Genomic DNA, 279,109 nt, shown 5'->3' on the forward strand with positions numbered 1-279,109 from the left:
TCCTGGCAGCTCGGTGCTGAGCGTTTCCCTTTTTTGCACCTGGAAGAACTGCAGGGTGCAGTTACTTGGCTGCCTGCAATGCAATGCGATGGGGAGGGGGCTGCAGAGCTGTGTGGGTTCAACGGGCATCGGTTCCCTCGGTTTGGGAGCCACAACTTCAGCCCTTGCAAAACCACGTCAGGGCGCCCCTTTGCATTCACAAGCAATCAGATACATCATTTGGACCTGCAGGTCCCAGCAGCCCCCCGGGGATCTGCACCATCAATTATTTCCTAATCTTATCTAAGCTGTCTCTTGCTTTCCCCCCCCAACCCCGTGTGCCTTTCCCTCCCACCTCCCCCTCCCTCTGCTGTACTTTGTACCCTCTGACAGCACTGCTTCCCCCCCTCCAGCCCTTCTCTTTGATCGTAGGAAGAAGCAATTGATCCTCCTTATCTTTATTGTGGTAGAGACATTCCCAGCGCTGCCCTTAATTAAATTCCTCTTCATTTTCATCCCTCAGCCTTCTCTTTCTCCCAACCCCAGACACGTATTTATTTTCAAATGTGCAATTAAATTATTACATGGGCCACGAGCAGAAGAGGAGCCGCGTGCAGTGGGGCTGTGCTCCATTCATGCTGTCCCCATCCTCATGGGGGGGGGGGGAGCAAACCTGTTGCTTTTCTTCTGCTCTCTGCCCCTGGGTTGGGCTGCTGGGTTATGTGAGCTCTGAGATCCATTGGCACTGTGACGTACCCCATGTTGTGGCCAATGGATGCTGATGTGAATTTGGGGCAGGCTGAGCCCCAGTCTCCAGATGCGGGCAGCAGCACTGGGAGAAAGAAACCTGCAGCCCATTGGGGTTGCGTTCATCCCACAGAGGAGCAGAACCAACAGAGGATGCATTGCAGCAGCCTGGAAATCAGTTCCCATCAAGCACACAGTGCATTGGGGTGGCCCCAACTGCTGCTCCCAGCAGAGCTGCAGGAACTCACGGGGAGATTTGGGGTTTACAAGCTGCAGCTTTAACTACAGTGACTCAGAGGAAATGGGACTTTGCTGAGTGCTTTTGGCTGCCTCCCCTCTGCTGCTTCATTTTCCCCCATCTCTGCCTCTCATCCCCTTTAACAGCCCCATAGCACAGGACAGGCACCGCAAGGCTCTGGAGGTGCTTGAAATCAAAATGCTGGGTGGTGGGGAGGGAATGTGGGCTCAGCAATGAACCCCCACAGCCCCCAGCAGAGCCAAGGGAGGCTGCAGGCAGGGGGAGGCAGGAATGGCACCGGCACCAGGCAGGGGAGGGAGGCAGGAATGGCACAGGGGCAGCAGGATGGGCTCATAGGCTCCTGGTGGTGCCCACAGTGATGGCACTGTCACCAGACACGATGCCGTTGTCACCGACCCACACTGCTGCCAGCAGGTGAGATCCCAGCACCCTGCAGCCGCTGGCTGTGGCTCCTCTCTGTGCTGCCCCAAGCCTTTCCGCTCGGAAATTTTTCCTCCAGACACTTTGACCTCAGGGGTAGCGAGTATTTTTCATGTAGATCAGTCGAAATTCCCCTGGAGACAGCGCAGGAATGCAAAGCATGTTATCCTTGGTACCAGCTCTTTCTTTTTACAGCCTAAGCTTGGCCAAGCCGGCAGGCAGGGGGAGGGGATGTCTGGGGTCCCGTTGGCTTTCCCATTGCTGGGGCCAGCCACCCTCCAGCCCCCCCCCTCCTCCTACTCCTCTGGAGGAAAGCTGCTGAGCCAGAAGAGCTGAGGACAGGGGCTGTGTTGGGCTTCGCAGCAGGACCAGTGGCCATGACCTCCTTATGGGATCAGTGGCAGCATCTGCTCCAGCGTCCCATGAGCAGCAGCAAGGCAATGCACCCCAAAATGCAGGCAGGTGCTCAGCAGCTCCTCCTCTCCTTGGGGCAGAGAGGCAATATGACACAGTGGGGACGTTTGGGAACTCCACCAGCAAACACATTATTTTATTGTCCACGACTCGTGCAGCTGGGAACCTGACAGCATAATGTGAGTGAGATAAATCACCGCCTTATCCATCTCCATTAAGTGCAATTACCCCCTTGGATACCAAGCCAATGTATGACAACTACTTCTCCCCGTGCTGAAGAGTGATCCCACGTGAGGCAGGGGAAGACAGCAAGGCATGGGCTGCAGGATGGCCCTGGTTGCAATGCTATACCCAAAGGAAGAGCTGCTCCCACTGCCCCCACGTCCCCAAGCCCACTTCCTCATCCAGCTCCCAGTACCAGACTGGCAGCCCAGCTGCTGCAATTACATAAAATGCAATTATCAAGGCAGCCGAGGGAGGCCTGAATGGCATTAAGGAATTCCTCCCCAGCTGACGTCAAAGCTTCACCTCTCCTCCCTGTGGCACAAAGGGGGCTCTTATGAGCCTCTCCAGCCCTGCTTGGAGAATGTGAGTCCTCAGGGAGCCCCAAGCTGTGCTTGGTGCATTGGAATTGTCCCCGTAGCTGCTGCTCACTGCAGTGCCCAGCTCCAAGTGCTGGGATTTCTGCCTCCCCCCTCACTGGGAATGGTGGTGGGAGTCCAGACCTGGGGGCATGAGGATGCTGGAGGGGCAGTGGGGTTCTCTGCTCCCGCTGTCCCCAGGTTGGGGATGGGGATAGGGTGGTTCAGGTGGGCTCACAGCTTTGTTATGTGGGATGTCAACGGGACGCGCGGTGGTCTCCAGCTCTGAGAGGTGGAAAGGATGGTGCTGGCGCTTTCCAGGGCTCCCTGCTGCTCCCAGCAAGCCTCTAAAGATGGTTCCTAGCAGCTCTGCAAAACCGGCGTGCCCTAAACAGCAGAACGGCATTTTGGGGGTTTTTCTACCTCCTTCAAAGCTGTGCCCATCCCTGGACCCCACTGAGCACCGTATCCACCGCAGCTGCTCCTTTCCCCTCTAGCTGCAGAGCTTATGGGGCTTCTACCCCAAAACCTCATCCTCCTGGCTCTGCAGCGGGCAGGAACGGGTTAAGACGCTAATTAGGATGAGGGACACCGCCCGGCCCCAGCGCCCGCAGGGGGGGTTGCTTCAGATCCCCTCCCCATCTTCTCTCCGCCTCTTCTCTTCTTTACGGCTGCCGGGAGCCCTCCAGTGGCCGCAGCTCCGGAGCCATCCCTGGTGTGGGGCTCGGATGGGGTACCGGGCATCTCCAGCTCTCTGTATGGGGCTGCTGCTTCCCTGGGCAGGGACAACGTTAACAGGTAACGAACGTGAGGATGCAGGCGGGCAGCGGTGCTGGGCAAGCAGAGGTATCGATGCCTGTGTCTGGCAGTGTGGTGATGGGGCAGCAGCCAGGAAGATGTAAGGGAGGGGGAAGGGGTGAGGCAGGGGAGACCCCCAGTGTGGGGTGGGGAACTTGTAGGGGAAGGTCTGGGGGGGTGCTAAGGTATGTGGGAGGCACAAAGAGGGGGTAAATGGTGACTGAGCCTGAAGGCAGCGCCCTCGTCTGGGGGAAAATAACAGCCAGTAGGCTTGGAGGATGTGTAAGAATGGGGTCCATCCATGCACCCAGCCCTTGGTGCTGCCAGGACCCTCCTCCCCCCAGGCCCCACTGCCTGCCTCCTCCCTCTGTGTTGGCTCAGCTGCCTGCTCTGATCAATCCATTGCCTTTCCAGATCAATGCAAGCAGCTGAAACCCAACCTGCTGCTTGCCCCCCAAGCTGTCCTCTCCTCCACTTCACCCTGATGCATTCAGGCTGGTACCTACCTGGTGGCCAAAATACTCCCAGCTGTGCCCAGGTCAGAAGCGATGCACCCCTCCCTGGGACCCCATGCACCAAAGCAGCCCTGCACATGAGGCTGGCAGAGCAGGACAGCTGCTAAAGGCCAAATTCTCAGCTGAGGCAAACTGGTTCAGTGCCTCCGAAGTTGGTGGAGTGGCACCCATTTGCACCAGAAGAGGATCTGACTGTGGATAGATCTTAATCTATATTTATACATATATATATGTATGTGTGTGTGTGTAGATATATTACATAAATATATAGGTCTGAAATAATTTAAGAAACATCCAAGACTGCATGCTGTGCTCTTGTGTAGGGCTGGGGAGGCGGCTGCCCACCTCCCCCGGCGCTACCAGCTTTGATTCACAAATGGAAACAAGAGTCTTGAATTAACTTAAAAACCGCACACACACACGCACACACGACACGTTGCAGAGGCTGGAAAACTCAGTGGCGTGATGCTGGAAAGTCTGGGTGTCCCTGAAGAGATCAGATCAATCGAAGCCAAAGGAAGGGGCAATAAATAAATGAGGGGAAACCAATAGAGGGGGGTCTCGTTTGGTGCCGGTGCTGATGCTGTTTGTGGCGTTGGGTCTGCGTGGGGACGGCACCGCAGCCCTGCTCTGCCCCTGGTCCTGGTGATGGGGTTGGAGAAGCTGGTGAGATGTGTGTCCTGCTGTGAGCTCGCTGGGAGCAGTGATGCTTGCCTTGGACCTGCTTCCTCCTTTGCCACGTGCTTTGCTTCAGCTCCATCTGTTTGCTGTCTTTCAGATTGAAAGGGAAAAGCCAGCCCCGGTGACTCCTCTCTGCACAGGAACTTCTCCCAGAGCTGGGTTTGCTCCAGCTCAATCCTCTCTACCAACAACCTTGAGGTGGTCTCTGCAGACCTTCCTACTGACTTTCAGAACAGAGCAACGTTTAAAAACAAACAAATAAAAAAAAACCCATCCAAACTGACCCCCTAGAAAAACCCAACACCGCTTACATTACCAATTTCATCCAAAACTCCCCCACCCTGAGCATCCCACAGGACCGACTTCACCGTGCTCTGAGCGACCGCAGCTGACTGAGGGCCAGGAAAGCAACCAAAGAGTGCACAAAGAAATGACCAAAGGCTTCCTGCTCACTCCTCCATTGGGAAATGGAAAAAACCCCGCTGCTGTGGATCAGCTGGGGAGCAGGACGTGCTCCAGAAAGTAGGTGATGGAGTCCCAGTGTTTCCAGAGGAAGAAAAGGAAGAGGACGAGCAGGGCGGTGCTGAGGATGCGCATGCGGGTCTTCATAAGCGGTGTGATGAAGTTGGCGATGGTGGAGACGAAGACGAGCAGCACAGCCATCAGAGCCAGGATGACATTGATGAATTTGCCCAGCAGTGCCCGGGCGTTGGCGTTCTCCACTCCTTCCAGCTGCACCACTTGCTGTTGCTGCTGCTGAAGCTCCAGCTTGGTCACCCGCGTCAGGCAGGATTCCACTGCTTCCTGCAGGGTGCAGTTGTGTTACTTAGCCCAGTTGAGGGCTTTGGGGATTTGCTCTGTGCAAGGCGTTGCTTGCTGTAGCTCTGCTATGTGCACAAACCTATTATGATGGTGATGGGTGGTAGAATGGGTTTCCCTCTGTGAATCTGTGCCCTGTTTGTGCTGGGAATGGCCTCTGTACCATGGGTACCTACCCAAACTGGGATAGCAGGGCTGATGTTAGCCCAAGTGTAGACAATCCCACCCTGAGCCTTGCATGGCTGTGAGCAGCTGGGGATTTTAAGACAGCAGGGACTTCCTGGGGCACAGACAACATTCTGGGGACACAGCTTCTTGCTGAGACAAAATCACAGCAAGGACCCAATCTGGATGGGGCTAACAGCTGGAAAAAGGGCTCCCTTTGTCCCTCCCTCCATTGCCCCCAGGGTCCCTTTCTGGCCCCCTTGGTGGAGGGTGCAATGTGAGGCTGAGCCCTGGTGCTCCCCTACCTGGATGTCCCGTGCCCTCTCATAGGACTGGTAGGCCACCTTTTCCTCCATGCTCGCCAGCTCCTGTTTCAGGTTGGTCATTTCATTCTGGTGCAGCTCAGTGAGGTCGTTCAGCTGCTCCTCCAGGCGCTCATACCTGTGTGTGGGGGCAGAGGGGCACTGGCATTGGAGGGACCCCCTCTCTTCCCTCCCCGCCCAGAACCACAACCCTTGGATCCACCTCCCTCCTGCCTGGGGCTGATGATGGTAACGTACCTCCTGATCCTCTGTGGTGCAGCTCCCACCATCCCCAGTGTGCAGGGCTCGGTCACAAGCCCAGGAAGGTTCCCTCATGGTCCCCTAAAGCCACCCTGGGTGACACACATTGCCCCCCCCCCACTCTCAGCCCTATACCTGTAGCGTTCCTCTTGCAAACACTGCGTCATGTAGGTGTAATCCCGCTGCAGCTGTGCCTTGAGGTCCTCCATGGAGTCCTCCAGGTGCGACTGGCTGTCCTTGATCTCCCGCAGCTCCTCCAGGATGGTGTCAAAGTTGCTGTGATGGCCTTCCAACGTGTTGGATTTGGGGCTTCCCAACCCACCGGGACCGGCCCCAGAATTGCTGCCACCAGCTGACCCCGAGGTGGCACTGGAGCACTCATCATCACTGCCATACTTGGGGCTGGAAACCAACGTGGCACTACCGCTGAGCGCCCGCGAGGCCTCCTCGGGGTGTCCATCATCCAACGTGTCCTTCAGGTGGGCGATGTTGTCTGCGCTGCCGAATTTATTGCGGATTAAGCTGGCAAATTCCCGAGGCTTGGACACCACTGCGGTGTGGGTGGCCTGAGACAGCCCCGAGAGCCCTCCTTTGACGCCCTCCACCACACCACCACCAAATCCACTGATGCTGGAACGGACGTTTGCCCCGACGTCCTTGAGACCTTGGTGCATGTCCCGGAAGACATCTTTGGGCTGTCGGGACGGGCCGTTTTGCTCGATCTCCTTCAGCTTTTTGTGGTAGTGCTCGAGCTTCTTGTGCAGCTGCGCGATGGTCTGCGCCGATTTCTGGTTCTTCTTCTCAAAGACCTGCTTGATGCGCGACGCCTGCTGCTTGTCCGCGTTGTTGGCCAGCTTCAGGTACTCGGCCACGTTGTCGTCACGAGCTTCCTGCTCGATCTTGATCTGCTCTGTGATCTTGAGGATCTTTTGGTGCAGGTGCTCAATGGCTGCCTTGGTCCTGTGGGGGTCCGGTGTGCCATCAGGGACGTCCAGGCAGATGGGGCCGTCGGTGTCACCGTGGCCGGTGGTGGAGGGCAGCCCAAGCGTGGCCACGTCCCCCTTATCCAGCTGTGGGCAGAGGATATTAGGAAAGGTAGGTTGGATATCAGGAAACATTTCTTCTCGGTAAGAGAGGTGATGCATTGGCATCGGGTCAGGAAGGTGGGGGAGTCACCGTCCCTGGAGGTGCTCAAGAAAAGAGTGGATGTTGCATTGAGTGATGTGGTGGGGATGGGTTGAGGTTGGACTTGGGGATTCTAGAGGTCTCCCCAACCTCAATGAGACATGAGGGCAGAGCTCAGCAGGGTGAGGCCCTGAGTGGGGGGAGCCTCAGCACCACGGAGTGATGGGCAGGGAGGAAAGAGCAGGAGAATCTAACCAGAATAGGAAAGAGCAGGAGAGTAGCTAACCAAAAGTTGGATTATTTTTCTTTCTGTCCGCTCAAGCATTTTTCCAGCCGTGGAATCATTCAGGTATGAAAAGACCACTAAGGTCATCAAGTCTAGCCATCAACCCAGCTGGTTGGGTACAGGTGGAATCCCAGTCAGAGGGCACAGACATAACTGATGGTTGTCCAGGGTTGGTTTGGGCTCTTAGCAAAGAATATGCAGTGCTGTGAACCAGCTCTGTGCTGGGGAAAGCAGTGAGGAGCTGAAATGGAAACCCCTCATCTGAACTCCCATCAGAGCAGGGACTGTGCAACCCAGTGGTCGCCTGCTGGGACCTGCAGGCACACAATGGTCTCCATTTAAAGATGGAAAAATTGAGGAGATGGGAGAGAGAGAACCACCTTCCTGAGGCCACAGAGCCTGGATCCCAGGCCAGCAACCCCCAGCCCCCAGTATGCTGCTTCACCACTCAAAAATCATCATTCTTCCCAGCTTCTACTTGCAGATTCCTATGCAAATCTCAACGGTTGTATAAATGGCCCCTGGCTTCTAATTAAGAGCTGCTTGAAAGTTAAATACTGTTGGCAGACCTGAATAATTTCTCATTTCCATCACATTTTCCCCGAGTGACCCTTTAATAGGGATAACGCCGCGAGATCATTACTTAGGAGTGTTTTATCACTGGGAAATGCCTTGTGCAGGAGGGAGGAATGTTCTCAAGGTGCTGCTTATCCAGGTTCCTGTCTGTGTCAAGTGCTGAGCCGGGCTCGAGGAGCAGGGAAATGCTCTCCCCTTGTTTTCATGTCCCTCCCTTGCTGTGGACACAGAGCCAGGGGCTATGCCTGTCCTAGCGCCCAGCATGGGATTTGTAGGGCTTTATATAAGGCATGGCTCGTGCTTGCTGGAGACCACCCAGGGGTACCAGTTCTCTTTATAAGGGTCTTCTTGCAGTGCTTTCTGTAGTTAACACAGGTAACTACAAGCTCTGTGCAGCCCCCAGCCCCTAGGCTGGGCTTTTCTTATCTCTCTGTTACAGGGGAAAGGTAATCAAGGATGGAAGCAAAGGGAAAAACAAACAGCCCCTGCCTGCTTCCAGGGCAGAGCTGCACGTAGCTCCATCCCTTTTGGATCAGCATTTTCCAAAAAGAACCCTGGGCTTGATGCTCCCCTTCAGTCCAGGGGAAGGTTTTGCTTTTGGTTCTTATGGCCAGGAAGAAGTGGGAGGCAGCAGGAAGCAGGCTGTTACCCCAGATGTCCCATTTATAGACAGCAAAGGACAAAAAAAACAGCAGTGGAAAAAGAAAAGCAGCCCCAGAGCAGCCGGAACAGGAAATGTGAAAGGGAGAAGTGGCTCAAACTTCTACGAAATGCGGTGTTATCACAGCAGAGCCTCCAGTTCCCTTTATCCTGGAGCTGAATTTGTGTTGTTTCCATGCATGCACCCCTGTGAAACGCTTGCAGGCTTTGAGTGGAGGGAGGTAGGGAGCCCCAGCTGCACCCCAGGAGCTTTGGAGAAACAGGAGGAGGTTTGGGAATCGCTGATCCCAGTCCTGAAAACGGCCTCAGTGGGGTCTGACCTCGTGCAATGCTGAGCTCCTGCAAATCCCATCTCTGGGATTTATTGGGGGGAGCCTCTTTGGGAGCACAGGGATGGTGGCACAGCGCTGATGCTGCCCAACGTGCTGCTGTGGTCGGGGCAAAATCCCCCAAGACCACAAGAAAGCTCTGCCCTATCTCAGACACAGGGCAGAACCATGTGAGAACCACATCAGGTTATTGCTCTGAAAGCGGCAACAACAGCAACAAAAAGACAATACAGATCTCTGCAGCATTAACAGGCAGTGCCTGCTAAATCCCAGCCAGCCTAAATGACTGTGCAGCAGATTTAGCAGGGGGATTAGCAGCAGCCACACTTTCCCTACATGCAGTAAAACCTTCTGGTAAGCACGCTGAAATGAAACTGTCCATCTCCCATGCTTGTTTTCCAGGCAGGCTGGAGGGGGGAGCTGATGTGGGATGCGGGAGGAATGCAGGATGAGAGGAGGAAAATTATTCTTATCACCAGAGTTCAGCCCGGGAGAGCTGAGATATGCAAAAGGCTCAAGTTAATAAGCTGAGCAAACAGTGCTTGGAGGGCCACGGCCGGGCACAATTATGCAATGCTGGTTTGTTTGCTGCTGCAGATTTGATGGAGGAAAGCCCAGGTAGAAGGTGAGGAGCCCAGGGCCACAGTTGTGTCCCCAGCAAAGGGCTTTAGGTCACCCAGGGGGGCTGTGAGGGATTCAAACCCATTTTAAGAAATTGCACAACGATCACAAAGTTCAGAAGATGGCTCTCGGGACACTTACTCATGCTCCAAACTATTTTGGTTTCCATATGCTGCAACCTATTAGGAAGCATGGGAGATGAGCTAATGCCACGTGGCTGTGGAGAGGTCGATTTTTGGTAGTCATTAATGAAGTGTAGCTGTCCCCATGGCCCCTCTCCCCCCGGGGGCTCAGAGCAAAGCAGAACTCAGTGCAGATCTTTCCTGTGAGCTGCTCGCTGCCATCAGCCTGGCATTACAGGGGATGTCCCCAGCCCCTTCCCATCCCCATGTAGGTTCCCAGCCCCATGCCGTGCAGATCAGAGCCACTATTCCCACCCCAGGCATTGAAAACAGAAGCAGAAGCCCTGACTCACACCTCCCACTTTCCTTCCAAGCCTGCAGCAGGGACTGAAGCAGGAGCCCCGTGCCCTCTTTGCTTTGCCCCATGCCCTCTGCACCCTGCCTGCTGGCTGCCACCAACCCCATACAGACAGAGGGGACAGCAGCAGCTGCCTTTGTTCATTTCCCAGCCTGACAGTAATTTTTTCTTACAGATAATCAGAAGCACGTTAAGGGTTTCAGCTCCCAGTGGAGCTTCCCACCCCATCCCTGCCGCTCCGGCACAGATCCCCCCATGGTCTCCACGCACTGAGTATTCACGTCTGGATCCCGCTGTCAGCACCAGAAATGAGATCTCTTTGCCCACCCTCCCCAAACCCAATCCCAAACCAAACCCAAACCCGATCACCGAGCACCTACCTCCATCTCCAGCAGATTGGGATCCCCCAGGGCTACTCGGCGCGGGCTGCTCTGCTGCATCCCCACTGCGATGCCATGGCAGGGGTCAGCCCAGGGGGTACTCAGGGACTGCCTGGGGGGGGGGGGGGGCTCAGGGGCAGTGCGTCCCCCAGCAGAGCCCCCAGCCCGGGTGCAGGGCTGCAGCCCCCCGTGCAGAGCCGTCCCCACAGCCCTGTGAGCTTCCCAAGCGCTCAGGCAGCATCAGGGCTGAGCTGAGCTGTGTGCTGCCGGATTGCCGACTCAGTAAATCCTTCCGAGCTGTTTACAGCTCTACTCTGACTGTAGCTTTCAGGGCTGTAATGCAGAAACAGCCCTCATCCCTCCAGCGGGATACGCACGCCGCCTCCAGCCCTGCACGTTGCCTGTGCCCCACTGCGGGGTGTTGTGACGGGCACTGAGCGCCCACGCTGTCACACACCAGGATGCTGAGCCTGGGAAAAGCCAAGCGGAGGCACAAAGTAGAACTCCGGGTGGGAAACTATGCATGGGAAAATCCCAGCCAAGCCACTGAGCGCTCGGTAGCCCGGCAGCAGCTCTGCTCACAGTTGGGATGCTTTGATCCTCGCTGCACCATGAAGATCTCTGTGGGGGTGTTACTCATGGGAATGGTGGTAATGACACCTCCGCGTTCCCACCTGCATGCTCAGCACCCGCAGCTCTGTGTTCCCACTGTGGGAACTGCTGGGGTCTCTCCCTGCCTTCGCACCGTGTGCTCAGGGCTCGCTGTGCACGGCAATGCAGGAGTGCAGCTTGCTCCTTAGAGTGGCACATTTCGGGATAAATATATGCTTGTGAGCCTCAGAGCTGTACTTTTAGCACGCCAGGAAGAAAGCTTGCAGCAAGCACACGGGGGACATCACGCCCCCAGTGTCACAATGATGCTGGGGAGCTCTGCTCGTTACCTATTGCTGAGGTTCTGGAAGTGGGGAAGCAACATCTGTGCTGGGGGCATGCAAAGAAGCAGCCACAGTACAGTGATGTGGACACAGACCTCAGTGCAACACCTGAAGGCTGCATGGAGAGCCAACCACCGGCCCCGGAGGTGCCAAAATCCACCTCCAAAAGGCAACACCGGGGAGCAGCCATCTGTGTTAGCCCCATTCGGTGCAATAGAGAGCGATGGGGAGCTTGCACTGAGTGCTGCAGCCTCTGCCATGGCACGGAGCAGCCGAGCCGCCTACGTGCCAGCTCCAGGTATTTGATACTTCGCTTTGTCTCTTAACTGTGATTCCCTCATGTGCAATTAAAAAGCTATTAAATGTCACGGCTGCAAAGCGAGCGGAGCGGCAGCAAAGCTTGGGTACTGCAGTAGCTGGTGGCAGCCTGGAGTCACCAGTCCCTGCATTTTGCTGGAGTCAAAGCCAAGGTTCTGGGCAAGGAAAATGACCTGCAGCTTGGATAAGCTGCTCCCAGTGTTGGGCTCTGCTCTGTGCTGGCTGAGCATAAACATGGATGGTTGGCTGAATGGGAGAGGCTGGGCTGCAGCGCTCTGGTTTGCTTCTTTTTCAGTAAAAGGCATAAAGACAACAGCTTAGGAAGTCTCTTCTGCCACACATTTAATTGTACAGGCCGGAGCAGTGAGCTGATCGTGACCTAGATACATGCTTAATGGGGAGGGCTGTGCTGTTCCCACAGCTGAGACACGCAGACTGCCCTGAGCACTGCTTGCCATCGCCTCCCATCACCTCTCAGTCTGTCCCCACATCTGTCCATGCCCGTGCATGGATACCACCACCAGCTCGGAGCTGCTCTGGGTGCAGACGTGGGTTCTGACAGGGCAATGATAAGGACAGCTGCAGATGGAGCAAGCAGGGGACATGGAGGCAGCAGCTGCTCTGAGACACGGATGCATTTCCAGTGCTGCTGGACCCAGCGCATCCCCCTGCACCAGCACCGTACATCACAGTGCACCAGAAACTGGAGCAGCCTGACATGAGCAGATCTGTGATGTGCAGCTGCCAAAGCACAGTTCAACACCTCTAATTAAACACCAAGGGCAGAAGTAGGATGAGGGTCCTGCTCACGGTGCACGGCACAATGCTCAGGGCATCTCCAGCCAGGCTGGCAGGCAGTTGGATGAGGTGGTGCTGGAGGTCAAGGAGCAGATGGGCTGAACTCATCCCAACAGCTCTGGGGCTGGGAGCAGTGCTGGAGGGAACTGCTCAATCCCCAAACCACAGCTTGCACGGCTCTGCAGGGACCCTGTGTGCCATAAACCCCAATGGGTGCTTCCTACACCAACAGTCCCCACATTTCTCAGGTCTGCCCTCTCCATATTCTGCTGGCAAATCTCTCTTGCCCTCATCATGCTGTGAGCCTGCATGAGCAAGCCCCTGCCCACACACCCTGCACAGCAGCAGCAGATTCCAACCCAATTCACACAGAAGGGCACAGAGTCCTCCAAAAAGCACCAATTCCCCCGTAAGTTAAAACCCCCAGGAGCAGAAAGCTCAGGTCAGATAATCCCATGAGCATCCCAAGCCTTGCACTGGGTACCACCCTGCAGCCCTGCACACCCCGAGATCCTTGCTTAGAGGAGCAGATGGGGGGTACTTACAAAGACACCCAGGAGAGAATTTAAGAGCAATATCCTCTTCCCAGGACAGGAGTCAGGAGGGTGTGGATCTTGCATGAGGATGCCCTGCTCACTCCTGCCAAGCGTCAGATCCTCTCCCTCTGCCATGGCTGCAGTTAAGGAGTCCAAGGGGCAGAGAAAGGCGCAGTGGGATTTGCAGCAGAGGCTCTGCGAGGCTGAGAAGCAGCCAAGAACAGGCGGCACAGGCTGGTGAGAGGGGAGGGAGCCTGGGGGAGAGGCAACAGCCTGGGAACGGGGTGCAGGGAACAGCAAAGGAGCCACGTGGAAACGTGGTGACACTGGGGCACTGGGGATGTGCTCCTGCCCTGCACAGAGATGGGTCCCTGGGGTCATGGGGATGCGTCCTCACCCTGCTCTGAGCATCTCTGTGCTCCCTATGCAGTGCCACCGCAGTAGGTCCCAATAGGGCAGTCCTGCAGTCCCTGGGCACATGTCACAGCGGCCCTGGACATCAATCACACGTGAGGAACAAATGGCCAGGACAATTCAGTGACCATCCCCCGCAGCTACAGTTATTTGGGGCCATGTCTAAGCTTGGAGAATTTAGGGGAAAATTAGTTTATGGGAGAGAGGAACGCCGGGAGCTCCGGGAATGGTGCTGCCACTTCCTCTGCTGGGTCAGGAAGTGCTAAAGCTGCCTGTACTGCAAGGTTTCGGTACTGCTGGCAGATGGAGGAGGTGGAGGCAGCAGGGTCAGGAGTCCCAGGGCAGGACCATGCTTTGCTCACCCTGACTCAGCCCCCAGGAGCCCCATTCTGCTCCCAACCCTCGCCCACCCCCTGCTGCCCTGGGGGGTCCCCGTGACAGCCGGACCCCACACAGCATGTGCTCAGCATTGCTGCTTGTCAGTGAGCAGGAGCTGGGGGTGGGCTGGAAACAACAGCCATATGTCAGAGAAGGCTGAGTGAGGAACACGATGTTTTCTGCTAGGGGGTGAATCAGTACGAGAGCCTGATCATCTTCTCCTGAATTAATTAAACAGCAATCCGGCGTATCTGTGCTTTCAGAACTGCTCTTCCCTGCTCCTCAAAGCACCGATGGGGATCCCAAACCCTCAGCAGCCCCCCCCGTTGCCCAGAACACCCAGTGCTACCGCGTCCCCTCCTGCAGCAGGAAGAAGGATACTCAATCAGCACTGTGGAGCCAAACCTTCCTACCAGCAAGCTCCTGGCACCAGGGCATCTTCTGCTGAAGCCAGGCTCGGGCTGTGCTCTCCCTGCGTCCCTCTGTCCGTCCCAATTATCGACTGACACAAGTTCTGAGTAACCAGAGCCGTAAGAGGCACAAAACCCATCCCCTCCCCTCCCTGAAACCCAATGCGGGTGGATGCCAGCGGTGCTGGGCCAGCCAGGAATGGGCGCTGAACTTTGCCTGAGTGCCCCACGGGGCGAAGGCTGAGCCATCCCTGCTGCTGTGCCCTGAGCCCCCCAACACCTCCCCTTGTCCCCAGCCCAGTGATGGCCCCCCATCAGCGTCTCCTGATACAGCCACCGTGACAGCTATATTGAGCAGGGATGAGCCCTGCTCTGCATTCGGTGCCTCTGGGGACACCAGGGATTGAGCTGCAACGGTTGACCACCCCCACAAGGCTGGGGAACACCTCCATGGTGCGGGGAGGGGAGCAGCGGGCACGGCATCAGGGCTGGCAGCCTATAAATAAGCGAGGCTCGTCTCCCTTCGGTAACCATCCCAAGGCTGACATGTACGAGCCCCAGCTGCCTCCGTCCCACCGCTGTCTCATGGAAGAAGCATCCGGACCGGGGCCGCAGCGATGGCAGCTGGTGCTGTCACTTTGCCGGGGGAAGACGAGGGCAGCGGGCACGGAGCCCGCCTGTGGGGTGCGGTGTGGGTCCGCAACGGGGCGAATGGGGCTGAGCGCTGCCACTCGCCTCCCCCTGCGTCACGGCGCTGGCACAGTCAGACAGACAGACGGCCGGGCGGACGCACCGCCCCGGCATCGCGCTGCGGTAACGCTGCCCTCTAACGGTCGCATTCCGCTCCACGTCCCCTCCGGTCCCCTCAGCTTTTTGATTTTGGGGGCTCACCTGGACGTGAACCATCCCGCACGCCCCGCAGGCTTCCACGCAGCTCCCCGGCAGCAACGTGCAAAGGGTCCCGCGGCTGCTCCGTCCCGACTCCGTCCTTCGCTGCGGGGATGGGGAGGGGGACGGGGACGAGGGTCCCCCTGGGATGCTCTGCTCCGCCAGCGCTGGCTCTCAGCCCGCCCCACTGCTGGGGGAATAGCAGCCCGGGGACCTGCAGCCACCAGCTCCGTGGCCGTAATCCTCCTGTCTGCCTCCCCCTGTGCGCTGGCGGGTCACCAGGGGAGGGGATTAGGGAGATAAGGGGAAAGCTTTGCAGCACGTTCCCATTGCCTGCCCGTGCCCCAAGCGTCCCCCTGCCACTGCCCCATGTGCCACCATGTCCCCAGCTGGCACGTCCTCCCGTGAAACACCGAGCAGCAGATCCAGCACCAGCATTAATGAACACCCCAACATGCTGTCCTGCTTTGGCTGAGGCAGCAAGCTGTGAAATCCAGCAGTGCTCCCAGGTATTTGCATCTGTATCCCCAGGAAGGGGCTCCCGCAGCCCAAGGGCTCTTTGGTGGTAAAGATCCCTTTTAGGGCACAATTTTGAGGTCAGACAGTTGGGCTAGATGATCTCCGATGGTCCCTCCCAACTGAATTTCTCCTCTCCTCCCCTCTCCTTCCCTTTTATTCTCCTCATTCCCTTCTCTTCCCTTCCATTCAAAATCAGTTTCATCCTATCCTATCCTATCCTATCCTATCCTATCCTATCCTATCCTATCCTATCCTATCCTATCCTATCCTATCCTATCCTATCCTATCCTATCCTATCCTATCCTATCCTATCCCATCTTATTCCATTCCATTCTACCCTATTCTATTCTGTTCCATCCCATCCCACCCCATTCCGTTCAATTCTATCCTGTTCTAAATTCCCCTCCGTTCTAATTCCATTCACTTTCATCCTATCCTATCCTACCCCATCCTACCCTGCTCCATCCTAAATCTCACACCATGGGCACGCACAGCACAGCTGCAATTCTTTTTTAACCCTGCAGAACATCTCCCCATCCACAGCCCCAGCAGAAGACGAGCTGTTTGCAGGCAGGCAGCTCCCTTTGGGCTATGGAAAAATAATACGGTATGAGAATATCACGTAGCTCTTGTTTCTCTAAATAGTTTATTTTTTCCACTGCCCCACAATGGCCCTGGTATTGCCTCTCTTCCTATTACTCTTTGTGTCATAAGCAGTTAATTATTCATCCCCTTGTTGCACTGCTGCTCTGCTCCCACCTCCTGGTGTAAATGGCTTCGGCTCCAAACTTGGGCTGCAACCAAAGAGGACTCAGCAGGAATGAGCTCCTTGCACAGCACAAGCCACGTGCCAAATGCAAGAAATTTAGGCTGTGGCTGCTCAGATTAATGACCTGCATGGCTCCTGGCCCTGGCCCTGGTCTGGGTGTTGATGCTGCCAGGGGAGGGGGGGGTCAGCTGCAGCTGTGGTTCTGCTATGGGGACAGATAACCACAACCCAGAGGTGCCCCATCTCTGTGCCACCGTCACACGGGAGCAGTGCTGGATCTGCCACCAGCACAGCTGCACTTACAGCTATGGAGCAGGAAAAGACAAGGGAAAACGAAAAGTATCTCTGTGATCCTTTCTTCATTCCCTCACAGAGCAACACGGGTCTGCAGGTCAGACTTCCCTCTCGGATGCTTGGAGCCAAGGAGGAGCAGCTGGGGGGGGGCACAATGCTTCCACACCCTGCTGGGTCTCCTCCACTCTCCCACCCCCAGGCTCTGCCCAGCCACTTCCATCCTATTACAGAGCTATTCCTGGCCATGCCAAGCACCTCAGCCCTGTGCTGCTGCCTCCTTCCCAGAGCCACCACACCTCCTGTCCCTCTTTTAGAGCATCAAAACCTCAATACCCCACTTGGCTGTGTCACCAAGCCCTACAGCTTGGCTAATGCACTGCTGTACCTTCAGGCAAATCACAGTGATTTCTGACCCCTCTGGGCTGCAGAGAGCAGACACTGCTGACCTCTATAGACCAAAAATCCCTGCATACCACTGCCTTTATTTCTGAACTCTTTCCTCATTATTTGATGGCCATAGCCCACCCAGCACAGCTCTGCCATTCACCTCAACCTCGGTGTGCCGTGCTGCCACGGTAATCTCAGCTCTTTCATAATTAACAGGGCTAAACACTGGATGGAAATAGCATCCTCCCTATTAGCTATGCACAGAGTGGTTTAGAAATCATGTTGGGGGAGTGGGGGGGTGATCTGCAGCCTTGCTGTGTTGTTCCCTTCTCATTGTGCCCCAAGCATGGGCACCAAGTTTGCTTCTTCCTGCATCCATCACTACACCTTTCTGTTCACTGGGAATACACCAGCTGCTCTCCTTGCTGTCTTTCCAAAGCTGGGTTCATTTTGGCTCTGTCCTGCTGCTGGCAGACACAGCTTTGCTTTCACACCTGGTGGAGGGGAGTGAAGATCCTACAGAGGAATTGGAACTTTGTCCCCAAACCCAGGTGAGATGTGACCCATGAAAGAAAGGGGATTTTGTCCCTAAGTTCAGGTGGGATGTGGCACCTGCTAGCTAAAGGAAGAGACCAGGAGCTGGATGTGCTGCAGCATGCTGGAATGGTTAACAGAGGGGATCTGGGGTTGTTCCCCAGCTCTGGAAGCTCATTCTCTACATGCATCTGTATAATCAATAAATGTGAGGGTCTAGGAGAGGTGCAACCAGGCTCCACTCCTTCCAACAGCGCAGGTGAATTACCTTCACCTGTGCTCCCATGGCTGACTTATTGCTTGCCTCCAAGGTTCAGGCTGTGATTCAGCAGTTCCCATACAGCATCCATGGGCTGGGATGTGTGGCTGAGCATCAGCATCCCTCATCTGACCTCAGTGTGCACTGTGCTCACCCCTCTCTGGGTTATCAGCAGGTTCAGCATCTGGTGAGCAATTAATAAGGTGGGCAAATACCTGCTGACTTACCCCTTAGAGCAACAGATGGCCAGCTCAAATGAGAAACTTCTCTTTAGATAAATCAGTGTCACTGGTCCCTGAATCCTTCCTGCCACAGCTCTTCCAGGGGAAAACTTGAGCACAGGAGAGGAAGAGGTGGCATCATTGGGTGGCATCAAAGCGATCTGAACTTTGCCAGGTTCACTTCTGGGCTTCTCAACTCAACTCCAGGCTTGGAATTCAGCACATCCCTGCCTTCTTCAACCCCACGAGGAGCACAAACCCCAGCAGCAGCCGGGAGGGATCTGCGCTCTGCAAACCCAACACACCAGGAGCAGATCCACCCTCATCTCTATGGCTCTGTACCCCCCACCCCAACCATCCCATAATAATAATCCCTACCTTATCAGCCAGGCTCTCACTGTCCTCAGTGAGCAGATAGACGGCCCCGCTCTCAGCCAGCAGGATGGCAGTGTCAGTGGTGGAGGACGACCTGGGCCGACCCTGATGCTGATGCAGGATGGCGGTGAGGCTGCTGTCCTGGGGAGCTTTTCGGATGAGGTGTGGGCTGCCCTTCTGGGGGTCCAAGGAGCCACTCTTGGCCCTCCGGCTTCCACTGTGAAGGCTGGTGCCACGCTTGATGGAGGGACGGGAACGGATCTGCTGCAGCACCCGGTTGAAGGCGGTGGGACGCGCTGGGAGGTCGTGCAGGGAAACGGCGTAGGAGACGCGGTGCATCTCTGGGGAGCGCTCCTTCTCGTCGGGGGATTCGTGGTCAGACAGCCCATAATGAGGTGGCAGTGAATCCTGTGAGTTCTGGTGCTCGCGTTCCCTCGACCGCCGGCGGCTGTGGAAGAGGTGCTTCAAGCCGTGGCCGAACATGGAGCCCTCAGACAGCTGCTGGATTTTCTGCAAGGAATGAGAGGAGAGAACGTCCTGTTATTGTCCAGAAGGATGGCATCAGCTCGCTCCCATGGCCGTGTTTCAGCAGTTGGAGGTTACAGAGACAAGTGATAAATGTCCCTTGGGGGTGTCCCCAGACAGTGCTCACACCAGCGCTGTGCCAAAACGTGATGTGTGAGGGCTAAGAGCTTCTTTGGGGGGGTGGCACCCCCATTTTCCAAAAGGATCTGCGTGGGGGAGCCAGCACAGCTGCAGGCACCCTGAGCGAGTGCTAAACATTGTGTGTGCAGAGCTGGGGACACGCAGGGTGGCTCAGGATGGCTCAGGGCTGCAGCTCCAGCAGCACCCATACAGGTCTCTGAAGGAGCAGCAAAAGCATGCAGAAAGCCACACAAACCTCCAAGCAACCCTAAGGGCAGCATGTTTTTAGTAGGAGAACCCACGGTCCCCCCCCCAGCCCCACAGCATCAGCCCCAGCATGCAGTAGGGATGGCACCTCTCCTGTGGTCTGGGTGATGGAACAAATCTACTGCTGATTGTGGCCACATAACTCCAGAGCAGTTCCTCACAGTCACTACAGTGCCTGGACAGCATCCCCAGGAGATGGGCACTGTGGGTCTCCAGACGATGATCCTGGCCCTGCTGAGGTTCAGGGGAATTTTGCTGCTGATGCAGTGCAGCAGAGATTTCTCCCCAGGGAAACTGGTTCCCGTAATTGGAGCACTGTCATTTACTCATGCTTGAAAACAAGCGTGCAGGGAGCTACTTATAGCTTTTGTGGCCACTTGGCAAAAGCACCGGTTTCTGAGATGTGACCTTTGGGAGCCACAGACGACCACGGGGCTTCACATCCCTACAGGAGGGACCCCATCTCCTAAGCCTGCAGATATGAAAGCCCAGCGTCCACGAGGGGCTCATTCTCATCACACCTGCAGGATGCACAGGGGATCACAGAACCACAGAAGGCAGGAAAAGGTCTCTCGGATCACCCAGTCCAACCCCAATCCATCCCACTGTCCCCATTGACTGCAGCACCTCCAGGGTGACCCCCTGTGACCCCCTGTGACAGTGACCCCCCCCCACCTCCCACCAGGGCAGCCTGGTCCAGTGCTGACCACTCTTATTTCTTATCATCCAACCTGAAATGGGGGTGTTACACAAGCACTAAACACTACAGGGAAAACCTTGAATCCTTCCATTACCCGTTCATAATGAAAACGCATGCCCTCCTGGTTCTTCCCAAAAAGTCTGTAACGAATCCACAACGCTGGATTGCTACTTGGGGAAATTGTGATTTAAATTTCATTCTATTTATAGTGTCTCTATGGAAACAGAGGCAGCATTAGGTGGGTAATAATCACAAAGCTGTGGATTTCTGTCACCAAGGGTACGACGTAGCCTCAGATGCACAGTTTGCCCTTTAGGAAGTCCAGGTGGAAAGGAACAAGCATTGCCTTTCCTTGAGGGAAAAAGAAACAAAACAAAGGTAAAGGTGCAATAAAGACATTCTATAGCAGCTGCATTGGGTGGAAGCCAAAAAAAAAAGGGGGAAAAAAAAGGAAAAAGAGGCCAAAAGAAGGGAGCAGCATACTGGCATTGCTGGGCTGTGGATGGAGGGCTCGCTGAACTGTGGACCTGTTGGCAATGAAGAGTGGTCCCTGTGAACACGCTGCTGCTCTGCAATACTTATTGCTGATGTAAAATCTCTGTTTTTCTTGTGTTGCTCCGGGATGTGACTGCACTTCTACAGCAGAGGCATTTTTCTGGCACAGAGCTGCTCGTGGCTCGGAACAGATTGTCTACATGGGCTATTTTGGAACTGCCATTGCTTAATAACTGATGCAATGGATATGGAGGTTAATCTTGCTGTGCAGGCAGCTGTAAACCACCAAGATTATTACCAGAATACACATACACACGTATTTATTAACACAGGTAAGGTCTCCTAGTGATGCCAGGATCTGGTTTCCATGGACTGCAGAGGAGCAGCTCCTGGCTCACATCCCCGTGCCAGTGGATCAGACCTGGGGTATCAGCTGGGTTTGGCACAGAGGAACCTCGTGGTCCATCACCAAAGGTTTTCCAGCTCTTTGATGGGCCCTGCCCTGACATTTAACCCCCATTCCTCAGGTTTCAGATGCACAAGGCAGGGATCTTATCACCACGACCGTATAGCAGAGCCACGCACCAGGTTCAATTATTATTATTATCACTATTAATTATGCATATCCCTGGCACGCCCAGAGGCTCCAGCCAATATTCTGCAGCCCATTGGAGGCATTGCATAAAGAGAGTGGAAAACTACCCCACTGCATCCCATTGCATCTCATCCCATCCCACAACAGCCAGCACCTCAGGGCACCAGGGGAGGACAGGACCCCTCGGCCACAAACATATAGATGTTCTAAAATGGAAAATAAAGCACTTCCCCCCCACGCTTCTCCTCTTGGGGACAGGAGGAGAGAAAAAACATGTGACAAGTGTTAGTCATGTTGCTCCGTGCACTACCGAAGTGCTGTAGTGATGTGCACTGCCTGCAAGCAAATCTGCACCTTTGGCTGCAACTGCCAGGTGCTGCTGCAGCTGGGGAGCTCCGGACCCCAAATCTATAGGGCATGGAGAGGAGCTGGGAGTCACTGGATGATAGCACGGAGGGCATCAGCCTGTGGCTGTCACCTCTGCATTGCTGTTATCAACCGCAGGGATGCTGAAAGCATGCTGGGGTCCTTGCTGCAGCATCTGAACATCTCCTGCATGGGAAGATGCTCTCCTTTGGGGGGGCTAGGGGCTTAGCAATCAGCCCCCATGGGGCATGAGGAGCTGTTGGGGTCCTTGGCATCACCCTGGGAGGTGTGGGTAAGCGATGCCCTGGGGAGGTGATGGATGGAGCTGCTTTGGTGACCACGCTGCTGCTGGAGCTGCCTGACAGCAGCTCTGCTCTGGCAGCCACAGGGGATCCATCTCACCTTGGCGGTGTCCTTTTAAGACCAAAATACGCTTGGAAAATTGTTCGTGCGATGGATTAAATAGAAATGTACCAGCGGGTTGAGAATAGGTGGCTGGCGACCTTTATGGAGAGGAGTTGTCCTCTGCGGCCTGCCTGCGAGGTTCACAGCTCAGCCCACCACAATCCCACCCCACTGCTCATGCCAAGGCCCCCAGGGCTGCATGGTGGGACCCCCTGGATGGCTGCTCCCCATCATACGGGGTTGGGTCAGGCCCAAAGAAGGGGAAAGGCTGAGGACAGCATCGTGGGGTCATCGCTGCTCTCAGCTTTCGGGTTCAGAGGAAGGAAAAGCTGGGGCAGCGCAGATGGAGATGGTGAAACTGGAGATGGAAACGATGCCAGGTTTCAGCTTTCAGCCCTCTGACAGATTGGACCATTTGGGAAAATAGAGAGAAATACACCCAGATCTGAGATGCCTGGGGACACAGGAGTGGGAGCTGAGCTGTAAGTGCCCCTGTGCAGGGACTGGTGAGCCCAGAGCTGCAGCCAGGAGGCTGCAGTGTTTGTATGGCTCCAGCCACTCTGCTGCAGAGCAGAAATCTCCACCACCCAACATATTTTTAAGCAAAACTATGTGTCATGCATCTGCTCTGCTCCTTGCCAGAACTTTTCTTTTCTTTTTTTTTTAAACCTCTTTTTCCCTAATGGAGCCTTTGCTCTTAGCACAGGAGTTAGGGTTGGGGAAAGGTAAGCTGTTGGAGCTATGCTGGGGCTTGGGGATGGGCACAACACAATGCAGCTCTTTGTTTCCATGTTTCCAGCTCAAAACTGTCCCAGCATACAGAAGTTCACACCTGAGGCTCCTTCACTGCCCACTGGGAGCTGAGTGTGGGGCCGTGAATCTGGGATTGGGCACCAGCCTGGAACAGCTCCAGAGGGACCTGGGGCAGGAGAACTTCCAGATGACTCCGCTTCCTAAAGATGCCACTAATGGCAGCAGTAGGAATTGGTGGTGTTGGTGGAAGGGCCAGCACTGAGCTCCCTTTGGGAGCTGCGGGCAGCACCAGGACACAATTTTTCCTTCACGAAGCACATTTGAGGATTGACTCCATACAGGCAATTAATTATTGGGCTACAAATGCGTTACGGGGAACATCAAGAGGTAAACCTGCATTTGGGCACCGTGCTTGCATCAATAAAATCAATGGCAGCCTGGTCACTGCCATGAGCTGGATGTGGCTGAAGATGGGCTGAGCTCCAGCTCAGCACTGGATGCGCATCTGAGGGATGCAGGTGGATTCCTGGGGTTGTTTGGGCAGCGTGGGCAGCTGCTGGGACTGCTTCACCCCAGCAGCATCATCACTGCAGGGACATGCTCATCCCAGGGGCATCTCCATCCCAAGAGCATCCCCAAACTGAGAGCATCGCCATCGTGGGACCATCCTTAGCCCTGGGAGCATCGTTATCCCAAGAGTATTTTCATCCCAAAAACAAACCCATCATTGGACTGTCCCCATTGTGTGGCCATCTGTACTGTTGGGGGTCTCCATGGTGGAACCATCCCCATCATGGGACCAATCCCATTATGTGGCCATCCCTACTGTTGGGCCATCCCTGCTGTTGGGCCATCCCCATTGTGGAAACATCCCTATTGTGGGACCACCCCCACTGTGGGACCATGGGACCACCTCCATCGTGGGATCATCCCCATCATGAGACCAATCCCCATTGTGTGGCCATCCCTACTGCTGGGCCATCCCCACCGTGGGACCATCCCTATTGTGGGTCCATCACCACTGTGGGACCAACCCCATCGTAGGGCCATCCCTCATCCTTCAAGGTGACACCTGTGGCAGCACGGAGACCACATGCTGGTGTCATTGGCACCCACCATGCCACACATCCCTCCAGCACCCCCACACCCCAATGCCAGGCTCACAGGTCACTGCCTGCCCCAATAACCCCACGGTTACCCTACAGACAGTCCCAGCAATAACCTGCAGGGACTCTCAGCCCCCCCACCTCCCTCCCGTTGCTCACCTTCAGGTCGGGGGGTTTGGAGCGCGGTGGGGGACCACCACCACCAGCCTCCGGGACCACCGCCGCCTCCCCGGTTTTAGCTTCCATGGCTGCAGCTCCGTGCTGCTCCCCCGCGGCCCCGTGCTCCTCTTCGGGTTGCTGCAGCTCGTCCGAACGGCACCGCTTCATACCGCCGCTCCTCGCCCCCGGGATGCGGGGGCTTCTACGGCCGCGGTGGCGGCGGCGGCGGGCGGCGCCCGGGCGGCCGCTGCGGAGCCCTCGGGCTGCGCGCCGCCGCCCCGCCCGCTCCTGCCCCGCCGTGACCGGGCCGGGCGGCGGCACCGCGCCGCGGCGGCTCCGCACCCGCCGGCATCGCCGCCGTCACCGCCGCCGATCAGCGCTTGAGTGGCGGCCGAACGGACCAATGGCAGAAGGCGAAGGGAGGAACCGGAGGCGATGATTGGCGGACGCGCCGCGGAGCTGTCGCGGAGCGCGGTGCTGAGTTAACGCGGCTCGGGGTGGCGTTGCCGCCGCCTCCTCCTCGCGGGACTTCATTTCCCAGAGCACCCCGCGCGCGGGGGCGAACTACAGCTCCCGGCATGCCCCGCGCGCAGCGTCCGTTGCTCTCCTCCCCGTTTGCCCCGCGGCGCTCCGATAAAGGTTCCGCGGCGAGCGCGGCGCCGGTTCGCTGAGGCGCTGCCCCGGAGGAGGAAAGCGGCGGCGGTGGCGGTGGGGGGTAGGGGAGGCGGGAGGGTGGGGGGGGTGGGAGAAGAGAAGAAGGAGGCACGGCCGCTGTGGGGAGCGCAGTTCCCTCCGGGAGGGGAGGACAGGCCGCAGCCTGGCGGGGCCGGAGCGTCCCCCGCGGTGGGGAGGGGAAAGCGGGACGGACCCGGAGGAGATGGAGGGCGAAGGAGCCCCTTCGTGGCGGGGTGGGTCCGGGGGGCTGATCCGAGAGCTGTGCCGTTCCTTCGGTCATTACAACCGGCACCTGGCGAGGCTGCAGCATAACCTGAGAGAGACCAAGAAGTTCTTCCGCGACGTTAAATATTCCCAAGGGAATCTTTTCGTTTCGGGGGTGGAGATCGGAGAGGGATCCACGAGCGGGGCCGGCGGAACGAGGGATGGAGGTGAGGGGGGCAGGCCTCAGAGTGGGGTCTGTTGGAGGGAGGGAGGGGCAGAGTGGGGGCTGTGGGGCTGGGGGAGGGGGCAGAATGGGGAATGAGGGGGGAATAGGGGGTCTGGAGGGGAGGGGGGTTCAAGGAGGGTTGGTTGGAGTGGACTGGGGAGGTCTGGGGGGGAGTGTTGGGTCCTTGGGGGTGGGATGTGGATGGTGAGGAGCTGGCTGGGGAGGTAGATTGTGGTTTGCTGTTATGGTGTTGTGTTATTGCAGGGTTAAAGGGGCTGTGTGTGTGTGTGTGTGTGTGTGTGTGTGTATGGAGATCTGGGCTCATGAGGAGGGTGGTTTGGGTGACTGTATTGGTTTCTATAATTCCCTGAGATGAGGTTGGAGCGAGGTGGGGATTGGCCTCTTCTTGCAGCGATCGCACAAGAGGTGGTGGCCTTATGTTTTGCCAGGGGAGGCTCTCTTGGATATTGACAGAAATTTTTGCTCTAAAAGAGTCGTCAGGCATTGGCATAGGCTGCCTGGGGAAGTGGAAGCCTGGAACGGTGCAGAACTGTGGAGTTGTAGCATTGAGGGATATGGATCTGCAGGGATGGGTTGGAGGAGGGTTTGATGATCTTAGAGGCTTTTTCCAACCTTTATAATCCCATGGCTTGAGAAGGCTTGTGGGCGGGTCAGGTGTGAGTGAGGGCTGGAAGGTGAGCTGGAGCCTGCGAGGGGTTGGAAGCTGTGGGGTGGGGGCCTGCAAAGTGAAGCACACTGAGCTGGTGGCTTTCAGAGTGCCCTACATGCATTGCCATTCATCTGCTTGCACTTCATCTGTTAGCGTTGGCAAACATTTGTGAAGTTTGGAGACCTCCTGTCTTGTGCAGAACTTTGTATTCCATAAGACTGTCTTGTGAGAAGAGGTCAGCGTGACATTATATATCTATAAAGATCTTCTTTATGCATTTCCAAATAGTTCATGAGTCATCTCTGTTGGCTACTTGTCCGTGCTTGTCTTATGCTTACCGTTCTTATTTGAAAGTGTTGTTGAGCTCTTCTGTTGATCTGTGTCCAAAAAGAAAGTGTTACATATGAACTTGTAGGCTAGAAGTGCCTGGCTTGCTCAAAATTCATCCGACGTGTGTTTGTTTATATATCTTTCAGTGACTTTAAGGAAGGAGGATCTAGCTTGTTTTGCTCTTTCTGTTGGTCTCAGTGCTCTTAGAGTGGAGCATTCGACAGGAGTCGTTCTTGTTTGGTTGCTTCTTGTAAAATGATGCCAGCCCGATATCAATTGCATATTAAAAGTCTGCTCGTAGAGCTTGGAAGATGTGTGTGCACTATTAATTGAATATTCCTGACATGGGATACAGGTTTCAGCAGGTGTCCTGCCTGTTTCTGCTACAGAGTGCTTAAAATCTGGTTTTCCAGCACTAACCTTGACCTGGTTTGACTTTGCTACGCCATGTGTTGCCAGTTGGCCTTCAAGTATCAGGACTGCAAGAAACACAGACTGCTTTGGAACTTGCTCATGCAAACAGTAATGGCAGTATAGGCTGTGGGTTCAGCATTTCGGATTACAGAGGCTGTGTAACATTTACAACCCTTTGAAACCTGGGGCACTGATAGTGCTTATTGCCTTTGTGCATGAGTAGTGAGCTCTGAAAGGAGTTTTTTTCTTGGAAGTTCTAGTTAAGTTGTGTGCTTCTAGTACTCTGAAATGTGATGCTTACTTTCTCTGAGTGTTTTTCCCTTTCTAACACGGGGAGATTATTTTAAGTGTCAGAGGGTTTGCAGGACTCAGTTTGCACAGACTTTAGAATCATTTTTCCTAGAATTTGCCCTGCAAGTGGTTTCAAAGTGAAAGTAGTGTTGACTAAACAGTTCTAAAGTCTTTTTGCAGAGCTGTGCAAAATGTTGGAGCGTGAAATAGGTAGGAAATAGGAAGTGAAATGGACAGGACGCTTGTTGCCTACAGCTGAAGGAGGAAAATAAACAGAGAAAGTAAACTGAGATGTCTTGGAAACAAAACAAATGTGTGAGGGTTTGCTTTTGAGACACACGTGAAACTGGTGTAAGAGTGGAGGAAGGTAAGTGCCCTTTGAATCAACAGAAATCAGCAAGCTAAAGCACAGGCTGGGCAGTGCTGTGTGAAGGCAGCCCCAGGGAACTTCCAGGCTGGGCTCTACCTGCAGCTGAGCTGGGCAGCCAGGGCTGAGCAATGAGAGGGGCAACATGTCCCACCTGCTTCTGCTCCAGAAGGATGACAGCAGTGTTTGTCAGAAGTGGATCATAGTGGTGCAGGTTAAGAAACAGCAACCCTGCCTCTGTACTGCCTGCCTTTTTCTTCATTCTGTGCTCAAAGTAACACCACCTCTTTAACCCAAGATCTGAGTTTGTTCTGTGTGTATTCATTTCAGAAAGCAACCTGAACTGCACCTTTTGTACAGATAACCACAGCACCCCAGCATTCTGGTTGGCAGCACTGGTATCATCTTGATGTGTGCTTGTCAGGGAAAAACCCTGGGCTTGGTGGCCTAAAGACTCCATGCATAAATGTGTTTTGGAGGGGGTGAACGTGTTAACCAAAGGTTTTTAGGAGAGTTTTTATCTGATGCTGTATTGACTTGAGAGTATATAGGCTGGTTAAAATGTGACTTCTCCCCATGCTGCTGTGATCCTCAGGTTAGGGCTTGTATTGTGCTGGTGGACATGTAAACATAAGGTGAGCTTTAAGACCAGATAACGTGTGGAGAGGTGGTAGGGAGGCTGTTTGAGAAGAAACTCCTTGAATAGGTCAGGGAAGCTCTGGCCAACGTGCTTTGAGTTGAGCAGAAGGTGAAGCTCGCTGCTGCAGACCAAGATGTTAACGCTGTGAGGAGTGTTTGCTGGCGTGGTCATTAGCTGTGTTTGGCCTGGAATTAACAGCACTGCTGATGGATGTGTGGTGGCTCGTGTAAAGGAGCGTGTTAATTGTAAATCTTGTCATGGTCCAAGCATTCTGCAACGCATGGGCTGCCATGGAACTGAAGGAATTGGGAAGGTGTCAGTGTCTGCAAGGAGCACGAATGTGGCATCAGGAACACCACAAACGAGTCTGGAGATACAGGAGGAGATGGAGAAGCGCTGAGGGGTTCTGCAGGTTTGGTAAATACAACTTAAGCTTGTTTTGCCAAGAGTTGGTCTGGATTCTGTGCTGATTCCTGGTGAGAGATCTCCTTGTTTGTGGACAGGCCGCCTTTCATCGCGGGTTCTGAATGGGATGCACGCGCTTAGGGACTCCCCTGCAGCCTTATTTTTGAAGTGCTTATCACATGTCTCCAAATGACACAGTTTCTGTCACGGCCAGGAGATGCTCACACAGAGATGGGAGCATGGCTGCATCTCCTCAGGGCATCCTAAATCTGTTTTTTTGTTAGGTCAGCAGCTCGGGAGGTTGTTTTTTCCCTATGTCAGTGCCACGGCCTCCTAGGTGCACTATGAATCTCTTTATGTCTTGATTTCATAAGCAGAAATAGCAGTAAGTTCTGTGCAATACAGAATCACAGACAATTGCTCCATGACTGCAGCTTGCTCCAAATTTGAGATCTTAAAATCTCTGAGGGTGACATGATGTTAAATATCACACATTTGTTGCTGGTTCTGACTATAGCAAATTTACTTGATGAAGAACACAGGGAGGTTGTGTATGTGAAGAATGATGTGGTATTTATCCATTCTGTGCTGCAGTAATTTCAGCTGGAATGATGGATTTCAATCATCTAATTGGCATTAAGTGCATGTAAATGCAGAGGCTGCCCAGTGCAAGGAGTGGGTGAAATCTGCCTGTTTTTCTACAAACCAATGTAAGGAAGATTTCGTGGCCAATCCAACTCCTGATTGTGTTTTCGTGGTATCTGAAGAGCGAACTTGAATCCTGGCTGAAATTTCAGTAGATGTAACCGGATCAAAGGAATCCTTATCCTGTAGATGAAGGCATAAATGTGCTACATGTGGGTTTTCTCTGTCTTTTCTTTGATGCACTGCTTGATTGTGCCCTCTGGTCACTTGATGTGGTCGCTCTGCTCTGGTTGTGTCTATCAAAAGGCTTGTTTATCAGAGCTGCTTCGAGTCAGACTTCAACCAGAGATGCCTCCATAACCTTTTGTAGGCTTTATTTGGTTAGCCGTATTGAGGAAGTATCTTGGTATATCAAAGCCTCTTGTTTCAGCATCTCCAGCCCCAAGAAAACAATGTTGGGTGCCGGAACATGACTCACTGCAGTTCTTTTAATAGCCCTGGTGAAACAGGACCTTCCCCTACAAAATCCCCACTGGTGCTTCTGTGTTTTGCCATCTGAGCCCAACTTCATGCTCTTCTTGTTGCTTTGTCCAACCTCAGGGCCGTCATCCTTGTTGGTAGCTCTGAAATTCGGCCGTTGTGTTTAGGACTAAATTAGTTGTTTCATTTTTGGGTGCTGTCTGCCTTCAGGTCTGGAAAAATGAGGCCTGCTCTTTGGCTGGGTGGAGCATCAGCTGATGGGGACTCGTGAGACTGAAGGGCAGCAAATGGGGAATTTGTTTGTATCCATTATTTGGTACGACCGGAATTGTTCTGTTGCTATGTGTAAGGTAACACAAAGCTGCTTACACTTCAGCTTAGATGATTGAGCATGAGAAAAGCTGTGTTTAGTACTTCTGAAAGAATTCAGAAGCTGAATTCAATAGGGAGACTGTTTTCCCCAGCATTAATGTAGTAAAAGGCAAACAGGAGGAGTTGCACCATCACAGCTAAGAAATCAAACAGCTTGGTTAGTGGGCTGTTGTAGGGATGCTTCCAATGGCAGATGGGGAAGGAGAGCAATTCCAGGGAGTTCTGGCTGCTCTGCAGAAGATGTTCAGCAGTTTCCTTTTACAGCAAAAAACATTGTTTGTGAAATTGGTAAGAATATCTGGCAAGCTGATTTAGTTCAGCTATATAGATGACTCCTTTTGGATGGAAAGGAAAGATATGTATTGTTAGGTGCAGTCAGAGGAACAAATCTGTTGCTTAATGTGTTTGAGGCTGCAGTGTTCCGTGCTGCAGATGATGTTAAGGCCTTTGGTTGTTTCAGCCTTGACAGCTGTTTCCTCTTAGCTTTTAGGATCTACCATCCATCTGCCACCACCCTGTTCCAGAGAGCTGTGTAAACTCCTCCTAGGGCAATAGCTGGGGAGAGCAGAGCAAACCTGTTTCATGACTTGCTGTGGACCTCTGTACCGACACAGTGAAAGTGCCACGTTGCTGATGGACGTGAAATTGCTCCAGGACATGAAAGCAAATGCTTGGTGCTCTGTGGGTTTCTTAGCTGGCTGTGGAGCAATGATGTCTGAATGTTGGTGTTCAGCTGCCTTAGAGTTATGAGACTTACTGTTCAGTCGACCTGTTCTGACTCAGTTTGTACTCAATTTCAGGGCAGAACTTCATTTCCTTCCCTCGCCATGAGGAAGAACACCTCCAGCAGACCGTGAGCTGGCACCCTTGCCTCCTCATTCTTGGCCAGAACTGTAATGCCAAATGCCAGTTACTCAACATACTGCTGGGTGAGAAGCTGCTGCCTACCACCAAAATCAGCAGTGAGGAGAACTGTAAGCGGCGGCGGATCCGTTTCACACATGGGACACAAACACGGGTTAGTCTAGCACTTCCTGAGCAATATGAACTGGTCCACATGATGGCAGCCCACCGAGGACACTGGGACACCATCCCTGAGGAGGACTTAGAGATCCGTGGGGACAGTGAAGATCCTGCTCACCGCATAGCAGAGCTGGAGGTCGTGCTGCCGTACTCGCTGCTAAAGGTAACCGTGTGTCTGCACACAGCTGGCCTTCCTGAACATAAGATGCAGTAAAACTCTGTGATAGTGGAAGTCAGTGATGTCAGTGGGAGCTGGAGGTGTTAGAAACGAGGAGGTGGGGCTCTGTTTGCAGTGCTGTGTCTGTCATTGCTTGTACCTCCCCTTGTCCCTTTCCCCAGTGTTTCACTTAGCCGTAAGACATGTTCCTGTCCTGGGTGTGTGTGGTTTGGTGCTCAGCAAAAAACTTCAAAGGTGAGAGTTGAAGCCTTTTTATGGCTTCCATAAGCTTTCTTTGAATAGCAAATCTTACACTGAGCTGTTTTTATTGCAGTGCAATATACATGGAGCATTGCTTTGGCTATCAAACATCCACAGTAGGTTATTTATTCTTAAATGTAAAGTGCTGAAGTGCAAAGAATCTGATCTGTGTTCGTGCAAGTAAGAGTATAACTTTGTTGTTGAACAGTGATCAATCAAGGTAACTTTTTTCTGGGGCATCTGAATTAAGGCATCATTTCAGCTGGGCACGAAGTGGAGATTCAGTCTGTTTTCCTCAGGCTGAGATGTTTCATAAACCCAGACTACTGTGAAGCCTACCCTTAGTGATGCCAACAAGGCAGTGCTGTGTTGTGGGATGTTTGTGGCCTCCCATACCCACTGAAAGAACAGAAGTGGTGTTTGTAGATGGAACATGAGGCATCAGCACCTTCCTGAAGAGCACCGGATCAGCTGCTGCAAAGTAAATGCCTGTTCTGGGTCTGCATGTGGAATCCTGCTTTGCTGTTGCATACAGAGTACTTAGCTTTACATTTGTTTTGCTTGTGTATGTTTTTATGTGTCAGTTTAGCCGTGCTGCAGTTTACAAACCTCTGTGCATTTACGTTTCTCATGTGAGTGACAAAGATCCCTCTGTCTGGCTTTGGTTATATTTAGGACACTTAGATGAAAACAGCTACTCAGATTAATTTGAAAAGGGTTGGTGAAATAAAACCCTTTTCCAACAGCAGGAGAGGGAGGGTGAATCACAGCTAGCCTCAAGACTGACTCAAAGGATTCCTTACATAAGTTTGAGGGGCTGAAAACAAGAACAAAAATATTTTTTAAGGCTGGTGGGAGGAGGTAGGTGTTTGAGCAGTGAGTTGGGCTGTGATAGTTCCCTATTAACTTAATGGGGTCTGGTGTTCCAGAGAGAGGAACTTGCCTTTTTCACCCCTCTAGCTAATGTGTATTTTCCAGGTCTGTCTAGCCTGCACTAAGACAACTGAGATAAAAAACAAAGCCAACAACCAGCACAAGAGCAGCTGGTCGGGGCCACTGCTTCTGTAATGAGTGGATTTGATGTCTGCAGTAGTAATGGATGAGGCTTTTTGGATATTATCCAAAACTGTGTCTGCAGAAGTACTCTGAAAGCACTTCTGCTTTTTATTAGCTGTGAAATAAGACCAGTGGCCTAATAACATTGGCATGCTTGACAATACCATGATATTCAGTACGGATCTTAAGGGTTTTAGCTTTGCACAGAAACTGGAATTTGGAGGATCTTGCCACCTTTTGGGCAAGAAGGAGGGAATTCAGTCTGAATTTTACCCCACCTGCTGTCTAGGATTCCTGGTTTATCATCTGTTGGCATTTTTTCCTTTCAGCAGCAGAATGCTTGTGTGCTTAATGACAGCCTTACATTCTCAGCATTTGGATGTGAAGAGAACTTGGTGGTGTTTAAAGAAGCTTGCAGACCTTTTGCTGTGGGCTCGTGCTGTTTCAGGAGATGAGGACGTTGTTTGTGTGCTGCGTTTGATTTTGGCATTTGAAATCTCATTCATTCTACATAATGGGGGCACTTATCTACCAGGAAAATATCACCAGGATCTGGGGGAATGTTGTAAAATACCACAGGATCTGTGCAGCCTCAACATCTCTTCTGAAAAGACTTAATTGCACAGGCTGGCTTGGGCACCTAGATTACATGCTGCTGTGTTGTGCATCCACTTAGTGCTGAATCACGGTGCAGATGCTTGTTAAATGAAATCTCATTAACCACTGCTATGGTGAGGAAAGGATACGTTATATGCAAGTTGAGTGTCCATAGATATATGTACACACACACATTTTGTATTTTATGACAAATTGAATATGAATGTATGCTGCTGTGTTGTGAATGTAGCACCTTTGGTTTATTCTGCTTTATAACATCTTGATGCCCAGATGCCCTTCTGTTATTACTGAAGGATGTCTTCATCAACAAAAAAGGGCTGAGGAGGAGAGAACTGAGAACTTCATTTCCTTGGGTTGTCTTTGGTGCAAATAGGTTTGTGAACGTGGTTTTTTCTGTGAGCCAGCAGGGAAGGAAAGCATGGGGAAGGTGCTCCGTTCCTTGGGGATCACTGTGTTCAGGAATGCATTTAGGTCATGGGGAATAATCCATCAGGCCAGACAGATTATTAGATTTACTGTGGAAGTAAACAGTTGGCTGTGTCCCTAAATCTTATCAGTTGTGCCTAGAAGCCCAAACAGACTTCTCTGAAGTATTGGTTTTCATCTGGGTGCTGTGGCTGAATGAGAGGAAGGCAGCCAAGCTGAAAGCTTCCTTTTTCTGCCTTCGTTTTGCTTTGTGCTCCGTTCTACTTTCAGTCTCAGGCTGGGAGGCTTTAGCCAGGGCTCGAAGGGGGAGAAGACATTTCAGCTGCTCTGACAAAGCTGGAAAATAAATAAAACTAAAAAAAAATATACAGGATGCAGCAGAAGAACTGAATTTGAGTTTTTGTTGCATTTCTTAAGGTACTGTAGCGATGATTCAGGTCACACTAATTGGTAGCTGTTAAAGTAGGAAAGAATGTGGTTTCATAGCTATGGGGCTGTAATTTTAGAGCACAACCTGCTTAAAATTTGGAAGAATGTGCCCTGATCTCCTCCTTGAGAGCATTTTGGGCTGTGGCACTAATACAGGAACACGAAAGGCTTCTGTGTTGGCTGAGTTCCTTCCTCACAGTCTTGGATTACTTTGGGGTGTGCTGAAGTGCTCATCTTCCTCTGTCCATTTCCACTGGAATAACTGAGGGCAGCAGATCCTGAATACATCAGCAGGAAGAAATTATTCTTTCCTCTTGTGGGATCTGTTCTTTGTTTCTAGTTTTGCTGGCTTAGCCATGCATCTTTTACAGGGGAAGAACACTGCTGCTCAGACTTGTTGCATGCGTTTTTCTTGCAGGTTTTCTTGAGCTGGCTCTTCCAGCAAAGGTTTAAAAGAAAACCACCAGCAAAAAAACCCCAAAAATGAATTCAAAATAGAGTCTAAGGGTATATGAGCACCTCAGGTTAATAAAGAGGCTGAATCACCTCTCATGTATTGTGGTATCTGTCAGACTGCAGTGATTCCCTGACTCTCCTTGGAAGGCACAGCATTCAGGTGGGCACAGCATGGTGGCCTTCCCTCATCATCTGCTCGGTGTAGGAGCTGGGCTGAGAATCTGACTGGTTTTTGTTTTTATTTTAGGGATATAGGAGGTGGTGGCCATCCTGGCATTGCAGGTCTGAGCTGTAGATGAACACACAGGCTGTCTATGTGATGTTTCTCTGAAGGTGCCTTTTTGCATTGCTGTTGACATCTGTACCTGTTGAATTATACATTACGTGGAGAGGAATAGCTGCAACTATGCTGTACACTGAGTGCTGAGTAGGAAGCTGATGTTGAAAAAGGGCCTTTTGGTTAAGAGAAACGTGGATGGAGTTACTTGACAGCAATCTCATGCCTACAGCTCTGTCAGAAGTGCTCACGAATGTGACCTTATGAGAACCTGCTGGGGAATTGCAGGAATCCAGTGTGAGTCACAGGTTGTCCCATGTGGAAGACTTGATCCCCAGTAGTACGAGGCTGCATGGGCACTAAGTAAGGCATTCATTTAATAATAATAACAGAAAAATGTTGCTAACGATGCTTGGAAAAGCCTGCGATGCCTCTATGGAAACAGAAGGCCCAGTTGCTCTGCACTGTGTTGGTTTTCTGCCTGTCTCCTAGAGACAGCACTGGCTTCCTCCTTTGTTTGTGGCTGGCTGAGTCACGTCCTGGGGAGCATCATCCCGCTCTGCTCCAGCCCTGTGCTGGGCAGGTGTGAGCAGCCCAGAGCCCCATCACCATAATGACTTCCTGTTATCACTGGGACTAAGGGGTAGATGTGGTCAGGTCGTTCATTTTGGTAACTCTGATGGAGAAAAAACGATGGAGGAATTCTTAATTAGAGCCCGTTGTTGTGAGCTGGGAAGATGGCACTGCAGTTTGTCTTCAGTTCAAAGCCCTCCACATTTCTTTCCTTGTGAAGTCAGGTCACACACACACAATTCTAATGCTGTTCTCATATGCTTGCAGGTGTATGTGTTCCTCCTTTGAACCTTTTCTAGTGAAATTAGTAAGAAAAACACCAGAACTCTAGGCAGCAAGGAAATAAATAAAATCTCTTAGGTATTGGATAGATTTGGAGGATGTTATAAGCAAACTTATCACAGCCATCTGTTCCTCCTCCCCATCCTTTGGCTGCAAACTCTTTGCCATAGGTTGTTGTGCTGCCCTACTCCTGGCAGCTGTGGGCAGTGTAATGCTTCTTGCTGCTGGAAGCTATGTTGAAAACTGACAGCACAAATATCTCCTGGAAGAGCTGCAGATCCTGTAGACATCAGTGGGAGGCTGAGAATGTATTCATGGGGGGGAGGTTGTTGCAAAATGGGAAAGGCATACTCTAGGGAGTAACTGCTGTTCTGTGATAGTGGTTCTGTGGGAAACTTGTTGTAAGTTTTGTTCTGGATCAGGCTAAAATGCAGGAAAACAGTGCAGGTACACAGTGAGAGTTCTGGAGTCAGTGGGCACTGATTGATTCCAGACTGCATCCAAGCTGCTGTGCACTCATTGGTTTTACAGGTGGGTTTGAAGTAAGCGTTCTAAAGGGTGCAGATCTTTCTGTTTTGCACTTTGTGAATGAATTACAGTGCATTCTTGCCTCATTGCTGCTAAAAAGGACCTGCACTCAACTATCTTTTTTAACCTTCTTACTTGTCAGGAGGTGGATGTTGTGGTAGCGCCGTGTCGTGGATTCCAGTCTGCTGAAGCCACCCTGGGAGAGTACATGAACCAGGTCTTGCTTGTTGTCATCTTTGCCATCAGCGAGGCTGAACTTTCTTCATCAGATGAGAATGAACTGCGTGAAATCAAAGAGAAATTCTCTTTGCCCATTTTCTTCTTCAAGGTGCCAGAGTCAGGAGTTGAGCTGATCTCTCCTAAAAAAACTGATAACGAAAAGTCCTCACTTTACTGCCAGCTGATGGACTTGGAGTACCTGAGCACCAACCACTGCAGCTGCGGGGCGCCCGGCCCTGATGCTGATGCCCAAAGCATGCTGGTGGAGCAGCTGGAGAAGCTCCGTCTCCTAAGCACTTTTTCCAGGCAGGTGCTGCAGAGGCATCTCGTGGAAGCAGCCACCAGTTTAAACGAGGTTCACTGCCGTTGCCTCAACATCTTCATCAACCAGGCTTTCGACATGCAGCGGGACCTGCAGATCACCCCCAAGAGGCTGGAGTACACCCGCAGGAAGGAGAACGAGCTCTACGAGTCCCTGATGAACATTGCCAACCGAAAACAGGAGGAGATGAAGGACATGATCGTGGAGACTCTTAGCAGCATGAAAGAAGAGCTCTTGGAAGATGCTGCTAATATGGAATTCAAAGGTAAACTGCTGGCGGGAGAGCGATTGGAGCAAAGTGCTTGGGGATGTTAATCAGAGCGACGGAGTAACAGTTGATGTTTCCTATGGGATAACTGATAGGAGTCTAGACTGCAAGCCAATTCAGACCTAGTACACAAAGGATTTGTTTCTGTAGTAGAAAGCGCTGCTCTTAAATCTGAGGCTTGAAAATATGAAGTTTCATATTTCTTATGAACCAGGCACTTTTTTCCATTCTAGCTTGCTGGGCAGGATATTTTAATCTGTTTTAATTCCCTCTTGTGCAGAAGAAGAAAATGTCTCAGCTTCACTTCAGAAGGTGTGTTGGGACTTGGGAATAGGTCTGTCCTAAGATAAAAAGCTGAATTTTAACAGTGTAGACTTGATGGGGTTTTTTTGTCATTTTTGCTTGATTTCTTTGAGAGATCTGCATTACACTTTGGAGTGTAGACCCTCCTAAAATGAAACCCTTTCAGATAGCTAAGGTTTTCCTTCAAAAACTTTAATGCACTGTTCTCTTGAGGCTGCACTTGGCCTTTGGTGCGTGCTTTTGGGAAATGTGGGAATCCTCACTGCATCTTACAGTACCAGAGTGTCCAAGAAAAGGAAAACAAGCTGGGGGAACACAGATCTGTGTAAGCTGTGTGAGGGCTGAGGTGCTAACCACATCTTGTCTCCAGGTATACAGGGCTTGTCATAGATTTCAAAGGGACAATTTGTGCACTGATGCTCTGCAGCTTTTTTCTCTTCTGCTTACGAAGCAGGGGCTTAATATATCATTTCTCTTCAAAGGAAAAGCAGTTCACTGGGCTGATAAGGAAAGAGATTTGTACTCCAAGTCAAAAACAACTCTGGGCTATTGACGTAGAATTGGAGTGATCTGATGAGATGTGAGAGGCCAAAACTCCAGATAACTTTGATTTATTTTCTCTGAATTTCAAACTGGAATGTTGTGTCCCGGGAGGAAGAGGAGAAATGAAGAATTGTTTATGCTGCGGGTTAGGATGTGGATGTTTGTGCTTCTGGAGGTGGGAAATGGATAAGATCCTCCCTGTTTGTTGTAATGTTTGCTTGGTGTGAAAATGTCCTCCTCAAAGAGCTTGTTCTGACTGCAGCATGAGGTTATTTGCATTCGGGGGGGGAAAAAAAGGCATGTGCTAAATGTACAGTTGTTAATTCTCTCCGTTTAATGATGCTATTACTCCACAGACAGGCAAAAATCATCTCTGGTATTCAGTTTGTCCCATTAGAAGAGATACCCACTTACACAGAGTTGAAGCACAGCACAAGAAAGCACTGGCTTCCTCGTTTGTATCCACAGATAACCAACAATGGTGTTCTATTAGGAGTGAAGCATCTTGCTGGCTCTCAGTATTTGCAGTGCTATCTTAGAAGGAGGATGGTGTTACTTTGAGGAGCTGATGCCATCTGCTGATCACGGATTGGTTTTTAGTCTGGGCTGTTGGCCAAAATCCAGAGACAAATCCTCCACTCCTCATAGTAACGTAACACTCTTTGGCCTGGTTGCAGTGCACTGTGTGTGATTGCTCTGTATTTGTTTGAAAACACTAAGAGTTGATCAACCTTTCCAAGGTTAGAGGAGAAAAAAACATCATGTAACCACCATTACTTCCTAACATCTGATGTCCAGCAGTGCTTGTTGCTTGCAGAGTCTGCTGACTTGCACTTCTCTGTTGTTTCTTTGCCTCACTTAAAATGCTGCTGGCTTCAGGTTACTTTATCTGGGTCTGAAGCAAATGATGGACCTCTGTAGGAGCAGAACAGTGGAAAAAAGTGCCTTTGGAGCAGAAGCTGCCCGGAGCGGTGTTGTGCTGTAGCTGTTTTGCAGAGCATTCACAGCAGCTCTCTGTAGCCCTTGTTGCAGTGGTGCTATGCCAAGTACAGAAGATGCCTCTTTTTCTTCCATGCAGATATCATAATTCCTGAGAACGGGGAACCTGTGAGCTCCAAGGACATCAAGTGTTGCATTAAACAAATCCAGGAACTGATTATTTCTCGGTTAAACCAAGCAGTTGCCAACAAGTTAATTAGTTCAGTGGACTATCTGCGGGAGAGCTTTGTAGGTACTCTGGAGAGATGCCTGAAGAGCCTGGAGGAGTCCTGGGAGGTTTCAGTCCACCCTGCGAGGAGTTTGGAGAAGTCAAAGGATGTTTCTGTACACATCACAAGCAATTATCTCAAGCAGGTACGGGGGCTCAGCTGGCAAATAGGACACTAGGATGTTCTAGTTTCTTTTACTCTGACACTGCAAGGGTGGGAGGAAATGGAGAGCTGGGGGGAGCACAGCTTTGAGGCGCCCGGTGGAGCCTGGGTTATTAAGGGAGGTGCTAAAACTTGGTTCTTAAATTGTCACTTGCAGGCCTAGCACTTACCCTTCCTAAATCTGTATGAAGTGATTAACTTGCAGTCCAGGAACACTTAGGAGCTTAATAAAAAATTAATGATTTGAATCAAGTGAATTCCATCCTTTATTTTCCCATTTTACCGTGAGCACAGCTTGCAAAGTTCATCTTTCCCCTGCTTTCCAGATACTGAATGCAGCCTATCATGTTGAAGTCACATTCCACTCTGGCTCAACGGTAACCAGGATGCTGTGGGAACAGATCAAACAGGTTTGCTTATCTCTATTACTTCTAGTAGGCATTATTGTGTAGTGAGGTGTTTTTCAGAGCAAAATACTTGAATATGTCTGGCTGCCCTCTAAATTTAGACCCTGGGCATTTGCCTTGGAAAGCTATTGCTTTCTCTCTGCATTGTGAGTATAGTTTATTCCTGGGAATGCTAATATTTAATTTAAAGCAAATGCCTCTTTAATATTGTTTCCTTCTGTTCTGAAACAGCAAAGGAATGAAGAGTATTTTGAAACATTTACTGTTTGTATTTTGGATAATTGCCTTGATTTTATTTTTTTTCTTGTGCTTTGCAAAGTCTTGATTCAGTTCAGTTCACTGTTCTCCATCTAAGCAGGCTAGACTGCCTTGGGTCTTTGTTTTAGCTTTGTCTTCATGCATGCTTCACAAGTCTCTGCTCCAATAGCTGTCGCTGATCTGTACTGCCTTCTCTATCTTGAGTTCCTTCTATGGGTGACTGAGAGGAATGTGAGTTTTCCCCAAATAGTTGCAATGTGGACTGAGTGGTAACAAGCCTCCAGATTTGTTTTGCTTATTTCTGTTTTTTTTTTTCTTTTTACTAGATAATCCAACGCATTACGTGGGTCAGCCCACCTGCCATCACCAGTGACTGGAAGAGGAAAGTTGCTCAGGATGCTATTGAGAGCCTCAGTGCATCCAAGTTAGCCAAGAGCATTTGCAGCCAGTTCAGGACCAGGCTGAACAGTTCCCATGAAGCTTTTGCAGCTTCCCTGCGGCAGGTGAGTATGAGGAGATGTGAAGGAGAGCTTTCCAAGGGTGGCAATGCACAAAACAAGAAGATTTTTAATTGTTGAAAGAGTAATCTGTGCAGTTAGTGCTGCTGTTGTGAAGGTGGTAGAGCTGATGTGAGCATCCAAGTACAAGATCCTACTTTTAGAGATGCTTTAAGGAGGATCCTCGACCTTGTTACTCTGAGGGCTTTACACCAGGCAGGATGACAGTGCATGGGTGATATCTCTTGCAGTTAGAAGATGGCCATTCTGGCAGGCTGGAGAAAACAGAAGACCTGTGGCTGAAGGTGAGGAAGGATCACGCCCCTCGGCTGGCACGACTGTCGTTGGAGAGCAGGTCCCTGCAGGATGTGCTGTTACATGGTGAGCAATGCTTCATGTTCTGCGTTCTGTTCTGTGCCTTCCTACTTCTGAAGCAGTCAGTGGGTAGAAAGGGGTGGGAGGCACCGTTCTGCTTTGCACTTCAGTGCTTCAGTGAGCCTCCATCTGACATGTGCTGAGTACCTCGAGTTGCGCAGCTCCTAGCCTGCGAAAAGCTCTGGCCTACCAGCCTGAGAGCATGCTTTGTATGTAGCAGGAAGGAGTAAACATGCTTTGATTTCTGATTAAAAGGATATTATGCCCTACAGGCAAACCAAAGTTGGGCCGTGAGCTGGGCCGAGGACAGTATGGCGTGGTCTATCTGTGTGACAGCTGGGGAGGGCACTTCCCCTGTGCACTGAAATCTGTTGTTCCTCCAGATGAGAAGCACTGGAATGACCTTGCACTTGAGTTTCACTATATGAGGTATATTTCACAAGTGTTTTTCTTCATTCCTTATGGATGTCCTTAAATTCACTGCTACAGACGACCACTATTTGCATAGGCAGAATCTTGTTTGCTATTTTTCTACTTTGCACTCAGCGCATTGACCTCTTGAAATGCTAAGCTGCAGTTTCTAGCAGATGCAAGACAGCTTCTCAGTCTCCATGCAAAAATGTGACAGGCACAGAATGGTGAGCAGGCAAGCTCTTTCCTGTCTTAATCTGATTCCCTGGTGTCTGCACTGTTCAAGTGCTTGCTGATTTTCAGTTAATTAGAATTAATGGAGTATGATACAAGCAGTTCTTCCTTCCCTGATTTCTGGTGTTGAATCAGACCTTCTTTTCCAGTCTCTGTCCTTTCTGAGGTAACTGTCCTACTGTATCTTACTTCTGTAGTACTGAAGTCACAGCTATTGGTCACTTTTCCTCTAGAAGGTGAGGTCTGGCCTGGGGTGCAGGGAAGAATGGAAGAATGGTCACCTTTCTGTGCTCAACTTCCTCCAGGTCTCTGCAGTCACACGAGCGGCTCGTGCACCTCCATGGCTCTGTGATAGATTATGGCTATGGAGGAGGCTCCAGCATTGCTGTCCTACTGATAATGGAACGGTTGCACAGAGACCTCTATACAGGACTGAAGGTAACAGCAGTCTGTGTATTTGCCTTTTTATGTATTCATTAATAAGAGTGTGATGTGGCTACAGAAACATCCTTACTGGCGTTCAGGGGGTGGTAAACAAGACTACTGGTTCTCAGCCTGGTCTAAGTATTGCATTGGGAAAGTAGTAACAGTAGCTCCTGTTTCTGTTGCTGGAATTCTTTTCTTTTTCTTTTTTCAAGAGGATGATCTTGCAAGAGTTAGAATTGAATTTCAGTATTTTCTCGGTGAATAAGAATAAGCATAACTCCTTCTTGTAGGAACCAAGTCTGTGTGTTTATTCTGCAGGCTGGGCTAGAATTAGAAACACGATTACAGATTGCCTTGGATGTGGTTGAAGGCATCCGTTATCTTCACAGTCAGGGACTTGTGCACCGGGATATCAAACTTAAGAATGTCTTGGTAAGGAAAACTTTTGTGTCTGACTGATTTCAAAGTCTTTTTGGACTCCCTTTAAGCAGGAGGGGAAGCGTGCTATAAAATGCCACAGCTTATTTCATGCAGAGTCTTTTAACTTGTGATGTCATCAGCAACATCTGGCCTTGCAGCAGGGCTTCCCCAACTCTGTTTCAGTCAGGATGGGGGAAGGGAGTGGTGGAGGCTCACCTGAAGGTACAGAGCATGAGCTAGCAGTAGGACTTCCATTGCTTAGCCTTATTAAACCCAAACCACACCCTGTAGAGGACAAGTGAAGGTGTGTTTTGTTGCTGAGCTTACCTAGGTCGTGTTCATGAGCAGCCAAGCCATCAGGGAAGCCTCCTTAAGAACAAACCTTCGATCCTTCAAACACCAATCGAAACCATAATAATAAAAAGCAGTAATAAAACTGAGAACTGTGATTCACAGCTGTCTGTGTGTGAATTCCTCTACAGCTTGACAAAAAGAATCGAGCCAAAATCACTGACTTGGGGTTCTGCAAACCAGAAGCCATGATGTCTGGCAGTATTGTAGGCACACCTATTCATATGGCTCCCGAACTTTTCACAGGTATGCATGCTGACTGAATCCACTGCTGTCTCACTCTGGCTTGAATTTTGAAAGCCATTATGCTAAATTAATCCATCAACTTTCTCATGAAGAGAAAAATAATAACTTCAAAAAAAATCAAATAAAATCAGAGGACCGCATGCTTACAATGCATCGTATGTGTTGGGTTTTGTGCATCTCAAATCTTTGCTTGTATGAAAGAACTGTGATTCAGAAACTTTACTGAAATGGTTAACACTCATTGGAAAGTGAAGCTGCATTTAATTTGGGAAGTATTATTCAGGTGGTTCTTGCTGCTAACACTGAAATACTTGTTTGCCCTGCTGATGACATGTATTTTTGTCACAGGAAAATATGATAACTCAGTGGATGTTTATGCATTTGGCATTCTGTTTTGGTACATTTGTTCGGGACACGTGAAGTTGCCAGAGGCTTTTGAGAGATGTGCAAGCAAAGATCACCTTTGGAACAACGTTAGGAGAGGTAGGAATGGCTTATGTTGAACTCTGGGTGATGCTTTGTGTTTGTGTAAGATTTGAGAGAGGAGGAAATAATTGTCCTCTTGTAACTGGAAGGTAAGAATGCAAGTTTCTGTCACTGACTGCTTAAAGACTGACATTTGTAATTAAATTTGGGCATATTCTACTGAAAATCTAACAAATCAGCAGGGATGAAATGAGCAGGCTTTCAGTTCCCACCTGTGACACTGTGGCAAGAAGGTGGTTGTGCTAACTAACAAACCATGTAAACCCTGTGTACAATATTTATGATGGAAGCTGGATGCCAGAATTAGCCAACCACTGCATGATCCCTTCAGGAATGCTTAATCTCTTGCAATTTCTGGAGGCCCTGGTGATCTGTACGTTCACATGTTGAATATGCAGCATGCTGGGAAAGCTGTCACAGGGCTGGATGTTATGTGACAGATTGGCAGCTGTTCCCCAAAATCTAAACTTACTCTCATTTATACCTCTGTATGTGTGCTAAACAGCACAGAACTGTATTTTGTGGTAGCTTCACCCTTAGTGCTGCATCACAGGATCAGGATGTTGTACTACTTTGTGTCCTGAGTTGCTGTCCATATAATCTCTGCCCTTCTCATGTGAAAAAGATTAATGCAGATGAGTGAGATTTGTGTTTGGTCAAAAGGCTGCACTCACTGCTGCTTCTCAAGAACTTGCTCCCCAAAATACCATTGAGAGTGTATTTGGGGGGTGATGGGAAGGACACATTTCTTTTTGAATGGGGAGAGTATTCATTTTGCTCCCAAATAATCACGAAGAGGAGGCTGCAGTGAAATCCTGGCCGTCCTCTGGAAGGCTGTGGGCTCCTGATGTACTCCAGCAACGCTCCCAGGGCTGACTCAGGAGCCTTGCTGCAATGTAAACCTTTATCAGTAGCATTAAACAGTCCGCTGTGGTCGCTTCAACCTGCACCAAAGTAATGGACATCAGACACAGAGATGCTGTCCTGTGTGATGGTGACTGGGGTCCCTTTCTGTTTCCCAGGAGTTCGCCCAGAGCGCCTTCCTGTGTTTGATGAGGAATGCTGGCAGCTGATGGAAGCCTGTTGGGATGGAGATTCCTCCCAGCGCCCTCTCTTGGGGATTGTCCAGCCTATGCTGCAGGGGATCATGGACAGGCTCTGCAAGTCGAGCTCTGAGCACCCAAATAAAGGGTTGGATGACTCTACTTGAAAAGGAAGAGCGGAAGGAATTTTGAATTGTGGGAGAATTCTGAACCCCTAACTCTGCAGATGGCTTCTTCAGATGCAGCTCTTTGTGGCTAACATGAGCGGGACAGGTAACAGCAACCAGAAGATTGCTCGTAGAGGTGAGACCTTGGGGATGTTCCATCTCGAGCAGCAGCCAGAGACATCTCCCCAGCACACCCCATTGATGCTAGTTTCCCTGCTGCAGCTTTTATTACGGAGTTGTGCGAGTATACGATGGGAAAAAAAGAATCCACTCCCCTGAACTGAAAGGGATTTTTTGCCAATCCCACGCCAACACCAATCAAACAAAAGCATCCTGTGTGCTTGGGTAGCATCTGCGTTGCTAGGAATTGATTGCGACAGTCTTTACTGAGTAAAGTAACAGCTCTCTTCCCATGAACTGATGGTCCTCGGTGGCCTTCAGTCCACACATAACTCTATCCCAATCACTGAGATTGGCACCAATTACCGTGCGGTCAGAGGAAAGAGAAAGTAGAGGCTTTAGGCTAGAAGGTGTTCAGAAGCTGAGAGGATCTGTGTCTGTATTAGCTTCGTGCAACACTCCAAATGTTTACATTGACAGGAGCAAAGCTTCCATGTTTTACCTAAGGGGGATTATCTACTGTTCCACTGCAGTTAAAAGACCCCAAGTTATAAGCTATTTATCTCTTATGAACCCTTCACCTCTTAGTTCTGTAAAACAAACTCTTATCTGCTAGTTTTGGTTCATAATGGTTATCTGAATGTCTGAAGAAACCTGACCTTTCTTTTCACAGTCTTCTGGTAAAATGGAAGACTGCTCAGATTGCATAGCACAGAACCTTAAAGTCATTACATCTAATGACTGTCCATGGGGAAAATGCCAATTCATTTTAATTCCATTTGGGGCTCAAATTAGTTGTGATGGCAAAGACAGTTTTAAATTGTACTATGACAGACTTTTTTTTTTTTTTTTTTTAAAAAAAAAGAGGTTTCTTCAGCTTTTATATGATTTCACGTGCGTGGTGAGAACGTAGTCGAGGGAAAACAGGTCATGCACTCTTCCTCAGTAGCTTTTGTGTGTCCATTCATCTGATTGCTTCACTCTGGGGTCTCTAATTTGGCTCTGTTGGTGCCCTCATGAAGTGGCTCACTCTCAAATGTTCTTGCCCCTGTGTCTTTTGCATTTCTGGGCAACAAACCTGTGGGGTGGAGGCTGAGATTAGAAACTGCACCTTGTTTACTGCGTGAGGAAATAGAGTGGGCAAGTTGTCACTGTGTTTCCTCTTCTTCCCAGCTGCAGGGGATGGGCACCCAATGGCTTTGTTTCCCAGGGAAGCTGGCATAGTGCATCCAGAACTGTAGGCACGTGGAATTACTGCACCTTGTTGCTGGAATTTATTGGCTAGTGCATAACAAAATTACAACTGATAATCTGCTTGTTAAACAGCTTGAGCAAAGGAAAGGGATACGTAATCCTGCAGTAGTAGTTTAGTTTAACTCTTTCCTTCTTTGTGCAATAGACAGACTTAATGCTTTTTTATATTAAAAAAACAACTTTTTTTTTTACTTGCCTGCACACATTGTAAGCATTTTCCAGTCTGTGATGGCATTAACAATGTGGCTCTATACAGACACATCTATGGCTGCTCCAGCTGAAGGTGCAGCAGCCAAAACTGCATCTGCAGAAGAACAAATGCTTTTCCAAAGTAGAATTGCTGGGCATCCCCCTGCCCTGGTGCACGTTCATGCCACCCATGACACTAATAGTATTAACTCCTTTACTGTGCGTGGTGGTTGTAACCTTATTTAAAACAAGGAGAGTCAAGGTCAGTCTCTTGCAATTAATAGATATAACTTGTGTAAATAAATGTGTGAATAAAACTTAAATCTCTGTATATGCAATTCTAGAAACTTCTTGTATAGCTTTCCCCACATAGCCATTCCCAGACACTCCTCTGCTGCCTTTTCCTTGCACTTTGCAGCTACTTTGTCTTGTTTCCATTTAGTATGTTTTCTTGCATGTGCAGCATCACAGCTCAGCAGGTTTTCCCAAACTTTGCACTGCTTTCTCTGCACTTTTTCCCATTGACTATGAAGTTCTTCCTGAGAGGAGAGCTTTCACAATTGCTCTTTAAAATGTCTCCAACCCCCCCCCCCCCCCCCCCACACTCTTTTTTTTAAGAGTAAGGTGACCAAAACTAATAGGAACTGTATTAAAAGGTCCTGCTACGTGTAACCACTGCCGCCTGTGTGGGATGGCAGGCTCAGATCAAGAATGGCCATCCCACACCATAACACCTCTCCTGGAGCTCTGTCCTGCTCCAAGGGGATTTTAGATGCAAGCTGTAGGATTGTAGATGCAAGCTTTCTTTGCACAGGTCAGGGAGGAGTTTAAGTGCTCATAGGGACCCATAGGAAGCAGCAGTGGAGCTGCGAGGTGCGAGAACACAGTGCCAGGTGCTGAGCCTTGCTCTGCCAGCACTCAGCCTTCACTTGCAAACACTACGGAGGAAAAGGAGCTGGGAGCAAAGGCTGAGGATGGCACAGGGCTGAACGGCCAAAGCCCTTCATTCAGAGGCTCCTCCTGACACTAAAGGGCTGCGGATCTGCTCCCTCCCAGCCCTCGTTACGGACAGCCCGTGGCCTTCAGCTCTGAAGCAGCAAGCAAATAGGAACTGTTGTAGACCCCGTGTATTTTGTATTGCTTTTCTATGTTACAGTGCTCTGTATTACGGCGTTATAACAATGTAACGAGCTTACCGGGCGCCTAAGAGGAGAGAAAAAAAAAAAGTGCAATAACCGGAATCGTCTGCCCTGAATCGTTGTATTTTTACTTTGGTTTTGTACTAACCGTGTTTCCGTGCTCTAAGAGACGCGGCCGTGAGTTCAGCCCTCAGCGCCGCTCTCAATAAACCGCTGGGTCCGCAATTTCTGTCCGTTCCTTTCGCGTCCCGGAACTCCGCGCTGCGGTCGCGGCGTCCGCCCGGACCTTCCGTGTGCGCACGCGCGGGGCTGCCCGCCGCACTGCCTGAACGCCGCCTCTCCGCCCGCCTGAAAGCACCGGAAGACAGAAAGCTCCGAGCCTCGCCGCTCAGTGCTGGGACGGGCGTGAGCCGCGTTTTAGCGGTCTGATCGCGGAGCCGGCGGTAGGAAAAGCGAAGGGTTTCGTCAGGCGGATGCCGAGGGCAGCCCGACGCGCGGAGAAGGCCCCCGGAGGGGTCCTCGGGTGACGGAGACGGACGGAGCGGGGCGGCGGCCGCGATGAACCTGGAGCTGCTCGGTGGGGCCGGGAGCGGGGCTGGGATGTGGGCGGTGTGGAACCGGGGCTGTGGGAGCCGGGTGGGACGGCCGGGCTTCGGGGGCGCGCCTCGCTCAAACGCTGCTTTTGCGTTCCGTTGCAGAATCCTTCGGCCAGAACTACCCCGAGGTAAGGGATCGCCCGCCCCGCGGGGCTGCCCCGGCCCGCAGCGGCCCTGCGCAGCGCCCTGACCGCCCTCCTTTCATCTCAGGAAGCCGATGGCACGTTGGACTGCATCAGCATGGCCCTGACCTGTACCTTCAACCGCTGGGGCACGCTGCTCGCCGTGGGCTGCAACGACGGTCGCATCGTCATCTGGGATTTCCTCACCAGGGGAATCGCCAAAATCATCAGCGCCCACATCCACCCCGTCTGCTCGCTCTGGTAAGGGAGCGCTTCGTATTTGCTGCCGCTTGGTGTCACACCGCTGGCTCGGGCTGCCAGGGGCTCAGCCTGGCCCTTCGGGGATGGGGCTCCCACACTCCTCAGAGTAGCAGTGCCTTCTGAGTAAAAGACTTCAGCCCAACATCTGACCTAAATCTCTACCCTTAGTTTAATACCATTCCCCTTTGTTTTGTCTGTTTCAGACCACGTAAAAAGATGGTCTGTTTCAAGATAATTTCCTTTAAAAGCGTTTGAAAACGTGAAACGCCCGTGAAATCTTCTGGTTACTAGAGTTCAGAAGTTGGTTTTCAAGCCAACGGATTCGCAGCCAAACCTTAATATGAGATCTGCTAATTTAACACACCAATTAGTGGATGCTTTTTATGTATCGAAGGAGTAGCTTTTACTTGAAGTGCCCCTTGTTTCTATAGCTGGAGTCGGGATGGCCACAAACTAGTGAGTGCCTCGACTGATAACATCGTGTCGCAGTGGGATGTGCTGTCTGGGGACTGCGACCAGAGATTCAGATTTCCTTCACCTATCCTGAAAATTCAGTATCACCCTCGAGACCAGTAAGTCCTGTGGAAAAAAAACCAATGCTCTCATTTGGGTAGAATTAATGATTATGAAAGTGTTTTGGCTGGAGCTTGAAGTGCTTTTCCTAAACCTGGTAGATCTTTTCAGGTTGTCTTCTTTATGCAGTGAGGGCCCTGACTTGGATTTGTTGTGGCTTTCTGGATGTCCTCTGTGAGTGGGGCCCTAATGTGGATTGCTTGTGGCTCTTTTTATTTTGAAAGGAAGGGAGGAAAGTAAACATGGGAGCAATCCTTAGAACTGGGTATAGAAATGCCTTGTTGAATTTACAAGTTACTTCACAGACATAAAGAAGCCTTCAGAAATAGAAAGGAAATGAAAGCAGACGCTGGCTTGATGCCATTTTGTAGCGTAAGAAAGAAAGGCCGGATGAAAGACTGAATAAAAGCTGGTGTTATTCTGCCTTTCTCAATGTAGACCGACTTTTTTTTCCTGCTGCTACGTGTGGAAGCTTCTTTCCCAGAGCAGAAACGGTGAACTCTTCCGCTTTTGCTTTGCAGAAACAGAGTTTTGGTTTGTCCCATGAAGTCTGCACCAGTGATGCTGACGCTGTCAGACTCCAAACACGTTGTGCTTCCTGTGGATGATGATTCTGATCTCAACGTCGTGGCCTCCTTTGACAGGCGAGGGGAATACATTTATACAGGCAATGCCAAAGGGAAGGTGAGACTGTGGCAAGAGCACTGGATGCTGTAGCTTAGCTCACTTTATCAAGATGTGTGATGTTTGTAGGTTGCTTTCTTTTATTATACAAATGAATGTCTCTTGAATAATTGATGTGTCCTTACGATCGTCCTGGTATTTCACCTTCCTTGGTATTTCACCTTCTAAGATCTGTAGCATGTAGATCTGAGCTCTTTGTGTTGCTCTTGTCTTTGACCATATTTGTTGGATCCTTTTCCAATGTTTATGTCGCAGAAGTGTCGCAGAAACTGTAGTAGAAACTTCAGTAGCAGAGTTCCAACTATTCCTGTGTAGATTGCTGAGGCTTCTGTTGTCAGGGTTAGTAGTTATGTGAGAGGTGCTGAAAGGGGAGCGAGTAACAACGAGATGCTGATTGCCTCCTGTTTCTTTAATCTTCAGATCTTGGTCCTAAAAACAGACACTCAGGACCTCGTTGCCTCCTTCAGAGTGACAACTGGAACGAGCAACACCACAGCTATTAAGTCAATCGAATTTGCTCGGAAGGGAAGGTGAGTTACTATGGATTACACCAGGTCTTAGGAAAAAAAACCCCAACAACTTCCCACAATTATTTCCCACAACATATTCTGATTTATTTTTTTTTTGCTCTCTTTTTAATGCAATGCATGTTCTGTGGCATTCTTCCCCCAGCTGCTTTCTAATCAACACAGCTGACCGGATCATCAGGGTGTATGATGGCCGTGAAATTTTAACCTGTGGGCGAGATGGGGAGCCTGAGCCAATGCAGAAGCTGCAGGATTTAGTGAACAGGTGAGAAGCAGCAGAATGGGTGGTCAGCCTGCAGTAGAAAGGTCCACTTGCCTTGAAAACGTTGAGGTTTGTGTGTTCTGTACCTGTGGGCGCCTGCGTGAAGGGCAGCTCAGCATCTTATTCAACAGACAAACGTTTGACATTTGAAGTGTGTGAGTCTCAGTTTGATTTGAAACGTAAATATCAATGTAATATTTGAAATGTAAGCCTCCTGGAGGGAGGTTGTGGTGAAGAGGGATTTGGCCTCTTCTCCCAGGCAGCGAGCAGGACATGGAGCAATGGCCACAAGTTGTATCAGAGGAGGTTCAGGTTGGACATAAGGAAGAACTTTTTGTCTCAGAGGGTGGTCAGGCACTGGAATGGCTGCCCAGGGAGGTGGTGGAGTCGCCGTCCCTGGCAGTGTTCAAGAGGCATCTGGATGAGGAGCTGCATGATATGGTTTAGTGCTTGTGGTGGCAATGGTGATGAGGAGACGGTTGGACTGGATGATCTTAGAGGTCGTTTCCAACCTTGTGATTCTATGATATTATTTGTGGATGGGAAGATGTAAGGTTGTGGTCTGAAGAACAGTCCCACGGTCCTCATCCTCAGCATTGAAGTCTTTTATGGTTTCTTTTCTCTTTGCTTGCAGGACACCTTGGAAGAAATGTTGTTTCTCTGGTGACGGTGAATACATAGTGGCAGGTTCGGCTCGTCAGCATGCTCTCTACATCTGGGAGAAGAGTATTGGAAACCTGGTTAAAATCCTCCATGGGACCCGAGGAGAGCTGCTCTTGGATGTAGCAGTAAGAATGCTGCCAGCTATCGTTAAGTTTCTCGTTTGGAAATCTAAGCTTTCTTCATTCTGTTTACCAGTTAAGCTCCTCCTCTTTTCTCTTTCATATAAACCCAGTGGCATCCTGTCCGACCAATCATAGCTTCAATTTCCAGTGGTGTCGTGTCAATATGGGCTCAGAATCAAGTGGTAAGTGTTCAACATTGCTTCTTTTAGAGCTTTCCCTGCTGGTCTCCATCCATTCCAGTCCCAGTAGCCTGAATTATTGTACGTGGAAATCTTTTATTACCCCCAACTCAGCAAACTCTCTGGCTTCACCTGCCTAACTTGAAAGATGTTTGCCATCGTGTTGAATGTGAGTAGGGTACTTACATTTTACCTGCTGAGCTTTGTGTCAAGTGCTAAATATGATCTTGGGGATGTTGGGTGGGGGAATGGTGTCATTCTGAATGTGTAGCTGAAACACTGGAAATTGGAGTGAGCCAAAACTGCTGTGACTGAACACAAACACATCCTTGGTTTTACATTGGCTTTCATTGAAGGAGTATTGTAATGTCAGATTTTCAGCAGGAGCTCGTTTGTGCAGTTGCTAATTTGCCACGTGGCTCTATAGCTGATTGAGGCTTGATTTCCACACAGAATAAGATTGCAATTGCAGGAATCCCCAATTTGGCAGCTATTCCTTCGCACTGAGGTAAATCTCATCTTGAATTTGTGACTTAGGAAAACTGGAGTGCCTTTGCACCTGATTTCAAAGAGCTGGATGAAAATGTAGAATATGAAGAGAGAGAATCAGAGTTTGACATTGAAGATGAAGATAAGAGTGAACCGGAACAGACAGGTGCTGTAAAGCTCTTTGTTGTGGAGTTGGCCTTTCAGGTGTTACCAAATAATCGTTAGTCCAAATATATGACCCTAATAAAGATGAAAACTGGCAGCTGTGGGGATGCAAGTGGTGAATTGGGATCAGTAGGGGCACAGTTTGGCCACTTGGTGGTGCTGAAAAACTGTGCAGGGGAAAAGGCTGCAGTTACTGCAGAGAGAATTGAGAGTTTTTCCTGCTAAGGCATAGAGCTCTCCTCGTTTTTTCAGGCTTATATTTACATCACTTTTGTGTTAAAATGTAGCACTGGTTTGTAGGAACGAAGCATTAAAACAACTTCTGTCCAAGAGCTCTCAGTGAGAACAGTGCAGCAGCTGGGATTAAAAACAAAAACCTGATAGCTGCAAGGGGAAATGCCTCACGTGTGTGGTGCTGCAGTTCTCATCCCCGCATGCTCAGACATTTAAGAGCAGTCCCATTCTTTCTGAACAATTTGCTTTTTTCCTTTCTTTCCTTAATTCTTCCTTTCTCCCTGCTTCTCAGGTGCTGATGCTGCAGAAGATGAAGAAGTGGATGTAACGAGTGTGGATCCCATCGCTGCCTTTTGTAGCAGGTGAAAGAATAACTTTAAACAAAGTGTGAATACAAAACACATCACTGACATTCCCCCCCAAAGCAGCTCCCTCTGTACTCTTAGGTTTTTTGAATCTCTGCTGTAGCAGGTAGAAAGAGTTACTTGTGTGAGAAACCACTGGCAGAGAAATAGGCTCAGGGTTTGTAAATGAAAAGAAACAAGATATTAAAGACTCCCAGTTTTACAAGAAATCATAACTGTTTATTTTACAGTGATGAAGAACTGGAGGACTCCAAGGCTCTGCTTTACTTACCCATTGCTCCTGAAGTAGAGGATCCAGAAGAAAACCCCTATGGGCCTCCACCTGATGCTGTTCAGAGTTCCTTAACTGATGAGGGGATGGGATCTGAGAAGAAGAGGCAGTCGTCCTCTGATGGACCTCAGGCACCAAAGAAGAAGCCCAAAACCACCAACATAGAGCTACAAGGAGTGCCTAATGACGGTGTGTAGAAGCTGCCATTGATTCAGCGCCAGTTCTGCATTTGAGATGGTTTTTTTTTTAGCTTTGCTCAGTCCAAAGACAAAAAGTCCAGAAGTTCACTCTTTCCTATGAAGTTAATAATTATAACAGTTACTAATGGCAAAGTTTGCTGGTGTTTTGCAGGCTAGAAATGAGGGCAGACATCCCAAAGCTGTAATTTTGCATTGCACACCTCATTTAAGCACCCTGAAGGATAACAGCCTGGTAACACCTTGTTTTTTCCTGCAGAAGTCCATCCGCTGCTGGGTGTGAAGGGAGATGGTAAATCCAAGAAGAAGCAAGCAGGCAGGCCTAAAGGATCAAAAGGTAAAGACAAAGATTCTCCATTTAAACCGAAACTCTACAAAGGGGACAGAGGTGCTTTACCTCTGGAAGGAGCAGCGAAGGGTAAAGTGCAGGCGGAGCTGGGACAGCCTTTGACAGGTAAGGACCCACTGTGAGCGTCGTTGCTTGCTTGGTGGCCTTGCACTTTATCTTCCCAAATGGCCCTTGCTCGCTGGATGCCACTGATGTCACTGCTGTCAAGGATAGGCAGATGTTTCTGTATTTGTTTGTCAAGTGGAAGGGCTTTTAGGATTTGTAACAAAAGCGATGTCTGCATGCGTTGTTGCATACGAGGAGCGCGTTGGGTTTCGGTAGGGATGGCACTGGTTGAAATGAAGCCTTCCTTACAGTCTGTTTGACAATTGGAGCCTGGGATGAAATTCAGGAGCTGAATTCTTTAATCCTGGCTGTGGAGCAGCCTGAGTGGAATTCCAAGAAGTGCAATTGCTGTAAAAGAAGACAGATTTTGTTGGATCATTTTGTGTTCTTTGCTTTATGACCACGCTTTGTTGGTTGCTTACCAGAACAGGACTGTTGCTGTCACCTTTGTTAGGGCCCAGACTTTGAATCTCAGGCAGGGACTGGCTCTCAGCTGGTGGCAGTGTTTCCCATCTGTCTCATTTACTACTCGAGCTTATTTGGGAAATGCTCATTCAAGTGTAGTAAAGGAAGTACATGTTTGGATTAAATGATGTGCATTCTGTGTGGGTTTTTTTTTCACTGTAAGAGAGAGCCTGTGGTCGATACAGAAACGGATTCAAAGATGTGATGTAACTGAGATCTCAAGTTTTGCATTTCTTTGAACAAAGCAGTGCTGTGGATTTTAGACTGCACAGAATTGTTGGTTTTTTTTTGTTTTTCCCTCCTCCTTCCCTCACTGCTGATCCTGTGTTACCCCCTGTGTTTTTGCTTATCACTTCCTATGCAGTTGTTACAGTCTGACTTGCTTTTATGAGACCACTGTAGAATTTAATTTGCTAATTGTGCTCAGCTTGAGATGTTCATAACCCCATCAGTGAGTTCAGCACTGGGTTTTTGGGCAGCGGGAAGACTGAATTGGGGTTGAGTTTAGACCCCAAATTCTCTGCTTTCTTTGCCCATTGGAGGTAGTAGAGCTTTTTCAAATGTATTTTTACATAAGGGTGTTCTGCCACCATGCTGGTATTCAGCTTGATTGAGCTAGAGGCAAATAACATTGCATGGATGGAGTCCTGTCTCAGTTATTGAGCTCCCTTACACAGTGCTGCTGATTTAAAAGGATCTACCAGATCCATGCAGCAGATCCCACCACTTAGTGCTGGAAATGTCTGTGTGAGTCACACAGTGAGTCACAGACTGCCCACAGGAGGAGCTGCCCCTTGGCTCCCAGCACTCAACAACAGTCTTCTAGTCCGTGAAATCCACGTCTCTCTTGTCTTCTCTTTATGACTTGCAATGTCTATTTTGAACAGCCAGTTCTCCCTGGGGGCCAACCCACGTGCAATGCAACGGCCTCCTGCCTGCACTGCTGGAGCTGGGCACACTCCTGTCTCTCTTGCATGAAGCTGTTAGCTCTGCTCCTTCCACATGCTGCTGCTTCCTGCAGGAGCCCATCACTCACTCACACAGCCTCTCCACAGGCATTTATTCTCTGGGAGCTGCAGGCTGATTTGCTGTTACAGTGGATGTTTGGGAGCTGCTTGGCTGGGGCCTGGCAGCCAATATCTTGTTGTCAAAGCAGCTGTGTCAAAATTGGCTTTCAGTAAAAACAAACTGGGAAGCTTGATCCGTTGTACAGCTTTTAGAGCAAAGCCATGCAGCAGTCTTGTTTGACTTCAATGTAGGAGGAACTTGTTCCTTTCTGTTATGCTTTTGCTTTGAGGTTTTGGGGTCGGTGCATCTTCCCAGCAGGTAAGTGTGCTTGTGGGGTAAAAGCTCAGAGACCATGAACTGCCTCATCTGTGCCTGTGGTCTCAGATACAGAGCTCTTAATTTGTGGTAGACGTTGGTTGTATCAGGTAGATGTGGTGCCTCGTTGGTTGTATCTCATTCTGGAAGGAACGTAGAGAATCGTATTCTCAAAGGCTTTCAGTTTATTTTCATTGATTTCAGAACCTGTCGGAGCCAGATGATTTATTTTTCACCTGTCTTTGATCTCTTTAGCAGGTGGTGCCATCTCAGAGCTGTTATGAAGACCCTCTTCTTTATCCTCCTCTGTTCTTTCCCGTGTTGGCACCATAACATGGAGAACAGATGCAGCAGTCAGAACGGACTGACTTTAATACAGCAGCCTGATTGTTCATGGATTCAGGGAGTGACTTTTATAAGAGATGAGTATTGAAGAGGAAACGGCCTTCGTTCTTCCTTAATTGCCTCTTGGTAGAGCAGTGTGAGATGCTGACTCTCAGGTCACACAGTTTGCAAAGAGACTGGCTGGACTGCCTTCATGTTGGCACGTGTGATGTTCTGCACTGAGCTGGTACCCGACCCTCTGCCACTCCAGAGCTCATCACCAATTGTCTTTTAAGTCATTTTTTTGTTCCTGGATTGAAGAATCCCCAAAGTGTGCGTTTTTATTCCTGATACCAATGACTGTGTATCCTCCAAACTTCCTTTTCTTTGCTGTTAATTCCCATTCCAGTGAGTTGTGGGCCTTTCTGTGCCAGCTGCGTTGCCTTGCAGCTTTGGTTAGCTCAGTGTGATGCCTTCTATGCTGACATGCTTAGTGAAACTGCTGCTGATTATGTGCCAGGTTTGATTTCATCTCAAGTGGCTAGAGACCTAACGTGAAGAATCAAGACACCCTCTGAAGTCTGCAAAGAATGAATTTTCATGTTGTTAATATTTTAGACACGAAGGATGACTCTGCTGATGGGAAGAGGAGCGTGTGGAGGTAGCTCTGTATAAAATACAGTCTAGACAGAAGTGTATAAACTGAGTGGTATGAAGAGCACTGTTGGCAGTGTCTTTCTCTCCTTGCAAGTGTGTTTATTCTGTTTTCCATTTAAGATGCCCCACCAGGAATGCTGTTCCCTCCTTAGCTGCTAAATGCTGATACTTAGAGAAGGAACAGCCAATATTTCTCCTAACTGGAACTGTATTTTTTTTCAGCTACTCTTCCAGGGCTTAAAGATGAAATGAATAATGGTGTGATTGTAAAAGACAAACATGTGGACCATGACTTCTTAAAAATGCTCTTTTTCTTTTTTTTTCCCCCCCATTTCTGAATCAAATATAGAAGGTGAACACTCACAGCTTATTCCAGCTGTGCTTTAACCTTTCACCTGCAATATTTTCCATGTGGGATTGGGGTGGAGACGCTTCTCTCTATCTGCTATCTGCATCCAGATCTTTCTGTACCAAACTAAGCTTCCATTCCCAATGCCCTTTGTTTTGTAGAGACTTCCTAGTTCCTACAGATTACCTTCAGGTTTTCCCCAGATGCAATTATTGAGGTTATCACCAAGTATTTAGATTTCCAAAGCATCCTGCAGACATTAAAAGCCGAGGAGTCACGAAAGGAGGTGTTAATTTGCAGTGGGAAGCACGCAGTGATGACATGATACATAAGCATGGCAAGAGAGGAGACGTGTTACATCAGAAGGATTTCACAGACTGGTATTTTCGTTTCCCGCTTTGGTGCTGTGATCAGCTTGATGCCATTTGTTCCCACGTGGGCAGCATCGGTTTCCTTTGTTCTTTCTGCTCGTAGGATGGCTTGCATCTCCTGTGGAAAACTGTTTTGTCAAACCTGCCCATACGTGGCTGAATGCAAAAGCTTCACAAGGTGCACAGGCTCTCCTGGTTGTGTTAAAGCGAATTGTTTGCCACAGACTCCAGCCTTCATTTCTGTTAAACCCTCTCTGTACAGTCTGTATGTCCTTGGTTTGTTGTCTTCTCTCTTTCTGTTTTATTTCCTGACGTCTGTAGTTTTGTACAATACTGGTCAGATCCTGGCTTGGTGGTAGCATATAGCACTGGTTTAGGTTTGTGCCTGTAAATAAAGAGGTATGTTTTATTTCCTAAAGTCGTGGCTAAGTCTTGGCTTTTCCAAACTTCGTGGTGGTTTCTGTTGCGATGCTGCCAAGGAATCCTGCCCTACAGCTCTGGTGCAAACGTGTGCCTTCACCACAGCTGGTGTGTGGCTGGTTTTATTGCTCTTCTTGGTTTTTCTGCAGTGTGGCATTTGGTTGGTGGTGTCTTTACTGAAATCCCCCACGGAAGGAAGACCTGAGTGCAGTGTAGGAACCCTGAGAAGTGCTGAAGGGAACTGAACACGAAGAGTGCTGGGTGCAGAGAGCGTCTCTGCAGGAGCTGACTGCGTTTGTGGATGTTCTCCATCTCAGAAGCCGTTTTGTTTTTGCTTTTAATAGATTAAGGGCTATTGGGAAGAGAAACTTGGATATTCATTAGCCAAGCCAGTGAAGAACGTGGCATTCTAAATCCTTTCTGCAATCCATCGTTCAGACAATCTGGTTATTGACCTGGTTTGACCATAGCTCTGTTACACCATCAGAAAGAAACAACTTGATCATGGAGAGCTTTTCTCATTGCTTTGTTCTTTCGGGATGCAGTGGGGTTGGTGCTGTTGAATCCCATCTGCATCTGTTTTCCAACCCATGCAGAACCACTGGGTGCCATCAACTCTTGGGCAATGATGGGTGCCAGTGACGCAGCCCTGCTCACCCCTGATCTCTGGATGTCAAAATCTTGTTCTCATCATCTTGGTTCTTTGGGGAGGACTTCAGATTTTAGGATAAGTGTCTATAGAGCAGAGCCATACAGCTGCTATGGGCGTCATGATTTCTTTGTGCTAAGCAACATTGTTTTAGAGGTTCCAGTAATTAAGATGTATTGTTTTATGGTTTGCTGGGAAGATTGAACTGGAACAGCAGCGTGGAAATTCATCTGAAATGGCATGGAAATGTCGAGGAGTAGAAAGGAGGACTTAATAAATAGTCAAGCAGATCCCAGTTGCTGGGATACAGTGGGTTTAAACGTTCTGCTGCCTGGGAACTGGAACTCCTCATGGGTTCTGACCCACACAGTGATGTTCTGCCCCTTCCCTGGCAGTGTCATGCTTCAAACCTGCCTCGCTGGGGGATGCTGGTGAGATTTCTGTTTGAAGATTGACCAGAAGTTGTTCTGACTGCTGAATTTACACGGTGCCACGTCCGATGGCCGCCACGAAGACCTTGGGGAGCGGCTGCATCCTTGGCGCGGTGCTGCCTTGGGTTTTCTGCCTCCGGTTGGGGGCAGCTTCCTTTCCTAAAGTGACCATCCCACCAGAGCTGCAGTCAGCAGAGGCTCGCGTTGCAGTGAACGCCACGTCGTGCAGCGTCACCTGCGGCCTGGGCCTCCAAGTGGAGGAAATGTGTGAGATCACAGCAGCAGGGGAGAGGAAGAACTGCACCACGCGCCGCTCGCACTGCACCACCACGTGGGGCTGCGGTTTGCTGCACCTCACCGTCCCCGTGGGCAAACCCCTGGTGCTCAGCTGCCTGACCTCAGACGTCATCGATTTGGGCGTCAGAGGGTACAGCTGCACGTGGAAACTCGCCCCGGGTCTCATCACCATGAATGATGTTTTGTTTGCACCTTTCAGAAACCCGGGTTTCGCCGTTGCCTTTTCCCCAACCAAGGAATCTGATGCTGGGACGTACCGCTGCGACGTGCGCGTGTTGAAGACGTTCAGGGTCATCAAGAGGATCTACTTTGGGCTCAGGGTGATCCGAAATGACTTGGTGGACCTGGACTTTGGCAAATCCTTGACTCGAGAGCAGAAGCTGGCAGTCAGGAACGAGGAAGGAATCGAAGCCAACAGCACCCTTGTAGACGTGGAGGAGAAGCTGTACTTTTGGCAAAGAAAATCCTTTCGTAGATCCTTGATAGGGTTTGGAACCGGGCTGGTAGGGGTCGTCATGGTGAGCCTGGCTCTCCGCTGCTTGCAGGAGAGGTTGAGAAGCAGAGCTGCAGAGAATCAGACTCAGTTCTAGTGCGATTTCTTGCCTCTGTCTCACTTATTGTCACAAGTAGATCAACATCAGTATTGGTGCACTGTTTCACAATGAGGTTTGTAGTTACTCTCTTGGTTGGGTTGGAGAGTTTGGGGTGTTTTTGTTTTGTTTTGCAGCTCGTAACTTGGGATCCTGTTTCTCCCTCATCCTCTTGAATTTCTTCTCCCTTGCCCAGGTTTTGTGACACAGATCCCTGAGGTCGGTAGCTGGAGCAAAAGAGGTGCAGAGAAGTGAAGATGCTGCAGCTGGGTCCCTGCTGGGTCTCTGTGGTCCTTCCCAGCAGACCCCAAGGTCTGTTTTGGGGATCTGGGAGTGCTGGGAGGAGCTGAGCCGCCGCTCCCTGCCTGTTGTGTTTGTTTGTCTCCCACTTCAGAAAGCTGAAGCATCATCAGCAGTAGTTGGAAGCTTCCACTCTTCCCTTTGTAGTTCAGAACAGGGAGCATTAGGCAGCACAAGCACATCTTCAATCTGAGCACTGCAGCTCAAGGAGCGTAACGGGGTGGTTTTAATCACGACTCAGAGCTGAGCTCACTCCTAAAATCTTTAAAGGAGGAGGAGAGGGAAGAGTTCAGCGGGCCTGTGGCTCGTTTTCCTGGTGACTAATAAGTACAAAGCGTGCAGCAGCACTGTAGGGAGCATTGTTTCCCCATTGGTAGCAGAATCCGCAGAGGGACTTATTAAGTGCCTTCTCTCTCTGGTTTCTGTCTTTATTTTACAGTAAACAACTCTATTTACTCGCTCTGTTTCCTTTTTTTTTCCCTGTGAACTGAAGTACAGGAATGCACCACGCATCCAATTCCGGGGAAAGTAATGATGGAGCTCTGCTATTTAGATCAAAGCATACTATTATATTTTTTCTTCAGACCAGAAAAATAATGCTTTAATGTAGAAAGAGCTGAATATACAAGCAGACACTTTATTTGCAGAACATCCTATTGAAAGAAAACAACATCAGACCAAAACGTAGCGAGCTGAATCTTCATGTCCAATTAAGTGGGTAATGGGTATATCTGAATAATGATCTGCAGGCCGTGGGGTTGTCTGTGTTTGAGTGAGGAGCTGAGCCTGTTAGCAGCCTTGGATTCTCTGTGGGTTGTTTGCTGGGTTCTGAGGGAAGAATTCTGTGCTCGCAGCCACGGGCAGAGGTTGGTGGAGGTGAAGGGGGCCGTCCTGCAGTGCTGGAAGTTTCCCCTGGGTGTGCATTTGTTGACTGGCTCTGTGCTTTGCACCTGTTCTTAACAACAGATTTCTCATCGACTGAAACACACGCAGGGCAGGCTGCCTCTGGGCAGGGCGAGGGGGGTCAGCTCGGCTTTCTGCCCACACTTTCTCCACCCCTGAGCAAAATGCAAGCAGGGGAGACTCAGGTCTTGGTTCTCTCTTGTCACCTCATCCTCTCACCCGCAGGGAACCTCCTCTTTCCAAGCAGCAGCACTGACACAGAGCAGTGCACACCCACATTTAGGACACCTCGAGGAGCCCACTGCGTGCCGGCTGCGTTCGTCCCACCCAGACCTCTCCTGTCTGTGGCTTTTTTGATGGTGAGTGCCCCGCATCCTGGGATATGCGTGAAGCAGGCTTTCAGAGCTCATTTTGCTTCTGAATGTGAAGAAATTGAGCTCTGTATGCTACAGATACACACCACAGGAGTGAGGAGGCTCCTTTCTGCATGGGGTGAGACCTCCTCGGGTCCTGTCTGGGGCTGGAGGACCCTCTGAATAGCAGGAGCAGGCAGATGCTTCCTCTGGAGCTGGTGGTTAAAACCCACAAAGAAGCAGTCCCATCTGGAGGAGTCCCCTCACACTTTGTAATGCAAATACAGAGCTTGTTTCCTGTGGGCAGCCGGGTTTTAGAAATGCAGAAAGATGACATGAAAGGTCCAGGAGCATCCATTTCCTCAGTGCTGATGAGGAGGTCAAAGTGGGAGCCAAAGGAGTCCTTCATCTTTTGATGGTCTGCTCCCTCTTCTTGCCAAGGGGAGGCAGTTGCCCAGAGCAGGGAAGCTGAATATGGTTCTTTTAATGTTTTAAGATGGAAGGCAGTGATGGACAGCGTGGCACCAGCACCAGGAAGGGCAGAACGGGGCCTTTGGCTGCTGTTTGAAATGATGCTTTCCCTGCATGCTTTGAGGCTGCCTTCTCTCCCGTGTAACTGTTCTGCACTGCAAAAAAAACGTGTCTTTTTGCTGTTATTTTGTGCCTCAGCTTCTTTCTCCTCCATTTCAGCAGTTGTTCCTCTGTCTCACCCAGAGGAGGGGGCTGCAGAGGGGCTGCCTGCACACCCCTCCTCACACTGAGGCTCTCTATGGCACAAACTTCTGCAGCCTGCTGCTGGGCCCAGGTATTAGGAAGCAATTAGAATTGCACATGCTAAAGCCAAACAGATTGTGTGAAGGAGGAAGTCAATTTGCTAATGGCATTAGCACTTGGATAGAAGGAGGCAATAACAGAATAGTGAGGCACAGGCAGCTGTTTAAATTGCTGTTAGCTACTGAAGCTTATCTAAATTGAATAACTAGATTGCCTTAACTGCTGGAATTTGAATGGTAGCTAAGAGGAAAACAGCCCCCATATGCTGCTTTTACACCCAGCCTGGCTCTGCCATCCTCTGCACGCTGATCTGTGTTAATTCTTTTGCTCAGTCCCACAGTCTGCTGGGGTGCATTGAGCAGTGCAGCTCACAGGCTGTTGCCTTCTTCTTCTCCCTTTCCCAGCACTCTGCCTTCCCTCACTGCTGCTCTCCCCCCCTTTGGCTCATTTGTTACTATCTTGTTTGCTGCAGGCATCCCTTAAACCTCAAGCAGGATGGAGGGAGTGCCTGGAAATGTGGCAATTTTCTTCAATAACCATTGGTTTTGTAGAACAGCTTTCTTAGCCCAGGATTGCAGAGGGTTTTACAACATAACAGTGGATGTGGTTCGGTGGGAGCAACAACTGGGCTTGCAAATGCAGCAGCAATGCAGTGCTCAGCACTGGGGCTCAGCTCAGATACCTGCATACCTCCAGGAGAGGCTTTTAGCAGGTAAGGTGTGACATGCATTGCTTGTGGCTATGAAATGCATGCGAGTGCACAGTTACCACCTGCATAATGCATCCCCCTCCTTCCCCACACAAGGAAGGATGCTTTGAAGAAATCCAGTTTGCTCTCCCCTTTCTTTTTGCTTCCTTCCTCCCAGCACAGCTGCATGAGAGCCGTAGATATTCTGCTTGTTCCCTCCCCTGCCATTTCTCCCAGCTTTTTTTGGCAGTGACACCCTGCAGACATTTGTTCACTTGTTGCCTGTCTCTTGTGATAGCAGCGTGGAGCTTTGGAGCGTGTGAACAAAGCGGTGTCTTTTGCTGAAGCACGCTGAACACTGATGGGTTTTTGGGTTCGTGTATTATCTCAGGTGAAATAGAGAAAAACAAACCCACTGTTGCAACGCTAATCCTAAGCAGGGGCGTGTTGGTTAACTCTGCATTAGAAGACGTTGAGTCAGGCGTGCTTAGTCTGATTCCAAGGTTTGAATGGGCTTCACCATGGCCACCAATTTCCCCTTGGTGTCTGTTTGCCGTTAACGATGGCACTTGAGAAAGCAGAAACGCACTGGGGGCGATCCATCTCTGTTGCTGGCTGCTCCCTGCTGCATGCTTTAATTATGCTTCCCCCCACCTTACAAAGCCCCTCTGCTGCTGCAGTCCCTGAGCTCATTAAGGGGCTGTGGGGAGGAGCGGGCTCACCTGCGGCCCTGCACAGTGTGGGGCAGAGGGGCCACAGCTTGACATGGGCTGAACACAGCTGAGCTGGGCTCTGGGACCTCATCCTGCCCCTAAGCCACACTAAGGGCTCAGTGTGTTGTTTGGCTGCCAGATAAACTCATCCCTCCACCCGTGGGCAGTGGGGGCTCCTTGGAAAAGGAGTCCATCCCTCCCCCTCCATCCTTACCCCTCCATTCCTCCCCACACACTGCACCATCCAAACTCATTGGAGCTGGAAGCTTACAGGCCAGCTTCAAGAGCAGCTGGGGTTTTCCCAGCACTTTCCCAAACGTGACCCTTTTTGCTTCCATCCCAAAGCACGTTCTTTTTGTGAGCTGATGTGGAGTTCAGCTTGGTGGGAACAGAAGTGCTTAAGCACAACTGAACGTGAGCGAGTGCAGCAGGAAGGTCTGGGTGATGTTTCCTGTGGCCACTGCTGCTCAGCCCCCATCTCACTGCCCACTCTGACTCCAGCACAACCTCAGAGCTGTGCCACACACCGCTGCTCCATGCCTTGGAGTCCATCCTGCAGGTAGAGGGAAGCAAACAGGTTTTATTCAAGGCCAGAAGGAAGGAGGGAGATGGATTAATCCAACAGAGCGCAGAGCAGGTGATTTCATGCCGTGCTTCCTGCCACGGTGGAAATTATTTTCTGTAATGGAAGTGAACCTTCACGAGCCTGCTGGCTCGTGGCTGGTCTCAGGGATATCCTTCCTGGAAGAACTCCAGTCAGGGTTTAAATGCTGCGATGGATGATGAAGGTTTTTTGGCAAGCTATCCTAAAAATCAATTACCCTTTTTGCTAATGAGCCACGTGAAATTTCTTACTTGAGTTTTCTAGCATTACTTGCTTGCCATCAGAACACCAGCCAGGAAAAGCACATTAAATTAACAGATCTAAGCAGAACCCCAACAGACACCTGCAATTCCTCGCCCTGAGGGCAGCCCCTCCTCTTCCCATCAGATATCGCTGTCTGTGGGGTAGAACCAGAGCTTACTGTGTCCTAATTAACTTCTGCTGAGTTCTGCTGGGTGTTCTGTCTGTGGGTGCCATTGGCAGTGCAGGGCTGGGGGGATGCTGAGTGCTCCCAGTGCTTGTTGCCCTTCCAGAAGCATTCCAGGCTCCAGCAGTTGTCTGAAGTCTCTAAAGATCTTTATTTAAGAACTGCGTGCTTCTGTAGCCAATAAATAACCATAATTACAGTAAATACAGTATGCTTACACTGCTCCCCATTTGTTTTCCTTAAAAAAATAGTTAACAAGCAAGTTGTTGAGAAGAAAGCTGCCTGGGTGCAGTGAGGCTGGATGAAAATATTCCCAGCTGATGGTTGGTGTGGTGGGGAACAGCTCTGCAGGTTTGGAGCAGGCAGGATTCAGGACTCCAGGCTTTATGGATGGGATGCCATCCCGTTCTTTACCCCGTTATGAATGGGATTCGTTACTCAGCTCCTTCCTTGGGTGAAGGATGGGAACGTCTCCCATCTGGGATCAGTGTTGAATCATTCCTGCTGTAACTGAGCCCTTCCTCATCCAAACCCACCTGGCTGAGTGCTGAGTTTGGTCCAGACCTCCTAAAATCAGAAACATAACTTTCCATCTGTAACTTCAGTACGACCAGGTAGGCTATTGCATGTTAGATGTGAATATATCAGAGCTGTTCACCTGGGAGACCCAAAGCTTTTCACCCTCGTTGCTTATCCCTTCCAGCATCCTCGTGGCATTGGTGGCACTGCTAAGAAGTAAGAAGGACCCTGTGAAATTGGATGACTTCCCTCGCTGAGCCATAACAGCATTGGAACAAAACCCGGGCGCTTAACTCGTCCCTGTAAGTCAATTCCTAAAGTAAATGCTCACAGCAATTACACGTGAGGGATTGTTAATGAGACAGGAAATTGATTTGCAGCTTAATGCAACAGTGCAAATCCAGTGACCTCGTGTTAAGATGCTGAAATCTTCTGTGTTCTCCCCCAGCTCACAACACCCTTTAGGCCCCGTGCTGCACTTCAGAAGCTCTGAGTGCTCTCACAGGAGGTTTCTCCCACATCTTTCCCTCCTGCTGAGGGCTTTGGTTGGGCTTTACGTGTGGGTTTATTTTATAGCTTGGATAGAATTTAATTGGGTACTGCCTCGGGTGCGCCTTGCTAAAGGAATAGGTGTGTGTGCACATCACTGTGCATCCCAAAGCCCCCTGAGAAATTCAAGGGGAAAATGGGCTGCCCCCAACAAGGCAGCCCTTGCTGTAACACAGCCAGTGCCTCTGGGAGCCCTATGCTCTGCCTTCGGCCTCTGTGGGTGCTGCAGGTGGGGAATCCTCACTGCTCGCCCTGCTCTGCACCCAGCCTGCATCCCTGCGTGTGCTGCAACGCCTTTCAGTGTGCCCCTGTCTTTGCCCCAAGTCACCCCCAGTGCCTGGTGGGCACAGGGCTTCATGGTGATGGTGCTTTGGGGAGCACTGGTGCCACATGAGCAGTGCTGGGTGACAGCACAGGGCTGGGGGCAATGGGGTCCCAGCCTTGCTGAAAGCTGCTCTGCTCTGAATCAGCCCCAGCAGTGTGAGTGCACAGATGGTGCAGACTGCCTGGAACATGCAAAGGCACCACTTGCCTCACTTCCCACAAGGGGAAACTGCTGGGGTCTGTGTCACATCTGGGGTTAGAGCAGTGGCTATGGCCATCTCTTGGTCACACTTCTTTGCTTCTGTGTGTAGTCCTTAAAACGTTGCAAAAAAGGAGCAGCGTTTTGGTTAAAATGCATCCTGATGAAGCTGTGTGTGATTTATCTTTTCAAAAATGAGGCATAACTTGAATTCAAATAGCGAACATTTAGCTATCAAGGGGACCTACTTGTCACTTAAGGGCTTTAGGAAATACTGTCCCATGAATTTTACATGGCAGAGTATATTCAGGCCGTTTGCAATGCAGAGCAGTGCCAGCCAGAACATTTGAAATCCAACCATGAAGTTTTTCACTGATATAAACTGTGCCTGTGATCTACTTCAACCCATAAATACATGGAGAATGTACAAACCTTCCCAGGGATTGCTGCAGGTGGCAGCTATTTAGCACCCAGTGGCACTACCGCATTTAAGTGCTTTTTTCACTGTGCTGGAAATCACCATCCTGTGAAGTTAAATCAAGTGTTCACAGCCACTGTTGTTGCTGGACACATCTGGAAGCATCTGCTGAGGCTGTTTGAGTCGGGGACAGGCTGGTGCAGAGCCTCAGCCCCTGAGTGTGGCAGTGGGGCTTTGCTTTGCTTTGCTCTGCTCGCTTGTGACAGTTCATCCAGCATGCAGGCGGTCTAACCAAGCACAGTCGGTTGCTCTGCAGCTGTGCACGCACCTCTTGGAGGCACAGAGCTCTGCCTGTGCTGAGCAGCTGCTCCAGCTCTGCTGGTTGGGTTCTCATGTAACATCTGTGCCCAATGCTGGGATGGACATCGGGTCAGAGCCAAGCCTGCACCCCACTGCTCTGCTTTTCCCCCCATGTTGCTCAGTGGGTGTCTTCAGGAGGAGAGTTTCAGTTCCATCCCACGTTGCAGAGCACAGCAGGACCCAACCTGGGCTCCTCCAGCTGCTGCACCTCAGTCCGATGGTCCCTTTTGGGCACTTCATGTCATCCTTCTCCCATTTGCTCCTCTCCCAAAACTCTGCAGAGCCGCATCAGAGGTTCATCAGTGCTTCCAAGCTCAGTAGGTGCAGCCACTTTTTTGCCTCCTCCACTCTGCATCGATCAGACTGCCTGTGACCAAGCCCTGATCTTCCTTGTTTTGACCTAACACTGAATTCCTCATTCACCTCTCATCCTTCCATGGGAGAAAGGCCCAAGGCCCAGCGAGGTGGATGGAGATATGGAGATGGTGACAAAAACACTGATGTAACAAGAGAAAACATTCTGCCAAAGGAAAAAAAAAAATAAAAAAGAACAACAAAAAAAGGGGTTCCAAACCTGAATAGAAATATTTAAAAGTCTTCAAGAACTTATCTGGTATAAAAATAGGAATTTATGTTTAGACGTTGTTGTCCTCCTGAAGGAACTGCTGGGATCTGCTGCAGGGATGGAGGGTTAATCCACGGAGAGCTGCAGAGCGAGGGGGGGTCCCTCCATCACTGCCTGCCACGCACCAGTGGGATCTGCATTGCTTTTTAGTTTTTAGTTTTTATTCAAGGGAAACCGAAGAGCCCTTTCTTTTTTTTTGCTTTCGCTGCCCTTTAAATGTTATTAGCTTTGTGATGTTTGTTTTCCCCTGCCTGTTCCCTCAAGCATTTCTCCTGCTCCCTAAGCACCGTGGGACCCGTTACCTTCTTGCTTCCAGATGCGACCAACTGGTAATGGGAAGCTGTGGATGTGCAGCAGGCCTCACTCCTCCGGGAGGGCAGGGATTTATGCATGTAATCTCTTTAATGCTCACTAAAGCCAAGGACATGTTAGTTTTAAAATGATTAGTTGGGGTAAGGAATTGGCATCTAGCATAGGAGCTGTGTGCCAGTCCTTTCCCATTGCACCAGCCAGGAAGGTGAATCATTCCATTGCTTTACTGGGAGATGCAGAATTTTTAATAGGTGGCAGCTCTTCCCAACCATTTCAATCAGTGGGGCGGCTGGACATCCCCACGTTGGGGTGTCAGCCCTATGTACATTGGCCAGGCACACCGAGGATCCATCATATGTCCCCAAATCTGGGACTGGGGATGAATGCCCCGTTCCAGATCCTCCTTGTTGCCTCAGCTTTGTGAAGTCTGCAGGTCTTGGTTAATTTGCGCCGCGTTCCTTTCTCTTCCTTCTTTCAGGTCCTCTCCGCCTTGAAATGAAGCATCTCCAAGCCTTCTGCATCAGGAGGATCTCTCTCCAAACGGGTGGATTTTCTCTTACCCCTCCCCAGACAACAAAGAAGCAAACAACAGAACAAGAACACCGCGGACCAGGTGGGATATGGATCACATCAAACATTGCACCTCACAGCATGGCAGCTGTTACAAACACGAGGCTGCGAGTTAACACCAGTGTCATAAAAAAACAAAAGAAGATGTTCACAAGCTAAACTCTTGTGTGCACCCATCTCCTTCAGGATGAAGCAGAGAGTGGTGTCTCTTGTGGCTTTGTCTCCTTGGGCTCGTTGCTGTGGCGTTTGGCTCTTATTTTGGGGAAGTGAATCGTGTCCCATTGCTCCATAGAGATGGCTGTGGTTGGGGTCGGTGTGGAGCGTGCCCATCACTTGGAAGTCCTCAGTCCCCAGATTCCCTTCCCCCTCCCCCAAATACACTGTACATATTTTAAAAAAAGTCAAGTTTAGCAGTCTGGTTATTGTAGTACATGGCTTCGTAAGGCAGAAAACCTTCTCAGTGTGGTGAACAGGGCAGTCGGCTGTCAGAATTTGGGTAGAATTCTTCTTTGCTATACTCACTTAAAAAAAAAAAAGTCGATTGGTTGCAGACCCACGTCTTGTATGAAGTCTCACACTCTTCCAAAGGAACGACAACAAAAAAAAAAGCTGTTTTTCTTTCTTCCTCCCTTCAGATAATGTTAGCAAATCCCTCTCTGTAACACTGCTGCGGTCCAAACATGGAGGTGCAGCACCAGACATCGAGCAGTTCCTGCTGCCCTGGCAGGAGGGATGTCCCACATCTCAGCTTTGCTGGCCCCATCAGAGCTCCAGGTACCGGATCAGGGCCACCATGGCCAGGGAGTTGGTGGTGATGATGGCAGCGTGTGGCACCGGCCTCGTCACGGCGTCTTCCACCATCATACTGGTCCCTGGAAGAAAGGGAGCAAGGAAGGGGCAGCTGTGGTGCTGCATGGGCACAAAGGTTTCTTGTAGAGATATTGATGGTGCAATGTTGGCTGTGGGGTTCTGTGTGCTCCTGCTGTGCATGGCACAGGTGAGCCTCCCAGAAATGGTTGTGTTTGAAGCAAGAATTTGGAGGTGGGATTTGAGCATTCATGCACTGAATCAAGGAACTGGCGGTGGGGCTCCTATTGGGGGCTCTAAATGATGTCACACAATGAATATAATTTGGGTGGGAGTCGGGGGACGAAGAGTTTCAGCTTCAGGTGATAAAACTGGGTTTGGTTTAAGCTGAAGAGTTGCTAAGAGGGGCTGTGGAGAGTTTGGTGACCAAGTCAAAGAACATGACAGCGAGTATTCCTGGAAATGGATCTATTGTTTTGCAGCATTCTGGGAAGCACCCTGAAGATGAGCATTTGTACCCGGGGTGCAGACGTACCACTATTTCGGAGGATGTGGACTTCTGCTGGGATCCCATCCCCCCCAGGCCCCGTCACCCGGATCTGTACGAAGGCATGAGTGAAGTCCTCAGGCACTGGGATGTCGATCCGACTCTTGCTCGCCAGGTACAGCGTGGGAGCAGAGTGGGAATCCTGCCTGTAAAGCATCTGTTGGAAGAAGCAGGTTTGAGTTTACGTTCCCTGCGGTTTCCTTAGTGTAACAGAAGGCTCTCGGCATGCTTGCCTGTACCTTGTACCCTGTAACTGCAGACTCATCTGCCTGTGCCACCACTGGGTCCCACTTGATGGTGACTGTAGACCCAGTCAGAGTCCAGGAGATGTTGCCTGGTGGCCTCCTTGGTGCTAAGAGATAAAAAAGGAGACAGAGATTCAGCGAGCCAGGGGCTGATGGAGGGGCTGTGCTGGTTGCACCCATCTCTTGAGGCTCTCTGGTTCATGAATAGAGCTGTGGGACACTTTGTTGGTTTAATGGAAGGCATCCCAGAGAGCATTACAACATTTTTGAAGGAGAGAAGGAGAAAAAAACTGTTTTCCCTTGGTGCTATTTGTAACAAATGGCATTCCCCCTTCGAGGCTCAGAGTATTTCTTCATGAAGTGTAGATGTGGCACTCGGGGATGTGGTTGGTGGGCATGGTGGGGATGGGTTGATGGTTGGGCTTGGGGATCTTTGAGGTCTTTTCTAACCTTTACAATTCAATGACTGCATGATTCTGTAGTGAGCAGGGCTGATCCTAGGAAACGCAGGGAGCTGTTTTATTGACTATTTGGGATGGCTTTGGGGCACTGAGAGGTGCAAGCTGATTGGCCAGCTGCTCGCTAGGGGTGCACAGGAGGCAGCACCGTGTAATGGAGGCAGTCAGAGCTCACTCACGTGGCTTTATGGTTGTGATGTTGGTGGAGGGGCTGGGGGGCCCAGCTCCAGCACGGTTGTAGGCTCGCACTGAGACGTGGTATTTCGTGTTGGGATTTAGGCCTGTGACGTGAGCCGATGTGACCAACCCTGCTGTTCTCACTCTGTCAGCTGCCTCCTCTTTATCGCCATCCTTCCAGTACCGGATCTGAATAGAAAAGGGTTCAGTAAGGAAAGAAATATCTGCGAATTTCCATTCAAGAACAGTGTTGGGCACCCCTTGGCGCTTGGGACACAGGTTGGTGAGCAAGGTGAGGATGGGTTGGTGGATGGACTTGGTGATCTTGGAGGTTTTTACAGCTTGAGTGATTCTCCCTTGTTCCCACGATGGATTCGTACCTCGTAACCCAGCAGCACGCCAGTCATGTCTCCCTGCTCCACTGGCTCCCAGGACACATCCATTTCTGAGGACAGAACAGCTTTGGCTGTAACTCTGAATGGAGCCACTTTTGGTTCTGAAAAAGACGAGAAAAAGGGATAAAATGCTTTTCCAAGCTCTGGGCAGTGCATTCACTGTACTGAAAGGAGAGGCTCGCCTCAGCACCTGAACCGTGCAGCCCGACAGCTGGTATTATGTATACAGAGCAAAGAAAGGGGAAGGGATTGAGGGACTTAGCAGGTCAAGGAGACCAACAGCTGCATGCTGTGAGGATCTGTCTGCTTTGTGCTTAGGGAAGCCTCTATCTGTGTACTGAAGTAGAAGATAAATCCTATGCTCAAATCACTATCGGCTGCCCTTAGAATGGCAAACCTCTCCTATCAGCAAGCCGCCAGACAGCAAGAGCCCCTGCTGTCCCCTTCACCTTCTTCTGCGGAGTACACGATGGCTGTGAGGCTCTCTGGTCCCTCTCCTTTCCTGTTGTATGCTTTGATCTTCACTTCGAAGGGGGTGTAGGGCCCGATGCTCTCATTGCGGTACACGTAGTGCAGGGATTCCGCATGAGGCACGCGGGCAGTGAGCCATTCCTGAGTGCCCTTCTTACGAAATGACAGGATGTAGCCAAAGCCATCTCCGTTCTGGTAGTCCCGCAGTGTTGGCTGTGAGGAAAAAGCCTTGGGTGGAAAAAGCATTTCTGGATGGGGCTTTCAACAAAAGGGTCGCATTGAGTGGTGTGGTTTAGTGGCACGGTGGCAACGGGTTGATGGTTGGAACTGATGACTTTAGTGACCTTTCCAACCTGAAAGATTCTATGATTTCCTTATGTCTGCCGTGAGCAAAATTGCTGCTGTGGCTGTTCAGATGCCACTGTGGCAGGGAGGTGATATTTAAGGTCCCTTCCAACCTAAGCCCCTCCGTTCAAGAGAGCAAGACTTTGGGACCGCTGCTAAGCAGTGTTTGGCTCCATCGTTGCATTGCAGCACTGATTTGCTGTCCCCTGCCCTCCCACAGCCCTCCTGCCAGTGCTGTGCCACTGACTCACCGTCCAGTTGATGATGAGCTCATTGGGAGCCCCGCCGCCACCGCCGAGCCCAGATGGTGCCACTGTGGGTGCTGCAGACAGTGCAGGTTGGGTTAAAGGAACAGCAGTGGTGAGGATGAGCGCAAAGACAGGCACAGGCAGCTGCCTCTCAGCCAGAAGTATTTCAGATATTTGTGAAAATCAGGTCTCGAACACTGGCTGGTCCCTGACATGCTTATTTACCAGCAGCGTTCCTCTGAAGGGATGAGAATCAATCTCAAAAGCAGGAATTTGTGGGAGAGTTTAAATTAGAAAGGAGTTAATATGCACTTGGTGCGTTGAGAGTGTTTCTCCTGCTGATCCTACATCCCTTCTGCTTGCGTGTTCGAGCTGCACGAGATAGAATCAACATTTACAGCTGGGAAATTTATCTTGTGTTTGCACAGTTGTGCTCTCTAATATAATAGGGCTCTTTCACCTTTCTAAGCATTACTACCCAGAACGTATCGTATTTGAAGCTAGGATTTGTAGTGCTTTAATATATTGTTGCTCATGCTGGTGAGGCTGGCTGCCAGTTCTGGTAATTCTTTGTCTTTGATGTGTAAATGGGCAAAAAGGCAGAAAAATTTGCGATGGGTTCACCTCTAGGAGCACTCAAGGAGAAGACTAATCGCCCAGGCCAGGGCTTGCTGCAAGCCAGCCTTCCCTTTCTGCATGTAGGTGCCTCTGATTCCCTATTGAGCATGTTTGCACGTACCTGCTTCTTTGGTACGGATTTTGCTGGAGGGTAAACTTGGCTCCCCAACTCCAAGGATGTTACTCGCTAAGACCCGAAACTCGTAATCCATCCATGGGATGAGGTTCACCACCTGGGCTGTCTCGGCATTGCCTTCGATGTTTACAGGATCTATATAATCCAATAACACGAGAGGAGAACAAATAGAGCAAATGGTGGACAGCTTGCGAGCAAGACAGAGCAAGAGCTCAGCAGGGAGCTGGTGAGCCCAGGCTGGGACTTCAGGGACCACACCACAGCCCTGAGGGCACTTACTGGTGCGCATCTGCTTCCATTTGTTGGAGAGCAGTGTCCTGGCCTCGATGCTGTACCTGGCGATGGGGCTGTGGTTGTCGAAGCCACGGCTCCAGCTCAGTTGGACAGTGGTGTCACCGATGTCTCTCACCACCACACCCCCAGGGGGCCCGGGGGGTCCTGGGGTGAAGGAGAGAGGTGGACATGTTACTGAAGTGTCAAGGATTTGGGGGGTTTACTGCTCTTTGTGTCCTGCAAGTCATAAATGAAGATCAAACCTTTCTTTTCTGGAGGCAAGGAAGCCTCACCACGCATTTTCCTTCTTCTAACATTCACAACTCCCAGCCAAACGGAATGTGAGATGGCGGGGTGGTTGCACAGCGAGGGCTGAGCCCTCACGAAGAGCCTGCTGGTGCTTCAGGCTCATAAGCAGTGGGGATTACCTCTGACAGTCAGCGTGGCCGACTCCGAAGTGCTGTCCACGACCGTTTGGGCTGTGCACGTGTACCGCCCCGAATGCTTCAGCTGGGCGTTGACGATGGCGAGGTCCCCGACAGCTTCCTTCTGTGCAGGGAGAAAGGACAGCAGGGAAACACGGCTGACCACAACCCACCATGCAAACAAAGGGGCTGGTGTGGCTTTTCTGCCCTTATTGTTGGTGTGTAGTTCCCCTTGGTACTCACCACGCTGGCTCGCCGGTAGTGCCCCTCCGACCTGTCCAAGTCAATGGGGAAATCATCCAGGGACCAGGTGAAGGTTAGGTCCATGGTTGGATCATGGGATGCGTGGCACTGCAGAGTGAGGTTTTCACCCACGTTGATATCAGCACTGGATGGTGCCAGTGTGATTTTGGTGGCATCTGCAGAGGAAGATGAGGGAGGGCTCTTTGGCGCACAGCAAAATGAACTAACACTTCCTAACTTGTCGTCATCCCTCTCTAGCAGGATTTTAGCTGTTGGCTTCTCTTAAGATGAAGATAAGAGATTAAAGTAGATAGGAAACAGAAATGCTTTTCTCATGGAGCAGACGTTGGTGGGTAAGGTTTGGTGGGTCTAACAGAAGGTTTGCTGATGCACAGGATGAAATGGCCTCAGATTCCCTGAGTACCCTATTGTTTTCTGGGGGTACACAGGGAAGAGAAATATTCCAATTCACATCGTGGCCTTCTTAGCCTTGATTGACCCCAAGTAAAGCCAAACATCTCTACCTCGAACAGAGAGGATCCCCGTGCTGTTGGCTTTGCCCATGAAATTCTCAGCAAAGCAGGTATACTTTCCCTCGTCAGATTTGCTGATGTTCTGGAGGATCAAGGTGCCATCGGCGGTAATAGTCACCCTGGGAATGAAGAGCCATAGCGAGAAAGAAGGTTAAAATGTCTACTCACTCTCTGCACCTATCAAACCATTTCCTGCTCTTGCTGATTTTAGAGAAAAAAGTGAAAAAGGCGGGACTGCAAGATACAGTGAAAGATTTTTTTGTCAAAGGAGAAACTAGAGGAATAACAAAGGGTTCGTGTTTAGGGATGTAGCAGCACGCGTGGGTCATCGAGTCTCATCCTCTGGCAAGAAGAAATGTCAGTTTTAGCAGTGTTTTTTTGGGGCCGAAGCTGGCTGTGCTGCTACCTGCTGCTGTTGATGAGCAGTTCGGTCCCTTTGGTCCAGAGCACAGTGGCTTTTGGTGCTGCTCTCGGTTGGCAAGGGATGATGACCTTCCCACTCCGGGCTGCAGGTATCAGTCGTTTCACTGGGTTTAGTCTAAAATCTGGTGCTAAGGCTATATAGGGGGGGAAAAAAGAGGGTTAGCAAGGCCTGCTGTGTCAGCATTTTAAGTGCCGGGGCGTTAGATACTGCTTTCTTGGATGGCTTGGTAACAAAGCATGGCGATATCTGGCGAGCGGGATGCAGGAGTGGCTCCTCTGCTGCTGGGTGTCCAACCCCTGCCAGGCAGGTGCGAGGTGACACGCGTCGCACTTAGCAATGGCAACATGACCCTAACAAGTGCAAGGTCTTTGAGAGACACAAGAACAGCTGCTGTTGAAAATGTAGAGGATATTCCCTACAGCATCAGCCCAGGTCCAGCCGCTGTGCCTGAGCTGGCTGGCTGGGCGCAGAGCTCACTTCTTGGGCTTCTCTCCTCCCAAATAGAGGCAGGGCAATGGAAGGGAGTTGTGCTGCTGCTGTCTGTCCTGTACACTTTCTGTAGCTAAACAGATGTCCTTGTGCTCTTTCAGCATTGCTGAACTTACACCAGATTTAAATTTTAGATGCTTGTAGAGCGTCGTGCTGAACCAGCAGCTATATTTCAATGGTGAGTGAAGCAGTTTTGTCTGCTCTGATCTTACTCTGAGATTGCAAACGTGGTATATCAGGAAGGAGATCTGAAATGCTTCAGTGTCCCATTGAAACCCAGAGCGCTGGGAAATGAGAAATTACCTTGCACTGTTAATTCAGCACTTGCATATACTGTGCCATGCTTGTTCTCAGCCACACACTGATACATGCCAGAGTCCTCCAGGACTAGCTTGGAAAATCTCAGCTCTCCACCGCTCACTTCGATGCGGTTCTGTGCAAACAAGAGGATGAACCCATTAGATGAGAGGAACAGAAATGGAACTCAAGCCTTGTCTGTTCAGGGCTGAGTTTCCTTGCAGGTTAAAGCCAGCCTGGTTTTCAGGGGGAGAAAGCACAGGCCATTTCCGCTGCATCCAGCCACCACCCCACGTGGCTACGCTCTGTTTGCTGAAACTGCTGAGAGCCTGAGCGGCAACTTGCAGCTCATACAAAGGCAGGAACAAGGTGATCCTTATCTGCCCTGACAACTGGCTCCGAGTTCCTGCAGTTGCATGAATCAATGGCTGCGATGGCAGTGACGGGAGAAGGACCTCGCTGGAGGTAGGGACCGCGACGTTGCTTTGCAGCCTCATGGGGGCACATGGAAGAGGAAGGCGGGTGATAAACAGGGGCTGAGATGGATGCAGTGAGGCAGTGAGTGCTACCTGGGAGGCCAGGGGTTGCCCATCCCTCAGCCACCGCACCGCTGGCCGGGGTTTGCCGGATGCCACGCAGCTCCAGCGCAGGTCAGACCCAATGTCAGCTTCCGTGTCTGTGATCACATCCAGCCAGTCCGGCTGAGCTGCAAAGGAGCAAGAGAGGTGGCAGAGCCAAGAGGATCAGATGAGAGGTTTGTCGTGCCAGGCAGGCAGAAGGATGCTCATTGTGTCATCTCTGCTGGCAGATTTATTTATCACAGCGTGTTTCACCATAGTAACAGCCTTTGCCTTTTGTGCAGTGATGCAGGACTGGGTCCTCTCTGACTGCTGCTCTGCACGTGGACTGCACAAAATCGTGGCATAAACCAGATCTGGAGAAGAATATTGTTATTTCTGTTTCTAAGAAGAAATGCAGTCACATCTGACCTTCAGAGAAGATTGAATTCAGGATGGGAGAACTGGGCTAAGTTTGCAGCTTGACTAGATCTGATTAATAGCTCCAAGCATTAACCCCTGTGAAAGGACCCTGGCTCGGAGGAGGATTTGATGGAGAGACAAATCTGATTTTTTTTTCTTTCTTTCTTTCCCTATGCTCCCACTTGTGGTTACCTCATTTTTGCTAGAATTATTGTAGGGTAAGTGAAGAGGTCTCTCTGTCCTTGCCACGGCCTAAATATATCCACGAAGGAAAGATCAGCAATCTGTGCTGCCTTTGTAATAGGTTGGACTGGGGGGGATGTCTGGCTGGGGCACCTCACCATGGAAAGGCACACGTGGAGCTGCCTTACCGTGAATGATGATGCGGCCCTGGTAGGTGTCTCTCCCTTTGATGTTTTCAGCCTCGCACTCGTAAGTGCCTTCATCCTCAAAGTCAACATTTTGGATGTGCAGGAGGGGCTCGCTGGAGATCCACTTGGAGGTCTGCGAGCCATCTAGCTTCCTCCACTTTATTCGAGGAACAGGGCTACGTAAAAGTAAATCTTTTTAGCCATGGGGTTTTACACAGCAGGTCCCCAGCGTGGCACAACCCAGCCCCAATTCAGTCAGATCCCATCGCAGCTGGGCCTTGGCCAGCAGGACAGATCGGCTTTGCTGCTCCACTCCTCCCACTGTTCCCCCTCCTGTGTTCAGCAGATCCATTGCTGGGTCTGTGATTTGCTCCCCACCCCGAGCAACGCGGTGCTGCACTCACTTCCCAAAGGCGAAACACTCCAGAGTCACCATCTGCCCGGTCAGAGCGTAGGTGTCTGCAGGGAACCTGGCTTTTATGCTGGGCGCGTACTGCCTGGCGTCTGTTAAGAGGAAAGCACTGGTGAGGAGTTCCGGATGACTTTAAAATTGCACATGTGAGGTCTTAAAGTGCAAAGATACCTGTGAGGTTCCGCTTCTCTGCAAAACCTTCACGAGTTTGGAGAATTTATAGCTGGGCAGAGGCTACGTTTCATTTTCCTTTTAAAAGAGCTCTGAGCAGGGTCTCTATAAACCTCTCCTTTACAACACCTACGGACTATTTCTCCCTGATTCCCTACTAGCTTCGCTCCCATCTCCCTGCCGAATCAATATCTTCAGCTGCATCTCCCAAGGTCACCAAAGGTAGTTTCGGGGGATATGAGCCTGTCCTGGTGCCATTTTTATTTTACAATCAGACAGAGAAACCCCACTGATGGCAGCACTACCAGCGAAGCATGAAGACAGGGCCGCTTCCCCCCAGGCTCCGGCCAATTAATGCTTTCATCAACTCTTAAGCTCCCTTGAGAGGCCGCTAGGTAATTTGTGCAGGTGCCGGAGCCTTCAGGAGCCCGTGTGCTTTGTTAATTTTGCATTTTCCCCAGTCCCTTTATGATAATTGAAGAGCACCGACCCTCGGCAGCCAGGCTGAGCTGGGAGAACTTGCTGAAAACGCTCTTGGTGATGAAGTCAATGTGGCTGGTGGCAAAGCACGAGTAGTTGCCGAGGTCGGAAGCCTCTGTCTTGGCAATGTAGAGGTTTCCTGTGCTCTGAGAGACGAAACGCCTCCCGTCGGCTGGGATGAAGTTGGGAAACTCGTTCAGAAGCCATCGGTAGGACAAGCCTGTGGGGAGCAGGAGAAGGAATGAGCCGCGCAGATTGCTGGCGGCCTCAGCTGGGATTTAAGCAAGCGGGTCATTTTCTGGACCTGTCAAAGCTTAAATTGTTCCTCAGATGGCACTTATTTTCTCCACGTGCAAAGTTATGCCTCTGCTTTGGTGCTTTTCAGAGTGAGTTCATACCAGGTTTGCTCCCCTGGCATTCCCACAGAAAATCAAGAAGTGATGCGTGTGGCTGAGCATTGCCTCCACCTCCTGCTGCTGGGGGATGGGAACCCTTACCTGGGTAATGGGGAGGGGGGCTGCAGGTGAACATCACTCCCCAGCCTTCAGCGATCTTCACGGGTTCTCGTTCTTCTGCAGAGAATTCCTGCAAAACTAAAGACACGCAGTGAAACTCGCCCATGAGCAGCTGGAGGAGCTGCAATCTGCCCCTCCGTGGGGTGGTTTTCCATGGAATCATAGAATCACCAAGGTTGGAAAAGACCTACGAGATCATCCAGTCCAACCGTCCACCTGTCACCAATCATTTCCAGTGGCTTTGCAGGGAAATACAGAAATATCTGACCCTGTATCTGAGCACTGACAATGCTGTGCATCAAACTGCTGCTGCACCAACACGCCAATGGGATTCCTGCACTGCGTCCACAACTTCTCCCCTAGTTTCTGTTTATTTATGAGGCTAGAGGGCTTGGTTTACCCCCAGCGTTACTGTGGCTGCATTTTGTTTGCTTTATGCAGACCAAGAAAAGACTTACAGCCAAAGCGGAGTGATGCTTCCCTGCTGACCACTGTGCCACGGGCGTTGGTTGCCACGCACTGGTAGGAGCCTGCATCCTTGGCTTTCACTGGGTTGCTTATCACCAGGTCCCCAGCAACCAACCTATACCGGGAATCCGGCCCCATCTTCAGCTCTGTGCCGTTCATCTTCCACCTGCCAAGAAGTGGGAAGGGAGAATATGTATTGAGGCTGTGTGCTCTCGTAGATGGTGCCACATAGACCCACGTTCTGGCGTCCCACTCTCGTGGTGTTTGGCTCACCTGTACGTTGCAGGGGGGTTGGCTCTGGCTCGGCACATCAGTGTCACTTTCTCTTCTGCTGAGCCTTCAGGGAACAGGGTGTGTGCGGGCTGCTCCTCAAACACCGGCCCGTAGCTCCTTGTGCCACTCTGTGCTTGGCACCAGACTGCAAGAGAGGGGAAAACCTGCTTAGCAAAAATGTGGCATTTGCTAAAAATTCTTTTTTTTTTTTGGTTTTGTAGGGTGTCCCTGGCGGTGACAGAACTATATCTGGAATAAAACGAGGAGCAATGTGAGAATAGCAGCCCATCTGTCGCCCAGCCCCAAGCAGGGCTGCGGGCAGATTGTGTGCATTCCCTGCTGAGCATCTCGCACCGACTCTGCTGTGCCACAGGAGCAGACGTGCTTAGAGATGGGCACGCGAAGGAGCCCTGGCACAACCTCTTGTGAAGCACAGATGGGGTGGGAGCTGGGAATGTCGGGGTGCTCTCAGCATCCTGGAAGTGAGGACGTGCTTCTGTCTCTGTACCGACGCTGCTGCTTTGTTCTTCCAATGTCCTATTGAGGACAAAGATGGAGAGCACAGCCTGGGTGTTCACAGCTAGATCTCAGCTCTGCACTGACCTCCTGCACACACCTGGCTGCTCCCTCCATCCCTGCAGCTGCAGCATCCTCAGCTCTCTCTTTGAGTCACGCCTGCTGCTTGCAGCTGGGTGCAAACCAACGCTGCAGACTAGAAATTGCGATGCAAATAGGCAAGAACAAAACAGAAAGCTGCCTGGAAACCTCTAACCCAAAAGCAGACAGCAGGGTAATCACTGCCAGCACACATGCCTGGCACCTGGAGCCATGCCCCTTAGCAGGAATGGGACACGAGGCAGCATCCCCTTCTCTGCAGTGATAAGCGAGGAGATGCCTAGCTGCCCCCAGCATCCTTCCATGCTTTGTAATTGAATTAATAACCGTCTTAAAACCTCCATGCCAACCTGCAATCTGTTTCCTTCCCTGCAGAACGCAGCATGGTCACCGGTTAAATGAAGTGACTCCTGTAAGTGTGATGTTTTATGCAAGAGTAACTTCCAGCAGGGATCGGATCTCCGGGCCGAGGGAAAGCAGCTCTTCACCTGCAGCTCCTGGGGTTCCCCTCGTGTTCACGGCATGTGGAGACCAGGGTGAAACGAGAGAGGGGCTGCACTAATTGTCTCTGCGGGCTCGGAGCAGCTGTTTGCTCCCCATGTCTGCTCCTCACATCCAGGCTCTGCCCAATTAGCGGGGGCTCTGCTCCGTGCCTGTCCCTGATGCTCTGGAGCGAGAGAAGCAGTTTTGCGAAGGTCTTATTGCCTCCAGATCTGTGGAAGTGCTTTATGTCTCCCTTCTGGGATAGTTATATTCACCAAGGAGAAGATTCTCTCTGCTAGAAATCGCCTCCATTGGTTCTGCTTCTGCTGTGCTGCTCTCAGCTGGAAATAGCTCCTTGCTGGCCAGCACTTAACATAATCACGAGTTAATGGAGAATTAAGAAGGACGTGGTGTATTTGTTGTGTTCTGAGCGACGGCAGTCAATGGATTAAGGATGAACAGATTTGCATTCAGAGGTTAATAGGTAGCACATGGTAAATAACTTCTGATTATTTAACAAATGCTGAATTACAGTCTGTCCCATACATGCCCGTTCTCATGGGAGCTCTTCCCCAATGAGGTTTGGCCAATCATCCCTCCCATCCCACCTGGAGCCCAGCATCCTCCTCTGTCCCTTTTTCTCTGCCAAGGTTATGGGCTCCCACTGTCAGGCATCGATTTTCTCATATGCAATCAATGCCAGAAGTTCAGACAGATTTTATGTACAGTTCCAAGGTGTCCGGTTGGTGTTGGAGGTGAAATCCTGCATCTCGCTCATTAAGCGAAACGGCCGTTAGATTAAAGCGATAATTGAACTGTTACGAGCTCTGATGGCGGTTGGAGCTGAGAACTGAGATCAAAGCAGAACAGCAGACCTGAGCACCTCCGAGAGCGATCATCTCAGCTGTTGCTGTCACCACAGAACTCTCCTTCTTAATGTTACCACTACAAGACCTTCCCAGGGCTCTGTCATTCGGGCAGTGGGGAGAAGGCAAACACAAAATAACATCTTTGAGCCTGCAAGCTGCGTGTGCACGGGGCAGAGGGATCCCTTCAGAGCTCAGCGTGCCATATGCAGCCCTACTTCTGCGCTGAAACCCGGCTAGGAGCAGAAATTAGTCTCGATGTGCTGCTGTGTCTGGCTGGAACAACATTCGTTTTGAAGAAAAAATCAGTCTTAACACCAAAATAAATAGGGAAAGGTGGAAATGGAAAATGGGAACAGTAAGATACGGAGAAATAGCTGCAGAAATGTTTGAACATTTCGGCGCTCCGAGAGTGATTTGTGCTGATGTCTGGGAGAGAAAAATACTGTATAATGAAATACAGCAGCAAGGCCGTAATCTTTGAGTGTAAAAACCATCCCAGACCTTATACCAGAAATTGCAGGAATAGAACTCAAAGAGTGGTTCTTATTGCCAGCACCTGCAACGTGCTGCTAGCCAGAGCTGGAAAGCCCCGATGTCCAGGGGCTGTGCTGAGCCACACTCCAGATTTGGAGAGCAGGAAATCATGGATGTCTCGGCTGAACGTTTGCCAAGATGTATTGCAGGTGATGAGTGCATCAGCAGCATCCCATCCCTGAGCACCGGCAGCGCATCGTCAACTCCGGAGCCGCAGCCTGAGCCTGGCACGTGAGCAATTAATTGGTTTCATAGGAAAAGTGGTCATTTCTCACATCCTTGGGAACTCGCTGCTTGGTGATATGGCAGAGGGAGGGGTGATGTTACCAACCCAAACTCCAGACCTGGAGCCGTCGGGTCCATCTTCACTCCTCCCCAGAGCGTTTCCTTCAGCCTTATCTGGAGCTGCCATCATTTGGTCCCTGCTCCTGGCTCATATTTCCAGTCAGGGCTTCTCTCTGTCCCAGATGGCTTCTGAGATCCATTGCATCAGCAGCCAGAGGTCAGGAGAAAATAACCCTCGTAGGGTTTGGTATTGACTCATTTGTTATGGGCTCATCTTGGGTGGGAATGAGTTGGACGAACTCAGCTGGTTAATGGGAGAGCCCAGCATCGTCCTGGGGCCTCTACCAGATTTGGGTCAGAGTGATTTCCAAACAGGCTAATTGCCTCCCAATCTAGGGCAGCCACCCCTCCCCTCTTCCTCTCCTGGGACCCACAGAACACTAAAAGGTAATTAGATATTTATAAGACGGCCAAGCAGCCTCTTCTTGGGATGATGAATTAGCTTGAAGACATCATCTAATTCTCAACTGCCTGATATGAAACATCTCCCTGCTGAAAAAGGGACCCTCATTGTGTAGCCTGACACTCCCTGAGATCCAGCAGCGATCCCCAATGGATGGCAAATGGGGGAATCTTTGCAGCTGGGGCATAGCAGAAAGGCATCCATTCCAAGAACAGCTTCAGGCTCTTACCCACACAGATGATGATGGCCAGGGAGGTGCAGATGAATCCAGCGGTGCCTCCCATCCTGTGCTCCAGATTTTATGGCCGTGGCTCTATGGCTGAGTGGGGACAGCGGCCCTGCAAGAGAAGCACTGCACTTACCTGCTGCTCCACGAGGCACCAGGGCAGCTCATGCCCCTGTGAGCACCAGGAGCTGCCTGTGGGAGCAGCCAGTGAGAAATATGCAGAGGTCTGAAGGAGCTCTTTTCCCCTTTTCCCTTTTCTCTTTCTCCTTTTCTCCTTTCCCTTTTTTCTTCTCTCTTTTCCCTTTCCCTTTCCCTTTCCCTTCCCTTTCCCCTTTCCCCTTTCCCCTTTCCCCTTTCCCCTTTCCCTTTCCTTTTCCCTATCCCCTTTCACCTCTTCCCTTTCTCTTTCCCCTTTCGCCTTTTCCCTTTTCCTTTCTTTTTTCCTTTCCCATCCTCCCATTTCTCCATCCATTCTTCCTTTTTCCCTTACCCTTCTCCTCATTTGCCATCTCCCTCTCCTCCCCATACCACCAACTCTTCTTCCCTCCTCCAAAAACAGCTCCCTCCTAACAGGCAGTGGCTGTGTGTGGGCATCCTACTGCTCAGCTCCAACCCCTTTGCCCTGGAGATATCCAAGGAGGACACCCAATTTTGTTTTCCTTCCCCTTCTTTGTTAACAACGACTTGGGAAACAACGCATCCCACACACTGAAGGCTCTGCCAAGCCCTGCAGCCCACCCAGCCCCAGCTGGTCCCTCACTCCCTGCCCATCTGGCTGCCCCAGTGAACACCGGCTCCATTCCATGCACCGCAGCCCCCGGTGCATTGCAGCTCGGAATGCACAGCGCCTGCTCATTAAGTGCCGCCGTTATCGTGCACCTGAGCAAACAGGGATCGTCCTGCATGTGCTTCAAGTCTTGTCTCAGGGGAATCTGGGACTGGGAAAGCCACCTGCCCTCTGCGTCCTCACCCGAAACAGAACGTTTTCCTACTCCAAAGGGAAGAAACCACATCCCAGGTCCTTGTTTTCACCTTGGTGGGCTCAGGGGCTTGGATGCCAGCCTCCCCACACGGCACTGAGAGCAGAGCCCAGCCTGACACTCAGGTTAAACGTTCCTACGACAGAGGTGTAAATAATATGGCAGAGGTGGGGGAGGAGGACCTGCCCTAAAGCAGTGATGCTCACAGGGTGACAGAGACGGACAGTATGAGGACAGAACAGAGATGGGCATGAGGTCCTGTCCCTCAGGCTGTCTCATGCCGTGTGCTCCATCCAGCAGCTCCGGGGTGAGTCAGGCCGATGAAGTCACTCGATGTCCATCAGCATCGTGCCCCAAACAGTGTCCTGAACCCACGGCCTTCCAGCAAACACTGCCTCATTGTTCACCCGCTGCCTGCTTCTCCCTCATGTGTCTCATGCTTCCAGCGTAAGCACTTTAGGACAAGGAGCAGCTTTTTGCTCGGTCTGTTTTTGAACGCAGTTCTGTGTTGGAGTAGGAGCAGAGCACATCTCGCATCTGTGGGTGCGTCACCCCAAAGCAGCTCAGAGATCACAGGGAGGGAGTGCAGGATGCCCTGCTGCCCAGCCCCTTCCGTTCCTTCCCCACGGCTCAGCAAAGCTGTTACTTGCAAAAATTAAGCTAGTTTGAATTATTCAATTAGTTATCAATTCATTATTTATTATGTAAACCACAGCTTTGATCTCCAGCTCTGCAGCTGGCTCTGCAGCTCGCCTCTTTCATCCCAGACCCCACTCTGCTCTCATTTTGGATGCACGCATCATTTTCTTTCCTTGCTTCCTAGCACCCACTGCTCCTGTGTCTCCTAAGTCCCTCCCCATGGCTGTGCTGGGACACCAGGACAGGGCTCCTAAAGAGGTGACAGGGAGAGCTGCTCCATTTGTTCTCTAGAACCCAACTTCAGCACGGTCTGCACTTGAAATCCTCTGCAGAAACGGGGAAAGTGCTACCAGGGGAACCTCCAGGCATGGAGAGAATGTAAGAGATGTAAGAGAATGTAAGAGAATAACAGAGTAATTCCTACATGCACTGAAGTTGGACTTGTTCACTGTTAAGGACTGGACCACATCACCCTCTCCCATGCTGCTTGGCACGCTCCTCGTTGTTGTATTACTTAAGAGATGGGATCCAGTGATGCTGAGAGCACACTTGGGGGCTGTGCTGCTCCCCCAGTGCTCTGCACCACGGATCATCCCCAGGCAGTGCCCTGAGCTGTGTTTTCTGCACCTGACTCTGAACTTCTCCCAGGCACAGCCACGCACTGTGCATCCGATCTGCTGGTCGTGCCCTTCATTAGGAGAGAGCCCTCGGGGAGCTGTTCTTTCCCCTCTTCATGGGGTATTTTGACAGTCACTCGAGAGCCTTCTGTTGTACTGAAAGGGGATCTGTCATCCCCGCTAATGGATGCTGTCATTAATACCTCCAGCAGCACGGGCACACTTGGAGACATGCACATGGGTTGCATTAGCGCTGTGCAGGAGCCCCTGGGAGCAGAGAGAGGTCCATTGTCACCAAGACAGAGTTCTTGGAAAAGAGCTATGGAAAGGTTTGGGATCCTCCTCAGCCTCGGGGACAGGAGGTGCTGCCTCATCCCAGGACAGCAGCACTGGGAGGTGATGGCACCAGGAGGGCTGAAGAGCAGTGGGAGGACAAGGAATGGATGGTGGGCTCCGAATCCAGGCAGCTGTGGCACAGGGCAGGGGACCAATGGCACCATGCTGGCCCTGCCATCTCCCAGCTCATGGTGGGACTTGGGCAGCAGGGAGAGCTGTCATAGCCAGCACACCCTATCATAGATCAGTGACTGTGATTCAGTCCTCCGGGGTTAGTTATGAGACAAGCAATTGGGTTTCTGCTGCAACATCCTCCACTGAAGGAGAGCTGCTGAGGTTGGATGACACAGTGTGCCCTGTGCCGTGTGTTCCTTTCATTAAGGAGCATTTCTGAGGCTGGAACACGCACACATCTGATCTTTGGCAGATTTTTCTTGCAAATCTGCTCAATGTCAGGTACGTTTTGTCCACTTCCAGAACAGCATGTCTCAGTGAGTTGAAAGAGATTTTATAGTAATGTGTCTGTCCTTTTGCAGAGCTGTCTGTGCTCGGGAGAGACGCAAACTCTCAATTCTGCCCTTCCTGAGCTTCTTTGAGTTGAGAATCCGCCGGTGGCCCCAGGATCTACAGCAGCAGTGGGGCAACCAAAACCCTGACACCACCTAAAAGCAACACTGAGCATTGAAACCACTGTGATCCAATGGCCAACACACCCAGAGGGGTTCAGCTCTCCCTGGGCTCATCAATCACCCCACGCAGAGCCTTGAATCATTCCAGGACTACCTGCTCCCACCTGCTCTGTGCTGCAGAGGGGTGCTGGGATGTGCTTTGCCTCCTGGCTTCATCCTGCCCTGCCCTCCTCATAGAGATGCACAGCAGGCGCATCTCCACACTGGGCTCCATGCCTGGGCTGTGGGGAGCAGATGGTGCCCACAGCACCCTGCAGGGCACCGAGCTGCAACCTGCAGAGCAGGGACTGTTCACTCCCAACATTGTTACTGCTCGATGGGCTGCAGTGTAAGCACAAAAGGCAAAGCTTTGGGGCTGGGGTGAAGGTGGCGTTTGTAGGCAGCAGGTGGAGCAGATTGAGGCATTTGGGTGCTTTGAGTCTGGACTCAGTCAGGGCTCTGCACCAGCACTGCAGGCAGGGAGGTGAGGGAAACAGCTCTGGGCATGGCTGCAGTGATCAGCAGCACAGCACAGCACAGGGGGAGAGGGGTGATGGGGGGCACAGGAACTCAGCACTAGGATGGGAGCAGAGCCACCACACAAAGAGTAGGGCACTCTTCAGGCCATGTTGCTCCTGAGGCCCCCCAAAGCCTCCAGGTCAGCCCCATGCTCCAGGTGTGAGTAATTGCAATCAGCCCTCATTAGTTAAATTGCCTGCAGGGCTGAGCTCTGCCCTCGTGGTTCGGTGCAGAGAATGGAGAATGTGCTGGAAGGAGGTAAGAGGGGAAAGATGATCAAGTAATCATTGGAGGGGGGCATTTGGGCTCCTGAGGGAGGAGATGGGGGGCTGTAGCATGGTAGGGCTCTGGTGGGAATAGGGGGTGTGGGGGATTTTTGTTGTTTGCTGCTGATCTGGGATGTGCTACGAGTTGTTGTGCTGTGCTGCTAACCCCTGCCTTGGCCTCTGTGTCTCTGCCCTTATGCTTTTGGAAATGAACTCAAGCAATAAAATCCTAACCTAGAGTAACACACCAAGCAAACCAGCTTTGCTTGCAGCTGAGGGAAGAGTTGATCGTGTTTGCTGGATCCACAGAGGGTGGCGCTTCCAAAACTTGGGGATGAGTTTTGGTTTTGTTCCTGTTTCTTTTTGCTCCACGGGAGCTGCGCTTCCCACCTGGTGCAGCAATGCTGCACGTCTCTGAGCAGTGCACTCTGAACTCATCTACATCTGGAGTAATTCTGAATCACCATATCCATGGAAACTAATGTGCTTTCCCTGACACGAGCATCCGGATAGATGCTGCTCCCCTTGAAGAGCAGGGCTCTGGAAAGCCCAAACCCGTATTTTTGGGCTGATGCTGTAGGATTTGGGCTGTGAAATGGGAGGAGGAAAGAACCTCAGGTGTGAGTGATGGTGCCTAAAGCAATACGTGTGGTGAATGTGTTCCTCACCTGGGATGGGTGCACTCACCCTGCACCTGCCCTTGGGTTGTGCCTTATTTGTCATGGATTGATTTAACTGTGCCAAAAGTGGGTTGGTGAGGGTTGTGCTGCCTCAGTGTCCCATCCAGCTCCTGCTCACACTGGGCAGCTTTATTAATTCCACCAGGAGAGGCTCATGGAGCCCTGTGCAAGGAGCAGGCAGGGCTTGTTGATACGCACCCAGCAGGATGGCTGCATTAAGGCGCCGTGCTCAAGCTGTCTCTGTTGTCTCTGTGCCTTTTAAGTGCTTTTTTTCCCCTAATAATTGGACAACACATTAATGTACATCACAGGTCGTGGCATTTCACTGTGAGAGGGGCTCAGTGGGAGTTCTCTTTTAGTTCTCTTTTAGTCAGCAAGATCTCCCCAGCCAAGCAAACCCCGGTGCTGGTGCACAGCCTGTCAGGTCTTTGTGCAGAGGACAAAGCATGGATCTGCTTTGGGTCAGGAGGAGTTGATTGAGAGCAGTGTGTGTGAGATGGAGTTGTTGGTGTGTGATATAACCTTGATTATAATAAAGCAGATGATGTTGTGGAGCAGAGCGGTCCCCTGTAAAGCTCCCTGTACCGGCTTCAGACAAAAGCCAGGATTGTGGAGGAGGGAATCAGGTAGGATTTCCCCATAAGCTGGATGCAAGCGTGGTGCTCAGCCCATGTTGTCAGCACGCAGCTCTCCCTGAAGGCTGTTTCAATCAATAGCTGGAGTCAGCAGCAGCTGGAAGAATGCTCAAAGTCTTTGAGAACAAGGCTATGAGTGCCTCCAGCTTAGCATGCAGGTGTTGGAGAGATGTCTGCCTGAAATCCTCGTTAACACCCTGATTACATCTGCTCAAGATCAAAATATCTGGTGCTGCTGACAGACAGCCCCATGTAAATTGCAAACCACTGAGCATCACCTGCAGCGCTGTCTGGGAGAAGCAGGATGGTGCACTGGGGTTGCATTGAAGGAGAAGCTGAAAGATGCTGAAAGTTGGGTGTTGGTGCGGGCGGGAGAGGTGAGATGTGCGTGCTGCGATTGCCTGCCCAAGACAGATTCTTCTCTCCCATCACAGTGTGCCCGTGGGGAACCTCAGCCTCTCAAACTCTCCTACTTTCTGCAGTCGGTGCTGCTCTCAGTGGCGCAGCTCTTTGATGTGTCACAGGTATAAATAGCTCCTACCTGCCACCGTGTCTGTCTGCCTGCTCCTACATCACTGGGGCTCCTACAGAGGCTATAGCAAGGCAAAGCAAGCACAGGGCTTGGGAAACCTGCCCCAGGGAGGGGAGTGGCATGAGGAAGCCTTGACCTCAATCATCCATCAGCCAGTGTGCCTCAATAGGTAGGAGCTTTCGGCTCAGGGGACGCTGCACAGCCTCACACTCCCATCCCCATGGAGCTCCTTGGCCCTGTGATGAGGATGCAGTGCTAAAATCCTCTCCCTTCTCCCAGGAGAAGCTTGGGATATCCCTCGTAATGACTGTGCACTCACTTTGCTCCTTTGAAGACATCATCCTTCTGTTCAAGCTGCTCATCTGTCTGCTAAAAGCGTTTAACGTTCCACCTTCAGCCAGAGCCAGGCTGCTCTCTGCCTTGTGAAAACAAGCTGGAACCTGTGCACAACACAGGTCCCACTTCTCCTGTTCTGTAGCTCTGCTGTGGGGCTGCCAGCTCTTCCAGCTGTATGGTAACTGCTGCACACAGTGATTGAGCTCCGTGCTGCTGGTGGGAGTATCTCTCATGCCCACCAATGCCTCTGGGCATCTCCACTGGGGTTGTGTTGAACATCCCTCTGGGGAATGCTGGACCCTACAGCTGTGGTGAAGGGGCTAAGGATGTGCCATGGGGGACGAGGAAGGGAATGCATTTTGGGTTCAAAGAAGCACTTTCTGTATTGTTTGGGATATGATGGTTTCCTTGACTGTAGTCCTTGTTTACAGCTCTCCAAGTGCTGAAGACATCAAGGGGGGGGGGGGGGGGTGGTGGTAACCAAAAATGAGTTAGATTTGGTTCCCTAATCTAGAAAGAGCCGGATAGTGCTTGTTAGAATAAGTTTCTGCTTTTTTCCCTTCCATCAGCGTTGTTTGACACTCAAAGGACTCTTGAAGGAATCCTCTCTTATCTCTTCCCATGTGTCTGTGCTTTAATGCCATCTCTGACAGCCCCTGAAGAAATGTTGGGTTTCTTGCATGGCGCGCTGGTTGATAGGGCAGGCTGCAAGCTCAGGAGGGACAGATGTGCCTCCAGCTGTGTGGGGAGATGACAGCAGTGCTGTGCTACGACTGAGCCCATGAGATGGAACAAAACCATCCTTGTTCCAAGCAGGGCATGGCTGAGCAGCCAGCACGGTGATTCTCATGCATATCCTAAAGATGGGGATGCGCTTTGGGCACGCTCCTCGCAAACCTATAAAATGGCATGGACTTGGGGGTCTGCTAAAGAAGGGAAGGAGCGTATCCATCCCTCATCCAGGCTCGGTGATCTTTCATGGCCAGTTTGAGGCTGAGCAGCCAGGCTATGGGCTGTGCACGTGGGCTCTGCATGCTACGTTCTGTGCTCGCGTGTTGGAAATGCCTCCCTACAGCCCCGCTGTGCTGCTGCTGCTGTGATTCGCGTGCGATGCGTCTGCAGAGGCACAGCCTGGTAAACGCTCTGCGCATCCATTCCGAGCGACAAAAGTCGTGGTTACTCAGTTGGATCATAATTGATTGGGTGCTGGAGAGGAGTGTTATGGTTCCTTTGTCTCAACGCATCGTCACTGCGCTCCGTGGGCTGAACGTAACCCCGGCACCTTCCCTTAGCTGCAGACCCTTCTCACCTGTTTGTACCAAGTATGCTTATTTCTAGGAAGTTTGGGAGCTGTGTTGGCTCAGCAAAGCAGCTTTTGGTGTTGTGGGTGCGTTCAGATCCCAAGAGCAGAACCAACTACTGCTTTCCTTACGGTCCCACCCAGCACTGTGGTTTCCCCTTGTTCTGCAGACCCCAAGCTGTCCTGAAGGGTGGGAGGTGTATTTCTGGCTATGTTGAGAGGTCAGAGAAGACTGTTTTTGCATGGAGTGCTGCCAAATACTCAGCACTGAGAGGTTTATCTATACATGCATACCTGCCCCTAAACCTTGTGCCTCTGCTTTGCACCCTGAGATGCTTGAGGGCATGCATAGGGGAGGCAGAGCTGCACTGGGCTCTGGCCAAAACCTCCAGGAACACTCGGGTTGTTCCCAGCTCTCAGGCTGCTGCCTCTCACCCTCAAAGCAACTAGTGTGCCTTTGGAGGGATGGCAATCTCATGAATGCCCCCAGCCCGGTTGAAACAATAATGCTGAGGCTGCGGGAGCAGTGAGAGCCTTGGAGGAGCGGGTGGGTGAGATGCAGAAGGGAGGAGAGCTCAGGAAGTTTACAGTGAGGGAGAGGAGCTCCACAGAGCAGCCCAGCGCTGCCAGCTGCTCCCCACCCGAGCACCCAGAAAGAGCAAAGCCAAGCACAGGGTTCTGTCTGTTATATTGCATCAAGAACCCCCACCCCACACATCCACACCTTCCTGTTGCAAAACGCTGACCAATCTCCAACACAGCGATACCCCCCGAGCAGCCCTCCCACCCTGCCCAGAGCAACTGAGAGTTTGGAGGGAGGTGGGGGTCACAGGGCACTGCTCTCCTTCTCTCTTTTCGAGGGGGAACCGGGGTTCTGCCCTCCCGAGCCGGGGGTGCTGAGCAGCGCCGTGCAGCCGGATCTCGGCAACCCCCACCCCTCCACGTTCGGGCTTTGCAAAGTGCCGCCAGCCAGGATGCGAAGCCGAGGCGTAACCGTAGCAATTAACAACAAATAAGTTCCGACTTGATCCCTAAGAGCCCTTTCTGCTTACAGCAGTGTCCATCCCCTGCCACAAGTGACACCGCTGTGCCCCTATTCCTCCCAACTCCATTCCCAGCAGAGCTGAGTTGTGCCCGCAGAACCATCGCCCCAAGCAGTGCACAAACCCACGCCGTGCCCTTGCGTCCCCGACCCCGCAGGATTCGGCTGCTTCTCCCTATAAAGGAGAGTTGCCTGTGCTGGAAACGGTGCTCCGAAATCTGCAGCCTCATCTTTTTTTTTTTCCTTCTTTTTTTTTTTTCCTCCCTCCCCCTCCTTTACGGTGCGGGAAGGAGAGAGAGCAGGCGCTTACCTGGGATGGGGTCGGGGGCTGAGCATGAGGCGGGGGAGTGCGGGGCCGCGGAGCTCCTGCCGCGGTGCTGAGCCCGACTGATGCCTGCCCGAGTGGGGATGTGTGTGCCCAGAGCCACTGCAGCATCTCTGCATTAGGATGTGCTCCTCCCTCTCCTCCCTCCTTGCGTGCGCGCTCCCTCGCTCGCTGCCAACCACCACGCCGGTCCCTGGAGAGGGGATTTTTCTTTTCTTTTTTTTCTTCCCTCTGCCTTTACCTCACTTGCCACAGTGCAAGGACCAGTCAGAGCCGCTTGCAGCATGATGCATAATGCATGTCTCAGCCTCCGGGCTGCTGCGCCCACCCGGTTCCTTCAGGAGCTCCGAAACCCCTTCCCTATGGGGTTGGAGCAGGTGTGGGGCCGGGGGGCAAAATCCCTGCTCTGTGGGGTGGGAGCAGCCCCAGCTGCTGGGCTTCACCAGGGACACCCACTCCTGTGCAGTGTTTCTATATATGTATGCACTCCCCCGTGCCTGAAAATATGTGTGTAACCGTAGGTGTACGTAACTGGGTTTATGAGCAGGCTGCAGAAATTGCTTTACAGCAGCGTTTTGGGAAGTTCTGTTGAGACAAGTGCTGCTGGCATGGGTAGGACCTGAAGCACACGTTGTAGGGGGGGATCTGACCAGGAGGGTGATGCTATGGGATGTGACAGGGACAATCCAGGAGCTCCCAAGTGACACTCTGAGCGAGTCAAGGTGCCAGCAGCTCCCAGTCTGGGCTTGGCTGAGGGGTAAAGCAGGAGCAGAGCAGTGGGAGCAGCGGTCGCCCTGTGCTTCCCCTCCTTTCCAGACCAGTTAATGATGGAGGGAGATCAATGGCACTTGGGCTGTCCGCAGGTTAATGGCCTGCAATTACAGAGGAGTAATTAAGGCATCGGTATCTCTATTGATTGGCAAAGCTCCAGCGGTCTGCGTTCCTCTGGCCAGACAGAATGGGTTCCACCTGTCCTTCTCTTGTCCCTTTCTTTGCTCTTGGCAGCTCTTTTGGGGTGAGACCAGGAGGAATTGAACACGGCCCTTCCTGCTGTCACCTCCGGGCAGAGCAGAGGTCTTTTGCCCATCCTCTGCCCCTCTCCTTCACAACTCTGCTCCCACAGCTCCCAAGGGTTGGATCTGGGGTATCAGTGACCCCTTGAGGCTCCGTCCTGTAGCAGCTGGGGGAGGAGGCAGCTCCATAAGGGCTCCCATGGCCGTTTCCCAGTGCTGCTGGAGCTTTTAGTGACGGTAATGGGAGAATGTGCTGGAGGTGGAATCGCCCCTCTGAGGGAACTCAGGGCTGTCGGCATCGATCTGCACCCCACCGAGGTCGGGGGAGAAGTGGGTGTTGTGAGGTGCCATAAAAAGGGCTGAGCACTAATGCATGCATATCAACCTCGTATTGATCACGGGGATGGGGCTTCTATCACTCATTTCTGGGCAATAACTTGATTTTCCCTACAGGAGTGATGGGAATAACAAGCATCTATCAAATAGAGTGGATAAAGGAGTACTTCTAAGGTTTCCTGGTTGAGCCCACCTGGTTCAGAAGGATGTTGCTCTGCCTTGATGCTTGCTGGTCCTGTGCCAGGACTGCAATGCTCAGTGCCATTCCTGCCCCATCCTTCCAAATCCCATAGGACTTTGGGGTAGGGATTGGGATGGCTGCTGCCCCCATTGCCCCAAACACTCTGGGACTTCTCCTGCCCAAAGTTAAGGTGCTTCTGTTCCCCACTGCTGTCCTATCGATGGGGAGGGGATGGACGAAGCCCCCCCGCAGCACTGCAGTAATACTTTCATCCTCTTAGTGAGGTCTGCAGCAATTACATCTTCATTAGCCAAATAGCTTTATGTTTTTCCCCCCTTCTCCAGCCCATTCTCGTCAAGGCTTTGCACGAGGGAGCAAAGAGCACTTCAGAGCCTTGAGTAGGGATGGGAAATGCAGGGCTCTGCCGGGAGCTGGGGGGTTGGGGGCACCTGGGTTAAACCTTGTCTCTCCAACAAGTCTGTTGGGCCATGGGGGCTTCCTGCTCCAGCTTCTCTGTGCTCTGCGAGGCTGTTTGCGTTGTGTCAGTGCTGGATGCCAAGCAGCATCACCTGTGCCCTGGGCACTGCTGAGCCACCTGTATGGAGCAATGGCTTGTGCCTCAGTTTCCCCACCTGGGAAGGGTGCTGCTGTCTGCACTGAGGCTTCCAAGGTGGTTGGTGAGGGCTCTGTGCTCTCGTGAGCTGGTGCTGCTGCTCTATGGATGCTTCCCCTGGTGCGAGGATGGCAGGATGGTGTTAGACAGGCTGGGCTGAAAGAAGTTAAATTGCACAGCGGTCACATCGCTCCCTTGGCTGATAGGCGCTGCCCCAGGAGTCGGGCACAGTCCAGATGGGTGCTGCATCCTCAGGGCTCTGCTCTGCTCCCCTGTACCAGAAGCTCTCCTGATGTGCTCAGAGCAGATGCAGGTCTGGTGCTGCAGCTTTGAGCCGCAGCTTCACTGAGGTTGCAGGGTCCCCCTGCAGGGCCGTGTGGGGTGGGAAACGCTTCTCCTATGGATGGTTTGGGGTGAAGTGCTGCTGAGCCTCCTCCCTTCCCCAGCTCCTCCACCACCAACCTGCCCTGCTGTGTCCCATCACAGCTTCTGGGCTGTGCTTTTTGCTGGGAAGGGCTGTGGATGTGGATGGGAAGGGGAACAGCCTCAGTGGCTAAAAAGGGGATGGACAGGAAGGGCAAGCATCGCCTGAATTTTGAACAATGTTTTATTATATGTTTAGTGTTCTCTATACAAAAAAATCCCAGTCTTTTTCTTTTTTTTTTTTACAGTGATTCAAAAAAAATGCTATCTGAGTATTTTGGCTTTCTTTCATCTCTCATGCAGTCAGTTTAGAAGTCCTTATATTAAACACTTCTTCTGTAGTCCGTAGCTCTTCTTGCTGTAAAGTGTTAATTTCACAGCTTCAGATTCAATTCTCATTGAAACAAGTGGGTTAACGCAAAGGTGTTGATTTTTTTTTTTTTGCTTTAAAAAAAAAAAAAAGGCAAATAAATACATAGAATATTTAGACCAACCAGGTGGTTTTACAGAGAGGACGGATGGAGAGATATTTACAAATTAAAGGGAAACAAAACAGTCCGATATTTTTTTCCTTCCCGTGAGAGAGGAAGAAACGAACACACAGAACGCTGTACTGCAAAGGAAGAAGTTGGTGTTGAGGGTTTGACACAGGGTTTGGACCATGTTGGACAACCAAAGCCCAATGCCTGCTTGCAAAGGGCACAGAGACAGGTGATGCTGGGCAGGGGGAGCCGCTGGTGCAGCAGGGCGTTGTGCTGGGACCAGAAACTCGACGTTATTCTCTTCAATAAAACAGGTCTTAGTGCAAGAAATAGGAGGTGGGTGGGTTGGTTGTTTTTATTATTATTATTATTATTTTTTTACGCTTACAAGGTTTATTTTTTATTGCTTAGCTGAAATTGTTTGCTGCTAGTACACAACTGAGCCGGGTGTGAGGTTGCAGGTTGAGGTGTGCACCGAGGAGAGGCAGCGGATGGATGGGGGGGGATGGAGGATGGACGGGGTGTGAGATGGATGGGTGGACGGGCAGGAGGGTTGATGGGGGCAGGCATGAGGCGGATGAGATACAGAATGGTGCTTACAGGATGGGAGGATGGATGGGCACCAGGGCGAGTGGACGGGCGATGGGGTGGATGGATAAATGGGGCGCGGGGTGGATGGATGCAGTGCAGAACAGATGGGGCAGGCATGGGATGGATGGATGAGGTACAGGATGGATGGTGTGGGGGACGGATGGATGGGGTACAGGATGAATGGATGAGGTAAGGAATTGAAGGGTTGTAGGATGGATGGATGGGACTTGCAAGGGATGCTGCTGCACGGCTCTGCCCTCACTCCAGCCTCACAGCAGTGCGTTCTGCCTTGCCAGCTCTATCTGTCCTTGGAGGCAGAAGTGGCCATCCTGCAGGGACTTGGGGACTTCGCAAGAAGGCAATGCTGTGCAAGGGTGTTGTGGGGATGGGCTGTTGGTGTTTCCACCAGAAGGGTTTCAGGAAGGCTCGTTTTGTCTCTCGGTGCTTCCTGCAGCACTTCTGTCTCTCACTGCATCATCGCTTCAGGGAAAAGAGGAGCAGTCTCAGTATTGCATCAAAGCAACAGCCACTCCCTCCTGTCCTATGCCTGTGCTCCATGGTTAGCACCAGCTGGCCATGCATATGCTTGTCCTTGCTTTTTATGCTCAGTGAGGACGCATTTTCTGTACAAGAGGTGCTCAGAGCATGACCTGCTCCAAGAAGCCCTGCAGGGATGGGCACCCTTTGATGGGCACTGCAGGGCCCAGCCCTGGGGCTAGCACAGAGCCTCCCCACAGCCCTCTGCTTGTCCCTGGTGAAACTTCAGGGCAACTTGCAAACAAATACAGTAATTTTGTTTTTAACTGTATCTTCCAATTTTTTTTTTTTTTTTTAGTAAATTCACACCCAGCACTACAAGCCCACAAAAATCACACTGAGCCATTCGTTCTTGGGTCCTCATTGCCTTTGTTTCCTATTTGATCACAAGGAAGGTGCTGCTCAGACTCTGTCACTGTTTCTTCGAGGCTTTTTGGGGCTCACTGAAGCCACGTTGCACTGGACAAGCACGGAAAGGCTGCAGGGTGAACACTGCCCAGCTTCCAGCAAGATGCAGAGAGGTTAATGGCAAGACACAAACACCAGTGTTAATACAAATGGCACACAGCAGACAGGTGGCACAGCCTGCCCTGCTGCCAGGACCGATGCCTCCTGGAGGGCTGGGGATGCTGTGTGGTACCCAAGGCTTCCAGTTCCCACAGCAGAAGCTGCTTCTCTATAGCAGTGGCTGCAGGTTGCTTTCCCTCCAAGCTATGTGACCTCGTACAGACAGCTGTGGGCTCAGGAAGCAGCCAGCCTCCATAACTGAGAGCTGTGTTATGTTTGGCTTAATGAGTTTGCTTAAAACCTGAAATGCGATTGTGGGATAGGCTGGGGATGCTCTCCTTAGAGAGGCCAATGGTGAAAACAGCAGCAACGGATCTGTTGCACGAGTGCAATTACAAGGAGGGTCGCAGCAGCAAACATGGCCCTGCCCTGCAAGGTGACATTGGGAAGGGCCCTGGCAGATGGCTCCTGTGCTGACCTGGAGCCCCTCAGCTGTAAGGTTGGGGTTGGGGTTAAGGGCACGTCACCCGTCTGCTGTCTGCTTGCAGCCTGTTTTCTCCCATGTGCTCTGTTAATGCTGACCCGGTCCTGGCTCTCCTCTCCAAAGTGCAGGATCATTGTGCCATTAGCAGCTTCAAGAATGTGGCAAAGTACATCTGAGCAATCCCTATTAGCAGTGTTCTCGTTAGCGATACGTCTTCGTAGCAAACCAGCTGAAAGAATAATTGCGTTAATCCTATTGCGTTTAATCCATTAAGCTGAACAAAACCCTCCTCCTTAGGAAAGAAACGAAAGAAAAAAAAAAAGAAAAATCCATCCTAACATCATTCGACGTCTGCGAAACGGTCTGAAGGAATCCGATCTCTCTCAGCGAAGGTACCTTTGGTTTCAAAAGTGCAGGAAGTGGGAGAATACACACAGCGTTGGCCACTAAAGGCTCTACCCTCTACAGGATCCATGCGTTCCCATCTGGGAGATGTCCAGCATCCTACTCCTACTGCTCCGCTGGCTCCGAGGCCGTCGCATTGGGGAGCGAAGCGGGGTGGGGGTTTAGTGTCAGTCTGTTAAACGTCCCGGGACGTTGGAAGCTGTGTAAGGCATGTGAAGGAGCACTCCTATCCGAGACGCTTCGTTACGGCGTGTTTCCCAGGCTGAAAGTAAATTGCGTGGGGTTTTGATATGTAAAGAACAGCGGAGGTGAGTTCGGCGCTGTGGGAGCGTCTCTCAGGCTGATTGATTTGGGGGGGGGATAAAGGGGTAGGGAGGGGAAAGGCCGCTGTGAGAAATTAGGGGTTAGCTGAGAACGCCCAACCTGGCACGCAGCTGATGCTGGGGGGGGGACCTCGGTGTCCCACTGCTGTTCCTGAGGGATGCGTGTCCCTGATGTGCATTGGAGCAGTGTGCAGGGCAACAGTGGGGGTCCCATAACCGCTCCCAGGGGGGTTTGTTTCAGCCTGACCGGGTGTTTGGTGGCTTTCTTTTTGTTTTTATAAGCAGTTTCTGGTCCCCTCATCCCTTGTTCGTACTGGTCCTGCTTCCACTCCCTCTTTGCTACATAAGATTTATGGAGTTGCCTTTAAAAGAAAGCAGGCATGGTCTGGGGAGGGGGATTTCCCCCAGACTTCTTACAAAGCAAAGACTAAACTAAAATGTTTTGCCTGTGCTTCCCCAGGCAAGTGATGCTGTGAGCCAGGCTCGGTGGGCAAGTGGCTCTTAGCCATACTGCAGTGCATCCCAGCAGCTCCTCATCCTCCTGGGGCTCCCGTGATTTGGGCCTGGTGGCCCTTGGGGCTTCGTCCCACAGTGTTGAAGACCCACACTTCTCAGCTTGAGATGCTGCTGGAACCTTCAGGAAGGTTTGGGAGAGGCTGTGGGCAAGGTGCTGCATGGGGATGGACATTGCTGCAGTGCAATATCGTGCCGGCGTTGCCCATATGGAAACCACTCTCCTTTTCTTCTGTACATTTTTGATGACACGTTTCTCTGCTCAGCCATTTTCCCTCCCCAAATTCCTTTTTTTTCCCCCTGTTGTCTGGAACCTTCCTATAAATATATATTAAAAAAAAATAATGATAAACTCCCTCCCAAAAGAAGAGAAAGGACACGGGGAGCTGGGTACAGCACTCCTGCATCCCTTCATCTCTGCACTTCAGCTCCAATTCTGGCTACATCTACAACTCATCCACGCCTCAGGAGTCCTTGCCATTTACTTGTTTGCTAAGGATAAGATGGCATTGGCAGCAACCTGGTCTGCCTGTTTGCTTGGATTATTTTTTTCTATTTTTTTTCCATTTTTTTTCTTTTTTTTTTCTTTTTTTTTTTTGTGTGTGTGTGTCATTGGTTGGTTTTCATTTGTATGTTGAGTTGGAGGCCGTGGTGGTGGCGGCTCTTTAACCCCCAGCCACTACAAGCCCCACAGGCTGTTCGTGGTCCCATTGCGTTGCGCTATGCTAATGAATAGATAGCATTGACTGGGGATGTGGCTTCCGAGCTCTCGTTGCCTTCTGTCTCCTCCTTGTCCTTTTTCACCGTGTACTGGCCGATGAAGGAGCCGTCCTCGTTGAACTGCCCTTCCCCACCCTCTCCGTAGTCCACCAAGCTGTCGTCGCTCTCCTGCTGCTTTATCGTGCCATCCAGGGATGTCTGGCTGTTGGGCAGTGGTTTGTTGTCTTCATCACTGGTGGACAGACAGACAGAATGAGGGTTGAGCGTGGGGATCGCGAGGGATAAAAACCGAGGGCTGGATATTCAAAGGTAAATCCAGTGTGTGACTGTGCTGAGCTGAGAGAGCAGAAGAAAGGCACTGAGTGCGGGCAGCGGGTCATGGGGCGCCTGGTAGGAACCCAAGGTCGGCACGCGGCCTCCATGAAGGAAGTCCACAGCTGGGTTTTGTGCTGTGGTTGGGATTTCTGATAGCCCAGCCCTGGTGGCTTTTTGTTTTAGAAAGCAATTTTGTAGAATCACTGAATTGCAGGATATCCCAAGCTGGCAGGGAACCATAAGGATCCCAACTCCAGGCTCCACACAAAACCACCCAAAAGCCATAAAGCTTGTGTGAGAGCACTGCCCCGATGTTTGCTGAGCTTTTTACGTGCCACACATTGCTCAGAGCAGTCCAACTGGATGTACGTGATAAATATCCTTCCCTTGTCATTGCTCGTATCCTTTCCTTCTCCCTGCATTTTAGCCAACCTTGTTGTAACCTTGGTTTAGTGAGGTTTGTTCCCAGCTTTCCTTGTGAAAGCACACATTGTTTTAGAGAGCTCCATGCAATGGGGAAAACTCAAAGCACTGCGAGGGGGGCAAGCACAGGATGCCAAGTTCTGTGCAGCTCCTGAAACTCATGGGAATTTACCTTTCCAAGCTTATTTCTGAGCATCTAAGCTTGTTTGCCCAACTCTTTAGTTGCAACTCTTCTCTTTTTCACTGGAAAGATTAGGCCAGGTCACTGGAAAACAAATCGGCTGACCCACAGGAAAAAGAAAAACAATCTTTTAAAGAAACCTTTTAACAAAACATGGGGGAAAAGCTGTTTTCCTCTCAGGAGGGCAAGGACTGGTACCTCATAAATAAAGATAGAACTGCATCGAGGACGAGAGAGTTGCTATATATAAAAATTAATTTTCATATCAGCTAGTCATTAGTTCATATTTGAGCCCACATTCAGCATGCAAATTGTGTAACACAGCTAAGGAGATCTCTTACGTACCTTGAGCATTTTTCCTCCCTCCCACTCCTGTCTCTATTTATTTGGGTTTGGTTTAGTCCTGCGCCCAGCAGGCTCGCTCCCCTCTATGGCAGTCCACTCTGTTCTTGACTTTTATTAAAATTGATAAAAAATATGGGGCTGTTTCAAAGCTGTGCACGCAGAGTCATCAATCAAAGGAAAAAAACCAAAACGATTCAGCCTATTTTTTTTCATTTGTTTGCTTTTTTGGAAAAACAACCTCCCGTAGCCTCTGGAGTTTTGGGGCCATTTTTCATTAAAGCAGCATCTCAGGATTCGCCCTTTGGGCAGGCAGCATCCACAGCACGGTGCGTGGTCCTGGAGAGGGGAACAGGGAACATTTTGCTTGGACCAGGGAGAAAAATGCTCCTTAGTGATGGGAGCGGCCAGGGAAAGTGTTTGTGCCATTTCATTAATGGCATTTCATTAATGGCATCAGCTCTGTGCAGTGGGAGAGGAATTTGGTATCCCACGGCACAACTGGCAGCTTTGTTCCGTGTTTCCTTCCATCAGCGCTTTGTGAATTAAGCAATGATACAAAACCAACGTTCCAGGCCTTGTGTTAACTTGGCATCTCGATAAATAATCGCTTGTTAGCTTCGTAAGTGGCTCCTTTCTAGGGGGGGAGAGGATTCAGTCTGCAAGCAAGACTGTTAGAAAGCCCAATTAACGTCAAGTAGAGAGTGGCAAAAACCAGATCCTTTTATCTGAAATACCCCTTCCCAAGATTTGGGGTGGGTTGGGTTGGACTTGGATCTAGAGCCAGGTTTTCCCTAAGGTGGGCTCTGCAGTGCCAAACTCCCAGGCAGTGCATTTCCTGTGCCTGCCCTGGTTTTACCTCTCTCCAACGCTGCTCATCCTGTTAGTGCATTAGGAGGGCGAAGCAGATATTCATCAGCACGCTGATGGGCTCTAACTCTGTTAACATGGATTTCTATGGGATTTGCTGATGGGTGCATTAAAGAAGCAGAGCACCCAGCTCAAATCCGTCGAGGAAGTGCTATCCTGAGCGGCATAAATCATAGGCAAGAGGGGAGTCTGGAGCCAGGGGGAGGGCGCTGAGGGGTGATGCAGAGGATCCAGCCCTTCCGCTCACGTCTGTCGTCAGCATCCCTCGGTCCCACTACACACTGGAGACCAGTTTGGGATGAGGGTGACGTGGCTGGTGATGCCCATGGAGCATCTCCAAGCAAAATGCATCGATGGGCATGGGGTTACTCTTGACCCCAGTGAGAGATAGAGGAGTCGTGTTTAACGTTAGGTGTTAGGTGAAGGCGGGTGTATGGGGATGGGATGGGGAGGGGAGAAACAAATTGCAAAAAGGAGTAATTAAAAAGAAAAAAAAAAAAGCTAAATGTGCTGGAGTTCTGGCAGCACGTGGTCCTACCTTTCAAGAGACCTTCATGGTCCATGTGGATAGACCAGGTGAAAAGGAGAAGAAAGAATGGGAATAAAACAGAGAGAAGCAGAAAGAGCCTGATCAGAGAGAGATATGATGAGGTATGCATTTACAGGGGCAGTGCTAAAACCAAAACAAAAAGTCACTGCATTCCTCATGGAGCTCGTTGCCTCGTTATACCAAATGGAGCCGGTGGAATTGTTCAGATCTGGAGGAATCCCATCGCTGGGGAAGCTGACCCAGGAGAGCACAGCTGGCAGAAGCCAGGCTGCTTGTGTTGGGCTGATGGCCAGGCACAAGCTGCAGGGGGCAGATGCCATGCTGGGGGGCAAACAACATGCTGGCCAGGGGTAAGGTGAAGGGACCGCTCAGCATCCCCTCCATCCCTCTGCCGGGCTTCCATGCTGATGTAACATCAGTGCATGGTGATGTCAACAGTTGAACCTATTCCTCTGTCCTCCCTTTGCTGGGCTGGGGGCAGCTCTGTGTCTCCTGACCTGGTTGCTGCTGTCCACAGTGCACTGGGATGTGCCACCAGATCCCAACCTGAACCAGAGCTGCGTGGAGCCCAGGAGGGAAAACCACTCAACTCTCCCATCCCAGTAGCCCAGATTTCTGGTCGGTTCCCCCACGTGCAGCTTTTAAACATTTGGTATAATGAGGCACAGTCGCTGGCACAGAACACTGTCCAAGGATAATGGTCTCCTGCTTTGAAAATAAGCTTCTCAGCTTAGCCTCTGCCCAGGAAAACCATTATTCTGTTAGTGGAACAGAAAGATGTGACAGTATCTCTTAATTATAGGCTGCAGAGATTTGAAAGTTGCATGCACAGGGCATTAAGGACGTGAGATATGATGAGAGCATATCAGACATGCTATGTGGAGGTAGGGAGGGAAACCAGTGAAGAACTCACGTCAGCTCAGATCCTGTCCTTGCTTGAAATACTAATTGCTACCCTCCTTGAGCCTAGCATCGCAATCATTTTGAATCTTAATCAGCCAACAGCATTTCATATCAATCCTTCAAGTTCACCTTCCTTTCTGCCTCCTTGAGAGAACCTCCTACCACTTCTGTTCCTGATGGAGGGGCAGAGTTCAGGGTCTGGTTTTATTTCTCTTTGGTTGCTTTTTTTTTTTTCATGTCTAGCTCATGGGATGCTGATGGAAAATGCAAGAGCATCTTGGGGCTTGGCATGAAGACTGCACTCAGGCACACCATCCCCCTTCCCAGCAGCATTTAAGTACAGTATCCAGCTGTTACAGGGAGAAACCTTGTCTTGGTTTAGTAAATCCATGGGTCACATCCATGCCAGCAACGTTGCAAAAACCTCAGCTCTATGGATAACAACCCCAAATACTCAAAGCAGGACCCTTCCAGCTCCTACGCTTCAGTCATTCCTATGTGAACGATACCTGTTCTTGTTGCTCTCGTTGCCCTTCTATTTTCTGCATGCTCATGGCAGTGGGGCTGTCAGTAAGAGGCTGAGATTGAGCTAAGCAGGAGTTGCTGCATTGTGGGATGGTCGAAGTATGGAAATCAGCAGTAGATTTTCTTGATCAAGCTATTATTTTCTGTACCTAAAGGTTTTATCCATAGCTTGAAGGTGTTGCCCCTGCATGGTGCGAAGGGCAATAAATGGTGACTTCTTCCTGCAGTACCTATTTGGGTTCCCATTGAGGTACATTTGTATTCTCTACCATTCCTACCAGAAAAGTGGGGAGCTTTGGTGTTCTGACATCCATTGGAGAAAAACCTAATGTGGTTACTGTGCTACTAACAGTATAAATGTGATGGTACAGAGGAATGCAGTTGTTCTGCTTTCATTTATGCATTGTGTGCAGGCAGACCTATTCATTTTGCTCCCTCTGAAGTCTTTGGTGGAACATGTGTGAGTTGTTACATCCCTCACTGAATTGTAAGTAAATTCTTCCCATCTTGGCTACATCAATTTGTAATGCTGGGAGTGCTGGTAATGACATAGGGTTTAATTAACCCCTGTTTTGAAGTCAGGAGGAAGAACTCCCACCAGACTAATTGGGCTGTGGATCCAGCTCTGATGGAAAGGTGCATTTAAATCCTTCAGCAAAAAGCAGAGCACACAGTAGGTGCTCAGAGGGCAAACTGGGTGTACTGTAAAACATCCTTGTCATCTGTCGAGTGTGGGCGATCCAATGAGACCTGACACATTACCTGCTCCTGCTCCCTGGAGGCACTGACATGGCTGTGAGATGCTGATCCCCCTCTGAAATATCCTAGGAACTTTTCCAGGAGGAAAGATGGGTGCTGCTCCTTCTTGCTCAAAAGGGGCTGCTGGGAGGCGAGGAGAATCGGAGTGGTTTGAGCAGGATCAGTGCTCAGCACTCCAGGGGCTGTTTGAGAAGGGTTTCCCTGGGGACCTTGGGGCAAAGCCTTGCTTTGAAGCCTGGGCAAGCGCACCTGCATGCTTTCGGGGCTGTTCTTAGCATGATTTTGGGCACTTCTTCCTCTATGAGCAGGAGAGAGGCTGAGCTATGGGGTGATGTCCCTGAGATATCCACAGGATGCTTCAGGAATTCATTCTAGCACCTTTTTTCCACGTGTGATCTGTAAGAGCCACGTCTTGGGTCACAGCATGCCAGCTCTTCCTGGACTGACCCAGAAGCAAACCTTTGCAGCCAACTCCCTGCTTTAGGAGCTTTAGGAAACGTTTCCTTTGGCAGAGGACTTGCAGAGAGAATGAGGCAGGAGGAGAAAGGTGGGAGAAATAACCGAGGAGGCTGCGTGGCACCGTGGGGCTGCGGAGGAGGAGAGCAGTGAGGGGCTGTGATGGGGCTGATGGGGATGTGGGTCCATGCCAGGGAGCATACCTGTAGTCGAACGAGCCATCTTCTACGTTCTTGTCCTCAGGGTTCAGGTGCTCATCTTTGTTGTCACGCACTGTAAGCAAACACATCCCCAGCATCCCCGTCAGTAAGCCTGCAAGGTGAAGTGCAGCTGGGTGGACTTGCAGGCTGCTTCTCAGACTTCCTGCTGCAGTGGCACCAGGGGCACCGGCACACGATGGAAAGTGACTTTTCTTAAGTGCTTGTCTTTGCTTTGCAAAAATTTAATGAGCTTTTTTTTTTTGCTTTTTTTTTTTTTTTCCCTGCCTGAAAAGAGCTCTTTCTGGATGTGGCTGAGCAGATTTGCAGAGCAGAGGTGGGGTCAGGCAGAGCAGCAGCATCCAGCTCCCTGCACAGCACACAGCCCTCACCCGCCCTTTAATTAACTAAAATGCTTCCCACTAATAACAGCGTTCCCACTATGGAAGAAGGAAAGTGCTTGAAATCATGAACACGTATCAGAGCAGCGGTTTGATTGCCTCTGAAGCCTGGAGATATTTACAGCACAAAGGATCACCCCGCAGTCCTCTTACCTGGGTATTTCCCTCCTCTGCTCCTCTTAATGAAGCAAACAATCAGCAGAATGAGGACCAGGAGAGCGATGGCACACATCAGCCCAATGAACCAGCCCTGGGTCGCGATGTCCACATGGTTCTTGGTGTAAGCTGGGAGGAAAATGGAGAAAGGAAAGAGCTCTAAGGGGAAGTCAGGACAGTGGGGAGAAACAAATGACCAGAAGGACTCAGTCCACGCTATCTGTAGCACTGCATTTGTGTATATATATATGTGTGTATGTGTGTGTGTGTTTTCTGGGTTATCAGATGCCATAGCACAGGGATCTGTGGCTTTTTTAATGGTGGGTCAACTCAGCATTTTTAGCAGGAGCCACAAACAGCAAAGGGTCACAGCGTAAAGGAAAACCTAGCGGAGACTGGTGAGAAAAGGCACTGAAAGTAATGGCAAAAGAAGCTGGGTAACAGATTTGATCTTGCAAATCCTGCACTGAAAGCAGCCCTGGAGGTCTGGGATCGAGGTGCCCAAAGATAAAGATGCAGTCCTGGCGTGCATAGCTTGGCCAATGTATGAGCAAGCAGCAAGTGCAGAGCTCTGGGAGGTCATAGAATCATAGAATGGCTTGGGCTGGGAGGATCTTGAATAGCATCAAGCTCCAACCCCCTGCCATGGGCAGGGTTACCAATTATATCCTCAAGGAACATCCCAGCTTGCTGAGACGTGGTTTGGGAGCATTGGGATGTCGTTGTCCCACGATCTGGTGTGACACTGAGCGAGGGGAGGCGTCCTGCTCCTGCAGCCATGCCCTGCCGTGCTGCATGCAGCACCCGTGTGCGGTCAGACCGGCACATCTGTCTCCTATAAATAGCACCGAGCTGCCATTCTCAGGCTCTCATTGACACACGGTTGGTATTCAGCAAGACAGAGTGGAGGAGAAAATAACCTTCAGCACAGCGGGGGGCTGAGAGCAACCAGGCTGCGGAGCAGGCAGAGAGGTGTTCCTGGAGCTCTGAGCTGGATGGGATCAAATCAGGGGCTTAATAGGGGGGTGGGGGGTTGCCCGAAATGGGCAGGATGGAGCATCTTTTGTGCCAAAAAGCAATCTGAAGCAATGGGATTGCTGCTGCTGCTCCCTGGTATTGGCACTGTGGAGTTTTAGGGAGGGATGCGCTGCTGCTTCCAGACTTTGCCTGGTTTAATTAGATGAGTCAACTCCAGCCAACAAGACCTGGGAGGCAGCACACGCAACTGTCTTGTGGAGCTGCCTTGAAATAATTGGATTTAAACCCACCATCCTCTGCTCCAGGAGCAGTTACAGTGAGTGAGCCCTTGGACAGCACGCTCAGTACGCTTCCTATTATTCCTTCCAAACTCATTCTTTCCAAACTGACTTGAGATAACAGGTGCTTTCCTTAAGATGAAATCTGAGCCCCGCTGTCGGCAGATAATTGCAGCCAAAGCACGACGCAAAGAAATCGCAGATAAAAGAGGAGAGAATGAGATTGACAAGAAAGTACCGTTTGTTAAAGAAATGATGTTGGATGCAGAACGCTCGGTGCTGCTTTTTGGGTGGGAGGGTGCTGCCTTGACTCTCTTTTGTTGCTTTTTTCCTTTAATACTGCCACGCTCGGTATTTAAAACAACCTGAGCTGCGTAGATGGACTGTTTGTAGTTGAGAGAACGAGATTAGAACAGAGAGGAGCTGAGAATTGGATTCAATTAACTCAAGTGCTTGAGGAGGAAAGAGAAACAGAGCTCTACTGGAGAGATTCGAAATGGGAGGAGGTGGTTTTAGCAGCCCTGGTGGGGTTTGTGCAGAAAGCAGAGCTAAGGGGGAACGAAGGGCTCTTCAAAGCCTCAAGTGTGCCCAAGGGTTGAGCTCCATGCTGACCAGGGCTGAGCTGGTTGCACGGAGGGGATCCTGCATGCCACGGAGGTCAGGGTGTGATTGCCATCCTTCCCAAAAAAGCAACACGTGCCGACAAATCATAGTCACAGCAATCTTGTTTTTGGAGCAAACGAGTGACTGTCATTGCAGCATTCGGAAAGAGAAGGGTAAGCACACGGCTGTCAGAGAGAGTGTTCTGATTTGTGTTAATGTAAGGCCGACGCCAAGGGTAAATAGTGGCAAGCAGCTGTGGCATCGAACTGGTATTGATCTGAAATGCAACTGCAGTGGCTTTTTCTTTCTTTCTTTTTTTTTTTTTTGTTTGGTAAAAGAAAAAGTAATTATAATCTTGTGGCAGAAAACATGTTACCCACCAGTCGTGGTTTATACGCCAGTAGGAAAGCTGACTGCATTCTGACAGCAGGCCAGCAAAATTTATGTCACGTTTGTGAAGCAATTGGGTGCGTGAAGCCCAGCTAGCTGCAGTCCTGCACAGATCCCCCTTCAGCGTTTTACATTGCTTCTTGAATTTAGAAGACAATTTGCATTAAGCTATATTTGTAGTTTGAATGCCATTTACTATTGGAAAGAGCTCTTTTGGGATATTGAGCTGTCAAGTTAAGCAGAAGAGAAGGCGTGGTGCGCGTGGACCTCTTATTTATCTGCATTCGATCTGAAGAACAGCTATTTGGCAAACATTGCAACCAACAAGCAAAATGAACAGGGCTCTCTGATCACCAGCATTCCTGCAGCATGTGATTGTCAGCGGGGGCTGAGCACCCGTCTCAGCAGAATCTAGCAGTGAAAAATGGGCAGGGATGGAGCTGTGGGGACAGGGTTGGGTGCCCCCTGTGCATTGTCTCAGTAACAGCAGTAGAAACCCATAAATTACTGCAGATAGCCATGCCAGCATCAATCAGCCAAGGATGTGACCTCCTGTCCTAATGATTTCCCACCCCTTGGTGCTGGTGGTCCTCCACCCTGACACCCAAAGTGGGAGAAAAGCTGCAAGAGAAGAGAAGAGACGGGTCCGAGCTGGGGTGCAGTGATGCAGAAAGGTGTTGCATGGTATGGGTGAGGGGGCTGCAACCTGGGGGCAATTTCTGAGTCAGTCTGGGAGCAGAAACTGGGGATGCTGCACATCCTCATGGAGAGGTGTACCATGCTGCCGTGCCTGAGGCAGTATCAGCATTGGGTTGTGTTGGACACAGGGTTACCAACAGCTGCCCTCTGTCCCTGCTTAGCACACTAGGGAATTATTTGATGGAGCAATGCCTTGCTAGCACTTGGGCTGCGTGGAATAAGGTGGGGAGAGGTGCTGCTGCTGCAGCCTTCCTTTGCTGGGAACGAACATTTTGCTCCTGAGCAAAGAGATGGTTTTCATGCTTCAGCTCTCCATCACGCTGCTGGATCTCAGCAAAGTAATCTCAGTTCTCTGAAATCTCAGCCTTTACCTACTGCAGCGTGGGCTGCTCCGGTGCTGCTCACACAGCTGCTGTGCAGAGCTGAGCCCTGTGCTTGGACAGCATTGCACACAGATTCCTACGGCACAACCCACGAGCGGACACAAAGGGAAGCACGGGCGTCGTGATTTACTGACACTCATCGTGTGTCAACAGGGATGCTTTAGAAACGCATAAAGCCTGATGGAGTGCCTGTGGAAGTCAGTAAGGCTCCTTCTGGGGCATTCAGTGGGCAGTGTGGGAAGCCCATAATTAGGAAGCTTTAAAAATCACTGAGGTGATAAGCCTGGAAAATTGCTTGTGCAATTAAATGCAAAGTTGCTGGGGGAACATACCTTGCCTTTCACCGAGCTGCAGAGCCGTTGCCCGCACCATGCGTGGCTGCGGTGCCGTCCCCAACTCATGCGCAGCGCCACAAGGTGCATGCACGTGCTCCTCACCCTGATTCAACCCCTTCCTTTTGCCCTTTGTTCAGTGCAGTCAGGATGCTCGGCTGGCTCTTAAGGGCAGGGTTGTGCTCGTCCCCCTCCCACCACCACGCCGGTGCCACCCGTGGGGACGCAGTGACATGCAGTGGACACGCAGCCCCGCTCACCTGAGCTGGTGGTAAAGGTTATGTACGAATGCTCGCTGGGGCTAGACCATATGGGGAACACCCACAGCTTGTACACCATCCCCGGCGTCAGATTGGCCAGCTGCACAGAGGAGGGGGTCTGAGCTTTAACGGGGATAGATTTCTCTGTCTTGTTACCTGAGAAACAGAAACCGCACATCAAAGCCAGCCGCGGGAGGTGGCTGTGCTGGCACCGCAGGCGCTGCATCGTGCTGGCCTGAGCCAGCAAGCAGAAATAACACAGCACGGTGGTCGGGGGGCTATGAGCAGTGCTGTGATTATCCCTCAGATAGAAGGAAAACGGCGAGGTGGTTTGCTGCGTCCCTGCTTGCTGTACTTAAAAATGAAACAACGGAGAGCTGATCAGATTTCTCCCTATTCTGAAGACCTGACAGATGCTTTATCTGCCCAGCCGCAGGTCTGGGTGTTTGAGTGCTTGTAACAGAGGTCTGGGATTTGCCTGGTCCCATTCAGTTGCTGCGCTGCAGGGCTGGGTAAAGGACCAGCTCCTGTGCTTAGTGTTGTGCCTGCAGGCTAAGGATGCTTTCTATGGGCTGGATGCTGCAGCCCAGCTGGGCTGGGAGGAGATGAGTTTGGAGCTGGGCTATTTGGCCTTTAGAGTTTGGACATCCAATGTTTGTATCCCCAGTTGTGGAAAATGGTTCAGAAGGGGGAAAATGGTGCCTTTCTCTGTCGCGATAACAAAGGCTGCAGAGCGAGAGCGGGCACTGATGGTGCCTCCCAAGCTGCTTTAAGTAAGCAGCAACGTCAGCTCTCAGTGTGTGACCAGAAGTGATTCGCTGTTGATGACTGTTTGTTTAAAATGCCAATTTAAGATCGATGTGCCATACAATAAGGCTGAAATGGCTGGGAAATAAAGACAGAGATAAGCAGCGCTCGTCGCTGCCTATCTACAAGAAATCCAAACCAGCATGTAAATGCCTGTTCTAAACGAGCACTAAAAGCAGATATATCAGCTCGAAGTTTCCACGGACAGCCTTACAATTGCAAGAGACAAAGGTATCCGATACGACAGGAGGTCAGAGGTGATTCTGCCAGCTCCAGGTTCAGCAAGTCCTGCTCCAGAGATGTATAACCCTGCCCTCCAATTTGTGTCGGTCTTATTTGTTTTCTGTGAACGATTGTTTTATACGTACAAGTAGATACATTGCAAGTCTCTTTATGCCGAGACTACATAAAGCCCAGCTCCACAGACAGCCCCCAGAAAAACAGCTGTGCTCATCGGTGGTTCATGAGTATGAATGTCTTACAACCACGAGCACACGGAATGCACAGTAATTAAGACTAGCAATTGCAGCCTCGGGAGCTGGCAGAATCTCCAGCAGCATCACCACCCTATAGATTCCCCACGCGATCTGATGCTTACTGGTGATATACTTAACCACAAAGTCAGTTCCTGCAGAGTAATTGTGGCTCCAGGTGATGTTTGCCCAGTTACTATTAGCCCAAGCTCTTATGTCCCATATGGACGATCCATTGGTGGCTGGTGAATAGGTTAGAACAGGAGTTAGTATTTAGGATTATACCGAGACGAGAGTTCACCTAGCAGCCAGGGTTGGTAAAATCCTATAAAATCATTCCTAAAATTGATGCTTCAGTCTTAACCTATGAGTGTACCTGAAGATGTAATCGTTTCCTACGAAAACCTTGACTTCCAAATGTTGGAGGAAGTTCAGTACCTCATGGCATGCTGGGTTTTAAGTCCAACTGCACTCAGTTTATCTCAGAAATTTTGGCTTTTGTGGCAATTCTGTGTGGATTTTGGTCCGTAAGGAAATCTCCTGGCTAAACTCATGCCTAAACCAACACAGGAGATCCATGCGTGAGCGCACACAGCCGCACTGCCACAACTGGGAGTAAACGCCTTCATCTGACTGGGGCTCAGACAGCCAGTGGGGCAATGAAGTCACTCGTTTCTGATTTTGAAGCTGAGGATTGTCGACATTGCTTTGGAGAGTGGATGAACTTCTATTTCTGGTGAAGTGGAGCTAATCCACTATTTAGCATGCGTGCGTGTCCCGTCAGATGCATCACACCTCCGTTTTGCTATTAGTGCTGTTTACTTAGGGGGTGTAGCTCCAGTTTTGGGTTGCTGCACAGAGGAGTGCCTTCCATTCCTGCAACAGGGACAGCTGTGAGACTTTTGGGATGGGGGTTGGAGCCCGTGGTGGAGTCTCTCTGTCTGCCCACATTAGGGTCGGGCTCTGGGCTCATGGCCCTGGGGCCATTAGGGACTCTCACTGCTCCTCTGCCTCCTTTCCTCCCATTTCCATCACCTGGTCTCAGTAAGCAGCATCTCCCACGTGCTCGCTGAATTGTGACCGTGTTCTGGTAACGATTTTGTGAACCTGCTTCAGTGCTATGGATTCATTCATAATGCTGGAGTTGCATCTTGCTATCTAGCACCAGTTTTTAAACTGGTTTTGTTAGGGCAGCACAGATCCGTGTTCCCTTTGCTTGTGGCTTTGGAGCTGCCCCTGGGAGGGTTGCCTGCCATGAACCAGAGCATGAATCTGTGCTCCCTCAGTCAGGATGGCAGCCTTAAGGAGCAAACTAGTGCAGAGGAGGAGATGTGCTGTGGGTTCTCAGATCTCTCTTACTGCAGAGGGCCTCTCGGATGGACCCAGGGCCTCCCAGCATGCGTTGGGTGTTGGGTTTAATGGTCTTGAGCTGAATTTAGGCATAAAGTGGCTTGAATTCCTTTTATCAAATTCCTTGAAGTAAACCAGTGTCAAGTTTAATATTCATTACTACAGTCTCCTTTCCTTCTTTTAAGAGTAAACAAAGAGTTCTGTAGCTTTTGCTCTTACATTTTGGAGTGCATCCTATCCAGCTACATAACTGCATTCCTTTGGCTGTGCTCCCTTGACTCATTTTTGAGCAACCCAAATACAACCATCCATCATTCATTAACCAGAGAGCCTGTCATCGCGGTGTCTTTAGAAGCAAGGCTCAGAGGGACACCTCTCCCCATATAAAGTAGAGAATATGCCCACACCAATGCAGTTTGATCACCCTGCTCTGCTTGACTGCACAATGGCTGCGTGGTGAGCTGGGTAACACCTGGAGCACAGCTGTACCTTTAGCCACCTGCCCAGGTTCCCCGTGGGCTATGAGCAGGGTACGATGCAGGGAGCAGCACCATGAACCAAAAGACTCCTATGAGCTGTGACAGCTCTCTTCTCTAACAGCTGATGTGCTAAATTCGAAGTGACATCGTCTATAATAGCAGCAGAACCCCTTTTTAAGGACAATAAAGGTAAGATAACACTTTACAGGGTCTTCCACCTCCTTCCCAACCCTGATGCTAATTCAACATCACGACATCCCAGGCAGAGCTGTGTTACCCCTTTTTTGGGCAGCAAGACCCCCAAATCGCCGCCACAACCCTGAGCCTGTACCACCTCTGGCTCCTTGTAACACCATTCCCAAAGCACGGAATGCCTTTTTCCATCCCCATTATTAATCCTCGCCCTGAGCAAGAAGTGGGAAAGGTCCCATAGGGTTAGAAGGGGTTAGAGGAAAAGGAAAGCGCAGTACCCAGCTCCTGTTTTGTGGTGGCTGCCACAGCCCTCTCTGCAGTTGTTGTAGTGCTTGCGACGGTGCTGGCAGCTGTGGTGGTTGTAGTAGTGGTGGTGGTAGGGATGGCAGTAGTAGGGATTTCAGTAGGAGGGGTTTCAGTAGTAGGGATGGCGGTGGTGGTGGCAGTGGTGGCTGCTGGAGTTAGCTCAGTTGTAGGTGGAGGCAACCAGGTGGAGGCTGGCAGAGGGAAAGGCAGACGCTGGCTGTCAAGAAGCAGTTATGGCTCCTGGGGCTCTCACACATTGTTCCCAACACCGAGCAGAGGGGAAGCATCGAGCACAGCACCTCGCAGACCCGCCGTCCCTTCCCCATCGCAATCAGTAGGAGCAGCACCCAGACTGAGCTCATAGGAAAAGCCCATCTGCTGCGGGCCAGGCGAACCCCAGTTCAATGAGTTTGGCAGCCCCTGCGTTATTTAGCTGCCAATCTGCCCTGCAGCTCCTTAGCTGCTTCCTTCTTGCTGCTCTGTGTACTGGGTCCTGCAGGATGGTGATGAAGCAGCCTTAGCATTAATGTGGGTGTAGCTCTTCAGGGTCCTGCTTTGCCATCAAACTGCTCCTCAAAATTTACACTTAATGTAGGATATGCCTTAAGCTTTCCAAATGAGAAGTCAGTACAATTTTGCCTTTCTAACTAGCCCCCATTTGCCCCATGCACATCTCACCTCCGCTGTGAGCAACAAGGTCAATGTGCACATTATGTCTGCACCCCTCTGTGCGCTTGCAAAACTTCCTAAATGCCACCAAAGGAAGGTGCATGGGTTGGGCTAGCTGAGGAGGCAATAGGACATCTTTCCAGCTTTATATTGGGTCAGAGCTGTGATCCTCAGTGGCCAGGAATGGGACCAGAGCCCTCAACTGGAGCAGGGGGCTGCAGCTGGCTTTGCTAATGGGAACACAGAGGGAATTTCCAGAGGGGATGGCAGTACACTGGCTAACATCTGATGGAAGGGGACATTGGCAACCATTGCTGAATGCTCTCAGGTATGAGTGAGCGTTGCTCTGTAAAGGCGATTTCTGCTGCCTGAAAACCTGCCAGCAGAAAACGCAGCCGAGGAGCTGCTTAAACTGCCTGGAGTAAAGGAAATCCCGTGGTGCTTGCATTAAGTTGTATTTACTTACTCTTACTACAGATCAAGGGATTACAAATCCCCATCAGGCAAATGAAAATGGCTGTTACAAATATCACCCACTAATAAGAATAGCGTGAGGAATGTGCTTTAAAAACCATCCGAGATCAAAGCCAGGGTTGCTTTTTCACCAGCTCAGTCCCAGGTTGGCTTGTATGGAAGCAGACCTCCCTTCAAGCCCACAAGCACAGCAGGAAAGTTCTGAGAGAATGCAGCTAAGATCCCAAGAGACCCCAACCTCTAAAATCCCAGCAGTCCCAAGGCTCATTGTGGCCACCTCCCTACTGCATGCAGCTGCAGTCAAACCCCGTTAGCAGCACACACCATGACAGCAAACCCAATGCAACCCACGGCACCCCACGCAGGGACCAACGCAGCCTTGCAGAAGCCTCATGCAGCAATGCAGCACCGGGTGGGACAGGAATGGAGCAACCACCCCCCCTAAAAACACTCCAGCATTGTGGAACACATCCCAACCCAGTGATAGTGACGGGAGCCAGGCTGGAACATTGCACAACTTGGTTGTCGTGGGCGCACGGGGCATAGCAAAACCCCAACAATCTCATTGTGACAGCAAAATTGCTGTTCTGCACTGCTTTATCTCAGCTCATTGGCAAGCTTTGCTTTGCTGTGTCCTGAGGCTGTAGGTTACAAATAGGGCGAGAGGTATGACCATTTTTTGGAAGGTGAAGCCATCGGCGTGGTTACCGCTAATGCAATTTTGCTGCAACTCCTCCATAGGATTACAACGTCCAAAGTCAACCCGAGCAGTGGAAGCTAGCTATTAGCTAATGCAACCTCACCACTTCCTCTGTGAATCCCTGATTCACAGCGAAGGAAAAGACAACACAACAGAGCCCCAGGCAATTTGCTGTAAGGCTGCTCCAACGCCCAGCTCCCAGCCCATGTTGATCCATCACGCTGCACCCGAGCGCTCGGTGTGCGTCACCCAGCACCGCTGCAATGGCTCTAGCAGCAGGTTAAGTCCTTGTTAAAGCAGGAGGTCAACGAGGGGAGCACATGTGGGCAGCACCGGGCAGGAGGAGGGAAGCGGGGCTCCTGCTGGGCTGAGGGATTTGGTCCTCTCTGCTTCGGGATTCACAGCTGCAGCCTCATTTGTGTTTGAATACGAAATGTATGCGGAGGAAAAGCTCAGCTGGTAGATTTGGGGGAGAGAAGATAAGGGGCATTTGCTAGCCTTTGAAATCCATCCCCTAATGAGAGCTGAGTTCAGGCTGGGGGGAGGTAAAGACGGCTTTGACAGAAGATCAGAGCTCCCCGCTGCCCCCAAAGAAAGGAGATCCCCTCCACAGCCCCGTGCTGCAACCTGGGCTCTGCTCATCATGGCTGACAGCTCCGGATCTGCTCAAACCAACTGCTTGCTTTTGCCAGATGATGCCCGTCTAGAAATGGTGCGCATCCTTCCAAAAACGCAGGGGTAACATTTATGGCTTATAGCATTTCTGAGCTTGGCAGAGTAGCTGCACTTCTCTTTTTGCACTCCCTGCTTGCAGGAGGTGCTGCCGAGAACGGGCGGCCACGTTCCTAATGCAGGGTAGAGAGCACCCTGAAAGATGGTGTGTGGAGGGGAGCAGGCTTCAAATAGCCCCAGTTCATCCAGAAAACCCCAAGTGAAAGCCAGCATATGGCTGCCTACATGGATGAGCTCCTCTTCCTGGAAATACATGTGAGTTAGCTCATAAATCGGCCCCATCTTTGCCACGCACTGATTGCTTTTTCTGTCTACAAGATGCATTAGCATTCCTGGTAATGGAGACCAAGGGGCACGGTGGGGAGGAGACGCTGCTATAATGGACAAGGGATGCAGCAGTCTGGCTGTAGCAATTAAAAGGGTAAGTGATGGGTGCAGCAGGAGGGCTGCCAGTAGGTTTGCTCTCTTAGCAGCAGTGCAGCTCGTATGGTTGGGAATGGATAGTCATCAAAACTGGGGATGCTCGGATTGGGCAATGCTGCAAGGAAGAAACATAGAAGCAAAAAAGGGGGAATTCAAGGCGTGGGAGAGGGGCTTGAACCCTGCTCCAAGCTGCGTGGGGGCTGGGTGAGCAGTTGGCAAGACTTTGTAAAATACTAAAATAATAATAATAATAATAATAGCCCAGCCATACTGCTCTTTAATTATTTAAAGGTGCTTTTAATGTGTTGTTAGGCTGCGGTAACAGCTTTCCCTTGGGTGTGTCTACAAAATAATTAGGCTTGGAGAAATTTGATGAATTTTTCATGAATTCAGATGATTAGCCAAATACGTTTGCAGACTTCTCTCCCTCTCCCAGTTTGTGGCAACAGAAGGAGATTGTTAAGTCGTTATCAAAAAGAAGGGAAAAAAAAACACAACAAAAAAGCACCAAATCTGACAGCTCTAAGAAATTCGAGAGCAGAAAGAAGCAATTGAATGCCCTCTAAAAGAGAAGGGTCAGCAGTTTTCTGTATTTCTATTGCTGTCCCTTTCCAAAATGAACAATCGGGGCTTTCTCCTCTGCTTCGTCGTTATGGAGCAACGAGAAGGGAACAAACAAATCAATGTGTTGGGTTTTTTTCCCCCCCCCCCAAAAAAAAAAGTCTAAGGCCAATACTCTTACGGTCCCTGATGAAGGGATGGACACTGGGAATTATTATGGGATGCACCTTTTGGTGGTGTCATTCATAGCATAAACGAGAGCCCTTTGTGTGCCACCCTTTCCCCACATTACCTCACCCTTCGTCCAGCTGTGGCTCAGGAAACCCAAAGCCTTTCTAAGGTAAAGTCTCTGCCCTTCACTTTGGCTCCATCAACTCGGCCCACTTTCTCACGGGCCTGCAGAGCAGCAATGACCCCATGAGAGAGGGGGGAAAAAAAAAAAACAAGGCCATTTTTAGAGCCAACAGCCCACGGCAAAGAGCATCATAGCGCACTTTTGGGCAACCTTCCCCAAGAATCCATAAAATCCACAAAATCCACCCTGCAGAGAGGAATCATTTGAGAAAGGTTAAGCAACATTCACTGGAGGGCTGTATTTTTTGGGAAGGGGAGCAGCAACCCCGCTACCAACACCAATACAGGGCACAGCTGGTCCTGCAGCACCGGGATGAGCCCTAACAAGGAATGATGCTTGGCTCAGTATCAAGATGAGGATTTGCTCCTAATAGTGCTACACCTTCCCCTGCCCTCATCCCTCTTGGAGAATTACATTGCAGATTGCTGCCCAGTGAGCACCGCTGCTTCGGTTATGGCTTTTCAGCCTTCTTCCAGTGCTCACCTATCTTTCCTCTGTGCCATTTCTCCTATCAGAAAGTAAAAATAGAGGAACGCCCCCTATTCCAGCAGTATTTAATGATCTTATCCTTTGGATAGCAACGAGTTCACCTGGCTGCCAGTAGTCCAAGAGTTATTTCTGCATTGATGCTGGAAGGATAAAGAGATTGCATTGTGCTTTTGGAGTTGAGAAATAACCACTGAAAGCAGGAAAGTCCTTTGGAAGAAAAGGTGGATTCTTGTGGCTGACCTGACTGCAGCAGGAGCTCTGCTCCTCTGAGCCAAGAGGTTGTGCCACTTTTCAGCTTCCCACCAGCCAAGGCAGACCAATCTGTTAGCCCCTCATGTATATGGATATATGTATATTTAAGGAAAATACAGTTGGAAAAGGATTGGCAACTATTCAGAAGGGAAAAAGTGCAAAATAATACTGAGGAGAGACATCACTCCAACAAAATGAAAGGAAGAGGAGGAGGAAGAGAAACGCCTACGAGGTGGGGAAGCAAAACCTAAGGGTGCACAGAGCAGTTCCTGCACTTGCATCACTTTGGCAGTGTTTGCTACAAAGCTGTTCCTCATTGAAAGCCCCAGGGGCTCAGGGCTGCACCCAGCAAAGGCAAAGCAGGACCTCATACAGCACCCTCGTGCAGGGCAGCCCCAAAGCTTTTCTGCAGCACTGAGGGGTTGGTTGTATCCCCTAGCACTGCTCCTGTTTACAGGGCTGTATAACCCTGTGGAAATACAGCATTCGAGGAGGAGAAGTCTTGGCTGCAGCTTTATAAGAAGTAGGTGTCCTTCTCTGGGCAACAAGAAATTCTGGTAGTGCTTTGCATTGCTGACGCTGGGTAGTTGGACACTGGATTAATTGGGGTTTGGGTTCTGTAGAAGCAGGCGTGTACTCCTTGCTGAGGAAAGGTTTCTCTGTGCTTCAATGCTGGTGTAAAATACGCAGTAGAGGGCAAAGCTAGCGATAGCCTCGCATGCAGACATGCACAGCTGTGGCACAAACATTGTCCTTTACCCTTTCAATGGTCACCAGGAGGCAAAAGAGCAGCACGTTTAGTTAACAGGGTGGGCACCGCCGGTGAAGGTTTCTCTGCATTTCTCAGAGCAGGGATGCTGAGGCTTGAAAAGAGAGAAGGCTGGTGCAGACCTGGGCTTTACAACCTCATCATTCGGGCTAGCTGGCTCCGAGATTTGCTTGGCTACCATTAATCCGCCTGCGGTGCTACCTGCCGTCCTTCCACGTGCCCAATTTAGACCCCGTGCTGCTTCACCTCCCCATTGAAAGGGTTAATGGAGTGCATGCTTAATTGGCAGCGCACGCGAGCGGGTGAGCCTTGCCCCATGCCTGTTACCTCCTCCGCTGGTACAATACCTGGGGTTGGCGTGGCTTCAGAGGGCAGCGCCAAGGATAGAGAGGGGAATACGAGGACAGCGTAGAAGAGAAAGGAAGAGAAAACAAAGGAATAGATAAAACAGCCAGAACACACCAACAGGAGACTCGGACCACTGCACACAGTCAACAGAGACATGAGAGAGAGGACATCAATGCGTTAGCTGCAACACATCGCCCTTCTGTGCAGCACAGACCCTTGGAGCCAGTGGCACACACACCAAGGCAGAGACCCCAGAGGTGTTGGTTCAGCAAAGCTCTTCAGCAGGTGCTTATGTCTCATCCCAGCAAGGACAGGTTTAGACAATGAATTTTGCCTTCATTTTTCTGGTGTCACTCTAAGGGCAGGGCTTATCCTCTGCTGTGAGAGTCGAAGCCTGCCATACAGACCCCCAGAAAGCTGTATTTTGTTTGGATTTCTCAGGTGAATGAGTCTGGCAAGCAGGAAGTAACCCCTGACTGTCAATGGGTTTATCTTTCTTATACTCCTTTTATTCCAGATTCTCCTTTCACACTGCTGCACAACAGCACCGCAACACCCAGCTCACTTAGAGCTGCTAATTGCACACACACATCTGCCATTATCAGGACGTGCCTATGTTGAACTCTACCTCAGGGTTTCACGTTCTGAAATCAACCCGTGCTTCATTTCTGTAACTTTGCTTGAGGATCTGACCCTCCCCAATGCCTGATGACAGTGCTCCATCCTCCCTCCATGCTGCAGGGGCTGCAGCCCTCAGCACTTACCTTGGCATCCTGGCATAGTCTGCACCCACTGCTCTCTGATACAAATCAGTTAAGCAATATCCCATCACCATTCAGGCATTTTTAAGCAATGCTGTCCTTACAGTCACTGTAAGGACACCATATAGAAACAAATCCAGTCCAGCAAATGCTTAAGATACAATCTGGACCACTATCAGCACCAATGACTTCGATCCAATCCCTATGCTCTAAGCTGTTTTTTCAGCAAATCTTCTCTTTTAAGCATCACCTTCCCCCCTTCTCATATTTGCCAATGTGCAACTTTGCTGATTTTTCCTTTAGCATATGCAGCCCCATCTCCGATCCTATCGCATCAATTAGTGATGCTGGAGCCCACTGAAGAGTGTCAGGAAGCATTTCATTTCCTCTGGGTCGTCAGTAGGAATTGCTTTTCCTACTCAGAGCCATTAGTTGGGGAGGAGGAGATGGAGGAAAGGAGACAAAAACTCCATTAAATCTGAGGGCTAACTAAATCATAGGTCTTTTAGCAAATGCTGGAGAAAGGAAAGAGCCGGCTTTTGTCTCCCCGGTTCCCCCAGGGCTCCTGAACTTTCACTTAGTGTGATGAATGCCTCACAAGGGGCGTTTTATCTCGTTAGGAGTCTGGGAGCTGTGGCTCTGCAGTGGGGGTGAGGTCAGCGGCTGGCTGCAGAGTGGCAAGGCAGGGGCACTGAGGTGCACCTCCTTACAGCGGTGCAGAAATCATCAGCCCTGAATTTGGCTCTTACAGAGGTGGCTGAGATTGCGCCTGGCTGCATCACTGAGCTCTGAAGAATCACAGACTCGCTGAGGTTGGGAAAGACCTCTCGGATCACCAAATCCAACCCCAACTCACCGCCACCATGCCCACCTAACCACGTCTCTCAGTGCCACATCTCCACGGTTCTTGAACACCTCCAGGGACGGCGACCCCACCACCTCCCTGAGCAGCTGTGCCAATGTATCACCACTCCTCCTGAGAAGAAACTGTTCCTAATATCCAAACCTAAAGAGACATATTTAAGGTAATCAAGCAAGAGCACACAGGACTGCCTGCCCATTGCTGCAGTAGGTAGCAGACAAACACCAGTTACCTGACACTGGTTACTTTGGGCTGAGGATCATTGGATCCTCTGACCTGCACTTCTTGGCCAACGCTTGTATCATCACCTGCAACCCAGTGCCAGGAGCTGCCCTGCACTCACCTTCATTCAGCAGTGCTGGTGACTCTTCCACTATGACTTCTCCATCTCCCACCTGTGTCCGAGCACGCAGGAAGAATCGATAGCGCGAGATGGGGTCTGTCCTCTGCACGGTGAACCTTGTCTGGTTGGGAGAGAAGTTCTCTACCAGGGTTCTGCCCGTTTTGGATCCGTTAACTGGGGAGGAAAGGCAGGTGGTGGTGGCTTCAGCTTGGGTTCTGCAGCTTGTTACCTGTCCCCAAGGGCAGGACCTGCAGCTGGGGGCAGATATGCCTTGTCTGGGAACATGCTGCTGGGGACATTCAGGGTTGTGGAGGTGGTTAAGGAAAAGCTTAGCACAAGTGTCAAGCATTCAGATAAAACCTGGGGCTCCCCAGACGTCACACTGGGCCATACACTGTGCAGCATCACTTACTGCAGGAGCCTGAGGTCAAGCTGATTTCCCTCGAGGGGCTGAGGATGGAGAACTACTGAGGATCCACAGCCCTCTGTGTTCAACTGTGAGCTGCAGGTGCCCAGCAGCACTCCAGGACTCAGTACCATCAGCTGATGTTAGAAGCATCCCACTCCCTATAGATTGCTTTTGGTGTTAGGCAAGGAGGCAGCTCAGCAGCAAGGAAAATACTGAATGACTTAGCTATTGTCACTAAGAAGATAAGATGTGGAACGTACAGGCTTGGTATCTAAGGTTGTATCCTGTGAGGACTCCATTGGGGTGTTCTGGGTGATCCCACTCCAAATTGATGCTTTCCAGATTTGGCTGTCGGATTCTTAAGTACCTGGGGGAGCTGGGCACTTGGGAGGAGGATGGGAGCAGGAAGAAAAGGGAAAGAAGAAAAAACATACAAGATAACATACCTCACAATACTGTACACATCGCAGGCTGCCTGATAAAACTCAAGACATTCAACCACGTACAAACACGCTCTAAAGGTCAGATGCTGACAGAACAGTAATCTAGGCCAGGAATCATGCTCCAGCCCTGTGTTACCAGCAGCAGAGCAGCTCAGCATGCACCATGCCCTCACACTGGGGACTGCTGTCCCCCATCACCACGCTCAGCCAGGCACCCACAACGGATGCTGCAGCCACGCAGGGAGCACTTTCACAGTTGTGTCCCTTTTTTGTATGTTGTTTGCATATTTTACTGCTGCTGGAGTCTTGTTACTGCCCCTGCTCTCACCCAGCCCCATGTTTATGCCTCATCTATTTATCTGCTGGCATGATAGAAAAAGCAGAACGACTTCTTCCTGCAGAGCATCTTTGTGTTATTAACGTCTGGGGAGCTGTAACGGGAATCCGGTGCAGGTATACAGCAGTCCTTACCCTGAGGAATGTCTGCTTTTATGGCTGCTTATTCAAAGCTAGTAAAGGAAGGAAAGCATTATGACCTATGGAATTTAATTATTCTCCTGGTTTATTCCTAATCGCTGTGCCTTTAAGTGGGGAAAGAGCTTGGTTGACTGATCTGAGAGATTAATGACTTTTTTTTTTCCTCTTAAATGGAAGTTTGGCAGAATATCCATCTCCCAAGCATCAATATATAGCCAATAAAATAGCTTAGTGGAACAGGAAGAAGAAAATCAATAGTTTACATATGCCAAGAGCATTATCCCAATGCGACACGCCTGCAGCCCCTAGGTGAGCGCTAAATCAAGGCACACCCCACCAAGCTGCTGTCCTGGAACAGAACTTCTCCTTTTTAAACAAGCTGAACTAAAGCTGGTGAGTGAAAAACATCAGAAAATGGTGACAGCATCCAAGGAAAGGGCGCAGGAGAAAGAGAGAGTGCTCTCGTGCAGCAGGAAGAAGAAAAAGAAGAGCCCATCGTATTTTGTGTTATTTGAGGCAGGATTTGCTTCCAGCCTCCTCTGTTTCTTCCCCCTGCAATTCTGTAACGCACTGTGCCAAAAACATCTGTGCTAAAGAAAGATTCATGGGCAGCCGCTGAAAGCGCCGCTCCGACAAAAAGTTATCGGCGCCTCTATAAATAGCTCCCGTGACAAGGAGAAAATTAAAATCTCCCATTCCTCCTTGACACGAGCTCTTTGCAGAGCAGAACGAGGCGCTCCCAGCTGAGCAGCCCAATCGGAGGTTGGTGACATTCGTTCAGTCCTGAGGTCTTGCAGGGATTTGACTGAGCGGCGCCGCAGCGCGGGGAGGGCGGGCGATGCGTGGAGGTCAGGCAGCAAACCAAGGGCACGGCACAGCCCGAGCAATGCCTCTTTATGTGCTGTTGGCCAAATCACAGCTCTGCTGCAGAGCTGTGCTCCTCCTGGTTGGCTCTGCAGAGCCTGAGCTGCCCGAAATCGCAGCTCGGCAGGCACGTACCTCCTTCAGGTGTGGGGAACTCCTTGACTTCGCTGCGGGGCCCATCGCCTCTCCCGTTGGTTACAACCATCTCAAGCTTGTAGTTGCTGTAAGGGAACAGCCGGGACACTATGCCCCGGTTTCGGTCTCCAGGAAAACTCACATACTGTCTTTTTTTGGAGACCCACAGGTTCTTCAGCAAACTACTGTCTCTCCAGAAATAGGCCTTCAAGAAACACGCATGGCATGAAGCTTTTCCCATTTGAAATGCAATTGGTTTTCATTAACAAAGCGCAGCTGAACTTTCCTTTTGCAAAGAGCAAAGCGGAGCTCTTCACCTCCCAGCAAGGCAGGTGGGGAAGCACTGGGTTAGGATTAAGGTTAGGCTGCAAAGAGCTGCTTCTGGCTCCAGCTCTCATTGCTGGGCACTGAGCTCTCCCTTCCTGCCCAGATTAATGTTAGGCAAGGCGTGACATGTCCAACCACAATGAGAAATCAGAACTTGGAGAGTCTGTGAATCAGAGCCCCGACAGCAAATCTTATTTCATGCAGAAATAAGATTCATTTGGAAAACAGACCAGAAGAACAGAGCAGAGGGAGAAGAAATGAAAGCAGCAAGCAGGGAGCTCTCCTTACACTTGGTGACTGATTGGAATTGAAGTGTTATAGCTGTCTGCAGCACAGATGCTTTTGGTATCAAGAGTCTTTAACTCTGCTCAGAGGGGCTCTGTTCAGACTTCGTTTGCTTTGAATAGGGTTTATCTTCTACACATAAACACAGGTATTTTACTGTAGCAGTAAATCTTCAACATCAGATGTTAAAAAAAAAACAACAAAAAACAGGATCTATGCTGCCTCTAGTTGCCAGTTAGTACCAAGTACTGGGTTTAGGTTTTGCATGGTTGGTGTCTGTTAAAAGACAATGGTGGTACTTTGGGGATGACACAAAATTGAGCCTGTTTGTACCTATCTGAAGAAGTATGAAGCAGCTCTAGGGCCAGGAGCTGCCTTAGAATCGGTCCCTTGGTGCCTAAGGGCAGTCCCTGTGTCACCCCAGGTCTCAGGGAGCCAAGGGAGATTTACCAACTGCCCAGACGTGGTGAAGGGCAGCCAAAGGCTTCACTCCTGGTGCTGATCCAGAGCAGAGCTCAGCCTGTGGGATGCACCACAGCACAGGGTCAGGGTGGCTGGAGCAGTTTTCTGTCATCCCCATTGCAGGTGGCTCCATCAGCGGGGCCAGCTCAGCTAGTGAGAAGGTTAGCCATATTAATAGACAGTGAGAAGAGATTTGCTTTGGCTCACTCTGTACTCCTTAAGCTGTCCCTGGATGGTGTCCAGGTGCACACGGGTCCATGTCAGAGCAATGGCAGTGCTGTTTAGAACTCTTATCCTAACATCCGTAGGTGCAGCCTTGGGATCTGGGTGTTTGGGGACAAAGCAGAGCATATATCAGGCAACCAGCCCAGCCCAGCCACGCTCCAGCTCTGCCATCTGCTGGTCCCCTGACCATCCTCAGGTTTTTCATGGGGAGAAATTGTGGCCGTTTCTCCCTCTTTCAATTCAGTTTTAGAGGAGCAACAATGGGCCAGTTCTGGACACGTTGGCTGTCCTCCTTTGGGTCAAGTAGACACTATGGCTGCACCAATGTATGTAGTATTCCATTACTTACCTTCATGCTCCACATTTTTTATCTGATCATAAAATATCCTGAGTTGGAAGGGGCCCACAGTGCATGTATTCTTTTTAAGATGAGTACTTTTCTGCAGTGCTTCTACCTCTTGGTGGCCCCAAAGTCAGCCAGCAGGGATCCCTGCTGATTTGAGGCACTGAGAGGAAATGATTTATATTTCTTTTAAAATAAAGTTGTTGGCAGCAAGCTGCATTATCCTCACAGGATCATAGAAGGGAGACCTGGATACTACAGGCAGAAGGTGATACCAGCAGTCCAAAAAGAAGGGGAAAGAGAGCTGAAGAAGCTGGCTGCTCTTCTGCATGAGCAAGTGGAGAGTTTTAAAGGACATAAGTCGAGCCAGCGGTGTGCTGCAAACAGCAGTCCAAGCCTGGGCATAACTGAGGCTGTGTCAGAGGCACAAGAACCCAGCCCAGGGTGACCCAGAGCCTTCTTGGCCACTCGGAAGACCCTTCATCCAAGACGAATCAAAGAATCACAGAATGGCCTGGGTTGACCCTAAAGGCCATCTTGTTTCAACCCCCTTGCTGTGGGTAGGGTTGCCACCCACCAGACCAGGCTGCCCAGAGCCACAGCCAACCTGGCCTTCAATGCCTCCAGGGATGGGGATGAACTTGGTGCTCTGCAGATGGCAGGAGAAAGAAACGAAATGCTGGAATGCAGCCAGAGCTCATCCTGGTGAAATCTTAAGTCTTCCACACTGAATATTTTACAGAGCAAAAGGGAGAGGCTAAGCGGTTCAGGTCACGTAGGCATCTGCAGACAGAGCCCAGAGCACAACTCCGCTTCCTTCTCCCAGTGCCTGAAACTGCATTTTTGTGCCAAATGGAGCAACGCTATAAATACGACCCAGGGAACAGATGCCAACCCACTGACATTAGATGGACTCCAGCTCTGAAACACTTACGAGCTCTGTCAAAGAAAATACTCACAATCTTCCCCTGAATAGCCGATGTAGGTCTCAGGCTCTGGTGCTCTACCAAAGTCATTCTCTGCCTGCACTTTGATCTCGTAGGGGACGTAGATGGGTGTGTTCCAGACGACGTGCCGTGGCGCCTTCACTGTCTCGTTGTACCAACTCCCACGTGGGTCCCTCCGCCTCCATCGCACGATGTAACGCAGGTTGGGCCCATATGCCTGCGTTGCGTTCAGAGGCTGAATGGAGCAAAGCAGAGAAAGAAAGTTGAGAGAGAAAGACGGCTGGATTTCTCTGCTCTGGTGCTCTGAAAAGTTCTGTTCAGCAGCTGATTCGTATTTCCATATTCCATCAGTAAACCTCTAAGATCTACATTTTTTTCCCCAAAAAACACTTATCCTGGCATTCCGAACCCAAGGCAGAACCAAAAGCCATACTTGCATGGAGTTCGGGTAGTACGGTTAGGTTCTGGTTGGAGTTGGTGATCTTGAAGGGCCTTTCCAACCTGAGCAATTCTTATGATTCCATTCTATTCGTTTTCCAGTCCGCGCTCAGTTTCCAGCCTACCAACAGGCTTTGGCTTATTGCAGGATGACACCTACTGGTCGACCAAGAAAACCAAGAGCTGCTCTGTCTGAGAGCCCTGCACGTCTTTGCTGAAGGGACCACACTCTGCAAGCATCCCTACTAACCTTCACCTGTGATCCAGCACCTTTTCTTTGTCTATTTCTAAATCACAAGCCTTCTTGTTGGCACTAACAATTAATAGTCGTATCTTCTGCCTTTCATCCTTTGTGATAATTTTTTGTGTGATACATCACACGCACTAGAGACCCTGAGCTCTATCTTAGTATCAGGGACCATAATGATAAGATTGGATTGCAGAGAACAGTCAAGGAAGAACTCACCGTCCAGGTTATCTCCATGTTGTTTTTTTGGGTCCCTGCTCCTTGAACTCCCGTTGGGTTAATTTCAGGTCCTGAAATTCACATGGGGAGAAAAAATAAATAAAGTGCTGGAAAAAATGACCCTTTCTGTGGTTAAAACCCATTTACAGCGCAGGTCAAAATTAGTTCCAAAACAGAAGTTAATAGCCTGATTTTCCAGAAGTTTCAAGTTCCCATTCAGGTTAATGGAACACGAGACTTTCCAGCACTCTTGAAAACCAGGTCGCTTATTTAGGATCCTTCACTTTTTTTTTTTTCTTTCCTTTCTCTCTCCCAAAATCTTGTCCTAAATCTTTAAAAGACACCCATTGTGAAGCAACCCCAGGAGCCAAGTCTGACCCTTTAGAATCATCCACAGCAAGAAGAGCAATGTCAAAACCCAACACTAGATGCCAGCAGATATTGCATCTACAAAGGTCAAATGGAGACATGCAGCAAAACTGCTGAGCTTCCTGTGAGCTTCTCATATGACTTTTCCCAAGCATTGTCCAATGCACAAAGCTCCAGGCACACTCCAAAGACTGAGCCTTGGTTGTGGACTGCAGCACACTTTATTCTGGCATAAGCCTGGGCTCCTGCCTGGCTTTAGCAGCAGGCAATGAATTAGCAAATTTGGAACAAAATGTCTTTTGCTCGTGGCCACTTTACATTTGGAAGTCTGTTTTTCCAAGAGCTTCCTGTGGTCAGAAAGGATGAAAGATTTCTTTTGGAAAGCTTCTCTGTATGGTGTGACTAGCCTTCCTTCAACAGATTCTGCCAGAAGAGCCACTGGGTAACTCATGCCATTCAAGCCCTGCTGCTCCACAGGACCTCCCTCACAGCCTTGAGGTGCAATTTATGAAATCACCCCCCAGCAAACACCTGCATGGACCAGCTCACCCCCTTCCTGTACCCAGTGAGGGGAAAAACTCAGCCCAAAGCGATGGCAGCAATGGGATCCACCCCAAGGTGCTGCAATGACCGCTACTCACGTGCACCGCTGGTCTGGTATCGTTCCGAAGGCGTGCTGGGCAGGCTGCTGCCCACGTCGTTCACTGCAATCACCCGAAATTGGTAGTTGACGTAAGGAGAGAGGCTCAGGACGGCCGAGTTGACATTCCCAGGATACCTGGAGTGGTTGTGCCACGTGCCGGGCTGGAATCGGTCCTCCTCAAATTGGACGATGTAGTCTGAGGGGAGGATGGAGGAATCAGAGCCCACCATGAGGAGGTTTCCCCACACCCCACAGGAGAAGACCGAAGGATCCGTGGCTGTGGGGCCGGCACTGACCTGTGATGGGACTGTTGTTGTCATCTCCAGGAATCCACGTCAGCTTCACGCTCCTCTCAGCCAGGTCTGACAGCTCCAGGTCCCGTGGCCGGTCGGGTCGCTCTGGTGGCCAAATAATGAGATAAATGAGGCTGAAACATCCCAGCAGCATCCAATCCCACCCCTTCTCCCGGCCTGGACCCACAGGAGGAGACGTGCTTTGCAGCGTGTCTCACATCCCTCTGCTCTCAGTGTGTTTTGTTACTAAATACAAATGTGCTCATGTATTAATTGTGCCTTGCCTCGTAACCTGAGCTGCCCTCTGTATGCACTGACATTATCTAGTGCTGGGAGCACGATGGTGGCTTAGCAGGATATATGATCTTACAGCACACTGCATGCAACCGTTCAGAAAGTAATTGCAAATAGAATGGGAAGGACACCAAACCTAACTGAAAATACATACTCGGTTATTGCGCTGCGGGCACAATTCCGCTGTCTTGTCACAACACACTGAGCCACCTCATGCACCAACAGTAACAGCAGCACCTTATTTTCATATAAAAATCAAGGGATTCAACATGATTTATTTTCTCTACTCTCAGGGCTCATTTCCAGCTATGGATAGGGTGATTCTTGCACTCTAGAATTGTCACCAGTCTAGATGTCAAAAAACGAGATGTCACGTTTCTACTCGTGGCCATCTGGATGGGTTCTTGAGGACAACTTGAGCTGGACATGGAAGCACCATCTCCCAGCGTGCTCAATCACTACACCTTGATTTTCTGTAGGCGTTATTGGCAAGGCAAAAAAAAAACCAAATCAACACCCAAAAGAAAATAAACCGAATGAATTAGTGATGATTACCTTTAGGTAACTCTCTCAAACGGTTAGCAGGGATTGCTGCAAGGTAAGACATTGGATGTTAACAGTGTTAGTTGAGTCATTAAGCTTGGGTGGTGAAAGGAGAACCTGGTAAATACGAAGTCACACAGTCACAGATCCCACCTGGGGACCAGAGAGAGCACATCCTTCCCCCAGAGACCCTCAGCTCCGCACACCTTCTTTCATGTTTCTATTAGAAAGTTAATTAGCTATTAGGGGAAGAGGAAGGGAAATAAATTAAGCCCAGTCATATTATTAGGGGTATGGGATTTGTATTGCACTCCTGCTCTGGTATGGCAGTGTGGGTCTATGCCAGCATCACCGTTGGGTTGGGGCACTGCCAGAAACAAAGTTCCTCCTCAAGAATGGAAGGGGTTGAGGGCAGGGACTGATAGACTTGGGATGTTTTCAGAGTAGATCTGGCAGTGAACGGGTATGGAGGATGGGTTTTGGGTTGAAAAGGGGGGGGCCTGCGAGCAGTTCACTCACCCCCTGGTTGACAGCATCCTGAGATTCAGTAAGTTCAGTTGCAAATGTGAGCTTCAGCAGGCCACATTTGGGTATTTTTAGCTCTATGTAATAACTGCTTTTCTTTTTGTGTCAAAGGCAAGTTTCCTTCAACAGCACTGAGAGAGGCTGAGATCGGGCTGCACATCCTTGCCAAGTCCTGCAGCAACCCAATAATTGCTCTGCCAGCAACTGAGCATCATCTCTGCTTTAGAGGACAGCCCTGTGCCCACAGATCAACCTTTCGGTGTGAAATCAACCTCCTGCAGTGCAGATGAAGCACTGAGTGCACTGGGAGGACAGCCTTACCTAGCACGGTGAGGTAGGCTTTAGCTGAGTCCTTGTCCAGCTCCGTGCTGGCCACGCAGGTGTAATCACCCTGATCCTTCTCAGCCACGCCGTATATCGTCAGACCATCGTCTTCTTTCTTCATCCTTAAAGGGATGAAAGCAATAATCACACCACTGTTCCCAAGAGAATTAAGGAGCAGGATTGAAGACGAGCTGTTCTCTGATAAAATACACAAAAGAGTCCAAAGAGAAGAGGAGTACATCTCTGGCCTGAAGATTTTATCAACTGGGGATGCATTGAGTTACTCTTGGAAACCTCATTTTCTAAAGAACCAGTGAATTTGCTCTGGTATTTATCTGGAAGAGTCACACTTTTGGGAAAGCAGGCTCACCTCTGACCAGCTCATGTCCTGTGATGACATCTCATTATTTCACAAGAAGTGATTCGGGATGTGGAAAGGAAATTACAGCTACACCACTGGCACAGATAAACATTAACTTTGGAGGAGCTTGTTATTAACCTGCCTGTTTTTATCAAGATGTCCTAAAATATCTGTAAATAAAGCCTAAGGTCGATGTCTTGATTTACTGGTAAGTCAATTTTAACTGCTAGGCAGCCTCACTATTATCCTCAGCTAATAACATTACAAGTATCAAGAACAGTCGTCGTCGCCCAGATGGGAACTCAGTGTTTGTCCTTATTATCCCTGGTGCCTCCTGAAACACTTTGCAGTGGGGGAATAAAGATCCTGGTGAGAAGACAGATGGAAGCGTTCATCACAGACCTGTTCCCAATGTAGAGAGGAGCGTCGTCCTTCAGCCAGGTGACCGTCAGCTTCAACGTTGGGTCGTGCTTCACGCGGCAGTGCAGGCGAGGCATGGAGCCCCTCTTCACCACCTGATCTTCGGGGCCTCTCACAATCCTGGTGGGGTCTGCAAAGCACCCCAAAGGAAGTATCAGCATGTCAGCTTGGAACTCGATCAGAGCTTAAGAGTGGTGTCACTCGGTAGGACAAGCATGCATGACGGCTGCTCGCCTCTAACCACCTCTGATACAGATGCTTGCAAACAAACTACTTTAACAAACCACTAATTCATGCTGAAAAAATACCAACTTCTCTGTCTCAGCAAAAAATTTGCTCAATGGAGGGGAAAAAAAAAAAGATTCTGAATATATTTCAGTTATTCCCGATGCATCTTTTGTGTTTCTTTTTGCAGTGCTCACAGCTCAAGCCGCGAGATTCATGTGATCCAAGAGCATCTTTTGCTCTTGAGTTCATTGCATTCCTACCTTTGACTTCCAGGCGAACCTGGGCCTCAGCTTTGCCCAGGATGTTGGTGGCAACACAGGTGTAGATGCCCTGATCCTCCTTCCGAGCCATGCTCATCTCCAAGCTCCCGTTCTCATGTGCTTTGTAGTTCCCTCCATCCAGCGTGTTCCCCTGGCCATTCTTAAACCTCACAGCCATACAAAGTACTGTTGTAAGGGAAGAAAGAGCAGGAAACCGCCTTCCCAGCCCCATGGGTGGGCAGGGGATGTGCTACACTCCTTACCATCGCAGGGTGGGGATGGGTGAGCCAAAGAAGGGGCAGTCCAGCCGGGTCCTGTTGTACTGGATGACTTTGATGAGCTGGTTGCGAGGGGCCAGTATCCGTGGTGGCACATCTGCAAAGCATCAAAGATGACAGCTATTGAATGAGTGGACTCGATGCTCTTAGTGGTCTTTTCCAGTCTTAACAAATCTATGACTCTACGGCTCTACACTGAGCTTTTCAAGACTTAATAGAGCTTTTCCATCCCCTTTCCAACCTCACTCTGTGAAACAGAGGTGCTCCAACAGTGCTGGCTGATATATGGCTACCAACTTTTATCCCGAAGCCCCATTGCAGAGGCCACCTACCCACATACATCATTCTCAGAGTAGCTGACAGCACAGAGAATATAGGGATAACTTGCAAGGAAACTTGAGTACAGGGCATTTATCTTCCACAAGAATGGAAGCATTAACCATCATTCTGCATGGAAAAGCATTTCATGAGCTGACACGCTGCTGGATTCTGATGGTCACTCCTTTTGAGAGAGTTTCCTTCCTCATCCATGTGCACTAGGGCTCACCTGTCCACACAGGCACCTACCCAGGACACTGACAAAGGCATTGGCAAGGAGGTAGCCGTGCTCGTTGGAAGCATTGCACTGGTACACAGCGCTGCTGCCGATCTGCGTGTCTCGAAACACAATGGTATCTCCAGCCACCTCTCTGCTTGGGTTGGGTGGAGAACCTTCGAAATAAGGAAGACAGAAAGGACGCTTTTCATTAAATTTTAAATTAAAGCTCACAAGATGCTGCATTTTTTTACTCATCTTCACATCTCAGCCCAGATAAAGAGACAGTGGCATGCGATGGGCCTCCAGAGACACGGCTCAGCTGGCCATGACGCAGCCAAGCCAGTGCCCCAGTGGCAGCTCTGGCTCCCATGGTCAGCCACGAGACCCTTGGCTATGTTTTCATATAGGAGGTGCAGATCTTCCTGGCTCACCTTCAATGGGCTCTCCATTCACCAACCACTGGATTGAAGGCTTGGGGTTCCCATTGGCTCGACACACCAACCTGCCATCCTCACCAGGGGCCAAAATGAGATTCTGTGGCTCATCCAGCCAATAAGGGGCAGCTTTAAGACACACAGATGGAACAGTTACACACAGAGCAAACTGGAGCAGATGGCCTCCAGAGGATCCCAAGCTCCCCTCTCAATTTCTGGCTGTGAAAGTGAAGGAGATGGTGAAGTAAAAGTGACGTACCCTTCACTCTCACCGAGATCGTGTGGCGGATGCTGCCCATCTTGTTGGATGCCAGGCAGAAATACTCCCCAGAGTCTTCCTCCGAGACGTTGGAGATACGAAGGGCCTTGTTAAAGTTTTCCAGCTTGGTTTTGCCCACTGGGAGCTCACCTCCTTTCTTGTACCACATGATATCTGGTGCTGGTCTAAGGAGAGGGAAGGAAATAAAAGCTCTTGCAAGACAACTTTCCTAATACAAATCATGCACTTAAAACCTTCTAAACCCAAGGAGAAAGACCTCCGGGCCACTCTTTTACCTACCACAGCCCCTCCACTAGGACCTGGACATCACCAGATGGTGAGGAGTGGGATTTTTGTCCTACCTTGTGCCCGGGAAGTGCTGCCAAAGTCCCACCCCATGCCCAGGACAATTCTGCTTGTACTACAAACATCCTCACCTGCACTTCATACAGTGTGCTAAAGGGCCACCCGAGAGATCTGTAACTCCCTGTAAGGACAAATTGATGGGGCATCATCTTTGGACAGCAAGTATCTGAAGATACCTCTTGCTCTGAGCAGTGCTGCAGAACTCAGCTCTCCTGTCTGCTTTCATGCTCCTACCCTTTCAGTAAGTTACAGGAATATTGTTAATAGCAGTTAATACAAAATGAATGGCGTGCTCCATTCATTGCTGGTATTTTCACCAGCAGTTCAGCATTAAAGCTATGAGAGCACCTCATGGGGGCTGCTGGTGACCACCCACTCCCATCATGGTACGTACACTCCTGATGCAATGCACTCCAGCAACAGGTCCACCCCTCGGAGCACCATCTGGCTGCTGGAGGTCCCGTATGGGTACATGAAGCTGGGTGTTGTTTCTGTAACCCCTCGGGCTGAGATCAGCAGGAAAGAAAATCAAGAAGAAAAAAAAAAAAACAAAAACAGAGCACTTTTAAATTCTCCTTCTCTGCAGCATCGGAAGGGTTCAGGGTTCAGCAACAGGATTCACCCAGAAATATACCTGAAAACTAGAGAAGGGCTTAAAGTCACTTTTAAGGTAAGAAGACGTAGTGGAGAGAGGATGTTTGGCAGGCAGGGAGAAGAAAGAAGAAAAAGGATGGGCCGAGGAAACAGAACCATGGGGATGGGGCACCAGGAGAGCCCAGATCCCTAACAGGGCAGCGCCAACCCTGCTCACCCTACTTCCAGCATGGGGCTGGAATCAGATGAGACATGGAAACACTGATGGACAGAACACTTAGTGAAGGACAGTAGTGACAAATGGGCACAAGAAGGGTACATGAGACAGCTGAGCCACGGAGATCCCCATGGGATGGAGGATGCCAGAGCTCTGGCAGCATCACGTAGGTTCCCACTCTTACTGGGAGCTGCTGGGCCTGGAAGGATGGAGCTGTGTGGGGATGGAGCAGAGCTGAAGACATTGGGATGGGACAGGAACGTTTAATGGGAAACAACCAGGGGATAGACAAGACAGCTCCCTACAAATACACACAGCGAAGGTCTCTTTGTGAGAGAAAAAAAAAATTATTAATGGAATAGTTTCCATTAATAAATGGAATCATTACTCTAGATGTGGATCAGTGAAGACAGCGTGGGATGAGATGGTCTCGAAAGCAGCAGTAGCAGAGGTGGAGGTTATGGGATTAGGACGTGGGGTGGGATGGGTGGGTTTGACACAATCTATTTGGGCAAATAGAGAATTGGGGAATGCCCACCCTGGGGCAGGAGCAGGCTCTTGGGGTCCTTTCCTGCTGGCCCAAATGCTTCATTAGCCAAACGAGCTATTTGGGAAATCTCTGAGCTCTGATACAAAGAAAAGGACTGGGAAGATACAGGGGAGAGAGAGAGCAGAGACTGTTTTTGGAACTCAATCAGGAAAAGCTCGTGACCAGGCCCCTCAAGAGAAATTAAAATTAATAATAGTAATAAATCAACAGGAAGGAACTCATCCCTTCAGACTGACTCCACATCACTGGGGAGCAGCCACACTCACGCACCACTCTGCTCTCACACACCCACATGTTAGCAGCAGGAGGTGCTCGTCAGAGGGTTAGTTAATTACTTGATTAATGGATTACCAGGGGCAGGCGTGCTGCTGTTTGCTCGCCTGCTTCGGAGATGCTGGTTTTCCTGGTTAGGATCACCGCCCATGTAATGCCCTGCAGATCAGTGCTGAGGTTTCAGGTCTGTGTTTATCAATCATTTTATGAGTGAATATTGGCTTTTATCTGCCAGCAACATGTAGCCCATGTGAATGGGCCATATGCCTCAGTCCTGCCACGAACCATTTGCTTGGGGCACAACGAGAAGAGATAAGCAGCAGCGCAAGCCAAATTTTACGAGCCGTATATTAATGATGAACATTAAAACATAAGGGAGATAAATTAGTATGCTATCCACTTGTTTAATAAACCTAATGACAACACTGCTTAGCTGATAAGCTTTGCCTTAGCACAGCACTTTAAGTAAATATTTTGCTATTTCTAATGGGAAGAGGCCTGCAATGATCTGGGGCAGAAGTTCCAGCTCTGATCTCATGGCACTACAGCTGGAAGCTGTTAAACAGCAACGTCTCACTCCTCCACATGGGTGGAACTGACTGCAAGAATACATTCTACGGCTATTCACTGGAAGCAGAGCTCAAGAATGTGCTCTGCTTCTAATATGTTACCACTACTGATCCCACCTCTGTGGAATTGGACCCATTCAGCTGCAGAAGGGATATTCCAGAAACTGCCAGTGTCCCCTCCCCAACATCCCGACCTGACAGCACATCAGGTTGTGCATCAACCCGCAGATTGTTTCTGCTAAAGGCAATGATAGAAATATGTGCATCCCAACACATCCATCTCTCGCCTCCTGCCCCGCTTGCCCGCCTGACAACATCCCACAGATTTGCCAAAACAGCACAAATGAAAAAGGACAAAAGATTTTCATTTCCATAAGAAGGTGATGAACTTCAGCTAATGAAATTCCCAATTAATCATTCTAGACCTTTTATCTCCCTGGCTGACATCCACCTCCCTTTTCCCTGAACACACCAACGCAGCAGGAGATGAAGGCACCCCCTCCCAACCCACGAGGACTGCAGACACCAGAACATGAAGGCATTCCTTCCACAACACAACCATCCACGCTGCTCTGTGCTTGGAGGAGCTGCATGTTGTGTTTAGAGGAGATCCCACCGCCATGTGCCCACCAGGAAGGCATCTCCTCCCACGTGCCTCTCACTGAGGCGTCATTCTGTTTATGGAATTCACACTGATGTTAATTTTGCTTGTTTCACAGCCATTTCTGTGAGTGTTGCAGACCATGCCCAGCCCATTTGCTGTCCCCACTTCCTCCAGTTATGCTTCACGCTCAGATCTTCCAGAGGAACCTCTCACCCAAACCCCAGCTCAGCAGGGAACGTTGCCCCATTGCAGAAATATGTGAGGAGTAAGGGAGAAATCCCCATGTTTTGCAAAAAAAAAAAAAAAGGACATTGCAATGTAAGATCTGGCTAATCTCAACCTTTTGGAGGCAGCAAGAACTTGGGCCTTGCTCCCAGGCAAAGCACGTGCTTCAAGCAGAGACAAAAACCAAGAGGCCAATAGCTGCTAAGCACCACCTGAACACATTCACGTGGCACAGAAGGGAAGAAATGGCAGATGGGCAGAGAGGAAAGCCCACTGGTTCCTGGGGATGCTCCCAGCAGCGTGCTCCATTCCCCCATGCAGACCCACCCCATCACCTCCCCAACACCTCCCAGCTCCTCACAGGAGCTGTGAGCTCATGTGCCAGAACAAGAGCTGATGGGATATGGCTAGTGAGCATGTTGGGGATGGGTTGATGGTTGGGCTTGGTGATCTTAGAGGTCTTTTCCAACCTTAAGGATTCTATGGCTTTGGGATGTGTTGATCACATAGCCTCCAGGGACAGCCTCCCTGCTGGGGTAAGTGGAAAAGCACTCAGCACAGGTATAACCGTGCCACAGAGAAACAAATGGCTGGGAAAACCAAATATTTGGATTCTTCCTCCTAATGGTCAGTGCCCACGCTTGGCTGCAAGCACAGTAGGTGCTCATTCTGAATGCAGACAAAGAGGGATGGTGGCTCTTGTATCTCAGTCAGGAGGACGAGGCAGTGGAGCCAACCACCAGCTTTCCCACTTAGCCCTGATCCTATTAAGCCAAATATCTCCGGAGCTGAGCTCGGTGTATCCAATTAATTAGCTTAGCCCTCGATCATTTTTAAGATGTCAAAACTCGGAGGGGATTTGGGCTGCTGGGCTGTTCCCAGCCCACTTTTGGTGACGTTTGGGGGGGACGAAGCACAGAAAGGACCACACGCACACATCGGGGCTGTGCATACGGGGATGCTGCCGACGCAGCCCACGCTGGGTTAGCACAGGATCAGTCAGGTTAGGCACAGGGGGTTACAAACGTGAAGGTCTCCAGAAGCTGCTGTTGACTCACCACTGTACATGTCAGTGTGATTTCGTAAGGACGTTTCGTTATGGGGTTTCTCTGCAATAAACAAAAGACCGTGAGCATACCGAGCGGCACAAAGCAGCGGTGGAAAACAGGGATGGGGCTACATGGGGACCAGGGAGCACAGAAGCAAACAGAGGTGCTCGGAGCCTTAGGAGACAAACAGCAACAGAGCACAGTGGTGCGGGAGGGGAAGAGAAGATTGCTTTCCTCCTACGAGATGGAGAGACAAATAAACGCGTGATAAATATCACCTAACTTGATCATAAACGTTTCCTCCAAGTGTTTTTCCTTTGGTATAAAGGCAACGTTGGCAAGAATTAATTCAATTTGGGAAGAAAATATATTTTTTTCTCTCAGTTAACTGTGAAATAAGCGTGCTCCTGCTATTTCTTTCCAGCACAAAGAATGGGCTGGATGCACCGAGGCAGCAGTGTAATGATGCAGAAAGGCATGGAGAGGGCGAACAAATAAAAACGATAACAACAATTAAGCTTTAAGAGCATAATCTGCTGTAAAAACCCCTTTCAATTCCCAGGTAATTGAAGCAAATTGTGTTATATGCAAAAACAGCAGCTCCTCATAACACACCGCTCTCCCTCACTGACAATTGCTGACACCTAGGCGAGCACAGCCACTAATTGCCAACAGAGCTCCACTGGGTAATGAGCAAAACAGAGAACACCCAGGGCACAGCCTGGGGCCCAAGACACAGCAGAGATGCTCCACAGGAAATCCTTCCAGGATTTCTTTCACTTCTTTTTCTGGAGCTGGACCAATATACCAGGCTGAAAACGTCTGAGACCCAAATGAACACAGGTTTTTCGCTCTCCACTTTGAGCCTGAGCTCATTCAGGGCTCAGTCCTTCAGTACGAGGCAAATTTTGGCATTATTCAGCCAGGTTCTCAACCAGATAACAAGTAACCGGAGCGAGTTACATGTACACCTTCCTCACCATTAGAAAAGTGCCCATTTGTAGTATTTGCTTTGCTACTTCTCGTGCTTTGCACAAGGAGAAGGTGTTACACCAGAAGTGCAGAATGCTCCAAGCCCAGCCTGCTGCTCACATCACACCTCAGTGCCAGGTATCAGAACGCTTTAATAGTGTTACCTCCTATTAAGCAACAGATGAAGCTCCTGGTGCCAGGAATTGGGAGCCAGTGTCCCCAGGCCCCTGAGGCTCTGCTCCCCCTGCTCCCACCTCCCAGAACTGTTCATCAGCTCCTGGTCATGGTGAACCCCAAGACTTGTTGATCAGCAATGAACAAACACTCAGTCCCCCCCATGCAGCACCATAGGGCGTCCCCATAAACCTAAACCTGGAGCAAAACACGGCTATCTCCAGCCATCCAAATTAGGGAAAAATCACTTGTTATTGCATTTCTCCCTAAGGATGGAGGGAATACACCATCCATGTCCATCTCAGAAACTCAGCAGTACCCACACTGAGCAATCTCTGCAGCCCTGAGGCACTGCAAGGGAACAAGCCATGGAGTCAGTCTGAGTCCCATCAGTTCTTAACCGGACTTCTATCCTGATCAAAACGAGGGAAGACACTCTTTTCTTTGGTAGGACTCAGAGCTGTCAAAGACTGAAAGGAGAACCCTACCCAAGAGGTTGGCAGAGCTCCATCCTGGCTGACAACCATGACACTTACTGGTTTTCACCTTGAGGGTGTAGGGATTTTTCTGCTGGATGGTGTGGGTGAAGTGGAATCGTGCATTGCAGCTGTAGTCAGTCTGAGCATCCTGCAGCATGACATTGGAGAAGTACAGGTCACCGTTCTGGCCCTGGGAGACACGCTTGTCCTGGTGGATGGGCTCCATGGCTGCAAGGGAACAGGCATTCAGTTAACCAGGACCTCCTGAACACGTGAAGGCAAAAAGCAACTCCCAACTTAAACCATGCGTTGGTACCACCAAGCTGTGAACTGGCAACGATGACTCCAAACGTATTTATTTCAAACTAACACTGCAGGTGCTTGAAGGGAGTGAGGGTTCATGGTGGAAAGGGTTTCCCCAACTCACAGCTGCTCATCCAGAAGATGACAGGAGGAGGCAGACCAGGAGGCGGGTTGCACTGCAGGCTGAGTGGAGAACCTTCGTCAACCTCAATGACATCCACCTTCTCCTTGGGCCACAGGGGAGATCCTGCCACGAGAATCACAGCACTGCATGAGGAAGGTAGGTATTCACTCTGAAGATCTCCTCCCTTCCCACCGGACCTGGCCTGGTTTCAATGGAATGGCCTCAATGCAGAGAGAGGGAAGCCTTATTTCTGTGTGTGCAAGTCTTATGGGGAGCAGCTGAGAGAACTGGGATGGTTCAGTCTGGAGAAGAGGAGGTTCAGGTGAGACCTCATCTCTCTCTACAGTTCCCTGTAAGGAGTTTGTAGCTAGGGGGGAAGGGGGGTAGGATATCAGGAAGAGTGGTCAGGCACTGGCGCAGGCTGCCCAAGGAGGTGGTGGATTCACCATCCCTGGAGGGGGTCAATAGCTGTGGAGATGTGGCACTGAGGGTCATGGGTAGTGGGCACAGCAGGGATGGCTTGGGGTTGGACTCGGTGATCCTAGAAATCCTTTCCAGCCTTAATGATTCTATGATCTTGACACAGGCAACGGATGACAGAATCACAGGGTTGGAAGTGACCTGAAAAGACCACGAAGCAGGCTGGGATGTCTGACCACTGGATTCTATCTGTGCTTTTACTACAAAGCATCCATAGAACCGTGGAACTTCCTGAGTCTGATTTCTGCTGCTCACCCCACACAACTGTGCTTACTCACTGGACACCTGGAGGTGGATTTTGCTGGACAGTGCAGTGCCAAAATCGTTCCTGGCGAAGCACTGGTATTCGCCCTCGTAGTCGTCTGGCCGCCCACCTCCATGGAAATCAATGACCAACGTCCCCGACCGCCTCCTCATGGACACCTTGGGGTCCTTTGCCACGTTGAAGAACTTCCCGTTCCGTGTCCAGGAAAAGCTGTCAGGGTGGCAGAGAGATTTGTGAGGTGACTGTGGGCTGTATTTCCCTGGAAAGAGCCTTAGTTGGGTTATGCAAGTGGCAACTGGCATCTATGGCGCTGGTTTTGGGGACAGTGTGGCCAACTGAGATCTGCTGTGCCCAGAAATGCCAGCACCTTCAGAACCAGTGCTAACAAACCACACAGCTCCAGTACAGGAGCAATTCCGGGGCACTTACGTGGGAACAGGATTCCCTTTGGCTTCACATTCGATGAAGATGTTGTCTCGGGGGTCAACGATGTAGTCCTTCACAGACTGCTTGGTGATGGTGGGGGGCTGAGGCACTGCAAAGCAAATGGCAGCAGTGAGATGAGCTGCGTGAGAGGGAGAAGCCTCTCTCTGCTCTCCTGCAGCAGATCTCACCAGGATTCTGACACCTTTCCCAGTTTGTGGTCCAAAGACTTCCAAAACCACAAGCAAGCATGGAGCGCATGCTATTTGTCACCAGCCCTGTGCACCACATATACCTTGCACCAAAGCACAGCTGGCACCAGACCCAACCCCTCCTGCCATTTTGGACATGCAGAGGACACCACCATGTTCACATAGAAGGCAGCACTTACATTCACTCTGAATACTTGCTGTTATTTCCAAAGTGCAAGCGTAATGAAAAAGAAGAAAGAAGGGTTAATCGAGGGGCTAACCCCGATAAACACACATTATGCACACAAACATGAAAACAAAACACTGTTATTGCAGAGTCTGCAAATCCTACATACGACTGGTTTAACAATTCCAGCATGTTCTAATCCACCTACTTACAGTTATATAGCAGGAAACACTGGTGAGCACTCAGAAAATGATGGAATGATAGAATATCCTGAGTTGGAAGAGACCCATAAGGACCACTGAGTCCAAGTCATTGTTAGCTGCTAACAATGTGCAGCCTCTGGGAGGGGTGGGGGGGTCCAAAGAGGGCATGAAATGAACTCTAGTGTACCAATATCTATATCCCATATGTAGATATATAGGTATCTATCCCATATATAGATAGATATTTATATCCTCCAGCATCTCCAGTGCTGGAGGTGATGATGCTCTGCTGTGAGTCCATGCTGTGCAGCAGGGAGGTGACTGAAGAAGCGGTGAGTTGCAAAGACAGGCTGCCTTCAGCAGTTCTCCACCAGCTGTCAGCATTTCCCTTACTTTTCTAAGCTCATATTACACATAAGCATCAAAATCACTCTTTTTTGACAGAAAAGCACAAGAAGGAGCAGAAGACTGCTGTTTGCAGACCTACTCAGTCATGCCCAATGGCTCCCATCTATGTACTGACTGCCTGCACATCCAAGCTGTGTTCATCTTGTCAAATTCCCAAGTTGGGAACAAAATTGCCAAGGGCTGACCCTAGGGAACAAAATTATGTTCATCCACAATCATTTGGAACGGAGTAGAGCACGAACTCACACTTAAGTCTTGCACAGATAAGAGATTGCATGGGACCCCCACCTCAAGCTTTCAGTCGCACAAGTATTTACTTTCCCCTCAGCAAACCAGAGATTTCCCACTCTCTCTCTTCACGTTGTTTCCAAAGAACCCTGGTGCTTCAGCCTGACTACAGACAGCAGCACAAAGCAGTGCTTTTTCCACTAATGCACCGCTCGCCGGAGGATTTCTGTACATTGCACTGTCAGAATAGATTCCCTGCAGTTACAGGCTGATTATTATTAACAGCCTCTACAGGAGGAAGCTGGGACACTGAGAAATTATGAAACTGGTATCCAGACGAGTAGCTGGAACAGAGCCTCTGAGCCATGACTTAGCAGCTTGCTCTCAGTACAAACCTTCATCCCAAGCACACCCAAACGAGCCACACATTTCCCAGACACCAGCCTGAAGATGCTGCTTAGCAGAAACAACACCCCTTGTCCCCTTCCTCCTCACTCCATATCCTCAAACTCTCTGAATAAAACATAATAAAACATAACTCGTGTCTCATGTTTAACCAAAAGTCCCAATAGAGACAAAAACTGTAGGATGCTCCACTTTAAGTCTGTAGGCTAAAGGTTTGCTGGGGATGGGCTTCTCTACCAGCTTGGTGTTCTGCCCCTTTTTGATCAGTGGCTGCAAGTCCTTTGCTCAGCTTTCGAGTCAGCAATTCAGGTGGATTTCTGAATGAAATGACTTAAAAAGTGACTTAAAAAGAAAAATCTCCTAAATGTTTGGTTGGAGCAGGAGAGATGCCTGGTGTGCGTATCTCTTCACTCTGCCTCCGCAGCCCTTCAAGCAGGAAACCATAGAATCACAGGCCTTGGAAAAGACCACTGAGATCATACAACCCAACCATCAGCCCATCCCCACCCGTGCCCAGATTTAGAAGGAGTAAATCAGAACTTACAATCCAGAGGGACTTCGATGGCGTTGATGAGGTGTTGGAGGCACAGAGCAAATGCAATCCCTGCACAGGTGAGCTGGTGGCTGTGCAGGACCATTTTGGATGTCAGGATAATGCTATGACCTCACCTGCTCCCCCCAGGAGAGCTGATGGCTGTTGGGTCCTCAGCTGCAAAACACAAAAAGCCAGAGGTCAGCACTGCTATGTCCTGCATTTCTCTTCCTGGGACAGAGAGTCTGCAATCTGAAAATATTTGTACAGAGGGACAAAGGGTGTTAATGGTGCCAGAATTATTTTCCAGGCCGCGTTTCCAGTACTCAGCCCATGGTCGCTCTCCTTCCAAGGCATTTTTTGTTCAGTCTTTGTGGTTACCTGTGCTCAAACCCCAGAGTTCTGTTGAGTTCTCCCCAAGGAATGTTGGAAAATTGCCCTGAGAAGTGAATGCTGAACCATGTGGGCCCCGCAGGAGAAAATCAGAAGGATGGTTTGCTGTTTCACAGAACCATAGAAATGCAGAACCACGGAATCATAGCATGATTGGGTTGGAAAGGACCTCAAAGATCACCTCCTACCAACCATCCCACCGGGGTGCAAGCCTCTAAACCAGACGAAACAGGCACCAGATGATGTTGCCCAGGAGTCAGGAAGCTCATAGCTGAATTTCATGCACGAGACCGAACAAACAGTAAAACCCAGCTTTCATTCTGGTCTGAAAACAAAGAGTTGAATTCCACTGAAGGAAGAACTGCAGAGCCAACGGGAGCCCAAAAGGTGCTCCAGCACTGCTGATGGCCATTCCCCTTCCCAAAAGAGCACTGCCTGCTACACACTATGGGAATATTTTTGGACAGACGAGAGCAGACCACAAATGCAGCATCTCTTTGTGAGCTGCTTTGCCTCTATTTTCCAGGAGGCAACGGGGCTCCGAGGCTGTGTGGGGTCAGGCAATGGGATGATGCCTTCACCCCTGCACACATCCAGGAGCCTGCAGGGACTGGCAGCACATCGCTTGGAGTTTTCATAGACATCCATTTGATTTTGCTGTTAATAAGCCCACAGACAAACTGCAGATTAAAAGAGAGTAGAAAGGAGGATGAATTATCTTATCTGTACAATAAAATTCCCCGTAGAAAGGCTGCTGCACCACAGAGGTGGCATCACAGCTGAGTTACAGCTCTGTCTGTAATAGAGCTATAACAGCCGGGCAGCAGACATCCAGACAGCTCTCAGCTGAGAGCAGAAACAACGCCAGGGCAGCAAACAGTGGAAAATCCCCAGCGCTGCTCCTTCCCATCTCTGTGCAGCCCTGCACTGTGCAGGGACGGCACAGACAGGAGAGCAGCACAGAGGCCATTTGGCAAGCAAGGAGAACCTGGGTCATGAAATATAAATCAGTCCAGCTTGGGCTGCTGCTGCTGAGCCCCAATGAGGCTGATGTGGGAGGAAGGGGGCTCAGGACAACAGACAGAAGCCGGTGACAGGTACTGCAGGGAGCCAAGCTGACAGCTGTCAGCCAGCTGACAGCCCTGACACATGGCCTGCACAGCTCTCCTGCACCCCAGGCAGGGGCACAGCCAGTGCAAGGCAGCTCCTGAGAACGTTTTTCCCATTGCCCCTATGGAGAATGGGCAGTGTTTTGTCATCCTTGCAGGGTTTTGCCCTCCCTAAAGGAGATGCTGCTCCTGCAATGCACCCTGGAATCATAGAGATGTCTGGAAGACATCACGGTTATTCAATAAGAAGGGATGGGTAAGGAGGACCCTGTGCATCCTTCCCAGACCAAATATGCAGCCTGAGATTTCTGAAGTGTTAACAGCAAGATGTTCAGCCCTAAAGATTTACCGTGAAGCATTCCTGACCCTCTGCACACATCTGAATCTCAAGGATGGTCCAAATGAGAGCCCAGAACACATCCCCATCCCTGGGCTGAAGCCCAAGCAAAGTCACCAGCCCTCTGCGTCCCCGTTACACCAAATTATGGGTTGCAAAGGGGCTCAGAGGGGAGTTCTACTTTGATCTCTTTTTTTTTTTGCTCATTCAAAGGATTTTCCAATCCAGTCACTGCAATAAAAACAGTTGAAGGACAAAATAATTATAGGACCGGGTCAGTAATTAAAGTTATGTCCAGGATTTCCACAGCCCTCAGGGAGCAGGTCGTGCTGAACGAAGCCTTTCAAATTACTTCTTTAGCTTTCTGTCTAAGGGAAGATATCACTGTGATCTGTGGTCTTCATTATTTAGAGAGCTTCATTTCTCCAGTTTCAGCTTAAAGTGAGTAATGGATAAGCTGGTTTTATGCCTCTCTGTTACTAAGCAATAGTTTGACTTACTAACTAAATCAGCCAATACTGCAACCGGATATTTAGCAAGGCTGAGATTTGTAGCATCCTTCCTATGCTCACATACTGGTGTTTCACATAAAGAAACAGCACAAAATGCTTTAAAACTTCCTTCCTTCCTTCTGTTGTGTAAGGCAACAGGCACTTGAATACCTCTATGTGCTGCTTTGAGGTCAGCCACAGTGAAAGCAGTGTCTGTGACACGAAGGAGAAGGATCCTGGCAGAGGCTTGGGAGATGTCTACATACATGTGTGCATTAAATGGAAATGCAAACAGGACTTAAAGTCCCTTCCAACCTAAGCCATTATAGGAATCTATAACTGAGTCCAAGCACTGGTTATATGGAGTATACAAAGCAGGCAGCTGTGCATCCAACTGATGGACACATCCCAGCCATCGCCACGTGTGCTTGGACTGGAAAAACAAGGGCTGTGTGAATCAGAAGGGAGATTTGCAGCAGTGCTGCACTGAGGGGATGGGAGCCATGGGGACTCAGCTGATCTAGACCAAAGGAAGAGCAACGTGGGAGCAAAGCGGGGACCACGTGAGAATGGCTCAGGGAGGACAGCCTGTATGGCACGTGTGACCTTGCATCCACGCAGAGCATTGTCAGCACTGCTAATCCAAAGAAACACGAACAAATAACAAAACTCACAACAAAGCACGCCCAAAGATCATCCCTGCCTTTAGGGGAGCAACAGCCAGGCTCGTTCCAGGGCAGCTGTGGGTGCAGCAGCACAAAATTTGTCACCGTGCCCATGTGTGTAGGTGGGCTGCTGGGGTTGGGAGCTGCAGAACAGAGCCTGCACTGTTGGGAATGTGGGCAGTAGGGGAACTGTCCCAGCACAGAGGGATGGGGCCCATAGCAATGGGTGTCTGGGGATGTTCCTGAGAGTGTCTGACAATGGGAGATACCCGAGTTGGAACACAGCTCTCATCCAGTGATGCTGCTGTAGAAGAGGATGGGGAAATCCAGGTCCCAGCTTTGCTTTCCCCTAGCTACAGGCAAGGCAGCAGCAGGATGGACTCAGATGCTTTTTACCCCAATACTCCTTCATGGTTCAGAAGGGCTTTTCAACTTGCTGCTTTGCATTTCCCTAATGTCCTGCTCTCAAGCTGTTAGTCTGGGTTGGGAAATGTATCCCTGATCTTGCTCTAGACCTCCTTCAGATGTTGTGTGAACATCTTTCACTGAGGAAAAGGATAATGAACCCCAGGGCAGGGCCTGTGAAACTGAAGGTTGTTCCTCTTCGCAGGCAGAGGGAAAGAGTTCAAAGCAAGAAGGCAAAAATTTGACGCACTCCAGGGGATGGTGGATAAACTGATGGGGCAATTCATTCCAGGGCTGAGAACACAGCTGGTGGGAGCAGCTGGACCAGGATGGGAGCTGAAGGCTTAGAGAGGAATTGTGCTTTCCATAGCAAAATGAGCCAAATCTGGAATAACAGCGCAGCAGTTAAGCAACTGCCCAAGGGTTGCACGGATTCAAGAGGAGGTGCAGAGAATTGGGCTGTCGGGTGCTAATGCAGCCCAGCAGAGACCAACGTGGCTCTGTGGAGCTCTGCTGTCCCCCATCAGCAGGGGCAGTTCCCCACCAGATGGCTGCAATTTGCCTGCATTCCCACTAGCTGTGCTGGGAAGTTGGGTGCTGCTGAAACCAAACCTGCCCAGGTGCCATCGCTGCTCATTTCCCTGTTTGTTCTGCAGAGAGCTTCACGCTCTCAAGTTTCTGCTGATGGAAAGACAACGCTCATACATCCATAATTAAAACACACAACATAACCAAGCACTTCATTCATAAACCACTCAAAATTCTCAGTGAAGATGTGAGGGCGATGATCCCATCACAGAACAGATTCACCGTGGGCAATAGCACAGCTCCTCAAGGGCTCTGTGATGGCAGCCTGACCCTGCTCTGGCCAAGCCCTGGCTGTGGGAGGCATTCCCAAGCCACATCCCCACAGCACACCAATGCCTTCCCCACTCCAGGAGTCCCAGCCTCACTGCACTGCTGTGCTTTGCTCTCCTCTGGAGAAAGGCAGAGCTGGGGAATTTCCCCTGGGTACAAACAACCACATGGAAGGGCTAGAGATAATGAGATGGGACCTTTCTGAGCAGCAATGGAAACCAACTCCTTCCCTGCCGACCCCCAGCCCAGCACTGTGAGGCACAGGGATCTCTGGCTGGAGTCAAATCCAATTAAATTATTCCACAATGAAGGATTGTTTGTGATCAGCTCATTAGGTCCAGCAGAACACTCTCAGTAGCAATTAGGCATTTATCCCTATTTATGGTTGTAAGAGGAGCAGTAAAACTCGAGCAGCCAGTGTTCCCAAGAAGATTCCTCCAGCACAATTTAACGCATCTCAGTCGCTTAATTAAAACTGATTGAAAAGCACAGAGCAACGTTTCCACAAATGAAAGCTCTTTTCATTTCAGATAATGAAAAACATTGATTTAGGGGGAATACATGCATGTGATTCCCCAGCAGCGACTGAAGAACCCATTTTCCCAGGACCTGCTCCTGCTTCGTTCCCCCTACCATATATTGGGTGGGTTTCCAGATTGCTGCCTTCCAGGCTGTAAATCCCCCATCTCCCATTGTTTAGAGCCTTTGTCCCAGGTGGCAAAATCCACCCTGCAACCTGCCAGGTACCCTCAGGACCCTGTGGAAGCAAACATGGCATTGCATAGAGAATTCAGAAGGTAATTCATTCTCATGTAGGGCTGCTGAAAGCATGGATGACTCCAGGGAGATGTTCTTTATCTATCACGATGCGTATCTCAGCGCTACATAAGCGTGAATTAATTCATCATCCTGTCCTTTTGGTAATGTAAGAAAATACTGTAGTTCTATTACAGAGAGTGACTCGAGTCCAGGGAGGTTAAGTGTTACCCCAAGGTCATGCATGAGATATGGTGTGGGTGGGAAATAAGCCTGTAACACCAGAGCACTGAATTTAATCAGAAAATAGAGTTTAACCTTTACAAAGCTGTCATTGAGAGTGGAGAAAAAACGTGAAGGTGCGAAGCTGTCTGTGGATGATGATGATGTGGCCTTTGCCAGCACCACCAGCGTGGTGTGGGGCAGCAGCTGATCCTGTCACCAGCAGGAATAGAGAGCTCTGAGGAGCTGCCCTTAGTAGAAAGCAAAGGTGCTCCAGGGCATCGCTGTTGCATGGGCTGAGCCTTGGGCTGCCAGCCTGTGGGGATGGGTAGGGAAGATGGGGCAGCTGAGACAAAAAGGCAGAGGCTCTGAGCACCAAACCTTGTGTTGGTGCCTGTGGGAGCCAGGCTGGGGCGTTATGTCTCAGTGGAGCAGCTCCATGTGCAAACCCAACCAGTGGCAATGCCAACCTCCCTGCAAGCTTCAGGAAAGAGCCTTCACCGAGGTTGGAAAAGACCCCTGAGATCAAGTCCAACTGTCAACCCATCACCACCATGCCCACTAACCATGTCCTCAGGAGAGAACCTGAGACCTATGAGCTCTCATCCCCCCCCCCACGCACAGCAAAGCTCCTTTCCAGGGCTCTCCATCCCACGCTGCTCAGGAGATGCATGGCAGAGCAACAGGGGACACACCATTAACATCTACCCTGCTGTGTCCCTTGGCCACCCATCCAAGGGATGACAGCATCTGTCCCCGAGCGATTAGCCAACTGCTAATCACCCAGCAATAGCTATAAATAGCAAGCACTTGGGAAAATCTGCCTATTCCCTTCTGGCTCACATAAGTCTGCCCAGTATCCAGAAGCACAGGGATCTGGGGGGTCTGCATCATGTGCTCAAGCCTGTGTTTGGTCACACAGGTGGATAAGGGACCCTCAGGCCCCCATCAGCTCAGACTTGACCATGCTAAGGGATTTCCCCGAGCCCACAGCATCCCTTGAGGAATAAATAAAGCCATCCCAGGACGTGCCGTGGTAGCTGCCCCCATGCAGTGTCGCTCAGGTTAAGCTGTCCTGCTCTGCCGCATGGCAGCAGCCAGTGACATGATGCAATTTGGCACAAACATGCACGCCCTGACACCACAAGAAGGGTTCTCTCTTTGCACAGAAGAAAAAGGTTAATGAAGCAAAGCACGATGATCGGCCGCGTGCTGATGCCCAGGGGTTAAAAAACCCCTGACTGCTTCTACACCAGGAAACCACTCTAGTAGCTAAATGAATTGGAGAATTGGTGTTTGCATCTCATGTTACCTCTCATAGGTCCTGGGCACTTGGGATGACTGAGGAGCCTGGGAAGAAGATATCAACCCTTCCATTCCCCTCCAGCCCCAGTCCAGAGACCCCACATCAGCACAGGCAAACCCTGAATTCCAGGGGGGGGAGGCAGACGTACCCAGTGTAGCTTTTCAGCCCTAAACCACAGAAAGATTCACATTCATTCCTTGAGCCCTGCAGGCTTGGGATCTGTTTGCAGCGATGGCTGCAGCTCAGGATGCACTCAAAGAGGGTTTTACTCAGTGCTGCCCATTCCCTGCTGGAAATTACAGCATTCAAAGGTGGAGAAGGACTTGAGCACTAAGGCTTTAATTTCATCAAAGCATTCTTTTTGTTGGTACCGTATCCACCTACACTTAAGGAAGAAAACTTTTTCAAGCCTATAACTTATTGCTAAATTAGTAGCTGTTCTTCTGCTACGAAAGACTTGCATTTCCTGGGCAACTCCAACATTATTCCTTCAGAGGCTCCCATATCCTGAGCAGAAAGTTTCTATCCCTTCCCTGCTCTCTGATCCTGAGATGGTTCCTTCTGCTGCCCTTAGAGCATCACCAGGCCAGTCACAGTGGAACCATCCAGGAAAGGCACAATTTTGTTCCTAATATGCAGGACACCATCCCCATGCTCCCTTCAGCTCAGGACAGCTAACCTACAAGTCCCCAACAGCACTGGAATCACCAGCCTTAGGAGCAGTCTTCTCACCCAAGCCACCTCCACGTGTATCTTCTGTCTCCATCTGCAAGGTCTGTAACTGGATCACACGCAGGTGTCACCAACAAGATGGGAACACACCTGCTGATGATTAATCCTGTAAGTGAGCTGTATTTACAGGCACCAGCTCAGCTGAGGGCCCTCAAGCTGTGGTATCACCTTACAGTCAGCCATGGTGTGTGGGCCATCCATCCATCCATCCATCCATCCATCCATCCATCCATCCATCCATCCATCCATCCATCCATCCATCCATCCATCGCCCAGGGGGGTCCAGAGACACAAGCTGCACAGAGCACGACTCACTGGGACCATGTCATTGCACTGGGTCTCAGCTCCATTCCCAACATAAATCTCCCTGAAAGAATCAGTGTAGGTAATGAAGCTGCTCTGTCTTTCTCAGACACGTGGGAAAGGAGCACATCTGGTTTCCATGTTCTGCAAAGCGCCTTTGACATTTAATTTCAAACCCCAGGCTCTTCAACAGTGGTGACAGAGCAAAGCAGCAACAAATCTGACATTTCATCCCTGAGCTCTCTGATGTACAGCCTTTAGACAGCACTACAACACAGAACAGTGTGGAGAAAAAAGGAGAGGGGACCCAAAAAGACACAGCAATTCTCTAAAATCTTACATAAACACACAAATAAAGTTATCTGGAAGGCTGCTTGAAAGGCCAAGTCTGCCTCTCTCAGGAGCACTGCAATTTCTTTTGCTGGGTAAGCCGTTTTCCTTGCCCTGTGCACGTGTGGATCCTGATTACAGGTAGGGAATCACAGGAGGGGAATCTTTAGCTCTCCTCTGTGCTCCCTCAGCCACTATTGAGATGTAACTGAGCTCTTGGCAGGGAACCTGAGCTCCATCACCTGCCTGCCATGGCTTTATAAACCCTCCACGAAAGTTACGCCTATAGAATAGAACAGAAAAAGGTGAAGTGTCTTGTAATGATTTTCCAAGAAGGGCAAACTCAATATCAGAAGTCCACCTTTTCAGCCCATTATCTCAAGGAAAATCCCCTCTCTACCCAGGCTGGGTTTCGGGTGGGCACTTCCAATAAAACCTCTTGGCCCATTCCAGATCCCACTTGGGATGCCCATTTCCTGCAGGTTCCTTCACTCCTCCTTCCTCCTTCATGATAATATTTTAGATACTTTTTCCCCCCATAGCAACAGCTGGTGAGGTGGAGTCGGTGGTCTACACACCTCCCACCCACCCACAACGCTGTGCTGGCCCCATTCCCACCATCTGTCCCCAGCCCCAAAGCTCTGACAGCCTTCAACGACACACAGCACGGCATCACCCGTTACAGCATCAAATTCACACTTTATTCATTACCCCCAAGCAGCAGCCTTTGCTCGGGGCTCGCAGGGAAACACCACCCAGCATTCCTCAGCAGTGCTGCCTTTGCACATTTCCTAGCACGTTTTTGCATTACTCCCTATGAAATTCTCACCCTCAGCACGGCAGTCGTGAATATTGCCAGCACAGTCACTCCATCTGCCTTTTTTTCTTTTTGAGACCCCTTCAAAACTGTAACAAGTTAATTGGTAGAAGCACTTGGCTTCTACAGAATGAAGTTGGCACAAAAGCTGCTTTTAACCTTCAGGACTGAGTACAGGATGCAGATTACTTGTTTCCTGTGCCAGAAAACACTGAAAGGTTGTGCATACAGAAGGATGAGGTTGGTGCTTGGTCTTTAAGTGTCACCAATAGCAGGTGATATCCATGCCCAATCAACAGCATTGGAAAATGGAAAGAAAAATCAACTGGTTTGTGCCCTGGAAAGACACTGGAACAACATAAGTGTGAGCAATAATTGATGGATATAGAAGGAAAAATAAACCACGGCTGCCAGACTAATTATTGTGTTGAGATCTGTGTAAGATCACTGCTGAGATGGTGGGCAGCATTCAGCCAGGTCAGCTTCAACAGGGGATGCACGAGCCAAGCAGCCTCGTCTCCCTTCTCTGGGCTGCAAAACATTTCCAACATCCCACAGGTTGGAGATAGGAAACACGTGTGCTGCAGATCCCAGCAAGCACTGATCTCCTCTCACTGACACGAGCTGCAAGCAGGGGGAAAAGTTCACTGGATAAATAGTGGTATTTAAGCAGAAAACAAAGGGGAATTTAAATATGCAGCTCTTCAACTGTCTCATCTCGAATTCATCCAGCCAAGCTCTGCACCATGGAGATGAAGTGCTGCAAGCATTAAGTGCAAAACATCGGTGTAAAAGCCATTAACACACTGCAGCTGACAAGCAACAGGGGGTAGGGAGGCGAGGTTGGCAACCAGGGGCTAAATCAGCAAGATTCCTGAGGTCTATGTGCCAGAGCTTGAACAAAAACACGGCTCTGGTTTTGTAGTCAAACACCTGATGGCCCTTTTTGCCCAAGTAGAGGAGAAGCCACCAGAATCACAGAATGGCCTGGGCTGGAAGGGACCTCAAGGATCATGAAGCTCCAAACCCCTGCCACACGCAGGGCCACCAACATCCACATTTCAGAGCAGCCCAGGCTGCCCAGGGCCCCATCCAACCTGGCCTTGAACACCTCCAGGGATGGACGGGGCATCACAGCCTCTCTGGGCAGCTGTTCCAGCACCTCACCACTCTCACAGTAAAGAACTTCCCCCTGACATCCAACCTCAATCTTCCCTCCCTCAACTTCAAACCATTTCCCCTTGTCCTGCTGTTATCTCCCCTTCCAAAGAGTTGACTCCCCTCCCGTTTGTAGGCTCCCTTTAGGTACTGAAGGCTGCAATGAGGTCACCCCGCAGCCTTCTTTTCTCCAGGCTGAACAAGCCCAGCTCCCTCAGCCTGTCCCCATAGGGGAGGTGCTGCAGCCCCCTGATCATCTTTGTGGCTCTTCTGGACCCTCTCCAACAGCTCCAGGTTGGGCAGCACTGGAGATCACCAGCACAGGTAGTGGTTGTGTCCCTATGGTTCCATCCTCATATCCCCATCCCAATGCTGTGTCCCCACCCCAGCGCAGTGTCCCCATCCCAATTCTGGTGGCCCCATCCTGGCTGTGATCCAGTTGGCAGCTCTGGCTCCCCTGGCCTGGACACGGCTCTCAACCCGGCCGTGTTTTTCACAACTCGTTCCCAGGCTCCTTGTTTGACTCCCCCCAGGACAAAACACCATCTAGAAATGCAGAGCATGTTCCACGCTGGCTAAAGCGATATGGAAAACAGTAAATGTTTTCGGTTGTGTTTTTGTTTTTCTTTTTAAATCATGGTTTTGGAAAGAGTTTCTTTCTCTTTTCCTCTGGCACAAATTTAGCTGAGGCTTTCCAGGCGAGACCATTTGCGCACTGAAGGAGTTGTGTAAGCTTGTTTTGTGCACTGACTTTGAGACTGGAATAGAACCCAAAGTAAAGCTACGCACTTGCTTTTGATTTTACACGTTCAGGTTGGATATTAGGGAAAAAATCCCTTCTCTGTAAGAGCAGTGATGCACTGGCACAGGCTGCCCAGGAGAGGTGATGGAGACACGATCCCTGGAGGTGTGGAGATGTGGCATTGAGGGACACTGAGGGCTGCCCAGGGAGGTGGAGGAGTCACCAACCCTGGATGTTTTCAAGGAACATTTGGATTTTGCATTGAGGGATGTGGTTTAGTGAGAACTATTGGTGGTAGGTGGATGGTTGGTGACCTTGTAGGGCTTTCCCAACCTTGGTGCTCCTGTGGTTCTGTGACATGGTCAGTGGGAATGGTGGGATGAGTTGGGGTTGGATTTGTCGACCTCAGAGGTCTTCCCCAACCTCAACGCATTCTATGATGTCCAACCACCTGCAGGACACAAGGGCTGATGCTGGCTTCTTCCCTGCTGCCATGAAGTTTGGTGCTCACATCTTCCTGAGATCCAACAGCACAGAGCAGCCCAACCCACTCAGCATTTCCCCCCTTCAAGGTTGTTACAGACTTTGATAACCCGTGTATGCATAAAAGAGAACCACATTAAGAAACCATCTCTCCCCAGAGACATTTCCACAGCTCGTTTACTAAACCCCCTCAAAGAACAGAGGGGAAAAGCCAGCTCCAATTGTTCTCAAGCCACAAGAAGGGATGAGAGCGCTGGGTTTTGCCTCCTGGTCTTGCTGCTGGTTTCACTCCTAATGAACCAAACTGCAAAGCAACGCCGTTATCGCATGAGCAGCTTTACTTTAAAACCAGCACAAACAAAGGGAGAGCAGCCACCAGATCACTTCAGGCTGATCCCAGATCCCCCAGCTGCACCCTGACATCCCATTGAACCACATCACTGCTTTCAGAGCCACGCTCTTGATTTGATGATAGGATTTTCACCTTCACTTGCAGACAAGCCCTGCTCGATGCTTCCAAACGGTGAAGCAAAACCATTCCTGGCAGAAGGTGCCAAGGGACTCTGTTTAATGACCTCCAGCTCCAAGCAGGGCTTTTGCAATAGGGCTGCCCCAGGAGGAGAGCTGCTCTCTGGGCTGATCCCAACCTGCACTCACTTGGCCAACACTTCCCAGCACCTCCACAAATCACCCAGCTCTGTCATTGCAGAGCCCATGGATGCAGCTCAACACAGCCTGAGTTATTTTTCCCCCCCCCGGTGCTCATGAAATGCTCTTTTTTATGATCTTGCAATTACAAGCAGCTGTTGATTTTTGCTGGATTGCTTTTTGTTGAACAAAACCAACAACATTCTTTGCAAAGCATAATGGAAAGCATCAGGCATTTTCCAGGAATTTTTCAGAACAGAGAAAGTTTGGCACTTTGTTTTTTGCGAATGGCTGAATGGGTGCAATTAGCTTAAGAACAAGCAACTATCTATTCTGGGTAGCAACCTCAGGAGCCGTCATCTGGCATCCAAACACACACCATGTGACAAGTGGATGCCAAGCAGTCAGAGCCTCCCTCCCGCTCAGGCATGCATACAATTCCCATAATGTCTGCCTTCCAGCCTTCGCTCAGAGCTCGGGGAGCCAGCCCAAACCTGCAGCAGCTGTAACCCTTTGTGTTCTTTGCATCCTTTCTTTGGGAAGGCTGCTATTTGGGAGGATGCCGTGGGACCGGATGCGAAGGTTGCCACTGCTGTCAGTTTAAAGTGAGGAGCAAAACTGGGGGCATAAACGCAGCGTGGATTCAGCACCTCATTGAGCTGCACTGCGAGCATCTCAGCAAACAGATGGACAGCATCATATACAGCAGCACTGAGCCCCAAGCAGCCACCTCAGCTCGCAACTTAGCACTAGCAAAAGCTTCACACCTCGAGAAAGATGAGAGATGTGAGCTCAGAGTCTTTAATAAATGGGGATTTCCATGCAGGAGCAACACTAAAGGCACTCACAGCACACAGGGATCAGAGCAGCAGGTCCAGGGCTGCCATCTCTCCATGAGCAGCGCTTTGCATCCCAGTGTGTGCCCATGGCAACCCACACTCATGCAGACGCCTGTGGGAAGGAGGGGAGCCTGGTCCCCACCTCAAAAATTATTCATGAGCAATTAGCAAGAGCTACAACAGCCCCACAGGCTCCTCCCTCCCAAGTTAGACGCAGCACATCTTAACATACACCTTCTTTTCTTAGTGCATAAATAGGGTTTGATAGAATAGAAGCATTCGTGTATGTTCTGTTTTGTTTTTAGGTTATGAGATCGGATTGTCTGGAGCAGCCAGGCAGAGGACATTGCTCTCAGCTCCCCTCAGCAAAAGGCCATTCGTTCAGAAGTAAAAAAGGAAAAGGAAAGAGCGTTTGGTCTCAACGGAAGGACTGAGTTCTGCTGCTCATATGGTGGTCGGGAATCCAGGGGTCTCCTTCCCATTCCAACCACAGCCCAACCAGCCTTCCCAGTGTTCTCAGCCCTATGAATTGGAGCCACTTTCCCCTTCCTTCTGCCCTAACAGGCAGAGCCAGCAACCATCCCCTCCTGGGAACCCATCCCACACCCAACAGCCACTTTATGCTAATTATTTCCTATACACTTTTATGCAAATTCTTCCTGCAGAGAGAGATGGCGTGGAAATGTATTTGCCATCCTTCGAGTCCCAGCAGAGCAATCATCTCTTCACATCAGCCCCTACGCACTCCTGTCCCCATCCCAGTTGCTAATGACATGCTGTAGGGCCATGGGAAAGCTCTGTGCATTGTGTCCTTCCCACCCCATGCTGCCGATGGCTCAGTGTGAGCCATGGGGTGTCATTCTGAGCTGCCTTTCACTGCTGAGGTTGCAGCACACAGTTATGGGATGGAAGGAAAAACATGAAAGGTGGCAAAGCTGAGCTTCCCCCAAGACTCTGGTTCCTGTATTCCCAACTTGAGATGCTTCGTGAGCAGGAGGGAGGGAGGTGTCAGACTCAAGCTACACGCAGGGGGGTCTGATCTGCAGGCAGCTGTGGGTCCATGAAGACAATCCCTAGCAGATGCCTCATGGAGCACACTGAAAACAAACCAGCAGCGAACACTGCTGTTGCTATCGAAGCTATTAGGATAGGTTTCCCAGCCAACCTTTTGAGAGGCTTTCATTTTAAATCAGATCAAATTACAGCAACAGACAGGTGAGGCTGATGCATACAACTTCGACACAGCATCTCCGGAGCAACCTGGCTGCTATTACACCCTAATCATCCTGCCCTGAGGGCTGTGTCACCAACTGGAACAGCACTGGGAGGAAAGGGTGCATTGATGAGCCAGGAAGGGAGAAGCAAAGTGCAGCATCCTCCTCATGGACCACAGCACTGAGGTCCAGCTGAAGGCGAGCAGGGAGGCAGATTTCCAGGTCACCAGCAATCCTCCTGCATTCCTCTGAATGTCTTCTGGGGGCCTCCAGAGCCCAACAGCCCTCAGCAAGGAGGGGTTGAGCAAAGCAGACAAAGCCTGCCATTAAATAGTAATGAAAACGCTCTGTGCAGTTAGTGGAAAAGGACACTTATCACCTCCCCAAGGAGTTCCAAACCTGACTCACAATGGGGGGCTGCAGGATGCTTTAATACCTCCTTCCATTGCTTTAATGCCTCCTGCCATCACCTCTGTGCCATCGCTGCCTGTGCCCTGGGTTTGAGGAGGCCACCAATGGAACAAAATCCCTCACACTCGGGCACAGCCCAGACCCAAACAAAAGCACAGCACTGTGTGAGGGAGCAGGACACACTTGGCTGCCGTGGGGATGCACCCAAGCACTGCAGATCCACCATCTCCTTCTGCAAGAGGCTTTTTAATAGCACGAATAGCCAGTGTCCCACTTCAGCATCTTGCACTAAAGCTCTGTGCTAAAAGAGGAGCATCCTAATCGAACCCAATGGTGCACGTACTTCTGGTGATGGCTGCTGTTCCCACCAGCAGAGGGACGGGCTGCTGCCATCCGGCCCTAAGAGCAGCAATGAGGGGGGGTTGGGGCCACGCGTCATCCCTGCGTAAGTTGGGAAGGGATGGAAATTGGGAAAGTCGAAAGCTGCTGTGATTATATATGTGAGAAACAGATTAACTCGTCCTTACAGCATCCCAGTGCCAACAAAACAGGCAGTAAGAAGAGCAGGCAGTGAGTGAGGCAGTCAGGTGCTGCACAGTCCCAAATGATGGGGACAGAGCACAGCCCTGCCCTGCCGCAAGGTGATTCTCCTGGTGCCCTGGGGAATCTCAAGCAGACTTTCCAGCCCATCCTACAGCAAAGCCCGAGGAGGAGAAAATCCTCCTCAGGAAGCTTTCCCAAAACATCACCTCCATCCCATCTCCATCAATCTGCTCCCAGGGCAGAGCATCCTACCTTCACTTCCCACATTCAGACCTGCTTTGCCCCTCCTGAATTCTCAGGCTCCTCCACGTCTCACCACCGGTTTCCCAGCTCAATGCCTTCCATTCCCACTGGCATTGCAGAGCATCCTTCCCTCATCCCCCCTCCACCCACAGTCCTGCCTGGCACAGGGCTGTGCAATCCCCACCCCATCTCTGCAGCAGAAGGCACAATAGCAGTTATTAACAACCCCAACTCTTCGCTCTCGTTGGATTTCCCCCATGAATAAGGCAGGAGCTGCAGTGCAGGACACTGCCCACTCTGTCCCCTGCCACCCCCTCCCCCACAGCAGCAGGGAGGGGGCTCGGTGCCAGCCAGGGCCTGTCCCCACATCCCGGCTGTCAGCACCACCGGCTGCTGCTCCCAGATGCAGTTTCCTTTTGTTCCAGCCCTGCTGAGAGTTATGTGACATCCTCAGAGAGCAGAGCTCCCCGGTACCAGACAGAAGCTTCCAATCCAGAGATTTCAAAGCATTTTCACCACTATTTCAGCACTATTCCCCCCCTCCCTTGCAAGCAGCAGCATCTCATTTCGCAGCTGAGGAAACCAAAGCAATGAGGATGCTGAAGGGTGAGGTGAGTCCCAAGGAGCCTCAGCACCCAATGCACTGATCTGAGTGATACTAAGGTTGCTCAGATTCAGCTCTGCTGTTCCCAGTCCCACAGCACCAGAGGGATTTCAGGAGAGAACCCCCTTCTGTAGCCACAGCCCTGCCCAAAAACAAGGATGCTGCCGAGATGATGGTTACTGCAAAAGGAGAAGATGAAGCCTAAAAGTGCAAAGGCCAAAGAAGGGAAGCCAAGAAGGAGGGCACACACTCCCATGCACAGCACAGGATTTTCTGTCCTTCCACAAGCTGTGGCTGGAAAACAATGAAAACTCACCCTGAGCTTTCGATCCCCTGTAGAACAAGCAAGCACAAAGCGTGTTGCAGAACCAAGCTCTTGCAAACTCCTCCTGAGCACACACCATTCATGAGCCTCTGTGTGCTCAATATCCCACCCCCAAACCACCCCATCACACCCACCGGGCTGCAATGCACCCATCCCACACACCACAAAACAGCAGCACTACAACACCCGAGCATGGGAGCGCAAATAGAGCAGTGCTGCTTGGCTCCCCACCTTCTGCTGAATCACTTACTGCATCACTGGAACCGCAGCTGGGCAGTTTCTTTGGTCCTTGTGATGCTCAAGCCTGAGATGCAGCACACAGCATCAGCTGCAAGCTCAAATCGCACAGCATCGCCACGCACCGAAGGCATTCAGAGCCAGCGAGCTGGTAATTACCTCCCAGCAGGTTTCAATACAGCCCGAACCAGCCTTGCCCTGCATTAATTAACGGCACCTCCAGCAGCTCAGTGCTTTTCTGTCAGCCAGACTCCGGCAGCTGAGGGAGAAACGCTTTCCCCTGGGATGGGGGTGGTTGGGTGCAGCCGTACCCACGGAGGGGAGGGCAGGACAGCCTGTACCAGCACACAGGGACGTGTGCATTATTCCTTTTTGAATGGGGAGCTGGGAGCTCTCTCCCCTCCCAGAAACGCTCCTTCCCTGGCCCACGCTGCTGCCAGCTGTGGGAGGAAAGCACTGAAAACACGCTTTGAGCTCTCAGGTCAGAGTTCACATCCACCACTGTGATCCAAGGTAAGGAAAAGATCTAAATAATTCTTCATTCCAGCCCCAAAATCTGCACCTCAGAGACTTTTCCTTTGCCTTCATGGTCCATTCTGCCTTTTACTGTTTTCCCCCCAGCAGCAAATCCCAGCTTTTAAAGAGGCGAGCACCAAACATTGCAGAGAGGTGATTTAATTAAAGAAATGGGCACAGCCTGCATCCCAGTTCCACTGGTAATTAGGAAGCAGATGGGGGAAGGAGGCAGGGAGAGGGGAATCTTTGTTAGGTTAATTGTCTGAAGTCACTAAATGATATATAGGTGGCCTGATTTCCCTGGAGGGTTGTACACAAACTTACATATGGACTTCAGCAGAGAATAGAGATGGGGGGTTCCCAGCAAAGGGCAGCAGAAGATTAAGACTAATCAGGCAAGAACAGAAGTGATAAACCCCTGAAATAAACAAAGCTCCCCTTTGTATCTTCAAATGAGGAATCGACCAATCTGATCCACAACTTCATTACCATCTTATTTAAATGCCATTTCCATTTCCCTGATTAAACGGGCATGGATAGCGCTGTCTGTGGCTCTGGCTGTCCTGCAGCGTCCCAACGCTGGGGGTTGAGCTTCAGCAGTGCTCAGCAGCACCTTTATAAGGAAACACTTCAGTTCTGCCTCCTGGAGCCCAAAGGTGCCCCCGATAACCCAATATTTCAGGGCAAACATTGCTTCACAGCTCCCCTCTCCCAAGAATCTGCTATTAAAGCTCGCTGGATGCAATGCCAATGGATACATCCTTATCTCCACGAACAAGAGCACACAATCCTCCCAAACACCGCTGCAAAACTTTACCCTTCAGTAGCAATCACAGCCCTAATAACTGAGAGCTGATCAGGGTGTTATTTGTGACAGCTAATTTAACAACAAGCCGATGAAACTCAGTCTAAATAAGGCCCCAAATCCTTTCTCCCCCGTGAAAGGGCATCGTAACCACCATGAACGGATCTCAGCCCGACTCCACTGCCGCGTTTCTCATTAACCCAGCATAGCTGCTGAGATAATTACATGGGCAGCCTTGCTGATCCAGATTATTCAGATTGGGCAACGGCCCAGGGGCAAGCCAGCAATCCCAAGCACATTTCCAACCCTTAGAAAGTGAGAGGAGGGGCTGGAAATGAGAAGGATAAGGGGTGAGTGCAATGGGACAGCAAGAGCAGGACTCTGGACTTTAAACCATGAGCCCCGTTCTTCTCATTTGATTCATAGAATCATAAAGGTTGGACAGACCATCAACTCATCACTGCTATGCCCAGTAAGCCATGTGCCCTGTTACTCTGCTTTCCTCATCATCCAGGCAGGGCTTTCCTGCTCTCTGGTGAAATTAAAACTTGATCTCGTGGAGTAAACCCTGAATAGGTAAGAACTGAGATGAAAAAGTGAATTAATTCAATCTACACAAATGCCTGATGTAGATCCTCAGCTGAACCATTCTGATCCCAAAGCAAGCAAATACAACAGAGGGCTGTGAGGCTGCAGTGTCCTGTGGCGTCCCCTAATGATGCTTCCCTGACCCCAGAGCAAACCATCAGCACTCTGCTGACCGTCCCCATCCTGAGCTTCACAGCTCCCATAGGACAAATCAGGGAGTTCCACATAGAGAACCAAAGCATCCCTACTCCATCCAGCAGCGAGATGCTGCCAGCATCTTGGGTATTAATTTCCCATCATGGTTGCTACTGCTGGACTGGAAAGAGAGCACATTGCAGCGGTGGGCTGCACAAAGTGCTGGCCTCAGCCATGCCATGGGACACAGCAGCGGGTGGTCAGAGTCAGGGCTGGTTGCCAGCAGAAATAATCCCTGCTCAAAGATGAATGAAGTCACCAGGGATTAACTCAATATCTCTATTGCTTGATGGTGGGGACAGCACTAGCTGCAGGGCTGGGAGGTGGGGAATAATGAGGACAAGCAGAGGCTCCCCAGGGAAGATGAGCCATGCTCTTTTTTTCATGATCCTTGCAATCCCACTGATTGCTTACAGGCTTGTACTGAGCAGGAAGAGATCACTGCTGCTGGTTCTTCCTTCCCCCCCCCAGTATCCCAAAGAGGCCTTTAGAAGCAGTTGCATTTCAGGGATAATTAGCTGCTGGAAAGAAGATGGGTTCTGCATTTATGGGGTGGGTGCCTGCAATCAGCAGCCAAGGGCAGGGAAAATCCTCAGCTCCCCTCCCAGCACAGACTTGGTGAGAATCCAGCCAAGTTTCTAACCAGAATGAACTAACAGAGCACCTCTTCTGCTTCTGTCCTGAAGGAAACCACGAAGAAAAACAAGGTTATTGAGGCTGTTTCTCAGGATTCTTTTCCTGCTGTCCCTCTTTACAGGACTCCTTTCAGACTGCCACTATCCAAAGAGATGAGGCATAAGGAAGGAGCAGGACCCCAGGAATCTCATCTTACCCCTAAGTGAGATAGGAGAGGAGGTGATTTGCCTTCAGCTCCTCTCCAGGAGGAAGATGTCTCTCGTCTGCCTGATTAACTCTTCAGGCTGCATTCTAAAAACCCTCCAGAAGTCCCAATTAACAGCTTCATACATCTCTAGCCTGTTCTTGAACCACTGCTGCTCTACTCCTAATGTCCCAGAGGCAGTTATGTGCTCATTTCAATTATATTTTCCAGCTTAGAAACTCACTGCACACCAGCTCTGGCTGGATCAGTGTGCAGCCCTTCACTCCAGCATCCCCAGCTGCAAAGCAGGACCCAAGGGTTTCATACACCCCAGAAAACACAGAGAATAGGGCCTCAGCCCCAGCACACATCTGCATGGAGTGCTGAGGACACTGAGCAGCAGAACACAGCCCATGCTCTTACAGCAAGTAAGCTTGGGTCTGTGCTGCTCAGCCTGGCAGTAGAAGGATGGAGCCACAGCTGCCAGCACTGGGCTATAATTAGGTACGAGCACATGCTGATGGCAGCCGAATTCCAAAAGCCTTTCTTTTGCCCTCTAGAGCCCAGTGCTGAAGATGCCTATGGATTTGTCACAGATTGCAGTTCAGAAATAGAAAGGCGGTGGCACACATTGCTCCGAGCTGCGCAGCGCCTCTCAGCACCAGGACAATTCGGGTTTTACCCAGGCTTCAGATTCATTTACCTGAGACCAGAACCGTGTTCATCCCAAAGACAAACCTCACAAGCAAAAGCTCCCAGCAGCCCATGGCCAGAGCTGAGCCGCCACCACGTCCCTGTGTGACATCTGCTCAGTGCTGCCCACCCTATTGTGGGAGGTAATTGCGCCGTGGGGCTCCATCTGCCTTCCCACATCTCAACATCTGCTCAGAATCAATAGCAGGGAGCGTCGCCAGCACAGCTCAGACCCCACTCTGCTGAACAATAGTCAGAGACTGCACTTCCACTGCAGAGCTGCAGCTTTCTGCTTGCTGGCACGCAGCTTTGTGGCTGTGCGTGTACCGTACCCCATTCCTGCTCTGTTTCATTTTGCAAGACCTCCTTCTGACTGAGAACCAGGATTTGCTGCAAATCGCTTGACATCTGTTGACTTGAGGCAGGCAATGGCAGCATTTTCATGCATTCAGCAGCCACAGAATAAATACTCCGTGCTAACCCAGTGCTTCCTTTTAGAAGCCCTCAAGGTTTCTTGACGTGAAGAGAAACACAGGCCAGCCCTTGCAATACGGACCCTGCTTGGAAATCAGCACCCAGCCCGTCCTCACCATGCCATGAGGGAAAACACGGCCTCATGCTGGCAGGGCAGGGGAACAAGGGGCAACCTGGGACCTCACATCCCAGAGTGGCACCAGTGCTGCTTGTCCAAGCATCCTGTGGCTCTGCACAGCCACAGTTTGGAAGGCCAAACCTCCCCCCATACTAAGGACAACCAGGGGGCTGGTAAAGGGGACGAACACCCAGTGACACGGCTCATTTTAAAGGCCTGCCTTTTAAAGGCCTATGAGAGTTTCCAGAAGCCAGCTCTGTTTTCTGCTAGGAGGTCCTTTGATTGAGCATCTTTGCCAGCTGCAGCTCAGGGAGGGCAGTGCTTACCTGCAGCATGACTACACACAGCAGTGCCAAGCACTTCTCAGCATCCAAGCCCTAACTGGATAGCATTAGCTCCGTGATGCTCTCTGCTACCACAGGCAGCCCTTAAGTCAAGTCACACCACTCCTGCCTAAGCACGTCAGGGATTATACACTGAAAAGTTCATTAGTGCCATTTCCCTGCTTATCACAGCCTGAGCCAGGCACGACGAGCTGGTCAGCAGTGAGGACACCGTCCCAGGCTATGCTAAGTGGAAGTGACACGCTGCTGCTCACTGCATGGCGGGTGGCTGGAGCTGACACCACGTATGTGCTGTCTGCCTCAAACACCAGGATGATGCTAATCTCTGCCTATGATACACAGGCTGGTCAGCGTAGGTGAAATGCCATCCCATGACAGCAACCTGCTGCAGCATCTCCTCCAACAGAAACCGTGAGCACAGCAGAGATAATACTGGCACCTTTTACCTTACACAGATGTAGTTTTGAAAGGCTCTGTTGATACCCAGAGGACCAGCAGAGGAGCAGAGACTTTTCAGCCATGCATCAGCTGTAGATTCAACAAGTTGCAGAAGTGACACGATCTTCTTCCCACCCGAGGAATCCCTCCTGGCTGTCCAGCTCCCTCCCTGACATCAGCAAACAGAAGCCTACATCATAAAGCACAGCCAGCAGCATGGAGGTGTCCTACCAGAGCTTTCTGAGAACAAGCAAGAAGACTCTGCAGCAGCACCAGGAGGAGGAAATGCCGTTTAAAACCAGACAGTGCTCTGGCAAAGGCCAGATTGAATGGAAACTAAATAAGAACCGACAAGCTGACATTTGAAAATGCAATTAGCTGCCTTGTGAAACCACCCTGGTATCTTATTGTTAATTACATGTTTGCTCAGCCTAAGAGGCAATACATCTAAGTTTCGTTCTCAGGCTCTTCTGCTTTGACTTCAACCAAGATCTGTGCTCCTCCCACCCCACTCTACCTCATGAGTTACAGTGAACCCAATTTTCACAAAAGGACTGTGTTACTCTGCATTACATAACTGCCATTATAAACATGATTTTTGGGAGACATCTAGAGGAGCATGTTAATTCTCTAGTTAGGACTAACTAGATGTCAAGGAGAGAGCTGGGAATGAATTAGATTTGCATGCACACAGTCCCAGGAAGGTGCCATGCTTCCCTAGAACTGAGGATCCCAGATACTCCGTTGAGTTCAGCTAACCTCCTCCTGCAACCAGAGAATTATTTATTCTTACCCAAGTCCCTGACTCCCCTCTTAATTGAGATTAAGTTGTCTTTTAAATGTATTAGTGTGGGTCACAGACGAGGGCCATCTTAAGGACATAAGCATAAATCACATTTGTTTGTCCTGCAGAGCAAGCTGAGGGCAAGGAAGAAACATTGCAGCTGAGCAAACATAGGATCTCCTGGGTAAAGAGCCTGCCAAGAACATTTAGAAAGCAAAGTCTCCCCATCTCATCTCCTGGCACTCATAGGAACCAATCCCACCTCCATGTGAAAACCAAAACACTGTAGAAAGGTGGATCAATTTGTAAAGAAAGGTTAGAGTAGTGGGGCACACCAGGAAACAGCAGAACATCAGATGCAGCGTTAGGGACAAGTCTGCTGTACTGAGCTCATGCCAGATTAGCCTCACAGCTGTCACTGTGGTCAGGAGATTTCAGACGAGGTCAACCAAAATGCATCGCCATGCACCCAGCTGCTGATGTGGCTGGAAAGTAAAACTCTGCTGGCCTTGGCATCTGGGTACCAGGTCTGTCAGTAGGAGATGTCAGCCTGGGATATGTAACACAGTACTTTGAAGGACGCTTTATACTGCACACACATTTGCCTTGTAATAAGCACAGCCCATGCACTAATCCAGCTTTGCTGGGCACAAGGGAACGGACTTCTGTTTTGACAGAAAGTGCAGCCTTAGATAGTTTATGTTAAAATCCAAATTTACGAGATGGAGTGGAAGAAGGAAATAGGATTATCAATTTATTAAGTAGATTGATTTGATACAGCTTTCAAGAGATTTTTGTCAGTGCACGCCCTACAAACAGCTTCACCGCTGAGGGCATCAAATCCTACCTAGCCACACCGGTCTGAAATTACAAAGGGGGAAGTAAAAATAAACCAAGACTTCAGTTCCCAGGCACTCTGCAAGGCTTACAATTCAACTGCAGACAGACTGCTCAAAACGACTGCGCCAAAGCATGGTCTGGGGCATGGCTGATGTGTCATGAAAGCATCTGAGGAGCTTCACGGGTCCCATGCATGCTGTCACACATGCGTGGCTACAAAGACTCACTTCTCTCACTCCCCTCCCTTTCCCACTTGCCTGCACACATCTGTGAACACGTCACAGGGATTCGAACAGAAGCCAATGAGCTCACAACAAGCAGTCTTTGTTGCTGGGTCTGTTAGGAATCTGAAAGCAAGATTTCACGAATCCTGACACCATTTAAGTGACAGCAAGAAAGAGAGCTTTTTATGTGCCCTTAACTCAATAAGGGTACAGCTCAGCATACAGATGTGCCTTTATCAACTGCTGAGCCATGCTGTGCTGTTGGGCATATTAGTAACTCTTCCAGCTATCACAAACAGGGCTGTGTAATTAAATGCAAGGCAGCTGGTGGTACCATACCCTACTGTGGAACTGTTAAGAGCTCGCAGAACAAGAAGCAGGCTGACTCCCAGTACTAATCATCTAAATTGCTTGAGGAACAGTGACATTTTCACCACTCATACACCAGAGCACAGGCAGCTCCTCATTAACTGAGCAGTCTATAAGTAAAGCTTCCAGGATTGGGTCAAGAGTCAGGAATGGTCTTCACCTTTTCAGTTTGTTGTGCGAGAAAGCAGTGCTGTAATTTCTTTCTCTCCCTTCCCCCATCCTGTCCCCAGGCCATGTAAATATCCAATAAAAGCTTCTTCACAGTTATATGAGGGATGGCAGTCAGCCTACGTACATGAGAAAAAGTGCTCAAAGTGACACAAAGAGAAAGGGGTCTGTTTTGCTTTTTGTTGGTGGAAACCCTTAAGGCAAAGTATCACAAAACAATTCGGCTTGAAAAGGACCACAGCAGGTCTTCTGATTCAACTGCCTGTTGAAAGCAACATCAGCTGTAAGGTCAGACCAGGCTGCTCAGCACTTTATCCACGCAGATCTTGAAAACACCCATCCAGTGAGGATAGAAACAGCCCAGCCTTTCCAAGTAACCTTCTCTACTTCTTAGCATATGCTTGTGAAGGAGAGGGCGCCTTTCACAGAAAAACCCGAGTTCAAAGGGACCCACGAAGATCAGCAAGTCCACTTCCCATCTCCACACAGGACAATCCTCAATTCAAACAATTAATCGTTGCCCAAACACTCCTCAAACTCCAGCAGGCACCTTGGCCTGCTATCCAACCACCCTACCATCCATTTTTTCCCCCCCCATCCGACATCCATTTGAAAGCATTGCTTTCAATCTATGCCTGTTATTCCTTCTTCTTGCCGCGCCCGGAAGGGGCGATGGAGCCGATTCAGCACCATGGAGAGCGGCAGCGGCGGGCCTCGCCGCCCCGGCCGACGCCTGGCAGCGCTCCGTGCCCAGGGAACCCGAGCGCCTCATTCACAGGCTGTGCGGTTTTAAACCTCGAATCCTATGAAATGACGAGTGAAATTACGGAATAAAGCCCCGAGGTTCAGCAGGAGAAACTTCTGGCCACAACAATCCCGCTTTTTTTGTTGGATTGTTGGCCGGCAATTGCTTTGTTGACTTAACTTGAATCGATACCTGAAGAGTTATTCACTCGTCGGCAGATGATTTGTTACCTAAGACTGCCCTCTTCAAGAAAAGATCAAATCTTTCCTTTTCCTCTAATTTCCTTTTAATTCCCCTTTTAATTCCCTTTCCCTTGGTCGTTTTTGTCCCTCTTTGCTAAACCTGCATTGTTATTTAATCACATCTCCTGGTTAAAACTAGGGGAATGGGACTAGGACTCGCTGAATAATCTATGGCTTCATTCAATATATAAATACTGGAAATAAGTGGAATTAAAATCTTGACCGTCAGGGAGCATATGTCCTATTTGTGCATCCAACAAATGCAGACAACCTCAGGACTCCAAGCACATTAGAAGGAGGATTCACATGTTTTTTCAAGAGCACTGCCTTCTGAGTAATGCCTAGAAAATGAAAGCTGCTTTTCCTGCTTAAGTAGCAACTACTTAATACAAAGAAAAGACATGAGCGACAGGTTAGTGCCTCAGGTAATCTGCCTCAGTTTCAGAGGCCCTGCATTCTCTTCTTAACTTGGAGCTATTTGAGGTCACTAGAAAGAAAAAAAGCAAAAGTAAACATTTCATCACAGAAAGGAGATTTCATGACATTTTTGCAGATTCAAGAAGCATCCTATCCATCTCACGCTGCAATCGCCAGCCCTTCCCATCTGTGCCAGGGCATTTCAGGAGGAATAGAATATGCAGGTTGACAGTGAGATGGTATCATGCTTGCTGTGACTTTGAAAGTCTGTAGGAACCTATCACTCCCCATGCTGGAAGCCTGAAAAACCTACTGTCAAGGAGGCATAAAATAGGAGAAAACTTGCCAGGAATTAAAATAAACCTCCGGGGCTAAACATCTTGCACCAAGCCTCTGGGTTATGATCCTTTTAATGCTGGCATCAGTAAGGCTCAGTGTTTGCTTCCAAAGCTGGGTGGGCAGCATCAAGGACAGACAATGCCAAGTGTTGATCAGTTCTACCTACATCAGGCTTTACACGTGATTAGTTGTTGCCTATAACGAGGATCAGCAGCGCCAGCTGGAGCAGGGCTGGCATGAGGTGAGACCATACTGGACTGCACAGACTTCCATGCACGAAGCTGGCAAAGCCTCAAATACCACTGCAGACACCAAGACAGGAAGGTGCCTGGTATCACACCAGCTTGTACCTTGACTCCACAAAGCACCATCTTTATAGCACTGATATTTCTCTGTCAGCCTCAGAATTAAGTCCAGCATGAGGGCTGCTTAACCGAGTAAGAGAGACAGAGCAGTGCTAGCAAAGGTCTCCAAGATGCTGCTTTTTGAGGGGAGATCTCCATTCCCTGCTCCTGAGGCTTGCATCCTGCTCTCTTTCCAGCTCTGCCTGCAGGCAGGACAGGATGCTTTGCTCTCTGTGCCCTTGGGTTGGTCTCTAAACCACATTCCCAATGCACAGCAAGAATAAAAGGAGCCAGTTATTACCAGCATCAAGGGGGTGGGATGAGGTCCAAAGGAACACAGATGAGGAGCACTGAAGAGGCAAGGTGAAGACGTGTCCCTGCATATCATCCTCAGGAGCTTCTAACCTGCTTTAGCCATGCAAAACCATCTCTGTTCATTTGGCTGCTAATCCCTTGCCTCCTGTCTTATTGACTAGGAATTGTGATCGCCATAAGCAGGGCTGAGGGCCTAAATCCTCCTCCATTTTAATCCACAACAACACAGAAAGGTCTCTTTCAGCTCTGGATTTAAATAAAATAAATGAATAAAAAGAGGAGAGGGATCATTGAGCGTAACAACAACTCTGAGTGTTCACTCCGAGCCGGATCTCTGCTATTATGCAACAGCAACCCAGCACAGCAGAGGTAAAAGCAAACAAGAAGTTCCAACCTGCTTCAGTAGACAGGGAGGGGAAGAGCAGAAGTCGCCCAACAATATTTAAAATAAAGAGAATGTTTTTTGAAAGGAGCTGCCCACAGGGCAGGGAGACAAGGCAGAACCTCTCTGACAAGATTTGCCAGAGCCTTTCAAAAACTATAGCTGAATACAATGCGTGGTTTGGGCTGCCTGTTCAGTTTTAAGATACAGGGGAATATTTTGATGAAGGCAAACCAAGGAAGAACAGAGATTCTCAGAAGTACCAGAGCTTATTTTTCCTTCTTGATTTTTTTTTTTGGAGCCTCCACCCATGCTTTCTATTCAAATACAAGTGAAAACTGATTTCTGTATACAGTTTAGATACATTCTTTGTAGGTTTCCTTGCATTCTGATTTTACTTGAACAAGCAGATCTCCACAGCTGCCAGGCCATCCCAGACCTCACTGAAGCCCTATAGCAATACAGCACAGGGAGCAATACAGGGAACTCAGCTTTGCTGTTTGGGTTTATCTACTTAGAAGGTGAAGTGCTGATGAGACTCAATACCACAATGCTGCAAAGACAACTAAATTAAAACCAACGCCAACACGCACACAGAGCTTCTGTGCAAAGAAGGAGGGTCCATCCAGTCCTGAAATCTCCCTGCTGAATGTCAGAACCACAGAAGTGCCCTGGGAATAAAGCTGTTTCATTTCCCCAGGTATCTCTAACCAGCTCCGATGCAAACCATCCGCTTGTGGGCTCCTGCCTCACCAGAGCACACCCAGACCAAGACTGAGCCACAGCACTGTGAAGCTCTGTGTAATCTGTACAAAGCCTTCCCTCTGCCTACGGGGTCCCCGTTTCTACAAGCTCTTCCATTTGCCAAGTCTGCATTTTGACAGAAACACCCTCAGATGACTGCATTTCTGCTAAACGGGGTTAAAGAGATGGGAAGAAAGGAGGCAAGGCACTCGGTGAGCATGAATAATTCACACAGCAAGCTTGTCCCAAGGACATGAGGTCACCCAGCCAGGTCAAAACCAGAGCAATGGAAGCAAGGATTGCTTCTGTGGGAAGTTAGGACCGCCCTTCCAATCTGTTTACTGTTTTCCATCAGTATCTCCTACGTTCCTGCTTCTTAAGTCCTTTCTTCCTTCTGTTTTGATCCCAGGCTCCTTCACACGAAGGCTGACCTTTAATGGGACACAACCACGCTAAGATCACCCACCCATGGCCTCCATGCTCACGGCATCCTTGCAGCATCTCAGACAGCCGGCAGGTGCACAGGCATGAAGGACCAGGCCTCGTTACTTGCTATTATAATTAAAGCTACACGACCACTTCTAATGCCTGTGCACTGCAGAAAGCCTTCATGGTGGCACTTTGCCAGCAGCAGCATCGATCACACACGAGCCCCACAAACATGAAGACAATTAGATCACAGCTAGACAAATAATTCATTATGAATTAATACCATTTAAGAGCTCGGGATGTTTTCCATTTAATCATTAGCTCTGAGACAGCATGATTGGATTGACCGACTCAGTTCAAATCAGATCCCTAGCCACAAGCAAGGCAACAAAAGTCACAGAACACCGAGGCCTCAGTAACCTCTGGAGCATCCTGTTGGGTGATTTCGGAGCTTTGTTGATCTGATGGGCTGCATTATCACACAGCTTTAGCCCAAATGAGACAAAGGCAGCTCCCAAGTCAAGCCTGGCAAATAAAGTCCACCTTCAAACTTAACAACTTGAGCCCATCCTCCGCCGCCATGCATTATTTATGTTGCACTCACATTACAGCCACACACACAAAAAAGAAAAGTCAGCAAAGGCCCGGGCCCGAAGCCCTTAAATAAAAAGAAGGCGGATGCTGAATTTGGGCAGTTATCTTTCAGGATAGGCCAGGCATAGAAGTTGTCTGGAAACAAAGCAGTCATGCTGACAACCATTTTAGCCGAAGGATGGGCATTTTACAGATACACAAGCACCAAGAAAAGAGTCAGCATCTGGATAAAAGTCACCAGATTCTTCTTTTTGTCCTGAGCGTCTGACATGAGCACCCTGGAAACGCTGACACGGCCACAGCATCCATCTTAAACCAGTCGGGCGTCTGGGCTGGATTTCAATATTGCTGGGTTTTTTCTGCATTATGTGCATCCCTCCGGCATTCCGTGCTGCCTCTCAAAAAGCAGACAAACATCCCCGCCTGAATTTCACAAATGCTCAATAGCCCACATGCTATTCCGAGGATCCGACCTTGAAAACCACCTCAAAGACAGCATTCAAAAGAAGAAAGAGAAACAAACCCGGGCAGCAAGGCTCACGTGCCCTCCCCAGTTCCAAAAGGGACAGGAGAGAAAAAACCTCCCTCCAACCCCCCCTTTAACCCACATAACTCCCCCCAGGCCCCAATTGGAGGCCACAGCAAGATGTAAGCATGCATTCTCCCTGTGCTCTGCTGCCTAAGGAGCAGCTGAGGCCACGTTAGAGGATATCACCCTGTGCTCAGTGCAGACAGTACCTCTCTTTCAGGCCCACGGGACTCCCACCTCGGCCACAGAAAAAACACAACAGAGTTTTCTTCAGCCTCTGCAGATCATTTCTGAGTATTTCCCTGAGATGGAGAACAGCTGAACCGCCCGTACAGCCGGAGTACAAATGATTCAGCACTTTCCCCACCTCCAGAAGCCTGATCGATAGCAGCGAGCCCTTCTGCAGGCTCAGCCAGAGCATGCGGATCCACAGCACAGCATCACCAGCGCTGCTACTGCAGCATCACAGCCCAGGTGCTGCCGGAGAGGCCTCCCAGATAAGGCCAGAGGAGGGGTTTCACCGGCCTCGGGTGTTGGAGAAGGAAGACGCGATTGCAGCCCTGAAAATAGGGGGAAAGGGGGACAGGGAGAAGCTCCTCCCTGGAGATTTGGGGCTGAAAAGTGCCCTGTCACACCATGCTCCTTACCCTGCCCCCTGGGTTGACACATCAGTGTGTTATCGCTCACACAGACGCGATGTCATGACGTAAGAACAAAAACCCCATCACATGCCCGAGCCCCGCACGCAGCAACCCCCCCACCCCCCATTGCAGTTCTGGCCCATTTCCGAGAGAGGGAAAAAAAAAATTTAAGAAAGGGGGAACCCAGCAGGCAGATCCCAGATCTGTGGGGGGGTTTAGGGAGTAAAACAGTCCCAAAGCTCCGGCTGTGCCCGGGGGCACCGAGCCCATCCTCATACCCCCCCCCCCCCCCCCCCGCCCCGGCCCCGCTTACCCACACCGGAGCGCCGGGATCGCCGCAGCCGGGGATCGCCGCGCCGCACTGCGCGCTCCCGGGCGGGAGAGCGCGCCCCCGAGGAGGAGGAGGCAGGAAGAGAGGGAGGAGAAGGAAGGGCAGGGGAGGGATTTATTAACGCTGCCGCTAATTAGCACCTGCAGCCCTCGCTGATGCTCAGCCCCCAGATTTCCCCACAAACACGAAGAGGGTTTACCCGATAGGGTTCAGGTTCTGAAGCTCACCTCCGAGTTTTCAGGGAAGGAGAAAGATTTCCGAGCACGAGGAGTCACTCAGATGCGTCCTTCCCTGTCCCGCACGGGGTGACGAAGCTCAGGAGCATCGCAGCTTGGCACCGAGCGAGGCGTCAGCTGGTGGCAATCTGCATTCAGGCACTTTCCTTCCGTGTGCCCCAGCAGAGGCTCCTGCTATCAGCACAGCCATCTCTTCAGTCATTTGGTTATCAGAAATGTCAAGTTAATTAAAATCTTCCCCCATCGAGGATGCACTCACAGTGGGACCTGCCACTTCCCTCGCCGTACACTTTGTTGCCTGACAAATAACTGCTGAGGTTGTGAAATTTCAACGTAGATGCATCCATCCTGCAGGAACATTCGTCCTTATTGATTAGGCATTGCTGGATGATGCACATCGAGCATCCCTTCATGGAGTCTGCTGTGAAAAAGTTTGCCCAAAAGATCTACTTGCCATCCCATCAATGTCAGTGAAGAAATCATGCACTCAGATGATGTGTGTGCATCCCATGGGGTCTGCAGGGCCTCTGAAGGGTGGATGGACCTTCATCAGGGGATCTGGAAAATGAGCTGTGCACAGCAGTTTCTCTAATGAGTGCTAGATGCAGTTATACAAAAGCAGAGAGCAGGGGCTGCAGGAGAGCAGTGGCCCAGCTGATACAAATCAAGATTAATCCATGAGGAATAGCTGGGTCTGCTCAGCACAGCTGTTGGTGGAAAGGGAGGCAAAGTCAAACCATAGAGCAAGGAGAGGTCACTACCAGTGCCAAGGAAAGAGGGCTTGTAAGGTGGGGATGTTTTGCTAACAACATCACTGAGATTCAGGCTTACCTCCTTTATCACAGAGCTGCTCAGCACCTTTGGAAACATCAGATTTCAACATGCTGTGCTATTTCTGCAGGGCTTCCATTGTGCAGCTCTGTTTAGGGCAGGAGGACTTAAAGTCATTCTTCAAGAGTCACCTCCAACCGAGCTGAGTGCTTCTCCAAAATGCTGATTACTGTTAACTCCAGAGGAATTTGAGGGCATGTTGTACCTCAGAAGGGCTGCTCAGTGTCCTGCAAAGTGTACTTGTTTTTACAAGCACCTGTCCCATTCTGTCAGTGGTGTTGGTTGAAAAGCAGCCAACGTGAAGGAACTGAAGGCTCCATGAAGGAACCTAAATATCCCTTCTTGCTTTTGGAAGTCTCTTTGTAGAGGATTTGTAAGGAGTCCTTGCTGGAAGAAAACACTGCCTGACTCCATTACAAACACTGAACTGCAGCATGCAGCATTGCTCCATTTGTGATAAGAACAAGAAGTTGTCTGCTCTTCTCTGTGGCCACTTCAGAGAGATGCACTGGAAGACATGGTGAGCTGAGCTCTGACAAAAGCCTTGGAGTCTGAGTGCGTGTGCATTGGAAACAAAACTAAAAATGGCCTCTTAAAATGCGTTTCTGTTGAGGAATAACCCATTTTGGTGCAGCAAGAATCAAAATGTTCAAGATAGAACATTGCAAGCTGACGGCAACTTGAGATAAGCCCAATGGAAGTTGTATCCTGCACATACAAGGCTGTTGTGGCAGCTAACAATTAAAGCTAGCATGAACCTTGGCCCGTGAATGAGGAGAACATCCCATACCAACAGAGACATACATATGTGCAGTGGTTATTGAGCCAGACCTCCCTGCAGGGCAGAGCTGACCATGGGAGGCAGCAACACGAAGGGCACATTTCCTCCTCTCCTCTGATTCCTTGCCAGATCCACTCTGTGCATTTGCTCTCATTCCAGAGCTCTTAGAGGGTCTCTCCCTTTCCTCATCCCTAGAGACCCTCTGCAATCGAATTAACAGGTTTAGCTAGGGATGAGAAATGTGGAGAAATTAGATGAGTTCCTCTCCTCCAACCAATTTCTCTGAAGGAAAGCATTGATCAGCCTTAAAGCATCTGTGCTTGGAGAGATGGATCTGTGTGCACCCTGCTACGACACCCAGCCTTTCAGGAAGAGCTGGTGATGGATGTGCATCCCAGGCACTTCGTTTTAATGGGACAGCGGCTCCTCCTGCCCCCTAGGACATAAATCACCGTGCAGATGCAGCCAACCCAGAGGGGAGAAAACCACGAATAAATCCACTTGTAGCTCGCAAAGCATCTCTAAGGCAAGGATCGGTGGACGTGCCAAGGTACCCAGCCGGGCTGGAGACCTTCCTCCGAGGCGCTGCTATTCGTTATGCTGTGCTGCCATCTGCTGCTCTCAGCACAACGGCGTTTTCCAGTTCAGGGCGATTATTTTTAGCATCCACAGAACGCAGCCGTAGTGCCTCTGTCAGGAGGCTGCTGTAAATCTCGCCCAACGCCCTCCTGCAAACCTCATCCTGCGAGCGCCCTGGGATGTTCTGCAGATGGCAAGAAGAACGGAGAGAGCAGCTACTTCGTTTCCTTGCAAAAGCTCATTAAAAAAGATGAGCCTCCTGGCACCGGGCGTGAAGCTTTCTGTTTTCTGTGCCTGTGACACACATAGAGAAGGAAAAGAATTGCAGCAGGGCGAGTTTAGTGGCTCCAGTAAAGAAGAGAAACAGCAAACCTGAGCTAGACCTCCAGAACCGGCTGGGTTTGGTTGTTGCAGCGTGCCATACGTACTGAACAGCAGATGTGCTCCTCTGGTGAATCTTCAGCTCCCTCCCACGGCTCCTCTTATGCTCATGTTGGTAACAAAGAGCACAGCTGTTGGAAAGGATGGTTTTAATTCCCAAGCATTGCCTGCTTTGCCTGCCCCAGGGCAGCTTGCATGTCATCAGGACTTAAGCAAGTGCTCTGCATTCCCTGGAGATAACTTACTGGTGTCAGCCAGCCACGCTCTGGCCCTCATTCTAGGGAAATATTGCCTTCTACTTTTAGCTTTGGAACAAAACCTTTTTGCACGATTGTAGAAACGAGGATCTGCAGAGTTTGCAGCCCAGGGCAAACCTCAGCGGGATGCTGGCTGAAGAGGCAAGGTGTTAATGGCCTAGAAAGGGGTAGAGATGACACAGCTGAGAGCAAAGCCTGCTACAAACCATGGCAGGTATGCAGCCATCCAGGCCAACAAAGCGTCTCTGTTGCACAGCTCCAGGCATCCTCAGAGGCTTCTGCATTCAACACTGCCTTACTGTGAAACATTAAGCAGTTCAACATCAACAAAGTTTTGCTCTGACACTGCTCTTTCCAGACAGGCTTTGAGATCACAGACACAAAAGGCAGCATCCTTCCCTCCCTCTCCTCCAGCAGCGTTGCCTTTTGGGGCCAGGCAGGCAGGGCAGCTTTGCCCACAGCTCTCTCTCAGCAACATCACATCCCAAAAGCGTTTTGCAAACTAGAAGAGCATCCCTCCTGTTTCCCTCATTTATTAGTATGACTCTGCTCAGCTGGAAAATAATAGGCCAGCTTGCCTGTGCTTACACTGCTTTGATTGCTAACATGAGCCAGCTGCCTTTTATGCAAGACTTCAGTCATGTTGCCCTGCCATAAAGCCTAAGATGGTTTCCAACACACTCCAAGGGGGCAATTTTAAAAGATTGTACTTTCTGAAACACCTTTCTACAAGTATTTCAAGCCACATCCATGCTCTATTGTTTATCATGAAGAATAACATTCATTGCTTTTGGTTTGTCTCATCTGTTTTGGAATCGTTGGTACAGAGCACATATGAGCAAGTATTCCTGCAGAAGTACCTGCCAGAATTGGGACAACCTGCCTGGGAGCCCATCTTTAGCCTGAATCCAATTTCATGAGCCTGTTCCACCACTAGATTGCAGCAGAACACCAATTTCTGCCACCAGCACGCTTGGCTGGCTGGGAGAAAGGAGCAGACAGAGGAGTTTGCAGAACTGAAACGTCTTGCTATCACTCAAAAATGTAGGTGAGAAATCCCACAGAAAGTGAACCACAGCAAGGGAAACCACATCACCCACAAGAATGTCTCACACCCACTCTGTTGGGCTGGAAGAATGGAAGAACATCCCTTCCATGCAGCACTGTGTCATCTTACAGCCGCTTTGTTCAAGGCACTGTGTTGCCATAAAGGTGAACGTCTCGAGCTCCAATGAATCTGGACTGTGGTTTTCTACTGAGTTTGCACAAACATTTGGCAAACTTGAAACTTGGCTGTGAATCCTTCAAGAGGTGACCTAGAAGAAACTGCTGTACTGGCAAAGTACAGTGGTCCATAGAGCCCCAGGAGCTGACAGGCAGTGGTGGCTGTCTCCAAACCTCTCTTCTGCAGTTCCCATTGCAGAAAGAAGCCAAGAGCACTGATCCATGCTCAGCACTCTTGAACTCCAGCTGAATCCTTCAGCTGGGATGAGTATTTTAGAGATGAGCTTTAAGCTTTCAATTTGGACGTGTTGGTCTCAAGCTCTACAGTTGACGTTTTCTACTGCTGTGCACCATCCGTCCATCCGTCCATCCATCCCTCCATCCATCCATCCATCCCTCCATCCATCCATCCATCCATCCATCCATCCCTCCATCCATCCATCCCTCCATCCATCCCTCCCTCCATCCATCCATCCATCCATCCATCCATCCATCCATCCATCCATCCATCCATCCATCCATCCATCCACCCACCTTCCCTATCACAACCTGCACAGCTACCAAGAATGCCTTGTGCCCAATTTTGTCACTGGGGGGTGATCCGTGTTGCCTGTTGCATCCAACAGGGACAAAGTGGGCATCCTCTCCTTGCTAGGATAGGCAGACATAACCAAGTGCACCCTAAGAGCAAATCCATTAGCTCTCAGAGGGTCCCTTCACAGGGATTTGCCATATATTAAAGATCTCCTGCATTTCCACTGCAGTCCCAGAAGGCCTAAAACTTTTGCTGTTACCTAGCAGATTTCTTACATTTATAGCAAACTATTTTACAGGTTTGTCTGGAAGGAAGACATTTAGATGTGCAAAACATTCATTAATCATGAATAATTAATAATTAACAATTATTATTTAAAATACCAGGGCAGGAGAAAATCCCAGTGTGGATATTTTTGATTTGTAAATGCCATGGTTTTAATTAAAGGAGAGGAAAGATAATCATCAGTCAACTGGTTTTATCAACTGGCATTCTGGGCTTTGGCTGCTAGATGCCCTACATGGAAAAGAAGAGCGTTTATTCTGGAGCAATGAGAAGTTTTGAGTCTGAAGGCTGTGCTCTGGTGGAAATATCAAGTCCTGGAGCTGGGAGCCTGAGGATTTCTCACTGTTTGGGCCATCACTCAGAGAACCACCGCCTTGTTCCTACTGCCTTCCAGTAGACGTGCCTTTAGAGGAGAAATGTCCAACTGGGTTCCCTGTGTCTGGCACAAGCCAGTCCTGAAGTGACCCCTCTTGGTAATTTGTGGGAATTAAAGGGTCTGGAGAATGCAGCTAACACAAGGGATGACATGGAAGGCCCAGGTGAAAGCACAGAGAGTTAATGCCAGGAGGGAGAGAGGGAGGCATGGCAACTGTTCAGGTTCATACTAAGTGTTAAGCTTCCTTCTTTAAGTCTAAACAGAACTAAAGCACATGAGATTCCATCAATGCTCAGCAGAGTTTTTGCTTGAGTTGAAAACACCACTCCTGCTGAATAGCATATATCTGTATGATAAATGCATAAAGAGAGGGAGAGAAAAGCACAAACTTCCTCCAGCCCTCCTTAACCAGGCGGGGAGCTGAAACAGATTCCCCCTGCAGAAAGGCTTCGCTGCCAACAGTCATGAATGTCCTTTTTAAATATTGAAGTCCTGCCTGAATTGAGGCAGAACTTATGAAAGTGCAGCGGCACAGAGCTGCTATGCAATATGTGGGGCAGAGGGAAGGACCCAGGATGCACACAGAAGGTCTTCAGATGTTTACTCCCTTGTAATCCATAGCATCTTTCCATGACATAGGGGTGTCCTGCCCTTGGGCTGCCCTTAGTGTTGAGTTTCTCACCTCCCAGTCATCAGCCCCTTGGTGCTGGCTCTACTCAATAGCTGAAGACCAAATCCACAACATCAGCTCTCCCTCCTTCACTACTGTTCTACCTCTGAGCTCTTTGTCATGACCTGGGATGCTTCACTGTCCTTCACACAGCACCCTCAGTCCTCAGAATCAGGTTCATGAAGCCAATCCCTTTGACTTGCTCACCATTCGTTGTGACAAAAAGCTGCAGAGTGACTCAAGCACACAGCTGCAGAGCCTGCACCAAAGCCTGAATATTGGTTATTGGTTCATTAATCAATAAGCTTGATCCTTTTCAGACACTCACAGAAACCTGCTTAAGCAGAACAATTAGTACTAGTGGGATTCTTGTATTTCTATTCCCAATTAGATTATCTGTGATGGAGAAGCAGCTGCAGGCAAGGTCCCTTTAGCATGAAATAGCTTGTAAAAGGAAGGTCACAGATCCATAAGGCCTGTTTTGCAGGTGAACATCAGCATCCTATATTGAAAGGTAATAGAGGTCTTTTGTACAAAGAATTCCCACCTGAAATCCTAGAAATCATAGAAGTAGACTGCATTAGCTACACATCATAAATATTGATGCTGTTGCTAAGGGGAAGGAGGGCTGGGTTCAATGTTAATGGACTGATGTTGGTATGCTGAGAACACTCGAGGGAGCAAAAGGGACAAAACACCTCTGTCAAAGAGAGCTGAGTGTGTTGTGTGTGGCTTTCAGCATCGGGCTGGCCCTGGGAACGTGCACATTTTGTCAAGTGAGCCTTCCCTTGTGCTGCTTCTCTGAGTTTTGGGTTAACCACATTGACCTTGTGATCACACAGGTTGGTTTCACACCTGAGCTTAGAGCAGATCCCCAGGCACAGCCTTCATGCTGGGCTCTGGCAGTCAGCCTTGCCACGGAGCTCCAGCTGCACCCCGTGAGGAGGGGATCTGCAAAGTGTTGGGTGCACCAGGCAAGAGATGCCTTCTGCACGACTTGCTGCTGATGGCACTCGGTGAGGATGTGCATTTGCTTACAGAGGACACAGGTCTTGCATTTCCATCACTGGGCTCACACACTGACCTGTGCTTTCTAACCTGGCAGCAGAGCCAGCACTGCCCTCTTCCTGCTCCCCAGTGGCAGCTCCACTCCATCTGCAGCACTCGAGAACTTGAAGAGCCCTTTATGGATTAGGTTTGAGAAGACAAGGCTGATGATCAGTGGCTGGAATTTCCCTCCCTCCTTCCCCCCACATGCATTCTTCTGCTCCCTGCTTTTAATGACTAACAGTCCCAGATGGTTTCCAAATTTCAAGTGCAAAAAGGTGTTAGAAAGGCCGTGCTTCCGTGACTGCTTATTATTCACAACAGAACAAGACCTAGACAGCAAATTGCTTTGTTGATCCTGTGAAGGGAATCGATCCTTGCAGTCTTAGTGCCTCTGACATGTTTATAGAGGTCTAACATTGGGAAGGATGGGAAGGATGCTCACCCTGGTCCAGCAGGGCTGAAATGTCACAGTCTTAGTGCTGCTGGGCTCCCTGAGCTGAAGTGCAGAAGAAACCAAGGCTGGGATTAGCTGCTGGGCTTGCAAGTCCAGAAGATATGGGGCTGGCTGCCTGCTCACCTGTGCAAGTGTCAACATTCATACTTGGATACTGAGCACTGTGAGCATGAAAGGCAAAACCCCACCAGAGCCCAGACTTTGCTCCAGGCTCTGCAGCTTGTGTTGTACAGAGCAGCTCTCACTGCAGTTCTGGGCTTTCCCATCACACGGAGGCATTGGTGTCCATCTGGCCTTGGCCAAGGGCTGTTTTTCCCAAACCAGGAGTGGCTTTTTTGTTTTGTTTTGTTTTACCAAAGCAGGAATGGGTTTGGTGAGTTTTGAGTTGGTTTTATTCCCTTCCTTTGTGATTCTTAGCACTGCGTGGCACAGTTCAAAGCTCACTTAAAGAAAACGAGATGAGAACAAAACACAACCTGAATGCTGGCTGGTGAGAAAGTGATTACTTGTTAATGGAGCAGAGAGTGGAGCGAGATGAGGCTGTCCCAGCCCTATGATTCAGGCAGTAAAACTCCCCACCGGGAGCCTCCGGCACACACTTTCAAGACAACTGCAAGCCCATCAGAGACAATAACGGCTCATAAAGCTGCAGGACACACGTGGGGGTCATCAAGGAGGTGACACGGCTGAGCCACATCACGGGAACCCAGCCGGGGCAGGGAAAGGTCCTGGGGTGTGATGATCGCAAACCCTGTGCAAACGGTGCCGCGGTTCAGCCAGCTCCAGCTGAAGTCAGAGAATTCAGTAATTTCTCAGCTTCACGTTGTGTGCACGGCCCGAGGTGTCCATCCTGACACAAGGCTGGGGTTGTTTCACAACGCCGGCTGTTTCTGATGGAAAAACACGCTGCAATCAATCCCTGATGGGACCCCATTGCTGGGGCGATTCAGCGGTGCGGTTTTACCCAGCTCTCCAGCATCCCCAGAGCTTCGCTGAGGAGCTTGCCGAGGAGAATTAGCCCTGAACGGTTCAGCCCTGCGGCTCAGCTGACAACACAGCCCTGGCACTTTGCTACCCCAGCATCTTTCCTGCGACAGTTCATTGATTATCAAGCTACAAGGGACAACAGTCATAAATTCATTTGATCTTGTTTATAGTATTCGTCTGTCAGACTTCCTCGAATCGATTCCCATTTAAAGCAGAATATTTCTCTCAAGAAAAAAAGAAAGAGAGAATAATCTGTGTCACAGGGAACTTTCCTAAAGCCAACTGCAGAGCTCAGTGCTCCCACGTCCCAGCTGTCCCCATATAGGGGGATTCTGCCCATAACCCAGCAATGCCCTGGGATGCTCCCCAGCACAATGAGAGAAGTCAATTAATGATGCGCCCATTGTGCTTCTGTTAATTGCACGCTGTATTGCTCTAAACAGTAGAAAAAAGAAAAAGAAAAAACCAAACAGGAATGGTTGCTGGACTGGAGTCTTGAAAATCCATTAAAGGATTTATTTTTTATTTTTCATTTTACCCAATACCTTGGGGGTTTGAAAGCTCATCTGTGTGTTACTGCTCCAAATGGAAAACCAGAATAAATGCATATTTGAAGTAATAAAAGCCCTTTCGTACTAAATCCGAGTACAAATTAACAATTACTAGAGCTGTCTAATGCCTTTCTGCCTCAACATTTTCATTTAACAGCCGCTCTTTTATCTTCAATGCTCCAGTTATTTTTTTTCCTCCAAGATATTTATTGTGAGGTTGGGGGGGGGGGGTGTTTTGTCTTTTTCTTTCTCCCTTTCTTTCTGATTTAGCAGCAGGAGGAAATGATTTTATTTGAACAGAGAAGGAAAGGAGCTCTGCACTCCTGGCTCAGAGCCCTCACTGTGCTTCAGACCTGGTTGGGTTGGGGTCTGCATCCTGCACAGATGGGTTTCAGGGCCCCTGCCTACCCTGGGCATCACTCTGAGCAAGCAAAAGGCAGCTTGGTTGTTGCTGATTAACACCTTCATGAGTGCACACCAATGGCCAGAAGCCTCTTCTTGCTGCCGGACAGCAAAGGGAGATTGGGAACAACTCAACCAAGAGGAGATTTGGGGTGGATTTGCTCATGAATGAAGGAGAGGTGGAAGGGTCTGACAGCAGAAGGAGCGTCCTGGTGCTGCTCATCCACCCAACAGCTTCACAGTGCAGATATAATGGAGGAAAGACGGTGCTCAGGTGAAGTCTCTTCCTTTCTTGGAGGCTGAGCATCTCAAAGCACAGATGGAAAACAAGGAATCAGCGGTGGAGTCAACCAAGGGCACGAGAACAGTTACCCCACTCACACTATGCGTGCTTCCTCTGCACACACCATTAGGTTTATGGGAAGCACAGAGCACAGCTGGGCACCCATAACAGCAGCTGATTAGAGTTCTGTAAACAGGCAGGGCTGAAAAAGGAACAGTGATGGGGAAGCCTATCATACAACCAAAGGGGGCATTCCCCAGTTTCCTGGAGCTGCAGCAGCTCCTGTCCTGCATCAAGGCAAGTTGCCAGCGCCAAGAGTCAGCACAGAAGCACCCCAGTCATCCCTGGGTGCAAGGAGAGAAATAGGGGGAACCTGAAGGAAACACATGTGCTAAATGCTGTCCCTTTTCTCAAACCTTTGCAGAAGGGCGTGGAACGTTGCTTTTAAAACAAGAAAGCAATCTGCATATTTTGCATAACTTAGCAGGAGTGTTTTTCCTCTTCCACTGGAGCTGTGAGCAGCTCTGCTTTGATCCGGCTCCTCATGTTGATACAGCACAAGGCTGAACCCCTCTGGGACCACAGCAAAACGAGCAGCCAGGACACCAGCCCATAGCTCAAGAGAACACTTGAGCACTGCTGCTGCTCTCCCATTGCCCACCTTGGCACGGTGCAATGCCCATCCCCTCCATAAAGCACGTGGAGATCCCAGCTGGAGCAGAAGACCTCCAAGAGCCCTCAGCCTGTACTTCTCCATGTGACTACTTGGCATTTCAAGATGCAGTTCCCTTTCATTGCCTCTCTGTCTCACCAGGGAGGACGGATGATGTTTGAAATTCAATTCATTCCAATCAACAGCGGTGGCTCTGAGGGCAAATGGAGAAAGCCAAGAATGCTGTCTCAGTTAATAAGATAACAATTTAGCACGTGGTGGAGCTTCTTTCCCTCTTCCTCCATGCAAGCAGACCAGCAGATGTTTGGAGTCGCCTTTAAGTAATCGAGTAGAAAGGCTGCCCTGATTTCAATCCCCCATCCACCCTGTTACCATCCAGCAATGCTTCTTGTCACCAGCCAACGGCATTTAAAATATTTACGGCCCTGTCCTTTCCCTGGGGAAGGATCAGAATAAATCATCATAGCCAGCAATAAATCAAAAATTAATCTCCTGAAAGTGCGAGGCCTGTCCAATCCCTCAAATAACAAGCAGTAGAATTTATCAAGTAAATTGGTGCTGGTGTCTGCATGGCATTGCCAGGGGTGTAATGGATGGGGCGGAAGGGCAGACAGCCCAGGTGCTCAGGTACTGGGGAGAAAGGCTTTGGGATGTCACTGGGGTCATTTCTGCTGCTGTCCACAGCAGAAGCTCATCCTTTCCTTTCAGAAAAGGATTTGGATGGGGCCGCATGAAGGAGTTTGCACAGCCTTGCTTTGAGCCCATGCCCAATCTTTGCCATCCCTGGGCTGAGACATAGAGGATGGAAGGCACAAGGTCCTTTATGAGACAACAGTTTTCTCTCTTCCAACCTAAACAATAAATAAATACACTCATCCTGTTGGCATAACCCTGCTCCAACTCCCGCTCTCAACGTTTTGCAGCATGTTATTCACCTACACCTCCGTTGCACCGTGTTTGTGTGCACATTTACTACATGATTTTTCCACTTCATCCCCCAGCTGAGAGGTAACCACCCCACAGATGGGGGCCCAGTAGGACAGGCACCCGGTGCTCTGATTGCAGGCTGCGATGGGATGCAGATTTTGCTGGCACCAAGGGAAGGAAGGGCAGGTCTCTGCAGATCCCTGCTTGGAGAGGAAGCATCTCACTTGTCAGTAAGAGCAGAGCTCCAAACAGTTCTTGGAGGCTTTGATGTAGATCACATGTAGAAACAGTACGAAGTAGGGAGCAAAGAGTTTTGCTGAAATTCATGCAGTCCCCAGAGGTTTTTCTTCCTTTTTGATGGTAAGAAATGCGCCCAGAAGTGAGATTTGCAGTTCTTCGTGGCCATGCAGTCCCAGGACCCACTGTAAAACTCCACAGCTGCAAGCAAGATGGAAAACCACCCACTGCAGCCCACCACCATCACAACAGCCACCGACCCGCAGCTCTTTTTATTACAGCCCTTTAATAAGCTGAGTTATCTGAACACCAAAATAGCTCCTTCTCCAGCAGTTCACATCCATAATATCTGCTTTTCCTGTAGTGGAGGAAAAAAAAATATTCCTTTTGATCTCTTTTTTTCCCCCTCTTTCAAGCACCAAATTAAGACCGAGCTCCTATTTAGTAATTGCTCCCAATAGGCTAAGTGTGAGCACTCCCTGCTGCAGCTCAGGATCTAGGTTTGGTCAGCCTGGTAAGGGACTGATGAAGGAATGAGAGGCACTCACTGGGATGACCTCAGTAGCATTAACTTTTATCTGAGCAGCTGTGGATGTGCAGAGACCCCTGGTGCACATAGGGCTCTAGTGTCAGAACAGTCCCAAATTCACTATTAGTTGGGTTTCTTGGTGTATTTGGAGTCTCTGAACTGCAGAGAGCATGCAGATACTTTGCAGTGCTCCCAATAAACGTATGCAAACACTGGCTTTTTAAGAAACGTGATTTATGTGGTGCTACAGCTGTAGGGCTGGCTAACCTAAGCAGCAAATTAACTTGGGAAGTGCCAGGGTGCATTAGTCTGACAGACAGGGAAACAGCCCGAGCCAGGTCAGCAGAGCAGCTGGTGCCTTAGTGTTCTCCCTAATGGAACCAAGAGATCTCTTGAACAATAAATCAATCTCTGTCGATACGCACACAAGGGGTTCCCTGACAGCCAGGTTCTCACCATGATCCCTTCTCTCCAGCACGATGCACAGGGATGTGCACTGAGATGGCAGCCCACATCTGTCCCTATGCATCCCCTGCAACGACCAGGGCATCCCCAGGGCTGCTTTGTTCCTCCATAACAGCAGCTATGATGCAAATCCCAAACCAGCCTGCTTCAAGACACCGCCCTGGACTTGGCCACGACCTCCTGAAGTGCTGTGCGAGGAGGCAGGTTTCACAACTCCTGCTTTCTTCCACGGTGCTTAACATCAAGACAAAATTGTTATTTACAAAGTTATTCTGAAGTTGTAGCAGCATTCTCATGAAATTTGCCAACTCCATACACGTGTGGGCGTGCGTTGACTTGAGGTTGTTTTCTTGTTGTGAGTTACAGAGCTGAGATGGCTCTGTTCAGAAGTCTCCTTCCATCTCATCTCTGCAGCCAGCTATCAATCACACTTTAGTGGCCCATCCATCTACCATCTAATTATCTACCTATGATATTTTATGCCTCGGCTATCCATCCACATCCCTATTTATCTTCCTACACAAACACACACCCAGCCGCTCAGACTAATTGCTCCTTCAGTTGCCTTTTCCTCGCAGGCACTGGGGAGCAGACAACCCTGTGGGCTGGGATTCCTCCCCAAGCAGTACTTGAGGACCTAACCAAGATGTGCTTAGAGCCACAAAACGATGTTCACACAAAGAAAAATCCATGTTGCCCCCAAATATCCATGAGCTCTCATTTGGCAATCCGTTGGGTCAAGCACAAGGATGAGCCCACATTTATTCATACAACCAATCATTAAGGTTGGAAAAGACCTTTAAGAGGTCAAACCATCAAACTACCAGCAAAACTGCCCACTAAACCGTGTTCCTAAAGAAGTCTTGTAGCACTGGAAAGCTTGTGTCTGCACAGAAGTGTTTGCAGAATGAGGGTTAGGGCTCTGCACCTATGAGCACATTGAACACAAGGCATTCGCAGACAAATACATTTGCATTGGACCAAGAACAAAAGCACACACCTAACCTGTGCCAAAAGCCAGCAGCAATACAGGCATGCACAGCACCCACGTTGACAAATCCAACAGGTTTTCACTCATTCTTCATTGGGAATTGGTACAGACCCACACCCAGCAGTGCACAGAGGCTGCCACTACCACCGTATTTATGGCCCTATTGTTGATTTACGCTTGGCCAGTTCCATCCTCACCCCACACTCTTTTTATATGGCATTTCCCCTGCTCCCATTTGTTTCTCCCTTACAGATGCCACACCAGATGGAGCTGATTGGACATTAGAGCTGTCCTAGCAGCATGGAGAACATCTCAACGCATCGCATCTGGGGCTTCCGCAGCCCAGCACCCCAGCCAGACTTTCCCAAAGCAGCAGCAAGTTGTTTACAATGGTATAAATAGGCTCTTTATTCCCCACAATTACCACCAAGAATGTATAGAAAGGGAAGCAGAAATTACGAAGGGAAAACACTGCAGATTGCCTCTCCACATTGCTGATGCAGAGCTGCCTCTCATCCCAAGCAGAGCGATGCGCTCTTCCCCAATAGGACAAGGAAAATTCATCCCCCTTTGGGGCATCACTCACATCACTCACCACTTGGGAGAGGCATTTTGTGGTCACACAAGGAGAGGATGAACCAGAGGGCAGCACTCATTGCTGTCACAGGGGACAAGGCAGAGATGGAAGGAAGGAGCACACTCGCTCAGAGCTGCTGAGCTTGTCAAGGCGCAAGGAGCTAAAATTGGTGTCTGCCTGACATGCCAAAAGAACCTGAGGCTGCCACACGATTACACTTCCAAATACAGCGATGTTTATCCCACAGCAATTTTCCATAATTACCCTGACAGCACCTGACAGCCCCACATCAGTGCAGCAGAGCAGACCCTGGCAGCTGATCCTTTGGGGCATGCTGCTAACTCCCTCAGACCCCCCTGTGCGAACCTCCAGGGTCCTGATTATTTCTGATGGCAGAGCCCAGCTTGGGAATGCAGGATCTGGACAAGCACTTGTTCCACCAGAGGTGTTTTCTTTTTCCCCCCCAACAGCCACAGCAGGACAGAGCGAGAGCCAAGCAGCGACATTCACAGTGCACAGCCTTGGGTGATTCCCAACTGCCAGCTGAGCAGGAAGGAGACAGGATCAGGTTTATCCCAATGTGAGTAAATAACACAGGGGAAACAGATTTACCCACCTGGGGCAAAGGATGCTCTGAGCCACAAGGTATTCCAACTCGCTTTTCTTCACTGGCTCTGGGTGGATTCAATTTTAAATTGCCTTACCTTTTGTAACCTCACAAATGGGGCTTTCCCATGAGACTTATCTAAAAATCTTCCATCTCTGCTATTAACTCAGTAAAAATTTAGGGATTTTTTTTCCTCCTTGGGGAAAAAAAGAAACCCAACAACAACTTGGTTCTCATCAGAACAACAAACAAAATAATGAAAGTTTGAATTTCCAAATGAAATGTTTCATTTTCTCTTGTGCCAGTCAGTTCCCGGCCTTTCATTTATCAGGTTGTTGATGAAAGCATTGCATGAGATGGAAACCAAAGCCCCAGATCTTGCAGTCACCCCAGGGATTTTGTACAGCCAGCCCCTCTGGGCCCTGGGTTCCCTGCATCACCTGATGGTGCAGAAATCCTGCCTTGCAGTGGCACTGCTCTTCCTGCACCCCCAACTCCCCTCCTGCTCTCCAGATCTCTGCAGAGAACGTTGCACAGTCCCTCCCTTCTTCAGGAATCCCTTACTGATGAGCAGGGCCATATAAAACCCCTACCCATGGTGTGCATTACAGGATGCCTCCAGGGTCATTTCTCAGAGGCACAGAAGTCCCAGCGATTCCCAGCAGCACTGTCAAGTCTTCTGGTCCCTAACAGGGAAGAGGGGGCTCCCCTCTCCCTTTGGAAAAGTCACCTAGGGAGGGAATGAAAGGAAATGCCTGGGTCAGATGTGGTCTTGTTGCAAACGTGCTCTCCAGTAAGCCGTTCCTCCCACAGGACAGCAGGTAGCAGGACAGCAGCATGGGGAACATCCATGGCCTCCCACAGCTGAGCTTAAATGAATCTACTTGGCTGTTTTGCTCTGCACACAGCACAGGGATGAAGGGGAACAGATCCTCCCCACCACTGCTCCATTTCTACTTCACAGCAGCCAAAAAGAAATGGAGGCTCCAAGGAACCCAACGCCATCAGTGATCTATGGCTGCCCAGGCAGTTTGTGCAGGGAGGTGATTTAGGAGGCACTTCAGGCATCTGCCCAGTGCTTAAAGTGCAGATCAGCAGCAAGTTCAGCACACGGCTCCTCACTGACCGAGCACTGCATGCTGCAGCAGTGTTAGAAATAGGGCTTCCCCCACGTTGCCCCAAGAAGCCTGGTTCCTGGTCCTTTGGCCATTCTAGGATTCTCAGTTCTGGTACCCAGGAGAGGGGAAACCAACACAGCTCTCTGTCCTAAGAGCAATGCTGTGAGACGGAAGGTCCCAACGAGGCACTCATCTCAAAGATGCTTTATATCCATCCTCTGGTTCACTGGTGTTAATCGACCCTGATCCTGCAGGGATCGTTTGAGACGCTCAGGCCACATGCTTACACAGGCAATGGGTTCTGACAGCGTGACATAATGAAAGAAAATAATACAGCTCAGCCTGAGGGATGTGGAAATGGAAGTTTCATCATCCGAGCTGCCTCTTCTCCTGACCTCAGCATCCAGGCTGATAATTGGGTTTCCACGGATAAAGAAATTGGGTTTAGGACCAAGCACGACATTGAGGACAGCTTGTCCCAGGTATACAGAAGTGCCCATATCAGTACTTGCATTCAGTGGTGAATGCATTCACACACGGGCAGCAGGTGAAGGAACCAGCCCTGCAGCTTGGACGTGGCTCTGTGATATACAGAGAGGCAGCTTCTGTTTGCTTATGGGGTTGGGGCCCTTTTACACAGGTTTCTGTACAGAGAAGGAAGAAATAATATTGCACAGCAAGCAAACAGCAGAAGGAAGTAGCAAAGCTGTTTGTGCTACTTCTAAGCACCAAGTAGGTACTGAATGAGGAGCAAACAACACAGGCATTGCACAGGGGAGGAGAAGCACCCATGGCACATCTCAGAGCAATAATTCCTGCCCCAAAAGCTGGTGCAGACCAACCTGGTGAGCAGCATCACTATTCATGCAGGAGGATTTGCTTTATTCCCCCATCAACAGCAAAGACGCTGAGCAAGTAGTTTGGAGCACACAGACATAACGAGCTGCCTCATTATTTATAATAACACAGTTTACTCCCTTTCCCATACATAAAATGAGGCAATTTTTTGGTGAGGACAAAGGCTGAATTCTTACACAATCAGAAAGAAAAACAGTGAGGTTTCAGAGAACCTTCTGCTCTTAGGTGCATAGAACCGACCCACGTATTTCAACCAAACCTTAGAGATGCCCACACCGACTCTTTTTTTCTGCCACATTTCTGTTTTTCTAATGCAAAACCCACACAACCCCAAGCCTGAATAGCATACAAGCTTTGAACATGCACCCAATGGCATTTTACATCCATGCACCTTGCAGGTTCCCACGTGCAGTGAGCTCACTTGTACCAACCAGAGGGGACCCACAGTACGATGCCATCCCAGACGTGGGTCTCATCCCCCCCTGCAGCTCCTGCTGCAGTTCCAGCTGCTCTCTTGCACAGCCAGCACTGATGCAGCCTTCAGCCACATCCCTCACCTACTGAGGGAGGCAGCTCTGATGCCTCTAAGATTTAGATGACAGCATAATGTCTAATATTTTACCCTCCTACCATGGCATATTCATTTGCTGTATGCCCAAACACGAACTAATTAGTAGAATTAATTAGCACAGTGCTGCAAAGTGGGGAAAAAAAAAAAAAAAATGAAGTAGAAGTGGGAGAAAAGAGACCAGAGTGGGAGGGATAGGGAAGAAACAGAATACAAAAGACCATGGCAGTTGAGAAAGACAGGCTGACAGGAGGTTGACATAAAAATAGGAGCAAACTTGTTTTCCCTTATTCATGCACAGCTCTGTATCTCAAGAGATGAGGACAGGATCCCACCTTGGGTGGAAGCGGCCTCCAATGGGATGTGTTCCTCTCCTTCCCACAACAAGGATGTGTTGATGCTCTCCCAGCACAGACCAATAGCACAAGGAAGACTGACACGCCAGGCACTGCATGGCTGCCCTACCATCACCTTTCAGCAATTTGGCTTTGAGGCAGTTCCTAGGCAGTGCTTCACGCCATGAATCCCCAGCACCTGGTAGGGATGTGTGCTCCCATACGTCCTGCATGCATTATCCCACACACAGCGAGGTGCTGAGCCACACATCTGCCCTTCATCCACGCTCTCCTCCTCATCCTCAGCATGCAAACACTCCCCACTCCTCAGAGGGAGAGCAGCTCACGCTGCACAGAACAGCAGCTCTCAGAACCACACTTCTCTCCCCCAGGGAGAAGTCATTTCCTTTGCAGCCAGCAGCACAGTTTGGGTTTTCATCTTCTGGATGAGCGGTGGGGAGGATGAAAGTGTTGGAGGATTTCTCTCTGCCTCCCGGACTGTGTTGTCCTGTACCACACACTGTGGATGATAAGGCATTAAGGCTCTCAACCAGTGAATTTCTCAAGGCAATATTGACTAAAAGGTTTCCTTAAGTGTCCCCTGATAGGCAGAGTTTGCTGGAGCTGAAAGCCAGCAGCGGGCTGAGGCTGGATGTAGGAGATCTGCTCTCAGTGCCCATAGGCAGCCAGTTAGCAGAGCACCCTTTAATTGCAGCCATCCCTCCAACCTGGAGCAGAATGGCATCTTGGAACGAGAAACTCATCCCCATACAAAGCCATGGAGAGGGAGAGAGACAGCAGTGGGTATGCCAGGGGTGGATATGGGGCAGGATGTGCCTTGCCTCATCCAGAGCCAACCAGCACTGATATCTTCAAGTTTCAGGCTGTGCTGAAGCCTCATGCAATGGGTCACATCTAAACGCATCCCTTTTGTAGGCAAGAAGATGACAACAGTCAGTCTCACCCCACTGAACCTGATGCCCCTCCTGCAAAACGCATCCCTCCCAGACACCCTTTCAGCAAATCTCTTCTTTAATTAGCTTCCTTGCAGCTCCCAGCCCCATTGATCAGCCAAGGGACAGCAGATGGAAGTGAGGCAAGGGGCACAGAGCTCACAGGATCTGAGCCACAAAGAGGACAAGCTAACCTCATTCATGTCAGCTGCTAAGCTTCAGAGTCACAGGAAAAACGACAGTAAAATAACAGAAATAAAGCATGTTCTTAAAGCTTTCCTTATTAATACAGCCTGGAAGTGTCACCTGCAGGTCTATGGATGCTGGGTAAGTCCTTACCTATAACAGGTATAGGACATTAGGTGAGGTGCTGTGAGCTTGCTCCAGCTCTGTGCCTGATGCTTATTTCAGCCCACCATCAGCTAGGGCTTCCTTCTGGCTTTGGGGTCTGTGCTGCTTGGAGCCTGCATGGGTCACCTTTGTCACCTGAGCACACAGGGGCTGCATGGTAGAAGCCAGAACTCCCCTTGGTTCAGGATTAGAACCCCTCATCACTCGCTCTGCCCTCTCCTATCAGCCCTCGTTATCCAAATAATTTGCTGGAACAGTGGGAAGGAGCTGATTAGCAGCAAACAGGAAGGAGCTGACACCTCATGGGACAAATCACAGGGACGGGAGATAAGAAGGACCCTGAGCACACCGAGATAATGCTGTCACTGCCTCAGTGGCAGGAAGGCGAGCACAAACACCTTGTGCAGGAACATCAGCATCTCACCCAAACATGGAGGTACATATTTACCCTGACAGATAAGTGCACAGTGAGGGCAGCCAGCACTGCTTTCTTCTCCCAGCAACAGGAGGTGGGGAGGTGTATGAATAATTGCCTTGAATATTACCTGGGGGTACCCAGGTGAGAGCCCAGCTTGGAGCAGATGGGGACACTCAGACTCCACACACAAGTGGTGGGGGAAAAGCAGGTTTTCCATGTTGAACAACCCCAAAAAGCAAGGGACTGTGGGGCATCCCCAACCTGGCACACATGGCTCAGGACACAGCAAGGCTTGGCACCTGCCACTCATTCATTTGTGCCATGCAGAGATAGGAAGCTCCCCTGACCCATGGCTTCAGCTGCAACAGCAAATCCTAATCCAGGAATGACAAGACAAGCCATAAACCTCCAGGCCACAGAGCTCAGGGGCTGTGGTCAGTGTGCTTTCCTATCTGTGTGCAAGAATGGCTCAGACAAAGGCATAGCAATGACAAATCACACACACTCCTGCAATTACAATCACAGCACGGAGGATGCATTTCTGACCCGGCAGCTCCAGCAGGGCCCTCTTTGAACACAAAAACCTCTCTCTTTGTTTATTGCATGACACATCTGATGACACCAAGCACACATCAGAGTGGCTAATTGCCTGGAGTATTCCAATGGGTGCTACTTTGCTGATCATAAACTGATAAACTGCCTGCAAAAGGAAGATTACTGATAAACACACTATCCAGCCTCATCATATAAATAATTGGTAGTATTACAGATGCTCAAGCCAGGACAATTAGGACCTGAAGGTTGTGCCATATGTCACAGCAAAGCTAATTTCTCCAAGCGTTGCAGTGAGGCCTATTATTCAATGCCACAAGCTTCCTTAGAAGGGAATTTTGGCTTGCTGTAAATCAGCATAACTGTTAGAGCATGGGGACACTCTGATTTATGTCAGGTGATGAACTTGCCCATGATATGGGTCTGCAATTCTCCAGAACATTCATATCTGTGTCCACATGGACAAAACCACTGCTAAGCCTATGATTTGAGATGAAAAATAAAGCAAGTGGTGTTACTTACCCATCAAAAGCCCCAGGCTGGCAAAAGAGCAAGATTTGGCAATTGGAACAAGCCATTAGTAGACAAAATAATATCTGTTCTCTTTTGTAAGTTAGCTGAGGCTGAATTAGCAAGATGTTAAGTTAATAAATGCAGCAGTGAAGTGCTGTAAGTGTCACCTCCTGACCACCCAGTTTTTGGGTTAGGACAAGCATTGAACAGCATCACTTCACGCATGGGAGCAAAATACACGAACCCAACCCTCCCAAAAGCCAACCTGATGCACGGGCCAGCTTTTCTCCATCACCATTGAGCCACAAACCTTCAGGAGACGGGAAAAGGGGAGGGGGAAGCAGCAGTGGATGACTCAGCCTCCACCACATTCGAGCAGCCGGAGCGGAGGATGCTGTGCCTACCTGTGTGCTCACAGCCTGCTCAGAGGGGATCCTGGGGAGCACACACAGCAATAAGTGGGAATCTCCAGAAATCCCCGAGATCAGGCTGCGTGGAACAGGGCCAAAATGGGTTGGTAGTAAAGCTTGCTACAAACCAAGCAATTGTGCCTGCACTGTGCAGACTGATGAGAGCAGGGGTCACCCCAGGCTTGCTTGACACTCAGCAATGGGCTGCCCTGAGGCTGCAGAGAGCTGTGCCAGGACCTCTGCTCTTCATGTCCTTAAGGGAAAGGCTTTGCTCACAGCCACTGGAGCAGGACTCTTGCCAGCTCCTGTATGAGAAATGAAACAGAGCTCCGGACCATTCCATTTCCTGCAGGAGAGAGCTTGTTAAAACAGTGAGCATCCACCCACTGCACAATTCTGCCCAGGGTTTGACTGCTCAGCAGCAATGGGCAAAAGCTGCCTGGTCACAGCCAATTCATGGCATCCTGCCTTCAGATTCTTCAATGCCTTGCAGGCTGTGCTATAGAAACTGTTCTTCTCTCGCACCTTCTGAAGCCATGCAGGACCTGATCACTGATTTAATTCAAAGCAGGATAGCAGAGCTAATAAGCACCAGCAAAGCAAGCATTAATAAGGCGCTATAAATATCTGTGTCCCTCTCAGAGGCAGCAAGGGAGGCTCAGCTCTACGCCTTGCAGCAAACCTAAGGCTCAAACCCACACAGAAATCCCCTCTGATCCACCATGGGCTCGCATTATCCACAGCACCAGCTCTTTTAATTTGACATTTTCCTCCAGCTTTTCCAGCCGGATTCAAACTCCAGACGCCAAAAGAGAAAGAATTTACATTTCCAATTCACAGGCAATACAGTCCATTAGGTTTAACAAGTGAACGAACTTCACACGTAACCTACAGCAAGCATCAGCTCCGTGGCTATTCATTTTAACTGATTACCTCGTTTGCTATATCTAGGAGCCCCTGGCGTGGCCATGGCAACTGGTTTTGCTTAAACGCAGCTGAACAGCAAAGTTAATTTTAGATTAGGTGAGGAGGAGGCTGGTGCACCAGGGGAAGCTCAGCACTAGATTCTTCTTCTCCTTTGCTAAAGGAACCTGCCCTGTCCTGCAGATATTTGCTATTGCCCCAACCCTCAGGGGCCATGCAGCAGCATCCCCCAGCATTTGGGCATCCCTACAGCTGTGCCAAGCTGTGGGCATTGCTGCACCACACCATGCGAGTTCCTCCATCACCTGCAAACCCCCCAAGCCACCAGCACACACTGTCTCCTCGGTGAGATCAGCTCCTCCTCCTGCTTCTCTTGCTCTCCATGGAGCAAAGCAGATGGTGTGGCTTCTCACATCCTGGGTGAGCCTAACCCAGGTGGGCCGCCGTGCCCTCGCCGTTCCAGCACTGCATACATCACCAAAATCATTTCCTCTCTCTATTATAAAGGTGACTGAAATACCAGTTAAAAACAACAACCCCAAGCCTGGGGATTGATATATCCCACCTCAGCACACTCATCTACATATATTCATGTGAATATTTATACCATGGCCAGAAAAAAACAAAAACCACCCATAAATAAGCTAAAAGTGACCTTAAATATAATTACTACTTTGGACCTAAGAGGCATATTTTGGTTGTTCTCTTGAGAACGTGAAATAGGTGGTAAATGGGAATTTCTTTGAAAGAAGCCTGCCTCTTACTGAAGTGCTTCTCCAGCAAAACAAGCAGTGCAAGACCATTTCTGAGCTCATTTTCCTGATGATTTCACTCCAGCTAATGCTTACCACCCCAGGCAGCTCCTGGGTGGAGCTGGAAGAGGAAGGTGCTGACCTTCCTCTGCTGTGTGGGTGTCCCTGCCCTCTTCACTGCCTTCTCTTGGTCCCCTGTTCCATCCAAAGAGTGCACAGGGGCCCCATTGCAAAGGTTTGCCTTATTTCTTGTCATAATTTCTGCTGCTTTAACCCAGTTGGAACCACCTTGTCCACGCAACCTGAAGGAAGGGCAGATCCTACAGGCACAGGCTGCATGCTCAGAGCTCACCCAGCCCCCTCCCCTATGCACACAGCAGCATCTGTTCCTCAACCTGCCCTCCCATGGGCCAGAATGAGGTGCCCTGATGGGCACTGCAAGCCCACAGGTGGGAGAACATCTCCAATATCAACAGCAGTGTGTAATACAGAGTTGTACTTATTTAAATATATATATATATATACATATATATATATACACTCCTGTGTTAGCATTTCTTTAAATATACCCCCACACTGTATGCAAACCATTGCCATCTATTAATATAGAGATATGCTGATGTGAGAAACACTGAAGCAAACACAAAAGACCAAAGCGTGCCTTGCTTTGGCTCCAAACTCTTGCCTAGCATAGCAAGAATACATCTGCCCACAGTCTGCCTGCTGCAGTAGTTGTTGTGCAGCAATGAGCACGGCAGCATGCCCAAGCCCTGCACCCAAATCACAAACAATGAGCAAGGAAAGAGCCTGGCCCATCTGATGAAAGGGCATTCCATGGCTCTCAAGTTGTTTTCTGCTTTGGGGTGGATAGATCTGCTGCTGCACAGCAGCACTGGGGTGCATCAAGGGCTGCAGCTCCCAGCTTCTCCCATGCAGGGCTTGACCAAGCCCAGCTCTATTTGCACAAGGTTTGGAACCAAGATGAGTGCATTGGAATTCCTTTCATTTAGAAAGTTGGCATGCAGAACTCCATCCAGCCAGGCCAGGACTTCTGAAGGGAATGAAATAACCAGGAATTCTAGCAATGTCAGGGGGGGAAAAAGGGGGAAAGGAGAGAAGAAAGAGGGAGAAAAGAAAGGCATCATCTGTTACAGTCTTTTCCAGGAGACAGTTAAAAAAAAAAAAGCTTCATGCAGAGAAGCCTATTGAGATTGATTAGCCAACGTTGTGATTTGTAATTTTGCTTAATGCTATTAAAGAGAAGCATTGACCATTTGTTCAGGAGAACGGCTGGCGGGGCGCCGAGTTTTCTCTGTAATGAATTCAGAGGATTAATCCTATTAGTCCTCCTCCCTTCCCCATCTCTCCCCTCCCCCTACAGCCCCTCAACTTCTCTGAAGATGAATCGCAGATGCAGAACCAACCAAACAGGCAGATATGGGCTGAGCTGCATCTGATATCCGCCAGACCTTCCTGCTCACCCTGCGAGAGAGCAGAATGACTCAGAGCAGCAGTGGTAGAGGAGAAGAACAATGACAATATTATCAGCCAGGCTGGAAGATGGCCCCAAAGCCTCGAGAAGCTGAAACGTGCAGAACAATACAGGAGGAAAAAAAATAAATAAATCATGCTGTCGACTGGCAGGCACAGAGATACTGTTATCAGGTTATAAGTAGAGGGACGAGAGCTGATGTGGGCATAGGAGCCCCCAGTGCAGGATGGCGATGCTCAGATCTAACGCTGCCCTGCAGCAGGGATGCTCATGATGGGGATTTCACTCCATCTTCCCATCTGTGAGCAGTCAGAGAGCCTAATCTGAAGTCCTGAGCTTCCCTTCCCCTCCCCGGGACCCCCAACCTCCCCTCCCCGGGACCCCCAACCTCCCCTCCCCTTCAATGGACCACGGTGGGTAGGCAATCACTGCCACACCAAGTTCCCTGCTCCCTTAGCTACACGTGAAGCATTGCTAATGCACTTTCCACAGGAGCAGAGCAGGACATTAACCACTTTCCTTTGGTGCAGCGTGTCACCTATAGACAACATCCCGCTCGCTTCATGTCATTACATGTGACAAAGCTCTACATTAGGAGCCATAAATATTTATACAGCATGAACTCAGGCAGCAGAGCCGACACCTTGCACTGCAAAAGGATTCGAGTGTGGAACATAATTCACAGCTCCATCAGCAGCACTCACAGGGCTCCCTCCCTGCAGGGCTGTTCAGTGCCCACCTCCAGCTCTAAAGGGCTTTCCTTGTGAATTTTTCTGCTGGAGTGATTGATACAGCCTTCTCCTCGATCACAAAAGGCATCCAACACAACTCCAGCTAAGTGGATAGAGTTTCCTTTTCCTTCAGGGTCTTTCAAAGCCATGTACTGAAATCTATCAGTCGCTTTCTTCCATCTTGGGGAGGTTTACCAGTTTAAATGACTCTGGCAGCACAGACCTCTGTGCACAGCCACCCCATGAGATGATCCCTGTGGAGCTGCCGCTCCTAAAGCACAGACTCCTGCCTGCATGTAGATCACACATTTTAAAGGTTTAACATCTCACCTTCCTGTCCAGAGAACAGCCAGGATCAGGATCACCATCACGCCTCCCACCCTTGGCCTTCTGCAGATATGGAACACCAAAAAAGCCCTGATCACCAACCACCACCAAGGCTCTCCCTGCAGCTACAGCATTGCTCAGCATGGACTGCAGCTTTATTTGCAGAGCTTCTCTCACACAGGTGCTCATCGTTTCACATTTCCAACACTTTTCAGGTGTAACGAAAGATGCCAATCACGATGATAGCAGCCAGCTGCCAAGTATCTCCTTTGTGAGCTCCTTGATGGGCGCTCAGACGTTGTGTTCTTTTCCATTAATAGTTTGCTAATGAATTTCTTGGCACATGCGTTCGAGCAAGCAGTCAAATTCAAAGCAACTTGGAGAGATTTTTGTTTCAGAAAGTCAATTCAGAGCTCAGTACTGCGATCCTTCAGAGCATAACCCCACTGGGGAGAACGTTTGTGGGGTGGGGGGCAGCTGATCCAGTGTTTACCCAAGCGAGTCTTACTGAAAATCTCCAGGCTGCTGCTCGTGCATTAGCTGCTATCTGAGCAGCTGGTTCAGAAGCTGTGCCATGATTGATTTTTAAAAGAAGATCAGGCCAGGGAACACATAAGCTGTTCACAAGTCAGTTTCAAGCCAAGATTTGTCCAGAAAAAAAAATATTTTCCACAAAGCGTTTGCTCAGCTCCAGTGTTGCCCTAACAAATGCTTCATGGGACCCAGAACCCCATGAGGATGCTGCAGACCCCCAGGCTGTGCTCCAGCACTGTTAGCCATGGAATTCCTGCATCGTATGGCTGATGATGGAACTGGGGCAACTCCCCACGTGGAAAAGGACTGAGAAAGGTGACCTGGCTCCCCACAGCCGGAGCAGTGTGGTGCTGCAAGCAGAACGAGCTCGCATTAATCCTCATACCCAGCCAGATGACCGCAGCATTACATTAGCATCTTGTTGAGCGAGTACAGGAGCAGTGGGACATCGATCAATGGGAATGAGCCTCCGGTGGCCATAGATCTGCTGCAGAGAGCTGGGGATGCTGGGTGTGCAGAGAGCTGCAATGAGGACATCCAGGGTGCTCAGCCTGGACAGAACCATGAATGATGCACTGCTCTTGAGCTCCTGCCCCTGGTGGGTCTGTAGCACCATGAGTCCATCCAGAAACCCCTCAGATCCACCCCTATGGCTGCTGCAGTGCCTGCAGTCAGCACTTATTCTCAGTCCTGTTCAAGCCCCATCCCCAGCTGGGATATCCATGGCACCAAAACCCAAAGGAGAAGTAAGAGGACGGTGCATAGGGCAGCCCAGGGGAGCTGGGCAGGGGGGCAGAGGGATGCTGCTGGCAGCCAGTGAGCAGCACTGATATTCACCAGGGTTTCTGAAAGCAGAAGAAACATCCTAGAAAATTGCTCCTGTCTTGTTTCCTCAAAATGCTTTGTAATGAGGCTTGCAAGGCATAAAATTTTCACTACGACGATGGTTTTGCCCTCTCTTTTCCAGCAGCACGTCTCTAAGAATTAGCTGCATGAATACCTAACGGCAGTCTCTGCTAAGAGAAGCTTACGAATGCATGACAGGGCATCCTCCCAGCACCCTGGGATCCCACAGGCTGCCCCAAACCTTCACCCAGAGCTCACGTCTGCTTCCCAGGCTGTGCAGCTGCCAAATATCAGACATCTCCCTCCAACCTTCCCCAGCGCTGTGATGGAGCCCAAACCCATGGCAGCAGTTTGCAACGAGGGCAGCCCCAGCGTTTGCTTTCTGGAAGGATTTGCGGGGCTCATCTCAGCTGAGTTCATTCCTTGGCTGGAGCTGTGGCAGCTGGAGAGGTGTCTGGGGAAGAGGGCGAGCACTGAGTGCGTTCAGCCCTGAACACCATGTCCTACGTCTGTCTGCAGGCTATTTACACAGCTCCAATTGATTCCTTGCAACCTGTAATTATTTCAGTTGATTTTTTTTTTTTTTTCTTTTTTTTTCATGCTCTGTTTGTTTTCGCTCTCAGGAAGAGGAGCAATGTTCCTCCCTGCTGAAGGGATGCTGATGGGGCAGGCAGTGGCACTGCAGATCCCAAAGTGATGTTCACTCTCCTGCCCCCAGCTCTTCAGATAGGGTAGCAGAAATGTGCCACTGGTTGTTGGTCTCATTCCTTTTTCCTGTTATCTCACATCTATGCACGGAGCCATTCGCTCTCACCTGAGATCTATGAGTAAATCCTTCCTGGGGCCGATGTTCTCCTCCTGTCTGGGGGATTGTAAGCACCAGATTGATTCATTTCCCCCAATCCATTTAGTGGGTCACCTTTCTAATTCACCTTGCCTCTTACCTCTCGTTTCCTGGGAGCTCACTGCTGCTATTGCAAAGGAAGGGAATTATCATGCAGAAAAGAAGTGGGAGAGATGCTATAAATGTAACGCGCGAGAGCAAACCTTAATCATCCTCAACATCAGCTAATTGCCATAGCCTGAGTCCATTCCAAGGAGAACACAGTGTTAAATATAGATGTAGAAATCAGATCTATTTTGGTGGTTTGTGCTCCCTTTGAAGCTGCCTGCTGCTCTTCCTACGGATGTCAACACTGGGAGCTGTCAGCACAGCGTCAGCCTCTTGTTTGGGACGTGGGCTCCTACCAGAGCAGCTGGGATTCTGTTGAGCGATGCCTGACAAACGATAGCAATTAGGATCCTGCTAGATTTTGCACTTGGCCTTTAGGGAAACCTGCTCTCTAACAGCTTCCAGCAGTCCCTTAGAATCACAGGACATTTTTCCTGGACCTTAGGCTAGCAGCACTTCTTGGTCCCTGCTGCACATTCCCCTCCTTCAAAGCACTTTTCTTCCCTGTGCATCGCTTTTGTCCCCATGCTCTGTGCATTTCCTCTCTCCCCCCCTTCCTCCTACCCCTTTAATCTACTCTGCTAAACATCTCCTTCTTAATTAGGACAGTGACACCCATCGAGAGCAGCTGGCCCTGGAGCAGAGGCTTTGGAGCTTGGCTCTCTACAATGAGCTGCCAGGAGACTTCTCCATCCCAGCACTTGTGAAAATGATTTGTGCTTAACTCTTTCTTTCCAAGGGAGATTTGCAGTGCCAGAAATGCTTGTGCACAAGTGGGGTGCTGGGAAGGGGAGAGGAACAGAGGGAGAAAACGGCCCTGAAGTCGCATAGACCCCACAGCTTCACTCACAGTAGAGCTGCAGGAAATCAAGGCAGAATGCATTGCTCCAACACATCCCATGCTGCAAGCTGAGCCCTTGGCAGCACCAGCAGAAGGGCAAAGGTGGCTCTGAGAGATAAAGACCCAATTAATGCCTTTCTCCATGGCTGGCAGGAGTGGCTGGTGCCAAGTTCCCAGCGTCTCATTGCCATAGAGATGGCAGCATCCATCGTGCTCAGCTCAGCGCTGCTCCAGCACTTGGGGACAGAGCTGAGCCAAGGAAGGAGCACTGCCTGCACTTCAGTGTGACAGGGTGGCACTGAAGGGACAAACCTATCCTTGTGCAGATCCCCCATGTGCAGGTCCTGTGAATGTGTTGGTGTCTGAGTGTGTCCTTAAGCAGAGGCTCGTTAAATGCCAAGAGCTCTACCCAGGGCTAATGCCTCATGTATTGCACCTGCTGGCCTGCTGAAGGCTACCTGAGCTTTGTGGCTTTCTGCTCGCTGGCAGCACTTGCACAGCGTGTCATAGCTGAAATTTCTTCCTCACTGAACTGGATGCTGTCCCATCTCTGAGTCTGCACGGTGATGGCAACGCACATGCAAACGCCATGGCAGAGCATGTTGATGTGTGCGTGTGTGTGCCTGCTGCACACATGGCCAGCTCTGCATGTACGTGTCTGCAGGGCCACACACACTGTATACACACACTGTATATGCGTGTGTCACAAATTAAAAATGATAAGGACCTTCTTGCCTGCCTATGTCGGCCTATAGGACTGGTGTAATGAGGAGAAGTGGCTCCCTGCCTCACATGCAGACCCTGGGGCCACCTCTGTCCTCCTCACTGCTCTGTCTGAGGGCTGCCAAGCCGCTCATAAGAGCAACATGAGCATAAAAGCACCCCCAGGCCACCCTGCAGTGAGGCTGGAGCAGCATTTGTGTACCCTTGCAGTGCAGCTCTAAATGGCAGCCAATCAGTGCATGACGATATCTTCTGCTTTTTATCACATGGATCAATGGATTCAGTTTGGTTACTCTGACTCCATCTCAGGTTGTGGGAGAAGATGCTTTCCCATAGCATTGCACACTGAGCTGTGGGAGCTCCAGCCCCACAACCTGTGCATCCTCTGCTCCAGGGCTGCAAACAGGAGCTGAGCCATCCAACCCCAATTCTTCCCCTGCCAGATCAGCCCTGCACAGACAGCAGCATGCGTTCCTCATCTCCCAGCAAAGCCTCCCTCCCTCTGCTTTGCTGCCAGCATGGGGAGATGGGGAGAGCACCACAAAGGGGATGGAAAGGGAAAATCAAAACTTAATAAGACATTAAGACAACAGATTCATTAAAAAGTCGTTAGTCTCTGTCAGGAGCGGCTTTAATTAACAAATGCCAGGAACTGCAGCAGTGTCTTTTTGCTGCCACTGTGCCTCACAGCGTCGTGACCACCTGAATGCCACTAATTAAATGCCATTTAAAGCTCCCCCCAAACCTGGCAGCAAACCTTCATCACTCTGCCAATTTTCTCAGCAGCTTCTGAATTCACCTCGTTTGTCATTGTCCTCCCCACATGGGGGTGGCACTTCTTGGAAAACCTTTCCTCCCTTCCCAAGGAGTGCTTCTTTCTGTCTTGCTTTTGTTTAGCCAAATCCCATGCTCAGGTTTGACGCATGGACAGTGCTGTATGGCAGCTTGGAGAGCTGGGCTCTCTGTGGTACACAGGGGCTGGAACAAAGAGGGGGACCCAAATCATCTGTGGTCCTCCAGCATCATCCTCTCATAGTCATGGGAAGGTTCCCAATTCAGCCTCCCACTTAGATGTGTGCCTCACCTGTAGTGGTTCCAGAGGCAGCTCCAGCTGGGTTTAACATTAAGGTTAGCATTAGGGTTAGGGTTAGCATTAGATTTAGGGTTAGAGCTCGCCCCAAGCCTGCAGATGCTTTAAGGCCATCTCAAGGCACTTGTGGAGAAGGGATGGGACTACTGCTCCAGGGCAAGCTGTGTCAGCCTCATTTATTCCTCCACGTTGCACTTGGACAGAGGTTCACTGTCAGAGCTGCACTTGCAGAAAAGAAAGCAATGTGCCCCCCCTGCTGCCCCCAGTGCCTCGTGCAGCTTCCTGCTGCAGCTGCTTTAGGTCTGAGCAGAAGTTGTCACAGCTGAGGGCAGGGGAACTCTGGTCAAGTTGATGTCCCAAAATAGCTGAGCAGGGTCACCATCTGGAGCAGCACGGCTCAGCCGGGAATACCCAGGAAAACAAAAGCTGCTCACAGAAATAGCAGAAGGGCAGCAAAGCCCCCTCGGGGGTGAAGGCAAAGCAGGGCTTTGCATCCATCCAGGGGTTCTCTCCTCTTTCCCCTGCATCCAGATGGATCTCCCTCTCCTCTTCCCCTTGGCTGGGGTTGGTGAGGGAGATGGGCAGCCCTACAGCAGGCATATTTTAGGAACCTTCATACCGACCTCTGTTGGCAAGATCAAATCAATCCAACCACAGGCTCCCGATTTCCTTGAGTTGTTCTTTGCTTGTACTGTTCTTATAGTCCTTGTGATTTTTTGATGCTGCAATCAAAAGCGTTTCCTCAGCTGCACGCACGCTTGGGAACATCAGCAAACACACACTCCATAAAATATACAGCACCATCACGGTGGGATTTACATAACTGTGACACTGAAGGCATCAAAAAGAATCGGTTATTAGGTTTAGGAGCAATTACTGAGATGTCTGCTCGGAAGGGGAGCAGGCTGGGAGCTGGCAGCAGGTTACAGAGGCTGCTCAGCCTTGGGCTCCGTGTGCCATCCATCGCTCTGCTCTGTGCTCACAGACAAGTTCCCAGCTCCAAGCAACCACAGAGCTTCCTATGCCCTCCTCCCCTACCCCCTACGTTATCAGGAGGAAAATACACAGAGAGACATCTGGAGAGAGCTGGGGCTTCCCATCAGGAGGCTCTGATTTCTGGATGTGTGCAGCTGGATGCTGCTCAGAGGCTGTGGGATGCTCTGCTGCTCCAAGCAAGGGAGCTCAGGAGGTGGCATGAAATGCCATAAATCTGAGCATTATTCAATCACCTCTCCTGAAATTGCTTTGGGAAGCATTCCTAGCAGACAGCCATCCAGCAACAACTCAGCCTGCATTGGCAAATGCAGGGCCCAACCCAAACCCATCCCAAAAACAAAACCAGGTAACAGACTAAAGAAGCCCCGACCTGCTTTGCTCGTGCCAAATCCACCAACAGTGCAGATCTGTGGGACATGCGGGGCTGCACTCAGGCAAGCACTGGTTGAAACAACCCGAGCTCAATCTTTTTGGTTGGCTTCCAGGCCTGTGAGAAATTCCTGTTGATAAAGGGCTGAGCAGGCGACTTTCAGCTCTGCCTTTGGGTTTGCTCCGTGTTTTCTCACATCGCCAAGCGACAAACTGAGCTCCCACAACACTGTTTTGGCACCCACAGCCCACCAGCAGCCCTCTGCCCAGAAGCAGGACATCCATTCACCCAACCAAAACAAAACTCATGATAAATCATCGGCAAATTTGTAGCTGCTTGATTGCCATGGCAACCCTGCAGCCGTCCTCCTGAGCTGCCTGCAAACGCTTCTCCAGGTAGCATCTCCCAGCTCCCTGCTGCTCTGCACCCATTCACCCCATTCACATCACAGCCCTGGGTCACCCCTGGCTCTGCATCCTGCTCTTGTCCCCATCGTGTCCTGCCTGATGGCACCAAGAGGTGGCACCTGGGGCTGCCACCAGCATCCCATGCTCTACCCAGAGCTGTAATGGTGAAGAGCTCGTTTTTCCCAACCTGCTATAATCTCAGCACCCCTGGATACCACAAAGCAGCAGAAATGTATCTCAGAGAACCCTCCCCAACCAAAAAAAAAGAGAACAAGCAGATTGGATGTTTTCTCTCTTTGTCCATGCAAGAAGGGCATTATTCTCCATGCTTGGTCCCCTTAATTCTGATGGATTTCGCCTTCCAGCGATGCAGACCTTCAGCCAGCGCACAACAGGCAGAGAGAGACGTGCTGCTGGTGTAAACAGGGGCTGAGATCAAAGAAATGGGAGGACCCCATCTCAGGGGGTGGTGGGATGAGAACAGGTCCTGTCCTGGCTGCAGTGGGGCTGCTGGGTGCTCTGTAGGGTCAGCTCCCACCAAGGGCTGATGCTCTGCTGTGGCATCGTTGCCTCCAGGATGGATCGCTTTGGAGCCCTCCTCCAAAGCAGCGCTGGCACTCGGGGATTTAATTGCACGCTTGGTATTCTGTTCAGCTCAAGCCCAGGTATTATTTATAAAAATAGCAAGCGGGAGAAAACAGATAGAGAGGAAAAATATCAAAGGGCTCTTGAATTTTCATGCTGTGTGTGAGCAAGCAGCCTTTTGGATCAGATCACAGCCCACTGCCTCCGGGAGGAGTGCTGAGCCCCAGCTGCACTGCGCTGCCGGAGCCCAAGGCCAAATCCTGCAGCTCCAGCAGGGGCTTTGCACCTTTGCAAAGCAGATGAGGCTGAAATTTTGCTCCAAGTCCTTTATGAGCGTGGCTGAATCCTCAAGATGAGGGGGAAAAGGGTCTGTGCTGTGTGCTGCAGTGGGGATGGGGCCAAGTGGTGGCTTAGGGCTGCTGTTGGGCTGGGGTCGGTCCAAAGGCCCCATCCTGTGAGGGCTCAGCCCCACAGCAAGCAGCAGGCTGACAGATGAGTCATCTGCAGCGATGAGAAAGGGCTCTTCTTTTTTCCTAACAGAGTGGTGGAAGGATGCCAGTGAACATAACCTCTGCGACTGCTGGAGGAATCGTTTCGGGGAGGAATTAGAGGCATAATATTAGTTGCAGGCAAAGAACTTAATTAGAGGATTCAGTGGAGATTCCAATTAAAAAAAAAAAATAAGGAGGGAAACAAGCCCTGTGCACGGCTTGGGGCTCTGGTGGAGAGCAAGCAGGGAGGTGGGCAACCCACAAGGAAAGGGCAAGGCTGCCTGGGAGAGAAGTGCTGGGGGTCCCGTATCGATCAGAACATGGGGACAAAAGATGCATGTTTTAATTTTTGAGCCATTCCCTGGTGGTTCGGTGCGGCCACGGCCTCCATGTTCAACAGGGAAGCAGCAACAGGGAGCAGTCTGACAACAGAGGGACAAATAAAAGCTACACGACTGCTGGTGAGGAGCAAGCAAAGCCTGGAGGCCTGCAAGATACCTTCTGATGGAGGCACGGGGCAGAGGGAGAGGGGGAGGATGCTGTGCTGGGTGCACGTGTGGGTGTGCATGTGGGCACGTGAGCTCATGGAGGTGAGCACATGGGTTTGTGCCAACCCAGTGTGCACACGTGGGAGCCCCATGCGTGCCCGCAGAGCACGTGTGCACGCACAGGGGGAGCGAAGGTGCCTCGCATCGTCATGGAAACGCTGGCAAATGCAAAGCTGCTGGCAAACACCTCACGCTTGGCCTCATGCAGCAGTGGGGAAGGGGCAGGAGGACCCCCCCCCATGTGATGCTGGGTAAAGAAAATCGCATCTTGCAGTCCGTTTTCCAGTCCAGGAGGTGGAAGAGAGGCTGTGCTGAGGCCATGCCTCACCTTTCGTAGAGTGGAACAACAAAAGGCTGGAAAAGACCCCCAAGATCGCCATATCCAACCCATCCCATCGTGCCCACCGACCATGCCCCCAAATGTCACATCTCCATGGTCCTTGAATGCCTCCTGGGATGGTGACCCAACGCTTCCCTGGGCAGCTGTGCCTGAGCATCGCCAAACATCTGGAGAAGAGCTTTTTCCTAACATCCAACCTTCCCCTTCAGCGCATCCCTGCTCTTGTGTCTGCACTGAGGCAACGGGAGCGCTAACAGGACCTGGGGGATCAGCAGACCCAGACACAGAAGGCGTTAATGGTCGCTGGCTGCTGACAAACGCAACAAGTTCACTCGCGCTGGCTGACGCTGCAGCCTTTTAATTACATTTTTGTCTGGCAGTAAAAGAAACAAATCTGACTCCTAAAGCAGCACGTAGCACATGAGGCATCATAATCATTTCCTTCCCTGGTTTTTCCTTTCTTTAATCAGCCAACGCTGTGCTCTTTAGGAAGTTTATTTCCCCCCGGACCAATCTCCTGCCTGTAATTTTGAGAGCGGGTGGGGGCGAAGGCTGAAAGAAAGAGAGGAAGAGAGAGTGATATAAAATTTCTGCAATGCAAAGCGAGTTCCATAAAAGAAGACCGCATTACTCAGCGCTCCTCGTGTTCATATAATGGGGGACTCCATCAGGTTTGCCTCACCCCTGTGACTCGCTTCCCAAGGCAGCCATAAAGATGCTGGGAAGGGGAAAGATAAACCGAGCGGCTCCTCTCGCATTGCCAGGGCTGGCAGAGGGATTTGGTCTCTTTGGGGCTCTAACTATGGCTGTTCCTGCGTTTTATAGTATCGCCCTTGATTTATGAGCAGCTTTTATAGTAGCTGTAAACCAGCCCCAAAGCAGAGAAATAAAGGAACTAGAGAATATTTCCCCTTCCCACCCAGCTCGCCTCCTGCAGCGGGAGCCCGGTGGTGGTGCGTGGGGATGTAGCTTTGGGTTGAGATGGTGAGAGCTCAGGACTGGTGCTCTGGAGGAGGTGTGAGGCTGAGGGGGAGCATCCCTTCATCAGCTGGCTGTGTGGCTGTCTCCTGCACCCCAACATTGGCTGCTGCCATGGGTGTGGGGTTTGTCACCCAGAGAGAGGACAGAGGTGTCTATGGGCAGTGCTCAAAGTGCAAGGGTTGGTCTGGAGGGATGTGGAGGTTGCCCACTAGAAGAGTGCTGAAAGACACACCAAAAATGTGCAGAAATAGAAATATTGAAGAAAACAACAATAACGTGTTAACAGCACCTTGAAGCAAGGATTTACTGATAACCCTGAGCAAGCTTATTGCCAGTATGTGGCTGCTCTGAGCAATGAGCAGCCACCCCAGGGCTCCTGCCTATGGGTACACTGCTCCTCCAAAATGGCAATGACTTTGTGGAATTGATGCAATGGCAATTGCATCCTGGGTGGCAGCCTGTGCTGTGCTGCTTGGTGCAACAACAGAGCTATGGACCCATCCCCAGCGTGGGGGAAAGAGGTTGGCGTTTGTCTTCCCAGCTGAAAGGGAGGAAAATCATCACAGGTCCCTGAAAATCTGAGATCAGGAAGCTCTGGGGCTTGGGCCGTGCTGGGTTGGGTTGTGTTGTACCCAGCTGGTTGTGTTGTGCCCAGCTGGTTATTCTTGGCATTGCTGCCCAAGGGAGGAGTGATCCCTGCCCGCAGCGTTCCAGGTGCCAGGGGTAACATACAGCCACTCTGCCTAAGGCAGCAGCCACGCTGTAACTCAGCAGCAGCAGAGCTTGTGTGAATTATGGCCCTGTCCTGCACCAGAGAGAGCCCTGCCATAACTTATTGCTGCTGCTGGGAAGTGATCTGCTTTATTCCACACAGGGGAGATGCGGGAGGGAAGGGGTGTCTGCTCTCTGGCTCTGGAGGAAGGGCTGCAGGCAGCTTCTGCAAACACCTCCAGGGTTTACGGTTCTCTCCTGCTGCCTGAGGGAGCTGCTGTTACATCCTTAAATCATTAAAGAAAAATAATAATGGCAAAACAACAACGCCTGTATCCATGTAACACCCAGGCGATGCTCCAGGAGATGTTGGCATTTTGTGCCCAGCATCTCTATCCCCAGTGGGGACAATGAGGTAGGGGAGATAGCTGTGAGGAAGGAAAGGAAAACACTGCTGGAGCTGATCCTGCCTGTAGCAAACCTACAGGAGCAAATTGGGCCCTAAAGAGGGAGGAAATTTCCCTGGTCACCATTACTTCTGACTGGAATGGAGGTGTGGTGAGAGAGTGCCACACGCTTTGAGCCCCCACATCCCTACAGCAACTGTGCTGAAATCATTGGAGCATAAAACTGTTGGGTTGGAAGGGACCTCAAAGATCAACTCATTCCTAACCCAAACACAGGGTCATAGGAAGGCTGGGCTGCAGGGGACCTGACATCCCATCCAACCTCTGCCATGAGCTCAGTGCCTCACCAGCTCAGGCTGCCCACTCGTGGCTTTGGGCATCTCCAGGGGTGGAGCACTCACAATCTCCTCAGGGAGCTCCCCAGGGATCTCATGTGGGGTTGGAAGAGAATGTAAAGCTCCTTTCAGCTCCTCACATATAACTGGCTACAGGGGAAGAACATCACTGAGACTGCAAGCTGCTGCCCCAGAAAGAAAAGCTTTAACCCCTTGCACCAGGGGAATATCTTCCAGGTGACTTCAAGTGCACGCATGAGAGCCATGAGAAGTGCTGAAGCAGCAGAGAAAATAAATTAGCACCATCTCGGCTAAAATCCCACACAATTAAAACCTGGATCAGGCTGTACTCATCTGCCTGAAGATAGCATCTTGAGAGTGACACGCATTAGTCATCCTCTGCAGCGGGCTGGCTTTGTGCAGGGAGCAGCGTGATTAGCAGCAAGGTGTGAGACGGGGAGGGCTCAGGGCCACCCGGGTGGCTGGCACACGAGGATGCATTGCTGAGCAATGGTTGGGCACAGCCAGCTGCTGCTCACCCCCATACCAGTGGTGTGGGTCCCCGTTCCCAGCTCGGAGAGGGACAGAATAGGCAGTAAAAGGGTCTCCCCTCCTGCAGCACTTCATAGGGTGCTCATTGGTTTTGGCACTGCCTCACCTCTCCCAGCGTTTGGATGCAGCCTCGAGTTTCACCCCTTGTTACTTCAAAAGCCACGAGGGAATTTTCCAGCTGACACCCCTCTCTGCCTCTCAGTTTGTGCTGCGAAGCATTTAAGCGAGGCTAACATTAAGCATGTGCTCCCATTAACTCTCCATTTAAACGCTTTGCTGAATGGGGGCCAACATGCCAGAACATCACCCATTTGGTCTGGGCACATGGGCAGGGATTTTATGTTATTGAAGCCTTGCCAATTAAATCAGGTCACTCCAATCTCTCCTCTTCTCCCTCACTGGCTCTGGCGCGTGTGTGCACGGCTGCTCTCCATCCCTGAGCTCCAGGCAAATGCACGCATGAGATGGTGATTCAGTGGCCACTGTCACCCCTGGGGCACGTGGCATCTGTGGGGCTCTGACATCAGATGGAAAAAGCATTTTGGGGGGAGTATTGCTGGCAAGAAAACAAAAGCTGAGGCTGCTCTGCTGCACTGGTTTGCAGAATCCTGCCTTGGTTGAGCCCACGTCTGTGCCTACATCTGTAGGGGGGTTGGAACTGGATGAGCTTTAAGGTCCATACTATGGTTCTATAGGGGTGTGATTCTGTGATTAACCCCAGTTCTCTCTGTCTGACCACAGTCAGCCTTCTGGACTCAGCCTCCAGGCTTCTGCACCCCAAATTTGACTTTATAATTTCACTGAAATTAGGATTGGATCGTGGGTTAAAGAAGGGGAAATTTTGGCTTGACTGAAATCCTGCCCTACAGCAGCTGTTGAGTTATGATAGATCTGCCATTCTCGGGCTTTTATTGGCAGTTAGGGACAATTTCTTCCAATTAATGGGAAAGAATGGCAGAGGTGAGCCATGGGCAGCAGATTCTACCTGGGCATGTGGCCACCACCCAATTGGAGGGGATACAAAGCAAAACACATAGGGGCATCCATAGCGTCACCACAGGCAGCATGGGGACAGGATTGGTGCCAGGAACCAGGCTGTGGAAGGGAAGAAACCCTTTGAGAAGATCACCCTCCCCACTACTCTCCCAGCACAGTGCCAGGAATCTCTGTGAGAAACCCCAACTCTGTGACTCCCCTGTCATTGTCCCCACGTTGCCCCCAGAAGGAGCAGGAGGCACTGTGGATGCCGTGGGGGTGCAAACAAGCAGCTCCACTTTAATGGGAGCCGTTGGGGAGCATTGCCTTGTGGGGGTGTAGGGGTGGCTGTCCCCATGTCACCAGCCCATGGATGGGTGCTTGGTGTCACGGCGCTCACCAGAGCTGCAGGAGTTAAGGCAGCAGGAGCTGGTTCGGGTGGGTGGCACGTCGTGGCGACAAGGCTCGAGTGAGGAGGAGGAGGACGGGGAAAAGGGAGGGGAGAAGAAGGGAGGAGGAAGAGGAAGAGGAGGAGGAGGAGGAGGAGGAGGGGGCAGCAGCGGCTGCAGCGCGAGGGGAGGATGGATTTCTCTCCCCGCTGCCTCCGAATCAGGAGCTGAGAGAGAGCGCAGAGGCAGCGTGCAGGGGTGGGCTGTTGTCCCCCCCTCCCTGTTGGGCTGGAGGGCTCTTTGCTGGGTCCAACGCACCCCCAGCCTTTGTCTGCCCGCACCCGATGAGCGGCGGCCGCAGCGGATGCTCACGGTGATGGGAGACGGAAGGACCCCAATGGTGAGTAGGGCTCCAGCCTTATTATCTCTGTCGGGTGGTCATGGCTGTGGGGGGGGAGGGGGAGGGAGGGAGGGGTGCTCCTGTGCTCGGGGCTTCTGCTGTTTGTTTGGGGTTTTACCCCTTCCTCTCTGTCTGGTCTCTGGTCTGAATGATGCATTAAAAAAATGAGCGGATAAGCAGATGACAATAAGAAGTGCACGCAGCATCTGTGCCTCTCTGCTGAGCGGTCCAGGAGGGGGCAAGGAGCATAATGGGTGCTCCAGGGAGAGATTTAACTCGGAAGTGATGGGGGAGCTGGATTGCCAGTCCTACCCTCAAACCCTCCCTGGGATTGGGCTGATTCTTGCCTGGGCACTGATGGGGTGACTGTGGAGATCCCTATGGCGATGCAGTGGGGTTGCATTGGTGCCACTGAGACTGAAATGTGAAACCCATTCAGCATTGCACAGGGATGCCAGCAGGATGTGATCCCTCCAGGAGCAGCACTTTCAAGCATTAACCCCTCTGTACCCAAGCCCTGGAGAAAGTGTCAAAGTTAGGGCATAAAGAAGAGACTGTATGAAATCCAGCAGTCTGGTCCTGCGCTCTCCCTCCTACCTTCCCAACCTCCTTTTACACACCAGTGCCAGGCACAACCCTGCTGAGGGTGCAGCAAGGTAAAAAGAGAGGGGAAAGAGAACAGGGAGCCCTGGGCAGTGGGTGTGCAGCCTATGGGCAGCAGGGTGCTGGGGGTGCACAACCCCACACTGCAAGGGTGACCCCTGGGGGAGGTAAGAGGCTTTGGGCTGCTCTGCAGGCTCATGGGGTGGCTTTAATGATCTCTCTGCTGGTTTCGTACTGATTTTAGCCCTTCTTAGCTCCCATTCTCCATGCACACTGCTGTTACAAGAAAAGCAGACCCTCCTGTGGCTGTAGGGTGCCGCCAGCTCAGGGAGCAATGGGGATTGGGGATCCTGGGGTTGGTGTGCCCCTGTGCATTAAGAGCCCCTTGGCTACATACAGACGCTGCCCATCTCACCTCCCCTCCCTATCATGTTGCTGTGCAGCTGCTGAGCCAGAACCCGGCCCCTGCTGCTGTTTGGAGGACAAGCAGCCCTGATGCTGCAGCCTGCATGCAGGTAGAGCCCGTAGCAAAGCTGAGAAGCAAACATTGCTTGCCTTAATTCTTTGTAGCTGCAGGGTCAATGCAAGTTCCATGCAGTGCTGACTGCTCCCTGTTGTGGGACTTCACGAGCCCATCAGTGGTCAGGTTTGGGACATGGGACACCACCAACCAGCTGCTGTCCTCCTCGCTCTGGCAGGAGACCCCCATCCCTCCAATCCAGCCTCATTGCAGTGGGCACAGCTCTCCTTGCGCTGGTGCAGAGCTGGATTGTCAGCCCTTTGCTGTTGGCATCGGGGGCTGTGCAGAGGGGAGATGAGAGCAAAACTCAGTGCCACATTCTGCTCCTCTGCCATTTTAAGCTCCTTCCATTGAGTGGGACCTTTCCTTTTTTTATTTTCTGCAACGTGAAATGAGAAACTCAGTGTCAGCTGCTGGGGTTGAGCTGTGGGAACACCCATAGCAGGGCATGCTGATCCCTCTGGGGCTGAGGGCTTGGTGATCCTAAATTTCTGCAAAGGAGGGGATGGGGCATGTAGGGAGGTCTTGAGCATGGACCAGCACATGGCAGATTTCCTAACGAGCTGCCAGCACAACACTGACCCGTGGCAGCTCCTTCCCAGCTTGGTATGATGGGGATATATCCATGACTTTGGCTCTCCTGGCCATGAAATGGGGAAATGTCTGCAGCGTGAGCAGCAGCTCCCAGCCCAACCCTGGGCAGAGCAACAAGGAGCAGGATTGCTTACTGGGAATGCATTGGGAACAGAGAAACATCACAATTCAACGAGTCCTAAACTTGTTCCTATGAAGGGAGTTGGTCTCCTTGGATTCGGGGTCGCATGCAGGGGTTGGGCTTTGTTTGCTGATGCTCATTGATCACCAGTTGTACCATGCCCCAAAGAACCCCTGCGTTCTGTGGGGATCCAGGTTCCCCCCGTTCCACACTGACCCCACAGCCAGTCAGCATCCAGCACCCAGGCAGTGACACAGTTTCACTGGTGGTTGACAGCAGAGAGTATTTTGTGATGAATAAATGTACAGAGGGCTTTGCAAGAGGCTGCTTCAATGGGTGGGTTTAAGAAGGGGGTAAATGGCTGAGAAAATCACTCTGGTCACGGCTGGGAGCAGCGGGGGCTCAGCAGGGGGTTGGCAGCCCCCAGCCCTGTTTCTGTGCTCTGTATGGGGGTGGGGTGGGCTGCAGGGTCCCTCAATGCAAGGAGTGGGGTCCCAGCGATGTCCCTATCCCATGAGAGAGGGGGGTGATGGATCCTCAGAGCAGCCCCCCCCCCACCAGCCATCTCATGTCATGCTCCCCGCCAGCTGTTTGCAAACAGTGGGAACGACGCCCCGGCTCTGTTGTGGAGTTTGCAATAAGCAAATAACAAAGAAAGATGGGAAAATCGGGATCCGTTCCCAGACCATTCACAAAGGGCTTAATGGGGACGTAGCCGTGCCTTATAGCCTGCTGCTGGCTCTCTGCACCAGGGTGCTTTTCACCCAGACGGGCAGAAGAGACGAAATTCATCAACAAATCACTCCTGATAAATTATTCACCATCCTTACTCAGAATGAATGCCAGCTTCCCCCTGCAGCAGCTTATAAACGCACCCATATTTTCTGACCCCCTCCAGGCCCCAGAGCTGCCCGCTGGATTTAAAAGCCCATCCCAGGCACTATTATAAAACCATATTTCGTGGCATTTATCACTGGCCATAAAGCAGCCTCTCCAGCATCAAACTTGGTGTGCAGGGTCAGGGTCTGCCCACGCTGTTCTCCTATTGCCCATAGCTGAGCAGAGCCTCATCTCCAGCTTCGTAGTGGGAAACCTACTTTGCACGAAGCCGCCGTGCTCCGCAGCAATTGCTTTGAGTGTAAAAGCTTTCATCAGTGCCAAATTTGCAATCAGCATAAAGGGGATTTTGCATTTCAACCAACCTTTCCCGACAGGAGAACTAATCCCAGCTTAGTTTGAGGGTAGAAAACACAGGGAAACCCCACTCATCCCAGCAGGGCCGTGTGGGTGAAGAGCATCAGTGTGGAAAAACAGAGAAAGCGATGCTGGCACCTGGGAAAAGAACAAGAATTCTTCTCTCCTCTTTATGCAACGTTACGAAATGAAGCAATTTGTTTTGCGCTGGAATGCGTGTTTTAATTGGGTGCCCCTCGCTCTTTCATAGTATGATAATTCAATTTAATTCAGAGGTTCAGCCTTTCAAAACGTGGTTTGGAAAAGCAGAACCAGCCCTGCTTGCTTGACGTGAGGAGTCCAATTGGGTTCAGGCTTTGCTCTGTGAGCTCTGCGGCGTCTGATCCGAATTTGCAGATGGCCGCGGTTGATCCAGAGCTGCATTTTCTGGCGAATGCTTTTAGAAACACGGAGAAAATTTGGCAATTCCCATTCCTGAGTCAGTTTTCTTCCCTTCTATGTGCTGAGGGCTGAGTAGCCAGGCTTCCCAGGGCAGGATTTGTGCAGCATCCTGTGGGTTACGTCGCTCCATCGGTCCGGAGTCAGGTCAGACCTTCCCACACCTACGGTGCAGCAGCAGAATCTGACCCTGCATTGAGCACAGGAAAGGAGCAGCAGTCAGGGCTGGCTCCATGTCACACTGCACTGTGGAGCTCTGAGCTGCAGAGGAGCCCAGCGTCACATTTTGCTTTATTTTATGTTTTCCCAAGTGCTGAATGGGGACGGAGAACAGGAGGAACATACAGCCAAAGTCATTTTCCTTTGGGAAACTGCTGTGCTTAGAAGGGAAATGGGTGATGAGTGCTAAGGCATCACTTCCCACTGCACTGCTCCATCCTGCCCAGGGCTTGGGGCCAACTTTGGTTCTGCTGATGTCCTTGATGCAAACAGTCTCCTTGGGCAGCGCCTGTCAGTAATGAGATTATGGAGCTAAATGAGTTGAAAAAGCCCAGCAGGGAGGGGGAGAAGTTTGCAGTGAGAGGCTCCTGTCCACCCAGCAGTGTCCTCCCTTCGCTCTGCTTTGTGGGGCATCTTTTTGCATCTTGCTGCTCAGGCACCTGTGGCACTTAGGGGAAAGGAATGAGGTTTTGTTGCTGGGGCGTCCAAGAGGGTTCTGCTGCAATCCTGGTTGAGATGCTGTGGGTGAAGGGAGAGCGCAGGAAAGGGAAGCAGAGGGGAAACAGAAGAGGGATAGGTTGCATTGTGCTAAAGCATTTGTCCAAAGATGCCGTGGAAAAGGAGCTGTGTGTGAGGCTCAGCACCACAGGGCTGTGCCAGGTGGGAGAAACGGCCCAGCAGCTCTGCTTGGATGGGGAGACCCCACGATCCCCACCTCACTGGGATGGTCCCTGAGGTCTTCACTGGTGGCAAAGCCTCTCTGCTCCCCAGGTGGGGCTCATCACCCCCAAACCAAATAGGAACAATGCCACAGCGCAGAGCTTTTCCTCCATCCCCGCCCTAGGAAGGGGTGAAGCATCCCCAAAAGCCATGCATGGCAGTTGCTATGGCAACCCTACATTTTTCTTGTGATTCCTAATGACTTATTGGCATTTGCAGTAATCTACGGTTTGGGTGGTTTGCTTTTTTTTTTTCTTTGACTGCTGGATGTTGCTTTGCCTCCCCTCGGCCTCAAAGAACGGATTTATCCCATGGGTTTGTCAGCAGGGATTGGGCTGGGGATGCTGCCCTGGTGTTGTCAGCACAGCTTCCAAGGGAGCAGCAAAAGCTGGAGCCCTTTGCACAAGGCAAGTGCTGAAGCACAGCTTCTTTTTTACCCAGAGGAGAGCACAGAGCTGTGGGGACGGAGAGGGACTGTTCCAGCAAGACAGAGATGCAGCAGAAAGCAGAGAAATGAGAGGGGCCTCATGCAAACCCCAAAAACCACCGCAGGGTTGGACAGCATTCTGAGGTGTGAAACTCAGCTTGGGGAGAGAAATCAATGCTCTCTTGTTTTCAACCCATGCTTAACACAAAAAAAGAAAATGAACGCCTCGCCCAGGTTCATTGGGGGCAGCTTAGGCACGATTTGCCATTGCAATCTGCGGGGATGGAGCAGGACCTGAGGTCAGCGTGGGGTTTTCAGTGCAGCTCTGAGCTCTCCTGAGCAGCTCCTTCACAGCACAGCCCTGCCTGCTGTTAGTGCTGCTGGTTGCATCTGGTGGGTGAGCAGGAAGGATTCTGGCAGCAGCACTGGGAGCAGCTCCACATCCAACCTGCGGTGCCACCCGTGTGCTCCTCATGGCTGTTGTGTCCTAATGAGCTGCTGAAACATCACCTGCGACCCTCAGGTCAGCAATAGGCAGACAGCTGCCCTCCTGCCCCTGTGCAGCATTCCCTGCCTGCAGCACAACTGCTTAGCTGAAGAAATATTGTCTCCAGCAACAGGCATCTCTGGAGAAATAACAGCAGACGTCCCATCGTGGCTTAGACTTTAATTACGCTCAGGAATTCCTTCCCTTTTTTAAGCTGTGTTCAATAAACTGTTCTTCCCCACCTGCTGAAGAAAGCGTAAAGAGCTGCAGTTTATCCATCTGAAGGGACTGATATCAAAATGCTGCAGTGAGAGCACTTCAGCCTAAAGCATCCCCTGGGCTGGGGGCAGGGGGCAGTGCATGAACCCCACGCTCAGCTGCCCGGAGATGCTGTCCCAGCACTTGAACTGGGAAGTGAGACTTTATCCCAGTGCCACGTTGACATGGATTTGTGTTCCCCAGGTGACAGCTTCCTCGCAGCAGTTTGGATTTGCTGCCAGCAAATTTGGGCAGCAGAGCTCAAAAGGCTTTTTGACATTGCCCCGAGCATCCCTGCTCTGAAGGATGCTGCCATGGCCTCGGTGTGGGCAGGAAGGGGGGAGGGTTACAGCCACGCTCCTATTGATCCTCCTGTTTCCATGCTGCTCAGCTGGGGAGAGTCTGCAGGGTGATGCAGCTGTGCTTGCCTGGATGGAGTCACCCAAGCAGACCTGTGCTGGCTTCAGGGTCAGGATGCCTATGGGATGCCTTGTGCTGAGTGCCCACAGAGCCTTGTGCTGAGTGGGCTGGGGACTCGGGGTGACCAGGAGAAGCAAGGAGCAATGGATACTTTCCCATGGATTTCATATCTTTGGAAAGGAGGTTTCAAGCAGCTTGCATGCTGCAGCTCCAGGCGTGCTGCTTGCTTGGTTGATTAGAAAGATGTAGGAATAAATGGAAGAGATGTGAGCATCTCTCTCCAGTCCCAGCTCCTGTGCCATGCTGCCTTGATTTTTCACAAAGACTCAGTGTCCAGAGCTTCAGAGCTGTCTGCATCATTCCGTCAGGCTCACCGGGGTTGAAAATCTTGCTCCCTGTTCCCTCTGCAGGCTGTGCTTCATCCCACCCCAACCATCTGTGGGCTTTTCTGTATCTGCAGCACGCAACAGAGGGCAATGGTATGTCATGGATACAAACACCATCATTTCCTGGCATGCACCTGTCTCTCCAGCACTCACATCGCTGCAAGGCACAAGCACACACTTGTGTTATGTGTTACGAGCTGTTATTGCTGTCATGTTGGTGCAGCTCATTAGGTGTGTGCAGCACAGGAGTGATCAAGTCCCAGTGCCTGGCTGCTGGCAGTGCTCCATGCTCTGTGCCCCAGGCTGCTGGGATTGCAGGAGCTGTCTGAGAGCCAAAGAAAAGTGAGCAAATGAGACCCTGATTCCAGGGAGAGGAGCTGAAGTCTGCTTTAGGAATTGCAGGTGAGAAAAGGAGGAGGAGAGGGAAAAGCAGCCCTTCTAGTGTGGGATTGCAGCAGGTTGCAAAGGACCCAGCTTTACATTGCAAGGGTCCCAGCTTCCCAGATTGCAGAGGCTCAGGCTGCAGGTTGCAAAAGGAGCTGGCAGCAGGTTACAAAGGTTCAGGCTGCAGGTTGCAAGGGTCCCAGCTTCAGATTGCAAAGATGCAGGCTGCAGGTTGCAAAGGATCCAACTGCAGGTTGCAAAGGACCCAGTTGCAGGTTGCAAAAGGTGCTGGCCCACGGATGAGCCTGCAGCACGCCCAGCCCCAGCTCTGCAGGGATCCAGCTCCCACGTAGCAGCGTCGCAGCCGAGATCCTGCCAGCAACCTGCGGGGTGGGAGAAGGCAGAAGCTGGAGGTCTCCGTTTCCGCTGAAATCTGGCACCTTCCCCCTCTCTGGCAGCCTCATTAGAAGCTATAATTACACCCGAGTGCTCATAACACCCTTTCCCAAGCACCCCGAGGGTTAAAAAAAATCTAAATTCCAGCAGGATGCTCTGAAGAGTCGGGCTTGATTGACAGGAGCTTGGCTGACACCAGGAGCAGCAATGGCTGCAGCACCCCAAGCCCCAGAAGGAAGGGTGGGCATGGAGAGACATCACAAGCAAAGCCATTCTGTCAGCCAGCAGTGAGGACAGCAGTGCTGCCACTGAGGAGATGGCAAGCGATGGGTTAAGACCCTTCCAATGGGTGAAAGCCATGGAGCTGGCTGCATGTTACAAAGGAGCAGGCTGCAGGATGCAAGGGGCCAGGCTGCAAGTTGCATCAAATTCAGCCACTGTGCAGCTGCTCAGGGTGGGTTGAAGCAAGGATTGGGGTCTGCAGCCCCCCAGCAGTGCAGCACACATCTCCTGCCTGCGGTGCCCATAGGAGCTCCATGCCTCCAGCAGGTTTCAGAGCCAGCCCACCTGGGATTGCAAACAATTAATTTCCCCAGTCTGCGCAACGATCAGCTTCTGAGGTGAACAATTAGCCGGGCACAAATTGTAATTGTCATCTCGGTTCTGATTTTAATTTGGCCTAATGAAGGCTAAGTGATGCCGTCTCGCTCCTTCTCCCATGGCCCCAACACTTCAGGGCTCCGTGGGGATGAGGCGGGCCAGGACCACAGCGGTGCCCACAGTGGGGAATGCAGGGGCATGCATTCATTTTTTATTGCAGGCCACTCGTTTGCAGACATCAAGGCTAAAGAAAGCCATATTGAGGGGAATTGGCTGCCTGTGTGCATGCGTTCTGCTTTGTCACAGCCTGTTAGCCTCCCCGCCTGCCCTTTGAAGCAGGGGGTGGTCATTTAATCTGAAACAACGCACTGTTTTTTCCCCCCCATTTCCCCATTTTGGAGCTGGCGATGTTTCCTAAGGAATCCATCATCCCACTGAATTACCTGTCACTGGAATAGCTGGCTTAGATGGAAGCAGGCAGTGGCTGCACCCCTCGTACTGGGAGATCCCATCTGGTGGGGCCCAAAGGTGAAATGGGCTGAACCTCAATGTTCCTCCTTCGTTATGGTGGAGGCTGAGCCTCCCGGGGTGCAGCTCTCCAACAGCACCAATTAAAACCATGGGGGGAACACGATGGTGTCTTGCAGTCATTGCTCAAACTGAAGAGTAGCTTTTCTTTAAGGGGAAAATACGTTCTGTGCCCTGCTAGGTTTTAAAACTTGGTGGGTGACATCTGAAACCATAAAAGCAGCCTTTCAGTAACTAATCCAGGTTGTAAAATAGGTGCTTCAAGTTGCCATAGATTGAAATAGTTGGGGTGCAGTACCATGCAAACATGCATATGGGCAGATCTTGGTGAAGGAAAGGCTTAAGCTCTGTGATTCTCATGGCTTCAAACTGCTGCAGGAGCGGTGTCACAGCCAGAGATGTGACTTGTGAGATCATGAGACTCTCTTTGAGAAACCTGGTGTAGGCTGGAGACCTGCTTTAGACTGGATGTTACGAAGAATCTCTCCATGCAGATGGTGCTCAAGCATTGCAATGGTCCCCCCAGGGAAGTGCTGGAGTCTCCGAGCCTGGAGGTATGTAAGAGATGTGTGGACATGGTGTAAACAGATGTGGGTAGGGATAGGCTCAATAGGTCACACTTACAGTTGGATGCAACGATCCCAAAAGTGTTTTCCAACCTCAACAAATCTGTGGTTCTGTGACAGCAGCTGCTTGTGGAGCTCCTCCAAAGCCAGAGCCCATGCACCCTATGCTGGGATCCTACACTACAGTGCACAGCAGCCCCACTGCCTGTTCCTGGCAAAATCAGGGAGATGTGGGCCCTTGCCTGGGGTCTTAACCATCAGCTCAGCCCCATGCAGCAATTTGGGTGTCCGTAGTTTTGCCCTATTTGACTAAATCAGCTCTGCTCCACTCCCTGCTCCACGTCTCAGCGTCACCTCACTGCTCCCGCTGTCACCGTGCTGACAAGTGGCAGTGACACAGCACAGCAATCAGCTAACGACAGGGGCTCGTTAGAGCCAGGAGGACCCCGTTAGAGCTGTGTGCTTAATTGGGCAGGAGCTCAAGGCTGGAGGGCGCAGGGCGATGCTGAGCATCACCGCTTCGCTGCAGGTCAGAGCTGTGGCGGTTGGGTTTTGAGCTCATTACCATTTTCTCCTGCTATCCATGCACACGCCTGCATCCAGCGTCAGGTTGGGTTTTTTCACGCTCCTTTCCAACCATTAATGACACATCCCAAAGTTCCTCGCAGAGCAGCCCCTCTCCTCCTGCCTCGAATGGATGAGTATCTCCGCGGAGCTCAGTCATGCGAAAAGCATTTTCTGGGGCTTTTAGGAAAACAATATTTTGTCAGTTCTTCCAAGGACAGCGAGTTGTCTCGAGCTGCTCCTTCCCCTCCCTACCCCGCCATCTCCCAGCCAGGCAAGCACAGAGGGGCTGCAGCTGCACCCAACCCTAAGGGCATGCACCCATCCGGGACGTGCGCCCGTTTGGAGGCAGGCACCCACAACCCCACTCTTGCTTTTTGCGATGCAAAAGAGCCCCTTGCAATGCAGCCCCACTGTGCCAGCTGGGCAAGGCGCAGGGCTGCAGCCCCCCATCTCCTGCAGGCAGCTCCCCCAGCAGCAAAGCACTGCTGAACTGTGCCCCGCACCTCATTGTCTCGCTGCCGAGCTGGGAAGCCTTAAACAGGCGGGATGAAGGCGGCAAATGTTTTCCATTTTCCCTTCCTGTTCCTATCGGGTGCTTTTATTATTATTATTATTTTATTTTAGATCCCTTTTGAATGACAGCTCTATCAAAACAGCTCATTTGGAAATGTCAGGTCCATTCTTGATAAGTCATCAGTCACGGTGATTGGTGCTGACAGACGCCCTGCAACGGTGCTGTGCTATCTAATATACTGCGCTGCAGTCTTTTGTAATATCACATTATTTTATTTATTCAGCATGGCATGAAATCTCTCCTTTAGGAAATGGGAAGAGGGGAAAAAAAAGGTTAACCCTTCTGGTGATGCTTCCTTCTCCTGGATACCCCGAGTGGAAAGTGGCAGGCATCAGGCTGTAGCATGGCACAGCAGTTCCAGTGTCACCATTTGGGGCTGTTTTGGGGGCACTGACCTTCCTTGTTGCTGTTTGGCCCCATGGAGCTGCTGTGTGGTCCTATGGATGCAGGGGGGTGGGCTGAGACCAGTGGGTGCTGCTCTCCTGCACCCCCTGATCTGCACCAAGGAGCCTTTGTTTGTTCTCATTAAAGCCTCTGCAAAATGCCCAACATGCAAAATATCCTTTTTATTAGCTGGAATTGACGGGGCTGTCTGGGACTGGCATCTGCTCCACTTTCAAGGCCAGGGCTCTGCCAAGCAGCCAGTGCCTGTCTCGGTGCTCTGCATCTCAGTGCTCAATTCCTCGTGCACTCAGCATCCATTCATAGCAGCTCCTCCCATCACCCAGGAATGGAACAAGCCGTGGTGTCATTCATGGGCATGCAACCATGAGATCCTGCCAAAAACACCCTAAAACCAGAGCAGGGCGGGCAGAGATCTGAGAGAGCCTTCGCCCCTCCTTCAGTGCTGTGGCCAAGAGTCAGAGCTCTCCTTGATTTGCCACCTTTGGGGATTTCTGCTTTTCCAGGGTTCCTCTCCTATCCCACAACTTTCTCTCCTTTCCATCCTCTTTTCTGCCCCACAGCCAGAAAGCTGGAGCACAAAAGGCTGTGGGCAGACTGCAGGCTGAGAGCACTGAACTTTGGCTTTCTCCCCCATGAAAATGCTGCTCCTTCCACCTCCTCCTCCTCCTCCTCCTCCTCCTCCTCCTCCTCCTCCTCTTCCCATCCCCAGTGCCCCATGGCCCCGTTGTCACACAGCAGCAGCAGTGTCTGTCAGCCACCAGAAAATGACAGCAAATGGCAGGAAAAGGGCTCTGCTAGTGGCACAAGTGACACAAGCACGCTGTTCACCAGCACAGAGGCTGCACTGCTGCATCCCACTGCTGCCCAGTTCTGTGCTGGGGGGCTGTGTGGTTTGGAAGCAAGGAAAAAAGGTTGGAGAGGGGCTCAGAGGATTGCATCAATGCCCCCATTTTGCTGTGAGCCAATTTGGTGCACGTTGGCACAGCTCTCCTCACCAGCCTTGGACAGCAGGTCTGTAGTGAGCTCATTAGGAGAGAGCTGGGGGTGATTTCCAGGCAGTTCAATAACTGAGCAGCGCAGCGGGCAGGAGGAGCCGCGTGGCTCATTGCAGCACCGGGGCTGTTTGTCTGCCAGGCAATAGCAGGGACAGGCATTGCCTGCAGCACAGCTCCCTGATGCTGCACGGTGCATCCCATCACTGCACACAGAGTTTTGGGGAAGAAAGCCTTAATTTCTGCCTCCAAACCTGGCAGAATGGAGCTAAACCTCACCTCAAATGGAGCAAGATCCTGGTGTAAAAACACAGAGCTGCATGCTGGCAAGGGCACGGTGCAGGGACTGAAGGGCACAGCAGCATCTCCACAAGGCCTGTCCCCAAGGCTGGGGGTCCCACACGGGGTCCTAAGCAAAAGAACTGCAGGGAGCTGAATGGACTCAGTGCTGAGCTCCATCAATAGCAGACAGCATTTTCTAAAGCCTGCGGGTGATGAAGGAGCCAAATGGCATTTGGAACCCTGCACGAGGCTCTCAGAGGCTTTTACGCAGTGAAGGGCTCTAAATTAGCTATTGCCACTCAGGAAGAAGATTGGGGAGATAGCATTCTGGAAACAGAGACAGTGCAGCAACAGTTGGAAAGGGCAAACAGCAAGTTGGAGGATGAGCACAGCAGCAGAGCGGAGTCGGTGGTAGAAGGACGGGAAGCAGCCACCATTCCATCCCATCCCCACCTCTCCCATCTCCATCCCGTGGTACTGGGGATGCTCTGGGTTTGGGCTGTTTGCAATGGGAGGGTGAGGAGGAAGGGGACAGAGCTGCAGTGGCCACGCACAGCTGAGCCCTGCTGCAGCCCGGAGATGTGCCAGTCGTGTGAGCAGCATCCAAAAACGCACCGAGATGCTGCCCAATGCAGCACAGGGTCTGCTGAGGACACCAATATTTCAGAGTGAGGAACGATTCAGCCACAAGCTGAGGCTGAGAATCCATCTTCCCAGCGATCCAGCCAGGAGATCAGTCAGCTCTTCCAGTTTGCTTTTGAAAGACATTTACAAATGCACACGATAACCCTGAGACCAACCCTGAAAGCAGGCAGCCCCAGGGCTCCTGGTGGAGTTATCTCAATGAAACAGTCTCGGGGCTTCCCATAGCTGGAGGGTGGCACAGGACCACTCAGGGCCAGCACAGAAGCCAGGGACACCTGTGGGTCCAGAGCCTGAAAGTAAAAGATGAGGAAGAGCAGCTTCATTTCCCAACCCTCCTCATTAAAAACCACCCAAAGCACTGTTGGGGGGGAGGGGAGCAGCAGTCTGATAAGGGTGTGAGCGTGGCTGCTGCCCGCCGGCTGCGGGTGGATGGGGCTGATAGGAGATGCAGCAGTGGAGCTGTTTGCTTTGCACGCTGCCTGGCAGCATTTTATCTGCTGGCTTCTTCCTGGATGAGCAGAACCAACCTTATCTCCCTCCCTGCCAGGAGAGCTGCAGGACGAGGCCCTCAGGCAGCAAGCAGAGTTCCTGAGTCTGCTTGCACAAAACGTGGCTTAGCAGAGGAAAGAAACACCCAGAGCAGCAACCCAGGGCTCTGCTCCCTGCCTTGTGCAAATGCTTTCTGGGGGGTAGCAGCTCAGCACAGAGAATGGCTTTGCCCCATCCGTGCCTTTGCTGGTTGCAAGGATCCATGCAGGATTTCCCATCCTCTACTCCGTGCTGTTTATTTGCTTTGAAGCTGCAGCAGGGCCTGGGCAGGAGCGTCCCTCCAACCATGCAGCAAGGGCGTAGAGCTGCATAATGCCCCCGAATTTAATAAAACGCCTCAAACAGGCAAAGTTTTTCCTTTGCCAGCTGCTTAATTAAATTGCCTAATGCTGTTTGCCATCACAGCACAAACTCCTGTGTTTAAAGACCACAGCGTTGCCATGGCACTCACCCGGCGGATGGTGCGGGGCTGTGACAAAGCATACAGATGAGAAAAGCAGTGCTGGGGAGTTGCCACGTTACCGGAGGGATTGGGTGGATTTGTAGTTATTTATTTATTGGTTTATTTTCTGACGTGGCAGCAAACTCCCTGCCGAGGTCTGGGTCGGTTGCTTTGCGCTCAATGGAGAGGCTGCTTTTCCACCCTGGGGTGCTGATGCTGCAACCCAGCTGTGCTGCTGAACACAGGATTGCAGCAGGAGGGCCGGGGAGGCATTCAGCTTCCCGAAACGCTGAGCATTGCTGTGCCATTGCTGTGCCATTGCTTCGTGCACAAGGTTTGTATGGACACAACAGAATGCAAGCCTAGAGGGTTTTTTGCTGCACTCCCAATGTGAGGCTGAGATGGGGGCTGAGCATCTCTGATCCACAGTGCCACGTGTGCATGGCAAAGCTTCCATCAGCTCCTCGTGTGGGAGAAAAGCAGAACTCGTACCCAGAAGAGGTTCTGCTGAGGTCTCCAGCCACAGCCACGCATGATGCTGAGCTGCAGCACTCCATCTCCTCCTCTTTTCACTCCCACATCCCACGTGCACCAGTGGAGGTAGTGCTGCCCATTGCTGTCGGAGGGCTGGAAGGAAATCAGAGCTGGTTGGAGCATCGGCAGATGGCTGCGGTGGGGAGGGGAGAATCCTTGAGTCACAGAATAATCATCGAGTTATTAAGGTTGGAAAAGAAAACTGAGATCACCGCGTCCAACCATCAGCCCAACACCACGAGGCTGTGTGCCCCAAATCAAGAAGGGTTGGGATTGAAAAGGACCTCTATAGACCATCACCTCCCACTCCCCACCACAAACAGGGGCACCCACAGCTCCATCATTTCTCACTCCACCCCACCACCATCAGCCCCCGATAACGACTGGTCCTCAGCACTTTAAATGAGATTTAACACGTCAGGTATTGTATGTTAAGCAGGGGATCATTAAAAGCATTCATTAGAGATTAACAGCTATCTAGTAGATACTGCCAGCATCGCAGCTGTGGCTCATCCAGAATGCTGCAGTTCAGAGATCTCTTGGGATGCACTCAGCACATTGTAGCTCGGGGTTGATCCTGTGCTCCACACCATCACACAGCCCACAGCGATGCCCCAGCACTGACATTTCACTTCCAGAGCCACAGAAGGCTGTTAACATGGTGATGCTGTTCTTATCTCCAACCACACCACACCAACAGGCCATCACAGCAAAGCCCTGCAGGACGGAATGCTGCAGACAAAGAGGGATAGAGGAGCATTTCAGATCGCAGCAGGGCGCCTTACTTCCAAGTTTTGCAAGTAATCAATACAGAATCCTTTAACCCGCTGCTGGTTTTCTCGTTAACACAACCTGTGAGGTTTGAGCAGTGCAGATGTGACTTCAGCACAGGGACAAACATCACCCAAGCTGAAGGAGGGGTGAAGCTCTGCCATAAATCCCTTCCGTGGGGGTGCACACAGGAGAGATGCACACACGGGTCTGATATGGGTATCTCAGTGCACAGAGAGGATCCTGCTGGGCTGGAGCAAGTGTGTGCATCTCAGGCTGCAAAGCCCTGCAGAGCTGTGTGTTCCCACCCTCCTGCTCCCTGCACGCAAGGGTTGGATCCCCCTTGGGCTCCTCCATGGCATCATGCCCTGGAAAAGAGCAAAAAGGCATTGGGGGGGGGGACAGGTCCTCCAGCATCTGGCTGCCACTTCTCATCTGGCACTGCATTGATGGGGATGCAGAGGCTCACGGCTGCCTGAGCACAGCGAAATGGGAAAGCTGTGACAGCCACACTCAGATTCGGTAAAGCCGTCATTCAGAAAAGAGGAGGGTTTGGCAGGAGCTCACAGCACGCTCAGGGCAGTGCTGTGCACCCAGGGTGGTTGAGATGGCTGCTAAACCTTGGGGACATCACCCGGGGACACCACTGCAGGATTGATGCTGCTTGCAGAGAAGATCCACTGCTCAACCTCTGCCTTTCCCCAGACAGCACCCTATCAGGGTGACAGAGGCTCTCCATCACCTCCTGCCCCATTGCACACCCCGGGGACCATCAGCCCCTCTCCCTGCTGCTAAGGGAGAGGGGAGGGCAGGGAGCCGGCTCAGCTGCAGCCATCCATCTCCCGCAGCCGGGCTGCTCCGTGGCAGCAGGGGAGAGGCAGCAGCGACCAAAGCTCCTTCCATGCAGTGATTTATCTCCTGGCTTCATCCAGCAAACTTGCTGATGAAAAGACTCTTCCCTTCTCTGTGCCTCATCAATTCTCATTCTCGTTGCTTTTCTATTTCGTGCTATTTTTTTTTTTCTTCTTCTTCTTTTCCCCCCTCTGGGCTTCTGCTGCCTCTTGATGCAATGCTGTGTGCACAGCATCAGCCCTCCCTGATCCGTTTGGGGAATGTGTCCAACAGAACCAGAAACACAAGCAGAAAATGATGGTTTTCTGTAAATTCGGGTCCTTTTGCTATACAACCACCCAGGCCATTGGAGCATCACCTCACACACAGGGCTTTCCATAGCCAACCCTGGGCAAGAGCACTTTTCTGGGCTCTTCTTCACAACCATAATGACATATTAGAATACATATATATATTCTTTCGTATTATTTCTTCTTGAGGAGAAAAAATTCTATGATATTTTAATGGCTGGAGAGATTTACAGCCACAGGAGTGTCCGTGCATTTAAAAAGAAAGATGAGGGTCCATCAGAAGCGGCAGAAATCAATACCACCTTCCCCTCCTATAATGCAGGAGGTGCTTTAAAGGCAGTGCCCCCACAGCAGGCGGTGCAGGGATCAATTCTGGCATCAGTTTGGTTGAGTCGATGCTGAACAAAGTTTGTTTGGAAGCCCTTTATAGGGAGAACAAGGGGGTGATACGAGGGGGTGCACCCAGCAGGGATGGGGTTAATGGGCTTCTCTATTCTTCCAGGAGCCTCTAATGAGTTCAGCCACTCCTGGTCCTGTTAATTAGATCCTAGCAGTGCTTTAAGTGCTGAGGTGCATGCTTGGGGTTGGATGGTTGGTCCCAGCCCCTCCTCTGGTTTCCAGAGGGCAGCTGGGGTGGGATTCCCCAGGCCAGGGCAATGTAGGACTAAAGAGGATGAGACGGGTGTGAGAGGTCCATGGGCTGCTGGTAGCCCTGCACAGAGCAACCATGAGCCAACATCTCTTGGGCTGGGAGGGGAGAGGTGATGCTGCAGATACAAAGCAGGTGAAGTGGATATATTAGTATGTCTTGGGGCTGATGCTGGAGCTCCCATGGATGGGGCTTTGCTTCTCCAGCTTGTGCCATGTGTGTAAGGTCTCCTTTAACGCAACTCCTTGTCTGCCCTCTTTCAGGAATGATCTTGAGGAGCAACCAGGAAAATGCAGCAGAGTGCCAAAATGAACCCACTGGGGAGGAAGAGGAGGCGAAGCTCTGATTAGAGGACTGGTCCGACATCAGGGGGTGATGTGCCCTCAGCTGGGGGGGGGCAGGCAGGGCAGTGGGGGCTGATTACTCTGAGGGCTTCGCTTGGGGCATCTCCTCCTGCAGACCCCGTCCTCACCACGGTCACCCCATGCCCCTCTCTGGCTGCACCCCCTGAGCTTTTCCTGACCGAAGGAAGGCCGGTCCCACTACCCAAAAATGAGAGGTTTCCAGGGCAGCTCGCTGCTGCTCTGCATAGTGGCTGCTGCTGCCATCCCCATCGTACCCTGGAAGGTGAAATGCCCTCTGCAGTGCGTGTGCCAGATCAGACCCTGGTACACCCCGCGCTCTGCGTACCGGGAGGCTGCCACCGTGGACTGCAATGATTTGTTCATCACTGCCGTGCCCGAGGATCTGCCAGCGGGGACGCACACATTGCTTCTGCAAAGCAACAACATCGCCAGGCTGGAGCAGAGCGAGCTGGACTATCTCCGAAACCTCACAGAGCTGGACCTGTCGCAGAACAGCTTCTCTAATGTTTGGGATTTCGGCCTGAAGAGCATGCCGCAGCTGCTCAGCCTGCACCTGGAGGAGAACCGGCTGACCGAGCTGCCCGACAGCAGCTTCCCAGGGTTGGGCAGCCTGCAGGAGCTCTACCTGAACCACAATCAGCTGCGTAGGATCGCGCCCCGTGCCTTCGCCGGCCTCGGCAGCCTCCTGCGCCTGCATCTCAACTCCAACCTCCTGCGGATGGTGGACAGCCGCTGGTTCCAGATGCTGCCCAGCCTGGAGATTCTCATGATCGGAGGCAACAGGGTGGATGCTATCTTGGATATGAATTTCAGGCCCCTGTCAAATCTTCGCAGCTTGGTGCTGGCTGGGATGAACCTGAGGGAGATCTCGGACTACGCGCTGGAGGGGCTGCGCAGCTTGGAGAGCCTCTCTTTCTATGACAACAAGCTGGTGACCGTCCCCAAAAGGGCGCTGCAGCGAGTGCCCAGCCTCAAGTTCCTGGATCTGAACAAAAACCCATTGCAGAGGGTCAGGCAGAGTGACTTCACCAACATGCTGCACCTCAAGGAGCTGGGGCTCAACAACATGGAGGAGCTGGTGTCCATCGACAAGTTCGCCTTGATCAACCTCCCCGAGCTGACCAAGCTGGACGTCACAAACAACCCCAAGCTGTCCTTCATCCACCCCAACGCCTTCCACCACCTTCCCCAAATGGAAACCCTCATGCTCAACAACAACGCCCTAAGTGCCTTGCATAAGCAGACGGTCGAGTCCCTGCCCAACCTGCAGGAGATCAGCATCCACAGCAACCCCATCCGCTGCGACTGCGTCATCCGTTGGGTCAACAGCACCGAGACCCGCATCCGCTTCATCGAGCCGCAGTCCACGCTGTGTGCTGAGCCCCCCGACCTCAACAGGAGGCACATTCGGGACGTCCCCTTCCGAGAGATGGCAGATCGGTGTCTGCCTCTCATCTCCACCCAGAGCTTTCCCTCCCGTCTGGAAGTGACGGATGGTGACAACATTTCCTTGCATTGTCGGGCGATGGCAGAGCCGGATCCGGAGATCTACTGGGTCACCCCCTCGGGGGTGAAGTTAATCCCCTATGCACATGACGGACGCTACAAGGTGCACCCCGAAGGGACTCTGGAGATCATGGGGATCTCGGCGCAGGAGGCCGGGCTCTACACCTGCGTGGCCCACAACTTGCTGGGAGCAGACACCAAGAGCATCACCGTGCTGGTCAACAGCTCCTTCCCGCATAGCGAGGCCAGCTTGGAGCTGGTGGTGCTGGACATCCAACCCTACCACATCCTGCTCACTTGGAAGCCACACCTCAACGCCGTCTCCTCCAACCTCACCTGGTCCAGCTTCCTGCTCAGCTCCAGCTTGGACACAACCAACGTCGCTCGCATCCCGCTGGGGACCCACGCGTACAACATCACCCGGCTCCACCAGGACACGGAGTACTGGGCTTGCCTCCACGTGGCCTTTGTAGACTTGCAGGCCAAGGTGGCGTGCGTCAACGCCAGGACTAAAGAGGCCATCCGCCACCACCGCTTCCTCGGGGACAGGCAGTGCCTCCTGACGCTGCTGGCACTCAGCATCCTGCTGCTGGCCACCAGCCTGGTGGCTCGCTGTGGTTTTGGGGACGAGCCCAGGAGGGCTGGTGATGCACTATGGGATGCAGGGGCCGTGCGAGTGGTTTACCCCCGTCTCGCCCAGCATTGGGCTCAGGGGCCACGCAGCGGGCAGCTCCTGGCTGTGGAGGTGCAGGCGGCACCCCTGGACTCCTGAAGGCTGTCACATTGGTTGGGTTGGGTGGGGAGTGGGGGTGGGGAGAGGGAGGGAGAAACTATTTTTTACCAAAAAAAAAAGAAAAAAGAAAAAAAAATCACACAAAACAGAACAGAAAGTGAAGACATGGTGTAATATCACGGACTTGGCTAAGAGACAAAGCAGCGTGGGGATGTCGAGGAGCAGAGCTTGGCCGCGGGGCTTGCAGAGCTCTACACAGTCTGGATCTGCGTGTAGCTCCTAGAAGCAGCCCTGGGACAGCTGGGATGGTTGAAGAGCCATAGGGATGGGCAGCAGGTCACCCCTTCCCACACGCCCTGGTTGGACAGTCCTTGCTTTGGAAATACAAAAAAAAAAAAAAAAAAAAAAAAAAAAGGAAGAAAAACAAAGTCTTTCCCTTTAGGATACGTTTTCCTTTGTTTGCTACTTGTTTTTCTTGAGTAATCAGCCACAAACCCACCCCCAGCTCCCTCCTGCTGCTCGCTGCCATCCCCCAGAGCGAAGCAGAGGGGATGGATGGCAGCCACGTGGGGCAAACGGAGCAGAAGTGGCAGCAGTGACGCATCTCTTAATGGGCATCCCCGTAGGGCTGCCTGATTGCAACCCCATATCCTGCAAGTGCAATCTCATGGCTGTTTTGTAAACTTCAGAGGGTGATGCTACAGAAAGAGGAAGGGGGAGAGGGGGAGGAAGGATATTCTTGTTTTTCTTGTTTTTCTTCTAAATTTCTGTATGTACTGCTGTGCAGCAAGAGGGCTTGATGGTAACAAACCTTCCTTCAGATGCAGGAGGGAATGGGACCCAAGACAGTTCAGCCCCTGCACTGCTGTACACTGTGGGAAGTGAAGGGAGAGGAAAGCATGGAATCTGCTCTCCTGCTTTCTCTGACCATCAGATGAAGTCACAAATGAATGGAGTCCACTGCACTGCACTGCAGTTCAGTTAAATGGCTGCTGCAAGCCACTGAAAGAGCTGCTGAGAAATAAGCAGCGCTGCAAACCAGAGATTGAAATGCAAGATGCATGCAGTAAATTCAGCTGGGGCAGGGTACAGCTCCCTTCCTCCATAGGGAGATCCCAAATCCCTCACTCCCAAAAGGAGCTGTTTTCAAACCATTTATAAACCCCCTGTCCATAGACCTGGCTGTGGGCAGCAGCTGGAGAGCACCATCAGTGCCTCATCCACTATTCACTGCTGCTGATGTTCATTATCAGTGTGCTGTGTCAGGTGAAACCCCTCTCTGTCCCCGTGCTGGAGCCCATGCAGCACTGTGAGGCAGCACCCCACAGCCCTCACTGCACAGCTCAATCTCAGCATCCTGCACCAAGCCCAGCAATAAATTTCCCCTCTGCAATTTTTCGTGCCATTTCCAGCTCCTGATCGGGGGCATCAGGCCAGAAATGAGCTTTTCAGGGTGAATTATAGTGGCTGCAAAGTGTTATAGGGCTCATGGATCCTCCTCTGCTCGCAGGCTGAGCCTGCAGTGGAAAGCAGGAGAGCTCTTCAATTTGCTACCAAAGTCAAAGCAGATCCAGGGCTGGATTCTCGTTTCTCCACGTCTCATTTCTGCTTCTTCCGCCCTCCATCCCTCCTCCTCCTCTTTCTCAGTGCAAACAGCATCATGGATCCCATATGCAAGAGAGCTTCTGGCAGAGCCAACTGAGAACACAGCACGCCAGGCTCTATTTTAAGCTCCTAATAAAACAAGTTTCTAGAGGGGCCCTTCTTTCATGCAGCCCCACAGCACTGCCCTGCACTCAGCACCCATTGCTGGGCAGCCCCCACATCCCCGTCCTTTGGGCTCCCAGAGGAGTGCAGTGGGCACATCGTTATTGGTTCATTAGGGAATCAAAGCAGGCCTCTCCTCCAGCACTTCCTCCAGAATGATTTGAATTAAAACGTCCAACCTCCCTGGGAAATGTCAGCAGTGTTATCCATATGCATGATGCCATTAGGATGAAGCAGGTGCAGCTCAAAAAACCTCCAGGAAGACCTGCCTGTCAATCTCCACGGTGAGCATCTCTCCCTCCAAACGCTCCATCACCTCTCCCTGCTCTGCTGCAATGCTCTGAAGATGGGGAAACGGAAGGAGAGCTGCTCAGCCCTTTGCATACTGCAGCTCTAGCTTCCTACACGAGCCAACCACCAAGGAAATGGGTTCAGTTGAGCTCAGGCGGGCAATGAGGTGCCCATCAATCATACTGATGGAGAGCAGCTGGGGCAGATGGAGGTCTGCTATGAGCCAGGCAAGCACTGACCTCCTTGGTGTTGGGAGGGGGTGCTTTGCAATTAGCTGCTTTGCTTCATTTCCAATCCCTGTTCCGTGTTTTGGGATGCTTCCCCCTTGCACTGGGGTGCTCAGGGCTCACCTGCTGCTTTGGGGGAGGTCACCAAAGAAGCAAAGGTTTGGGGACACAGTGCTGCTTTGTCACACCACGGCAATGTGCTATGGATGCTGGTGAGCCAGGGATCCGTGGACTCATTCTGGAGCTGTGTTAAATCCTAATGAGGAGCAGGGAGGGGAAATTTTGTTTGGGTTTGCATGTGGCAGGGCTCCTGCTAATGAGAAGTGGATGCTGCTAGGGAACAAGGAGCTGGAACCCAACTGGGAGGAGCAGGCAAAGAGCCATAGGAAGAGCAGCAGTGGGAGGGTTTGGAAGGGCAAAGCCACAGCAGCAGGGGGCTGAAAGTCCCATCCTTTGCAGATAGCTGCTTTGCACCACGAGGAGCCACACTGACAGCAGCAGTGGGGAAAAACAACAGCAAAACCTGTTTGGAGATGCATGGAGGTGGCTGCCCCATCACTCAGACCCATGGAAAACCTATGGGGAGCTGCTGGTTTCCAGCTTGAATGCCAGAGGGCTTTGGTCCTTACCAACCCATTGTACACCTCACGCAGCATCTTGTAAATCTTTAATTACAAGAAAATTGCAACCTTAACAGCGAACACACAAACAGAGCTGATAAATATTTAAAATTGCCACTGTGCCAGATCTGAGGGGGATTAAGGAAAGATATATTGGAGTGACAGTTATTAAACACTAAATCCCAGCAAATGTTACCGAGTGGATAAATAATGCAGCGGAGCGACAGCCGGCTGCAGGAGAGGGGGGAACATCTGCTATGGGGGGAGAGGCTGTGGTGCATCCCAAAATCCTGGTGGTGGGGTGGGGGGGGGGATAATGAGGAGCCTTCTGCCTTTCCTGCTTGGAAACATAATTCTGAGTGCTGCTCAGCAGCTGAGAAAGAGCCCAAAGAGGATGGATGGTGGCAGCAGCTTGCATGGAAATGTTGGGTTTTCCTCCTGGAAATGTGGGGGTTTTCTCCTTCCATGCAAAGCAGCTGTGTGAGTACAGCTGGGCTGGAAGAGCACAGATCCTGTGCCCTCCATCCTCACTGTGCTCCCAGCTTCCCCCCCTTCCATCCCCAACCTTGCTGTCAGCTTTGAGGTCACTGCTTGACCTCCATTATTAAATTCCCAGCCAGCATTAAAGATTTACGACTTCACGAAAGGTAACTAGCAAAAAGTTAATTATCCCTAATAGGCCAGGCTTCTCTCTGGCGGAGGCAGGATGCTCAGAGCGTGAATTACCCCAGCAACCTCCCCAATGAAATATTGATTTTAAAAAGCTGGTTCGTTATAAATATTAAAGCAGTGATGAGGCTTTGCCACGAGCTGCCTCGTCCCGGCGCAGTGACACGGATGCTCTGTGCTGGACGAGGGCTGAACCATGGATGCCAATGCCAACCTGGTAAATCTTTAATTGCAATTGAAGGGAACGGTGAGCCTCAGTGGCATGGAGAGAACAGTAAATATTTAACAGGGGAATCGCACAGCGTTAAGGGAAAGTGGGGAGAAGAGTGATGAGTGGCACCTATAGGACGTTAAATCTGGATAGAGCAGCCAAGGAGATGAATTAAACATCCCCCATCAGCAGGGCAGGCCTCAGACCCAAAGCGAGAGCTTGCAGCTGTTGGATGGATAGGACCCAAAACATCAGAGAGCGATGGGAAGTCAATGCAGGTGCAGAATGCAGGCACAGGAGGATGGATGAGCATTCCCAGATGGATGTGCACAGCCATGCAGTCACCAATTCCCTGCACAGGGTTAATAGCTGAGGATGTGCTGCCCACCTAACGAATGGGCCACGCTCCTTGTGCTCAGTGCTAGCATGGCTGATTGATGGCACAGTGCTCATGGGCAGTGTTTTAAGCCGCATCCAGGGTTATTTTTTTGTTTCTTTATGGTTTAAAGGCCCGTCTACAACATTTTATTTCCAGGTAGGAGGAGAAAATACAATTTTCCAAGCAAGGGTCAGAGATAAGAGTGCTGTCAGGATGAAGCGAGTGCTGTTTTATGCCAAGTGAGAGGAACAGCTGGAGCTGGAAGGGCTGTCAGTGTGAGTTACAATCCTCTGCTAATGGCAATAATGAGACCATTGCAGCAAGTTAACTCGCTTGCTCTTGTATTCTTCTTTGTGGTATTGATTTTAAAGAGAACACCGTTTCCAAACAAAATAATAACACCTAGCACTTGTAAAGCTGCTCCCACGCTCGCAGCAATATGCAAACGTTTATGTGCCACTTCAAGCATCCCACTAAATCACTCTGGGAAACGTCCTTCCTGATTTACTGCTGGGTGCACAGGGGGTACTGCAGTGCCAGGATGGTTTAATGCAGACTTTGCCACTACTCCAGAGCCAGGTGACTCTTTGTCCAGTGTGCTGCTCTATCGCATGGATTGCATTCCAGAGGGCTTTTGTTCAGAGGGTTCCCTATTGCTGACACCTGGGTCACTGACACTGCCCCCAAACCACTGCTTTCCTACAAAAGATGAGATAGAAAGCAGTACAACAAAGCTGCAGGACTTCAGAGAGCGGCAGCCACGCAGGAGTAGCCCTGCTATATGGCATGCTGCTGTAAAAACAAAGCCTTCATTTCCTGCTAACCTCTTCCCACATTGAACCACTTGCACCTACGAGGATGAAATGCCAGCTCTGCACTGTTGTTTCCCACAGGAGATGAACGGCCACCTCGTTTCAGCATTTCACACCCCACCAGCCCTCCCAGTTAAGCTGAACTCTGAGCTGAGCAATTCCATCTTGCTCCAATACTTTTTGTTAGAAATGGGAGGATTTGTTCAGCCTGCCAAGCTCTGCAGGATGAACACAGATGCTCTCTAACAGCCTCCTTCCCTACCCCAGCCTGGTGGAAACATCTGGCCAGCTGCACACATACAGGAAGGCTCCCAGAGGAGCGATGCAATCGTTTCTTCTCAGGTAGGGCTCCTCTTGCACGGAGTGCACAAAGCAGCACTGCATCACCTCGTTCATCTGGGACCTGCAGAAGGAAGGGAATTGCTTCAGAAGCTGATGAGTGTTTTAATGTTCTGCTCCACGGGATCTGCTTCGTGCAGCTCCTGTGCTTTGGAACATGTTGGGATTGGTTGGTTTTGCTGGCAGGGTGCAAAGTAAGGTTACTTTGAGGGAAGACAGCAGGGGCAGAACCAGGAACTTCCCTGCAGGCTTCAAGATTCGCAGGGGTTACCAGCAAACCTAATTACTGCTTATACAGCTGCTACAGGGCAGAACAGGAACGGCTGCTGGGTGCAAACCAGCTGCCTGCCAACAGGTGATCCTGGACTCCAGCCCTCCCCAAAGCTGCTCAGAGAAATACAGGCAGGAGCAAGCAGGGGGCTGCACAGGAGCCACACAGCCACCTCTGCCTCCTGCCAGCAGGTATCGTTGTGTCAGGGATGGGGAAAGCAGCTCTCCTTTCTCCTGTTCTGATGCCACAGGTGGAGTTTTATTGTTTTCCTACCATGCAGTCAAGATGCTTATTATGAAGCAGCATCTCCTCCTTGGCAAGCAGCTAGTGATCAATCACTGCAGGGCGTACCTGGTGCTGCTTTCCAACACAAAAGAGCAGAGCGTGTTCATCTGTCTTCCTCCTGAGTACGTGCAGCCTGCTGGTCTCCAACCAGCCCCATAAACCAAGAGGAAACGAAGGCAAGCTGAATCCCAACCGCAGGACCCCCACTGCCCAACACAACCTATTTATGCCAGCATTAAAGGTTTGCTGTGCGCAGCCCAGAGGTGAGGAGCTGAGTGCTGCAAGGAAGCTGCCAGCATCCTGCTTCAGCAGCAGCAGGCGGGTGCCCTCTAGTGAGCTGCACGGCCTGGGAGCTGCAGGAGGGGTGGCAGTGGGACTGGGAGCTGCTCCAGCTCCTAAACCACACATCGAGTACTTCCACATATAGGCTAAGCCAACCCCATGCTACCATGCCTGCAGACAAATCATGCAGTAGAACCTGCCCTCCACCTGCAGCATGGGGAGGGCTGGCAGGTCTCTGCCTCCCCGTGAGGACAAACATACAAAGAGCACAGGTGACTCGTCTGGTAACGGGCCTTTACTTAAAGCTTTCCCCAAAAGGCAGCGTGAATGAAAAAAAATAAAAAATTAACCTACATCATCAAGAGAATGATGAGCTTTATTTAATTAAACTCCTTAGGCGCAGGACACAAAAACAGGCCATCCAATTCTGTGCTTCGTGCCTTTTATAAATAGTGCAAACGCAGAGGTCGTGAGAGCTCCTGCTTGTGCTGACTGTGGGGGTGGGTAACAGATACAGTTTCTCTTCAGAAAAACAGATTCAGGAACCCGCGTGCTATGGAGAGCGGGCAGGAGAACACACTTGGCACAACAAGAGGTCTTTATTATCTTGGCCAGAGGTAAAACACGCTCCTGCCTTCTTCGTGCATCCTCCTGGACCAACCCTCAAAGGTGGTTATGCCTTACATGAAACAGAGATGATGAAGCTGTTGCAGAGCTCAGCAGCCACGTGCTGCTGAAGCGCCTGCTTGGAGCAGCAGGATGTGGTGCTGGCACACACACGTGGGCAGGAGATGCACACAACCAGGGTAAAAGCCCAGAAAAACAGGGCTGCAATCACAATAGCTACCTGTATTCATATGAACAAGTGCAGAGAGCAAGGTGCAGAGGTGTCAAAGCAGCTTGTGGCTGATGAGCAGCTGGCTACAGAGTGGTCTCGCTTACTTTCAAAGGAGCAGGAAAAATGCCAGCCATTTTAGGTAGGTAACAACAACAACAAAGATTTCTGGAGCTGGAAAGCTGCTGCCTGGAGGTGATTCTGTTGTCCTGGAGCTGCTCCAAGCACACGCTGCTCATCACCCCCACACCACCTGCAGATGTCCTTCTTGATCCTGAACAAACAGCCTTGCAGCACCTCCTTTTCGAGGATCCTGATGCTCCTTGCAGGTATTCAGATGGCAACAAGATTCAGGGAATGTCTTCCACTCACACAACACGCCAGGACAAAGGCTCTTCTTCCATCACTTAACCACGCTGTCTCCACCAAAAGCCTCTAATAAGAGCATTTCTCTTCTTCCAGATGAGGAAGACAAAGCTCAGAACAGGCAAAAGCAAGCTACCCCAGTGGGTTTCCAAGCACTCTGTTCTCACATCATTTCCATTTGTCCAACAGCCACTTTTTTTCTGCCAAGACAGCTTCTCAGTATCAGCTACAATCAACGCTGGATGCAGAAGGATGGAGAGGACATTGGCAAGCTGTACCATGGTTTCCATCACACACCTTAATGAGTGCACCTTAATAAATACAACGCAATGCAGAGGCAGAAAGTTCATTAACGTCTTCAAGGAAAGGCCCAGCACTCAGAAGAAACAAGCACTCTGAGGGCTGCTCCAAATGTTCCCCCTTGGTCACAGCTTTGGCAATGATAAATTCAGCTAAATAATGTAGCTCAGCAGAGGAGGGACAGACAACTGAGCAAACAGCTGGTAAGGGAGCTGCAGCAGCAAGCAAAAGTCACTGGGAGAAACTACACAGAGGCACTTAAACTGGGAAGACCTGCAGGATTGAATGCAGTGCGTGCAGCTCCAGCTGTCAAGACAGAGGGAAGGTGAATACATGGATTCACACTGCAGAGCACTGCACAGATTCATGGATCCCTCTATTTAAATACCCATGGAAGAAGTGCACTGGTTCCAGAGATAAATGGCACCAGAACTTCTGGCTGAAAAGCAGAGGGATCTCATGAATGAAGGCCAGCATGGGAGCACACTGAGATGTCAGCAGGTCCCTGGGGACCAGCAGCCAGTGAAGAGCACAGAAACCTTTCTGATCTGACAGCTGAAAGGCAGCTGTGCTCAGCCCTTCCTAAAACAGACAGGCAGCAGCACTGCTAAGCTTACCCACAGACCACCTCTGCCATAGGAAAACCACGCTAAGAGAGGAGCTGCTCTGCACAACGAGATGCCAGGGATGATTTCAGAGAACATGAGCTCACAATACCCACCTCCAACAGAAAGCACAGGTGGAAAAGGAAACTAATAGCACCGTCTGGCCAACATCCCACAGCACTGCAAAGGAAATATTACAACCCAGTGCTCTGAGCTACTTCTTCAACCCACACCTCCAGCCTGCACTCCCTGCATGTCACCTAAAGAGCAGCTTTCTGAATTCCACCTCATTCAGCCTCAGTTAAAGCAATAAAACATTCTTCTTCCCTCTTTCTCCCTCACTACAACCCTCCCACCCACCTTAGCCACAACCCAGGCACCCCAGCTCCACTTGCACTGCAATAGCTTATTCTTTTAGAGAAAGGAAGACCAACTGTAACGTTGTTAGACATCATGGGCACTACTTCAGTTAAAAAGAATAAAGAACTTGGCAAATGCATGTTGTAAACAACGTGGTCACACTCAAGGAAAAGTCACAGATCAGAAGATCGTGACTCTAAAGCTTATCCCACAGATTCGATTTATCACCCCCTGCAACGTGGACAATGTTAATTTCACAACAGAAGCTGCATAGAGATCTCAGGAGAGTTTTGGTAAGGATATTCAACCCACTGCAGGAACCTACACTCTCCTGACATTTGTTTGGTCAACACAAATTGCTTTTTAGTGCAGCTAACAATTCAGCAAAGCTGCTTTTAGCAAAATATTTTGTTCTTAGAAGCAACTGGGGGAGAGGGAGAATTCACAGTATTCAGAAGTGCTGCAGTGCCACAATGCACACTGCCCAAGCTCCTTAAAAAAAGGAAAAACCATCTGAAAATGGAAGCAACTACAGGGGAGGAACTCCTTTCTGATTCAAGGAGACAACGCTGCTGAGCTTAGCGTGACTAAAGTGCATCACCTGCATTGAACAGCCCTTCTGTTAGGGGAGCAAGAAGCACATTTTTCCACATGGACTGACTCCCATGTACTCAGATAGTGCAGCAAATGTCAGACAGTTATCCTCTCACACAACACGGCTGTAAATAACAGCCAACAATAATAGCCTCAGTAAGAACCAACATGGAAATAATCACAATACTCTGTAAAATATAAAATGGATCTGACTTCTGGCAGTGACTGCATATAGCACCTACTCCAATATCGTTGCACAGAAACAACTTTGACATAAGAGATTGCTGGGACCTTCAGTCAGGCAGGCGTTGGGGCCTTCCATTGCACACCTGCTAGGACTGGACCAGCACAAAGAGTGTGAAAAACAACTGGGAGGCAGCCTAGAGAAGCTCTGAGTTCTAAAAACTACCTTCTTTTCTTCTATCTGCAGAACACTTCCCAGATTGGAGAGGGAATCGTGCAGAAGATGACAAAACAGGGTGCATCCTACATGCTGGACTGAATTCAAATGCCTGTGTACTGAAAGATAGAGAGGAAGGGAATACTGCTACAGGATACAGGCCTCCAAAGCACTGAAGAACAAGCTGAGAGCTGCCTTCCCCCACCTCTCGGCTCACATTAGAGAATCCAGAATAGACAGATGGCAAGACTATCTGCTAATGTTACATTTTAAATAAAGACTTGGAAAACTGAAAGTTATGCTCAGCACTTTCTCCCACAGCACCATCTTCTCCTTTTGACTCTGCAGTACTCTGCCCTATCCAGAATGCAGAGGGGAAAGCTGGAAGAGGAACAGGATCTCAGAGCACCCTGAACGCCTGCAGGCAGCTCTCTGGGGGCCTCAAGGCTTTACACCCCTAGAATTCCTCCCTGCTTCTGGACTGCACCTACCTGCCTTCCACTTATGAGAGCACAGGTCCTCTCCACGGGGTAACACTCTGAACACAAAGCATCAGGGAAACAAGAGGAGGAAGAGCTGAGCACTCTAGCATATGATCTCAGAAAAGAGTAAGACATGTTGAAACTGCAAGTCCTAACTGAGTTTTAACAAACAGCAGAGCAAACACGGCTAGCTTTCAAGGACAGACAGAACAAATCTGCTGAAACAGATCTGAAGCATTAAATCACAGGGTAAAAAAAAGTCAGCAGAGAAAACTCAAAAGAGCGAACACTAAACAGAGCCCACAGACTGACCAGCTGCAATCAGTGCTTTGCAGGACTGTTTTTATCCCCAAAAAGGCCTGTATCCTGTTTGCAAAGCCAGATAACACGAAGTGATGCATCTTCTAGACTGACCTGATGAAACGAAACAGTGGTGAAAGTTGCACTGGTGCTACGAGCAAAGAGCTGCTATGATTTAATCCAGTTGGCACACCAGATTCTGAGCTAACACTGGACAGGCTTCAACAAAGCTATAAAGCTGACACAGAAGTGTACTTAAATGGGAAAAAAAAAAAAAAAGGAATCAATACAAATGAAAAGATCTAATAACAAAGCACAGTATAACACCCCATTCTTCTGCCAACTGGCGCATGACCTGAGATAGCTACAAATCACAAGCTTGAGAGGACTTATTTCAAGTCTGGGTGCAAAGGATTTTCACTTTATCTAACACACATTAAAAAAGAAAAAAGAAAAAAAAAGAAAGAAAAAAAGGGATGATTGGAAACCTGCCTGTTTACTTCTCACTGCCTTCATGAGAACTGATCCTTGGAGAAATGGCTTATGAAAATCACAACCCTCTTCACCTACCCTCCCTCCCATCCTTCCCACCCACACCACACTCTCCCCTTACAAGACATTGCACAGTGTCTGACTTCCTGGAGAACACTCCAACAGCCAAAGTCATAACTCTCTCCAAAACTTGCTTTCTGCAAGGATCAGTTATCAGAACAGAGAAGCCTTCTGAAACTACTGAACTCAATGTAAAAGACTTGGATAATTTCAAAGCTAGGGCATCGATACCAACACTCTGGTCCCTCCCCACTCCCAACAGGCATTCATTTAAGCACATAGCAGAAATGTCACTGCTTGATATGACATACAGGGTTGACTTCTGTGTTCTTGGTCAGTTTGGAATCTTGATTATCTTTGGTATTCATGCTCCGAGCTCTGAAGTTAGGGTTTGTGTAGAGTGCAAGAAAATGTGTGTGCTATCCTTCAGCAGAGAAGGCCTGAAGAGGCACAACTACCCCATAAAGATTCTAATCACCATCTCAATGTCCTTCCTGCACACTGGGCAAGGTGATCTCTTTTTCTTCAGCATCTTTGCACACTTGAAACAGGCCACAAGGTGAGCAGTCCTGCCATGGACAATATTCCCATCTCGCGGTCTGTGATGGCACAGGAAGCAAGGATTCAGTAACTCTTTTATACTCTCTAAAGACTGCATTTCTTCCTCCTTTCTACGCTCAGTGAAACGCAACAGAGAGTCCCTGCCTTCACATTCTCGTGCCAAATCCAAGGACTCAATAGAGCCGCAGGGATCTACGTGTGATTTGTTTTCTACCACACACAAGTCTTTAGGTGGGCCAACTGGAGCAGAAACAGTCCTTCGGCAATCCGGGACATCGATCCCTTCATCACTGTTTTCATTTTGCATAGCATCAATGTTGGACAGAGAAAGAGAATGAGTGAGTTTGGGACAATCTGAGTACCAGTCCTTCCGTAAGGCCCAGCAGCGGTAACAGTACCGTTTGCCTGGAGAGTTAAACTTCTTGCATTTGGTGCATTGCCAGCAGTCCTGAAGAATGATTGGGGCAGACAAAAACAGCAGTTAGTGCATTCTTGCTAACAGTTCTTCTCCTCAACAAAGGAAAAGCAGCAAAAAAGCTTCATCAAGATAGGATGCTACTACTGAGGCTTGCAGATGCACGATTCAATTATCAGCACCTCAGAAAGCCGAAGAATTTTACTACTCTGCATTCTAAAAATGCAGGTCTCTCCTTAAGCATTAAATTTGTCCTTCCTTTCTCCCAGCCTGTGGAAGAATACAGTGTTCTCAAGCTGTGCAGTTTATTGAACTCAAGAGTAGAGCTCCTGCAATCAGCTAGGAGTACATTTTCCAGACTCCATAATCATTCAGCATCTGTTGAATGTGCACAACTGACAGTAGCTTACTTGGTTACCCCAGAAAGCAAGGGCAAGAGCTATGACTCAGCTGCCCTATGCCAGGGACACTCTAACGCTTCTCCTACTGCAAGAAGGAGCTGTAGAAGCTGGGAGAGCAGTTTTCCTAAATACAGGTAGGGCTGCAGCATACTCCAAAGCAAGAACTCTGACCCAAGGGATGCCTACCTCAGAAGCAGCTTCTGTATCTGTGTCGTCGCTTAAACACTGGGAATCCTCAAAGTCATGCAAACATGCATCCTCAGTCACCTGGGAAAAGTAGAAATGCTGTCAGAAGAGCTGCGACAACCTGTACTTATGATGTGCCCAACTGTACAGCAAAGCGAAAATGATGATATAATCACCATGAGAATTAATTCACAGAGTGAATGAAAAGTCATTTTGTGTACTTTATCTATTCCATATATTGTTGATAACTTGCACTGAGCTGGTTTACAGTCAGATTTTCCTGTGATGAATTCATCTCTCTCTCTAATGCACACACACACAGAAAAAAAGAAATTACACCAACGCAGACACAAATACTTGAGTGTTCCTACTAAATTCCATGAATCATGAGCTGAATTGCTTTGACACACATCTGATTAATTCCTCTTATGACAAACCTAATTAAAACCTCAGATTGCCCAGTAATTTTAAATTAATTTTGTGCCTGGAAAATACACACATTTAAACCGAAACCCAGACTGACTAGAAGGAAAGCTATCACTCTGTGTATGAAATGGTGACAGCCTTTTCTAACACAAATTTGGGTGGCTACAGACTTAGCTCCTCACATGTTAACACAGCACTGAAAGGCTGGAGAAAAACAAAGGATTCTGCACTTCATTGAGGCCAGCTGGTGGCACACACACGTGGTGCCTGCTTGAAAAGGTACCTTTTTGTCACCTTCCTTCACTTCCTCGCAGTCAGCTGTTTCCATTTTGACTGCAGTGTTGGTCTGATCCAAGGGACTTTCGTTGAGGAACCACAAATCATCAGTAGTATCTGAAACAATGGCAGTGTCTACATCCTGTTGGAGAAGAAACAGAAGAGACCACTTAGAGCTCAGGGCATCAACAGCAGGAGGACCAGCACTGCAGCCACAGCCACAGGGAATGCCTCTCCCTTTTTCCTTCCAGGCCCTGGGCTGCTTCTCCAGTCATGCCTAGGAGAGAAAGGGGCAGGGCTCTACTCTCACAAAGACACCCCTGGTGGCGAGCAGCACGATGCTCACTGCCCTTGCAAGCTGGCCATACAGCAGCTGTCCACCACGGTATCAACATCTGCACCGAGCAACAACTTTCAACACAGGGAAGGGGCACCTACTGCAATACCATCAAAGCTCTGGAGTGCAGAAGGGCCTCCTGCAGATAACAGAGTGCCTTGTTAATTTCAGAACACTATGAAGGTTAACCAACCACCTGATATGAAAGGCTGGGACTGGAACACAGAAGGGAGGGGCTGAAAATCCTGAAGCGGGAAGGGACGAGAAAGGACAATAACATATTATTTACTTGGAAAGCAAAAGAGGAGAGGAAGAGAATACAGTGCACCTCTTTAAAATGTCTACACACCTGGTTAGTCTGAATATCTGTTGATCCATTACTTCTGGACTTGTAATTGCTTCTGAGGTTGCCTAAAAACCACCATGGAAGACCAGCTACATCCCATTCCTCAAACACTAGGTCCAGTTTAGGCTTCTTGCTTTTAGAGAGGTTTTCTATTAAGTCTTTGTCTGTAAGAGCCAAGTAGAATCTAAGTCATGCCACACCTACATCATTAAAGAGACTAGCAGAGACAAATTTGGCCCCATCTGATTTGAGAAACCTTTCTTCCACTGTCTTACAGCCAGAGTTACTGCTAGGAGCTTTGAAGTTTGTGTCAGTGTACTGAGATTTTAGATCTGCAACACAACTGCACCGGTGCATCTACCCTGAGTGAACCTGGCATAACAGTCAGCACACAGCCAAGAGGTCAAAGCAGCATCCCAGAGCTCCCAGCTGTCTATAACTGCACGTGTTCTATTTAGCATTACCATCTTTTTAAGAAGGAATACACAAACACGAATCCTCCCTTCAGAACCCTACCCAAAACAACACTGAGTAGATTGATTTCTTGCAGTGCTTGAGATGTAGAAAGAACCGGTTTGAATGTTGTTCAAATTTCAAATGATGGGAGCTCCTGAATTCCCAAACCAGGGTCAAATCAGCAAATGGAAAGGTAAAAAATCTATCCTCTATAACTCCCTGCTTCAGTCTCCTTATCAGCACATGCAGTTTAGCCTCCAATCCTCAACTCAGAGGTCTAAGTTTCAAGATAACCTTGAAACAAACCCTCCTCACTGCTGAGAGCTTCAAAGGCACCAACAAGGACTGCTTCTACCTCCTCTGCACATGCAGCCAAGAAAATATTTACTGCTCTCACTTTATCCAGAAATACCCACACATTGCAAAGATGATCTGTTTTTACAAATTAAGTTCCTTGATGTGAGAACAATCTGTGAGCAGAAGGTGGAAAAAACTGTTTCCATAACATCAGAAATCCATGACTGAACCAGCAAGAAAACTCCAGACATTAAAACAAAGGAATTGTCTGAACATGAAGGAGCTGTATGACACTTAAGGTGGATAGAAAAAAAATAGCCATTGTTACTCATACTCCTGATTGGTTTGCAGGTAATGACTGCAGACAGCTCAGGCTGCGTTCTGTGTAATCAGAGGAGAGGGTCCCTTGGGAAGATAAACAGATACAAGTCTAATTTCAGCATTTACAATACCCTTCAGCAAGGTCTGCAAGATTTCTGATGGCACTGGTTAGTGACAGTTGTGCTTTTGGGGCTTAACCTGCCAATTTACTCAGTGTTTATTTTTGAGACAAAGTATCTAAGCTAGAAAACATGCCTATCATAAAGCACACTTGGCAGACATTTGCACTTCTCTCAATCTTTGCCATAAAATGATGAGCTTTAAAGACTATATTCCACAACAGGTTTTTATTAGCCTCCCAACACCCTCCTCCAGCTGTTTCCTGACACAAAGCTCAACATGCCATGCTGGAGAAGGAGCAGAAGTGCTTGTACAGCCTGTTACCATGGAAAAGCTGGCACTCACCTTCACAATTCTCACATTTGTGCTCTGAGGTAGACACAGCAGATGCATTGCTTTCATCCTCCATGATGACAGTGTCAGAACCTTCCTTTGGGCTAAACTGCATGAAGGAAAAAGCAGATGTTAGCCCACCAGAGCTTATAGAGACAAGGGGATGTAGCACTTCCATTCTGAGTCACCAGCTGCAGTACAACGCCAAAAAGGTAAGAAGATAAATAGAGGTTTCTGAACAAAAGCTACACACTGTTAACCCTCTAGGAACACTAATGCATCTGTAATCAGCACAAACAACACACTTGCAACCCAGGAAAAATCTTAAGACTGGCAAAAAGTCCAAAAGTTGCCACCTTAAATGCAGTAAAACTGTGGTTCTCTGGCCCCCAGTCTGAACAGACAACTCCCAGATCAGTTTAACCTTAATCCCAAAACACACCTGAGATAAATTAGAACGTGCAAAGATTTTTCCTAGGTTTCAGATTCCATCTGAAAGCTTCTGAGAACAATCCTCCCAAACACAAAACTCGTTCACGCTTTTTAGAATGCTGAATGATTTGGCAATTCCTACTCAGAGAGGAAACGTGGGAAAAGGGGAAAGACATGAAAAGACAGAGCAGGCTGGAGGAACTGAGGACTAGAAGTGCTACACCCCAGAGAAACGCGCTCAGAGACTGGCACTCTGTTATGGTGAGAACAGAGAAGGGTCGCTCTGTCCCTGCTGTGTGGACTCCAAGAACTTTTCAGGAAGGTGAGAACCTGGCAGCCAAGCAGCACAAAGTTCTGGCAGTCCACCATGCACAGGTACAGAGAAGGGGCACTCTGTACAACAAAAGAAACCACCACGCAGTGGGTTTACCTTCAGCTGGTCTTGGCTTGGCTTATCGACGCTCTGATCCTTTGCGAGATTCTGTGCAGCATCTAGATAGCAGGTAAAACAAAAGAAAAAACCTTCCCTGGTAATAACCATTCTCACAACACAGAGGGTCTTCAGCAAGCAACCAACGAGCCAGGCTTGGCAGACCTCTAGGCAATCCTTTAGGAAAGCAGAGCCCTTTCTTCCTTAGAGAGATGGGCACTTCCTAGAGAAGCATTGCTCTATGGCACTCCCCAGGCTTTGCTAGGCACACATGGAGGAAATTTTAAAGGCCAGCCCAACTAAATAGCAATAACAGTCTACAGAGTCTTTCTACATAACAGAAGAGCTGTATTTAGGAAATCTACTCTCTGAAAAGGTGAGAGGATGGCTCCTGCTTTCTCCCATTTCAGTTTAGCAGAGAAATTCCCTGCAGAATGCTAGGGAGGCACGAACAATCTGATTTGCACTGAGTCATGGCACTGAAAACTGCACCTTGTAGGCAGAAAAGTGGACCATGAAGTGATAACACACAGGACCACAAAACGATGTGGCTCTGTGCACTGATTTGTTCAGGTTTTTTGTTCACTTTCATCACTACACAACTTCCTAGTGGCCATTAAGGATTTCACACCTGCAGGAAAAAAGAAGCCAGTTGGCTCATCCATCACTGCTTTGTCTCCACTGTGGCATTAGAAGAGAAGCACTGCCCTTCTAACACTGCATGACATGTACTAGTCCTAAACACTGTGTGAAAATGCACTGCATGCACTGGAAGGCTTCCTTATTCAAAGCTAATATATATGAGGAACTGAACACAAAATGTCTTTGAAGTGAGGTAGCATTCCTACATACCCCTCATGTGATTCACGTTAAAAGTGACTGTTAGCCAAGTAAGGCTAGCATCTGATGAAGAGCACTGTGTCAGAGCTTAATCTTTATTAACAAGATGTACTGCAGTCACTGCTCTTCCTACAAGCCTACTTGGAAGAAGTGGGCAGGATAATCTGCAAAAGTGATGTTCTGATGAGTACTGGTTTGGCAAGTGAATACAAGCTGCTAATATAACACATGATGGCCTCTTTAAGCCCTACAGCACTTTCAGCTACTTCTGTTGCAACAAAAGGAAGAACAATACCAAGAGTCACCCTGCCTACATAGTTGGCCTGGTCTGCCAAGCTTGTTTCGCATCATAGTCACACAGATACACACACACACATGGTGGTTAAACCAAATGATCATCACACCAAAGGAACTGCACTTCCTTTGGCAGGTTTGGCAATAGTTACAGCACGACTGGACGACACACGCACACCCAGCCACACGTGCACAGCCACATGCACACACCAAGTAGGAGGGAACAGGGTAGCAGAGGAGAGTGTTTCGTTGGGATCCTTTGCTCTTCATACACTGCTTACAGGTAAAAGGCCAAGAAACTACCAGCAAAGGAAACTGCACTCACACGGTTATTCTGCAGCTAAGCCTTTAGATCAGTCTGCTTAGGAAGGTTCTAAATAGAAAGGAAAGGAGGTGGACCCCACAGGCACCAATACATGGCTCAAAACAGACATCAACAGTTCAGGGCCATGTCTCCTCAAGTTCTGTATTTGCTTCAACACGTGTGTGCAAAAACAGACTAAGCACTTACAAAGAACTAAGCCCACATTATCTGCTTAGAGAGCCTGGAAAGCAAAACACGAGACTTCACAACCTTCCTGCTACAGCTGACTCCTGATCTGCAAACCTGTGGCTTCAATAAGTTAATTTTCACACAAAGGTGATGAGTTGTACCATGGGAGCCATCACCTGAGATTAACTTCAGAATAAACTGATGTAATAGACTGTATGCCTCACAAGCCAAAGAACTGTAGCCTTTAAACATCCAGGATTTGAGTAAAGTCCAGCCCTCTTTTACTTGTAGAACTAGGTTAGGCTTCCAGCATTCTTTACACTCACTCTCAAGACTATTAAAGTATAAAACGAGGCAAGAGAGAGAAGTCAGACTGTCACAAAACTGACAAAAGAGTGAGCAATCAATAAAAATTGGGACGAGATGCTTCAGCTATGTTGATTTGGGTATCCACAGTATTTTATCTGCTGCTTTGAGGTTTGGCCACTGGTTAAAAGCAGCTGTTTTACTCAACCAGCTGATTGATTTCATACCACAGCTACTGATGCTGCACACACACAAACAGAACACACTCTTGTCAAAGCCTTCATCAGCAGTTTGTTCCAACTTCAGAAACATTTCTCTTCTCTGAACATCATTACTTACCCAAGTTACATCAACACTTTATTGAATATACTTGCCCATACTGTGAAAAACCTACCTGTCATGGCAGCAGAAGTAAGGTTCCGTTTCAACATGTCATAGACTGGGCTGTGGAAAAGAAGGAGGTGGTGAATATAATCACAGCAGCAAACAGCATTACCCTGTCAAATCAGTGACAGAAATTCTCATTTATTATCCCCATAGAGATGCTGGGATCTGCAGTGCATTTTCTCCACTCCTGAATCTGGTTCAGAACATACATGAGGGATGCAGGTTTTAGCATGAACCTGAGACCAGTTGGCTGAGAAGATGCAGAAATAAAAGGGAAGATGTCACCTCTAACAGGTTGCTGTCTGGACCATTCAGAACCAGCTCTTCAAAACAAGAGCTAAACTCAAACTTGGCAAATGCATTAGCAAAAAGCCACACAGCTGGGCACTTGGCACTCATGGAGATTTACTGCACATAGGAACAGTGTCACCAAGGGTCTCTCACTCAGCAATCTCCACCATACAGCGTGTGCTAAAGGTTACTTTTTCTTACCTTGGATCTTTTACGGAGAAGCTCTCCAGCCCCAGCAGTTCTCCCAGCTGATCTCCTCCACAATACACCATGTGTTGCTGCCTTTTGTCATACAGCTGCCTCACCATGATATACTGTCCTAGGTAATGCATAACCTGTGGAATTGTAACATCTCATTAGCCACATCTGCAGCTGAAACCAAAGACTCTGGAAATTTGTTAGTTTATGGTATATGTTATATGTTATAGTTTATGGTATTTGCTTCCTACTCACTGTAAGCTGAACAGCACCTGCTTGTTCTGCATTTCTGCCACCCACCAGTGTCTCAAACAAGGAAGCTTTACCACATTGCTTAAGGCTTGCAACTAACAGGACAGAAAACTAAGTTCCCCCTGCTACTCCAATTTAAAAAGAAATGCCAGCTACAGTGAGGAGGACAAGAGGAGAAAAAGTGTGTTTAGCCCACTACAGGCCAAGTTCCACCCCCATTACCCACCAAAGTGACCCTCCTGAATGATAGCAAACGCCACCAAAATGATGCTAACAGCACCCCAATTGCTGCAGAAAAACTGACTGAGCTGAGTTAAAATGTTAATCCGTACAAGCAACCTGCATTTAATACTGAACTGCCCCCATTTAAAGCATTCAATTTGTTTTTGCAAAACTTTGTGGAAGCTAAACAAGTTATTTAAATGCATAAGTGTTTAAAATAAGTCACAGAGCTCTGCGGGAATATCTGACACATTCATAATGAAAAACCACTGCATTTAATTCTTTCCAGACAGGCTACTCTTGTAAATCACAGCCAGTGTCATTTTTTTAATCTTGTACACATATTGCATTTTAATCTAAAAATAAATGAATTTGCAGGGTCTCTCAGGTTTAGCTGACAAGCAAGTTCAAAAGGAACTTAAAAGTATCAACTAGCATCCAATTTTTAAGGCTCTCATGCACCAAGTAAGACAATTGAACAGCATCTCCTACTCTCTCTCAGGCAGGAGACTATTTATTCCATCTTTTCTTTATCCAAAGCAGTTTCTGATTATATTTCTTCCTCCTTTCTCAGTTCTTTCAAAGGTTGCTGACAATTAACCACCAATTAAATCCCAACAGCCCCATTGGGTACAGAATCCCTGTTCTGCAGGTAGGGCCTCCAAGTACAGGAGAATCAAGAGCCAGTCCCAAATCCTTCCAAAAAACAAAACCAAACAACCATCCACCAAGCAGAGGCACACAGGACAGGCACACTTTCAGTGCTTAGAAACTGAGCCCACCTCCTTCAGGGTGAAGGTTTCACCTTGGGCACCTGCAGCCTGCAGAATCTTCAAAAGAGGGAGTTTGGGTCGCACCTGAAACACAAAGCACAGATTTTTGTTTGAAGGATGAGAAGCAATGAGAGAAAGAATGTGAGCCCAGCATGCATTGCCTGCAGATCTCAGTTGCTCAAGCTGCCTGAGGCCACCACACTGTGCAGAGACAACTGTGCTATGAGATGGAGGTCATAGGGAAACATGGCTTGCCTTAGGCTAACCTGCTGAGAGCTGATACTCTTTAACAAGTAATCTGCATGGTCAAATGCTTGAAGAGAAGCTAGAAGGTCTGAAAATCAGCACCATCACTGTGACTCAGGTGCAAGGCAAAAAAAAAATAAAGGAACTTGGGCAGACAGATCCAAAGGCTTTAATCACTCACATTGCCCAATTAACTTTGATGTCATCCATCATGTGAGGAAAGATAGGAAACTCAGGCCCTTGGTATGGAGGCCTGGGCAGTGACTAATCAAACACAGTCATGTACTCAGGAGCAACCATGGGACACCCCATATACTGAAACATAAGTTCAGCAAGGCTGATTGCCCTCAAACAGTGCAGAGAACAGACTGAACATGCTCTGGAGGGATGTATTTATTAGGATCCATGAAGAGGCACCCAGTACTAAGACTACGTCAAAGACAACGTGTGATTAATTAACACCAAGGATCAGAATCTGTGCTTTCTGTAGATTATAGTCAATAAACAAAACCTTTACTAGGTAGTATGTAAAGCACCCTGGGAACAATGCAACTGCACCACAACCCCTTGAGGTTTCACCCACACTCCCAAGCAGCTTTGAGTAGCACATGAGACAGATGCTATATAAAACTACAGTGTGTTTTAAATAGCTGCTTCCCCCTCCACTCTGTGTGCTCCACAAGGATTTTAATCATTCGTAGGAGAGCCTCACCCTCCTAAAAGATGTCAGAAAGCCCACGCTGCTCTGCCAGGAAGCTGAATGCTACAGAATGGTGCACAATATTGTGTGCTAATGTACACATCTCCCACTCTGAATCGCTTCCTGCCCTCCTTCTTTGTCTCTCAGGTGCTAAAACAGCAAGATATTTCAATCTGTCACTGGAAAAAACACCCAGTTCTTAGCACACAACGTTTACTGCTGGCTCTTCATACTTTGACAAGGCTCTCAAGGCATGCAATCTGTGCAGGTGAAGACCTTCACCTCCCAGTCAAATGGGTTCACCTGGGCCTCATACACACCTCTCCTTTCTGCCTATATAAATGCAGCTGCAATACTTATTTCCTTCCCTTGCAACCCTGTATTTCCTCAACAACCAGATTTAGCTGCAGCACTGTTTTCACAAGTTTTAGCTGCTTGTCACAAGTGTAATTTGTCACTCAGCTATTGGGCAGCATATTTGCAAGGCTTTTGTTCCACTGTTTAAGTGCCATAAAAAATTATTTCCTACTGCAAGCATAGCTGGTCTCCCTGTTTTCCCATTACTGTGACTGTTAGATATATTTTCAAGCTCAAATAGAGGCTTGTGGCTGGACACGAGTTGTTCCTTCCCAAAACCAGCATGTTTACTTGGAAAAAGCTGAGCACAACACAGCAATTGCTTGTATCAGCATACGGTTTTCAATAAGATAAATTATGTATCTGCACTCATTCATTTCTCTAATGACCACTCTCAAATAGATTTTGAAATAACTGCTCATGCATCTCCTTTTGATTAAAGAAGCAACCTAGTTAGCTTGATCCATGCAAAATGAGCCCTCAGCTGTTACAGTGCAGCCAAAACAGAACTGTTAGTTCAGAAACTGTTGGCCATCAATATTTTCACAACAATATCAGAGCCTATTTATGTGCTTTTTTCAAGCAAAGTGGTTTGAATAAATAAGCAGATACATAAACTGCACAGGGCTTGGCTGCATTTCAACGCTTCAGGAATTGCCTCCAATGGGAGGATCTTTAACACGCCATCCGTTCACTTTCGCTCCTGCCCATTCCCTTCATATTTTGGAGATGCCCTGCACAAGTGAAGTGGATCTGGAAGGGAAACAGTTGATTTTAGATCAGGTTTCTCTAGCTACTCTTTGCAGCGCGTTTCCTCTTCGACTGGCTGTCAGCATGCTGTGTCACAGCCAAACCACACGCCTGCCACGTCGCCCTTGGCTTGCAGCTGCTTCTTCCAGGGACACCCTAAGAAGAGGCAGTGACACGAGTGCTGCGTGTTCAGTGCTGACCTCAAAACGAGCCGTGGGGATGCGGTACTGACTGAACAAAGTTTAACATGCAAAGCCATAATGCTTCAATGCAGCTGTCACAAGTCGTCGAGCATTAGGAGCAATGCTGCATATGGATTTCTTCAAGTATAGCTCCAATACAAAAACGTGCATTATGCATTTTCTTCTATGGCCCAATTTATCTGCTTTCTCCCCTTCTACTCCCTTTAAAACACTCATAAATCTCTGATCTGCTGAAAGCTAACAGAAGTCTTCAGGATAAAAGCCCTATTCCATCATGCTAAATTCTTCCTACCTAAATGTCATTAGAGAGTTTTGATTTAATGGAAGAAGTGGAAGCTTTAGTGAGGAGAAAGCAATGAAGATAAGTGGGGGAGATAATTACCTGGTTAGCTTGTCCAAGGGTGATTCTGCAGGCGTTCTCAGCTGCTGGATGCTGGGCAGAGCTTGAAGATGTCATTGTGGCAGTGATGAGCTGTTTATGGTACAAACCTGTAAATGAGAAGTTTCATGTACCAGTTAAGCCAAGAAACCTGGTCTTGAGTTTAACCACTTCCACTTCTTAGAAGTTTCAGGAAGTCAGTGTTTAAAAATAGCCCTGCACGCATATCTAAAATGATGATCATGTTGCTGTGCCCCCACAGCTGCTCTTTTAAAACAGAGCTGCCTCAGTGCCCAACCAACAGCTGGGTGGGAGCTGGGCCAGCTCTGCAGGCACTGGGGCTGCTGTGGCACTGAGGATGCAGGGTGGCTGGGTGAGGAACCTGGATCTGCCAGCTGGGGGCAGACTGCAGCTCTGCACCACGCCATCAGCAAATTCTTAACGTGCTGAGGCCCTGGAGTCACAGGAGGAGAAAGCAGAAGCTGAGTCACAATAACCCCAAGGGAAATCTTTACAGGAGAGTAACCCCCAGCAGCCAGCACTGATGGCAGTGATCAGCACGTTCCCCACCTGCTTTTTCAAGAGAAAATCTGTTCAAGCTGCTGCAGCCTTCACCCCAAACGACCAGATGTAGGCTATAAATGAACGAGCTTAACAGCATTACTGGCTGAGCAGGTGAAGTGATCCCTTCTTGGAAAGGAACAAAAGGGGAAGTCCTGCAGCTATTTGAATGTGTCAGGCCCTATCAGTTTCAGTATCCACCCAGAGAGCCCAGCTCCATCAGCACAATGATTGGTAATGACTCAGACTCTCAGCACAGCCCAGTACAATCTGCCCCATGCAAAGCAGGTTCAAAACCTTCTCTATATTTAAAGAGAAAGGACAGTGTAAATTAACCACCTACTGAATGAAAGGAAATTGAACCTGCTAGAGAAAGAGCTGAAGTCCTGACCTCTTATTCTCACACAGCATCACCTCAGCTCTAGAGCATGCACCGACCCAGCGCTAATGCTGTTCTTACAATGAATTCTCCATTGCAATGTTGATCTGGTTGCTTTCTCCTTAAGGCATTAATAAAACAAATCCTACAGCTGACTCTTGCTGATATTCTGGCAGAGCAGGAGATGAACTAAATAGCAAAGCCTGGCTCCTGAACTTGCCTACACAAACTGAAATGTTGCCTTTAGGATGGTGGATGACAAAATAGACCAAACACCCATCTAGCAGGCAGAGACAAAACTTCAACAAGCAAAATGTTTTAAAGCATTCTCAAGTCAATATCCAGAGTGACACACTCAGGATACTGCCCATCTGCCATTGCCCATCTACTGAGAGACGCTGTGACCTTGCAAAAGGCTGCTGCTATTCCTCACACCATTGCATTTCTCAGAAATAAAGCACTGCCAGGAACAAAATCATCCCTAAAGATCAAGCATCTCTAAATAAAGCGTGATTAATGCATCTCAAATCCAAGCTGGGCACATAATGCTGGGAGTCACCACATCTACATATAACTTAAGTGACTTAATACCTAAAACCACTGCCAGCCTTCCATTTCTCCCCACTCCACGATGCCACACGTGCTGCAACACAAGCCACCCACAGAACCCATTACGCTGCACTCTGAACTGCAGCTCCACTCACCAGCCTTGAACTTCCCTGCTCCAAGTCCCCCCTGTGCCTCTGCTCCTGGCGAGAGCTGTGAGCACTCTGCAAGAGCCTGGCTGAGCTCCCTGCCAGCTGCAGCTAAATGCATCAGCTTTGGGTGGCAGCTGCAGGAGGTGTGAAAAGCAGGCAAAAGAGGAGAGAACGGCGGGTTTCCCCTCCACCCTGCATTCCTGGAAAGAGATTCTGCTCCTCCAGGTTACACCTCAGTTACTGTCTTCAAGTTTTAACTGCTTCAGTACTGCCTGTATGAGGAAGGCAGACAAGTCATCATCCTGCCTCCAGACTTCACAGGCAAACTGTATTTTTTAGTAAGCTTGACACTTAGCACTGACTTGTAGTAGCAGCTTTCTTTTAATTAAGCTAAATGAGCATGCAAGCTCTAAGACATGCCCAGGCTGCAGGTACCCACAAGAATGATGGAAGCAGCCACCAGTTGCTCTGCCCAGCACCGTCAGGACAGAAAACCTCACTGCCTCCCCTCTGCTGGGGCTGGCCAGAAAGAAACATCGTCAGCTCCTCCACAACCTCCCCTCCAGCTGAATCCATTTCTTACATGCCACATATTTACCCCACGATGCTGAAGGCGTCCAGACAAGTTTGTAGACAACAAAGTAGCAGTGAACTTAACGTTGTTCTCCTCTACAGCTTCAGAGCCACATGTGTAACAGACGCTGGTCCCCACAGACCAAAGCCTTGGAACAAATCATGAATCACAAAGTAGTCATGAAGTAACGGGTGGTTTTTTTCCATCTGAACGCTTTATATGGTCATGCACACTACAGGAACAAGCTGCCAGCTCATTTTGTGAGTAAAAGTTCCTGAAGGAGATCAGGACCCCATGAGATCACAGCTTATTTGATGCTCACACAAAGCAAAGCTTGAGACAAAGAGCTTAACTAAGAGACCCACAGGTGGGTGCAGGCTTTGGGTGCATGGATGTTTCCTGGCACTACCTGAGTTGAAGCTCTAATTCTATTTTGGTTTGCTTTAAGTCTGTCAAGCAATAATGCAGTTTCTATCTATTGCAAAGTCAAAAGAGCAGCAAGGAGCATAAAGAAGACATGATGCTGTGTGGTGGATCTACAGCCTCAGTTATAGCTCATTTCAACACTGGGCTAATGCCTGACTTTGAATTCTTGTTCCCAGTTACCACCCTTCTTCCTGCTTTCAAATAAAGCACAACTTCTACAAATACAGAATAAACTCACCACGTGTTCATTATCACATATAGAGAAACTGCAGAGAGAAGAGTCCAAGCAAGCACTAATCTGACAACTGAGTCACAGTCAATTAGGTTTGCTCCTATCAGTGAGTTTTCATGCCTGCCCACCTACCAGCCAGCTGGCTAAAAAGAGCTTTACTGCTCCTTGTAAAACACACCCTGCCCATCTTTAGCCCATCGCTGCTGCTTTTCTTTGCACCACACATTGCACCTGATTGCATCGCTGAGCTCCCATCCAGTCCACCCATCTCCTCTGGGAGAGCTGCAAGGCATCGCCCAAGGAAACATCAAGAGTGCAACAGCAACTTTGCAGTGCCTTTTTGCAGCTATTTGTCTTCCTGAGTGCAGTGCTGGGGGGCTCTGGCTCATTGCTTTGATATTGGCTTGCATTCAATTAGGAAAAGCATCCAGAGAAACGCTCAGTTTCACAATGGAGAACTCCCTTAATGCATTACTTATGGTAGCTAAAGGCAGGGCTACTATTTTTAACGTTCACTTGAAACACCAGCTTCAAAACGTCCTTTTTGGAAACTGCTCTGGACTACAATCCAAATCCAGCAACAACAACAAAGCCTGAATTTCCCCTACTAAGAGTTTCATTGCTGAGATGTCGCACCTTCATAGTGTGCTCTCACCTTAAGATCTGCCCACAGCCCACCAAAATACCCCAACCTTTGATGAACGTGAGCAGTTATCAAGTACAAATGTTATGCAATGCTATTTCATTACAAAACCAGTTAAAGAGGAGGAAAAACAAAACTGACTGTTTCAATTAAAAATGAATGCTGGCAAATGGCTCTGCAAATCTCCCTAAATCAGCTGCTGCTGACAGCTTTGTTACTGGTGATGTCTGGAACCCTGCAGCAGCTCTACCCCACTGCACACACTGTTTCCATTAACCTCCATTTTACCATATTACATTGTATTCGTTTCTTCTTCCTAGGCTACTTTTCTCAAATAGTGCTTTAAGGGGTTGTCAAATCAATATCACTATTTTAACACAAAGATGAAGCAAGCCAGATAATTAAAAAAGCTTCTCCTGCACCAGATAGTGGCTATATAATACCCTGACATCACTATGCTAAGAGTTCCTGTCACAGCACAGATACAGTGTTAAGCACTTCAGAATATAAGCGAAACCGAAGCTAATCACCTAAACCTATTTTTCTTGCAGCAGTGAAAAGCCCTTAATTTAATCCTATCTTCTAGCTGCATATGTTTGCCTGAGGAGCTTGCACAGAGCTGAACATCTAGGGGCTTTTGTAATACTCCTATAAAAGAGTTACTAAACACATAAGCATTCACTGCAAGTCTGCCACACACAGCCCTCAACACAGCCCTGAAGACACGAGCACTCAGTACATAAACTGCAACCTCTTTCCAGCAGCGTTTACCACCCAGTCTCCCAGTGCTAAGTGCAATGCAGGGCAGAGCTGGGCGACCCTCCAGACCCACGTGGCAGCAGCAGCAGCCCCAGCACCCTGCTTGGAGCATTGCTGTGACACAGAGCTGCTGGGCAGCGTGGCATAAACAAACACCAAAGCAGATATAAGTGTAACCTGTAACAACACTGTTTCATTGGTCTTGTCTTGTCACCCTTTCTCCAACATATTTTATCATTTGCATCTATTAAACTCTGCTGCCATCAAACCCAAGACTCAGTTTTTCACCCTTGCTTTTAACCCAGTGACCTGCAGCCCTTCTGGCTGCAAGCCAGGGCTGACTACCCTAAAAAATAGGGCTCATCTAAAGTCCATCTTGTGTAATAATTGCAAAACATCGCTCATCTGCTCTTTGAGTTATTCGCTCTCTCTGAAAACACTTCTTTCTTGTTAATACAGCTCCTAGAACTACTGCTTCAACAGTTACACTGCTGAAGGCTTTGGCCCTGGAAAAGCATGGTACGGCTTGAGGCTAATGATGTGAAGGCTTCATGATGTGAAGGACGGTACAAGCAGTCCCAGCCTCCTCCCCTTGTAGCCAGGCTGCCACACACTCCTCTGAGATGCCGACCGTGCTGCTAAAGGACCAAAGTCACAGATAACCGCGAGTTGTGAGAGAGCTTAGAGAGGAAAACGAGAGCAACAACGCAGAGGTGCACCACAGAGCAGCACTTCTCACATCTCCCTTCAAGGCTACAGCAGAAGGCTCGAGCTCGCTGTGAGCTCACGTCAGCTGTCAGCCAGCAGGAGGACCCTTCCAGCCTTCAGCACAACACGCGATCAGAACGACGCTCAAGTTTGGAAACTTCATTTTCTCTCCGGGCACCACGTGGGGAACGCAGCTCTGCCCCCAGCGGCCAACGGCCCGGCCTGCGGCTCCCGCCCCCCCACAGAGGCCAACTCCACCCCCCCCACAGAGGCCGCCCACCCACTCCAAGCCTCGCTCTCCGTTTCCCCGCACCCTCTCGGACCTCGCGGCCTCCCCCGGTGCTGGCAGCGGCGAAGCTCACCCTACAGCTGCTCCATGGGCCCCAGGTGGCCCGGGCTAGGGGGAAACCCCCCTACACCCCCCGCGGGCTGCGCTCCTCCATCTTAGCGGGGCCTCGGCCGCCACTTCCCCTCGGAGCCAACATGGCTGCGGGGTGGCTTCCGTGCGTCGCCCGGCGCGGCGCGGCCGTATCATGGAGCATACCGGAAATGCTCTGCTAGAGTGGAAGGAATCCGCGCCCGCTCCCTGCTGTGGAAGACCGCCCTGGAGGACCGCGCTGCTGGGCTGACCTCGTGTCCCGCTGTGCGCCATGTAACCCCAGTTCCTCCTCTTACCCCGCTCCCTGAACTGATGTGCCACCCAGAGCCGCTAAGAGCTCTGCATGCGAGCCCCCAGCCCCCTGCGAGTCCCCCTGCTCCTCCTGTGGTACAGCACAGCGCTGCGTTCACTCGGTAGCACGCTGATAGGAGTGGCGTCAGAACTGCACTTCCAGAGCCCGGATAGCTCAGTCGGTAGAGCATCAGACTTTTAATCTGAGGGTCCAGGGTTCAAGTCCCTGTTCGGGCGAATAATTTTTCTAGTGCGTTTCATTTTTTTCGTTTCCTTTTCTGATTTTTTAGATTTATTTTTATTCCACAACCTCCAAGAAGCTCTCCTGGCCATTTGTCTCCTCAAAATACTTTTAAAAATTGGGGTAGGAGCGGCAGCGTCCACTGCTGGAGTCTCGGCTGCCCCCCTTAGCAGCAAAGGAAAAGAAAAAAAAAAGAAAAATTGGAGAGGAAAGAATCCAAATCTGGCGGACAAAAGCAAAAAGCGACGCGCCCGAACAGGGACTTGAACCCTGGACCCTCAGATTAAAAGTCTGATGCTCTACCGACTGAGCTATCCGGGCTCTTAGGAAACTGCGTCCTGTGCATCCATACGGCCCTACATGACGCACCGCTATGTGTTTAATTTCTGTGCATCACTCTGTTCCCTGCACCCCAAACCCCTGCTGTCATTTTGCACCCCCATCTTGTCCCCACCGCTCTCATCTCCTTGCATTCAGGACAATAAATCGAAGCAGATTCCTGCTGCAGGTGCGGTGGTTCTGAGGGTGGATATGGGACGATGCTCTCTGCTGCCCCCGCAGCCCTGCACCTCTTCTGCGGTATAACCCAAAGGCGGCACAGGGCGCTGCTGCTGTGGGAATGGCAGCCCTTGAGAAATCTGAGCTGTTCCAAATGGGATCAGGCAAAGCTCTAAGAAGAGAAGTGCAGGAAATGATCCGCTCCAGGACTGGGGATAGTGGGGCACGTTTAGTTAGAGGGATTCCTCCAGCAGCCCTGTATGTGGGGTGTCGCTGCGGTGGGTGACAAACGCCATCAGGGGGTGCGGTTTTGCAAAGATTTCCCCATTAGGGCTCAGCTTCGCTCACAAAATGGCACAGAGAATGCCAACACAACCTCCTTTATCCTTGGGATTTCCTACTCTAGGGAACCTGAGATAGAAGAGGGATTGGCCTGACTGGTATTCAACCCCTATGACTCCACGACTGAGATTTCCCAGGAAACAGAGCCCAGAGTCACCCTGTGCTACCACCAACCCCAATCCACACGCAGTGACAGTGAGTGCCAATTAGCGGCAAACCCAAACCACAGCTCCTGCGGCGATGCTTCTCACACCAACCCACCATGTGCAGATGCTCCTGTGTGCTCTGATCCCTTTGCTGGGGACACTGCGGGCCACCCACCACCCACCTCCCACTCTCAGTCCCATCCACCGTGGCTTACGGGGTGCTCTCACCCCTCTCTGCAGACACGCACCCAATGGAGACGGTGCTTTTGGACTGGAAGAGGAGGGGGAGAAAGAGTGCAGTGCGAGCCTAGCATCCCCTCCATCCCTGGGGCTGAACGCATCGCTGGGGCCGCCCCCGGCCCCACTCCGTGCAGTACTGCGGATCTCCGGGAGATGGCGCCACTCCGCGCCGCGCTGCGCCCCATTGTCCGCCGCCTCCGCCGCCGCCGCCGCCGCCGCCGCCGCCGCGCTCCCTCCGCCCGCAGCCGCCGCCGCCGCGGCGCGGCCCCGCGCTGCCCGCCGGGTCTGCTCGGAAGCAGGTAGGGCTGCGGTGCAGAGCTGGAACCGAAGGCACGCAAACGAGAGCGGTGGGATTTGGGGGTCGGCGGGAGGAGGCCGGTCCCGAGGTTTTTAGCTGCTCGCTCCGGGTTTTTCAACGCTTCGCGGCGTTGATCCGCGCTGTTCGGTGCAGCGCTGCGGGGAGGCGGTTCGGCTCCTGGCAGCGCCCGAAGGACCGCGAGGTAAGAGGGGGGTGCAACGGGGCTGGGGTCCCGTCCTTAAAGTGTGCCGTGAGGGGGGGAGTTGTGTGGGGTGCGTTGCAGAACAATGGAACGGTGCCCATCGGATTGCGAAGTTGCCAGGTGGGGAGAGGCGGCGCTGGGCTCCGTGTGCTCGGCCGTGATGTCAAAGTGTCCCCCCAAAGGATGGGGATGGGGACAGGCAGGGCTGGAGGGCAGGCTCAGCCCTTCCCACGGTGCAGCCATGGGCTCTGGGCAGCACACGGGGCTGGAGGTGCTTCTCAGGCTTGCTGCAGCCTGGATGCTTTCTGCTTCTGGATCCTGAACTTGCAGATATGTTCATGTGTGTATTTAACAGTAAACTCCAGAGAAATGTGAGCTATTGCCCCTAAGCGAAGGAGATGTATTGACTTAACCGCAGCTATTCATGTGTATATGCCAAGCACGAATGCAATTGTTCACAGGATCTGGGCTGGGGTGAACTAGCAGAAAAAATCAATCTTCTCCTCCTAAATCGGGAGGGTAAGCGTGGCGTGGAGTGCGATGGGGTGAGGGAAATGGGCTGCTCAGATCTCAAGGCCCCCAGCCAGGTGCAGCCCCACCGCATTTCAGCAGCACCACCCGAAATATACGGAGCCTGAAATATGAAAGCTGGAGCTGCGGGGAGCAAGGAGCCGCCTCTCCATCCTCGCGTGCTGCAGTGTGAGTGCACGCTGTGCGTTGCCTGGATGCACACCGCGATGTGCAGCCGCTGCCAGCACCCTGGGGGTGAGGCTGCAGCCACCTCCTCATCCCGAGCCAGGCGTTTCCGTGTGCTTTGGTGCTGGGGAGGAGCGGGGCACGCCTGACCGGCATGCATGGCTGTGTCTTAATCCCATGAGATGTAAATCCGAGCGATGCAAGGAACCGGTTCCGATCACGGGGCTGGATCTGCTGGCATCCCCATGGAGAGAGCCGGGAGGTGGCACAGCCAAAGTGCTGTGTGTCCTCCGGATGGTGGGGAACGCTGTGGCTGCAGGAACTGAAGATGCAGCTCGTGGTCCCTTTGCAAAGCAGTGGCAGCTGCAGCTTCCAGCACCTCGCAGTGAGATGCTGGGCTGGTAGTGTGAGGGCACTGAGGGTCACTGAGCCTGGGACTGCTGTGCTTTCCACTGTGGGCTACACAGGGTGGATTTATGTATAAATATATGTAACAACCCCTGCTTGGAGGGAACTGAGGAAGCTGAAATTTGCATAGAAGCCGTGCACCCACACCACAAGCATCCCCTGCGGATGCTGAGCACAGACAGAACCCGGCCCTGGGTTTGGGTGCCGGGTGCTGGAGGAGGGAGGGCTGAGTAATTCAGAATCCCCAGCCCTGGGTGTGACACAGATGCACCTGGGGCCTGGAGAGCAGAGGGCAGAAGTGGTGAGTGGCTCTGCAGAAACGTCCCAGCTGTGTCCCTTCCTGTGTCCCCTGTGCTTTTACTACCAGATGCTGGGCGAAGGTCAGCGTTCCTGTGTGGGTGTGTGGCTGTCACACCTCACTGCAAGGCTGTGACATCCCACTGTTATCCCCTCTGCTGTCCCCTCTGCTGTCCCTGGGTGTGGGCTGGATCCTGGGCAGGTCTCCCTCCTTCTGCCGCCCCAGGTCAGGGGTTTTCCCATCCTGAACCTGACCCATCTTCCCCAGGCAGGATTTCCTCCCGAGGGTGGAAATGCGTAGCAAAATGCTTGAAGAGCATTTGGCATCAGAGCACTTCACATCCTGCCTCCTCCAGAGAGCTTGCACTGCGCCGGGCTCTGCTCTGCTATTAATAGGAGATGCATGGGCCTAAAGAGGAAGAAAAACTCGTGCTGTAAGGCAACAGGTTGGGAGCAAATGGCGTTGTTTGTTTTCAGGGCGTTTGCTGGGCTCGGCGCGTGCAGGACTGTGTGCAGAGCTGCACGGGGAGAACGTGGAGCTCCAGAGGAAAACAATTGGAGCAACTGCAAAGCGTCTGTTGGGGTCGGTTTTAGGAAGGAATCAGGTCGGTTTCGCTGGTTATTGGTGTGTTTTGGTGGTGCTGAGTGTGGCTCCAGGAATGACGCGCTCAGGGTTTCGGTTTTAGGTGACCAGATTTTAGAGCAAGTTTCTTTTCTGGAACTGCAGCTCCAACCTGGGAACAAAATCCCACAAAACACAACCTGGGGGACCAAGCCAGCGAGCTTCCCTTGGTCACTGCTTTGCTGGGAGCTCCCACAGCTCCCATTTCCATTTTGGAGAGGAAGAGAATTGAGAGCAGAGTTAGTTTCAGTGCAGGAAGGGCTGGGACCTGCATGCTCTGGAGTGCTGGAGCCAAAGAGGGACACAGCCCCGTTTAGGAGCTGCGTGGGGCTGGTTTTGGATATGGGAGCATCCTTACCACTGCAGCTCCTGGACATCCTGGAAGATTTGTCAGCTTGTAACATGCTGGGAACACGGCCCTGGCCCCATGCAGTGGGAGCAGCACAGGATGGATGGACCTGCAGCCCCAGAGGTGAAGCTTGATGCTTTATCCTCCTCACTGCTGCTCCTCCCTCTGCCGGATTATAAATGGTCGGGGATTGTCTCCCCTTGATAGGCATAACCTCCATCCCCCAGCTCCCACACCCAGCAAAGTGCCCCTTCAGGGCTCGCTTTGCTTCCTCGCCCTCAGCTGTTTGATGTCTTCCCAAATGCTTCAGCCATTTCAATCTGCTCCCCGTGCAGCTGCTTGTGAGGGGGAAGGGAGGGAGGGTGGGAGAGCTCTGGCCCACCCTGCACCTCCATCTCCTCGCCCTCCTCCCACCCTGATGCTCAGCTCTTTGCATGAGGACTCGGATTGTCCACAGGGGCAGGGGAGCAATGCAGAGAGCTCATGAGCTCCAGAGACCAAAACCATCAGCCAGTGCTTTGGGGATGCAGGTACAAGGAGGTGGGGAACCCCTGGGCACAGCTGGGGGTTACAGATGTTGGAGGTGTGGGATGCAGACATGTTGTGTATCTCAGAACTGGAGGGAAGGTGGGTTTGGGGCACTCGGATGGGGAAATGTCCCTCTTCTCTGCTGCCGTGACAGCGCAAAGGGCTGCAGCTCCTGGCAGGAAAACGAGGGATGTGGTGTCTGCGTGTGGTTCCCCACAAGGCTGCAATCTCCCTGACTGCTGCAAAATATGTAGAAAATCCTGTTAAACCACCACGGGGCTGCGGGTTTCCCTGGACAAGTGCTTTCCCTTCCTGGGCTGCTCCACGTGCTGGAGGAACTCAGCACAGCAAAGCCTTTCTCCGAAAGGTGGGACGCAGCCGAATGCTCTCCCAAGGCTGACGTGACCATGGCAAAAGCCAGGAAATTTAAAGTCAGAAAATTATCCCTATATGATGAGTAATGGTATTCGAAAGAGGAAGGAAAAAAAAGAAATCCGCTCGTCTGCATCTCTGGAATTCAGTTCTGTCTCTGGAGTCCCCTGGCTGAGTCCTCATCCGCAGCTCTCAGCCCTGTGTAATTTTTTCTCTCTAATAACTGCAGGGTGGAGGAGGCATTCAGTGGGAACGGCCCCATAGCAAACCCCAGTGTGGAGCAGCTGTCTGGGGCTCCTTCGTGTGGGTTTGCATCGCCGTGCTCCTGCTGCCCTAGGATGGGGATCATCGCTTTGGGGCTGCTTTGCTTGCTGTGGGTGCTTCTCTTGGAGATGAGGATGGGTTTGCAGCTTTGTCAGCCACAAATGAAAAATAAGAAGAAAAAAAGAAAAGTTTATTTTATTGCTTTGGGGTTTCAAGCAGATTTGCTTTGTTCAGCTTCCAGCACTGCCAGCTTTTGGGATTTCTGGTTTTCCAGGAAGAGTCCACGGCTGCCAAAAGGGACCCAAGTGCTGGGTCTGACTCCCTGCAATTTAGACAGCTCAACAAAGCTTATTTCAGCGAGGTGTGCAGCCAGCTTCGTGCTGGGGCTCACGCTGAGGGTCGAGTCCCTGCTGTCTTTGGGAAGAAATGTGTTTGCAGCAGGCAAAGCCTGGTCTGGGCTCATTAGCAGCCATCTGGTCCATTTAAGGCCAAGTGGCTCAGGGCTCTGGGGGCAGTTTGGATGTCCTGGGCTGCCGTGCTCAGGGCAGACCCCATGTCTGTCCCTTGCTGAGTCTCATGAGCCCTGGATGGAGCAAGAAAACACCAAGCTGGCTCTCAGCTCTGGAGATGTCAAGTGCTGAGCGTCTCCAGGGCCTTTGGGCTCACTCCACTTCTCTGTTTAACATCCACTTCGCGATTTATTTTGCTGGGCAGGGAAAAGGAGGTAATCCTTCCTTGAAGGGTGATTCCTGGCCAGGAAGAGCAGCCATCTCTGGGTTCTCTGCTCTGCGGTCGTTGCGGTTTTGATATCGTGATCCGGGCCAGAAAGGTGGTTTCATTTCGGGCTTTTCCTTCTCTCTGCATACAGCTGAGTTCTGCAAAATCGCTGGGTTTGGAGGCTGTGCAATGCTGGGGGCCCCGGGGGATGTATCAGCATCCCTGCTAATGCACAGCAGACGGCTCTGAACACCTCCCTGGGGCTTTGATGGGGATGTGGGGGGGCTTAGGTGAACTCGCTGGGTTCATTTGGGAGGGTTGGGCCGTGTTTCTTGTTCCCTGAAGCCTCTCGGGTAGGTGGGCACAGAGGGAATAGCAGTGGGAGCTGGCAGCTGTTTGGGGCTACACGTGGGACCCTGGGGACTTGGGGTGGGCAGAAAGCAGCGTGTGCTGGGCAGAGCCCTGAAGGCAGGCTGGGGGGGTTCTGCCTCACTGCCCATGCGTGATGCCAACCAAATAAGTACCCTGTGGGAGGCAAGGCAGGAGTTGCAGACACCCCTTCCTTCCTCCTTCGCTCTTCTCTCTCCGCTCTTCCCTTCTGTTCCCGACGTTTTTGCTGGTGGAGGCCATGTTTTTCCCAACACAGCGATGCTCCCATGGCTACCAGGGAGCTCAAAGCCGTGCGGTGAGCTTGTAGGGCCCCGTGCAGCTGTGAAGCCCGTGTGGGCAGCAGGGTTACGTGTTGAGTCAGCTCCAGACGTCGGCCGCGCTGCCTTCCCCTCTCACTGTCTTATTTTATCCGCCTTATTTTGTCTTTGGGGAAATCCAGCAACAGCCCCACAGCTGTGGGGCCGAGCAGCCTTTCCCCGCCCGCCTGGGGGCTGCCAAATCTTCACTTAAGCCACCACACTTCCGAGCTCCTGAAGCTTCCTTTCTGTGTTTGCGGGGAGGAAGGGCCATACCTCCAGCCCTTGATGGGCTCCTCCTTTCCAAACTGACCCCTGGGCGCACGCCCATGGCCACGGCTCTCTCGGCTCTCTCGTTAGGTCCTTAACGAGCTCGCCAAGCCCTTCACCCTTGCCTTTCCCCTCCGCCCAGGTGGCCGGCGGTGCAGCATGCCTTCCTCCTGATCCCTGAGCGCGGTTAGGAAGCGATCCCAGAGCGATGTCTGCCACGCGTGGCAATGGAGAGCACTGGAAGTCCCTGGAGTCGGTGGGCATCAGCCGCAAGGAGCTGGCGCTGGCCGAGGCCCTGCAGATGGAATACGACGCGCTGTCGCGCCTGCGGCAGGACAAGGAGGAGAGCCGGGCCAAGCAGCGTCCCGAGCCGCCCCTCATCTCGTGGGATGAGCCTGAAAACACCCATGGGTGCACCGGGATCAAAGCGACGCGTGTTCTGTCCGGCTCCGACCCTGCGCTCTGCAATAACGCAGCGCCCGAGGGGCTGACGCCAGCCCTCCCCATGCCCCCAGCACAGCCCAATGCTGCACCCACCGGCACAGAGGGTCCGGCCTGGCTGAAGACCCCGCTGGCCGGGGACTACCTCTACATCTTCGATGGTTCTGAAGGGGACTTTCTCGGGGAGCCCTTAAATGGCACTTCAGCTCTTGACAGCAATGGGGGATCCCCCAAAAAGCTCTCCCCGCCGCCGCTGCCCCCCCGGAACTCCGTGTGGAGCCACCCCGAAGGCAGCAGGCGCCTGGGGAAGGGATCCCCGCCGTCCTCCAAAGGACCCCAGCCCAGGGACGTCAACGTCTTCTCAGCCCATGAGCAGCCCCGTGGCAAGCTGCTCGCCCGCCGCATCTCCGAGGAGGATCCCTACGGCCTGGCTGACTACGAGGGCATCAACGATGCCATCACCTGCCTCAACCTGAAGTCCACCTACGAGTCCCAGGTGCTGCGGGAAGCTGCCCGCAGCTGGAAGGAAGGCAGGAGCATTTTTGAGAAGGAATCGAGTGGTAAACCGGTGGCACGGAGCAAAACGATGCCCCCTCAGGTCCCCCCACGGACCTACGTCTCCCGGTTTGGCAACAGGAAGAATGTGGCACCCAACAAGAACCGCAGGATCTCTGCTGACCCGGTAAGGGGCCGTTTTCTCTCCTCACAGGTAGCAACAGGGTGAGTTATGGTTGCGTCCCATCTCCTCGCTTCACTCCCAGCCCTGTTGTGCCCCAAGGAGCCTGGGGAGCGAATGCTGGGGGGCTGCTGTGGGCTCGTTCCCCCCAAACTCAGCTCCCCCCGGGTCCCTGCTCTGTGGTGGGTGAGCGGTGCAGCTGGTGGGAGCCATGTAAGTCACCCTCAGCTTCATCGCTGCCAGAAACCAATTATAAAAGGGCATTAAAATTGTCTTTAGTGGCTGCTGTGTTCTCTGCCTTTCTCTGCCTCCCGTTAGCTGCTGGCTGGGTTAATTGCTCTGACAGCGGGGCCATTGTTTGCTGCAGAAGAGCGATGGAGGCTTGGGGACCCCCATGAGCGGGGGGAGCCATGGCTCTGCTGAAGTCCCCACTGTCCCAGGGTTGGTCCCTTGGCATCCTGGAGTCCATCTGCATGGCTGGGCAGGATGAAGCTCCTGAGCTATGCAGAAGCAAGGTGGGATGAGGGAAGCACAAAGCACCCTGGTGCTGCTGATGGGCTCATGCTCTACCCACAGGTCCCACCCAGGCCACGCTCCTTAGCCAATGGCTATGAGCTCTTTGAGGTGTCGGAGGAGAGGGACGAGGAGGTGGCTGCTTTCTGCCATATGCTGGATGTGTGAGTACCACGGACTTGTATGAGCCATCCCTGGCTTGGGGCTGCCAGGCTTTGTGAGATCTCCCCAAACGGAGGCATTTGGAGGGGGAAATAGAAAGCCACCCCTCAGCCTGCCCCTTGCCTGCAGGCTGCGGTCCAGCTCCAGCCCCCAGGACTATTCCCTGACCGGCTTCGTGTGGAGTGCAGTCAGCCTCAGCCCTGAGCACTTGGGGCACGGCATCAGCCTGAAGGTGACAGTGCTATGTGACAGCCTGCGGGAGCCCCTCACCTTCACCTGCGACTGTAAGTGGGCTGCAAAGTGGGGAGAGCCCCCCAGCAATGCCAAGGGGGGGAGTTGGAGGGGTTCTGGGACAGTGCCAGCTTGGGGATGCTCAGCTCTGCTCCCTGTCCCCGTAGGCTCCTCCACTGTGGATCTGCTCATCTACCAGACGCTGTGCTACACGCACGACGAGCTGCACACCGTTGATGTTGAGGATTTTGTGCTCAAGCTCTGTGGCCTGGAGGAATTCTTGCAAAAGTGAGTGGTGGAGAGGGGAAAGCAGCGAGCGCTGTGCGTCTCTTGTCGGCTCATGCGGGTGGATGGCCAGGGTCAATCCCTGCCTCCTGAGCCACTGCAGTGCTTTTGCCAAAATCAGCGTGTTGGGAGCATCCTTCCCCAGGCAGGATACAAGTCAGATGTGCCTCACAAGCCTGCAGCCTGGGGAAGGGCCTGAAGACCGTGGAGCTGCCAAAAAAGCTTTTTGGGAGAGCATTAATAACGGTCTTGTCACTCCCTTAGCTTGTTTTTTCAATTGCAGGATGGGGTGGGAGCACCATTTCCAAGTGAGGTGGCAGAGGTTTGGGGCGCTTCAGAAACATCCCGCATTGCAAAGCAGGGAGAAAGGGGATAGTTTTCATTTTCCTGCTAAAGCCAGAAGCATGCAGAGCCCTTTGCATGCTCCCCCCAACTTGTTGGTCCCTCCCCAGCACTGCTTTTGCTGCAGGAAAGCTGCAGTTCTGGATCTGATGGCTGGGGAAAGCTCCATCCAGAGCGAGGTGCAGGGTGGAGGCAGCAGCAGCCATGCACTCACGGGCACACGCAGTGCTTCCCAGGACTGCCTGCAGCAAATCAGCTCCAGCTCTTCTTGGACAGAAGCCCCACAGCCTGGCCCTGCTGCTTCAAATCATGGGAGCTTTGCCATGGAGTCCAAGAGCTGCACTTTTAGGCCCTAAGGGGGCAGCTGGGAATTGTTCAGCACGGGACAGGCTGCACAGTACTGGCAAAGAGGGTGCAGAGCCCAGCATATGTATGTACCTATGTGCTTTTGTGCATGGGTGTGCATACACACGTGTGTGTATGTGTGCATTTGTGTGCATGGATGCAGCAGGGTTGCTTGCATACAGCAGTTGCATTGCCCCTCGGTACCCACAGCGTTTCAGTTGTTGGGTTTTTCCCTTCTGTAAATGCTGTCGTTGTCAGCAAGATGTTCTCTGTTTTCTCTAATGAGGCTTAACTAGAAGCAGTTGCTGCTGGAAAAATGGGACTTGCACCAAACAAAAGGACGGTGCTTTGCCATCTTTTTACAGCCTGCATTTTAAAGAGGAAGGCAGGGCTTTCGAGGATGGATGCTGCTCAGGCAGACAGGTGGGGCTGTGAGTCCATCCTGGGCTCTGCTGGAGGATTTCTGGGTGATTTAAAGCGAATCCTCTCATTTCTACCTAATTTCTCCATTTGGAAAGCAGTCGCAGCTGCGTTGTCCTCCCTGGTATCCCAGGCATCCTAGGCTGGGAGCAGTACAGCCCGTCCCCAGTGAGCAGCTCCTGTATCTCTCACAGCCCTCTTTGAGAAAGCCCTGGGAAATAAAGCCCTTTCATTGTAGGCCTTTTCTTTCCACATCTTCCCCCAGCAGAGGAGATGCTGGAAGTGCCAAAACCCTCCATGCAGAGCCAGTTGGGCACTCAAGCTCTCCAAAGCAGCCCAAGCTGCTGGTGCTTTCTGCCAACTTACATTTGTTAGGTGCAGGAGAAAGGCAGGGCTGGGCTGAGCATCCTGGGGGATGTTTGCATCCCGAGGCGGGGTGCTCAGGATGCTGGCCCTGTGTGATAAGGGCCCATTGCTGCCCGAGCCAGGCTTCCTGCTGTGCCTCCTCCCCATCCTCCTGCAGCAGGGCAGGGCCCAGTGACGATGGCCACACAGTGATTGGGGCTCCTTGTCCCCATCCCTTGCAGCCCCCCCACTCCCACCCCCCTGCATCCTGCCATTGCAACTCCATCCTGCCATTGAGCCTGCAGATGTGCTGCCCGCCCTGCGGCACTGTGCCCAGCGGTGACAGCGAGGGCTGAATTGGTTCATTCTACTCTGAAGCTGGCAAAGAAAGCAGGGCTGTACGGCAAGCTCCATGCACCCTAATGTGGGGCTTTCCCATTCTGCAGAAGCCCACGGTGCCAGGCTTTCAGCCAGCCTCTTCCATGCCTGCTCCCAGCAGGGCTGGCCACCGCTTTATGGAGGGCACAGAGGAAGGAGGAAAAACAATAGTATATTCTTAAGGCTTTCCTAGCACAGCAACTCAGTGAAATGTTCTGCAGGCAAAGGAAGCGCAGCCAAACCCTGGCCGTGCTCAGCCACCGGGTGTTAGCATAGGGTTGGATTTAGGGGATTTTCCCCCAGCCTGTCCTCAGCAGGTGGAGAAGGGCCATGCAATGAGCCTGTTGTCTGTGTCCCCACAGCAAGCACGCATTAGGGAGCCATGAATACATCCAGCACTGCAGGAAATTTGACATCGACATCCGCCTGCAGCTGATGAGGAGGAAGGCGGTGCGCAGCGACCTGGCCCGGACGGTGGGTGCCAGCACAGGGATCACCCTGAATGCCTGCACAGGGATCCTGCCCTGATCCTGCATCCCCACTGCCCCCAGGGATGCTTTGCTGGGTTAGGGGTTAGCTGATGCCAGGTGCAAGCTCAAGCATTGGAGCTCCCAGCCCCGTATCAGCCTGCTGAAGGGGGTGAGAAGAGGAGCAGGAGGGATGGCACAGCACATGGCACAGCCTCTCTCCTCCTCCAGGCCAGCGATGATCAAAGCCCCTCTACCCTCAACCACTACATCCACCTACAGGAGAGGCCTATCAAGCAGACCATCAGCAGGTAATGGGGAACAGGAAAGCACAGCCCCATGCTGTCCACCCTTCTCACAGGGCTGAGCTCTGCTCTCTGTCCCCCAGGCAGGCCCTGAGTCTCCTCTTTGACACCTTCCACAACGAGGTGGATGCATTCCTGGCAGCCGAGGTGAGTGCTTTTAGGGGTGCAGCTTCTTCTCCTTGGGGAAAAGAATCCCTCTGTGCTCCTGCACAGATCCGCCCCATCCCTGAGGGCTGCCACACACCCAAGAGGACAGCACTGCCACAGGAGAGTGGGGTCCCATTTTTCTCTGGACCCCAGCAGCATTTGCTGTGGACTTTTTCCACTTGTGGGGCACTAAGGGTGCTTCAGAGAAGGGCTGGGAAATGAGAGGAAACTGAGGCACAGGCTGATGCACTCACAGTGTATGGTGTGTGGCAGGCTGAGGGGCTGCTATAAAGACTGATGGCAACATTTATTCCTCTCCTTGGTGTTCACTTAAGCACAGGAGGGTGCAGATGTTGCTCCCTGCCCCGTGCCCTGTTGCTGCAGCCTCCCCTGAAAAAGACCTGAGCTCCGCTTCGCCCTGGCTCTGGGCTCTGCTCAGCCTCCCTCTTCCCCACAGGGAGACTTTCCATTGAAGGCAGAGAGGGTGATCCAGTCAGTCATGGCCATCTGCAACGCCCTGGCTGCCGTTGAGTCGCAGGAAATCACAACAGCCCTCAACCAGATGCCCCCCTGTCCCTCCCGCATGCAGCCCAAAATCCAGAAGGTAAGGGCTGAGGAGACCAGGGGTGGTTGCAGAGGGAAAGCCCTGTTTGCAGGCTGATCCCATTCACTCCTTTCCTTCACACCACGTGGAAAATTCCTCAATAGCTGGGAGCAGGCAGCAGCTGAAGGGCTGGGACCTTGGTGCTCACCCCGGCTGCTTACGTAAAGCTGCTGGCTTGGAGAGCTGCTCCCAGCCACAGCGATGCACGGGGCTCATGCTGATATTGCTCTTGTGGTTTCTTTTCTTTTTTCCTCTGCAGGATCCAAATGTTCTGGCCAAGAGGGAAAATCGAGGTATTTCAATTCTCCTCCTCCCTTTCTGGGCTGAAGTTCTCGGTGCTTTTAATCTTCAAACCCCTCCTCCTCAATTATTAAGGCTGAAAATGGGTTTGAAACCCTTCTTAAGAAAAGAGGGTTTCAGGAGGCCGTGCCTGTTGTTCTTCCCCATCAGCTCAGCAAAATGGAAGCCTGCAATTCCTGCTCATGCCCCAGAGCAGAGCCCTGCCCAGGATCCCCCCAGCATCCCAGCCCCTATGGGCCACCCTATGGAGCAGGACTGCAGGTCTGGGGCAGCTCCGTGTCACTCCTCTCCTTTCTCCCCCACAGAGAGGATCGTGGAGAGCCTGACGGCTGCCATCCTGGACCTGGTGGGGCTTTACTGCAGCACCTTCAATGCTGACTTCCAGACAGCTGTGCAATGGAGCCGGGAGCACGGCGTGGTGCAGGAGGCTCGCCTGCTCTCCTGCCCACTCTCCTTCACCGTTTACGCCACGCACCGCATCCCCATCACCTGGGCTGCCAGGTAGGGCGGCCACATGAACCTTGCTCCGCCTCCACCTGTGTCTCCTGAGGCTCAGACGCATTGGTTCCATCTCTAGGCTGATAAATATTCAGCATAAAAACTAACCCACCCCGAGGTTCCTTAAGGACAGAATTATGAGCCACGTCCGGTGTGCAGCGAGCGATGCTTGCGTGGAGCAGGCTGATGGCACGGGCTCCGTGCTGCTCTCCCTCTCCAACCACACAAATCCCCAAGGCTCCAGCATCACTCCCAGGCTCACAGCCTCCCTGGCGATGTGACAGATGGCCCCGATGCCCGTGCCCGCTCTCAGCCCCACTCAGGGGAGACGATGGCAGTCCAGGAGCCCACCGCGGGGAGGGCGTGTGAGGCAGCAGCGTCGGCTGCAGCCGCCCCGCCGGGGACCCCTCGCCTTTGTCCTGCCTTTAATGTATTCCCCCTGGTGACTGGCTCCGAACAAAGGCGGTAGCCTGGGAAATGCCGACATCCCCTGACCTCCAGAGCCCCGCAGCCCTCCCCGGATTGTCGCTCGGCACCTGCCACATGGCAGGGCCCCCCCTGCAGCCCCCCGTGTGACGGTATGCACGATGCCATATGGTGATGGGGATGGGAAGGGCAGGGGCTGCTGGCTCTGTATCCACCCCCCCCTTGTGCAAAGCTGGGGAAGGCGAGCCACTTGTGGAGGGGCTTCATTAGAGTGTGGCCGGCCATGGGAATAGATGCAAGCCTCCTTGTGCCCCCCCTCTTCCCAACCCCACTGCTGTGAGGTTTTCCCTTTGGATAGGTGAACCCCAAGCACCCTCAGAGCTGTGGCTGCTCCCCCCGCTCACGTTTCTTTTCCCCTTTCTTTTTCTTCTCCCCTTGCAGCTATGAAGATTTCTACCTCTCTTGCTCCATCACACACGGTGGTAAGGAGCTGTGCAGCCCCCTGCACACCAGAAAGGCCCACGTCTACAAGTACCTTTTCCACCTCATCATATGGGACCAGCAGTAAGGCAGCACCCTGGCCGTGGGGTGGGCATGGGTACCCGGTGCCGTCCCCAGCCGTACTGTCTCCTCCAGCAGTTCCTTTCTGTGCCTCTCCCCAATTTTGGGGTTATGGAAGCTCTTATGTCATCCCCAGGAATAGCAGCTGCCCGTGGCGCCAGTCCCCCACCTCCTGTTTGCACCCGGGAAAGGGGATCTGCTCCCAAAATAGCCCTGGGAGCAGGCAGGGAGGCTGGCATGCAAAGAGGTGGGGATGGGAACGGGATAATTTTAGAAGGTGCCTGTGCCCTGAAGGACGTGCGCCCAGTGGCAGTCATTCCCTCTGCCCATCTCTCCCGTCCCTTGCCCACCCTGTGGGCAGAGTGCCCTGAGCTCCTTGAGGACCCCCACAGTGACAGGGAGAAGCTGGGAAGAGGTCAGTGTGGAGTGTCCCCCCATCACCTACCCAGGACAAAGCAGGGGTGTGGGAGCAGCCGGCTCTGTCCAACGTGGGGGGGTATGCCCATGACGTCAGGGTGCACGTGGCACCTCCGGAGCCAGCAGCAAAGGCATTTGCTGAACTCTGTTGGCATTCCGAGGTGGGGGGCTGGGGCTGACCCGTGCCGTGGGGCTCTGACTGCTCTCTTGCAGGATCTGCTTCCCCGTCCAGGTGAACCGACTGCCTCGGGAGACGCTGCTCAGCGTCACGCTCTTCGCCGTGCCCGTCCCCCCCCCGGGGAACTCCTCTGACACCAACAGGCAGCGGCGGGTCCCTGAGGCCCTGGGCTGGGTCACCACTCCGCTCTTCAACTTCAGGCAGTGCGTAGGGCGTCCAACCACCACGGGCACCCAAGGGTGGGCTGTGAGGGTCCCCCAGGGCTCAGTGTGGGAACGCAGCGGTGCCACCCTAATCCCGGCGGAGCAGCCCCTCCAAACGGCCTCCCCTTTCTCCTCCAGGGTTCTGACCTGCGGGAGAAAGCTTTTGGGCTTGTGGCCAGCAACCCAGGACAACTCCAGAGCCAGATCGAGTGCCCCCAACTTCAACCAGCCCGACAGCGTCATCCTGCAGGTGGGTCCCAGCACTGGGGCACCGGAGGGGTGCCGAGGCACTGCTCACTCACCCACCCTTTATCCCAGATCGATTTCCCCACCTCTGCTTTCGACGTGAAGTTCGTGAGCCCGCTGGCGGCCGAGGTGAGCCCCAAGTACGAATTTGGCAGCCTGGGTGAGGAGGACCAGCGCAGGCTGCGGGAGGCAATGCAGAAGAAATCGCTCTATTGGTGAGCAATGGAGGGAATCAGCGTCGTCCTTCCTTGGGGGGGGGGCTCAGCTGAGCTCTCCCCAGCATTGGCTGGCATGCACAGGGGGCATCTGGGGGCCTGATCCTGCCTCCAGCAGCTGGTCTGGGGAAGCAGCTGGGGCTGGAGGATGAGTTTGGGGTTTAGCAGAGCTGCGCTGCTCAGTGCTGCTGAGCCGGCTGGCGTCTGCCGATGCTATAAACAGGGAGGATCGGGTGTCAGCAGCCGTGCCTGGATCCACAGAGCACAGCAGCATTGGTGGATGTGTCCCTACTGGCAGCCACCCTGCCAGGACCCAGCAACAGCCCTAATTTTGCCTGCGAAACATCTGGGTGCAATGCCAGGCAAGCTGGTGTGGGGTCCCTGTGGCAGCTCTGTCACCTCTGTGATGGGTGTCCCTGGGACCAGGGGAGCACCCGGCATCATGCAGCATGGCACAGCCTCATCCACTGGCTGTCTTAAGGTTGTGGAGGGTTTTATCCATGCGTGGTGGGGTCGGAGCGGTACCCTGTGCCCAGTCTTTGCCATCCCCACTTGCCTGCTGCTGCAGGTTGACAGATGCAGACCGCAAACGGCTGTGGGAGAAGCGCTACTACTGCCACGCAGCACCTGGCTCACTGCCCATGCTGCTGGCCAGTGCACCCAGCTGGGAGTGGGCCTGCCTGCCTGACATCTATGCCCTGCTGAGCCAGTGGACCTACATGAGCCACCAGGATGCCCTGGGACTCCTTCACGCCACGTAAGTCTCTGTTGCGTGGACATGGATGGGGCAGCGTGTGCTGCAGGTTGTGGGCTTCCATACCCGCTTGGTGGAGCATCCAACCCCATTGGTGCCATGTCCTTGGTGGGGGGTGAGTGGGCAGGGCCCCGTGGTGGCCATCCCATGGGGGTTATGCTGTCCCTGTGACAAATTACCCTACGTAGGTTCCCGGACCAGGAGGTGAGGAGGACGGCCGTGCAGTGGATCGACTCCATCTCTGACACGGAGCTGCTGGATTACCTGCCCCAGCTGGTCCAGGTGTGTGCTGGGATGGGGGTGCTGCATGGGATGTGTTCTGAGATGCAATGTGATACACATACTGGGATGGGGGTGCTGCAGGATGGCTAGGATTGGGATGCAGCAGTGGATGTTCGCTGGGTCGATGATGTAAATGGAATACATGCCAGGATAGGGGTGCAGCATTGGGCACGTGCTTGGACCAGAACACAGCTTGGGGCATGTGCTGGTCCTCCTGCACCCCAGAACTATCCTCTCTTCCCGTAATCCAGGCTTTGAAATATGAATGCTACCTGGACAGCCCACTGGTGCGCTTCCTCATGAAGCGAGCGATCTGCGACCTGAAAATCACCCACTATTTCTTCTGGTGAGTCTGAAGGGACCAAGAGCGGGCTGGGTGGCTCCAGGACATGGCTGACCCCACAATGCTTGTGCTGCGGGCAGGCTGCTGAAGGATGGCCTGAAAGATTCCCAGTTCAGCATCCGCTACCAGTACCTGTTGGCAGCTCTGCTGTGCTGCTGTGGGAAGGGACTGCGGGAGGAGTTTGACCGCCAGTGCCTGCTGGTCAACACATTGGCCAGGCTGGCCCAACAAGTGCGGGATGCTGCTCCATCCTCACGCCAGGTGGGTGTTGGGCTCTGTGGGGTCTTACAGGATCCAGGCAGGTCTCAGCCACCCAACATCCCTCCCCACAGGGCATCCTGCGTGAGGGGCTGGAGGAGGTGAAGCAGTTTTTCAAGGCTAACGGGTCGTGCCGGCTGCCGCTCAGCCCCAGCCTGCTGGTGAAGGGGATAGTGCCCCGGGTGAGTGCTGGGCTTGGGGTGTCATCCCCCACCCGGAGCCACCAATCCCTGATGAGCTGCCTTTTCTTTCCCTGGTGCCAGGACTGTTCCTATTTCAACTCCAACGCCGTCCCGCTGAAGCTCTCCTTCCAGAACGTCGATCCCCTTGGAGAAAATATCCGGGTCATCTTCAAGGTGAGTTCATCCTCTCAGCACTGCCCAAATCACAGCACAGCATCTCCATTCCCAGTGGGATGCTCTTCCCCCAGCACCCTTGGTCTGATGGCTCCCTACTGGCTTGCAGTGTGGCGATGATCTGCGGCAGGACATGCTGACACTGCAGATGATCCGGATCATGAACAAAATCTGGGTGCAGGAGGGGCTGGACATGCGCATGGTCATCTTCCGCTGCTTCTCCACAGGTCGTGGACGAGGTAACCCAGCATCAGGGCATCAGTCACCAAGCTGTGATGCTCTCAGATTTGCAATAGCATGGGATGCCCTGGGGGTTTATAGAGAGAAGCCACCATGGGTTGCTGTGAGCCACTGTTGGGTTTGATCCCTCCAGACTGTGTGTAGGAGCATGACTTTGTAGACGGTCACATCAAGGTTGGCGATGAAGGGTGCTGGGATCTTGATGCTCCCCAGGTGGGAAGGACAGGTTTCACCTTGCTGTCTTGGCTGCCAGGCATGGTGGAGATGATCCCCAACGCCGAGACCCTACGGAAAATCCAGGTGGAGCACGGTGTGACGGGCTCCTTTAAGGACAGACCACTGGCTGACTGGCTGCAGAAACACAACCCCGAGGAGGATGAGTATGAGAAGGTGAGGAGCAGCCTGGCAGAGTCCCTGCTCTGCGTGTCCACCTCTCCAGAGACAATATACATCTCATGGGGGAGCAGCACAGATGAGCTGCCCCGCATTTCCCTATCTCTCCATCCTTTCCAGGCTGTGGAGAACTTCATCTACTCCTGCGCTGGCTGCTGTGTGGCCACCTACGTGCTGGGGATCTGCGACCGGCACAACGACAACATCATGCTCAAGACCACCGGCCACATGTTTCACATCGATTTTGGCAGGTTCCTGGGCCACGCTCAGATGTTTGGCAACATCAAGAGGTGAGGAATGCTTCTGATTTCACCTTCCTTCTCGCTGCAATTGTCCACATGGGGTTGTGGTTCCTTAACACTGGGGTTCCTCCTGATTTTATGGGTGAAGTTCCTCTCCTCGTGCCTCTGTGCTCACTCTGTACCCCCAACACAGGGACCGGGCACCGTTTGTCTTCACCTCAGACATGGCATACGTCATCAATGGTGGGGACAAGCCCTCTAGCCGCTTCCACGACTTCGTCGATCTGTGCTGCCAGGCCTATAACCTGATCCGCAAGCACACCCATCTCTTCCTCAACCTGCTGGGGCTGGTGAGGACCTGGGGACACTCAGAAGGGCCATGGGGTGGCTGGGGGATGCGTCCTCATCTCACCACCCACCCTCCCCTCGCTGCCCAGATGCTGTCCTGTGGCATCCCTGAACTTTCCGACCTGGAGGACCTCAAATATGTCTACGATGCACTAAGGCCACAGGACACTGACGCTGATGCCACCACCTACTTCACCAGGTATAGGATGTGGGTTGGTGACCCCTAGGAGAGAGGCACGGCCACCAGCCGCTTCTCAGCCAAGTGCCTCCATGCTAACACGTGGCCTCGTTGCAGGTTGATTGAGTCCAGCCTGGGCAGTGTGGCCACCAAGCTCAACTTCTTCATCCACAACCTGGCGCAGATGAAGTTCACAGGCTCTGATGCCCGCCCCACTCTCTCCTTTGCCCCCCGCACACACACCATCAAGACATCCGGCCGGATCTGCGATGTCTTCCTCTGCCGCCATGAGAGGGTCTTCAACCCCAGCAAGGGCTACGTGAGTTGGGATGGCTGAGGACAGCCCGAGGAGATGGGCAGAGGAACAACTCGCTCTGTCCTGAAGCGTTCTTTATCCCTGAATCCCTGACACGGCTGGGTGTGGGGCATCCTGTTGCCTCCATCCTGTATCACAGCCCCATCTCCCTGCAGACCTACGTGGTGAAGGTGAAACGGGAGAGCCCGAGCGAGGTGACCTTTGTGCAGCGCACCTTTGAGGAGTTCCAGGAGTTGCACAACAAGCTGCGCCTGCTCTTCCCCTCCTCGCTGCTGCCCAGGTACCCCCAGACACCTGGCACCAGGGCTTCCAATGCCCTGCAGGGTCACTGAGTGTCTGTGCCCTTTGACAGCTTCCCCAGCAGGTTCATTATCGGCCGGTCACGAGGAGAGGCAGTGGCTGAGAGGAGGAAAGAAGAACTCAATGGCTACATCTGGCATCTCATCCACGCTGCCCCTGAAGTGGCCGAGGTGCGGGGCTGGGGGACCCCGGGAGGGTGGGCTGGGGGTGTTGGTGAAGATAATTTGGGTGGCAACGGGACAAACGTGGCATGTGAAGCACTGCTAACAGCCCCTCCTTGCCTTGCAGTGTGACCTCATCTATACCTTTTTCCACCCACTACCCAGAGATGAGAAGGCAGCTGGCACCAACCCGGCCCCAAAGCCGGCAGGTAGGTGGGCTGGGGTGAGCCCCATATCCTATCCGGGGCCCTTCCATGTCCCTCCTGCTCCCCTCCCCTGTCCCTCTTCCTCCTCTCCAGACACCACATGGGCTCGTCCCCTGGGGAAGGTCGGCGGGGAGGTGAAGCTCTCCATCTCCTACAAGAACAACAAGCTCTTCATCATGGTGATGCACATCCGGGGGCTGGTAGGTGCGCAGTGTCCTGGTGGCGATGGGGATGGAATCCAGCCCCACTGCCAGGCTCACAGGATGCCCCATGCTGTGTTCTGCAGCAGCCCCTCCAGGATGGCAATGACCCTGACCCCTACGTCAAGACCTACCTGCTGCCTGACCCCCAGAAAACCACTAAGAGGAAAACCAAAGTGGCCCGGAAAACCTGCAACCCTACCTACAACGAGATGGTATGGGGATGGCGATGGGGATTAGAATGGGGATGGCAGTGGCAACGGGGGTGATGATGTTTGGGGATGGTGATGGGGGGTGGGAGTTGTGATGGGGGCGGAGATGAGGACGGAGATGGTGACAGTGGGGGGACAGTTGGAGTCCGTGGTTGAGGTTCTGCCCCACTCTGTCCCCACAGCTGGTCTACGATGGGGTACCTCGGGGTGACCTGCAGCAACGGGAGCTGCGGCTGAGCGTGCTGAGCGAGGAAGGCTTTTGGGAGAACATTCTCCTTGGGGAGGTCGGCATCCGTCTGCGGGACCTCGATTTGGCACAGGAGAAGATGGGGTGGTTCGCCCTTGGATCCCGCGGCCACGGCACGCTCTGAGCTCCGGGAATGGGCACCGATGCCAAGAGGTGCCCAGAGGGAGCTGCCGTTAGACGTCTTCTTTTTTAAGTTTACCTTGTGTCAAGGGAGCAATGCTGGGGGGGGTTGGGTGGGAAGGAGTGTCAGGGTGCATCGGGGGGGGGTTATTTCTTCCTTTGGGATATCCGTATTTTAATTTTTTTAATGACAACGTGTAGCACACGGCCAGGCACCGGGGCGGTGGCATCGCCAAGGTTGGTTTCGGGACATCTGTTCCTCACTTTGATGCCATTGAGGCCGTTCCCAGCACAGGGGATTTGCTCCCAAAGGAGAGCAGCACGGCGGGAGCCCATCCCGAAATGGGAGACCCCCGCCAACACCCCCTGGGGAGCACGGCCACCTCCTTTCCCCCCCGCCTGGCCCTGTGCTGGGGTGCAGGCTTGGTGCCTGTGGTGCTTTGTTTACAGCGACAGCTCCGTAAACGGACGAAATGTTTCTCAGGATCGAGAATAATGAACTTAAACTTTATATTAAAAGTTTTAAAGACTGTATTGAGAGGGAGAGGGGCCTGGGGGAGGTGGCATTGGGCACCCCCCAGCAGCGGGACCCTCCTGGCTGTAGCACGGCAGAGTGAAAATAAAGCGATGAAGTGCAAGGGGCAGCGTGGGACCTCGTGTGACCCTGCGGGGCAGTAGTGGGATGGGGGCAGGAATAGGGATGGAAACGGGAGCAGGACGTGGGGAGGAGCATCAGGCTCGTCTATGTAATAGGACGAGGGGGAACGGCTTTAAATTAAGGAGGGGACGTCCAGGCGAGGTGTGCATGATTTAGTGGTTGGCAACCCTGCCCGCGACAGGGTCTTGGATCGAGGCGATCTTTGATGTCCCTTCCAACCCAGCCGTGCCTTGACGGAGCGTTCCCAGCTCCCTGCGTTCAGACGGGACCGCGCTGCTCCCCGCCGGGCCGCCAGGGGGCGCAATACCGCTCAGCACAGCGGCTGATGCAATCCCCACGCTGAGAGGTGGGCGGTGCCTTTCCACCGCCCTCCATGGGGGCGTGGCCTCAGCACCGCCCAATGAGCGGCAGCGTAGCGGCGTGACGCCTCGCGCATGCGCAGTTTCTCTCCACCCGCCCCTAAGGGCTCGCGCCGGTCGGGGCCGGATGTAAGCGCTGCGCTCGCTCTCCCGCCGCCATTTTGTCACTCCCGCCGCCGGCCGCCCGGATTCCTCTCAGGATGGCGCCCAGACCCCGCCGCCCGACGCTCCGCCCCGCCGCTCCGCACCCCCGGCAACGCCGCCGACATCGCTGAGGACCCTTCTCGCACCGTTCATGGAGCCGATCGGCCGGCAGCGGCCCAGCCCCGCCGTGGGGCCGGCTCGGCCCGGCTCTCTGCTCGGCTTCCCTGTCGCTCGGCCTAAGCTCCCCGGCCCGGCCCAACCGTCCGCCTCCCCTTCGGCCCCGCCGCAGCCCAGCCCGCCGTTCTCCTGGCTGCGGTTGCTCTCTCAGCTCCTTTCCCCTCTGCCCGCCCTGTTGCAGCGCCTGCGGCCCGGCCCGGCTCTGAGCAGTGCTCTGTGCCCCGCTGGGCCCTCAGCTCCGCCGCCTCCTTTGCTGTTGCCGCCCGCAGCGCTGCGATGGGCCGAGGAGAAGGGCACGGAAGGCACGGCGCCCGCCCGGGGGCTGGTTGTGCCTCACGC

At 50.9% G+C, this 279,109-nt stretch overlaps 10 protein-coding genes, 2 long non-coding RNA genes and 2 other non-coding genes across 26 annotated transcripts in view; 8 read left to right on the forward strand and 6 right to left on the reverse strand.

The window, feature by feature from the left end:
• Positions 1-2,311: 2,311 nt before the first annotated feature.
• Positions 2,312-4,006, forward strand: LOC128088100 (uncharacterized). Its single transcript, XR_008210163.1, has 2 exons — positions 2,312-2,407; positions 3,613-4,006. It is a non-coding gene; the product is annotated as an uncharacterized LOC128088100 (long non-coding RNA).
• Positions 3,911-24,124, reverse strand: TMCC2 (transmembrane and coiled-coil domain family 2). 5 transcript variants are annotated; one of them, XM_052698284.1, is made up of 5 exons: positions 23,925-24,124; positions 18,437-18,943; positions 6,077-7,011; positions 5,684-5,819; positions 3,911-5,198 (listed from the first exon to the last, which is right to left on the reverse strand). In XM_052698284.1, the coding sequence occupies exons 1-5, from the start codon at positions 24,090-24,092 to the stop codon at positions 4,887-4,889; spliced, it is 2,058 nt and encodes a 685-aa protein (XP_052554244.1). In that variant the 5' UTR covers positions 24,093-24,124; the 3' UTR covers positions 3,911-4,886. The 5 variants fall into 5 exon arrangements, with proteins under 5 accessions (XP_052554244.1, XP_052554247.1, XP_052554246.1 ...); XM_052698287.1 differs by lacking the exons at positions 18,437-18,943; positions 23,925-24,124 and adding exons at positions 12,995-13,113; positions 14,159-14,297; XM_052698286.1 differs by lacking the exons at positions 18,437-18,943; positions 23,925-24,124 and adding exons at positions 12,995-13,122; positions 14,159-14,297.
• Positions 24,125-24,689: 565 nt separating this feature from the next.
• DSTYK (dual serine/threonine and tyrosine protein kinase) lies at positions 24,690-45,047 on the forward strand. Its single transcript, XM_052698527.1, has 13 exons — positions 24,690-25,030; positions 30,444-30,829; positions 35,872-36,535; positions 38,463-38,737; positions 39,081-39,164; positions 39,746-39,922; positions 40,168-40,297; positions 40,564-40,720; positions 41,242-41,374; positions 41,681-41,794; positions 42,265-42,379; positions 42,728-42,862; positions 43,888-45,047. Exons 1-13 carry the CDS (start codon positions 24,802-24,804, stop codon positions 44,073-44,075), a joined length of 2,787 nt encoding a protein of 928 aa, XP_052554487.1. The 5' UTR covers positions 24,690-24,801; the 3' UTR covers positions 44,076-45,047.
• Positions 45,048-45,056: 9 nt separating this feature from the next.
• LOC128088226 (uncharacterized) lies at positions 45,057-47,141 on the reverse strand. Its single transcript, XR_008210193.1, has 2 exons — positions 46,926-47,141; positions 45,057-45,273 (listed from the first exon to the last, which is right to left on the reverse strand). It is a non-coding gene; the product is annotated as an uncharacterized LOC128088226 (long non-coding RNA).
• Positions 47,142-47,265: 124 nt separating this feature from the next.
• On the forward strand, positions 47,266-56,848 carry RBBP5 (RB binding protein 5, histone lysine methyltransferase complex subunit). Of its 4 annotated transcripts, none has more exons than XM_052698528.1 (14): positions 47,266-47,354; positions 47,476-47,501; positions 47,584-47,756; positions 48,188-48,328; positions 48,851-49,013; positions 49,434-49,543; positions 49,686-49,805; positions 50,437-50,590; positions 50,698-50,769; positions 51,304-51,421; positions 51,947-52,016; positions 52,250-52,479; positions 52,747-52,941; positions 54,985-56,848. In XM_052698528.1, exons 1-14 carry the CDS (start codon positions 47,336-47,338, stop codon positions 55,011-55,013), a joined length of 1,620 nt encoding a protein of 539 aa, XP_052554488.1. In that variant the 5' UTR covers positions 47,266-47,335; the 3' UTR covers positions 55,014-56,848. The 4 variants fall into 4 exon arrangements, with proteins under 4 accessions (XP_052554488.1, XP_052554489.1, XP_052554490.1 ...); XM_052698529.1 differs by having other exon boundaries at positions 54,988-56,848; XM_052698530.1 differs by having other exon boundaries at positions 52,747-52,824.
• A 109-nt stretch (positions 56,849-56,957) lies between these two features.
• Positions 56,958-67,486, forward strand: TMEM81 (transmembrane protein 81). Of its 2 annotated transcripts, XR_008210192.1 has the most exons (5): positions 56,958-58,893; positions 59,014-59,129; positions 60,246-60,379; positions 61,620-64,400; positions 67,364-67,486. XR_008210192.1 is itself a non-coding variant. In XM_052698532.1 (1 exon), exon 1 carries the CDS (start codon positions 57,999-58,001, stop codon positions 58,815-58,817), a length of 819 nt encoding a protein of 272 aa, XP_052554492.1. In that variant the 5' UTR covers positions 56,958-57,998; the 3' UTR covers positions 58,818-58,931. The 2 variants fall into 2 exon arrangements, 1 of the variants encoding a protein (XP_052554492.1); XM_052698532.1 differs by lacking the exons at positions 59,014-59,129; positions 60,246-60,379; positions 61,620-64,400; positions 67,364-67,486 and having other exon boundaries at positions 56,958-58,931.
• An 18-nt stretch (positions 67,487-67,504) lies between these two features.
• On the reverse strand, positions 67,505-90,736 carry CNTN2 (contactin 2). Of its 2 annotated transcripts, none has more exons than XM_052698526.1 (23): positions 90,592-90,736; positions 81,735-81,843; positions 78,257-78,401; positions 77,974-78,149; positions 77,498-77,593; positions 77,011-77,220; positions 76,342-76,441; positions 75,938-76,113; positions 75,156-75,292; positions 74,593-74,722; positions 73,783-73,933; positions 73,368-73,495; positions 72,844-73,019; positions 72,604-72,721; positions 72,182-72,340; positions 71,888-72,037; positions 71,152-71,222; positions 70,534-70,768; positions 70,070-70,185; positions 69,692-69,878; positions 69,049-69,161; positions 68,798-68,966; positions 67,505-68,327 (listed from the first exon to the last, which is right to left on the reverse strand). In XM_052698526.1, the coding sequence occupies exons 2-23, from the start codon at positions 81,787-81,789 to the stop codon at positions 68,218-68,220; spliced, it is 3,108 nt and encodes a 1,035-aa protein (XP_052554486.1). In that variant the 5' UTR covers positions 81,790-81,843; positions 90,592-90,736; the 3' UTR covers positions 67,505-68,217. The 2 variants fall into 2 exon arrangements, with proteins under 2 accessions (XP_052554486.1, XP_052554484.1); XM_052698524.1 differs by having other exon boundaries at positions 72,604-72,724; positions 90,592-90,734.
• Positions 90,737-93,338: 2,602 nt separating this feature from the next.
• NFASC (neurofascin) lies at positions 93,339-173,640 on the reverse strand. Its single transcript, XM_052698523.1, has 33 exons — positions 171,158-173,640; positions 170,073-171,033; positions 140,504-140,668; positions 138,729-138,746; positions 138,344-138,449; positions 137,928-138,124; positions 137,170-137,292; positions 136,800-136,970; positions 135,127-135,177; positions 131,431-131,542; positions 130,671-130,855; positions 130,409-130,540; positions 130,007-130,150; positions 129,425-129,536; positions 129,162-129,328; positions 128,656-128,803; positions 127,890-128,014; positions 127,056-127,091; positions 126,210-126,311; positions 125,912-126,109; positions 124,902-124,972; positions 124,010-124,232; positions 122,690-122,805; positions 121,409-121,613; positions 119,750-119,872; positions 119,081-119,254; positions 117,114-117,128; positions 111,315-111,533; positions 109,141-109,257; positions 107,736-107,891; positions 103,810-103,941; positions 103,262-103,331; positions 93,339-97,966 (listed from the first exon to the last, which is right to left on the reverse strand). The coding sequence occupies exons 3-33, from the start codon at positions 140,595-140,597 to the stop codon at positions 97,735-97,737; spliced, it is 4,074 nt and encodes a 1,357-aa protein (XP_052554483.1). The 5' UTR covers positions 140,598-140,668; positions 170,073-171,033; positions 171,158-173,640; the 3' UTR covers positions 93,339-97,734.
• A 51,701-nt stretch (positions 173,641-225,341) lies between these two features.
• Positions 225,342-227,915, forward strand: LRRN2 (leucine rich repeat neuronal 2). The gene has a single exon (XM_052698024.1). The coding sequence runs from the start codon at positions 225,719-225,721 to the stop codon at positions 227,807-227,809; it is 2,091 nt and encodes a 696-aa protein (XP_052553984.1). The 5' UTR covers positions 225,342-225,718; the 3' UTR covers positions 227,810-227,915.
• A 6,366-nt stretch (positions 227,916-234,281) lies between these two features.
• Positions 234,282-256,234, reverse strand: MDM4 (MDM4 regulator of p53). 3 transcript variants are annotated; one of them, XM_052698027.1, is made up of 11 exons: positions 256,088-256,234; positions 250,749-250,855; positions 248,120-248,194; positions 246,867-247,000; positions 246,382-246,431; positions 244,055-244,116; positions 243,205-243,301; positions 241,669-241,829; positions 240,990-241,124; positions 240,281-240,361; positions 234,282-239,726 (listed from the first exon to the last, which is right to left on the reverse strand). In XM_052698027.1, exons 2-11 carry the CDS (start codon positions 250,821-250,823, stop codon positions 239,172-239,174), a joined length of 1,425 nt encoding a protein of 474 aa, XP_052553987.1. In that variant the 5' UTR covers positions 250,824-250,855; positions 256,088-256,234; the 3' UTR covers positions 234,282-239,171. The 3 variants fall into 3 exon arrangements, with proteins under 3 accessions (XP_052553987.1, XP_052553988.1, XP_052553986.1); XM_052698028.1 differs by lacking the exon at positions 256,088-256,234 and adding an exon at positions 252,982-253,106; XM_052698026.1 differs by lacking the exon at positions 256,088-256,234 and adding an exon at positions 252,390-252,513.
• A 325-nt stretch (positions 256,235-256,559) lies between these two features.
• Positions 256,560-256,632, forward strand: TRNAK-UUU (transfer RNA lysine (anticodon UUU)). The gene has a single exon. It is a non-coding gene; the product is annotated as a tRNA-Lys (tRNA).
• Positions 256,633-256,884: 252 nt separating this feature from the next.
• On the reverse strand, positions 256,885-256,957 carry TRNAK-UUU (transfer RNA lysine (anticodon UUU)). Its single transcript has one exon. It is a non-coding gene; the product is annotated as a tRNA-Lys (tRNA).
• A 6,822-nt stretch (positions 256,958-263,779) lies between these two features.
• Positions 263,780-278,070, forward strand: PIK3C2B (phosphatidylinositol-4-phosphate 3-kinase catalytic subunit type 2 beta). Of its 2 annotated transcripts, none has more exons than XR_008210094.1 (32): positions 263,780-264,694; positions 265,265-265,365; positions 265,493-265,647; positions 265,762-265,882; positions 268,072-268,183; positions 268,408-268,487; positions 268,565-268,628; positions 269,086-269,232; positions 269,492-269,525; positions 269,838-270,033; positions 270,898-271,020; positions 271,648-271,815; positions 271,954-272,065; positions 272,134-272,276; positions 272,845-273,033; positions 273,219-273,312; positions 273,564-273,658; positions 273,736-273,916; positions 273,988-274,095; positions 274,177-274,269; positions 274,379-274,508; positions 274,763-274,899; positions 275,023-275,192; positions 275,338-275,494; positions 275,582-275,691; positions 275,788-275,989; positions 276,142-276,266; positions 276,339-276,456; positions 276,575-276,656; positions 276,747-276,857; positions 276,940-277,068; positions 277,248-277,366. XR_008210094.1 is itself a non-coding variant. In XM_052698025.1 (32 exons), exons 1-32 carry the CDS (start codon positions 263,780-263,782, stop codon positions 277,434-277,436), a joined length of 4,887 nt encoding a protein of 1,628 aa, XP_052553985.1. In that variant the 3' UTR covers positions 277,437-278,070. The 2 variants fall into 2 exon arrangements, 1 of the variants encoding a protein (XP_052553985.1); XM_052698025.1 differs by having other exon boundaries at positions 276,747-276,853; positions 277,248-278,070.
• Positions 278,071-278,561: 491 nt separating this feature from the next.
• Positions 278,562-279,109, forward strand: part of PPP1R15B (protein phosphatase 1 regulatory subunit 15B) — a 7,056-nt gene continuing 6,508 nt past the window's right edge. The window contains exon 1 of the mRNA XM_052698302.1: positions 278,562-279,109. This exon is cut by the window's right edge and continues 1,051 nt beyond it. Within this exon, the coding sequence (XP_052554262.1) occupies positions 278,745-279,109 (365 nt within the window). The 5' untranslated portion in view covers positions 278,562-278,744.

This window comes from Tympanuchus pallidicinctus, unplaced genomic scaffold (assembly GCF_026119805.1).
Source record: "Tympanuchus pallidicinctus isolate F22 unplaced genomic scaffold, pur_lepc_1.0 scaffold32, whole genome shotgun sequence".
Taxonomy (NCBI): Eukaryota; Metazoa; Chordata; class Aves; order Galliformes; family Phasianidae; genus Tympanuchus; species Tympanuchus pallidicinctus.

Bases quoted from the DNA above. Each gene is read 5' to 3' on its own strand.
- TMCC2 (XM_052698284.1), bottom strand. From the start codon at position 24,092: ATGAAGCGGTGCCGTTCGGACGAGCTGCAGCAACCCGAAGAGGAGCAC. The intron at 18,944-23,924 runs GTGAGCAACGGG...CATTCCTTGCAG, and splicing joins CCAAACCCCCCGACCTGAAG to AAAATCCAGCAGCTGTCTGA. The intron at 7,012-18,436 runs GTAGGGATTATT...CTCTGCCCACAG, and splicing joins GTGAGAGCCTGGCTGATAAG to CTGGATAAGGGGGACGTGGC.
- DSTYK (XM_052698527.1), top strand. From the start codon at position 24,802: ATGGAGGGCGAAGGAGCCCCTTCGTGGCGGGGTGGGTCCGGGGGGCTG. The intron at 30,830-35,871 runs GTAACCGTGTGT...CTTACTTGTCAG, and splicing joins TGCCGTACTCGCTGCTAAAG to GAGGTGGATGTTGTGGTAGC. The intron at 36,536-38,462 runs GTAAACTGCTGG...TCTTCCATGCAG, and splicing joins TGCTAATATGGAATTCAAAG to ATATCATAATTCCTGAGAAC.
- RBBP5 (XM_052698528.1), top strand. The intron at 49,544-49,685 runs GTGAGTTACTAT...TTCTTCCCCCAG, and splicing joins GAATTTGCTCGGAAGGGAAG to CTGCTTTCTAATCAACACAG. The intron at 52,942-54,984 runs GTAAGGACCCAC...TGATCTCTTTAG, and splicing joins GCTGGGACAGCCTTTGACAG to CAGGTGGTGCCATCTCAGAG.
- TMEM81 (XM_052698532.1), top strand. From the start codon at position 57,999: ATGGCCGCCACGAAGACCTTGGGGAGCGGCTGCATCCTTGGCGCGGTG.
- CNTN2 (XM_052698524.1), bottom strand. From the start codon at position 81,789: ATGGGAGGCACCGCTGGATTCATCTGCACCTCCCTGGCCATCATCATC. The intron at 73,934-74,592 runs GTAATTTCTCAT...CCCCCTATATAG, and splicing joins TGCTGAATTAACAGTGCAAG to CCTTAGCACCAGATTTTAGA. The intron at 71,223-71,887 runs GTACGTGCAAAC...CACTGTCTGCAG, and splicing joins AATCCGTACCAAAGAAGCAG to CACCCACAGTGGCACCATCT.
- NFASC (XM_052698523.1), bottom strand. From the start codon at position 140,597: ATGGTCCTGCACAGCCACCAGCTCACCTGTGCAGGGATTGCATTTGCT. The intron at 130,541-130,670 runs GTACGTCACTTT...TGTGTCTTAAAG, and splicing joins GATCTCGGTGAGAGTGAAGG to CTGCCCCTTATTGGCTGGAT. The intron at 124,973-125,911 runs GTGAGTAGCGGT...TGTGAATTTCAG, and splicing joins ATACCAGACCAGCGGTGCAC to GACCTGAAATTAACCCAACG.
- LRRN2 (XM_052698024.1), top strand. From the start codon at position 225,719: ATGAGAGGTTTCCAGGGCAGCTCGCTGCTGCTCTGCATAGTGGCTGCT.
- MDM4 (XM_052698026.1), bottom strand. From the start codon at position 252,501: ATGCATTTAGCTGCAGCTGGCAGGGAGCTCAGCCAGGCTCTTGCAGAG. The intron at 248,195-250,748 runs GTAATTATCTCC...TTTGTGTTTCAG, and splicing joins CCCTTGGACAAGCTAACCAG to GTGCGACCCAAACTCCCTCT. The intron at 241,125-241,668 runs GTGTGTAGACAT...CTTCTCCAACAG, and splicing joins CAGATATTCAGACTAACCAG to GATGTAGACACTGCCATTGT.
- PIK3C2B (XM_052698025.1), top strand. From the start codon at position 263,780: ATGTCTGCCACGCGTGGCAATGGAGAGCACTGGAAGTCCCTGGAGTCG. The intron at 265,366-265,492 runs GTGAGTACCACG...CCTTGCCTGCAG, and splicing joins TTCTGCCATATGCTGGATGT to GCTGCGGTCCAGCTCCAGCC. The intron at 277,069-277,247 runs GTATGGGGATGG...CTGTCCCCACAG, and splicing joins ACCCTACCTACAACGAGATG to CTGGTCTACGATGGGGTACC.